Genomic DNA, 245175 nt, shown 5'->3' with positions numbered 1-245175 from the left:
TTCTTGTTATCTTGTGTAAGGCAAGGCAAGGCAAGGCAACTTTATTTGTATAGCACATTTCATACACAAGGCAGACTTAAGGTGCTTTCACATCATAAAACAAAGTGAAAAAAATAGAAGATTTAAAAGAAAATAAAGGCAAAATTAAAAATGCATTACAGAAAGAAAAGGAGAATAAAAACATTTGCAATAATTAAAAGCAGTGCAGACATTAAAAGATTTAGCAGAAAGCTATGGTGAACATAGAAGTTTTCAGTCTAGTTTTAAAAGTGGTCAGAGTTGGGGAAGTGAAAGTCTTACATCTTCAGGAAGTTGATTCCAGCCATTTGTTGCAACGTGACTAAATAATGCTCTCCCGTGATTGTTGTTTACTCTGGGAATCACTAACAGATTGGTCTCAGAAGATCTTAGTGGTCTAGAAGTCTTATGAAGTGGGAGCATATCAGTGATAATATACTTCGGTCCTAGACCATGTAGTGATTTATATGTGAGCAGGAGGATGTTGAAATCAATCCTCTGACATACAGGGAGCCAATGTAAGGATTTAAGAATTGGTTGTAATGTGCTCACATTTTTTTGGTCTTTGTAAGAACTCTAGCAGCAGCGTTCTGAACAAGCTGTAGCTGCCTGACAGTTTTTTTTTTTCGGAAGACCTGCAAGGAGACCATTACAGTAGTCTAGCCTACTAGTAATAAAAGGCATGTACAAGTTTTTCTAAGTCTTGAGCTGACATGAGCCCTCTAAGTCTCTGGTTTGGTGATAGTGCTACATAGATTTGGGTGTCATCGGCATAGCAATGGTGGTCAATGTTATTATTTTGCATGATTTGTCCTAGTGTACAGTAATTGCTTGCATTTAAAGGTAGATTAAACTAAAATCAGGAGGGAGTTGGCTTTGATTGCTACTGGACACATGTTATGGAAACAGAGACCCTGTTTAGCTGTGAGACATGAATGGCAGACATGTAGACGCAGCTTATCAGCTAATGCTTTTACAACTCTGTTATCTGCACTGAATTGCTCAGTTGTATTGACAATGGGTCACATTAGTGCAATAAAACACATTAAGTAAAAGTAACATTTTTCACGGTAAAATTAAAAGAAATGTGAACATTTTTTTACAGGACATTTCACATACTAAAGCTGCAGTAATACAGTAAAACATTTTTTTAAAAGCATCATGCCCACTATGCCAAAACGTTAGCTGTGTCTTTACCAGCTGCAACATTAAAGTGATGATTCAAGTGAATAATACAGTATTTATTTTTATTTTTTTGTAGTTAAAATTATATTTTGATTAAACAATTTGTACACTTTTGCATTGCTACTTAATATAATTCCAGTCAGTATGAATAATGGAGAAAATGTGATGAAGTGCCCTCATATGGAGCCCATCCAATGGAGAAAATGTGATGAAATGCCCCTTCCAATGGAGAAAATGTGATGGAGTGCCCTCTGCAGTACTGGACTTTTGTGTTTTATTTTGACCAGCTTCCGAACATTCAATAATTCCGAGCATCACATGAAAGCAGCACCGTGCTATCAAAGTAACTGCCAGGTGAGACGGACACGCCCTCTCCCAGACGACATCAGAGGTAAACTGGAAGACACCGGTTTTAGTGGTGTTTGCTTTATGAGAAAGCCACGCAGTGATCTGTGGGAAGTATCTCACCTCCAGGCTGTTTTCTTTTTTTTTTTTCTTTTTTTCTTGCTATTCTCTCTGAGGAGGGAGGATCTTTGACTGCCCAGCTTTACTGAGTGGAAACAACCAAACAGTGTGAACACGGGGAAGGAGACAAACTCACTGCGGATTGAAACACATCGACGGATCGATCCAGCGTCGATTAACCAGCGGAATAACTCAACAAGGACAGTAGCTGGAATGGTGAGTGAACGTTTAAATACGGCTAATGTTCGTCTTTCTGTGTCCTTGAGACAGACTGCCGTTAACGCGAGCTAACGTAACGTAAAGTTAAAAGAACGTAATGTGACCTGATCTCTGACAGGATCGATACGGGGATCTGGATCTGGATCTGGATTGTGAAGGAGGAGGCGTAGCTTGTGAGTATCCTTAAACGTCACACATGTCCAGTCCGGTGCTTTTTACGGTTAAACTTTAGCTAGCTTAACTTCGTGTTTTGAGTTTTTTTTGTATTGTTTTGTTATGCAGACCTGACCTCGATCTGTGTCACTGAAACTGTCAATATAGGCTACAAATATGTGGACAGCAGAGATAGAAATCATGTAGTCAAGTACTTAACTTCAGTTCAAATTTGTGCTAATGGTAGTATTTTTCATTTTATTCTACTTCATATTTGTCCTCAACTACATTTTGGAAGGCTGTTCCTTTGGAAACCTCTGTAACAAAGTGACTTTAGGAGCAGACGTTGCGTTAAACACATTATAAATACTATAAGAAATTCTGATGTTTGTTTATAGATCAAGCCATCCCGCAGTGAAGTATAAAGTATAAACACCTTTACCAGCTGCTGTTTACATATTATTGCATCACTATTAGTCCCATAATATAATAATAATAATGCTGAAATGAACCATTCTACACAATGGCTTCTTTAATTTGATACTTTAAGTGTTATACGTTAAGTAAGTTAGACACAGAACTCCTGCTAGTAACAGAGTATTTCTACACTAACTTAAGTAGGACCCACCCCTTGAAACATGCTGTTGATCATGTCAGTGGATATTGTGATTTGATGGTACAAAGTACTGATCAGTCTTTAAATAAAATGATTACACAAATCATCATTCTACACTGTTAACTCAGTGTAAATGTAAGGACCTTAAAACTTCAAGTTCTTCAACTTTAGTTTAATTTTAACGGCACGGTTTTATATGTCTGTCTGTCTGTCTGTCTGTCTGTCTGTCTGTCTGTCTGTCTGTCTGTCTGTCTGTCTGTCTGTCTGTCTTTCTGGGGAAAGCCATAACACATGGGAACTCATTTTTGCTGAACTTGTTTTTGTGGTAACACTTTATATTTTGTGTCCTAATTTCTTTTGAAGTTACTGAAAACCATGTTACTTGATACTAAAGGGAAATAATGGCTACGTCCTGAGTGTTATTTGAGTTAGTTGAGTTTAGAACAGCTCCATTTAAACCCAAGTGACTGTTCTTTCATTTCATTCTTTACATTCTTTCCTGTTAATTCTCTTGAGCCCTTCTATATTATGGTAACAATAGTTGGATTAGTTCATTTAAAATATAATCACCACAAGTCTGCAGTTTTCCTATAATTAGTAAAACATTATTTCGATTTTTTCAGCAACTTTCTCATGGATTTACAGTAACATATCAATTCTTGATAAGGGACCCATAACATAAGTGTTATAGTTGAGACAAACTAGTTTATTTACTACTGCCTCATTGGTAAACATTTTTAAAAAGTGAACATGAATTAAAAATCAGAGAGCCAACTGATTTTGGTGGTTTTCCTGTTTCTACCTTGTACTGGTAATATAACATCCCTGTTTCCTTTTTATTTGAATCATAAACAGAAAAATGTCCATAATATGATAAGATTTCACAGATTCACAAACATAACAATCAGTCTATATTTACTCTCATCAAGATGTCAAGTCCAGACATGAAACCAGCTTCAAGTCCAGACCTGAAATCTCTTTGAAGCTGGACTGTGAGATGTGGACCAGTAAATGCATCCTCGCCTCCTCATTGGCTGCATCTTTTCCAGTTTCACAGAGAGAGAGTTATACTGCTGATTCACAGATCATGACAGTGAATGTTTACCCTCCGTTACTTACCCTTACAGAATGAGTGTTTTCATCCTTTAATATGTTTTAGATGCATACATTTCTGTCCAAGTATAATTTTTTGTACTTTTTTGTACTCCTTTAGCAAAAAGCAGCTTTATTTGGTGGGATGTTCAAAAAATCCTCCAAGGCTGCTGAACCACCTCAAGCACAGGTGAGGTTGTAGTGTTAACCCTCTTTAATTTAAATCTAGAATTTAACAGCAATTGTATTTAATCAACATTAATCACTGATATATTGAATATATATATTGAACTGAATATTTAAATACTAATTTAATTTTTTAGTACTTATTACTGATCATTTGTAAAGTGTACAATATTTGAATGTAACCAACTGTAATCATGGATTTGCACTCACGTCTGCGCTGTGTTGATTTTACAGGACAGTTTATTGGCAAGCAGTGAACTTTCAAAGAGCAGCGATAGTCTGACTGACAACAGCACCAAGGTGATGCCGCTTTTTCCCGTTAAAAACGTTACCTAAGCAGTATCACTAACTAACGTAGATTAAGGAAATGTTATTAATAAATAGGTGACTGTGACTTTTTCAGGAGAAAGGAGGCGTATTTAAAGGAGTGTTTAAGAAGACGACCAAACCTGCCAAAGAGGAACCACCGCAGGTTCGTTGTTGCCTTCCTGTTTTTTTAAAAATGTAACTAGAACTTGCTGCTTTTCTCTATTATTTATCACTTTATATTGAATAGATTTGTGTTTCAGACTGTTGGTCAGATAAGCTATTTAAAGGTATTGTTTCTGGACACTTTTAGCTATTTTCAGATGTCTTTACTAAGTGCTTATTTATTAGTTGAAAAAGTAATCAACAGATGAATCAATAATGAAAGTGGTTGTGCAGCAAGAGGTTACCTGACATTTATTTTTGACCCACAAGAAAACAAATTCTAGCAGAAAGTTTTCATCAAGCAATTTAATTGTATTATACTTTTATGTAATGACTTTAATTATAAATTCTGGCCTGAGTGTGTTGCACCTGCAACATCAACAAGTGAAACGTTTTTTTAATCTTCTAAAGGTTTCTCTCTCAGTACAAAGTCCTGGACTGTCTGTCAGTAGTGACAGCTTAACAGACAGCAAGCCATCAAAGGTGAGTTTATTTTCTGCTCTGTGGTATTTTGGTTTTGGTCTTGTAAGTCTCTGACCATAAAGAGTTTGCTGCGCTTATGTCTTTAGGAAAAATCAGGTGTGTTCGGTGGGATACTGAAACGAAGTCCTAAACCAGGATTCGCCCGGAGGCCTTCACAGGTGAAACACGATCTATACACGTCCCGCACACAGCGACGTACTGTATATCATCAGCTTCATGACAGATTTTCTTGTGTCCTTCAGGACCTTTTGGACAACGAGCTCACAGCCAGTAACGATAGTCTGTCAGAGAACACCACGTCTAAGGTGAGTGTCATTTGGCAAATTATTGTTTAAACGCTTTAAAAATAAACACAAACAACTGGAAATGAATAGAAACAAAATACAAAGTGGACATCAATGTGTAAATGTGTGTACATCAATCCAAGATCACAGCTTGGGCAAAGGTTACATACCAGAATACGACTCATAAAGTAGATACAGTATAATCAAAATAATAATAACACATAACAATAAAACAAATCTAAAATATACACATGATAGTACAATATCACAATTTTTTAGAAATATATAAAAATGAAGGAATAAATCATCATTTCCCTGTTTTTTTATACTCTTTCAATTAATACTTGAGATAATATGTAACAATTGTATTTTATTCTGCCCAAAATGGGAATATTTAATACTTATTTTTATACTTATTTATTTATTTGAAAAAATCTGATTAGATTTTACTCAATATAAAAAAAAGTGTTCCTCCTCAGTGTGAACGAGTGAGATGCAGTATGTTGGTCACGTGGTTTAAACGACAGTATTTTTAGGCTTTGCCTCATTGGATGGCGAGTTATAGACGGGTGTGTGCTTTTGTTGTTGTGGGTGTTTTGGAAACAACAAGCTTGAACCTGCATGCGTCAGCGAGTTGCCGGCCAATGTGTGGAGCTCTAAATCCCTGCCGGTCCATCAGACAACTGCATCCGTTCAAAGTACAAAACAATTGGTTTTATTTTATTTAAAGGAGTCATCACCCGGAAATCGCAATTTCTCTTGTTAAAAGATGCATATCTGTGTTTGACCTCAGTTGAAACTTGCCTGAAAGGCTGGAGTTTGAAAGTGGCGCCGTTTTTTCGCTTCTGCTCTTTTTCCGAACAGGAATAGCACACAAGGGTGTGCATTCCTAAAGCACGAGATTTTGATTCTGCGCCTTCGGTGACGTCACCGTGGCGGCTACTTGCATAAGCCCACCCCTCTTTCACCACCCAACCCCGCCCCGTCCGCTACCTGAAATCGCCGAAGCGCCGCCATTATGTTTTGGAGTCTGCATGCAGGCAAGCCCCCCCGGCTCTGTCCTTCCTGCGGCGAATCAACGCGCGCCTCATTACATATTATACAATGCACATCCGGACCAGTCAAAACCTCGCGCGTAATCTCGCGTGATAAAATCGCGGTACGAAAAAGGGTCAGAACAAGCTCAATGTTTGATTAAATTTTTTTTTTTTTTTTTCTAATAAGTTTTACGAATTGATCCAAAGCGATCCAAGGGGGGCTGGATACGTATAAAACCAGGTGATGACTCCTTTAAGTATATGCAAATATTATGTGACTTTTTTTCTCTCTCCAGGAGACAGGAGGGGTCTTCAGTGGGATGTTTAAGAAGTCCAAGCCTTTTGGAGCGAAGACGCAATCTCAGGTGAGATTTGTGCATCTCGCATGTCTCACTTGTGTTACATTATTAGGAGATGATAATAATCGGTTTGTTTCTCGCCCTCAGGAGGATTTGTCTGCACCCAGCGAGCTCTCAGGCAGCAAAGACAATCTGTCCGTGAATAGCAACACTAAGGTGAGTACAAAGACTCTCCACATGTCTTGGTATGTGTGTCAGATAATATGACTCTGTCGTAATGCTGTTTGTATAGAGCTCTGCTCAGTGGGTGGAGGGGGATTGTGTGTTTGGGTTTTTGTGTGTGTCAGGCAGGGCGAGGTAAACCTGCATGCATCAGCATTTGGAAAAGAGTACGGCCTGCTGTTTTGAAGTCTGCACCTATCCATCCATCTGAAACCAGGCGCTGACCAAATTCCTCCATCACTGTAACATTCATGTGCCTTTTTTTTTTTTCAGGAGACGGGGGTGACGGGGGTGTTCAGTGGGATGTTTAAAAAGTCCCCAAAGCCTTACAGAGAGAGGACACAATCTCAGGTGAGTGTGATGGAGTGCTGCTGCAGCCCTGTAATTCTTTGTACGTGTGGGTAGAACAGTCGTCTCTCCATCGCCTGCAATTAGCACAGAATGCAGCTTCCCTTCCCTCACTGGGAAAAGAAAATAAACACATGTCACCAGTATTAGCCTCCCTCCACCTACTGAGTCGTATTAAAACTGCAGGACATTGAAACGTTTACATTGCTGCTGAAGAGACTCATTAGGATTTGATTGATTTGAGCCTGACTTCATCTTCTGTGATGCTGTATGTATTTTACCTCTATTTACTACTTATGTGCATATTGTGTTTAGTGTTTTCTCCTGTTCTTATTGTTGTTTTCTTTGTATGTATTTCCATCTTATGCTTGTTCAGCACTACGGTCAATTGTGGTTGTTTCTATTTTTATTTATATAGATTTTAAATAATCAGGATCAATATAGATCTGTTGACATTTGTTTCTCGCCGACAGGATGATTTGTCTGGAAGCAGTGAGCTCTCGGGCAGCAACGACAATCTTTCTGACAACACTAAGGTGAGGTTTGTTGTAAGAATAAGATCAAAACTTAACAGTAAACGTTGTAGCATTAAATGTTGGCTTTATATTGTTTTCCTCAGGAGAAAGGGGGAATCTTTGGTGTGTTCAGAAAAAAAGTTGCCAAATCTCAGTCCCAGGTAAGACGGTTTGTCAGTGACAGTCACAGTCACAGACTTAGAACCACCTTGTGATACCTAGAGGGGAACAATGTAACACTTAATGTGGAAAAGTGATCGTGTTTCAGACATTTCCTTAACTTTTAGATGCATTTTTCCCAGAGCCCTTTCATTTCCGAACTAAAGGTCACCTGCAGAGTGTAGTTTATTAAAAGGGTGGATATTTCAATCATGTTTTTGTTGTTACTTTCTGACTTGATGCTTTCCCTCTGTGAAGGATGAGTTGTCTGTGGATAGTGAACTCTCTGCCAATGCCAGTGACAGTCTCATAGAGAAGCCTTCAAAGGTGAGAGCTTACCTGCACCACCACTCTATCAAATCTAACGGAATACACAGCAGATCAAATCAGTTTCTAACTTTACCTGCTTTGGATTGTCTGTCAGGGTGGAGTGGCAGCGAAGATCCTGAAGAATCCTTTCAGCTCCTCATCTCAAGTAATTTTAGCTCACACTTAATTGAAGTTACTCTACCAGCCAGTACATTACACCGTCGGTCATGTTTTGAGAGTAATTGCATGCTGGAAATGTTAATGTTGTAACAGGAAAAGGAAAAGACTGGACACTCCGGAGGCTCAAATGAGAATACTTCTACAGCGGAGAAGCCCAAAGCCAAGCAGGTGGGTTGTTCTGGCAGAGTAACTGAATCTGCACTCTGTTGTCTGACAAACAGTTTGGAATGTTTGGAATGATTATTTTTTTTTCTCATTTTTTATCTGAATGTTTAAGAATAAGTTCTGCTGTGACGTTTAGGTGATGGTCATCATGACTGTAGTCAATTTTTTAAGACTTGTGTTTTATTGCAGAACGGTTTTAGTGAGATGATGAAGAGCACATTCCACACTGAGAAACAGGTAAGAGGCGTGGCAGTGTGTTCTTGACATTTGGTCTATATATATATATATATATATATATATCACACACACACACAAATATTGTGTTCCATCCGCAGGAAAAGAAATCCAACTCTGACTGTGAGGAGATCTTGGACAGTGGAGATAGCCAGCCAAGTCACAAACAGGTTAGTACAGTTTTTGCATCATAGTTTCTATCCTTAATTCAATTTCTGTATGTGGTCCTTATTTAATGTTTTTTATTTATTTATTTTTGTGCTTTGTTCTACATTCAGAGTAAACTCGCCGAGGCAATGGAAAAGATGAACCCATTTCGATCTGGAAACAAAGTAAGGAAGGTTGAGATGGTAGTCTTGTGACTGTGCTCCAGAATAAATGGATGTCTGAAAAGAGAACTGTTCAACCTCTCGTAGGTGCTTTTCAGGAAAATAAAGATTTCTTTTCCCTCTGCAGTATGAGAAGCAGACAAGCTCGGATGAAGACGATCCACCTGCGAGCAGAGAGAAGTCATCGGGCAACAAACAGGTGCTTTGACATTCTTCCTGTTATTTTGTCAGTTTGGCATCTACATTTTATTTAGCGGTTATTCAAGGAGAAGATTCCTGTTTGTGGAGCTACAAACCAGTCCTCTGATGCAGGCAGGGTCCATGTCTTGCTCTACAGCCACATTTGTATGTCTGTGAATGAGTGATCTGAAGCGCTTAGAGTTGAGATGGGTCAAAGGTTAAGGTTTTGAGAAGATGCCATCCACAGACTCTGTTTGGAGTCCACTTTCACTGGTCTTGCCAGGTCTTGTTGAGAGTGACGTACCTTTTATTAAATGTCTCAGGGAGCGGCTTCAAAGAGCTATAAGCAGCTTGTCTCGCATACTTGTTTTGCACATACTAGGCAAAACAGTTACAAGTATTTTGGGGTGTTTTTGTATGCTTGTATTAACCAAGGTCCCAGTAGAGAGATGACTGTTGTAAGGGGAGAGAAATGTGAGGAATGTTGTGCAGCAAAGTTTCCTGCCCACACCCGAAACTACCCCAACAACAATCTCAACACCACGAGGGCGCCTCAGTCTAGGCAAACCTGTCGCACATAAAACTCAATTACATCAGTAAGGAAACATGGAAATCTGACTGGTTTCTTACAGTGGTAATGGTCACCATCTGTAAAAATGGCTGCTCAGTTAGCCAATAGCCTCTGATCATCTGTCTAAGCCTCTTGGTTTCCACCAGGCTGCAACCACCGGTTCTGAAAAGTGAAGCCGGCACTGAAGTGCCTAAAACCTGCATTCTCTTTACTGGCCTTTGGGGGGGGGCTGATATCAGTAACTGAGAGTTTTAAAAATACATTGGCTGATGTTTTAAAAAAAAGTTTTTACATTTTACAGGTGAAAAATAAATGTCATTGCTCTCTGGTGGACAAATGATCTAATGTTTCTAAATTGCCTCAAACATAGTTAGGCAGGATTTTTGTTACTTATCAGCCAACATATACACAGATGCTGATATATTTGCAGTACAATAAGCTTATAATGGTCAATATGATATAATAATATAATGGTTGATGTGTCTCTCCCTGTCAGAACGCCATGGCTGGAGCCATGTCCAAACTGAATCTATTCCAGTCTGCAAATAAAGTAACTATGCTGTTGATTGTGTTTCGTTACGGGATGATCATGGTGTTTTAGGTGATAGGAAGTCACTGTATGGTGATGGGAATATGATCATGGTGATGGTGGTGATGTTTGTAGGGTTTTTGTTGCATTTTGTTTTGCATATTATACCCCATTCACTAGACATAGTACTATACATCCCAATTTACCATGTTATAAACACTTATGATCTAATTTAGATTTAAGGGTGTATTTTTTACCTCCGTTCCAGACAAACACCATTTCCATTTACTTATCTATGGCATGAAAATCAAATGCCAGGCTTGTGTTTTAATTCATCAGAGGCCACCAAGCCTCTATTCATTTTTGCAAAGAACCCCCCGTTCTGGTCCTTTATTCCCTGCACAAGTAATCTGATTGAAGTTGGTGCAGTTTAATAGCTAATATTTTATGTCCTTTCTTCAGAAAGACACAGAAGAGTCTGAGACACTCAAGGAGAACAAGAAACAAGGGGAAGAGGATCCGAAACCGGTTAGTCTATTTTTTGATGAGTCATCCTTCTCACACACACACACACACACACACACACACACACACACACACACACACACACACACACACACACACACACACACACACACACGGCTGGACAACAACACAGTTGGATATCCTCTCTCCTTACACGCCCCTGGACCTCCACCACATCCTCCTCATCACCTCCAAATCATGCATGCTGCTTGTCGCCTAAACTCCCTGTCCTCCTGCTCCACCGCACTGTGTGTGTGTGTGTGTGTGTGTGTGTGTGTGTGTGTGTGTGTGTGTGTGTGTGTGTGTGTGTGTGTGTGTGTGTGTGTGTGTGTGTGTGTGTGTGTGTGTGTGTGTGTGTGTGTGTGTGTGTGTGTGTGTGTCCGTCCTTGTCAGGTCAAAAGCAACATGATCCAGCGAGAGAAGAAGGAACAAAGTGAAACTCCAACAGTCCCACCCAGACCAACTAAAGAGGTTTGCAAGCAGTTTGACCACAACTCAGTGACATGTGATCTAATTGAGACAAGTCTGACTCCTGCCCTGTCTGTCGTATCCTGTTGCTACGGCTGTGATCTCTCCACAGGAGATGAAAGTTGTGTCCACACACAACAAAGGAAAAGCAAGAGGAACTGATGATAATCAGGTACAGTTTATATTTCTGCTTCCATGTGCATTTGAATATATCTGAATATATCTGTTCGCACAGATCAGTTAAATCAGTTCCTTATTATATAAAGTGTTAAATGATCACAGATTGCAAGCATGATAGTACTTTGAAATGTCATGCTTTGTATTCATGGAAAGGTATCACTTTGGTGTCATTCTGAGTTACTGAAAAAAAAAGCCTCCATCTGTCACAAAGGACATGAGAAGTTAGTTTTAAGTGTTGAGAGGATAATGGCTGTTTGTTTGGAGCTGATGTGTATCACTGTGTGTCCATGGTGGTTTATTTGCCCTGTTGTTAAGGAAGCTGCTCTGGTTTAATTTCAGGAGTTGAACAGGACAGCAAGACAAAAGCAGAACAACCATCAGTTGTACTGTTAGCTGATATTTTGGACTAGTATTTAGTGTTTGTTAAATATCTATAAATATTTGTTATTTAAAAAAAGTTGAAAATGTGTTTTGCTTATTGTATGTGCAGAATTTCACTGTTTGCTCATTCATCTCGTAAAGAGAGAAAATGTGTCTGCCCTTAAATCTGAGTTTAACACGTGTACATACTTGATCCTCTGTCGTTACATAGATTTTTATTTTGTTCCCAAGGGAGTAGATGTAATTGTATGATTTTTTTTAATGAGGTAATTGAACATTTCTTATGGAAAAAATATAATTATCATTCCAAGTCATCTCCACCTACTGGATGTTAACCCCTTGAATACAACAATATCACCATTTGGTTTTCATCAGTCAAAATCTGTAAATGTAATAAAAATATAATGTGTTTAATTTGCTGCAGAGCCGATCACACGACGAGGGCCTCGAGGGTGAATCTGCTGAAGCCAAAGAGGGAGACGAGTTGAACCCTCCACAAAGCAAAACGGTAAGGCCAAATCCCGATGTCCCCCCTCACGGACTTGTAGACTTTGATGTGCCTGAGGGCTTAGGGCTGTCCAACGGCCACATCGTGAAGTGCGTGAGGGCTCGCTCTTTCCGTAAGTCCGTATCGATGCTGACTTTGCCTGAGGGAATTACCCACAGTTCATAGCGTTGTGACATGAAACACGGGGTTACCGGGGGAAGCCTTGAGGAATAAAAAAAAAATGGTCAAAGAGGATGGCACATGTGTGGAATATTACATTTAAGCAGAAACTTTAACTAAATTTAATATGGAACATAAAACACTTGAAATCATAGGAATGTTATCATAGGCTACACACCTGGTTTAATCATCAACCAGTTATTTTAATTTAGCTTTTGAAGCTGTTTTAGCTAAAACAAGTAAATAAATGATCTGATGACGACGTCTGATCTGGTCTGGGATGATAAGATCCTGGAAGATGTTCAGATCAAGCTGTAAAGAATGTGAAATAAAAACCAACACTTTTAGATAATATACTTTGTGTCATTAAAGTAAAGTGACATGCTGAGTGCTGTCCCATTTTTATTTACCATTTCAAGCCCTCACAGCAACCATTTACCAGGTGACGTCAGTTCAGTCACGGTTCAGGGCTTAGACTTTAGGGGGGACATTGGGATTTGGCCTAAGTATATCTCCTCATCATTGTCAGTCAAACCATATATGGACCCACATTTGCTGCTGCATGCGGGTGAAATAAAACGCACAGAGTACTTGCTCTGGTTGTAGTTCTGCTAATTGTCTTGCTCCTGCTTCCTCCTAAGCACTTCTGTCATGCCATGCAAATAATATGTGGCACCACCGGACTATTGTCAGTGTTTGTTTAGGGTTTATGAAAGCTCATAGTTATTAGTAGTCACAAGGCAGTTTAACCCTTTAATTAGGAGTTTTTTACATTATGTTATACATATTTCTCCGAAATTCAGGCCGATATAGTTGGTACCTGAAGGAATCTTGAGATCTCCTCTAGATTTAAAAATGAATAATGTTTGGCTGCACGGCATATATTTTTAATTACTGTTGCCTCTCCAAGCCACGGCTTGTTAAGGGACTGTTAAGTTGAATTTGTAGGCGGTGGTGAAATTGGACCACAGCTGTTTTTGATGTACAGTCAACAAATTGTAGAGTTAGTTTTGTATTTGAGGGAATAAAAAGACATGTGACATATTTGCTGAGGGATTGAGGATATTTCTGAATCTACACATTAAGCTCTTCCAGTTATTGCTTCTCATGTCACGTTACACATTGTCACTATGCCATCTTTTTTTTTTTTACAGACCATAGTAAAGAAACCCAAGCGCCACAATCCGTTCATGCCACATTCTGGACCCAAGGTACTGTCTAGATTTTGCTCTTCATATAGAGTCATTACAGGCACGAAGACATTTATCTTCTTTGCACCTACTTTAATGTGTTATATTTGATTATTAGCTCAAGGCCACACAATTTTGTATTTAATTTTATATGACCAAAGATTTCATATGCAACCCTGTTTTATTTTTTCTTCCTGGGTACGTATATATTTCATCGGTATGTTCACACTGTGATTGTTAGCTTCAAGCTCTGTCTGATGATGAAGGGCTGAAAGAAGAAGATGATTCGTCAGCTAAAGAGGAAAAGAAAGATGAGGATGACGCGGAAAAAACAGAGGTAGTTTTAATACTTTAATTTTTTTTACACATTTTACTGTCAGTACTGCTAAAGAAGACCTGTATCTTCCTCGGAGTAATAATGAAATCCTGATTTGTTTTCCTTTTTTAGACCAAAACCAAGAAACCTAAGAAACGCAATCCCTTCATGCCTCGGGGCAAGGTAACATGTGACATGTTTCCTCCCACGTGGATAATACTTGTTTGTTTCAACAACACATCCAAAATATCTTTTAACAGACCACCTGCTTTCAAGAATAATGCTGCTTTATTACTGCACTTTGGGCAGTTCACATAACTGAGGACAACACTATATTCACATCTTCCGCACCCTTTTATCCTACAGAAAGAATCCTTTCTTTTTTTTTCATGGGCGTGAATTTGTATAACTAAGAAGACAATGTGATCATCACTGAACTGGTGAAACTTGAATTGGAGTAGACTGATCCAGGCCTACTTCCTACTAAATGTCACACTCATGAAGAGCTATGCACCACATCCACCCATTACAGGCATTTAGTGGCGGCTATTCTGTGCTAAAGAGGTTCATTGGTAGTAGATTAAATGTTGGATTTATGGTCTGTCCTGTGAGAGAGAGCAGAAAACAGTCTTCTTCCTCCAAGTCAGCTCCACTGCTGCTTGTTTTAAATTGACCACGTCTCTGAACTCTCCTGGAGGCCTGAACACCATCTTTCAAGATAAATTCTCTCATTTAGCTTTTTGGTGCGAGAGCGTTTTTTCCTGTCTAAATCTCTCCGGCTGTCCACTGTTAACATGCTATGTTAGTTTGGCATGGTTATTAAGTTAACGTAGCTGAAATGCTACTTCTATGAGCAAGTCACTGGAGTCTTTACCTAGCTGCTGATTGGAAGACTAAAACTCAAAGTTATTGTGACATTAATATTTTGACTTGTAGTTTTCAATTTCCTCAAATAAGATCAGAAATGGTTTTGTATCTGTCTGGACCAATTATTTATTAATAATCCAAACGCTTTGGCTCTGTGTTTATACAGAAGAACGCACCGGACCGAGCCGCAGCCAACACAGCAGAGGTAGGCATAATTATATGCTCATCAGTCTTCTGGATGAGACTTTCTTTCTTTCCTTCAGTCATCTGCCTGGCTTTTAAAGGGACAGTTCACCCCAAAATTAAAATCCTCTTACCTGTGGTGCTTTTTATTAAGCTGGATTGTGTTGGTGTGAGTTGCCTAGTTTTGGAGATGGCCAATTTAGAAATGTAATTAATTTGAAAAAACGTAACAGAAATGTCTGAAGACCTCAAGACCCAGTTCCTTGAGATAATCTACAGACCTTTAAGCAGTTTCTTGTAGGAACATGTTGACATCTCTACAGCCGATATCTCCAAAACTATGCAACTCGCATCAAAACAATCTGGATTCATAAGTAGCAGTACAGGTAGGAGGAAAAGATGTATTTTCCCATCCAGTCAGTGTGGGTATATTTGTCCTCTAGGCTGACGAGTCGCAGCCTTACTTGTTGTGGTTCAGCATCACAAAAGGTCTGTTTAAGTCACCTGACCCAACCCTGAAAACGACCTCTTTCTTAAGTATGTCTCCAGGGTGTCCAATCCCAGCAGAGGCTATTATAGCAGACAGGTGTTTTGTTTTTTTTACCCCCTCCTCCACTCTCCACATGAAACCCACCCCCACACCTCCACACAGTGCTTGTGCATGCCTGTTAAAGAAGAGATTAGGTTGCAATGTGCCCAAACTTGTTTCTCTGCTTCCTTTTTTCAGCGTGTCCATGGAAGATGTTTTTGTTCTGTAAAACCAGCAGTACATTCAGAGACCCTTTTCCAACCACTTCCTCCTCTTTATTGGACCTGTATCTGAGCATGTACAACCTAAAGTGACACAAGGATATGTGAAACTTGTGAAGTTGACCCAGATATATTTGTCTTTACACAGGAAAAACAAATCTTGTGAAGGAAGAAGAATCTTTGTATTGATACTTTATATTTCTGTTGTTTCAGAATGAAGCTGGAAATAGATCCTTGTTTGACCAACTGGAGGATTTCCGCATTGACCCAGCACAGCCTGAAGACAGAGAGGTTGGTTTCTGAAGCAAAACATGTTATTTCAATGAAATCTGATGCCTCATTATTAATCATTATGAACTATAGACATGCAATCCCATACAAATCGAATTGTGTCTTTCAGGATGTGGATAACCTCATGGATTGGTGGAACACAGTGGAGTGTAAGTTTCAAAATACAATGTTTTTTTCACTTCCTTTTGAAGTTGTTCTCACAGTGAAGGGCCCAAGTTTTAGTTTCTCCTTCAATCATTTACACGATATGACCAAAAGTATTTGGACATCCCTGTTTGTCCCAGTTTGAGTAAGAACATTTCTTGTTTCAACATAACAATGTACACATGCACAAAGTCTGGTCCATAAAGAAATGTATTTCTCTGATGGATGAATGGGAACAAATCCCTGCAGCCGCGTTCCAACATCCAGTGGATGCAGTTACAGCAGTAGATGAATGCCCGTGAGATGTTGAAGATGTTTTGGTGTCTACATACTCTTGGCCATGTAATGTAATGTATGTAACATTTATGAGCAAGCTTAATATCATTCTTTCTTACATTTACTTCCTCAGCTTGGGAGGACACGTCTCAAGATGATGACATGACAGAGAAAGAAGAGGCCAAGTAAGTGAAACACCTCAAATAGGTGTGAAGATAATACTTTCACTTCACTTTTATGTGCCCCAAGTTTTCAGATAGACACATCCAAAATGTCTTCCATGACCCCAAAGACGGAAACAATGTCCCAGACACATTATCACCATTACTCTAGAACACAGAACATGCCGTCAGCAGTTTTTATAATGACAATTTCTTCAGAAGAGTCGTTCCAAAAACTGTTCATAGCGAATTGTGTAATCAGAACGTTCTAGAAAGATGTGTAGCTCTACTTATATGTGTATCATTTTCACTTCCATTGTATTGGAAGGGATGCTGAATACCTCAAAACTAACATAAAACCACCACTGTGTGCATGGCTAGATCCACAAACACACAAAGACCTTCCTCTGTCTAATCACTCTTTGCTTGTCCATCTTAGGGCGTTTGCTCTGACGGCAGAGAAGGTGCAGAAGGGCATCCGTGTCTTCAACAAGCTGTTCTCTGAGCGCGCTGAGAGCCTCTGGCAGCACGTGATCGACCTCAACAGCATCGCAGATGGCCTGGACACGTTCAACAAGAACACAAAGATCGCTCAAATCACCGGCGGCTCCACCAGCGCCGTCGGGGGCGTGGCCACCATCACCGGCCTCGCCCTGGCCCCGGTCACCATGGGAGTCTCCTTGATTGTGACGGCGGTGGGATTGGGTATCGCCGCGGCGGGTGGCCTGACATCCGCAGGCGCGGGGATCTCCAACCAGGTGAACAACTCGATGGACCGCAAGAAGGTGGAGAAGATTGTGACGGATTATCAGGAGAAGATGGTCGACCTCAACAAGTGCCTGAAATTCATCAAGCAGGGTATCGAGAACCTGAAGAGGTTCGACCTGATCAAGATGAAAAAGCACGCCTACAACCGTGACTTCCCTGCGCTCAGTAGTAGTTTCTACGAGGACGGCGCCATGGCAGGGAAGGCCATCCTCATCAACGCCAATGAGATCATGCGCGTGGTGCAGATTGCCAACGTGGCGGGCAGCACGGCAGCCAGAGCGGTCCAGATTGCCAGTATGGCCACTGGTGTGCTCACTGGACTCTTTGTCGGCATGGACATCTACTTTGTGGCCAAAGACTCCAAAGAGCTGAAGAAAGGGGCCAAGTCAGAGTTTGCTGCCAAAATCAGGGAGGTGGCGACGCAACTGCACGACGGTCTGGTGGAGCTCAACGGGATACGGGAGGAGCTGCAGGCCACCACACCAGAGAACAATGGTGCACAAGCTGCTTTGGACAGTGACAAGATGGAAAAAGAGAAAGAGAAAGAGAAAAAGGACGAACATGACAGTTCAAGTGAAGATGAAATCGAGCGCATTAAAAAAGCCATTAAAAAGGACTATGAGAACCGAGATTATGTTTGAAAGGATGTTTCACTGGAAAAGGCTTTAAACTGTGTATGAGGGTAGATTCATCTGCTTGGCTTTTGTGCCAATGTGTCTTTCTGTCTAACTACATCATGTAAGTGGATAATACAGTTTTAAAATAGTTCCAGAAGTTGTATTTTTTAGACTTTAAAGTGCTGCTTAGAGTTTTTGGTTCATATTGAAACAGTTTTACCAACCAGGTAGGCGTAGGGACGAGTGCCTTTGTTATTTATATTGCCTTAGAAATACACTATGATGCAATGTAGGCTATATTTTTCTATGTCCATGGTGTTTATTTTGGTGTCAGGGCTGCAACAAAACCACTACCCTCTCATCCTCTGCTTGAGGTTTCAATTTGATGGAGGATGTCATGATGATATTGGTCTCATTTTGTAAGTGTGTGAACTAATAAGAAAAACAAAGATTTTTTTTCTCTTTCAAGACTCCTACAATGTTAGTCATTGGCTTTCAATCATGTCTTCTGTCATATTAGATGTTTTAATGGTTTTAAGGTGTAAAATAGTCTCTCAATCAATGACTGGAATGACTGTAAAACTGTGTCAACCTCTCCTGACGAGAACTGTTTGCCATTTCCTTTTATCATTGCATTAATATTTTCAAGGCTGTAATTTCAAAAGTCAGGTTTTGATATGCTGCCTTAACTGTAAGATCTGATGATTTGACCTCTGTGGTCTGTTTAATGAACTTAATATTTATTTTTCTGGGTGGAGTTGTTGATTCGAAACTACCTTTTACGTGCAATATATTGTAGAAATCTGTGTATGATAAATGTAAAGTTGATAATTAAAGCTCAGAGAAACTTTTTTTGCCAACCTGTTGCTTTGTTGAGCCTCTAAGCAAGCCAGCAAACACTTCCTTTATGTTTCCTACTGCTGTGCACTCACTGAGTTGGTATTTGCTCAGTTGATAACCAAGATGTTTGTCAAAGGGTCATTCAACACCGTTTCCTTTGATTAGTTTCCACGGTGAATGCAGATGGAAGCATGCCTGCTGCACATGTCTCTGCCTTTATGTCACCCTTTACATTTGCGGCATAATAATAATTCATATACAACTTTGATCTTGGATAAACACAGTTATGGGATTGGGTACAGGATTTTTGCCGCCACACAGAGCAGTCGATTCAAGTCGTCATGAGCAGCATATGCCATTTTGTGTGTTGAAATGTAGTGGAAACCACACCCCACCAGTACAAACCCGCACTGTGGGACACTTCTACATCACTCCAGCAGGGCGAGAAGATACGCAAGATCTGCAGCCAGTGTCACTTTTAAATTAAACTGCTTTAAGTCAACAATACTAGAATATGATTGAACTCCGGTGCCTTTCTCCTGTCACCCATTGTGTCTTACTGTGGTAAATCCAATGAATGGCCACCGTTTGGAGAGGAATCCAATTCTCTATATAAGATCTCATGGCTGAAAATGCATACGAGATCACAGAAGCTGTGTTTTCTATTTTTAATCCAGCTCCTATCGCCTTGTTGACGTATGTATGTGAAAGCGATGAATCAGAGTCACGCGGCGAGGTTACGCGTTTCTTCCATTCCCACAAACACAGGTAGACCTCAAACTAGCCACACCCCACTCCCAGGTGAGACGGCAGCCATCACACAGCCAGGACGAGAGACAAAGGTTTCACATCTTCTCCTACTTGCAAAAAACAGGTGAGAGGTTAAGAATCATCATCTCATCAATTATGAGATGGAGGTTTTAGTGAATGAGCTCGTGCGACAGGAAGTCGTCTTATTATCCAATAGGTGATTCCTTTTTTCGCTGTGAGGATTTGCTGCACGTAACATCTCGGGGCGTGTTTTGGTTTGTTTAAGATGCTCCGTTCGACCTGTAAGTGACGTTGCCTTTGGGTGTTGTCGGAAAATTTGGAACAATTCACGTGGCGGTAAATACTCATGAGAAGCGTGGGAACATGAGATGATCAGAGTGGTCATGAGTTGGTAAGATGTGACGATGCTGACAGTGATATTCGTTTTGCATTGTACATAGGCCAAATAAATAATATTGCTTGCTTCTATTTCACATTTATATATTATTATTATTTTTTTTTTATTTTGTGTGTATTTTTTTTGCACATTTTGTATTCAAAGTAACATTGCAAATAGTTTTCTCGTATGTGATGCTTGTGAAGTTTGACATATTTATAGATGAAACACTAGTTATTCAAAATGTATCGATACTATACCCATTTTTGTGTTACTGTAAGTAGAATATCTTTTATTGTGCTATTCAACTTTGATGAATGTTAATCACATTAATCGACCACCCTGTTTTCATTTGATAAAATGAACATCATGTCATGTTATGTATGTTATAATAAAACCACCAATGTGTTTTTTATCTCAACATAAGCTGTGTGAAAGAACGTAATTTTAGCAGAATATATACATTAAGATAAAAAATAACAATAATGACATGTTGGATTAGCCATATATATAATTGTCATGTAAATAAATGCAACACTTCTTATACTTAACCTCCATAACAAGTGCTAGAGTCGGCTGTGACTTGAAGCTATGATTTCGGAGCTTTTGGATGAGCTCCTGAACGCCTCGTGCGTGCAGATGTTGTTGTGCGGGTGTGGTGAAGTTTTAAAACTCCTGGGAATGTCAGTGACAGTGAAGGAGCAGACAGAGCGGTCTGCCTCGATGTTACTGACTACATGAAACTGACAGAGAATTGTCTGTGAACTGACTTCAAATATTCGGTAGGTCAAAACCGCTCAGTCGGACGTCAGCCTGATTACGTTTTTGTCTTTTTCTAGTTTTGCACGTTCGTAAGTTGTAATTTACCGTCCGTTTAAACGACAAGCATCGTTTTTTAACCGTTCACGTGAGCTAACATTAGCTAAACGTTTTCAGTAATTAAGCTAGCCAATATTCAGTGACACTAGCTGAGAGCTCAGTACAACTAATAAGGTGACAGTTAAGGAAATGTGTGTGTATTCTTGGTAGTACTTCTCCGACGGCTTCATAAGAAATGAGCTGTAGCTGCAGCTTTGTTCCCTCTTATTAACTCATACGAATGAATATACCTTTCCTATTTTAGCGACAGTTTGTTCTGTTCAGTTTGTTTCCATGTTTGTTTAAGTAAGTAACTTAGTAAAGTGTTAAGTCTTAAGGGTTATGTCTACAGGGTTGAGGTTCTTGTAGATGATAATTCGCATTTCTGCGCTTCATGGATGTCATACTCCATTAGTAGGCTACTTTTCACTGTATTGCATCCTACTGGTAATAGTTACTTTACAGTCTTTTTTTGTGCTTTTAAATATGATGAATGGCTGTTAAGTAACTATTCTTGAACTGCTAAGGTAAATACATTTATATGAGTACTTTTGAATGCAATACCTTTTACTTTTTTGATTTGTGGAAAATTGAGGGCTACAACTTACAGTTATTTTCTTGACGAACCTGACGTATGTAAATATGTCCGTCTCACCTATAAGTCAAATAAATATGATGTCAGGAACCCATGAGGGAGTGAAATGGGAGTGTTGTAAGACAAGTTTTTCTTATTCAAGCAGACAATACTACACTGACCACCCACAGGTGTTACTAATAACACTAATGAGCTGTGACCTAATTTAATAGCATGTACTAGGCTGTCTACCGACCAAACAAGATAATGCTTACCAAAGATGTGCGCATAATTTTCTTAGGAATAAGACATTCAGCATTAAAAAGCAAAATGGTGAGAGTGTTTGACTCTTACTTCCATCTGGTCCAGTATGCATTTCTAACACATTCAAAGTTAAAAAAACAAACCTGTGATGATCATCCCTGTTTACACTTTAATTGCTCTTAACAGGCAGGATGGAGGCGTGTATGATGAAACCTGAAGTCAAAAAGAAACCAAAGCCGGTGAGAACATTTACGTCCAACACAAAAACACTGAACTAATGCGTAACACAGTCTGAATACTCTCCAATAGTAGTGTGTAAAAATCATACTGTATCATTATAATATTCAGTACACACTCATGTTGTCTTGTGTGTTCACAGCCTAAACCTCCCCCAAAGCCTGCAGAGGTACTGTAACAAACCCAAAGCTTTGATTAGCTATGTGACAAAGTTAACCACATGTTGGTGCATGCATGTGCCATGACATCAGTGGGGTTTTTAAAAGTGGCTTCAGGATGGCTTCACATCTCAATAAACTGTCTTTACAGATTAAAATAAATGACCCAGAGAGACAGGAAAAGCCAACTCCTCTGGTTCCTCAACGACCTACAGACACTGTAAGTCCAGCACGTCTACACCAGTAGTGCTTCTCTATTATACAATTGTTTTAGGTGTCCCACAGTTTTATATTCTACTGAGCATGTGTGGTGGGCCAACACATCTTAAACATGTGGTAACATTTTAGTAAATTCATTTGAGTTCCAGTGGAAAATATCTTTCCACTCTGGGAGGAAGAAACTGCAGGTTAATCCATTAAATCCTTGTAATTTTGGCAACACAAAATGGTCCCTTTTAAACATGGTGAATACTGATTAAAGCTGGTTCATTTATTGGCACAACACTGTCAGACAGGATATGTAATAGGTAAAAAAACAAAACAAATTGAAAGGAAATAATAATCTGCATTATAAGTCTCTTCCACACACTTTAATATATATTTTACAACCTTTACTTGAGAAAGAGGAGAGTAAATGAGGAGTTTTGATTTGCAAAGAGACTTTTAAATAGTTGTGTGTTTATTGTACAGGAACTGAGTCTGACACAATACCGAATAAAGAGGGCCGCAAACAATGAGGTAACTACTGTATTATATATTTTTTAAATTGCTGTCAGCTGTGTTTTACTAGATGTAAGAGAGGTAAGTGGAAAGTGCACTGTGATGGCTCTCATATCTCATATGTAGTTATAGCCCTCTCTCTACCTTTGTTTATGTTTCCTGTCTGCTTCTCTATGGTAACCTCTTAAAATGCATAAACAAAAAAACAAGAAAAAATTCAATAATAATGTATATAATATAGAATAATTATAAGAGAATATTGTAAAATATATTATGAAGTTGCGTGAAAAACATTTGCTTATACTTGAAAATTGAGAATCATGTAAACCTGCTTTTGTTTCATGTCAACAAAGATATCTAATTTAAATTATAGTTTAATCAGCACATTTCTGAGTCTGTAGTTAAGTGTGAGAACAGTTTACAATAAAGAATGGCAGAGAGGCACACAGGGTTTCATGTTTCTTTTCTGTTCCAAATATTTGTTCCCTTTCGGAACAGATGCATTTAAATATCAAGTTCTTCGTTGGTGTTTTTTTTCAATAAATGTCTTAGTCAGTGTCCTTCCTCTTCCTCATCAGATCCAATCCAAAGTTCCCAAAGATGAAGTAGACTTCAAACAGGTATTACAACTAGAGTTATTAACTGGCACCTCTGACCTAATTTCTAAACAGTGTATAAAATGTCTTCCTCTTTATTTTCCTGTGCTTTGATGTAGAGTGATCAGTCTGTTCTGACTGGAATGTTTCGCCGGAGCCAGAAGGAGAAAACGCCTTCATTCACAGTAAGAATTGCACCTGGAGAAATGAATTAGCAGGCAGACAGGCGTTCCTGTGTTGTATATGTTTATTTTTATGCTTATGGTATTGAACAAGTTCATTGCTTTACTGTAGTGTACACTTTTGTTAAATTGTTTAAGTGAAAGTAAAAAATAAATAAGAAGTGAATGTGCATATCAAATATATTCAAATATTTATACAAGTGTGTGAGCAAAGGTTTCAAAAACGGATTTTTCTTTCCTCCTTAGAGTTACATGATCCATGATGAAGATGAAAAAACTGACGATGTCCTGGCCAAACAGGCTCCTGCCAGCAAACCGGTGTGTGTGTGTTGTGTGTGTGTGTGTGTTGTGTGTTGTGTGTGTTATCATCAGCTGGTTTGTGACATGTGACTGTAATTGACAGGGCGGTCTAAAGGGAGTAATGAAAGGGTTACAATTGAAGTCGTCACCAAAGGTATGATGGTCTGTTGTTTTGGTGGTGGCTGCAGTATTTTATTTTATAGGGGTGTCTTTTTTTACATCGAAGTAGAATTGCTCATAAAGTGTTATCTCACATCACTGAAAAATTACAATATCACTTTTACTTTCTGGATTGTTTTGTATTTTCAGTGTTTACTTTAGATAAAAGGCTAGATAGAAGTCAAGATAATCTGATGGTTCGGGTGCCCTGGTGGGTTTGGGATTTAGGCGCCTACCATGAATTGTAACATGTTTTGCATTCAGACTGTTATATTTGTTGCATGCAGTCAATAGTGATGTTATCAACTTATCGTGCTATAAATGTGCACGATATGGTCCATTTATAATCCTCACATTATAAGACTTTGGCAATGTGAAAACATTGCATATAATTACTGAGTGTCCATCATTTATTGTTTTTGTTGTGTTTTTATTTATTTTTTGTATTGTTTAATTTAAAATATTAAAACTTTTTTTTTTAATTATTACTAAACTACCGTAATGTTTGAAATATCTTCAAGAATTAGAAGAATTGTTTATTAGAATTATTTTTGTGACATTATAACATAATTATAGTAGTTATCATGACAGACCTAGTTGCATGCATGCATTTTACACAAATTACCCCCCCCCCCCCCCCCCCCCCCCCCCCAAAAAAAAAAAAACCTAGAAAGCTTAGCTAATTTGGTTTTCCCAAACCGGGTCAATCACCTTTCTTGCATCTCATTAGAATATTATATCTTGGTAGAATATTCACATTTGTGACAATTCTTGGTTATCAGTAAATGTATCAGAATCTTGCAGGACTTTTAAGGTCCTCCTAATTGTACTCATAAGGTTTTAATGTGATTTTAAGCACATATATTAAATTCTAGTGTTGTGTGGTTGTAATAATTACATACATTTGTATGATCATATTGTACTGAAGATGGTTGATTCTTCTCTAAGGCCGGCAGAGAGCCGAGTCCAGATCCCAGCACGGAGGAAGCCGGCTCTGAAAAGGAACAATCTTCAGAAATAAACAAGCAGGAAAAGAATGCAGAATCCAAACAGGTGAGAGATAAAAACATGGCCACGTTAATGAGCCAGTTCTGCTTCTGAATTTTCCAGACAAACAAATCATTATTCAGTCACTGTTGTGATATTTAATCGACAGAGAAGAATAAAGTGGAAACTCTGAAAATCATATCATGTTAAAGTGTTCAAAAGAAAACCACCATGTAGACTTTCCTGATGATGGACGATGAATAATAATGAAACATTATTTTGATTGTTTTTAAATGTCAGCAGGGAGACAGGGAAGACAGTTTCAACATTCCCAATTATTATTGAAGGAAACTTTAAAGGTAGATTGTCATTAGATCTTTTTTCTCAACCTTTCATTCAGGATATCGGAGGTCTGATCGCTGGAATGTTTCGGAAAACACCCAAAGAGAAAATGTCCCCTGCTGTGACGGTAACATCAACTCTTCTGCTCATTTTCTGATCATCAAGTTTGCCTCTTGCTCATTGTTTTGCCATTTAATCACCAGGTCAGCAAAGCAGACCCTGATCCTGAAGACGCAGAAGATGAGGTAGGTCTTGTTTAGTAGATTTACAAGGTGTACTTCAGGCCAGTCCACATAGAAATCCTCTGTTAAGTAAAACATAATATCAACAGATGGCTGATTAAATCAACAACAGTGTCTCTAAGGACTGATCAATGCCCCCCAGTGCCACAGTGATATTTCTGATTTCACTTTGTGTCCGAACATTCAGCCACTTATATGAAATGATTTGAAAGATGGGCCCCAAATATCTGAAGAAATCAGGGGTAGAAATGTTTTTCTGTTGAACCAAAATGCATTCAGAGAATGGCGTTAAGAGGGTCATGGAGCTCACTAAAACATGCACTGCTGTGTCCTGCAAAACCATGCCCAAGTTCTTACGGAGTCATGTGGAAAAGATTATTTTTTCACATGACTCCGGATTCCACTGGAGAAGCAGACATGATTTTATACAAAAGCCATGCAGTTTTTTGAGCACTTGGAATAAAGTGCTTTCATTTATTAGATATTTTTGTTATGTGCAGCTTTCTTATGGTGGTTTGGTTGTATGTTCATTTTTGTTTGGGTGTGTTTGCAGGAAAAGGGAGCTTTCTTCTCGGGCATCCTTAAAAAATCCAATAAAAAAACAGACGAGGCACCTGCACAGGTGAGTGACAAAATGGCTTCCTGAAAATACAACTGGAAAACTATTTTTCGCTGTGTTGTATCACTTTTCTACTGTATTACATTGGTGTTTCAGGACAATCTGAGCGTTCATAGTGAGCTGTCAGCCAGCAGTGACAGCCTGTCTGAAAACGGCAACAACAAGGTGAGCAGCTTATTGAAAGCACAGATAAAGTCATCTTTAATTACAGTGTACACACAGACTAGAAGATTGTCCTGCAAAAACGCTCCTCATTGACCTGACCTTGATCATTACTGAGCATGTGTGTACTGTTCTTGTGTTGATATCAGGAAAAAGGAGCCATATTCAGTGGGATGTTCAAGAAGAAACAAAGAGAAGCTCCTCAATCTGACGAGGTGATGCAGCTGAAAAACAATATATTATGCAACTCAAGTAATACAAAGCCAAACAAGTCATATCATTATTTTGAATCCAGTGATCTGATTATCATAATGAACTGGTAAATAAATTAAAATATTAAACAGGACTTCAAAACATACACCAAACAGGGTGGAACTTGTAACTTACTGTGTGTGTCATTGTCAGAGGTCTTCCCTCGTTGGATTCATGTTCATTGATGAAACAGTTGTTCAACTTTGTTTCAGGATAAACTGTCGGACAGTAACGAGACTCCGTCTGAGAACAACACCACTAAAGTAAGAGACTATGAAGCCCTATTTCCACTCTTTTGTGAAATGACAATATTTTCACATTGTGTAAATTGCACATTTAGGTGGAATTAGAAATGGTCAAAGTTATGGCAAAAGTATCAAATGATGGGTTATTTCTACCATTGCTTATAGTCGCTGTTTATTTTTGAATCAAGTGACCAAATGGTGCATTCTTTAGAAATAATCTTTTATCCCTACTAACAATAAAGATTGAAGTTTCTACTAGCTACTAGTTAATAAAGAAAGAAACATGATATTTTTCATCTGCATATGGTAAAAGGCAGCCTTATGGTCCAGGGCTCAAACAAAATGCATCTTTTTCACCGTTTAGTCTTTAAAATTAATTTAAAAATAATTAATTGAAATATAAATCTAGCTAAAGAAAAACACTATAGACTCTCCCATGCTCTCCCCAAACAAACTGCCCTGCACAACCCTTCCCCTGTTCTGACCCCCAAAAAGAGGTTTATACAAGCTTTTAATTTGAAATGAATCACTTGAAATTAAACTATTAACATATTTCTCTTCGGTATCCAGTACAAACTTTTGATGATTAAACCTTTTTTAACCAAAGCATTCTCACAAGGGAAGAGGTAAGAAAAGGCTTTGACAGTGAGTTTCTTAATTTTCTTTACATAACAGGAGAAAGGAGGCGTTTTCAGTGGATTATTCAAGAAATCTCCGAAACTGTCTGAGGCCCCTCGACTGAAGGAGGTAAAACTATTACACATTAACCGTCATTTTTGATGCACTGAATCAAAAGAACTGATTCAGTGAACAAAACAACCTTTAATCATAATATATTACTAGACAAGTTTGTCATATAACATTAAATCTATTTCAATATAAAAAAATATGATAGGTATCTCGAGAAAATCTACATTACTAACCATTTGCTTGTAAACAATTGTCTGATTCTTGCAACAAATATAAACATGTTCCTCTGAGTTTCAGTAACCGGTTTCATTGTTCATGTTCACGCTGGTTGAGTAACATTTTTGTTGTGTTTAGGGTGCAGAGTCGTTACACAGCGAGCTCTCCGCCAGCACCGACAGCCTGTCTGAGGGCAAGGTTAGTCTTCATCATCTAACTGACAGATCTTCCCCACCGCCCAGCCACTGAAACTACATGAGTCACTGTGTAGTCACCGCCAACATGTGTCATTTCAAAAATATCTGCAGCTCCATAGCAAACCCCATATGTAAGATAAGGAGATTTGTTATTCTGAAATTAAAGAAAATAAATAGTCAGTTTGCATTAACATGTTTTCTGCTTCTCTGTAGGAGAAAGGTGGTTTTTTCGGTGTACTCCTCAGAAAGACTCCGAAAACAACTGGAGAGGTAATCAAACACAAGTTTAATTTCCATGTAGGCAAGCTTTAAGCACCGTCTTATTATAAAAAATAAAAAAAAACATAGTTTTATTGTGCGTAACCCATCAGCCATCAGTGTTAGTCGTTGCCGCCTGCCATCCTGTTGGGTGTGGTTTTAACTCCACTTAAATGTTGCACACAGAACAGCACATGCCATGAGACCCAGCAGGCTGTGCTTATTATATATGTTTAATATGTGGCTCAATGATATAATGTCCTGTCTTTATTTGGAGGAGATTGGGTAATCCTTGTCTGACTCATACAGTCCATTTATCGATATATAAATGAGGAAGTAACTAAACAGTGTATAAAAACTGAAAATACCCTGTGCACTGCAGTGTTTGTGTTCTATGTGCGAGCTAGTGCAAGGTAAACCAGTAAACCAAAATAAATAAACAAAGTTCCAGGACACACCAGGATACTAACATTATGTTAACGTTATTAACATTTATTTTATTTGTCAAGTAGTGTCTATCTTAGTACCCTGATGTGTGCTGGAACTTGAGTGTGAGAGAGTGAGACTTATTTATGTCAGGCTTAAGATACAGTAAACTACTTTTTTAAAGTCCTTAGACTGTGGCAATGTATGGACAATTCCAGCCTGCGGGGATGTTTAACACCACAGATGCAACATATGTAGGCAACATGGACACTTTTTTTGCTTTAAATCTTTTCTTATGATGTCTGTGGATGTATCAGGTTGGGGGCCCTGTGTAATTTTGCTAGTCTAAAATTTCAAAATCAATTAACAAAAAACCCAGCACATGCTACTTATACTGACCTGAATACACAATCTGTGTGGCACCTAAACAAAATGCCACATGTACCAACAGCATCCTAAACAATAGACACTGATGACATTTTTCAGTTAGTCATGGCTGAAAGGTGTCTGTAGTTTCTTTGCCAACACTAACAAGTTGTTAAAAGGTAAAATAAGATTGCAGTGTCTTTACAACCTGCTGCTGTTTGACTGTCAGCTGATAGAGATTCAGTATCACTCCTACCGGCTCAATCACAGCCTGCACTCCATTTAACCAGGTCTGAAAAATGCATGTTACTTTAACCAAATGGAATACAGCCATTATAATGCTTGTCTGCCAGTCTGCTCAAATGCTGTATTCCAGCAGGAGCAGAGGACATAATATGCCAGACATTTGTTTTCCCTTGTAGCCTTTACTACCATTTCCTGCTGAGCTGGTCCTGTTTCTTATAGTTTTTAAATCTTATTTCAGGAGAATCTATCAGCACAGAAAGATCTTTCAGCCAGCAATGACAGTCTTTCTGAGGCTGCCGACACCAAGGTTAGTTGTTGGTTGTAAAAGAATCTCTCTGGCATCAGTGAAAATGTGTCTCTTTTTCACTGTGGGCTCCAGAAAATTAGGATCGCAAGTTCTATTTTTTTCTGACAGTCATTTTGCTATTTTCTGTCTTTGGGACATTTAGTTTCTACTTTACTATTTTCTTTGAATTTATTTTATTTTCCTTATCATTGAATTTTCTGATTTTTCAATCTAATGCATTTAGTCTTTATGTAAAACATTTCCTGTTTTTCTTTCTTTCTACAGATATATACATTGTAGCAGGGCTATGTTATTTATATATATATATATATATATATATATATATATATATATATATATATATATATATATATATATATATATATATATTGATAATTGTATTGTACAATATTTATATATTTACTTATTTCTAATTGTAGTTGTATGCAATTACTGAGTGATTGATGAATTGAAATACAAAACATTATCTGTGTTTCAGGAGAAAGGCGGTGCATTCAGTGGAATATTTAAGAAGTCCACCAGACTTGCAGACAGTCCTCCCACAGAAGAAGTAAGCAGTCTGATTTACTCGTCCCTTTAATTTTCTCTAGCAGGGAATCAGTGTTTTCTAGTTGGATGTTACAAAGAATGTCCGGCTAGCAGAAGGCTGTTGGTACGAATCCCAGAAGCAGCATTAACAAGTCATCCCGATCCTGGTGCATCTCTTCTTGTGATCAGTTTTGGCCTTTGGTTTCTGAAATGGTGCTTCTGTTCTTTTCCCACCTTTTATTCATGGTTCCCACAGGTTCTTGAAATACTTGAAAGTTTGTGAATTTGAGGGGGAAGGCTTACATTTTTTTGAAAATAGACAAGATAAGAAATCATTTTGATATGGTTTTCATTTAACGTTACTATATAGGCTGAGTTCCCACATTTCAATCAGCGCCTCGAAAGTGCAACATGTGTGCACGAGTGCTTCAATTAGAATGAAGCAGGTTAAACAGTACAAACAAGCTAGAAGGTTTTAGTGAACCTGGCTCACCAAAGACATGAACAAAGATACGCTTGTTTAAGATCCGCTGGACATTCATATGACCTGATGCAGAGCCTGTAGGACATCATTAAAAGTTCTCGCCATGGACGTAAAAGTAAATGTAAACCTTGATCTGTGTCTGAAACTGTGATTTGATATTGGTTTGACTTTTTTAGCACAATTTTATACGAAACCGAAGAGACAAAATGAGGAAACAGGGCAAGGAGACGCATTAACCCCATAGGGGCTTAAAATAGCCTCACCTATTATAAAATCAATAACAAAACAATAAAAAAATACCCCGTGGGATCCCTGAATATGAGGGAATTGGTCCTGGAAAGTCCTTGCAGTTGATGTTTAAGAAGGTCTCATGTGACGTCAGGGTCAGAGAGATCAAGCTTTTTTAAGGTGATCAGTAGTACACCTATTAACAGTCTTTGATGTGTAGAATCGATGCCGTTCCCCTTTAAGATGAGACATTGGGTGTTAAAGGTCACTGATTAAACTGTAAACGGTCTGTAGTGTGTAACCAGTTCTGACTGCTTTATCTTTTCTCAGGAAGCACAGTCCCAAAACGTTGAGCTCTCGGGCAGCAGGGAAGCTCTCAACACCAAGGTGAGTTTTTTAAAAATGTAATGTAATTTAGAAATAGTCCTAAATAACTTAATTTTTAAATAAGAACTCATTGTCTGTGTGTTTTAGGAAAAAGGAGGAATATTTAGTGGAATATTCAAGAAATCTCCCAAACCTGCAGAAGCTGCTCAATCTGACGAGGTAAAAGTGTAATTTGCCAGTGACATGTTTTAATGAAATCAAACTCTTATTTCTATTTTCATCATTTGAGGGATGCTTGGCAGTCTTTTATGATACATTGTGAAGTTCAGCATTCAAATTTGGTGGAAAACTCATAATAAAAAGGAAAAGGTTCTGCTGTATTTCTTTTAAAAGATTTGTTAACATTGTGCATTTTTGAATGTTCTTACTATTGTCACATGGAAATCTGGAAAATGTATCCAATGATCATTATTGATTACTATGGTGCAGATCAGACGTTCAATTAACATTTTTTGACAACTCATATTCTATTAATAACAAGTAACAACTGTAGAAACTTTGATTAATTATAATTAAGTCCAAATATTTTGTAATAACAAAAAGTGACCTTTTCTTTTCCTCAATGTAAAGATTCAAATAATATGTGTAGCTTTTTCTAGTATTTCCAGATAACATTTATTTGTTACAACAAACCTTTTTATAGGACGAATCTCCTGACAACGATCTCTCAAATAGCACCGAGAATTTATCTGAGAACAAACAGGTCAGTGAATTAAATTCTTAGATGGTTAATGGCTTTTCAACAAAACAGCAGTTTGATTTGTAAATACTTCCACTACTTCAACAAATACTCTTTTCATTGTCTATTCCATGAGGAGAAAGGTGGAGGGTTGTTCAGCGGACTCCTCAGAAAGACTCCCAAAGCGTCTGGAGAAAGGGCAGAGTCACCAGTGAGTGTTTCCTTGATGTGCAGCAAGTTTCTAAACCTGCTCACAATTTGACAGGTTTCATGAAATATACTTTTCTGTGTTTCAGGAAGGGGAAGCTCAGAAAGAGCTGACAGCCAGCAGTGAGGACCTGTCTGAGAATAACCCTGTTAAGGTAAACCATATAATGTGGCTTGAATTGTAAGTAAAATGTCTTCGGAGGGAGCGTTCACTGACAGCCGCATTGTTTTCAGGAGAAAAATATTTTTAGCAACATGTTTAAGAAGCCACAGAAACCAGCAGAGGGTGGGGCAGCAGACAAGGTACTGTGATTTGATTCATTCAATTAATTCAGTCGTTAAATTTCCTCCTATGGGTGATGGAGTAAATATTTATATTTACAGTTTTCTGATTTGAATTTAGGAGCTGCTGGTGAACACAGAAAAACGGTTATCTGGTAGCTGTGATAATCTGTTTGACACCACCGTCCCAAAGGTACTTCATGCTTTAAACATAATAACCTTCTTTTTCTGTCTCAACATGAATTGAAACATTCAGACATTCTATTGTATGTACAAGCGGTGTGTAAAGCAAATGGTAAATAAAAGACATAACTTTACTGATTATTAAACATAACAAAATGCTCATCCCCTTCCAGCAACTTTGTGCATTTACTGAATCGTTTCCATTATCATTCATTATCAATTTACATGTCATGTAATACGCTGTGGATGAACCTTTCTGGACTAATTTAATAGTGTGAGCAAACCCTGATTCACTGTGTGATTCAGGGGTGTAGCCTTTGACCTTTGATTCTCTTTGGTTTTTCTTTTGTTTCTAAATGTTTTCACTTGGAAGAAGTAACAAACATTTGTCTTTAGGAGAAAAAAGGCGGCCTGGCAGGCATTTTCAAAAGATCAGCCAGCATTGACAACTTGTTTGACGAGGTCAGTGTCAACACTCACAACAGCATCTGTGGTACCTTAAATCTGTGCAATTAAAGGTACACAGGAGACATCATTATTATACATAACAATGTTACTTTGATAAAAAAAATATAAGGTTGTAAATTAATAGGAATCTACAGCATGTTTCAAGACACTACTATGTGATTTAATTATGGTGTGCTGAAATGCAGCGGTGTAAAGTTACTAAGTATATTTACTCTCAGGTGCAATTTTGAATTACTTATACTTAACTTACGTATTTCCATTTTCTGCTGCTTTATACTTCTACACCACTACAGTTCAGAGGGAAAGTACTTCTAACTCATAACTCGTAACTACATCTATCTGACAGCTGTAGTTACTTTCCAGGTCAAGATTTTACAGGTGGATAACAGATCAGTTTGAAATGAAGATATATTCTTATCAATAACACTACATAATACTATATTAAGTAGTTGAAATGAGAGCTACCTGGACAACATTAACACCCTGAGTGGGGTCATTTTTCCTAAGGAGTGCTTTTACTTTTGGCACTTTAAATACATTTTGATGTAATTCAAGAGTTATTAAGATTTTTAAGTAAGAAGAAAGAAGAAAAAATATTTCCGAATATTTTTTTATACTGTGGTGTTACTTGAATAAAAGTTCTCTATATTACTGCTGAAACAATAGAAATTCCTCCTCCTTTTGCACTCTTCAAGAGCCAATCAAGAGAAGTTTATCAACAAAATGTCCCAAATATATTGTATACTATACTGTTCGATTAATACACTTATTTTGTTATCCGTCTAAAATTAATACAAAAAACTCTTTTCTCTCATCAGGAGAAAGGTGGGTTGTTCAGTGGGCTACTTAAGAAAACACCTAAAGCGTCTGGAGACGAGGCAGAGGTGAATTACTCTCTCACACCGTCTGTGCTGACTGTTATTGTACAATTCATAAACCGTCTATTTCTCTTTTCCAGGACAAAGACGACCAGCAGGAGCTGTCTGCAAGTAATGACAATCTGTTTGAAAACAGCAACACCAAGGTATCGTGATGAGAAATAGTGTTTGTTTGATTTTTTACCAAGGAAAAAAATTCAGGATGATAAAATATTTTAAAATGTTAATTTTAATGCACTTAATTATGCAGTTCCTCATGTACATGTAAAATATAGAATATTTTTTATCGCGTTTAGTTCTGGTTTGTTAACTTTTGATCCAGTCAATGCTTTAAAAAATTATAATTTTTAAGATGCTAGTACTGTTTTTTATTTTTTTTTATTTAATGTTTACTATGAGTCATCACAGATACTCCTCCTGCTGTAGTTTTACTGTCACTTACACAGATTTTGTACATGCTTAATGTCTGTTTTCAGGAGAAAAGTGTTTTCAGTGGCATGTTTAAGAAGACCCCTAAACCAGCAGAGGGAACTACAACAGATGATGTACAGTAGTGACCCTTTCACATTCATGTTTAAAGTATATCACTCTATTTGACTGTACTTTATATTTTTGTTTTATTTTCTGTTGTGTGCGCTCAGGAATCAAATGAGGATAAGAAGTTATCAGCCAGTAGTGAAAATCTTTTAGAAGCAAACGCATCAAAGGTACAAACGTTATACGAAAACAATCTCAGCCTGTTTTTATTTGTTTGCTGTTGATTATATCAATACTCACTGGTGAATATTTTGTACGTTTCAGGAGAAGCCTGGAGGACTTGCAGGGATCTTCAAAAAGTCTCCTAAACCAGCTGCACGCTCCATCACTACGAAGGTGACCACATGAACTTTTTTACATTTTTTTGGTGGTGCTATGTAAGATTACCCGTTGTGAAATCCATCATCACCAATCATATTGTGATTAAAATAACCTTGAGCTAAAACAAATCCGATTGCCTAGAAAATGTCAAAGTTCCTTTTTGTTTACAGGATCCTCTCAGTGACACGAAGGAGTTGTCCGCCAGCTGTGACAGCCTCTCAGAAATTGCAGAGGTGAGCGATAAGCCAAGTTTGTGGAAGAAATCATCAAATTGTTCTAACTTATACTGTATGCAATACTAGTGCCAAAGTACTTTCATGAAAATAGTTTTTGCCAGCAAACATCGTTTTGAATACTAAGTGGATGACCATAGTGTTTAAGTTAAAGACCAAAAACATCAAATCTAGAAAAAAGGAAGGCTCTACACACCAATGTCCAATGAAATGTTTATATCTAAGCAAGCCAAGCTTTCTTCTTTCAGAAGGACAAATGTTTGACAAAAGGGAAACTGAGCATTTGAGCGAGATGTGCAGAGCATTCCTTTCTCTTTATTCTCTGCCAGATTTTGAAGCCATTGTTTACAGTTTTATATATACTTTCAAACATCTGAGGAGGTCTTTGACCACGTTTGGACTTTGTTACCTTCCCATCAACCTCAACCAAAAGTTTCAGTGATAATATCCTGTTTTTTATTCTATTTTATTTTAAAGGATAATCTTTCAGCACTTGGTGAATTGTCGGCCAGCAACGATAACCTCTCTGAAACTACAAGCACCACAAAGGTGAGTCTTGATTTAGTCTTTTATTCTGTTTGATTATATCTTTTTGTGACTTTGAATGACCGTTTTATTTTTACAGGAGAAAAAAGGAGGATTTGCAGGAATGTTCCGGAGGACGCCCAAAACAGAACAACAGGTACGATGCTGTTGGCACAGTCAGTTATGAAATGTATTCATGTACACTTGTTTGAGCCGTAGTATAAGTAGTATATTCTCTCTCTTTGCCTGTCTATCTCATTGTATTAGGATTCTTAGAGTGAGTGTGTGTGTGTACGTGAGTGTGCGGCTGTTAAGCAATTATCGGTCTTCATTTGCAGGAAAGTGAGGACATGAAGGCACCACAAGGAGGCGGGCTGAGACGCAGGAGAACCATCAAGAGGAAACGACGAGTGAGTTGTTCACTTAAAAGAAACATCCTAAGTCAGGACAGTCAGAACCAAAGTCTAATTTAGCTATACCTTGAGGTGGTTTATCTTAATTTATTTATAATACCTTAGGGCCTTTGTCCATGCAGTGTTTCTTTCTGGCAGAAAAGAACTGCGGGTGCTTCATCCAAGCATGTCATCTCAAAAGTTTTATTTCTATGACAACAATATTTTGACAACATGTTGTATGATAGAATTGCTATTGATTTGTCTGACATTGACATGTTTTTTCACCAACCAGAGGAAACTTGCCCTCATACTTTGTATGACTGATCTCGTCAGCACTCAATCTGATAGCCGTAGAGCAAGGAGGACGATATCTAAGCTGATAAAAGCACAGTGTCCATCAGGCCGATGTTTTGAGCTGAACTTTGACATTAGAGATTAGAGATTTTTTCTTGCTTCTCTTGTTTTTCTTGTTTTTTTCTTATCTTTTCTTATTGACAAACTCTTCTTTTCTTGTTTTGTTTCTCAGGTTGTGTCATTCCGAATCAAGACAACTCTTCCCAACATACCCAAACGTAATATAACTTCACAGGTATGTGCTCATTCGCTCTAGGTATTTCTACTCACTTTGTGGTTAATGCAATTAAAATATACGGCTTGCAAACTAACTTGCAGAATAGTACAGTACAGATATGGATATCTAAATTCAGAACATATTACATTTTTTGGTGATTGAAAGACTTGTAAAAAGATTAAAATGTAGTTTATTTGCACGTACACTGAGACAGATATTATAAGAAGTTGTCCCGGAAAATGTGACACAGGTACACATGTTCTATCTCTACAAGTATGGTTAATTTCTTTTTAAATTTATACTTTATTTACTTGTATGCTTGTTTTATTATTAATGTATGTTAATGTGTTTTTTCCTCCATAGAGTTCAGAAAGTATGCCTCTCATTGAGGAGGCTGTTGAGCTGCAGGAACTGAACCCAGTGCAGGTTAGAATGATGATGACATGAATTCATGAATTAATGCTAAATAAAACTGGAACGAGATACTGGAGATTCAATCAACACATTGATTGAAAAAAGAGAAAGAAACGTTTAATACATGAAAATGGAACTCAATATAAAACATGTTTTAAGCGTAGCTGGCTAGTAATACAAAACCTAATATATGATATTTATGTAATTAGATTAATGAATTCAGAATGCAAGCTCAGTGCAACGAAATAATGGTTTGTCTTAATATTAAGACAATCATATATTTAATATTGCACCGTATTATTTTTCTCTGGTAGTGTGACATGAAAAATATTGTTTAATTGCAGCCTGTGAAATGATTAGAAAAGTTAGTAGCTTTGCTTAAAGAGATCACAAGACAAATATGCGTGCGTGCGTTAAACCTGGCTCTATGCCAATGATATAGAACCATGTAGATTGACCGTGTGATGCTAACAGACATACAGAGGTGGTGAGAATAATTACAGATACAGTCGCTTTAAACTGAATCTTGTGTCAAACTCATGTTGCTGTGTTTTTTCCAGGAGAACACAGTGGCGGTCCAGCCTGTGGAGATGGCAGCTTATCCTACTGAAGACAGCCGTCTCCAAGCTGAGGAGGTGTGTTAGGACTCGCTCTGGCATTTTATTTAGCGTTTGCTTTACTGCTTCTTATGTGTGCACTTTTGAATGGACTTGGATTGGATGGACAGTATATAGAGTAAAATAAATATAAATATACACATGCATATATATTTACATTTTCTCTGTTTTCAGGAAAATGATGAGTTGATTGAGTGGTGGAACACAGTCAAAGGTCAGTATGATGATGTTATTTGTTTGGACTGTTTGTGTGTTTGTTTGTTCACTGCTCTATCAGAAGAATTTCCACTTATTCACAAACACACACACGAAGGATGTTTCTTTTAATGTAAAAGTTAATAACAATACAATATATATTAGCGCGTCAAACTAGAAACAAAACAGAGTTTTATGTATTCATTTACTAATTGCATTTTTTCTGGTTTCCAGGTTGGGCAGAGTGGAACGAGACGTCAGATTTCCAGGAGGATGAGCAGGAAATGTAAGTGTTTTTTCTTAAATAGTTTTCAATTCAAATTTAGACAAAAGATACTTTTGCTTTCTGAGGATTTTTTTGGGTGTTGTCTTATCTAGGATATCTATCGGATCTATAGTATAGGGAGGCACAGGAGTGGATTTTCACTCCTTTCCTACCCCACCCCCACAAAAAACTCATCCCATCCCGATCCTGTGTTTATTTCAAAGTAGAACTACATAGTTATACATAAAAACAACTTTTTAAAAATGATGACTCCTGTTCCGCCCGCTGCTGTTGACCTTTTTTCCTGTCTCGTCCCAGTCGCATGATGAAGACGACAATTCCTCAGGAATTCCATGATCCACAGGATCCCTCCCCCAAAAACTATCAGCCTCTAATATGTAGCAATAATGTCCCTATAGCTATCTACAGTAGCCAGGAAGCTCATCAACTCATAACGGGCAAGAGTCAATTTTAGCAAAAAACTTAAGTGGCGAACCATTTGGTTAATCCATTCATGAATTTTCGGAAACTCGAATTGTATACTCAATTATAATTAATTATATCATTAGGAATAATTGTTGCCCATAGTGAAGTACTGAAAAAAGTGTGGTATGATGATGAAAATTCTTGGCCACACTGGTTTTCCATTATATTTTCATATGTTTAGCCGATATGATAGTGAAACAAATTGTGTTCTGTGTGATATTCAAAAGCTCTTTAAAAGTTGTTAAGTTACTGGACAACAGAGTTTATGCAGGCTTCAGCAAGTATTTGTCAACTTTGAGGTTCAAATGTAATTATTTGAAAAGCTCAGCGTTGGCTGTGTCCACATGAAAATTTCACACATATGCTTGGGAAATTGCTCTTTCTCACACTAACATGCATCAAGCTTTAAACTTAACAAATACACCGCCTGGTGAGTTTCAAGCGTTCACAGCTCCTGTGTCTCTCCAGGGCGATGGAGCAGGCAGCTGATCGTGTCTACATGGCAGCTCGTCTGTTTGTGCGTCTTTTCAACCAGCGGGGGGCGTCCTTACAGCATCGCATCCTGGAGCTTATGGCTTTGGCTGACGCCGCGGATCAATTCCACAAAAAAACTGTTCAAGCTGCTGTGGGTGGAGGGGTGGCCAGTGTCGCCGGCAGCGTGGCAACAATCACGGGGCTCATTCTGGCACCTTTCACTTTTGGTGCCTCGATTATTGTCACGGCGGTGGGGATTGGTGTGGCAACAGCGGGCAGCATCACCGCGGCAACAGCCAATATCACAGATACAGTTCACTCCAGCATGGACCGAAAGAAGTTGGAGAAGATGATCCAGGGCTACCAAGAGGAGATCAAAGACATCAGGGAGTGTTTGGAGTTCGTGCAGGTGAGAAAATGTTTGATTTCAGTTTGGAGACAGCGATGCAAAAATACTGCAGCGAGACCACAATATAGTTGATTCTGTCAAAGGTCTTTTTGATTAGTGAGATTAAAGTTCATTATACAACATTTACAATGATGTAAAACAGAAAAGTAGCAAATTTCACATTTTGAGAAGCTCAAAACCCACACATATTTGGCATTTTGCTTGATTAATTATAAATCGCCTGTGTCAATTTATCTTTTTGTTCATCAACTAAAAGTTTGACCACTGGTGATGCTAAGTTCAACTAAGAACTGTTTGTATTCAAATTTAGGTGCAGTTATGACCAGTTGTGATATATCAGCCAATATTTGCTCATTGCGGATATATTGTATTTGTGAATTAGTCGGCCAATTAAGTAACTAGAAATGTCTGTATGTTTGAGGTAACATGGACACAGTGTTCAGGTTATTTTTCAACTGGAAAATGTTAAACAATTTCAAGGCATCCCTATCCTATATCCCTAAAATGTTACACACATATTGAAGTGTCTGTAAGGTTGGTTTATCTCATATATTTCCCAGAATTTCTTTTCTTTTCTAAGGAAAGCTATAAAATCACAGGATAACCATCAACCTTAGTAGTGTCCCTACAAAGATATCTTATTTCTGAGACGGTTGTTACTCTCCTTGTTTCTAGGCAGGTATGGACACCCTGCAGGAGTGGGACTTTGAGAAATACTCAGAGAGCGCCACGAAAAAGGCTCTGAACCACAATCTCAAGCATGTGATGAAGGAGGGCGGCCGTGCCGGAAAAGCCTTGATGGTCAACACAGATAAGCTCATCAGCACGGTACAGGTTTTAGGTGTTGCAGGTGGTGCTGCCAAAGCTGCCCAAGCTATCAGCGTCACCACAGGGGTCATGTCGGCACTCTTCTTGGCTTTGGATGTCTTCTTCCTCGCCAAGGACTCCCACGAGCTCCGCAAGGGTGCCAAAACTAAGTTTGCCACCAAGATTAGGGATGTATGCAAAGAACTTCAAGACGGCCTCCTGGAACTTAACAAGGTGAAGACACAGCTGCAGAAAACCATGGACGGCATCGAGGTGGAGGAGTATGAGGAGATTCAGGAGGTGGAGGAGGAAGTTGATGACGATTTTGAGTCGGATCCGAAGAAGCTGGCTGAGCTGGACCAGGAGCTGGACCTCCTGGAGGAGAAACTAGACAAGAAGGTTGAGGAGGAGCAGAAGAAGAAGGAGATGGAGAAGGAGAAGGACATTTTGAAAATTAAGAATGAGAAAAAAGAAGAGAAGAGCCTGAAGGAAATGGGAGAGCTAGAGGAAAAGAGGGATAAAGAGGAGATGGGGAAGAAGGAAAGTAAGAAGGAAAAGGGTGAGTGGGAAACCAAAATTTCTGATGAGGAAAAAGAGCAGAAAAATGAGACAGTCAAAGCAGTCAAAGAGGAAGTTTTAAAAGAGCAACCTAAGCAAGGAAAGAAGGACAAAGAATCTGAGAACCAAATTACAGCTGGAAAAGAAAAGCACGAGAGCAAGCGAGACCAGACAAAAGAAGACAATGGTACAAATAAAAAGTCAGATGACAAAGAGAAAAAGAAAACTGAAAAAGAAAAGGAAATTAAGAGCAGATCAGGCGATTCAAAGCAAGAGGACCAGACTGAAAAAGCATATTGTGAGTGGGTAAACCCAGATAGAGAAAGTGAAAAGAGTAAGAGCCGTAGAGAGGATGATAGGGACAAGAAGCCGGATTGGAGATCGACAAATAAACAGACAGGGGCGGAAAGTGTGAGTACGAGGAGGCACAGCAGCAGCAGCGACAAAGATCGACGCCACAGGAGTGAAAGAGGAAGCAAACACGAAACGAAGGAGACGGATAAGGAAAGAGGCGGCAGCAGAGACAGAAAGCAAGCTGACAGGACAGAGAGCTGGAGGCGCACTGAAGAGGAGAGAGGAGTGAGGGACTGGAGAGCTGAGGTGGTAAAAGGTAGAGAAGAGAAGGGGGAACTAAGAGAGGCTGAGAGGGGCGCGAAACGGGAAGATCATGGAAGAAGCGACTCCAGGAAGGAGTCTCATAGGAGTCACCAAACGGTGACGAATAGGGAGCATTCAGAAAGGCAGGAATCTGACTCACGGAGGAGTCGCCACAAGAGAGGAACCGCTCTGCAGCTTGACCAAAGTGAGAGAGGAGATGAGAAACGAGCCAGCAGGATTGAGAGTGCGAGGAGGAAGTTTGAGAGAGCAGGGGGTGAGGAGGAGGAGGAGAGGGGAAAGAGGAAGGAGGACGGAGAGAGGGCAGTGAGTGGTAGAGAGATGAGAAGAAGTAACAGAGACCGAGAGCATGAACACAGCCACCGAGGATCACAACATCGCTCCAAGGCACTGCTGGAAGACGGTCTCAACATTTAATTTAAGCAAAATATGTATGGCTTTTTTTAAGCTTAAATACACCGTCACCACATCTGCCAAGTCAAAGTGTCCGCTGTGAAAAAGATCAGTGAATCTGTTCAGTCACGCTGGCTTGGCTATCCAGATTCAGGTTGATAAGATTGGTCTCTGTAAATACAGCAGGAGAAATTTGTGTCATTGTGTATCAAAACACAACCAGTATGTGCAAAGTTTACTCTGTATCCTTCACAGATAATTAAAACATTGTGATTTAAAATAACATCCAATCAAGTTTTGACATGTTGTCGACTTACTCATGGCTAATTCATGTTGATACCAAACTGCAGCAAGCAGGAACACTCCCATCATACATTTGGGCATGTCGATCTTAATGTAAGGGTCAAAATCTATCCTTTAATTGATAGATTAAAGGATAGATTCACTGCTCCATGCCGAAAAGCTTATTTCTCCAAAGTTTTAGGTTTAGCTTTACCGAAGAGAATGGATACCATGTTTATACGCTTTAAATAAAGTTTGTTTTTGTTTGTTGAAAGTGATAAGATGCACATATGGACTTATGCAAACGGCCTTTGGGGATACTACCACTTGGAGTACAATATTACATTTACCTTCTTTTTTTAACCATTAAAAACCTCTTGTTGTTTTATAAATTATGTTTTTGCAACAGCATCTGTAAAGAAATTGTAAATAGGATTTCCTGCAAAATCTGACTTGGATGCAAATTGTGTCAAGTGCAGCGCAGATGGTGTGATTAACCTCACACATTTAAATAAATATTTAAAACCTTAATGTGTTTTTCTACATGGACTTGTAACTTTACATAGGTCCTACGGGGGGAGTGTACCCCGAAACACCAAAACTTTTATGTCCATATTGTGCCTTTCTCATAGACATACTGTGTTTATTGTGTTTCTATTAAGTTGATGGGACCAACAGGAGAGAAATGGGATTGTTTTATATTTCAAGTAGTACAAAATGTAACTTTGGGAAATGTACCAGGATGATAAACTGATAACTACCGTTTGTCTAATCAGATCATGTTTTTTTGTTCTTTCTTAAAATCACCTGTTACAGTTTTCACTCGATGCACTTTATCCAGGCGTCGCATTCTTCATGTCACATATAATGTATTTCTGTCCCTTTTTAATGTATTGAAGTACTGTGCAGTGGTTCACTTTATCTGTATTTATTGCTGGTGTCTTCTGTTGTCTCATTTTATATGTTCACTGTGTATTTTGATATAGCTAAATATTATTTTCTTTGGTGCTGGTTTCTTATTGAACAAATAAATTCTAAGATTTCTTGGGATGTGATGCTACTTTGGCTTTTTGAATTGGACACTTTTTTTTTTTTATCTGTCACCCTCTTCTACTTCACTACACTCGACTGTTCAGAAAGGTTTTTTGCCTCTGAAATGGATAATACTGTATTACACATATATGTTTCACATCCACAAAACAATTAACTATTTTTCTGTGATACATTTAAACATAATTAGACAAAAGTGCTAAACAAAAAGTAAAAAGGAATGGGCTGGTTTTTCGGACTTACATCAATCAATCAATCAATCAATCAATTTATTATTTAAAGTGCAAAATCACCATGGTACATGGTCTCAATACACTTTACAGTAAAAACAAGAACAATAATAGCAGACAATAAAAATAAATAAAACAAGAGTAAAACACCAGAGGAGAGTGATAAAATTAGTTAGTGTTAACCAAAGTATTGGGTAAAAAGGTATGTTTTAAGACGAGACTTAAAAATCGCAGTGGATGTAGCATCTCTGATGTCTTGTGGAAGGCCATTCCATAAGAGAGGAGCACGGTAGGAAAAGGCCCTGCCACCAGCTGACTTTTTACTGAAATATGGGATGACCAGGAGGTTTGAACCAAGAGAACGAAGAGGACGTGACGCAGTGTAGGGAGTAAGTAGTTCTGTTAAATACAGTGGTGCAAGTCCATTCAAGGCCTTATAGGTTAAAAGAAGAACCTTAAAATCAGCTCTAGCTTGAATGGGCAGCCAATGTAAGGATGCCAGGACCGGAGTTATGTGGCAAAATTTACGTGATTTCATTAAAAGTCTAGCGGCTGAGTTTTGTACAAGCTGGAGACTCCTGGTAGTGCAGATGGGGAGGCCGGAAAAAAGGACATTACAGTAGTCTAAACGGGAGGACACAAGGGCATGGAGAACCACCTCGGCGCTACGCAGGGATAGAGAAGGGCGGATTTTGGCAATATTCCGCAGGTGAAAGAAAGCTGAAAGTTGTGGCTCATCCAGATCTTGATTTGATTTACACATGTTTCCAGATTCAGTATTTGAGAGGGGTCATTAGGTTGCAGTGGAATGTATAGTTGTGTATCATCGGCATAGAAATGGAACTGTATACCGTATTCAGCAATTATTCTACCCAGAGGAAGCATGTAAATAGAAAACAGCAAAACATACATGTGAGATTCATGAAACATGTTCTGTGGTTCTGGGTTATAATAACTAATCGCCACTGGGAGGCAGCAGAGAGCCGAACCATGTCCACTTCAGTATCATATCACAGCTGTTCTCTACCAGAGTCTTGTTCCCAGGGGAACACCTCTGCTGTTGTCTGGGGTACGTGAAAAAAATGATTAGCTCAACTAATTTGACGAAGTGTGTGTGTGTGTGTGTGTGTGTGTGTGTGAAAATTGTAAGCAGAGTCATGGGTGAGTAAATGGTTCAAGCATACAGCTTCTTCCACTCCCAAGTGGTACATTTTTTGCATTTTGCTTTGACATCTTCAACTCTTGTTTTTCATGTTTTATAAATACCAGTGGTGGAATCTGACTGTGTTAGTACATTTACTCAGCTACTTTGTTAAGGTGCAATATACAAGGTATAAGGTGCTTTTTACATTACAATACAGGACTCCACAATGAAATGTAGTTTCCCCTCAATGCTAGACAAACATGCACAAAAATATTTACATTAGAATATTCATAGAATAGGCAGTAAAATAGAAAAAACTTGATAAAAGTATAGCAAGGAATTTAAAGGAAAACAAAGTATTAAGCTATACCCACACATTCATGCCTCAGTAATAATAATCCCAAATATGAATATATATATAAAAATATCACACTTTTTTTTAACTTTAAGTAGAGAAATAAAATGATATGTACAGACATAACCTTGTGTTCATCTGTCTAAATGCAGGGTTATGTCTCCCTGCTGTTTTCAGTTATCCTATTTGACTCGTTTGTTGAACTAGTTTACTGAAGGAGTCACTGGGAATTATTGAGGTCACCAAAAAAAAACAAAATGCAAGCTGCCAATCAGACCAAACTCGCTCAACACCTATGTGGGTGTTTATTTCTAGGTGTGTATGAGCATCACTCTAATAGATGCCATTACACACTTTGGGAGGTATCTGCATGTATTCTCATAAAGTGACAAGTGTACCTGCCAAAAGTCTGTCATCTACCATACTTATCTAACAACTTTGAAAACTAATATAGGTCAAGTAATTAAACAGGATAAGAAAAAAGGAACAGGAGCGGTGCTTTCTTAAAGTTTAAGACTTAAGTTAAAGTTTAACAAAGGGGATGCCAATACAATCATATCTTAAGCTTTTCTTTGCTGGCCATAACAGTTTTTTTCTGTTTTTATCTCGAGAGGTTATTTAATACGTGTTAGTACTACATACTGTACAATATGACTGACTGAATAATACTCGTCTCACTCTCAGGGACTACCAGCTTTTTTTTGTCACACAGAATGTATAACCATAATTCATATGTAACCCTGTGTACTTCCTTACTGTAATGCCTATCTCAGGGGAAATGAGCAGCTTCTAAAATATTTTCCACCCGGTCATCGTATTTTCTGCAGATTCATATGTCACATGTTACAAGTCTCAGATGACGATATGCGTCATCCCACAGAATGAGGAAGAGTTCTTCAAACAATTGTAAGACAAATGGAAGAAAACATGTCATGTGGGAGTCTCTATTCTTATTCCGTGGGTTGTACATGTGATAACCGTGAAACAGGACATATTGTCTTATTTAACTTGTATGTACTTATGATATATTCATTTGATCATTTTCATAGAACTGTCCATTTACATATTTACTGAGGTATTCCTGAAAATATGATTTCAGTGACTTTGAATTGCATGTCGTTCGACATGTGTCAAAGCATTCATGATGCAACATTTTTTATATTTTATTACAGTTGATTAATAATGACTGTTACACTACTTAAAATGGTGAGTTCTTCCATTTTATGCTACTATATACTTCAACTACATTTTGAAAGCCAATATTGCACGTTTTACTCCATGACATGTATTTCTCATCATTAGTTCTTTACAGATTCAGATTGTTTACACATAATATAAGTCAACAAATAAATGATGTTGCCTTTTTATGGATTAAGCCACCCGGCAGTAAAGTATTGCTAATTATAATCCAATAATATAATGTATATTATTTTTGAGATGGGCAATTTTGCATGAGTACTTTTACTTTTAATAATTATATTTGTAGTAAAGTTAAGTAAAACATCTGAGTTTTAGTTTAGCATGGTAGCATGCTAACATTTGCTAATAAGCGCTAAACACAAACCGCTAAGGCTGATGGGAATGTCGTTAGTTTAATATTGATTTAATATTAATGAGCGGTCACAGAGGCACAGAGAGAGGGAGAGAGAACAAGGAGGAGGGGAACAGATAGACAGACAAAAACACACCAAACACACCTCAATCATACCAAACTGGCTAAGAAATCAAAATAAACAGCCCTCACACAACATGCAGGTGTCACCGGGGAGGGTCTGTGACAGCCACACATGCACAAAATTCACATTCGCCTCCCATTCACTTCCATTCTATGCAATTGAAGGGCAAAACAACTTCACGAAGGTGGCAAAGCAAATTCGCATTTTCACAATCTTGAGGAGTTCAACGTTGGTGAACACTCAACTCAACTCAACTCAACTCAACTTTATTTATATAGCACTTTACAACAACCGTAGTTGAAAACAAAGTGCTGTACAGAGACATAAAACAATTTAAAAAGACTAAAATAAATAAAACGGAGAGGTAAAACAGGTGTTACATTGTTTTAAAAACAATTAGAAACGATAAAACAATAAATCAAAGCAGGGCATGAATGTGAGACCGTGCCTTCAAAGTATATGGAAGGCCATTGACTACCTTTATGTGCACAGCACAGTATAAACTACTCTGAAAATGAGCTCAATAATGGCCCAGTTTTCTCCTCTTTAACTCAACACCACTTTGTATGGCACTCTCATGCATTTTTTTCGGGAAATGCCTCTCTGCTTGTAATATTGTTACTTTGTACTCTCTGTTTCTTTGTTCTGCCTGTTTACTTAGACCAAAATACACACCTTAAGTAGGTCCAGCCTGTTTGGACAAACAGTTCAGACCTGCAGAACAAACAGAAATACTCCGAGACGACATGGAGTTCAAACTATCGCGTCTCAGCAGCCTGTTAAACACCTGACTTTCAACTGAACTGTAAAAGTAAAGGTATTAAATGTTAACGAGACCTTTAGTTAAAAAATGTTAAAGTAAAATCCATATCTTCACATACATATTAACTATTGACCATAAGTGGGCAATACAAGTTTATAGAAGAAGGTGACATTTAGAAAAATGTAGCATTTATTAAGACAAACTAATACGTACTTAATAAGTAAACGGATGTCAAGCTGCTTTCAAACCATCAATCAATTTCAGACTGCAGAGGGGAAAACAAAAGGCTACTCTCAGTGACGTCAATTACAGGTTTAACCTTGTCTGCCAATGTCGCTAATTGGAGCCAGATAATCTAGATGTGAAGCCAAAGAGGTGCAGTGTTGAGGCAGGGTGAGGCCCAGGTCTCTTTCAGCCTGTTTTTGGCCACATGCAGGCATACGTTAGAAGAAAGAGTTGGTCAAGTCTTAGTTCAGTTGAGTTTAGTTTTCAGGTCCTTTGTATTTTGTCAGAAGATTAAAAGATGTGTGGGAGCTGATTCCTGTTTTGACTCAAAATATCAAACTATTGATTGGTGCTGTCTTTACAGCAAGAACAAATAAACAAAAGAAAGGGTTCAGCGAAGAAGACTTTGAAGACCTTCCTGTAGGGGAATACATTTTACAGAAAAATAGAATTGAAATTAAATTTGGATAAATGAAATGATCAAATGTTGGTGTTTGGACTGTGTTGGTGGGACTCCCAAACTCACTATTTCTAACATCTTTGGGTCGGACTGCAGCCTAAACATTTTGATTTCAGGTGCTAACACCATATTTGCTCCACTATCATAACTGTTTACTGTACATACATTTCCACAATGTACAAATTATGTTTATATTTTGGGACAGTAAGCATATACAGTATAAACAATTATAAACTAAATGTGTTTTTAGCAACAGCAGCACATGTCGCTTTAACTATCTGGATTTTAAGGACAAAAAACAAAATATACAGAGGGGTAAATAATCAATGCAGTCAGCTTGTTTTATTACACTTTCTTTTACGTCATACTAATAACAAAGCACAATATGTGCAGATTTCTACTTTGATGAAGTATTGGGCTTTTCATGGTCTTCTTCAGTGACAGTGTCCCAAACTCTAGCAAATTAATAAATCCAGATTATATTGTTGCCTACCAACCCCATGGATCAAATAATACAAATTGTCTATTATTGTAGGCTGTTCCTCATAATAGTCCTAAAAAAATGACTTTTGTCAATTTCACATAAGCAGATACAAATCTGAACTGTGTCTGTCTCAACTGTCTAGTTGAGACAGACACAGACACTTCCTTCATGCTACACATTGCTACATTGTTTCGATTGTATCCATGACACCTTGTACCGTAAAGCCACACGTAGCCTCCTACAACCTTCATTGATTTTAGAGGGGAAAAACTGAAACTGAACAAATAATACAGCATCAGAGAAGTTGAGTTCCCCTTTGAGATTTACTAGAGTTTCAGGAGAATCAAAAGCTGGTTCTTTCTCTCCATGTTGTTGTTAAGGTAGACCTATACAGTAGGTAGAGCTATCAGCGGTGACAAATCAAATGTTGACCCTTTTAACAATAGCCACTATTAAGATAATGCAGTTTATTCCCCACAAACCAATCTCTCTTGTTTGTAAAGGAATGTCTTTCTGGGAATACATTCTTTATTTTCTGCAGTTTCCTCCTGTTGTTGAGCAGAGGTACGCCCTGCTTTAAAGAACCGGCAACGACAAAAGAAATTTGATCAGTCTGGCTCCCAGGAGGCAGCTAAGAATCCCATAATTAAATGTAAATGTATTTCAGGCTATTCAACTGTGACAGGAATATAACACACGGAAATCTACCACATCCGTGTAAGTTCTGGTGTGTTAAAAGTCTGAATGTTGGCTCAGTGTATTTCAAAATAAACCTGATTTAGATTTAAGTATGTCTTAACCTTCCTTTTGTTATTTCTCATCAAAGTTTGTAGAATTATGTGCTGTAGAGTTCTCAGATAACGCACCTTGGAACTGTTTGTGTTCTCTTTGGTTGTTTTGATATGAAGTACACTAAGCTATGTGTAGGTTTCGCAATCGTATCAACTTCAGGAAACAAATCTAAATCTGCTGAACTGGAAATGCCAAACCTGTTACAAATATGATGGAAATGTTAGGTCACAATGTACCTTCTGTCTTTCATTAAAAAATAGTTTGGCATAATGATACCTTGCAGTTGGGTTTCTGTCGTCATTGATAATGCTGATCACTGTGTGTGACGTGATACGGACCACACTGCAGTGTGAGTTGCATAACCGCTAATGATGCTATGTATTATGAATTTGTGGCTTCTCACTAAAAACCCACAACATCTTAGTTTAAGGAGAGCTATTTGAAATACTCCAAACTAAAGCTGCATTCTCTACTTCACTTTTTATTCAGTGTGTTCTTAATTCTGCGTTCACTGCTGCGTTTTCAGTTCTTTACTGAATCTGGGGCAGCTTATTACAGTTTGTAGCTGCACTATAACTGTGTTCATGGTCCATTTTTTGTGTATTTGTTTTTTAATGCATTTATTCGCCTTATGTGAAGCACTTTAAAATGCCTTTGTTTCTGTGTCCATACAAATATCCAGTATCCATGAGAAAAACAAAAAGCAAACTACCCCCTTAATATAATTATCCAAACTCCTAACTACTGGACTAGAATAAGTCTTAGCGGAGGTGCTTTGTGGGGTCAAATCCTGCCCAGAAAAGCAGAATTGGATTTCCCCTCCACTCGTTTGCTTCCTGGATTACACACCTTTCAGGCAGGTAGTAAATGACGTGAAGGCCACGCCCTCTTCAGGATGCTGCAGAAAGCCCCTTCCACCTCCTCCCACATCGCCATCAGCGTTTGCTGATTTAAATCATTCCCGCAGGGATCACAGTCACACAGACGAGCAGAAACAGCAGAACGAAGAACATTCCTGCAGATCAGCCTTACACTTTAACAGCTCAGGTAAGTCGAAGAAAACTTGATTTTGGTTCTCTCTAAACGATTACCATTATTGTTTTTTATTAATTTGTTTCAATATTATATCAATTAGAATTATTATTATGATATTGCAAGAACTGTAAGTGATAGTCGATTGTTTTAAAGACAGAAATCAAATAGCTCAACAAAACTGAAATATCCTGGGCTACAGATTATCAAAAGTTTTCATTTTGAGTAAGAAGGCAAGAAAGACTGTCTTTGTCAGTGACTTTTTAAGTGACTTTTTAATTTTGCTGTAGAAAATAAAGAAGATCTGATAGTAAAAGTTGTTTGATTTGCCTTTCTTTGTTTCCGTTTACGTGTTTGTCTTTTAAATGTGGCTTATGGTGTTTTCTAATCATAATTACAATAGTTTGTTATAATTATGCTTAAATGAGAATTTTCAGGCTGTGAATGAGCTAAGAAATGTTTTGCTCTCTTATTAAGATTTTCCAACTTCAACTGAAAGCCTGTTGGTGATAAAGAAGGCTTTCCAATCTGATCTTTTTTTATTAACTCTGTTCTTTTGTGTCCTTCCTGCTAAGAATGGAACGAGGATTGATCCTGTTGGTTGCTGCATTGGTTGCTTGTATGGCATCAGGGGTCCAAGGAAGGTCTCATTTGTCATTTGACCCCAATGGAACGGTATGGTTTCTTTCACTTAAATCCTATCAGTGTAAATCACCACAATACCTGCTTGACCTTTGTACTTTAAACCAATAACTGTAATATTTGTTTAGGGGGCGCTTTCAAATTTTTAGGATTGAAAATAAAAAGCTGACATTTAGACTATATTTTGTTCTTCATATTTCAAATGAAAAAAAATTCCAAATGCATTTAAAAATGTTTTTTATTATTATAAAGCGTTTGAGTCTTGGTGTGTGATGATCACTTTTAGTTAATATTTCATTGTCTGTCTAGCGATGTGTCAAAAGGCTGGCAACTTCTCTGTATTGAGAAATATTCTTGAATAAAAAGTGATATTCTGAGATATTCTGAATTATACTCTCTAGTAAAGGTAGATCCCAGAAAACGCTGTATCCTACACTTCCCATAATGCAACTCAGATTTATATAGCTTTATATTTTCATAACCAGCTGGAAACCAAGAATTTAGTCCAGTGAGAATAGGTGCAGACAGTTTAAGTCCTTATTTGTGTTTGTGTGTGTCTGACAGGTTAACATCAATCGAACTGGTTGCGGAACCACCAAACTGTGTGTGGAGACACCAGCAGACTGCGATCCTGGAAGCAGCACCTGTCTGTTTGCTTCTGTGATCGCCGGCACCCCCGTACCCAACACCGGGGTTCCACTGTCCATCGAACTCAGTGGAAGCTCCATGGGATACATTGCACTGGGACTCAGTTTGAATGCTTCAGAGGTAACACAAAAACATCTCCAAACATCAACAAAATGTAACGACCAGCTGTAAAACAAGACAAGTTGGATGATACTGTACCTGAGCTTAGAGACACAGAATCCATTTTTATGTTGTTTCCAGGCTCTCGGCAAAAGCAAATTGACTTGCTGCTTTATGCATACTTTTATTGATGTAGTAACTCATACCAGTTAAATATGACCATGTGGCATTTATTGACTTGAGACCATATTTATTTAGTAGATAAGAACCGCCTGAATGGTCCATCAAACAACTGGACAGTAATATCATTGTGTTTCTCATAATTTGGTTGAAATAAACCTCCATTTCTATATGAAGAGGAAACATTAAAGCCACAAACACATGGCCTTTGGAGGATCCAGTCCCTGATTTAGGACAAAGTTTTAAAGTAATATTTGTTACCGTGTTTGAAGAAGGCAACAGCTTCCTGCCAGCCTATAGCTTTGACACTGACCCAGTTAACCAATCATGCTAGCAGCTAACTAGCATAGTAGTTGGGAAGAGGCTGGCACGATGTAATGTTACCAGCTAGCTGCTGATGTTCAATGGTTTAATGACTTAACGTGAAATGTAGCTTTTAAAACAGAAAGCTCAATTTAAAGTCGGTGAAACTCTCAAAGTATGTTGTGCAAGGATGTTCAGGACCTATGTGACATGAAGTATGCAACAGGGAAGCGGACGTGAAAAATGTTGCCCAATGATAATGGCAAACAACTTAAGTCATTGCAGGCGAACACACAGGCTAAACAAGATGAGCTGGAAACTAAACTCTGTTTGATCATTTCTTTGGATTATTTCCAGCCTTAACAAAGACTGTATTCAAGGAAGTAATTTCATGCTTTCACCACTGTTTCTTTCCTCAGGGTATCACCATGCTTTACATCTGTGCTCGAAACAACACTACCGGTATGTTCTTCTTCCGGACGAGGGACAGAAACAATACTGACGCTGTGCTCACTTCAAATGAGAGGGTGAGGCCTCACATTTACTGTCATACAGAGGGATGTTAAGTTTATACTTAACAAACCTACAGTTTCGGACAGGAATTAGATATATATGTATATACATATACATAATATTAATTTATTAAGTGACACACAATTGGAGACAACTATGAAATTAAAGAATGAACCAACATAAAATCTTCTTAGTAAGATGTTTGGCCACAGTTGGGAAAGCTCCAAAATGATTTGTTACATCCTCAGAGACACAGCAGCCAAACATTGGACTGTAATTGACCAACGTTACACATTTCTGTAATTCAAGTGAGCCAAAAAGTATGATTTCATTTGATGTTGTATATTTTCAAAGGTTCTATTTGCTAAGATTTTCTTCTTGTTCTACCTCACCATATCTTACTTCATGTCACATTACGTTTCTAGACAGTGTCAGCAATCCGTGGCACTGTGAACGGAACTATGATCCAGTGTGAGTTCAATATCCAAGGCGTGAACTCCACCACCACCACCAGAAATGATGCCATGTTCATGGTCAGCCTCGGGAGTGGGCCTCTGATTGCAGGTAAGTGGACATACAATAACACACATTATACATAAAATATCATTTTACAAGATGATTGCCAAGTAGAACATTTTTTTTTTAATTTCACACAGCATTAGTTGTTGTTGATCTAGTATTTTAACCTGAGCACAGTGGATTGTAGGAAGTCATGTATAATGATATTGAGTGGTGGAATTTAACGAAGTAAATTTACTTGTGTATTTGTTCAGGTGCTCCCAGTGCCTTCAACACCACCCTGTCCACCGGTGTTCTGAACCTCCAAGACCCAGCCAGCAACATCCCCACCACAACAGCACCCACAACAACACTCGCCGGCAGCACAGCAATGGGCAGCACAGCAATGGGCAACACAACAATGGCCGGCAGCGGAGCTGTCCAGCCTCATGGTAAACAGGTCCTTATATATTAGAGCTCTCGGTTAAGGATTTCCGATCTGCTCGTTCAAAAGGATTTATTGTCCTAGTAACACATTTGAGGGCAATCCACAACTACAGGAACTAGATAACGATAACATATGGAGGAGTCATTTTATTTTATATGTCTTAGTTTCCTATAGTATCCTAGAAATAAATTGATTTTATTGTGAATTCATAGGAATGTTTGTGATCTGATCATAATTATGGGGAAAATGTCTTGACAAAACAGTTTCACCTAAAGGGATATTTAGAAGTTGTTCTGGAGGTTTCAATCACATCAGTTGATCGTCGTCCAGTTGTCCATGATATTTTACGTGACAAAAGCTCCAATAATACAGGAGTAATGAATGAATTGAACTTCATGAGAAAGAAACGTTAATATTTTCCTTGTAATTGCTACCAAATTTTAAAGGAAATTATTTGAAAAAGTGTTTAATAGAAGCCACATAAAGCGGTTTATTTATTTTTTTCATTAAATACATTTAAAGAGTATTGAATAAAAGTTCTATTAAATTCCATTAGTTGCAGATTAAACTCTATAAAGGGATTCAAAAACACATATTTGCTTTGGTTATATTTGTCCAAGTTTTGAGATATTTGTTAAATCCTGCCTCCATGCAAACACGATGGAGATGAATGGAATGTCTTCTGTGGAGCTCAAAGTGTTAGAAAATGTCCAGAAATGATGTCTCCTATTCTGTGGATAAGACCTTACTGGGCACAGTTTCCATTTTAACAGTGTTACAAAGAATTAGCTCCAATGGAAACTGATAAGGTGTTCAGAGTAACATTTTCAATGCACCACAAACACAACTCCATTAATCCATCAATGATACTGAGGAGGAGTCATAAAACTCAAGACCTCGTCACATAAAACCAACACTATCTGATTGGGTGCCAAAGAGAAAACCTGCTTTTCAATACTGCACGGTGCTGCCATGCCATTAAAGAGTACAGAAGAAGAGGAAGAGCTTAATTAACAAATATTTTGTGCTAAACGCCCTTTGTCTCTTTCCCTTGCAGCCGTGCTGCTCCTGCTGAGCCTCCTCGCGCTGCCAGTCATGCTGAAAGCCTGAGAGCAGGAAGCCGTGGTGAATTCGATACAATGAAGACAGAAAAACGGAGTGTCAAACTATGTATAAAATGTTTTTACCAAACTTATTTAGACATGTTTTAAGTATCTATTGCACTATTTTTGTACTTTAATGCTTTTCTGTTGGCTTTTGCCAACACTTGTTTTCTAATGATTGTCGTAGTTGTCAGTAAACCTCAACTGCCAAAGAGTCTTTTATGGGAAATCCAACACAAGAATGTGGTTATTATATTCGTTTCTTAAATGTGAATGTACTGACCGTAAAATATGTTTAAGGGACGTCAAAATAGTTCCATCTAATCTTAAATAAATATAAAGTTGAAACTACAGTTTGTTTGCTTGTTTGTTTGTTGTAACACTCGAGATGTGTCTCCACAATTGAAATAATTTATGAAAAAACTGCTTTTCTAACAGCGGAAAGATGCATCTGAAAATTGTTTGGTCAGATCAACAGTCCAAAATCCAGTCACATTCAGATTACTCTCACATAACACAAATATAATCAACAAATGCTCACAATTGAAAGCTGAAATAGGGAATCTTTGCTTGAAAAATGATTTATCAAAATACTTTTTTCCCCTGACGATCTAATAAGTTCAGCTCTCACCTTAAGACACATTTTCATCCTAGAAAAAGAGAAAAAAAAAATGCCACGACAGCCTCCTATATATCACATTATCAGATGTATCCAAACAAATATTGACAATCATAAAGGGAAACCTGGTTAAACCTTTGGTCGTCCTCTTAAAACAGATGTTAAAATAAAACAAAGACATGCTTGCCAAAGTTTGGGGTTATCTGACTGTCAGCGTAACATAACAGGAAAACACTACAGATGATGAAACACAGTGGAGGACAAATTTAAACTAAAGCTAGATTTTTTTTTTATCCTGCATTTTCAAGTTGAAGAGGGACTTTATCATCATTGTATTGATTCACCATCAATTCATTGCACAGCCCGACGTGCCTCGAAATGTACATTATATTGCTTTATTTACTTATATTGGCTGTAGGCTCCAACAGTTCTGACATAGTACTCAAAGATCTTATTAGAATCTTACCGCTCACCTGTGTTCCCCCTCCTAATGAATTCAACCAGCGTGAGGGGCCTGGTTACAACATTTATCAGACTGCTGGAGTCCTCTAGGTACCTTTAAGGGAAATTGAATTCCCTCTAATTGTGGGTTCTCATTTTTCAAAACAAGGGGCCAAAGCTAAAAGAAAAAAGGTTTAAAAAGTTGTAATTCCAGTCCAGTACAATTCTTGTAAGCTTTTTATCTTTTGTAAAAAACAAACTGCTTTCCGGAAAGGGCTTTCATTTTAATATTTTATTGCAATTTATTCCTTTACAGTTAAACTGAATAGTATAAAAAAAGTGACTTTAACATACAGACAAGGTCAAACTCACCGATAAGGAAAAACAAATACATAGAACCTAAAACCGGTCATTCGTAGCTGAATTTTCGTCCTCTCATTAAGACATGTCCGTCGAGCTGTCGTCTCTGAGAACATTAACAGTCTTGTGTTTCCTTTTCTCCTGAAGGCAAGTAACGACGCAGTAACAATACAAACCATGACCTACAGCTAGTTTCTCCCGTTACGCCACACTGGACAACTGGACAAAATAACAAACCAAAAAAAAAGGTGGGGGGGGGGGGGGGGGATATTTAGGGACAATGGGACAACAGAGTTTGTTCACCATGCTTGTGTGTGTGTGTGTACATGTGTTAAAACAGGAGTCCGGGTTCCTATTGGAAGCTGTGCGTACACTGCATGCGTCGGTGCGCTCCATGCCTACGAGTCGTCTTCACCGTTGACACTTTCGACATCGTCGTCACCTTCCACGTGCTCGCCTTCCTCCTCCTCCTCATCCTCTTCGTCCTCTCTCTCTTGGCTCTTCACCTGCAGGTTGAATGAGTGACGATATTTAATGACGAAATGTGATCAACTCAGTTTTCTGAAATACCTCGTTACATTTCGGCTGTCTCATTGCAGATATATTATATTAGGATATATCAGCCTGGATGATTTCAGCGTAGCGCCAGTTCTTTTTTTGGTGGTTATTTGATGAATCGTATTAAAAGAAAATATGGTTTACGGGTTTGCCAGCACTGGTAGCTGTAGCTTTGAGGCTTAAAAAAAAAAAAAGAGAAAGAAACGGCACCTCTTCATCCTCCAACAGGTCTCCCTCTTCCTCCTCCTCCTCATCGTCGTCGTCATCATCGTCATCTGTGTCGTTAATGTCCTGGCACTCCCTGTCTCTCTTTAACCCCTCGTCCTTCTTGTTGCTCGAGTGCGGAGGTGAAGTCACCTCACCTGGCTCCGTTTTAGTGCCCTTTCCTTCAGCCAGAAATTCAGAGTCAGAAATTGTAGCTTTGTGCAAACCATGTGGTCAAACACTGGTGCGTTTGTATTTTTACCAACAGAGTAGGTAGTCAGAGACTCCCTGCTCCCCATTAAAGAGACTGCGTTTCCCCCTCCTACCTGACTTCTTGCCGTGGTCCTTCTCCATGCGCTCCAGGCTGTCCAGCAGGTCGTCCACTTTGCTTTTGATTTGGGTCAACTCCCGCTTGATGGTCTGCAGCTCGTCCACTTTCACTGCTGAGGGGAGGAGGAAAAAAAAAAACTCTGGGTGAGCAACTTCAGTCAAACATGATTGAGACGGTGTGCTAAATTGTGAAAATAAATCTTTGTGTAGGGGTGTATTTTTTTTTAATTGTGCATTGGTTGCACAGGATACTCTTGACTGTAGTATCACTTTAATACTCACATCAGCTTAGATGGTGCACGTATTCATTTTCCTGACAACTGTCCAGTACCCTGCTCATTTTGCTGCTCCCGTCCCTAAATTTCTAAATAGGCAAATAGGCCAAATGTCCAGGTAATCTTACCCGTTTTGGATGAGGAAGTCCTCTGACCGCTCTTGGAGGAGGAGGAGAAGCTGCTCTTGGTTCGTCGGCTGCTTCCGCTGCTCATGCTGACCCGTGGGCGCTTGGATGGGATCACGGCACGCGACAAGGGTGGAGGGGGAGCGGGAACACGTGATGGGTACGAGTACATTCTGGTGTCAAACACAGGACAATGAATGAATGAAGGTTTTATTTAGAACATGTGAGTAATACAAAACAAACACTACAAAATAGTTGAAGCAATCAAAATTATATTAAATTACATGTCCGAAAAAGGGTAGGAAGAAGCATTAGCGCATTTAATCCTACCCCTTATACACTACTCAATACATATTTCCGACAATAGAAAAATGAAGTTAACAAACAAGTAAAATATACAATATGCAAGAAAACCTATGATTGTCAGTGCCCTTCTTCCCTGTACCTGCTGAAAACCATGTGTTTGTACTGCTGTTTGAACTGCCTCATGCTGGGACATTGTTAAAAGACAAAAATGTACTTTCATTAGTGAGGTCTCGACTCAAGTGCTGTGTGGTGGGAATTGGCAGTTTTATTCAATGAGGTAAAAACTGAGAAATGAGAAACCTACTCTGAAAGTAAAAGGAACATTCTGAGTTACTTTCAGGGTTAAGAAAACACTTTTTTTCCATGCACGATTTTACAGCATTGTGCACACAACGTGGCATCACGATTTTTCGTAAATATACCGGCACTTCCTGTGGCGTGTTATCTGTTCGCAATTCGAGCTATCCGCGTGTATGTGTACGTTCTGAGCGAAACGACCCATCACATCCGCGTGTTTGTCAGCGCCCTCTAGCGAAACGACCCATCACATCCGCCTGTATGTAAACGCCCTTTAGGGTTAGGCGTTGATAAACAAGCGAAAAGCCATAGTACATAAGCCACTTCATGAGATCAGTCTGGTGCATACACAAGCAGTGACAGGAGGTATTCAGGAACAATAACAAGCACTGAGTGACAAACAAAAAGGTGACTCATTACGGTTTCTCTCAAAAGGAAACATTTTACTCACCTGTCATAATAATCTCTCTGAAAGTCATAGTCGAGTTCAAATGAGGAACTGCTACTAAAGGAAGAAAAACAAAGAGACTGTGAGAAAAGATAGGCAAAGGTGATAAGCCTGTTCCTTTGTCTTCGAGAAGAACAGCGTAACAGCTGTAACTTTGGTATCGACTGACCTGTACATGTCTCCGGCTGAGCGTTTGGTGGTTTTTGACCTGTGTGGTTTGGGTTCTCCAGCCAAGTTGATGTCTGAGTTAAAAAAAAAAAAAAAACACCACACAGATGAGTGATGCAGAAGACTTCAGATCCGGCCCCTCTAACTGCCAAGATGTTTACAAATCTGAACATTTTGTACTTTTGATAAGATTGTGAAAATAAGAACCACGAACTGAAGCCAACACCTTGGAATGATTAACAATGCATTTGGACGTTTACCAGCACTGGAACTTTCTCAGCAGATCTGGCATCTCACAAACACAAACTTACTTGGAATAGCTGTACACTCAAAGCCCCCTCCACTCCAAATGGTATTTTGCTTATTGTTATTTGTCTCAAGCTGTGCAGAATGATGCATGTGCAGTGTTTTAAACCAAAAGTCTGTTTTCACATTCATCTGCTGACACTTGTGAGCTCATTTGAATGTTTCAGTTAAAAGCAAAAACAGTTTAAGAAGTCAATGTATAACTGTGTGACATTACAACTGAATGGATTTTCCCCTGTGAAGTACTGTAGGAGACATCTTGTGTCCAGATGTTAAGCGTGTGAAAATATTTGCACATTCATAGTCATAGATGCATGTTGTGATTTTAAGCTCAAATGCTGAATCGTTGAGTTAAAAGTGGCTATTTCAGAGTGGCACCCTTGCAAGATGAACTAGTATTGAAAGTCTAGTGTGTAAAAGTTTTTTTTTTTTTTTTTTTGTCCATAGCTTTGGCTCTATTGTCTTCCAATGCATAGGCTCCCGTCCCAGAGGCCAGAAAGCCACCAAGAGGGTCACAAGGTAAATCTTGCTCCAATTCTACTCGACAAATCAGTAATTTCAGGTTCTTGTTATTTTTACCTGCTAATGCCTTAAATATTACTCACTAAATAAGGAAAAATAGCCCTTTCTATTAAAAATATGCAACAAAGTACTATAAATGACAGTGCTTTGTTTTACGGGGTTGCAAAGTTCTAAAAGTTGGGAATCATTGTCCAACCATCTAAAATAAGAACAGCTTCAGTTTAATGATGTATCTTATGTGAATAGTATATAACATCAATAAAATGAAATAAAAATCACACAAACTGAGACCTTACCAAGGACTTGCCCGACAATCATCCTCCCGTCCTCGCCGCCGACGGCTGTTCGGGCGTTCCTCTCGTTGGCGAACTGCACAAAGGCGTAGCCCTTGTGGACAGAGCAGCCTACGATCTTGCCATATTTGGAGAAGATGGCCTCCACATCCGCCTTGGTGACAAGCAGGGTGTTGAGGTTGCCGATGAACACCCGAGAGTTGAGGGAGCGTACGTCGTTCTTGTTGGTGATGTTGCTGGCCATAAGGCTGGCGGTGGTGGGTGAACGACTAAGCAGGAAGACACACACACACACAAGCCCCAGATTTAGTGGCAGAACGAGCAACGTTGAACGCTCTGAACTAACCCTGTCGCTGGGTTAAATACTGGAGAGGATTATGAATTTTAGTGCTCAACAAAAGAAAGGTGCATTTAAGTACTAAAGAAACGGTAGCATACAAGTCTTTAAATCAGAAAGTTATTAACATCAGCGCATTTCCGCTGTATTAAGTGTGGTGCTGCTGTTATTGGGGGACTTTCATACAACAGTATTATATTGCAATATGTAAAATTAGTATCACTATGTACACACTAAACTTATTCAACTGTACAGGAGGTTAAACATTACCAATTTAAAAACAGGCATGCTTATTATATTCAAGAACATTTAATGTCTTGTATGGTTAGCACATAACCAGTCAGTCATGTGTTGTGAAGAGACTGCATCCTTGCTAAATCCCTTTTACACCAACTTCAACAGAAATAATAACAGTCACCGGTGTTTCCCACGGGATGTTTACCTTCACCCGAGTAACGGGAACAGGACAAATGGCTAATATTTTATTGCAGAGATTATAGCAGGATTTGGGGCCCATCAAAATTATATTTATAATGTCACGTGGCAGGAAGTTGAATTCTACAAAGCTGTGAAGTAGGCCTACCGTTTAGATTGGATGGGTTTGGGGTTTAGATGTGGGTGACTTAATATTCATTAACTGACAATTCTGTTGGTGCTTTTATACAGCATTACATTGCAGGTTGACCATTTTGTTAGTTTTCGTGAATGTGATGGTGAAGTAGGCAGAAACAATGACTGTTCATTTCACGCAACAGAGGCAGTTCCATATGTTCAGAAAAGTATAATTTAGCTGTAAAGCACCGTTAAAGCTTTACCACAATATAATCACATCGGCTCTATTTGATCAATATAGCCTGCTGTTCTGGTTCTGTACAGCAGACCTGAATATTCAAATTATTCTGATAAGTGTAGCCTGCTTATACATTTAGGTCATTTAGCAGACGCTTTTGTCCAAAGCGACTTACAATAAGTAAGCTTATAGCTTTGTTTAATTGATAGCCTGTTAACTCTGCCTAGATGCATTTATTTGGCCTCATTTATTCAGTTTTTAACATGTGTATGTTTGATACAATACATAAATCTGAGTTGTGATATAAGGAATAACCTCTTGATATGTGCCATTTCGATTTTTGAAGGGGGTCCCAAAAATATGGTGATGTGATATGGCAGTTAAAATGTTCACAATTTATAGATGAGGCCCACTTTGAATCGGGTCGCCATAGTTTGTCATTTTTAATCACTCACTCCATAGCGCCTGTGTGCAGGGCCGCTGTCGTCTGATGTTTGACACTGTGGGCTGGGATCAGTTTGGGTTGGTGTCGACCTTCACGATTTATACTGAGGTGACAGAAAACACACCTCAGTCAAGCTAACAAACACCGTTAGACAGCTCTTTAAAAAAACAACAAACAAACAAACAAAAACAAAAAAACAGTGCGCCTCCAAGAAAAGCCCATTAAGCCAACCAGTTTGGTATGACCAGCAGACACAAATTCATTTTTAAGTGAAATGTATGTAATAAGACAATACGGTACACATACAAATCTAAACCTGTATAAACACCCATCACATTTGTATTGCTAACTGAACAGAAACATGTATTGGTAGGCCCTATTGCTCTCATATGCTAGTTTGTGTTGCCTTTATGAAACTAATATATACATACGTACATACATATCTTCTAAAAATATATATACTCAGAAAGTAGATACTAAAAATGTGTATTAAACTATCGATAATTTTGCCGTCTCTCCCTCCAATTAGCGCGTTACTTCCCAGAGCAGCGCTGCAGACAGACAGCTACACAGCCCAGTCTCTCATAGCAGCGCTGCAGACAGACAGCTACACAGCCCAGTCTCTCATAGCAGCGCTGCAGACAGACAGCTACACAGCCCAGTCTCTCATAGCAGCGCTGCAGACAGACGGACAGCTACACGGCTCCGTCCCTCACTAGCAGCTAAAGTTTTAGTTGAACATTAGCATTTGGAAGCAGTTAGCATACGAGGCTAACGAGCAGGGAAAGGCTAACGATGTAAACAAGCCGACATGCTAACAGGTGGTGGCGACGTAGTAAAGTAGCACAACAAAGTTGGCGAAGGATCGTAAAAAACCCGGTCTTTAGGGGGACATTAGAGAGTTAGTAAAGCTCCCGTTTCAACAACTTTTAAGTTTTAAACGGTTGTCCGTTTGGTTATCATTACGCTAACGTCTAAAACAGTGACGTAATGACGGCGCTAGGCCGCTAACGCCATCAGTCCTGCCGGTCTAACGTTAAGAGACCTTAATTTAACAGGATAGAACAATAATTTGTCTGAAAAGTCAACAACTTATTCACCCACTGAATCCAAGGTTTAACCGTCGTCAAATAATTTGATGTCCACAGAATAAAACAAACTCTCAGATAATCTGAAAATAGTTTTCATACAGAATATAAACCCTTCCGATGTTTGCATTGTTCTAATCTTTATTTGAAAAATCCTGCCTCTTCATTTTCGTCATATCTCCCCGTGGTATCAAAATTATTAGAGTGCATCTCCCTGGGTATCGGCATACTCTAGTATCGTAACAACCCTACACAAATATCTACATTAACTTATTGGAGGCATTTTCAAACTAAAACATTACTGATGTGTTGAAATTAACAAGAAGCACCCAGTTTAAGCGTGGGTTGTGTCGGTTTAATTATATTTAAACATTATTACTGACTTCCATGCGAATAACAACATTAAAACTAGATGTAGGATGTGACAAAGTAAACCCTAGTGCCATTATTACTATTATTATAAACCCAATAAAATAATACAGTTGAGTTTCAACATTTAAATGTAAGAAAGAGGGACACAGAAAGTAGAAGACATTCACGGAAATAGATTTCACTGTTAATGTGATAAATGTCGCGATGTCGTATGCTTGATCTTAAAGAAACAGGGTATATTTGGGGTGTATTAGTACGTTTGGGTTAATGTAAACACTTTGAGTCACCATTGGCTTCTGTCTAACAGTCAGACTAACACGGGGCTTATGGGTGTACCTGCGTGTGTTGATTTTCATAAACATCAAGAGCCATAATACTCATTCAGATCAATAAACGTTTAATTAATAAAGTGTGTATTTGTAACGTAATGTAACAAAGCTGAGTCCAAAACTTCCAAAATCAGGAGAAAACACTCTTCCATCAAGGTAGGCCAGAAAAAAAAAATCTACTCCACAAAAAAAAAAAAAAAAAAACCCACTGAGCCAGAAAAACAAAATCTGGAGATGCTCAAAAATAAACCTAAACCATCCACAACACACCCGCCTGGAGCCCGACAGCGCCACCGTCAGGCTTTATTGTGAAACACGGGCCCTCTGCTAGCTGCGGGGGCTGAGCCGGCTAGCACAGCTAAGGTGAGCAGACAAACAATCGAAGGCATAAAAGGTAAACAGCAATCAGACCAGTTCCCTGCTTGCAAAAAAAAACAAAACCTGCAAAATTCTGATAAATGCTCGATCGATAATCTGTAATCAATCAGGTTGGAGCTGCGACAATCGAACCAATGGAGCCTCTGTTAGCTACCGCTAACTTAGCTGGTGGGCTAGCTGTGAAGCGTGCCAAAAACAAATCGACCCCTTCACGGAAAAATCTTCACAATAAACGCAACAAAACAAAGCTACACAAACTTGCGAAAAAGTTACGTCACAATCACAAAGGTGCATCCAATTCGTTGTGTTTCTAAAAAAAAAAAAGAAAACCCACACAACCATCGTTCGTTTGAGAGGGACGAGCCTCTCCGAGTTATCTACGCTAGCCAGCTAGCTCGAGAGCCAGCACATTGCGTTCTGTCCACTTGCAAAATAGAAAAAGCATCGTTGAAAAATCCAAAAAGAAAAGAAAAAGGAAGGAAAAATGAAAAATGTCTGGGTACAAAATACTCACCACGACCTTTGCGAGTAAAATGTCTTGCTTTCGGTAAAATCGCTCAAATATGTTACTTTAGGTCGTCCTTTTTGCTCACAAGCGCTTCACCCCCTGTGCAGCGAGCTCGCTTTCTTCTATCCACCGAACTAGCTGACGTCACTGGCGGTAGTGCTGGACAGGGGTGCTGGGTTTGTGGCGCAGAGCGGTCCGGAAGAGCGGCGTCGATAGCTGAGCAGTTTAGCCATCACATAAGAACACCACCCACCGCGGTTTGAGCTGGTATTAAAACGTTCTCACCTGTTGTCTTTGAAAAGGAGTCCACCCAGATCAACAAAAGCCTCCAAAGATACGGGAATAAAATCAATAAAACGATAGCGAATAATATTTAAATAATTGGTGCTGCCATTGTGCGTGATTTAAAAGGAAATAAATAATGATACAACTTGTATCTTTGCTGAACGTCTTTATTTTACAACAAGCTCCAGAATATAAGTCTAAATTGGTGGGGTAAAAGTGGTTAATTGCTAAGTTTGTTCTTTTTATTCACATCTATGCATTTGTAAGATTTAAATATTTTGGAGAGAAAGAACATGAAGCAACAGATTACTGGTGGTGTATTACCACAGACAAACAGAGTGTGGCGCTGCTGTTATGAAGATAAATGAATGGTGACACTGGGGATATTTTACTCCACATTTACCAAACAACAATGGAGTTAAACAAATGCTCATGGTACACCCACAATGCTGTTTTAAGGTGAGACAAATACTTGCACCTTTATCACTAATGGCACACTGAATTTGCAGCTCTCACATAATCCTGTTCATCGCTGTGTCTGATTTCAACCTGAGCAGAGGTGTAATTAGACGGAACAATTGAAAACACCTGTGTGGGTGTGCAGGACCACCCATCCATCATCAACCGCTTATCCTGTATTCAGGGTCGCGGGGGGCAAACTACATTAGACATTTTTCATATATACATAAATCTGGTAAATGCACCTGTAAAACGATTCTCATACACAGAGGAAATAATAAGTAAATAAGTAACAGCTGTGCATCTAATGACAAAGAAAATCAGGTGATCAACAGAGGTGGGGAAACTCGCTGAGGACATCTAGCCTACAGGTATTGTACAACACACCTTTTTCACAGCACATCATTTTGCCTAGTCATAAAGACCTTTAAAAAAACGACAACATAAACACTCCAAACGCCCCCCTTTCTCTTACCTGCTGTAAAGTTTGCTAATGAAGTAGCAGACAGGAATTGAATCTTAAATCTGCTCGGGCAACCTTCCTGTACTGTGCTCTTCTTGTTATGACAGTTGTTTTGTTTTTGGCTTATGACCCTCTAAAATGATATCACTTCATGACACCCAATCACATGTTGCCAGTCTGAGTTGTGAGCATTTTTATAAAATAATGATAGTTCCACACATAAACTCATTGTGAGTGGGATGTTTTTAGAGACCTGAACATATAATATTTTTCTGTCTTTTTAAAGCTTGTTAATCCCACTCTGACCCCTGAGATTCACCCATTGGTTGGTAATCACAATGTTATGATAAAATCAAAATGTCTTCAAATGTATGAGACAACATCTTTATTCCCCCAAAAAGTTTTAAATTTGTAAGAAGTGGGACTGAAAATGGTCTCATTTGCATCATCAGCATGTCATTTCCAATAAAATGTTCATCTGATTAAATTAGATTTAAACTTTAATGATCTTCTGTGCTTAATAATAACAACCAATGGATGATATTCTCTACCAAAGGCCTTTTTTATATGGTAGACATTTTGAGACGCAAAATAAAATAAAATGAATGATGGCTGAATTCCATTTAGCTGCTCCAGTTTCAGGGTCCTGGTGTTGTATATGTTGGCTCGCTGTCGCACTGTCATGGCTTACTGGGACATAGAACGGAGCCATTGTTGATGTTATTAGTAAGACCTGCACTTTTCCTGCTATGAAAAGTCAAATGTCTGCTGTGAAAAGGGTTTTCTAATATTTTTAAACACATTTTTTTTTTTGTACCTGAGGGGGAAAAGAGAACAGAAAGAGAAATTAGGTCAAGCAAAACAGACCAAAGGTGTCAAAATTCCAGACATTCTACTCAAACAGATACTTGTGTTCAAAAATTTAAAAAAAGTAAAAGTCCTTCAACTCTTTACTCAACTAACAGTGAAAAAGTGCAGGCTCCGAAATATACTCAAAATCAAAAGTATCCATATGAAGGACATTTCTACTAGCTGTTTTTTCTTCTTAATCTTGCATCATATTAAGAAAAAAACGATAATTGATAATTCCCCTTCAATTAATTAAAACTAAAGTAGTTGGCCTGTTTTGCAAATGAGAAGAAGAAGGTACAGAAATGTGTTTTAAAATGTAGTGGAGTCAAAGTAAACAGTAAAGTAAAGCACAGTTCCCTGAAAAGTCTACTTAAGTATACAGTGACAAATGATTTGTATTTTGTTACTACCCACCTCTGAAAGAGACCAAAACCAGCTGTTTTTAAATATCTTAGGAGAACGTTCCAAACTCTCATGGAGAATATGTTCTTTTGTGATTTGTTTTCATCCATCTGGTTCTGTTTTGAGCGCCGTCCCAGAGGACTTGTTTACAGCTCTGTGCATCACCTCGGGAATCAGAAATGCAACTCTGACTTGCTGTTTCGCTGTGTAATCAGATAGGCCTACACAGATAAAAGGTTTCCGTGCCTCCTTTGTGTATTTACGTCAATCTTAACAGTGCCAGATGTTTGACAGGCTGTCATACAGTATGTCCAAGTTATGATGTGTGATTGGTTTGAATGTGGGAGGGACAGGCAGTTTACTTCACCTTATGTGAGACAGGTAATATTCAGCCTTCATTTCTACCACAGCATGTACATAGATTATGCAGAGCTGCCAAATATTCCATAGGATTCTGTTTTCACCACAAACACAGGGGGTACAAAATTATAGAGATTCCACTGGAAATAAGAATTACAATACATTATATTATATTGGTTTGGAAGTTGCATTTGTCTAAAGACGTTTTTAATTAATTTGCAGAACTTAAAGGGGTTATGACTTACTCAATTTACCTTGCTTTGTCACAAAGTGATGACAGTCTCCTAGATTCTCTCTGCAAGGGGATTGAACAAAAACATTATTAATAGTGGCTGGAATTTTTTTCAGCTCAATGTAGACAAAACTAAGATAATAATAATAATAGTTTTGGCAGTATAAGATAGGCTCAAAGGTAGCACTCTGGAAATCAAAAACCGAGGCCAAAATCTTTTAACAGCCATGTCAAATCAATTACCAAGTGTGCATTCTATGATTTTATAAACATAGCTAGAATCAGAGGATTCATGTCCAGGCATGAGTTCGAGAAACTTATCCACGCTTTCTTTTCCAGCAGGTTAGATTGCTCGAACATTCTCTTCTTTCAACAAAGACAGAGAAAAATGAACACATCAAATCCGTTCTCGGTTCTATTGCAGCATGTCAGAGAATAGAGCTTAAAGTACTTCTGCTTGTCTATACATCTCTCAAGGGCTTGAGGCCAAAATACATCTCGGACCATATGAGCCATTTTGGCCTCTCAGGTCATCAGTTAAAGTGCTGTTAACTGTTCCCAGTGTGCAAACTCAACATGGAACTAAACCTCCAGAAGATATGAGATGTGCACAGGCTTTGTCCAACTTTTTATTCAGATTGAAAACGTGTATGTTCTGCACTGACTTTTATGTTATCTTAAAGTTAATGATGGAAAATAACTGTGATGCCATTTAAATGCTATCAAGTATTGACATAGACCATCCATTAGGGGGTTCTATGAGCACCATCATGTTGGTTGGGAACTTTTATTTCATTATCCTACAATAGCAATAACATTTGGGACTTTGTCCTCAATCACATTGGAAATCACTTAATATACTATAATACTATAAAAAGAAGAATGAAAGCTCTTAACCAACAACTGACCATGGGTTCTTATGAGTATTTAAGTAATTTAACTTTTTGTCTGGGGGCAATCTTTAATGAATAATTTACTAGTGCTAATGAGCAGCTATAACATTTGGGTTGCCAGATTGAGATACCTCTCTCTAAGCATCAGGACTTGCTTTTTTCTTATAATGGTTGTTAGTTAATAATAGGAAAGTAACCATTCAATTTGCAGTTACATAATTAGTTAAAACGTCTCATCTCATCGTCTACCGCTTATTTACCTTACAAAAATTGACCGGTAGATTGACAGCTTTGCCTTCCGGCTCAGCTCTCTTTTCGTCACAACGGAGCGGTACAGTGAATGCAATACCGCCCCTGCTGCTCCGATTCTCCGCTCCAATGTCACGTTCTATTGTCCCCTCACTTGTGAACAAGAATCCGAGGTACTTAAACTCCTTCACTTGGGGTAAGGACTCATTCCCTACCCGAAGCAGGCAATCCACCGGTTTCCTACTGAGCACCATGGCCTCAGATTTAGAGGTGCTGATCCTCATCCTGACTGAGGTCACAGACCGATGATGCCAGCAGGACCACATCATCTGCAAAAAGCAGAGATGCGATCTTCACACACCAAACTGCAAACCCTCTTCCCCCGACTACGCCTCGATATCCTGTCAATGAATATCACGAACAGGATTGGTGACAAAGCGCAGCCCACGCGGAGGCCAACCCCCACTGGAAACAAGTTTGACTTACTGCCGAGTACCCGAACACAGCTCTCGTTTTAGGAGTACAGAGGTTGGATGGCCCTAAGGAGTGACCCCCTCACCCCATACTCCCGCTGCACCTCCCACAAGATATAAGCCTTCTCCGAGTCCACAAAACACATGTAGACTGGATGGGTATATTCCCAGGCCCCCTCCAGGATCCTCACGAGAGTAAAGAGCTGGTCTGTTGTTCCACGGCCAGGACGGAACCCGCATTGTTCCTCTTCAATCAGAGGTTCGACTATCGGCCGAGCCCTCCTTTCCAGCACCTTGGAGTAGACTTTACCAGGGAGGCTGAGTAGTGTGATACCCCTGTAGTTGGTACACACGTTCTGGTCCCCCTTTTTGAACAGGGGGACCACCACCCCGGTCTGCCACTCCTTAGGCACTGTCCCTGACTTCCACGCAATGTTGAAGAGACGTACATATAAACACACACATTATACACTCTTTTTTTGATACCTTTGACTTTGATTAGTAAGTACTTTAACGTGGTCACTAAAATGCACTTATGTATCTGTGGTTTTAGCTGTCTTAGATTTATATTTGTCTCGTTACACTCAATAGGACACACGTGTTCAGCTGATCTTTAAGTGTCAACGTCTAAAAAGCTAAATATTTATTTTACCTTGAGGCAGACATCCATTATTACAGAGCTGATAAGATAGGTTCATGTTTCAGTAAACATGTTTGGTTGAAAGTCATTTAGGTACAAATGAGTAAAAAACAAAAATAAAAGAAGTTAACCTATAAAATCCAATATAAGAGTATTTCCCAAAAGTGCATTGTGATTTTGCATATTGGGGTCACAGAAAACAGAAAAAAAGCCCTTTCAACCCAGGTATAAAACATTTAGTTAAACTGCAGCATGTCGTCAGTAAAGTGGGAAGCAGCTCCAACAGTCACCTCAAAGCCAGCATCCTCCTGAAGCACATGTTGAAGTTAAAACGTGCAAAATGCAAAATAAGCCAAAGTCACCATGATATTAAATGTTAATGTTGATACAAATGTATGTAGTTCGGTCAGTTTGTTCTTATACAAGCGCTATTTAGTAGCACAGAAACTCCTAGGAAATTAGTTTAATTAACTGCATCCCATCTTCTGTTGATTAAAAAGATAAAAATAAAAAAAGATCTGCGTGTGCGTGCGTGTGCGCGCGCAGCAAGGCAGACGCAGACAGTGAGCTCGCGGTGCAGAGAGCGCTGCAGTGACAGTGGGAAGCACAATCCGCGTGCAGCCAGCGCGAGGCAAAGACCGACTAACAAGCTGTGAACTATGAGTGGACGCAAGACGGTAAGAACAGACCCCAATATAACATGAACTTACTGTACGTAAAATGTGTTTTGAATGTATAATGTTGTAGAAACCGTGTCGTCATGGTGACCATTAAGATGTGTGTTTTAGATATAAACGTTTGTAATGAAGGGTTTTAAAGCGGATTTGGTGTTTTTACTCTTCAGTTAGATCATCTCAGAATCTCCTTTTTCTCTTTTGACAATGAGCATGATGGGAAACAATAAGAAGCATTAGCATAAATAACTGTAAACGTTGAAAGCTGTCAGTAAACAACCAGAGCCCCCCCAGCTGGCACATGGACCATTGTTTGGTTGGATTTGCAACAGCTTTACAACCACTAACATGTCAAGCGTTTATGATAAATGAGGAAAAGCTTCCCTAAATAGAGGCAAATGGTTCCACACTGCTAAGAAATGTTATTATCAGGTCTAATTGTACCTCTGTGTATTACACAAGAACTTGTTTTGATTGTGCAACAAGGATTTGAGGAAGGCAATTAATAGATATTCTGCTATACTGTAGTGAACTCTTACACAAATATGATATTTTTTCCCCTTCTTATTACTTATGGGGCTCTTCCTTTCCGCTCCTCTGCAGTGCAGTGATTTATGTAATGTTGCTGGAATGAAAAGTGCTGCGCAGGGGGTGGAAATCTGGTTTTCTGGAAGCCAAACAGATGAGGAGGCTTGTTTTAATCATTAGTCTCATGGTATCACTGACATGGAGCTTGTGCTGGGGAATCATGGTTTATAGTCGCGGGCCTCTGCCAGCTCTCCCATTGCACAGAGGTGTATGCAGTGAGTGCTGAGTCACACTTAATTTAATCATTTACCCCATTTAATCTTATATATATGTGACAATTAAAGGGGTAATAAACAAGATTTGTACTCTTCCTTAACCGTAAAGCACAAAATTGCCTTAATATGCCTTTGGGAGGTTGAACAAGTTGTTGATCAATACTCAGTGATTATTTCGCCAGATGTTCAGATTGTTTGCTCAAGTGGTGAGATGGAGCATGGTGCTACAAGCGAGGGACAGCAACTAGCCAAGATTGGATTCACCGCCCCCCCAAAAACAAAAAAATCCTGTGCCCTGGCAGTGTATGTTAGGCTTGATTTCACACCAAGGGAAGAAAATAACTAAAGCATTTCCATTTGAGTGCATGCTGACTTTTCAAAATGTAAGCAACGGCTTCAAAATATTTAATCAGATTTCAAGTGAAAGTATGAATCCCAAAACAGAATTTTGCAAGAGTTTTCAGGTCATAGATGACTTATGATCAGTGGTGGATTCAGGTTGTTTGAAGGGCAGGGGCAAACATTAAATACAAAGAAAAAAGGGACCAGCTGCATGCGGTGGGATCACCAGCATCTAGAAAGTATTCTAGCATGTAGAGCAGCCTTTATGGCACTGCATTGCATATTGTAAGGCCAACCTAGTGGCCACATTTTCATGGTTTCTCCAATAAAGGGCACAGTTCCTCATTTTCTCTAGGAACCCTAAAGTGAACTCTATCATATTGTCTCCATTTAAGGGCACCCTAGAGGGCACTTCATCACATTTTGTCTACCCGAAGGGCACCCTAGAGGGCAATGTATCATATTTTTCTCTAATGCAAGTGTACCCTAGAGGGTGCTGTATCATGTTTTCTCCACTGGAAGATTACCCTAGAGGGCACTGTATCATGTTTTCTCTACTTGAAGGGTACCCTAGAGGGCACTGTATTATGTTTTCTCTACTTGAAGGGTACCCTAGAGGGCACTGTATCATGTTTTCTCTACTTGAAGGGTACCCTAGAGGGCACTGTATCATGTTTTCTCTACTTGAAGGGTACCCTAGAGGGCACTGTATTGTGTTTTCTCTACTTGAAGGGTACCCTAGAGGGCACTGTATCATGTATTTTCTACTTGAAGGGTACCCTAGAGGGCACTGTATTGTGTTTTCTCTACTTGAAGGGTACCCTAGAGGGCACTGTATCATGTATTTTCTACTTGAAGGGTACCCTAGAGGGCACTGTATTGTGTTTTCTCTACTTGAAGGGTACCCTAGAGGTCACTGCATCATGTTTTATCTACCATAGTGGTATCCAAGGGGGCACTTTTGCAGCCTGGGTAGATGAGATGAGGGGAAATTTTGCCAAGGAAAGCATGGTTTTATAAGGTATACAAATGATGATGCAAAACTTTTGTCCAGTTCATTCTTGACCTTGGAAACTACTTGTAGCTGTCCCAAACTCCCAAACAAAAATGTTGCATGACATTTCATTGATTTTCCTGACCTTGGAAATCTAAAACAATATTTTAACTCATGGTCCACTAACAAGCTTTTTCTGGAGATCCAACACCACTCATACTAGATTGAGGTGAAGAATTTGGAATATCAATGACAAAGTGCAAAAGATTGATGGAAATACAAACACCACTTCTTCACATTCTTGCTTTATTTCGATATTTAAGCAAACAACCACTAATGTATTAGTGGTTGGTTACTAATACTAATAAGCAATTAGAGAAAAAGAACACCTAATTATTAGAAGACAATTGTTTTCATACTAGACTGACTTCGTATTACCATCAACCTTTTGCATTTTTTGTTGTCAAATCCAGCAAGCATAAATCCAGCTGATGGAAACACCTGTTCAGACTAATTTTCTTTTGTTGACTTTTAGTCAATTTAATTAAAATTTGAGCAATATTTGGATGGACACAATTTGTACTGCACTTCCCTCTGAGAGGTCATTTAGAGTCACATCTTCTACTAATACCCCTTTAATACCCATGCTCACGAAGATGATCTAATGTATTTAATGAAGGGTTTGAAGTTACTGAGAGACTCTGATCATACGGGACATATTAGTGTTAGGCAAGAAACAAATTTGCTCTCTCTTACATAAATATTTGTTACAATGAAAAAGCCTGGAGCCTGAATTTGTCACATCCGATCTAGTTTGGACTGTTGTATTATGACACTGGTGCCTGTGTTCATGCTGATGAAATGGTTTGTCACTTGTTTTTCTCAGCTTCCCGGTCCCTACATACCTTTCACGGACATTAACAATGATTGCCCTACACGCATGGCTAATTGTTTGGTTCAGAAATATTATTCCTGGCTTAGAGTTGCGTGCTCTTTTGCAACACCCAAGGGTGACACAGCTGGGTAATACGACCCACTGCGAGTATCAGAGGTAACTGTTTCAACATTGTTTCTGGTGTGTATTAACTGCAGGCCAATGTCTTTTTAAATAATGTTTAATTTGGTAAATTATTTCAAGTCCCTGAACTTTTCGTTTTAGCACAGTCCAGTGAATTAGTGGCATTATAAAGATTCCAGTTAATACATGGAGGTAGTTTATCTCTACATGATGACGATGAACTCCAGATTCTCGCTGGGGGCTGTTCTCACAGTGCTCAAATAGAAAACAAATGTATTACAGAGTGCCTGTCTTTGGTTTAGATTTGATTCCATATTTAGTTGCAAGCAAACCCTTCTTGTTCCCGGAAGATGATTTGTAGGACAGTGGTGTATTTAGATCCTTTGATTAAAGTAGCAATACCACAATGTCAAATAATTACATTACAAGTTAAAGCCCTCCATTTAAATTATTAGCAGAAATGTAAACATACCCATTATGGCCAGCAAAGTTTCATACATGGTGTCACTTTAACGTAAGCAATGCCAACACGTATAAATGAAATTAAGCAACTTCTGCAGTCACCACGGATGATGTGGACTAAATTCTACACATTTTAAAATCTGCCTTTTGAAGAAAAACTTGAGAATAAACAACTTGTTGTGCACTAGCTGCTTCAATAAACCAAGCCTCTGGTAAAAATGGTCCACTTTAACGTTGAGTGGTTCTCCAGGACAAACTGGCTAGCCGCTAGCTTGAATAAGATGCCTTTTTTATTTGTTTTCTGTGTGTTATTCACGTGTGTTATAAGCATCTTTCTGAGAGGATTATTGTGAAGGCAGCGGGTGGACAACGCGGTAAAATGAGGTATAGCAGCATGTTAAGGAGAACAGCTAGGCTCACGTTACATGCTCAGTGGGATTAACAATGTGTGGAAAAAGTGAAATAGCACATTATGTCGAATTGTGCAAAGTAGTTGTTGACCCACCATTTTTTTTGTTTATAGTCAATCCATGGAAAATGTCCATGCTGTAAAATATTTTGATGGTTTTTGGCTTCTTGTGGACAGAGAAACAAGCTGAAACACACACTGTTTGACATAACTTATTATGTTCATATGGCGAATTTGGGAGGCAACAGTTGTATATTTGCATATATGGAGCAACATTAGCCTTCATTTGTGTTTCTGGACAGCTATCCAATGTTGCAATGTAACCTCTTCAACATACGGTATGAATGTTGTTGAAATGTTTCTAGATTGTACACAAAGAAAGTCAGCATTTATCAAATATAATACTGTAAAGCTAATTAGTTTATTTCCCATGAGGTTGTCAGTGAAAGATTGCAGCACAGCAAGAGAGCAGAGAGTTTGATTGAATCAGTGCAGCAGCAGCAATATATGACATCACACATACTAGTAAATAAACTCAGAAACCAAGAGGAATAGTCTTATAAAATGAGAATATTGTTATGTTAAAAAAAACATGTCTTACAGAGCATGAAGTCACAGCCAGTAGCAACATACTGTCCCGCCTTTGCATGAGTTAGTGTTGGGATGTGTAAACTAAAGAGAGGACCGCGTAGAGGGATTAGTTGTAATAAAGTTTAAATATTATTACTGGGAGCCACCTAAAACCAACACACTAGCATAACAACTACAGCAGTTAAATTAAAGAGATCTGTCGAGATTAATGACACCTCGCAGAATCTGTGACACAGACCCACACATAACTTTCCTCCTTTCATAAGCTCCCAGAGGAAATATGAATTTACATTTCAAAGTTTTAGTACCAAAAAATAAAAGAGTAGTGTTTCAAAGGATTCAGAGGCCCTGCTGGAAACACAGGGAGAAATTTTAATAGGAACTCGAATGTGACACGGTAAATTGTTGGTGCCATTGTTTTTGGCAGGAAAACATGTTGGAAAGTCATAATCCTGACCTGGAACAAATATATGTATTTGTATGTGTATATGTTTACAGTATTAATTTATTTTTTGTAATTTAATAAGCATTTTCCCCTCTTTGCTGTACTATCTCAGCTTCTTTCCCTCCCCTCAAATCCCAAATGCATTAGCAATATAAATCCAAAACTTTCACTGTCCTTTTTATAGAAAGCTATTGTTATCTCGTCCGGCACAAAAATGTAGGGCCTCATATATGCAGCCTCAGTGTGCCCCATTCCGCTTTTTAATACATCCATTGTCTGGCTTGTATAAAGAACTAAAACGGCAAGGAAACGCGTGCATTTAGTGATTAATAGGTTAATCTGTAGTTTTTGTAACACAAGAAAGTGTTCTTCTCAACATACTTCAGTCATTGTCTTAGGCATTCATTATACCCTGAACATGACCTGAAGGCCTCTACAATGAAGCTGCTAGAATACTTCTTTAGATCAGCTTGTCAGATGGTGGAATAGCTTCGGAAATCACCTTTTAGTGTAAACCGCTTGAGATGACTTTTAGTAGGCACTTAAGAGCTTACCTCTGCTCGGTAATGTGAGCAGATGGTGATAATCGACATGCAGCTGATTCACTGTCTGTGGCTGTTTCTCAAAAAGGCAATGCTGCTTCATTAATCAGCAGGCCAACTCTGGCAATATTAGCTAGTTAAGCCACGCTGCATACCGATACTAAAGCACTCACAAACAGTCGGTAATTTTGTCAACAGCTGTTTTTCCTCTGGTTATTATTCCTTTTTTTTCTTTTGTTGACCCGACTTTACTTCTTCTCAAATACTTTTTTAATGACATGATTGCTTCAAAATTCACCTAAAGTTTTTTTTACATAAATCATTTCTGAAACTATTTATTCGGCCAACAGCAACAGTTCACATATCATGCTAACAACATAACATCATAAATACGCATTTTAAATACGCAAAATCGACTTTAATTCCAGGTTGCGAGGTACATAGCTCCACTATTCCCCCTCACTACACACGTCTGTCTGCTAGTTGTATAAAATGAATTCTCCCATGACATCATATGGAGGAGTGCTGCATGGAGAGCTGGAAAGAATTGCTTGATATAGTCCTGCCTGATCTATTGGCAGAAATCCAGATGTTTCACCAAACGCAGCTCTATAAAAAAAAAAAAAAAAAAAAAACACAAAACATAATCTATTTTCATAAGGTTTCACAGACGAAAATACCACTCGAAATGTGTTGTGAAAGACATGATGGAGTCAGCCAGTACCCACCACACCAGAGTCCCATCGCAGAAGAGTTTTAACAGACGTCTTGTGAAGCTGCTCCTATTTCAAGAGGCTGGCAGGCCGGTGAGCAAGTCGAGTCCATAGGCCCTGCAGTTGTTGCTGCTGCTCCTGGCTCTGCTGTATCTGGTTCAAGGGCTCTGCTCACACTGTCTTGTGGTTTGGACCGAACCACTGTCATTTCACTGGAATTTCCTGCCATCTGCGCTCAGTCAAAGTTTCTCACAGATCCACACCTGCTTGTAAATGTTTGGGTCTGCCAGGAGGAATAGCATGGAGGGATAGGTGAGCACTGATGGAGGAAGAGGGAGAGCGATCTACACCTGCTTTTTGGCTCGTGTTCAGAAATGATGAAACCAAAACGTACTTGTTTGTAAAGGAAATGTGAGTTTAGTAGAAAACAGCATTTTGGTGATGCTGAGGGAGAACGATGAGAAAGTCTGTGTTAACACCAACCTATGAAAATAACAGAAACATTTAATTTCCAGCACTCATGAGTTTCTTCCTGCACGTTGGTTATATGTATCACGGACGGGTTGTGAAGGAAGTTTTCAGGTCCTTTGCATGAGTTAAAGTAGCAATAAAATTTGTAAAACTGCTCAAGTACGTCTTACTGAAAAGAAAGGTTTGACATTTTGGAAAATAAGAGAATTAGATGATATATGATTGATGATATGATACCACCCTCATATATGTAAGATGAATATGAAGCTACAGCATTGTTTAGTCTTACTGTTTCCAGTCTTTAAGCTCAACGACTTTGTCCAAAGTTAGCAAAAATCCACCCAACCGATGTAGTAAGCCTGCTATGTATTATGTACATAAGTGGCTGCTGCAGAGGCTGATTTTGACAGGCTGCAGCTGTGATTATAACTATAGCCATGGGATGAAATAGCTTTGGCCATTGCTGCTGCTGTAATTGTGGCTGTAGTCATGGCTGTGCTATGGTTCTTATGATTATGACTGTGACACAATATTTTATAATGGGTGTAACACTAACTAAATGCATGGTCTGTGTGCGTGTGTGTGTGAATGCACATAGATGTACTGGCTGCTCTGTATTCCAGAGCTCCTGTGGTGTTTTTGTGACACATCTGTCATATCTGATAAAAGCATGGCATGCTCACTGCGTGGCTTTCTTGGCTGGTGTTAGTAGGTGCAGTAAAGAGTGGTCACAATGCAGCTACTGTAGCCGTATCCATTCCACCATCGATACAACCACAACTGCAGCCACAGTCCGAGCAATAACCACCTCCACAGCTTCAACCAGCGCAGCCGGGCAGAGCAGCAGCAGCTGTGCTCACAGCCAGCGGAGTTACGCTGTCGGAGCTCAGGCCTTTTTGAAAGGAGTTACGAGGAATAAATGCATGATGTAAAGTCTTGCATCATCTGTGTTTTCTCTAGTATCTGCAGAGTGTTTCCCCAAAGTGGCATTGTACAATAACCAGACTGGAACAACACACTAACTGTTCATATGGATCAGGCGAAATGCAAAACCTGCCTTGGGGAGGGCTCACATGTACTTAAATATCATAAGTTAAGTATGACTAGTTTATAATTATGAAAACAAGTATTGGAATATTATTTCTGATGCATGAATTTGTTTGCAGCCTTTTACTGTTGTCAAGGTGAAGTCAAGTTTAACCACTTTATGTACTTTTTAATCATAGAAATGCATCATATTTAATAAGATTGTCTTATTTTTATTATATAAAGTGTTAATCAGGAACTCTAACTGTCAAAGAAATAAAGAGTAAAATGTACAATATGTATAAAGTAGCCTTAAATGGAAATAGTGAGTACAGTAAATGTACATGTACTCTGTCTGTGTGTGTTGACATGCACTCACACTTAAACAGTGAAGAGGAATCAGACGAAAGCTTCTAACGACTGTAGTTCGCAGAAAAAGGAAAATGCAGAAAATTCAAGAAGAAAAAAAGAAAAGAAAAAGCTTGACTGTTTGCTCGGAGAGGTATCGCATTTCTAAAAGCGCTATTTGAAGTATTACCTATCTCACCATAGAAGAAGAGAAGAACCCCAGGAGGGTCACCGAGTCTAAAGTTAACAGTTAGATGACATGCACGAATTGTGATCCAATAACACATTCTTATTCTGTGCAACGTGAGACCGTGTTATTCACCTGCTCCCACTGAGTTTACTTTGACCCAAACTGCCTCTCAAAATCTAGGAAGAGCCAAAGACTTTTTTTTTTTTCTGGCTCCAATCGAACAAAACAAAGAAGCCTAGTATTATGGCATTGGGTGTTTTCACACATAAACGATACAAATGAGCACATTTGTCAAAATATCTGAGGAGGCTTTTAACAGTGCAGTACTTTTAACAGCCTTTGGCGCAGCGAGGCCCCGATTGGATGTCAAACAGCACAGGATGGATTTAGGATGTGCACGCGACGAAACATTGAAATGGTCATTCTCCCTACCTAAATATTACCTGTATTTACTTGGTTTCCATGAGCGTGTGATGATTACATTGAGATGTATTGGATTTGGTGCAAAGTTGTTGTTGCAACTGATGTAGCAGGCAAACTTCCATGTAATTCCACGTTGGCCTGAGGTATGATTTGGCTGTCCACTCGGCTCCATTACTAACGCTGCTGCCGGCGGGGCAACGTGTGACACACTTTATGGCCCCACTCATGTGTGTTGTCACCATAACAACGAACAACAGTGATAATATTTCCTTTTGATGTCGCTCAATGACCACGGAAAACAGTTCTGCTGCACTGCTCCGATTTTTTATTCTATTTCTATGGGGAAAAGAACCTTACTGTATCATATAGATTATACAATATGACGAGGACAAGCTGACTATATGGTGAATATGACTGTATAGGTGCTTCTTCTTGTGCTGGAAAATAACCTGTACATCAATCATCATGATGAAGTTGAAGTACTTGCATCTTGACATACCTACATGGTTGAATGCACTTTAAATCGCTTTGGGTAAAAGCATCAGCTAAATAAATGTAATGTAAAACCATTAAGCAACTTTCCAGAGATCAACAGCCCCGTTTATGATATATAGAGAATGGAATTTGGATCTTGTATCAGGGATCCATGGAAATCTAGAATAATCCAGGATAATTATTGTTTCCAAAGCGCCAAACCGATTTGTGGATGTGACATCGGGACGCACTCCTCATAAAAGTTTGAATGTCAATATCAACTTGCCCCCCTTGTTCTCTTGGTAAAAGTTATTTGTTATGTCCCTGGGTTGGATCTTGATTTGCGGCTTATTGTTCAGAATATGGAATTTATCTTAAAAAAACCCAACCTTTTGCCTTCTTGCATCGTGTCTGCCTCTTCCAGCTGGAGTATCGATATCACCGAGGATGGAACAGTAATCTCCTCCTCTGTTGGGGTCTCGAGGTGGTTTTACATTCCTCACTTGATTTTCACGATGTGTTTCCACAGTCATCTGTGGTTTTGTCACCTGGACTCCGAGCAAAGCCACAAGAGTTAGACATGACTTTGCAGCGTTGGCATCAGCAGTGAATTTTGTCACGGTATCGCTGCAGCTTCTGATCACTCGCTTGGATGGCGAGGGGATTTCTTGTAATTTTCTGGAAAAGTTGTCATCAGCACCTTTCTCTGTAGACTTGGCTGCAGGAGTCAGACCGACACGCAGCCGTAACATCCATGAGTGAGTGATGTAAATGTCTATAGACTCCTTGGTCACCTGGACATTGGCATGACCTTACTGTCCACAGGTGTTTGACTTCCTGTTTGCCTGTAAAGCCTTCTTGTTCACATAGGAGACCTTTTTTCTGTCTTCATGTTGAAACGTTGCCAGTCGTTGTGCTCATATTTGCACACAGCTGAAATGTGAAAAATGTGAGTGGGGCCTCAGCCACTCCGACGTAGAGCCGTTTTTCTGATTGATGCAAAATAGAATGTGTTGAAAAACAAATTGCTTGGTTACGTTTAGGCACAAAAACAACTCGGTTAGGGGTCGGAACAATAGCAGGGGAAGTTTAAGGAACCAACTCTGACTGTTGATTAGAAATATGAACTGAAAATTTGACTTGTGTCAAAATCCAACATTAACCACTTTGACCTCCTTCCTCGACAGACTTTATCTTCAGTTTCACGGTTTAAAAGCCCGTATTCTTCGGGGGAATTAAAACCTTTCACACATTCTATTCTATTATTAAACTAGTTTATTTGATACCCACGGCATATTAACATGTCACTTCTTGGTACAACAGCGTGGAAGACAACATTCTTGAGTCAGTCCTCAAGTATGATTTGCATGATTTACTTTGCACTTTTTGTGGGGAAAAAAAGCTGTCGTTCACTTCTGATCAACAGTGTGCGTCTTTGTGCAGCTTTGCAACTTTCAGTGTCAGGTCAGCAGCTTCAGGTTGGGCCTCTTCCCTCAGTATAAATAAATGTTTCAGGAGGCTCCACCTCATGATCCCCTTGTTTAAGTTACTCTGCTGAAACTGTTTGACAGCTTGTATTGCCGTGGAATGTTTTATAGTGGTCAACGATGAACATATAACATAGTACATCCTGCTTTTGGAAGGACAAACTCCTCTATCTATGAGAGGATTTCCCCGTTTGAACAGGAAATCCAGCTGTTTTGTGCTCACGACTCATCACTGTGTTTGATCTGAATAGATCAAGACTTTTAGCTTTGTGTTTTGCTTCCCTGCCTGTGAAGCTTTTCTTTTGAGTTGCGTTCTATCACTACGATGTATATATTTGCGACCAGTTGCTATGGAAATGTTCCTGTAGCGGTGGATGAGTGAGAACATCAGAAGACTTATTCCAGCCATTTGACATGTGTCACTGTCTCATGAGGAGATGGACAAAAGCATGGCCTGAAATGTATTATGTGATGAATACTGTCTGGGACACAATATAATTACTGCCACTATGACAGATGTGTCACGATGATTGTATTTTGACATAACATTACAGGACATTTTGTTTGTATTTGTTGTATAAATATATCTCTTTCATAACCAGAGTGAGACGTCAGGAAATATTATGAATGAGAGTCTTTGAAAAACATCACAACAGACTTTTGAATACCAAGTCTCAAAAAACAGATAATAATAAATCGGTAGGTAATCTGGTTATTAAAATGATGGCCAAGATATGAAACAATGCCAGTGCTCTTAGGAGTTCCAGGCAGGTTTCTGTATTATTACTTGATGGTCAACATATTTACATACAATACAATATCTGTAATAGATTATATTTTCCAGAATCAAAGTTTATTTCTGGATTTTGTAGAAAGTAATTTAGGTATAAGGAATTAGTATTGTGTCAGTATGTATTGCTAAACTTATGGTGAATTCTTGCTGCCAGATATTTTTCCTAAGAGATTGGAGGTTACAGTGGAAGCAGCGCTTGCTTAAACCTTCTAAAAGTGATTTATGTATCTATAAAATGACATTTTTGTAAAAATCGTGACGGGGAAAATGAATAAGTAACACTCCTGTCTCACTCTCTTGCTTTTATCTCCACCTGCACAGCGTTCACCAGTAGAAAACTGTAGTCTTTCTGTTAGTTTCCAAGGTGTGTACGAATTTAAAGCAGGCGGCTGAGCTCACTTAATTTCCTCTGAATAAATAATGGTTAATGACCAGAAAGTAGAGTAGATTATGATTTATTAGTACACTCATAGCCCACAAAATTGGTTTCACAGGATTTACATATTTCTGAAAATGGATGCACTGATGTAAAAACTTATTTAGAGAAGTGTAAACTCTCCTCCTCTGGCCAACTTTCTCTGTTACTGGGATACCAGTCTTTCATGCCTTTATGAAAACACAAGCAACAGTTGTGAAAGTAGTTGCGTAATTCACAAGTTTTCTTTAATGGTCGGCCAGCCCCACTTATGAGAGTTTGTGTTTGTTCTCATATTGTCTGAACCTGAAATATACAGCACCTGTTTACGGACAAATATGTCGCTGTATATTTAAAAAAAATTACATTAACTAAGAATTACAACACTTATTTCCCCTCTCAAACACACAAAATCACACATGACTTGTATAGAAATGTCATAAAAAAAAACAGCCAGAGTTAACCCCCACTAAGCCCCATCTCAATGTCCATCCAGCTGGAGCCAATCACAGCTGACATTGGGCGAAGGCAGGGTAACATGCATGTCCCAGATTTGAAGCGACGGTGCTAAACACTAGAAAACCACTAGGCAGCCCCTTGTGTCAATGTGCAATTCACAAAATATATTGTGCTACTGGTATTACAGCACCAACACAGACATTAAGATATGCAGCTGAGTGCAAATTTGCCTTTTTTTGAGATGAAATATAGTCAGACCTCAAGCTACAGGTCTTGACTGACGAGGTGCAGAGGCATTCTTCAAAACTTAAGGAAAGGAATTTAAAACCCATACAACCACTGCTATCATGATCACTGGAAGTCTGCATGTGACACCCTTTTTCTATTTATACTATTTGGATTGCAAAAATTGCATGCAGTTTTGTACCAAATACACAAAGCTTAACTCTCTTGGATGCTAAATGTCCCAAACTCCCTTTAAAATTCTTCATTAAAAGATTTGAAATAAGGCTTTTACCTGTGCTGCCAAATTCAAGGCAATAAAGCTGCAATAAGTTGTTGTTGTTGTTATTTGTCCACTTTGGGGCAGCAGAAAACTGTAAAGACAACACTGACCCATTATCATTTGTCATTAGTAGTGACACCTTTCATACTATATGCAATATCATAAAAATATTGTCGACATTTGGTAGTAACCAAAACAAAATGAATACATTTAAAAAATGCATATTTTCCCAGCGTTCACATGCATCTGATGGACTGGCTCTCTGCTTTGCACAAACAAGGAGACACTGTGAAAAACAAGCACCAGATTCCTCTGTATAAATAAAGTTTATAAGGATACATAGTCAGAGACACATGCCAGCATTGATACAAGTCCAGCTACAGAACTCGGTGTTTAACGAGTCTGTAAGTGCCACTCTGACGCCTCTGCAACACCATTGGGGATCGTTTAGGAAGGATAGGATTAGGAAACTGGATGTTGTTTACTCTGTGTGTTCACATCTCTCACTTCAATAAGGATCGTTTTCCCATGTTTCAGTTGGACCGAAAGCACAGAAAAAAAGTTTGTAATTCAAGAACCAAAGTGCTTATTGTTGAGACAAGTACACATTTGCTTGTCCTAAAATGCCACAGCTGTGTTTAGCTAACCTCAGCAAGTGAGACTTTAAAAGGCACCACATGAGATGAGCCTGCTATTTTATAAAGTTTGCTGGCCCGCTTGAGGCTTTGTGGGACACTTTTCTTAGTTTTACTGTCTGACTCTTCTTTCTGGATTAGTGAACAGACACTGCTAAAATAAAATCCTCTTTTTTGCTATGTTTGCTGCTGGATTTCACTCCGTTGGATTTATGGTGGAGTGGATGCAAACATGTGTCTTAGATTTATGAGAGAAAAAAGCACCAGTTAGAGATTATTTACCAGATGAATTGTTTTGATTGCTGTGAATCTAATGTTACACCTAAAAATCCCAGTTTGCCCTCAAAACTGTCACTTTTAGCTCTCAAAGCCATCAGGTACTTGGTCGCAGATATCGTGTTTCCAACACACCGAACCACTTCTGCTACCCAAGAATCATTAATCCGATTCAACTTGTTGACACACAGTCACATCGCGACCTCTCTAATTAAAATTCTACCACAGTTCCCATGACTGCTCTGCTACATGACTCTTGCGGGGGGGAACTCCAGCGATTTACGGGAAGAGTCATAAAACCGTAAACCAGACTATACCAGGAAACTTTGGGCATGAACCTACACTTAGTGACTCCTTCGTCAGCTAATATAACTGCAAAAGTGAACTTACTCATCATCTTTGCTGTGTCGGTTTCTGGCTCGTAACATAACGATCCCATTGAATCTTTCCGATGGATAATTGCATGTGGCGGGGATCCTGTTGTAAATTTGATCCTCAATATCTGGCGGATGGCAGAAAACAGTGGAAGTCAAGTCTTTTCTAATAAACAATCAAGGACGGCTGCACAGTAGAGCTACTGTATATGTGACAGAGGTGGTGGGGAACTTCTGTTTGAGCCACTTTTTTCCAGCCTTCCTGCCTTGCTGGACTGGCTAGCAGAGTGATGTGGTCCATTACTCGTCCTCTGTTAACAAGCATATGGACCGGGTTCCAAGCGATCGGCTGCCACACAACGGCTGGCTGTTTGCTGCGAGGGTGGCCTTAATGCCTGCAGTAATGAATCAGCCCTGACTGTTACAGCGACTCAAAGGAAACCAAATATACACTCGCTGCAGCGTCGCACTCGGAGCGGTTTGATTGAAGCCCGCTGACATGAAGGTCGGACGTGCTGTTTGTTTTGTCTTTCTTACATCTGGGACCTTCTCCGCTGGTCACCTCGGTCCGTTTGTTGCTAATGATTGAACACAGCGTCGCTAATGGCTGGAAATGAGGGAATAACTTTCACAGTGTGACACATTTTGGGCTTTATGTTTCAGCCCTTTGGAATGGCATGGCAAGTCGTCACAGCAGCTGAGTCATAGCTAAGTGACAGTGGTGGAATGTATCATTTACATTTACTACTTAAAGTGGAATTTTACACGCCAAACTATTTAGAGGCTGTTGGGAAATACTGCTGGATATGTGAAGGGAAAAAAGTTGTATGAAGCCTTTTGTGGCTCCGGAGGCTTCAAGAAGTATTCAGATTCTTTACTTAAGTGAAAACAGCAATACCAGACTGAAAAAAGTACTCCATTACAGGTTCAAGTCCTGCTTTGAAATAATTATAATAATCAAAAGTAAAAGTAGAAAAAAGACCCATATGAAAGTTCTACTGTTGTATTATTATTGTATACAATTATTATTATTATTACAGGTGGAGCTGATTTGAAGTATTTTATATCCTGTTGGGTAGTTTAATGTATTTTGTGAACATGATAACAATATATAATCTTCAAGTTCATCATGTGTTTTTGCACATAGTTTCCTTTAAAATAACTGTTTTATTATATTGTATCCCCCCAATAATGCAAAAAATATTATAAAATAAAAAAAAATGTACCCCTAGGTTGGGAACCACCTACTTTGTATCACGTTTTTGATCATTTAAGCCCACTTTGCAGGTTTTTCATGATCTGGTTCTTCATGCGCTGGTTCCCAAAGCTGTTAAACGACGTGTTTCAGAAAGTCTTTTGTATTTGTATTGTTTGTCTTTTAAGATGACTCATCTGGGTTTGGTTTCTGTCTCCCACAGTGCAGCACGAGAGATGACGACTGACCACGCAGCAGTTTGGAACAAATGACAGAAGATTACACATGCTGACTGAGAAGATGCCAACCGCTGACAATGAACCGAATTTGATGGTCCTTGAGAACAGAAAGATGCTGTAGATGGGTTTTACCTCCAATGGATTCCTAAAGTTGCTCCGCGAGAATCGGCATCAACGATTTTACTGAAAGGATCTCTTAGTGGAAGTCAGGGAGCGGGGGGCCAGGATGTGGCCCCCTGACCTCGGACCTCCAGACGTCCAGCTGACTCTCCCTGGTTTTGGAAGCGTGTTTGAGGATGCTGAGGACCTTCAGGTGCCGCCGTCTTCTGGTGGCTTCTGTCAGTCCTCGATACATACAGGTGGTCTGGGCGTGTGCTGTCTTCCAAGGACTTCCCTGTCCCTGTCCTCGCTGGGTCGAGATCTCACCTCCCTGCTCAGCTGTAAGACAGCTGGATCACATATAGAAAAGACTATGGAGGACTTTGCCACCACAGCGCACACAGACCCAAAAATCAACACCCAGAGGTTCAGCTATTACCCACAGCCCTCCCTCCCTTTATCCTATATGCTCACCAGCTGTGCCACATCTCCTCCTTTTGGCTCCCCTCCCTCCTCTCTTTCTTCCTCCTCCTCCTCCTCATCTTTGTTTTTTGCATCTCCCTTGGCTCTTTCTGATACACCCGGTGGCAACAAGACTCCTCAGCTACAAAGAAAGATGCAGGAGGAGTACCATCCAATAAAACAAGAGCCTGCAGATGATTTCTTGCCATGTAAGAGGGAACCGTTTCAAGTTACCAACCAGCAGGGGGAGCTGTTCCATGTGGGCCAGCCCCTCCAAGGTCAGGACAGCACCCCACTTCGTTTCCAGACGCCTAATGGCCCAGTAGGCCCGGACCCCACCGTGGACCAACAGGACCAGCCATGTCACTGGATCGACTGCACGGCCTCTTACAGCAGTCAGGAGGAGCTGGTGAGGCACATTGAGAAGGTTCACATCGACCAGCGCAAAGGGGAAGAGTTTTCCTGCTTCTGGGCCGGCTGCGTGCGACGCCACAAACCCTTCAACGCTCGCTACAAGCTGCTCATCCACATGAGGGTCCACTCTGGAGAAAAACCCAATAAATGCATGGTGAGTCGGCCTGCTTTTGTCTGGTTGATCTCAATTAACTGATTTTTGACTATTACAGAACCAGAGGAGACAAACATGACATGCTAATTTTAATCAGCACTTCAAACACACCGGTCATACTTGGGTCGTTGAGCAACTTCAATCGACATGCAATGAAGAAAATCACATCTACGTAATTCCAACACATTCAAAATGTCAGAGAATGTTTTAGTGGGATGAAACGCACTCAACATCGGTCAACTCTTGAGGCCACACCCATATTTTGTTCATAAAATGCCATTGCCTAGAATAAAATCTGTACAGGGAAGGTTTAATTTAAGGGATTAAGCAACATGCTGGAACCAACATTTGTAAATGGCAAACCGAGAGCTGAAAAAAAACTATTTATTTTCCTTGACACGTACATGTACACTGCCGGAAAATCCATGTGATGATCATCTTCTTAAAATCAATTTACAATTTTCAAAAAAATGTTTAGGTTGTCCATAACCTATTTTTCTAAATGACCAGCCGTGAAACGCAAATGCAGGCTGGATTCTAAGACGTGTGGTTCGAGTGAGGTACCAGAATTAGGGGGGCAGGAAGTGGGGAAGGTGCCATCGCCACCCATTTTACACCCCTGGCCTGGTTTAGTGTTGTGGCTGTGTTCCCATAGCAAGATGGTCTTTTGTTTATTTAGTCATTATTTTTTATGAAGCTATCTATTCATTCTTTTATTCATGTTTGATCCATTCAATGAACGGTCTATTTATAAGGCTATGTCATTTATAAATTCTTCTTTTCATAGTCCAGTCAAGTATGCTGGAAGCTTGTAAAGTTGTTACGTTTATAGAAGTTTCTTTTCTGTTAATCCAAGGTTGACTCATCGGTAATGAAGGGAGAGCTTTTCATTTACTTCATTCATGATTTATCCCAAAAAAACGCAGGAATCAAACAGGCACCGTCTGCAGCTAAGATCCAGCAACAGCTTTTCGCCAATGCCATTTTCAGTCAGTCAAAACAAATCCAGCTTCATGTTGCCCTCAAATGGGCAGTTTAGAGGTTTAAGTGGGTTTTAACCTGCTTACAGTAAGTCTCGACTTCTCTCAGACTGTGCAGCCGATGATCAAGAGTCTTTGAGACGCGGAGATGATCAAACGCTTTCCTCTCCTCGAGACAGGTTTCCCTTACTCATGCATGCCAGAGGAAGGAACCTGTTGAATGAATGGAGGATGTGTCTGCAGCACTGAGCAACCAAAAACCTACTGATTGCCTGGCGGTTATGCCGACAAGAGCAATTAATTTGTAGTTATTAGGTAGTGATGTAATAAACTCATAAGTCATTCATATGTTCCCATCGAGAAAACGATTTCACGCCTTGATGAACATGCACATAAAGTTGTAATCCTTGATTCCCGGTAGATTTAGTTTAACCATGGTAACCACCATGGTGTTCAGTAAGTTTGCAAAGACTACACAACCCAGAACTCCCAGTTGAAGTGAAGACACTTGTTGAACAGAAATTAATTTTGGAAGCTGGCGTATGGGTTTACAACAAATCAAACTCACACTGTCAAAACTGTTTTATCAACCACAGTCTGGTTTATTGTGGAGCTGCAACAAATAATTAGTAAATTAGTTGACTGATATGTGTCAACGTTTAGACATTTTTCAAGCAAACCGAATAATCTGCTTGCAGCTGTTAAATATGAGGCAGTGCCAACGATGAACCCATGTTGGGTTTAAATTAAAGAAAAGGTTTTGATTACATTTTTGATTACATGAAAATCGTAAGGATCATAATTTTGAGGTATTATATTCCGTAATATATATATTTTTTGTCATGTGTCTGAGCAACTTGTCTTGTGAAAGAGCAGGCTATTTATAAGGGTGAAGGACTGTAACCCTTAAAACGACCACAAAAAAAATGAAGAAGACGCACATTGAAGAAAAAGACAAAACCAGAGCAGGTTAGGTTCAAGAAGAGACGGTGTGTGTAGGGTCTGCGCATCACAACAGTAGCAAGCACCACGCCAGTCATCAGTCATATTCTGAAACACAACTTTTGCTGCTTGTTTGTCTCATGATGACCTTCATTGCAGCTCCAAATCCCCGGAGTGAGTAACTCTCCGTTATTCCCCAGCGACTCCTTCGCTGTCATAAATCTGAGACTAATTATTCATTCAGAAATCTTCACTGAGGCACATGCCATCTACTTAAGCGAATTAGTTCACTCAATGACCTAATCCTCTGCCAGCTTGTAAATATATTACTGGGGAGAGTCACCTGCAAAAAGATTAATAACATTAAATCAACACACACACACACCTACACACAAAAGTCAGTCAAACTGCAGTTATGTGAAAACGTCATTTTATTTTCATAAAGTGCTCTGGCCAAAACATGTAAATTAAGTCATTCCTAGTGCGGCAATGGAAACATGGATCCCTCCCATGAATGTAGTCAGTGTGCGTTAATGAATTCAGCCTCATTCACCAGCTTGTTATGTGGAGTCTAACATCAGACAGGTGTTCCTCAGGCTGTAAACACAAGCTCCTCCACCGTGCTAGAGTCATCAGTCATCGTTTATGGCGGTGAAATGACATTCATGTGGAGATAAATTTAAAGGACCCCAAATCCAGCAATGATCCTCCTAACCAGGATCTTATTTCTTATTAGTTCAAACATGAAAACTCACCAGAACATGGCCACTGTAGAGTTTATGTCAAATGTGGCATCAGTCGTTTGAGCAAGCACCCAATAACGTCATGTATTCGAATGTGTCTTAATCCGCAGCTGAAAATAGTCACCCTTAAAGTATTTATTACTGTTTGAGTGATGTTTGCTGAAAAATACAGTTTTCATCTGTTAAGGGAAAATACTGCACCTTTTTTAAAAAAAAGAGGAACCAATGGGTTTGAAGCTCAGAGCCATAGACAGGAAGTGTTTTCATGCTGTTTAATATTGCCAGCCTTTAATCCCACATTCAATAACCCGATGATTAAAATGAGAAATATGACTAGGAGGAGGGATACCTGACCTCTTTAAACGCCAGAGTGGAGATTAGTGAGTTTCCTTGAGTTTCTTAGAATTTGTTTTCATCTCCCAATTTGTATATCAAAATAAAAGAAACATCATAATTTAGGTAACAGAGAGTAAGTAAACATACACTTTTTGTTTAATTATGGGTTGCTTTTAATTTCTGTTTTTTGTTGTTGTTTGTCAAAGTGGTTTCAAGCCCTGGATTAATTTCACCATGGTGCAGTGTTTTTCATGCACACACTTATTAAACCAAATGAGGTGACTGACATTTACTGACTCATTAGCGAGAACTAATAAATCCTTTGGAATGAATATCGGGTAGAAAAACTGTTTCCATATTTTCCTTTAGAGTCATTTTAAAAGGATGAAATGCTTAATTATTGTATTTTAGTTCATGAATGTCATTTGAAGACACCGTATCCTTTTCAGAAACAAATCCGTACCTGAATTAAATCAGTTAAATTCATATAAAGTATGTTATTTCCATAACAAACAATGATTTAACCTTGTGATTTGCCCTTTATTGTTCTCGTTGTTAGGTGACTCTTATTTTCATCTGTACAGGTGAAAACATTGAAAACACATTCAAGACATTCACAATGTTTTTGTTTTACCAGGTAAAGTCAATGCAGAATGTTTTGAATTGTGAAACATGTATTTAAAATTCAGTCAGAGCTCCAGAAGGTTCCACTCAAACCATGAGAAATATTTCCATTTAAACTTTGACTCGCATGCCAGAAATGAAAACATTTGTAATTCTTAGACTAAGAGATTGAATGTGACACACTTTCTATAAAGTTTTAAAGCGTCGGCGTACAGAGTGCCGTGTGTAGCCTGCTGACTCGCATATTTGCTTCTTGTCTGGCTCCAATCCAAGAGAAACGCTTTCACCAGAACCTACCAAGTGTGTGTGTGTGTGTGTGTGTGTGTGTGTGTGTGTGTGTGTGTGTGTGTGTGTGTGTGTGTGCGCGTGTGTGGCTTTATTCCAATTTGCTATTTGGGAAAAAGGCCATTACCTGAACTTTATGATTCAATAACCTAAAATGTATGAATTTATAGTGTGATGTATCACCACTTTACTAGTTATTTTTGTTGGATCAGACTTCAACATTACTCATCAGTAATGTGAAAATGGGATTTTTATTATGTTTTAGTTGCAGGCTAACATAAAAGGGGCAGATGTGATTCTGCTTATATAAGAATATAAAAGTTAGAATCAAATAGAATATCATTTTATTTAAATAAGGACGATACAGTTTAACGTAGTTCCAATACAAAGAATGCAAATGTGCTGTTCAGAGTAGTTGGGTTTGTACACAAGCAACAAAATAATCAGCATGAAATGATCAACATGCTAAAACTACATTACACATCAATAAAATACATATGCATAATCAGTTAAATTGGATATAAAACCTACATTACACAGTACACTAGTACATAAACCACAAAACAATTCCTGTACATTATTAAATACAACACCTCCAAAATTCAATATCAGAACACAAAGACTTAATGGACACAGCTTTGTTTCTCCTTTAGCCAACACTTAACCCTTGTTCTAAACAGTTTTATATCAGGAATGAATTTGATCTCAGTTGACAATGTGTTCCAGAGTTTATACATCATCATTCTGCATCCCTGACCTAACTTTCCTTTAAAGCTGCCTCTACCTCCTACTCTAACCCCTTCAAAAGTGTCTTTATTATTATTTTATAGCACTTCAAATGGTGGATATGTTTGTCTGTATTCTCCTTGTCAGTTTGAGGGCTGCTCCAAGGCGTTCTCACGTCTGGAGAACCTGAAGATCCACCTGAGGAGCCACACAGGAGAGAAACCGTACATCTGCCAGCATCCCGGCTGCCTCAAGGCCTTCAGTAACTCCAGCGACCGGGCCAAACACCAGCGCACACATCTGGATACGGTCAGTAACACGCAGATGCCCAGCACACTCCACACTTCCTACTTTACATTTGAAAAGTATGAAAATGTATGTGTAATATGAAACCAGTTCACAGCGTTTTCACTCAGTTGGTATAGCCGCATCATCCTCAGTCAAAGAGAAACAGGAGAACACAGTAAAACAAGCAAAGAGAAAGATCAAATGCTTAAGTTATTACTATTATAAATATGTCTCTTAATTAAAAATACTTAAAAAAATAAAAGCTCATTTAAAAAGTGAAACATTTCAAGTTACAGCAATTGAAAACGGCTTCATTATGTTATTAGTATGAGTAATATTTGAACACAAAAAATGTAAATCTTGCGATCTACATGAATCAAAACTTGACTCAAAATGTTCCCGCTCAAATCCACCCGACTTTGCAGCTGTGATTCATGGCAGCAGCAGGTGTGCATTTAAGGGATTGTGTTTGCACAGGCGACCTTTATTAAAAACAGGCAGCAGAATTTCACCTAATAACTATAAATGATGAAACTGATGGGAGAATTTATCAGGGGGTCCAGCAAGGGGGGGGGGGGGATTATTGAGTGATTATGTGGCAAAAGAAGTTATGAAATTCACCACTGATGCAACCTGAGAGAAAACAGAACACTCTTCTTCCATGAAATCCAAATTATTACTCCCTCGCGTGGACCTGGTGCCAATATCGCGTAAAAGTATTGTGGTATATTTAGGTACTTATATTTACATTTTATTGTGGTTTATACTTCTACTACACTACATTTCAGAGGCAAATATCGTAATATAAACATTTATTTGACAGTGGCTGTGACACTTAGATTATGTGTCAGTGCAAGAGTTGCATTGTGGGTAATGTAGGTGCCAAGTTTTGACAAAGAAGAAGAATGTGTGGAATAAAAAAACAAATCTGATTCTGTGGCATCGATTTCGAGACTCAGAAGTGCTAAATGAGTGGTGCGATCTTTGAAGTAAAGGATTTTCCATCAAAATTAATTTACTTAAAGTCCATCGATGTCTGAATGACAGAGAGCCGGGAATTAAATGAATAAATGAAGCAATGTTACGTATAAAACCTCAATCTCCCTTCAACTTTAATACACGACTTCTTTACGGCACAGTATTGGTTGGTAATCCGGGTCCGCTGCTCCCCTCGTTCCCCCTCCGGCTGCATACAGTACAGAACATTCTTTGGGATTGTGAAACTACATACCTGCTGCGGATTTATTCTATAAACCACAGTTATTTTTACTCCTGCTGACAAGCGACGAGGACTTAGCAGTAATCCAGCGAATCAGATCTCTTATTACGCGGGTGAGATGGAGCAGGACGTTGCACTCCAGTGTTATTACAACAAGAGGAGAAAGTTATTTTCTCCTTTTTGTGGTTTCATGTTGGCTAATAGTGGCTTCGCAGTTGCGTCACAAATGTGAGGATCAGAGACATCTGGCGCCATCACAGAGCCCCACATGTGTCCAAGAACTGTCTGAATGTAAATAATTGCTGAATGTAGAATAACGACCAGCCAAGATAATAAAAAAAAAACTGGTGTCAATAAAAGTGATTTCAGGTCAACTAAATATCTTGTACTGTGTTACTAATATTATAAATAATAGTGATGAAAGATTTGTTCCCAAAGTGAGGTCAGTCTCAACTAGAGTTTGCAGCCTGAACATTTGTGACTCTATTGATTTTCTAGATAAAGATGAATTAGAAAATGTTGATGTCAACAAGAACAATCACTTCGTCACTTTGGCTAGTTAAAGGATTTCAGTCATAACATCTTGAATTACAACATTACACAGGAAAGCTTTGTTTAAACGTTGCTGTCCATTTTTGTGTTTAAATATTTGTATTAATTTTGTCACACATAATTGCAAACTGACTGTATATTCATCAATTAATGCCCTTGTTTTTAGTTGAAAAGCACATGCATGCAGTCATTAAGCACAACAGATTAATACTTCATTATGCTTTTGCCTCCCAGGGAATATTGTTCACAAACGGTTTCGTAAGCGCAAGTTTTGCCAGTATGTTGGTGTAGAAGTACAGATACTGGGGTTCAAAAATACTCTTAACGTCGAAGTACCGATTAAACTTCTTTAATCAAGTAAAAGTGAAAAAGCGATAAACAAACAATGTGTTCAAATTATAAAGACATTTCTACTGTCACTTGTTTTTCTCTCAGGCTAAATGAACACGTTTTAAAAATGTAAGATACAGATATTTGTTTTAAAATATAGAGTAAAAGTAAAAAATAAATACTCAAGTAATGTACAGATACCTGAAAATTCTACTTTGTTACTTCCCACCTCTGCCGATGATCTGTGTTGAGTGTCTGAGTAATTTGAAAATTGATATCTGTCTTTAGGTGTGAGCTTAGTCCCAGCCCCTTGTTTCTCAAACATACGTATTCTTCACAAATCACAGCAACTTTCTCTTATTGTAAACAGATTTTGGATACTAGTATAGTGTGTATTTCCAACCCAAAACATGGTTTTAATGTTTTAAAAACCTACAAACTCTGAATGTTATTTAATAAACTGGTTTATTTGTTTCTTGGTACGTAAGTCATTATTTCTGACTGATGTTCAATCAGATTCAATCAAATAATGTTCATGTGTTTTCAGAAAAAGCTTAATTCCCTCCACCCGGTGAAACACTCACTAATGACAAAGGAAAAACACTGTAATGATTAAGAATCATGGAAATGGACTCATTTACTTTGATGAGGTTGTGAAATACAGCGACACAATCTCCAAGAGCAGAAACTTGGTGCTTTCAAGTTAAATGGTGCGAAAACCTTTATATGTAGGAACGTGGTAATAGTTTTGTTTTCAAAAGAACTACATTTCATGGCATGTTCCTTGATGTTTACTATAATATCTTATTTTAAAAGGGCTTTTGAACTATGAAGGTTCTGGTATGAAGTCTTTCATTTATAAACGGATTGTATCTAAAGTTGACTTAATCAAAGATAAGTTATTATATGGCTGTTATTATATAACACTTCTCTTTCTTACTCTCCTAAAGCCTGCAGATGAAGGTAAATATCCTCTATTTTCAGTTGAGGAGTGCGTTATGTCACATTCATCAACTGCATTTATCCTCAATGTTTGCAATCAATCCATCTGGATGTGACTCTAAAAAATATATACATATATATATCCATAATCCATATCATGTGGTGAACGTTGTGACCTGATTTACATTGCCCTGTACTGATATAAAGAATACATACAGGGTGTATAATAGAAGGTTAAATCTGTACCACCAGTACTTAACTTAAGTACTTGTGCTTTACTTCCATTGTTATGCTTCTTCCCAAAGAGATGATCAAAGATGATCAAAGGGAAAAGTCCAAACACTTTATTGGATATTTGTGAAACAAACGTTGTTTCTTTCCTTTCCATTAATCATCTCACAAAATGTTAAGAATTTAAATGAAGGACTTTTCCTTGTAATGGAGTACTTTACATCATGGTACTTCTTCCACCACTGATTTGGTCAACCATGACCCTAAAACACCATAAAGGAATGAGCCCTCATAAAATAAACATAAACACATCAATTTAAACATTATAGGTGTATTGTGTATTTCAGGGTGTATTTTGTTGTTTGGTGTTGTGTTTTTATGTTATATATTTCAACACTTGAAAGAACTCTCTGAGCCAACCACACCAGTGATGTCATGACTTCAGCTTTGTATCAAAGGAAAGCAGGTCAACTGAACATTCTAAATGTGGTGTCATGACTTGAGTTTCTAGCAAAGCCATTTAGGGCATCTGAACATTCTAAATGTGATGTCATGACTGGAGCTTGTTATCAAAGCCAACCAAACCATGATGGCATGACTTCAGCTTTGTATCAAAGTTAAGCAGGTCAGTATTGCCCTCATAGTTTTCTTGTTTTCTTCCTCCCTTCTCTTTCCTGGTTCGTTCACAGAAGCCGTACGCCTGTCAGATCCCAGGATGCACCAAACGTTACACCGATCCCAGCTCGTTACGAAAGCACGTCAAAGCTCATTCAGCCAAAGGCCTTCAGGAGAGGGAGGTCAAGGTAACGAAAGAGAAAAAAAATGATTCTGTTTTAACTGTTGGACATTTGGCTGGGAGCAGAGTGTGATTCCTTCTCTGGTCACCAACATCTTAAATAAAACGTGCTGTGTTTCTAAACATAGATATAGTTAGTTTATATGAGATTAGGTGTACTAGAAAGACATTGCTATAAATAAAAATGGTTTATATAAACTGTTTTCTTTATTCTGAAATATTTATTCTTACTTTTTGTGGCATTTTTAAGCTTTTATTGGACAGGGGACAGTGGAGAATGATATAAAACCAAGGTGCACCACTGGACACAAACCAGTTGCTTTGTGGTTAAATGGTCAGCTAGCTGGCCTTGCTAAACCGCCATGCCGCCACAAAGCCCCTATAAACTATTTCTTTATTAGCTGATGGTCATGTCATCTTGCTTCTTGACCTCAAATGAACAAAAAATCTGTAAATCTTCATTGAAATTTGGCTGTAGCATGTATGAAGATTCATTCCAGCCCTGTGATAGACTGATGACTTGTCCAGGATGTTCCCTGCTTTCGCCCAGCTGGGATCGGCTCCAGCCCCCCCCCTGTGACCCTGGACAGGATCAGCGGTTACAGATAATGGATGGATGGATTAGATCCATTCCATCTAGTGGTTAACCCTAATCTTGGTTTCTGTGCAGTTTAAGTTTGATACAAATACAGTTTCAGAAACAACGGTTCTGCCATGACTAGAATAACATTCAACATAAAAACCACAGTTCATGATTTTGTATGAAAATGGTCAAATATATATATTCTAATAATAATAATAATAATAATAATAATAATTGATTGAATTTGTATGGCGCTTTTTTCCAGGAGACTCAAAGCTCCCTAACAGGGTTCCAGGTTCCATTCATTCACACACAGTCATACCGGTGGTGGTAAACTACGATGGTAGCCACAGCTGCCCTGGGGCAGACTGATGGAAGCGTGGCTGCCATTCTGCGCCTACGGCCCCTCCGACCACCACCACCAACATACATATTCACACACGACAATGACCATAACACAGTGACAAGGGCGGGGATCAAACCGCCGACCCTCCGAACATTGGCCAACCTGCTCTACCAACTGAGCCACAGTCGCCCCCATAATATACAGTATATATATTATATATATTTACTTTTTTTTTTTTTTTAAATTTGACCAATTTAATTTATATACAGTACACTGCATGCATCTGGACTGTCTCATAGGCATCTTTGCATAGCCTGCACCGGGGGTCCTGTCTGGTGTGGTAGATCCTGGTCTACACCTGGGGTCCTGTCTGGTCTGGTGCCCCGGTCTACACCTGGGGTCCTGTCTGGTGTGGTACCCCTTTCTACACCTGGGGTCCTGTCTAGTGTGGTACCCCGGTCTACACCTGGGGTCCTGTCTGGTGTGGTACCCTAGTCTACACCTATGGTCCTGCCTGGTGTGGTAGATCCCGTTCTACACCTGTGGTCCTATCTGGTGTGGTACCCCCTTTTTTGCAGCATTGTTGTTGTTGTACCTCGTCAATCTCTTGTTGTGATCACACTTTCCACTTGTGGACATTGGAACACTGAGTAGTTGTTTTCGTTTCTCAGTGCTTTAATAGTAGCATTCCAACCGTCCCACATTAACTTCCCTCATCCATGTATGTCGTCTTCCAGTAGCCCACTTCTCATCAGGTCCTGGTTCCCCAACATCTTACACGGACCTTGTTGACCAGGGCAACGTCCGAGCCGGTTTGACTCTAGTATTGGTTTCACTCGTGCCTGAGGTTGAACCTCCTCAATAGAGAAGGGTTCCTCCGTAGTTATAGGTAGCACCCGGTCTCTGTATGCCAAACCCTTGTTTCTGAGAGAAAGAGATGGAGAACAGCAGGAAGACAGAGTCAGCATGTTTATGATTCAGTAGGATGAAATACAACAAAACAAAGTATTACACACACTCCCTGGAAGTCAGAATAGGGAGCCTATTGTTCAGCGATATCTGGGCCTTGTTTGTTTTCTATGGACCGTCAGTGACACTGGGGCTTTGTGTGTATTCCCATGCCTTGTTTGGTTTAAACAGAAACACGTGTGCTTGTAAGTCGTGACATGGCTTACACGCCCTGCGCTGCAGTAAACCCTGTGGGGCTAAAGATGACTTTGAAATATTAAACATGCACTTCATAAAGTCCTCACGGTTATACATTTCTTCGAGCTTATGCGTCACAGCAATTGAAGTTTGTATCTTCATAAACACTGGTTTGGGCGCACATTTTTGGCAGATAGTTCATAACTCTGTTGTGGTTCCTGGGTGTCCTTCGCGAGCTTCTCGGCCCCGTAGCTGTCCTTAAATTGTTTTGGAAAGTCCTGGGGGATGCTCTGTTAACGCTGGCTAATGCAGTAAATTGACTTGCCTTAACTTTGTTGGAACATCTTGGAATAAGATTGCCTCACAAGATTTCTGGATTTTGCGAAGCTGGATCACAACGTGAAACATGAACCAAGCATCTGGTTCAAGCATCATTTCTTTGAAAAATGAACAGTAGAAAACTGCTTGCGGAAATCTAACTGATCTACTGTATGTAATCAAAGAGAAGTGAATCATTTACAAAGTTGAGCTCCATGGGAGCTGTGTTGCCCAACAGCAAAACACAGTTGGAAGACAACTAAGCTGCAGCTTTAATATAATTACTCTCATCCCTACATGAAGGCAGGCACATGCTCTCCAATGTGAAAAACATGATACTAAATGCACCACATTACACACCATCTATGTGAACATCTGTATTTGGTCTGTTTGACAGGTTCAGGTGCACACAGTGCTGGAATCGGACATGTTGAGCGATTGTCTGGCGAGGCAACATCTGCACCAAGGAAACGGCTCACCTTTACCCACCTTAGATGACTTCCCAGGTATGCACAGATAAAACTGGAGCAAAAGTACACGGAGATCGGCGTTTAGCCTCCAACACCTCTCAGGATAGAAGTGAAAACAAAGAAAAGGGTAATTGCCCAAACACCTGGGCTGTGAAGCTGTCCCTTTCATTTTCTCCCATGGCCTCATTTGCTCCTTTTCCTCTCCCTCCTCTCCCATTCCTTCGATGATAGCTCATCATGCCAGTGTTTACCTTGTCCAATTACCGGGCACTGACTGCGGGCAAGTTGGCCCTCTCCCCGCCCGTCCCTCAGCCTCTCCAAACCCGTTTTCCAGCCAAGCTCTTTTTCTTTCCCTTTCAATAGCTGAACCGGGATCAAGAAGCTGTCAGGTACACTGAGGCTCAGTTGGCAAAAGAGAGGGGAGAGTGTCCAGGAGAGCTGTCCATGTCTATTACTTCAGACTACTTGCAGCTTTACCCAGAAGACTTTGAGGGAAAAGCCTCAAACGGCACACTACCAGCTATGTTTATTCAGGGTGAAACAAGCATGTCAGTGTTTAATTTTGAAAATGTCCCAAGAGGACTTTCTCCTTATCAGAAATGTTGCTTTCTGACTGTTATGTATGTTATGTATATATATATATACCTTCGTATGTACATTAGTGCATGTATGCTGGATCTATGGTGACATGTGCTATCATCATCAGCCGCCTTTAAAGCCAAAGCCAAGTGTTGAAAGCCTGGCTGGTATTTGTGTTTCGGCTTTAAATGAACGCCACCAAAAACATTGTTTTGTGTATCAAACATTCAAACTCTTGTCTGAAATGTCTCTCTAAAAGGTTTGTGTCTTGATTCTTTGTAGGGAATGACAGCTGTAGTCAGCTTGAACTGTTACAGCGGACTTTAACCTTGAAAAGAAGACTCACAGCAATTCACCTTCACTCTCTTCTGACATTTTATAGAATAATTAATCAATGAATTACTTTAAAAAAAAGTCAAAGATAAATGGAGAATGGTATCAAACAACAAAAACCTCTTACTGCGCTAGCAGCAAACTGTAGTTGTGTATTCCCAACTTTTCAAAGTTGATACAGACGTTTTGGTACGTTTTGCCTAAACTGGGCTGCTGTTGAAGTTGAAGATCTTCCGTGTATCCTTTAATAAAATCTCTCTCTCTTTCAGGTGTGTATTCAAACTGCAGCTCCGTCCACAACAGGGCAAATTCTGAGTTTCTCCCTCCATCAGCAGACACCTGCTCCCGGTATCGAGGCTTGGAGGGAAACTTTGACGCCAACAGCCCGATAGCTTCACTAACAAGCGCAGGGAGCATGAGAGAGGGGTGAGTGTGAGATTTATATACAAGTTATATATGAAACAGAAACTGTGTTTCTTCAACAATGCTGCAGATGCTCCTTGAAACTCGAGGTGATGATGATGTGACGTCCTCTTGGTCAGCTCAACAGTAGTTACAGGAGTTTATTTTTCCCTTTTTTAATTTGCGGTTTAATGCTCATAGATTGTAGTCCGGTTAAGAAAAAGGACCTTTCATATCATGAGCTGGAAAACAGTGAATGTCAAAAGAAAAGTAGTGCTTTTATGACTTTAAACAGAGTATTTTACTGCTAATGTAGTAATGATGTCCCCAGAGGTAAAAGTAAATGATCAGTTCATCCAAGTCACTTGAAAAAAAACTTATATTTTCCCTCGTACCCCTGCTGGTGCCTGGCAAAGATTTGAGTTATCTACTGCAGGGCCTTCTGCTGCCAACCCGATACAATGGAGCTGAAAGGGATATCATTTACATTTGGCAGTTTTCATCCACAGCTATTTTCTGCGAAAGATAAAAATAGCAAAAAACTGACCACAGCTTTCTGCTCCTCTGTGAGTTTTCGGATGTTCGCCCCAAAATCTGTAATTATTTGACGGATCTGGTATGTGCTGAAGCATTTTTAAACTGCTCAACCCGTCCAATCAGTTCTTCCCCGGGCTGTGTCAAACCTCGGATGTATGCATGCCATCAAAAAAAACCCTGTTGTGATTTGACTTTTCTTCACCTCTCTTGTCTGGAAAGCAGCACAGGCCCAGAAACAGGGAGACTGATGTGAGCGTTTGCATTCTTGAATAAACCAGAGACATTATCACCAGAGATGCAGTTATGGCTTTGTGGTTTTGCTGATTGGGTAGTTGGAGGCCACAGAACGTATGTGTACTGTAAACTGAGACAAATGTTTTCTAGGCCAGTTTAAAAGTAGATGGGAGACTAAAACGACAGCTGAGGGCTTCCAGGGCAGCAGTTTCTACATAATATGGCCCCAAATCGTTATTCATGGAAGAATGGACTGTAAACTAACTTTTATTGACACATCAGTAACAATAAAGGCAGAACGTCCAATAAAAGGGAGTTGATAAGGGCCAAAATAAAGTTTTTGGTTACGAGTGATATAAAATCTTCACATATAATGCACATAGTTTAGCATGAAATTGTCCAGTGCTTCCACGAAGCGTTGGTTTCAAATGGGCTTTAGATGTTGGCAGAGGAGTTAACAGGAGAGTTTAGATGTATTGTTCTCTCTGAAGACAAATTCATACTTATGCTTTACAGAGTTTAAAAAAAGATTCTTAACACAACGTACACTTAGTGGATTCCTTTTTTCTTTCTTTCTTTTTTTTTTAAGTTAAGTTAATGGATTATGTTATTCTGTAAATTCAAATAAAAATGTCTGTTGGCTTATGATGACCATAAAAAAAAAATTTTTTTAATTGAAAGACCTACCTTGACACAATGGCAGGATTTTTTTTACTTGAGATAATTATGTTGAAATTTGAAAAACACCTTTAAAGTTATTAAATTCATTTGAAGCCCTTTAAGTAAAAGAAAGAATGCAAATACAAATATTATACCTACATTTGTCCAGTGAACCCCAGGTTTATTTATTGACGTGTTATACCTTTAAACCTAAAATTAAAAAATAATTAACATTTTAAATGATAAACTTCTTCGAGATTCTTCACTTCTGTTACCTGTTGCAGGATTTCTGCTGGAAGATCCCGTTTAGGTGTAGAACCAACCAATTTGAAGTTGTTGGAGTTCATCAAACAAAGCCATATTTCAGTCCGTCTTTAAGTGCTTTAATTTGTCGTTCAGGTAAAGAGTTTGAGTGCACTCTCGTTAATGCAGCGTCGGCCTCCTTCTCCTCAAAGTTTGCAGCCCGAGCTTCCATGACGCTCTGCACAATCTGTCCATTGACGTCTCGTTATAGACACTGAGGATGTCATAGAATCCCACTGGTGCCCGCAGTATACGACGGCCTGCCAAAGCCAACACCAGACAAGCACTTGTTTTTCCCCCAAATGACTTAGCGAGACGTTAAACACGTGAAAGTAAATTATCTGTGCTTCACAGCAGCAGGCTCTGACCTCATAGCCAGGCGCGTGTTTACTCTGGCTGAAGCCAGCCATTTCAACTTCTTTTAATTATTTAATACTTGAGGGATTCAGAGGCTTGTCCGTCAGCGAGTATTTGTGATGTGCAGCGTGTTTGTGTGTTTTGTGGTCGGGGAGAGCTGGATTGGCCTTTTTGGAGCAGCGGCTCCATCAGATACAGGCACACTAACCGGGATGGCTCTCACACAGAAACACTATTATACAATTTGAAGGAAAGAGAAGTAATGAAGTTTACTTTGCAGAAGCTCAGTCTGACATCGGATCCCAATAGACGGTTTAAGTGAAATGTTTTGACACAGCCACACAGTTTTGTATTTGCTGTATCTCTAACGTGCAATAAGTGTACGCTGGTTTCTCTAAGTGCTTGATTGGTCACGCTAAGATCGCGTTAAATCCCCATCTGTGTTACATACCTCCAACATGAACCTCGGTGATCCGGTAAATCTACATCAGGGTATCTTTCCTCTGTCCAAACTGGAAACAGATCAGTTCAGCGTGCACGAGCTGGCACCTTTTTAGTAAAACCAACTCACCCCCTCCTCTGATCCAGTCCAAGAGTGCTGCTATTAAAACAACAGCCAACAGTTGCATACAGTATGATGTGAATATAAACATACTGTAAGAGCTTACATTCTGCAAGCAGGATTCTTCTCATTCCTGATATAAGGAGGGCAGCTGGCTGTAGTTAGAAGAAAGAAATAAAAAGAAAAATGATGAAGTGGTTGATTCGGTAAAATATGATCAGAGAACGGGTTTCCTGAAGTTGCGATGACAGCCGCTCCCTCAGGCGTGGGCTCTCTGTTAAGCTCGTGCATCTGAGGAGTTTTGCGTACAGCGGCCACAAGACGACAGATCGGCCCAGCAGGGCCACGCACGGAAAAAAGGCTCAGACATCCCAGCTATGTTGTTGCAGCGTTGCAAGAATGTAAGCCGTGGAACAGCCGCGCTTGTTTATAGTTAAGGTCAGATCCGATGGTTCTGGGGCCACCGAGGGGGGGGGGGGGGGCTCCAGCAGAAGTGTTGAATTCTTGGGGCTCGCAGTCATCGTGGCACATTCGCTCCAACAGTGGTACTATATCAAAGCCCACTTTGTTTACATAATCCTATACAAAGCCTGGTCTTTATTACCTTGGGAAGCCACAGCCATCTGTAAGTTATATCAGTTTGGGTTTCAAAAAGTCCTTTTGATTAGTTTTGGCTTTTATTACGTTTCTCCATTGAACACGGAGACTGTTAAATTAGATGTAATAGCATTTGACATGGGAAATGGGTAATAAAGAGACCTGGGGATGATAAATGATAGATATGTAGAAGAAATCTCTTTTTTTTAGAGCTGGACAGATGCAAATATAGATGGCGCTTTGGGCCAGAAGCCATCAGTGTCTCTGACAAGGCCTGGCTTGTTTATGAAGCCCACTAAAAAACCTTCCAGCAGAAACCAAGGCCATTTGGCTCTCTAGGGACCGATACGCTACAGTACATCATCCAGGAGACTTATCAGGCCTGAGAGCGAGCTCTTTGAAGGAGCCCACTTGGCTCCACTGACTCATGTTGAGTCAGAGTGTTTGTGCACAGTCAGCACATTCTTGCAGCGTAGCGATGGATACAGCTACAAAGCCCGCCTCCGTTGGCCCCCCTCGAGGTGGAAACACTCCCTTCTATAAACTGCACTGTTTGACAAGAGTTTTAAGTATTTGCATCAGACAACACAGCTGCTGCAACACAAATATAATGGCACAAACACTTGGTTCTAGGTCTGATTTGATCTGCGTGTTAAACTTTCATGAAAAGTAGTTAACTATATGTCCTGTTGCTTTTTTAAAGCAACACTTAAGAACTTTTCCTCTTCGGGCCCCCTACAGGTTGGAAGGGAATTGTCCATTACTGCCGTTGTAAATAATTTAGCCTACTGCAGCCTACTGTCGCACGCACGTTATTTGTTTGTATGCAGAACCGGCTCTGGAAACGATGAACGATTTGAATGATGTCCAGTGACGAGGTAGAGTAGCTAACACCTTAGCTAAGATTAGCTAACATGAGCCATAGCGATAGTTACATATTAGCACAATAGCTAACGCCTTAGCTAACATGAGCCAATAAAATAATCGACAATGTATTGTACACAGATGCACACGGTTGGAAAAAAAATGATTAGGCTACCGGTATTATTTACAAGTCCAGCAGCAACAAAGCCAAGTCACCATCCGTCTTGCATTTTGTAGCCTCCTTCAGCTCTCGCCAACGAGTGTGAGCCAGTCCGATATTCACTCTCGTACGAGCTCGTTCTTTGTCATGCTCCCGTTTTCTTTTCTTCGCCTCATCGGACATTATACTCCTCCTTTTCTTTGCAGGCTCTGCCATGGCGCCAATTTAAAAACTACCTAGCTGCAAGGTATCTTCCACGCACCTGCTGGGTGTTCTCCCACTGATCTCCACACAGAGCCTCCACTTACCGGCTTTTGTAACGCTTGCCGTAAAGCAGGTCTAATTCGTAGTCTCATTAGAACTACAAAACCGCTACCCGACGAGGCAAAGTTACATAGTGCGGTTACAGCCAATGGAGGGCCGCAGAGCGAATGCTGAAGTGCCGTTCACCAGTTTTGAGGTGATGAACCACTAAAACTATTTTGGAAACATTATTTTAAGGCACTAAATACTCTTTAGTGTTGCTTTAAATGCCGTCTCTAAAATGATTTATCTAATAAATTCAAAAGAATGCAAACAAAATTGTTGAAATGACCGTAAAAGAAAGAGGCTACTGACATTTCATGTGCGAAACATAAATGAATCAAGTTTAACTGTTCTTCAGGGTTCCCTTTTCACACTCCCACTAAATGTGTCTGTAGTGAGTAATTCAGCTCCCTGTCTCGCCTTCAGAAACGGATCGTTGTTCATGTCCGCTGACGTCAGCCCAGTGAGCTCCTCGTCAGACCGAGTGGACGTCCAGCTGCAGGACTACCACAAAACCTACAACCACCAGCAAGTATTCTCACAGCAGCAAGGTACCGACAGAGACCACCGCACACGTGTCAGCGTCTGTGTGATGTTTGGTTTCTGGTGCTGCTGTTCTTGATGCTCTCCTCTGTGGTTCTCCAAGGGTGTCTGTACGGAGAAGGGAAGGTGGTTCAACCAGTCGGCGATGGAGGCTTTGAACCCGCCAATTACTTCACAACCTCCTCCACCTCTCACTCTGCAGGTAAGCCTCCATAAGCAAAACGTGCAGACTTAAAGCATGAATCAGCATGAAACAGCTTAACAACTTAAACGTCCACTGAAGATACGTAGAAATGATCTGTGTGGAGCAATGAGGAGACACATTCCTTGAATATACAAAATACAGGAACCAAGCATAGATACAATATTGTTGTAGACGTTGTTTCTTTTACCGTGGCCTGATACTCACATCGCAGCGTATATCTTCTTAACCAGACTGCCCTCATGCTTTGGATGTCATAGAGTCTGTATATAGGTCTGGTCCTTTGGTGTATCCCTTTGCTTTAAGATGATTTGTTGTCAATGGCAACACAAGGTAAGGTAGCTAACTGGCTATGACCTCTGTGTGTAATGATGTGTGATTCATTCTTAAAATCTCATTCACATGAAAAGAAATGAGCTGTTGCGACCAAACGTGTAGACATGTACTGTTTTCCTTCTCTTAGGGTTCGACTTGTTGCAGGACCTGCAGGGTCACGCTGGGGGCGGCTACTCCATGTCTCCCTGCTCAGACGACAGCTTCCTCTTCCAGGCAGGAGGCGTCGACCGCTGCCTCAACCAGATCTACTCCATCTACCTGGACTCATGACGGGCCACCCAGAAAAAAGAAATCAGTAATGCAAAAAAAAAAAAAAAAAAAAAAGAAGCAGCAGGCAGGAGCCAATCTAAATAACAATATACTGCTTATTCAAGGCTGAAGTTGGCAGAAATGTGTTCTTGACAGCAAATATGTGAGTGGGAGTTTTAACTGTACAAACAAAATGCAGAGTTGACGGCAGGCAGAGCGGCGGGCAAAGAGGAAATCTGGTGAAATTCTAAATGTGAATAGCGGTGGCTTTGTTTTATTCAGAGATGTCCACAGCATCTGTGATGTGGACAGAATGAGCTGAGAGCTCGTTGGAAAGTCACAGATATCTAGTGATTTTAATTCTGCCTCCAGGTAAAACCAGGACATTTGTCTGAATAGGATCTTATAATGTAGTGGTTCCCAGCCTAGCGTCCATAAATACTCCTGTTGGGGTCGAGCAGACTATGAAGATACCAAAGAAAGAAATGACACTGTTCTGCTTATTCAATCTGTGAAGGGCTCCGTGCATCGGTGGAAGACACGACACAAGTCACAACACGTTGGTCATTTCAAACACATATTGATGGGTAAAATAAACACATGCTAATTCTCTACAGTGTGCATTGGATTATTTTAGAGGGAGATTTATGTTTTATACTTTTTGGGGCAATATTCTGTCCATTAAATGAGCCCCTCACAAGATTGAATAAGCACAGTGCACCAAAGAGCACCTGCCAGTGATCACTTCAATGACCCAGCAGCGCTTCTGTTGTCTTTAAAACACACTTCCACTCATTTGTGTTTGACTTCAGATGGTTTTGTTTTTTTATGTGTAATAATAAATAATAATCTGAGACGGTTAGAAATTAGTAAAAATGTTCGTTACATTGCAAACAACTCACAAGACATATGCGAGGTGTGAGAAGGGGTTAGCTTCATTTTAAAAAGAAGCGTGGAAGCATTCTAATATGATAAAATGGATGATGAGTTGCACTTAAGGAGTCGGAACAACAGAGCAAAGAATCATTTGAGAGCTGTGCCTTTTTTCTTGTCAAAAGTTAGATGGTGAGGTGACCCCACTCTCATATCTGTAGGCTAAATCTTTATCTCCAGTCAAAAGACAGTTAGCTTAGCATAGCACAAGACAGGGAACAGCTAGCGTGGCTCTGTCTAAACGTAATATCTGCCCACCAGTAACAAGAAAGCTCAATTAACATGTTAGATCTCGGTTATTTCATGACTGAGTCCGTGCACGCAGCCAAGAAATCGTCCAATAAAACCGCAAATTAGCACATTTCAGATTTTGGGCGGATATAAAGAAATGAGATATGACTTGTTAGTTGTTGATCTTTAACGACACTGGTAGGCAGATTTTGTTTTGTAGTTTTGGATAGAGGGAGACTAGCTGTTTCCAATGTTTAAACCAAGATAAGCTAACCAGCTGCTGGCTGTAGCTTCATATTTACTGTGCAGACATAATGACAACAATAACTAGAAGTGCACTCGGGAGACCGTAGGCCTCCTCCAAGGCCGTTTCCCTGAGTGAAACACAATGCGTGTGTCCGATCTGGGTTTTTTGAGATCCGCTTCAGCATGTAATGGGTTCTCCTTTGGCCCGTGCTATACCCTTGCACCACGTTTCATGAAAATGTCAAACAAACCATTAAACTAAACCCAAAACATAACCTCACTGGCGGAGGTGCTAACAATAATAATCCTTTTGATTTGATGGCTTTTCGAGCAAGAAACAAAGAGTTTTTTTTACTGAAGGCAATCATCAAAAACAACATCCAAATGAAATAATCCATATGGTAAACAAAAAAGAAACAATTAAAAATAAGTATAAAATCTTGCATTGACACAACAGAGCTGAGAGAGAAAAATAAGTCTATAAATGTGTTTCGGGACAGAGTTTAAAAGCTGAGACGGTGCCAGCAGACAGAATAGTTTCAAACTGGAAGACTGCACTTAAGGTAAACCTGCATCCCCGGATCTAAGAAATGTAAAGAGTTCAAAGTTCACTGATGTTCTGTAAGTAATGAGTAGGAGTTTCAAAGAAACTAGCAAACAATGCAGAAAGGGTTTAAAACTGGAATGGTATCTTCTCATCCAACTCTCGGCCAGAAAGATAATAATCTTATTCCCTCAAATGATTATTTAAAGGCTGTAGCGTGTCACCAAAGTGTCATTGAGAAAAAAACCCAACTGCTTGTTAACGTACATTTCTCTGCACAAGAGGGAACCGCAGTGTACACTAAACTGTAGCAGTGCTGCCACCAAGTGTCGGACTGACCGTATATAAATATACTCTAGAGCGTGTGGTGCAGATCAGTGTGACCTGGGACTTAAAGCTGACACACAAAACAACAAGAACTGCACTAAGATGTATCGTCCGTGATTTGTCCGTCATGGACTGAGAGGTGCCAACAAAATATGTTTCAATATGTGTAATCTTACATCGATCAAGACAATAGCATAATCTCCTTTTTTTTTATATCGTCTCTTCTGTTTCTTGATGTGTTTGTTGTATCAGTGTTATATTCAGTGAGAGGGAGGTGTGCATTGTTTACAATACGTTCTCTGCACTCTTTCTGTCTCATTACAGACACTTTAAGAAAATGACCAACCAGAAAAAAAATGTTTACACTGATTTTGTAGCAATTCAGAGATTTTCTTATTATTGTCATTGAACAGTGTATATAGACTGTAAAAAAAAAATGCATCTGTCTTTTATATCTAAATAAATACATTTGTTTGTATATGTTTTGTTAGTTTGAGAGTTTTAAATAATGTTTACTTTTATTATCAATTAATCTCCCATTTATTTTATTGATTAATAGTAACAGAATATCAGAGATTTCCCGACAAAGAAAAGTAGCAAATCCTCACATTTGAGAAGCTCAAAGAGTGAAATAATCAATAGATTCTAAAAAATAATTCTCTGTGGGTTAACTTGGAAAGCGAGTATGTTTTGAGCTTTTTGAAAGCTGGTCAATACTGCCATCTATTGGTAATACTGATTTCCACTTTTAAGAAAATGTGGAAATGAATGTATTAAATTAACTGATTAAAGCTTATTTATGAAGAAGTAAACAAACCAATAAGCAATGAAAGGAGTTGAAATGAAAGTTAAGAATGTTAAAATGAGATCAGAGATGGATGCTTACTGTATGCTCCAAACTAATGTATAACTGTGGTGGGAAGTAATTAAGTATTTCCTGAACTGTACAGTTTTGTTAACTTGTACTTTACTTTAGTATCTTCATTTTATGCTACGTTATATAACTACTTTGCAGATTCTGATTAAAATATAATAAATAAATAAATAAATGTAATGTATGTATTAAAGAGAAACTTTATCGTTCCTCAGGGGGAAACTTCACAAGCAGATAAAATTAGCTCCACGTTTACAAGCTGCAACACTAACGTGACGTATCTTTGTGTGTCAATAATTGTAAACCAACTGTGTAACATACATTATCCTGAAATGAGCCATTCTGCATAGTGAGTCATTTTTTACTTTTGTTCCATTCTAAATCTTTTTGTACTTGAGTTTGTATTTAGTTCGGCCACCAGGGGGCGCCCTGCGGTCACAGCGCTGCAGCAGCTCAGTTCAACTTTTTATGAACTCAGGGAGGAACAAATCTTCAGTCGCAAATAACATCAACTTTAACTGTACAGTGTGAATGGATCAACACGACGAACACACACACACACACACACACACACACACACACACACACACACACACACACACACACACACACACACACACACAGTGAGTGGAAGCTGTATTTCCACATTCCCCTCAGAGGGAGGCACACCCTCAGATCCGGAGGAGGAGGCGTCCAGCAGGGACTGTTGATGGGATGCAGAGAGGAGACAGACGCTGCCGCCGTCGCTCCCGGTGATGTTTGACTCCTCAATCACAGCTTCATCTCTGGAGAGCTTCTGGCAGAGAGCGACGTCAGCAGGCAAGCTGCTCAGAGGTAAGAGGACACTTTTTAAACAGGTTTTCCCACAAACAAAAAAACAACAACAGGTGTGCGTTCAAGTTTTAGGTGTGTGTGTGTGTGTGTGTGTTTAAATATTTCATGGAGCTTAAATCATCCACACGCAGCTGCAGCTGCAATTATGGTGGCCTATAACTTGACATTATTATTATGGTGTGTTTTGTGCAGAGCTGCAGCCAGATAATGAGCAACACTGACATCATGGGCTTCCTCTCCAGGAAAGTTGACCCCACCAAAAAAAGTACATAAAATTGTCTCAATAATCTATAATGGACTAATGAATATAATTTCTATACTGTATCGATTTAGTCAAGTGTTAGATTTGCAATTTCCTTTCCCTCATTAAGTATTAAATAATGACAAAATCAGCCTTTAAAGCACCACAGCGGTGCTGCAGCTGTGGCCCCGGTTTTAACGTCCAAATGTTTTATGATGAAAAGCTGTATGAAAGGAGAAAGGAGGCCGTTATTTCAGAGGAAGCTCTGCTGCCAGAGAGGATGTAGCAGCTCACATTGTTAGCAAGTGAGATCACCCATGTTCTCCAGATTCAAACCTCTCGCTCTGGGCACTCTCTCATTCACACCCTGACAGGAGATGGAAATCCCTCTGTTTGGATAAAGATGCGTCACGCTCCCGGTTCTGAGGTTAAGTGTCTCCTGTGTTGTGTGTAACTTCAAAATCCAAAGGCCGACTCATCCGTCAATACAGGGGGCGCTTGCTTGACACACATATGTGGAAATGCTGATCTTCATGAGCTGTCAGATTGGGAGATGTGTTCAGCTCTTACCCCTTTTCCACCAAAGCAGTTCCAGTGCTGGTTCGGGGCCAGTGCTTCGTTTGGAACCGGTTTTTCTGTTTCCATCGACAAAGAACTGGCTCTGGGCCAGAAAAATCAGTTCCAGAGTGGCACCACCTGAGTCCACTCCAACCTTTAGACTGTTTGTGTTGTCAGGCTGAGATGGAAGTCAAGTTATCTTCACCGGTCAAAAGTCCTAATCAATCCAAAGCATCCAAATCTAAGCAAAGTGGTGTTCAAGCTTTGAATCTATTCCCTGTTGATAGCTATCAGTTAGGACAAAAGATTTTTACAGAGCAGCATGCAAATAATGACAAGTCGCATGATATGAAATGCTGTGCACCAACAGGAGGCTCCGATCACATGGTAAAAGTTGGAGAGCAAAGTTGGAGAGTAAAAGCAAACACGCGGTCTACCCCCTTATCTGAAAAATATTTCTTTTTTTAATCACACATTCAACTCTATTAATCTCCTCCAAAGCATTAAGTGACCGTTGAAGGCACTTTACAAGTAAGGATTTGTGAATAAATGGCTGCTTTATAATAAACAGGAATGAACTTCTGATGCATCATCAAGTTGGGGACTAGCTGGTGAACACTGAGGAGCTTTTAGCAGCAGACATTCCCAACAGGAGCTGGTAGAGACCCAAACCGGAGCAAAAAGTAGAGTGAATATTGGACTATCACACAACTTCAAGTCAATGCTATTGCATGCACAACATCAATTTAAATTATGTGTTTCTGCTGCCCCCATATGGCCTAAAAAAAATCACATATAGCAGGTTTAAGCGACAATGTTTGATTGACCAAATCATGATAGCATGTTCTGTCTTAAATCGTGTAAAAAGTCATTATACTATAGAAGTATCTCTGCTGGGGTCACATGATCTCAAACGTTGATTGAAGCATCAAGGTGAGAAATAGGGAATGGAGGCAAAAGAAGTTTCATCACTGCTGTTTATTTTGACAGTTAGAAGCAGTGATGGACGGCTGTTCGACACTTCTCGGCTCCGATTGGTGGTTTTTCTTCATAATGCCACTAAAAGGATTCAGAGGAGTCCGATTTTTTCTTTTTTTTTGTAGATTATCTGTCTCACGTACAAAGTTATTTTTTGTTACCAACTGTAGCTTCTATCAGTCAGTGTGGAGGCCTGCCTGCCTCTAGATTTCCTCTTGTTGGCGTTTCTCTGCCCTTTGTGTTCAGCTGTTGGTGCCCAGGTTCACCCCCAGCACTCCTTATATTTATGCCAAACAAACTGCTGGTCGTCTGCTGCCGATGTAAACTCTATCACCTCTTTTGGCCCAGAGAGGAACAAACTGCTGTATGAAATATATCGCCGCTGGTGGAAGAAGTACTCAGACTTAGTCAAAGTAATCCAGCACTGTAGACATAGTGTAGTCCTGTATTCACTGAACTACAAAATCATTAGAATTATGTTTTAAGTAATCACTTTTATGTTGCTGCAGGTAAATGTGGAGCTAATTTAAATAACTGTATATGTTGCCAGGTGTCTTAATCTGTAATAATGCATCAAAATTAATGATATATTTTGTTTTAGTAACATTATATAATAACATCATCAAATAATTATGTTGCTGCTGGTCTAAGAACTACCATACCGCCCTCTAAAATGTAGTAAAGTACCTCAAAATTGTACTGTTTACTTTTCACTACTGGATATTGGCTGAATACCGTTAGATGTTAGATTGACACACGGCAGTGTAAATAAATCTGGTGGGTACCTACGGTATCTCATCCTCCCGTATACCCGGCCAAACACTGCACTCCTCTCATGGATGCATGACATCATCTCTCCAAGCAACACAGAGTCAGAGTTTCTTTCCTTTGACACACACTTCCTGCGTTTGTTTTTTTGTTGAGAATTCTGATGCTCTGCTGAAGTCGAGGCTAAAAAATCCACATGTGCTCTTCTGATTTCCATGTTTATGATGCTCCCATGGTTTTTCCTTGTACATGAAGGTCAGCTTTTGTGTTTGGAGCTTGATGTCATAGATGTATTATAAGAACTGGATAATGGACTACAAGACGGCACCCGTTCATCTGACTGAAAATTGCTTGCTAAGTGCTAAGACAAAAAGGTTTTCTGCTTCTGCCCGGCGTGGCCAATAGACTTTATAATGGGATGACAACACGCCACACACTTAAAATAGCTTTTCACTTTGGTCCCGACTGAAATATCTTATGAAATATTGGATGGATTCTGAGGAGATATTTTGTGCAGACATTCATGTTCCCCTCGGGATTAATAGCAATAACTTTGGTGATCCTTTAACCGTTCACCATCTCGTTCTAACATTTTAAATTTAGCTACATGTGATACAAAACAAGAACAGGATGAAGCTGTCAAACAAACTGTACATTTAATCACAATGACATTTAGGTGCAGCCACATCTGCCACATCAAGAGCATTCAATTGTTTGTGTGTCCCATGAAGCGCAGATGGTTGGAAAAGTCCATATAAGTGCAGCCATAAATAGATATCACCCAAACATAATCATTCAGGTGCATAATTGCTAAAATAGAGAGAGAAACAGAACTATACTCAAATATCTTAGACACTATATGTCACCTTTTGCCCGAAAAATAACTTGTTTTTGTGGCTGCAAAAAATAATTATTTTCATAATTTCTGCTGATACATTTATCGGTGAATCGTTTGGTCTTGTTGACATCTAAACGTGTTTTTCTCCTATAATGCAATTGTTGTGCTTATGAGGTCTAGAGGATCTCAGCTGACAAAGGTGGTCTCTCTTAAACACTCCACTGGTCTTGAACTGGCCTTGGTCACATTCCAGCCTCCTCACTGTGGAGCAGCTTTCAGCTCTATTGTGGTTGGATGTCACGACTAAACACACTCGCTCTCTTCCTGCCTGCCTCACATGTGAAGTCTCTCACAAAACACAGGCCTTGTTTATGTCGACCACATGTGCTTTCATGTTCAGGCGGCGTCACCGAGTACACGGGAGTTTCAGGAAGTGACCAGCAATTAGTTTTTTGTCATGTCACGGTCTCTCAACGAGACAGAATGAAACCTGAGATGAAAGTAGTCCCACAGGGGTCATTTTAACGACATGAAATTACAGTGGAATTAAGCATTTTTAGGGACCTTCTCAAATAAGATAATGTATGGCGTACAAATGTGTTTTGATGTCTTGCATGTTTGTTCCTTTTCATTTTAACATTAACCTGCCCACTGCACTGTACTTACCATACAACTTTAAAATCTATGGAAAATCATTTTTCTTTTGTACCTAGTAAACAACATGTATGAGTGGGGAGATGGAAATGCACATTTATATAAGTGTCAACTATTCTTAATTCAAAATATAGGCCTGTTGCCTGGCAACCATGTATTTTATTCCTAGTCCAATCAGCATTTTACACTGAAAGAAATCCCCAAAGTTTCTCCATTGTATTTTATTCTATATTTCAATCTTTTGTGGGGGTTTTTATGCTTTTTTTTTTTTAAGTATTTACGTTTTCTTTTTTTTCTTTCTTTTTTTTAACTTTTTTTTTTTGCAACTTTTTGGCTTTAACTCAACCGTGTTCAGGTTTATTTGTCGAGCACAACTTTTACATCGGATTTGAGACGTTACAGTCTAAGTAAACCAGATAACCTGCTGGCTGAACTACTTTCGTCTCCAGCTTTATCTTCAGGTGATGTTTGTACAACTTCCATCTGTTATTTTACGGCACAGCCTTCACGTGAAAGTCAGAGCAGCATCTGTTTCCTCTTCAACAGCCAAACACTGAACTCCTGATCCCTAGTGACCCGTGTCACCATGCCAACTGCCACGATCCTCACAGCAACCGGGAGTCCTCAGAGAAGTTGCTAGGTTTACAACAGTGAGCCTGCATATAGTGGATCCCCTCCAGTGCTGAAAGAGAGAGACCAGGAGGCAGGTAGGCTGCCTGGCAGAGAGGCTTCGTAGTGACGTTTCAGTGTCTGACTGTGTTTTCTGTTCCAGAGATGGTTCGCCAGTGTGGTGCCCTGCTGACCGTCATGTTACTGGTGAAGACGGGACTTGTGGGTGGATGCGTGTGTCCGGCAGCCACCATTTTGTCCCAGTTTCCTTCTGAGGTTCCTGCTGACGTCTGTTGCTTGAACTTCTCCGGCTCCACTTTCAGCCACGTGCGCTGGTCTGTGTTTACCAATGAGACAAACATAGAGACGCTGGATCTCTCCTTCTGCAATATCAGTTCTGTGCACACGAGTGGCAGAGATGTCTCTACGTTGCAGAAGGTTTACTTAGGTCGCAATAGACTAACAGCGTTGCCAGGGGAATTTCTGGCCAGCCAGCCCAGCCTGATGGAGGTGGATCTGAGCGGGAACCTGATTCAGGAGCTTCCTGAGGGTTTCCTACAGGGCTCAGACAGCCTCCAGAAGCTGGATCTGCAGGGAAACCAGCTGCGCTTCCTCCCAGGCTCCGTGCTGCAGAAGACCCGTCTGCAAACACTGGGGCTGGATAGAAACCCCTGGGACTGCTCCTGTTTGTTCCTGGAGGGCCTGGAGGAAGGCAGGAAGGCTAACAGGTCTTCTAAGCTGCAGGATCTGGTTGGGAACCTGACCTGCGTCTCTCCCCAGCACCTGGCCGGCAGGACTGTGTTGTCGCTGAGGTTGAGTGACGTATGCCGTCCCGCTGGCCTCACCGCGCTCTTCATCGTGCTCCCTCTGGTCATCCTCTCCGCCTTGGTGCTCTGCTGGTGCTGTGGGAGGAAGAAGAAGGAAGCACCTGTGAGCACCTCTAAAAAGAGGAAGTCCAGCTCCAGCTCCAATGGCCAGAAGCACCGCAGCAAGCAGAAAGCTGCAGCCACTCAACTGAATAAGGCTGCAAACTGTGGCAATGAGGGCATCCTGAAGAACCAGCTGCTGCTCCGCCCGGCATCCACCCTCCTGGGCAGCACCAGGGACATCTATGAAGAGGTGGAGATCAAGCTGGGCTCAGTGGAGTCTATTCCCCGAGCTTCCTCACGCTGCTCCAGCCCCACAGAGGGGAAGCAGGGCCCCCAGGGGCCCGAGGGGGGCAACAAAACAGACCTGGACTCAGTCAGTGTGACCGAGGTGATGAAAGACTCGGCTGACAGGGAGAAGGCTTACCTGACCCAGTCGACTGAATACTACAGCCTGGTGCCGGGTATCGAGTTGGAGGACTCGGACCACGGCGAGTATGAGAACGTCAGCCTCTCGTGACACCGTGTTAAAGGAATAGTTCAACATTTTGGGAAATACGCTTACACGAGAAGATCTGAACCCCTCGTGTTTCTATGGTAAAAGTCACTAAAACCTATTTCCTCACAAAACACCTAATGGCCTATAGGTCAAGAATTCATACGCTAATTGGGAAAATGTCACAGGATACGAGACATGGATGCAAACTGCAACATGGCGATGGCAATAACTGTATCTTTAGATGTTTCTTTAGACATTCATATCTCCACAGTGGCTGAATGGATTTTTACCATTCAAACTGCATTTAAACTGTCTGTCTCCCTTCATTCTTTTGCTATTTGCGCTGTGATGATGGCCCCTACCAGTCACTTGCAATGTTAGTTTATATCTAGAACAGACCCTGGGAACATAGAGATGACCCCAGAATGAGGCTCACTGTTTCTCCCCGCGTTTAGGCTAAAATAAACCTATAATAAACCCTGCATCTATCTTCTCATCTCACTCTCAGCAAGTGTATTTCCTCAAAATGTCTAATTGTTCCTTTAAATCCACTAGAAGAGACTCTGTGTGTGTGTGTGTGTGTGTGTGTGTGTGTGTGTGTGTGTGTGTGTGTGTGTGTGTGTGTGTGCATTAGTCACAGAAAGTGAGTTATCTCCTGACACAGAGAGAGTGGTCAGACCGCTGCGGTATCACAATGTAAGAGGAAGTGATTTGATCCAAAGCTCTCCCTGTGGGACTTCAGGAACGCAGTGACGGTTTGAAAGGGAGGGCCACTGTTTTCACTGTGGAAAAGACATTAATTCTCTTGACCGCTGTATATGTAGCCCGCATATGGTTTTCACATCTTAAGGACAGGACGTGTGTGTTTTTAATGCTTTTGTAAACGTTTCCTTTACCTCACCCGATTGTTCTATGCATTCCAGTTTGACTCCTGTTACATATTACGCTGCATACAGGCTGTTCTGGATCCAGAACATCCAGAAATGTAGGTGCAGAACAATGACTAATCCCGGCGCTATGCCCACAGTTAATTCACTGTGAAGTGTGGAATGTGAAGCTTGGACGAGAAGTCTAAATTTATATGTGTCATTGTTAAGCAGGGATAAAAGGCGCGCTCGCGTTTCTACGTCACACACTGAAATGTGCATTAATGCTGGAAAGTATCAGGGCGTCGAGATCTCAGTGCAGGTGAATGCTGGTCCAAGATAAGAATCTCTGTAGCGCCGGTTCAGTGAACGGAGATGCAGAGCGTTTCTGTGGTGCGACGACATAATGACACTGGAGACACTAAACAACAACAGCAACATCAGGGTCATCGTGCAGGGTCAGGGTGTTATCTAAGATGTGGAAGACAGATGTCTCACTCGCACACAAATACTAATTGGATTTTAAGTTAAGTGAGACAGAGAGAGAGGGAGGGGGGAGGGAGTGAAAGGGCGAGAGGGCGCAGCTACAAGGGTGTGGATCTTCCTGGAATTTAAAACAACAGAGTTGTATTTTCTGGAGGAGTTTTTCACGTATTTTCCATCAAAGCTGTATGCATTTACATCAGAAGGTTTACCGCCAAGAAGCCCTTCAAACAGGCGAATGAGTGAATGTTACATTTTTAACACGGATAATAACATCGCCACTAACTTAGCTACTGGTCACTGCTAATGTCCTCTGTTTTTTCTTCTTTGGTTATTTTTAGGCAAAAATGTTCTGCTGTATTTATTTGTTTTGTCTCTAATTATTGTTGATTCGTCTGTCAGACTGCACATTATCATTTAATAATGATAACTGGCAAATGTAAGATTCATGGCTGCAAAGCAATGATCTGGCTGTTGGCGGGATGGGTTTTTATCTAACGGTAACTTTAAACCAGTCTCTTCAAACTCAATCTATTTATATTTGACTCGTTTTTAGGCCATCAAAAAAAAAAAAAAATAAGTTTGAAGTCAAATGAGGCCTTATGGAGTGTTTGATGGTAAACTGATTCTGTAACAGCTACTAAATAACATGTCGTAACATTAACAATTAATTTCTGTTAAAACAAAATGGGTATACTGTTAAGATACACAATAAAAGCACTGATTTTCAGCTTTACGTTTATACCTGCAGATGCACTACCTTGATTGTTTTTTTTTTTTTAATTGTTCAAATAAAAATAAATGCTGTTTTCAAGATTTCTGCCTCAGGATTATGAATGATGATGAAGATGATGACGATGATGATGACGATGACAAACAAAAACCAAATTATGTAATTAATTTATATGCTGCTTGTTTTTGAGAGCATGCTGTGGATCTTTTTTCCGTGGACCCTGAGCTCTTTCTGCCCAGACAATGACCCAGGCCGGCACCAGTTACCTGAAATCACCACTTTTCTTTTGAGCTCTGATTTCACTCACCGTGGGAAGTTGTAATTACCGCATTGGGTTTCCAAATACAATCGGTCCGTCCTGTTCTCAGAGGTTTGAACCGACAACCAGTAGATCCAGTAGCTGAGGCCAGGAAATTACTGGAAAACATTGTTTTGGCGTATCCATGGATGCTAATCTGGCAGTTTAATTAATCTAGATAAAGACCACAGAGCAACCAGGGTCTAGATTTACAGATGGAGACATAAAAGTGGAAATAAAAATATTGTGTGCCATATTTACAGCAGTGAGGAGTACGTAGACCATTTACTAATTTATTATATATATCATTATTTGTTAATGGTTTGATATTTTGGATACAACCCGAACCTGTGTTGTAATAACTAGATCTCTGCTGTCACACAAATGTAGTGAAGTAAATAAGTACAATATTGGCCTCCAAAATGTAATGGAATAGCATGAAATGGAAATACTTGGTTAAAAAAAAAAAAGTAAAGTACTTCAGTGAATGTAATTACTTTCCATTGTTGCATATTTAAATACAAAAATAAGAATAAACTTCACAGGAAATGTACGTAATGTGCTTCAGACAACTAAATTAAAACGTACAGGAGAGAGAAAGAAGAGAAATCTCAGCAACATGCGCACCATGAACAGCCGAACTGTAAAGAGTATCATATACAGACCTATTGAGGTGGCATTACTAAGATGTTCTTGACTGTTTTCTGTCAATAAAAGAGCCTTTAGGTCTTTGTTTATAAGATACATACAGACAGTGAGGCCTTGTGGCTGAGGCTCAGAGCCCTGCACAACACCACAAGAGCGCCATCTCCTGACAGCAATGCAAACTACCATTTATCAGCCACACAATCCATATAGATTCCTTTTATTGTGACGAAGGCATTAATCTACTAGTAAATGCACTAAGTTAAAGATAGGAGTGCTGTGAGGCTCACAACTCCACTGCAGCTGAAGAATAAGGAAGTCCACAGTGATCACTTGTCCAGGCTGTGATGGAGGTTCGATGGCCTCATAGATGTAAGGGGAGAGCAAACAGAGTCAGAGGATAAAACAGACTCTGATTTAAACAGACTGCTGTAACAATGTGGAAAAAACAACAACAAACAAGCGAGCAGAGCCCAGCAGCCAGTGACAAAGACTGAAAGAAGTGAGGGATGGGTTCACCTGACCTTTGCTGTAATGATGACAAAACAGCTTAACAAGTATTTACTGTAATTTACATCGCATTATGCATATACTGTGTATGCATTACAGTATTCTCGTTTACAGCAGTTATATATTTTAATTGCAGTAATTTAGTGTTAACACATTTACAGTAGTGCTGATGTAGTTAGGCTTCGGTGTTTATGAGAAGGACTTTGTCTCCTTTTTATTTTTATCCTGTGTTTTTTTCACTACCACCAGATGGCGCCAGATTTCAACTACAGATCCGACGCGTGACGCAATAGTGTCTGCGACATTTTCACAACAGAAACGTCAATTTTCGGAGACTGCTCGGTGGGTGTTTGGAGAAGGTAGCATCATGGCGTCAGCAACAGGGGAGCCGTCCACCGGACACGATGCAGAATTGGACGAATTGTTGGACAGTAAGTGTTGAGTATTTACAGCGGGCCTCTCTTTGTCCCGACGTTGAACACCGCTGTGATTTGACACCCAGACCCCCGGTCTCTCGGTCCTCTCTCTGGGCTGACTTGGCTCTCGGTGGGACCTTCAGTTTGGCTCCCAAATATCGCCAAAAATAGTAGCTTAAGTTATCGCTGACAGTCGAACCAGTGGGTGATATCATAATCCCAAACAATCAAATGAACGTTGTCATCGCGCCTGGCTCTGTGACAAAGCGCTTTATGACGCTAATGTTTGCTAACTCAGCTAGCAGGACAGCCGACATTAGCGGGGTCATTCCTGTTCCCACTAACATTCCTGTCCCCGGGAATTACTTCCTGGTATTTTCTTCAAAATGTGTCAGATATCCAAGTGTCTTCTTTATCACATAAATAATGCACATTGCAAAAACCTTCCGTGGGTCCTTCTGTCAGTTAAACTGATTATTTGAGCAACTCCTGGAAGATAGTTCTCTAATTCATGTACTGTAGTGAAAGACTGTATAAAACAAATATGTATGTTTGAGATTTAATTTCTGGAGCTCTCATAATATTAAATGGCTTAAGGTTTATTTGCAGTTTTTTTTTCTTAGAAAATTCATACATGTTATTACTATGGTCTATCTCACATATTAGTACCCCCCTCCCCACCCGCTTAATATCTATTTGTTTTTATTTTATGGTGTATTCTGATGTTCTCTTTTTTTTCTTTAAGGTGCGTTGGATGACTTTGACAAGACTCCAGCCCCTGAACCTGCAGCTGCTTCCTCCTCAGCCAACAGTGGTGCAGAGAAGGTCTGTTCCTTATTCTTTGTGTAATGATGGTGCTCTTTAAGGATTCACATCACAACGCACCACAATATGAACCAGAATCATCCTGTTAGATACTGATCATTACAGTCTTGGTTTAACATATTTAAAAGCAGGCTTGATATAATTTGTCCCTCACAGGCTTCCCCCAATATGTCTAGATGGAGATTGACATGTTTTCTATTGACCTGTGTAGCCACCCCTGCTCGAAGACTGCAAACTCTTTGAGACTCTCTTTGAGGGGGACATGGCTACCCAAGCCAAGGAGGAGTGGGAGAAAGCAATGACTGAGTTGGCGCATGAGGAGCCCGAATTACTGCAGCACTTCCATAAACTGTCAGAGGCTGCAGGCAAAGTTGGTAAGGTCTACAGTTGATTTATTTGTGGTTTTGAGATGTTCCTCTGCATACTGTTTTGTTCCTAAACGGTATGTGTATTCTGTACAGGCACTGACACCGCCTCCCAACAAGAATTCACTTCCTGTCTTAAAGAAACCCTTCGTGGTCTAGCCAAAAATGCAGATAATCTGCAGGTGGGTCAATCAGAATTGATAAATTATTTTGGAACTGTTTACAGTGATGCAATCATAGGAAACTGTACTGACTGTCAGTATTGTTCTCTTCCAGACTACAGGACTAGCTGGAGATGACCTTGTCAAAGCCCTAGAAGGCCTGGGATTAGAAGAGGGTGGCGAAGGCGGTGGTGAAGGCGGTGGTGAAGATGGCAACATCCTACCCATCATGCAGTCCATCATGCAGAATCTCCTCTCTAAGGAAGTGCTTTATCCTTCTCTCAAAGAGATCACTGCCAAGGTGTGCATCTGCTTCACTAGCAATCACTCTAGTCTGGAGCTCCATTACCAAGTGTCACTCATAAATGTCACTTAATCACACAGTACCCAGAGTGGTTGGATGCCAACAAGCCAAGCCTAAGTCCAGAGGACTACCAGCGCTATGAGCAGCAGGCCATCATTATGGGAGACATCTGTAAGCACTTTGAGGCCGAGGAAAGGGGGACAGAAGATAAAGAAGGCTCTTTCGAGAGGATCATGGACCTGATGCAAAAGGTGAACATTTGACATCTTGGTTGTTGAAATGTTTCTTGTGATTGAACAGAATCGATGTTTGGAGGTTTGTTACAGTGTTTTTGCTTCGAACTCCTTGGATATTTGGATTGTGATTCAGTATTGCTTACATGATGTAGAAACCATCCATTAAATAGCTACTAGTGTAAGAGGAACTACATCATCATTTAACGATCTTAAATCTAATTGGCAGAGGACGGCATAGCTTACAAACCGTTGTATAGTTTACTTCAATGTGAATAGACGTTGGTTTAAGAGTGAAACTCGTAACCGCTTATAATTATTAATTATTTGACTTACAGCTACAAGACCTGGGCCAACCACCCAAAGAGCTCGCAGGTGATGCGGTAAGTTCTCATTGCTCCCTGTCAGCAAAAAAAAAAATGGGGCTAATAAAGTGGACACTGAGTGTATGTTGCTTTATAATATATTTCACTACAGCTAATGAGTGTATGAACTCTAAACATTGGTCAAGAATCAGGTTTATCGTGGATGAGCTCAAACATGGATCATCTTCAGGAAATGCTTTTCTGTCATTTTTAATACTTAAGAGCTTCTGTTGAGGAGATATGAAACCTCAGATGTCTTAGAATACGAGTGTTCCATGAAGACTGGGGAAATCCTCTGATAGTATGTGATTTTATAAAACAGTTCTGATATAACTGATATAATACCCACATACCATATGACGTCTAGTTCCTGAGGGTAATTCTGCATCTGAGAATAAAAACGCTAGACTGATGTGTTGTCATGGTTGCATATATAATTTCACCCAACCCGAGCTTGGACATGACAGTATTCTAACTCTTTCTTTCTCCCTAAAGCCACCAGGCTTTAACTTTGACACAGAGTCCCTCAACCTCCCTGGAGGCCCCGGGGCTGGGGCAGCAGAGCAGTGCTCCGTCATGTGATGAGGTTGCTGTGTGGTCCATCAGAAACACTGGAGACGGGGTCACTGTGTGCGTCAGCGGCGGGCAGGGAGTCAAGGAGTGTGAAGCGAAGGTCAGGCAGGGTTTCGACCAGACCGTCGACACAGTTCTGCCTCGAGTAGAAGGTGTTGTGGATGCAGAAACAACAGGAGGAGGCACGAAAACCAACAAAGGCCACACACACACTCTCTCCCGTCTAAAATCACTGAACGCACAACTGAGAACATTTTAACATCTCTGCATTAGTTTGTCAGCGGTTGCCGCAGCTCCTTCACGGTTTAGTTTTAACAGCATTGCTTCAAAAAGAGAATTTCCACTGCTGTTCCTCATGTTGTTCTTACAACACTGTTTAGCCTCATGGTCAAATCTATCAAACCACTTCACGGGTATTAACAGTGCCTTCGCAAAATCACTAAGTTATTATTTTAGGGCTTTTGGTTTTTGCTATCATTCAGCTAAGCACTTAAGATTATGGTTTTAAAATGGTGTGAGTTTTGCAATGTCATCCCATTTTTACACCAAATTACTGATAATTCCTTGGTACGTCATTAAACCCACACTTATGGTTCTGTACAGGCTGTAGAGGATGGCACTTAACGAGTTAATTACTTATTAACATGTAAGGAAACTGGAAATGATTTAAATAATCGAAGACTAAAGAGGATTGAACACCCCATGAGAAGTTCCCAACATTAACTGTATGTTAACCAACTAATTTAACAAGACCCATTCCCGCGTGATCATCATCCCCTTTCCCCAGGTATGATTTGAAGTGATTGAGATGATAATTCCTGTACTGTATGCCTTTGCTGTGGTTACAGTGATCATTATAGTGTAGAGTTACCATGCATAGTGATTCCCAGTGTTTTTTAATGTGCAGAGTGATGCTTTCTTTTGTATGGGGTCCCTACTATGAAAGAGAATCCTTTGATGACTTTAGCATGTACGTACGTGATGGCTTTAGCGTGATGGCTTTAGCATGTACGTACCCTCATTTAAAAGAATATCGTGTTCTTTCCAGAAAAGGAGACCAGCAGATTACTTAACATTTTGTCACAAGAGGAGAGAAACATGTCTATAATTTATACGGATGCACCATTGGGTAAAATGCCAACAGCCTGATGACATGGCGGCTGTGCTTGGTGGGCTTGTTTACTCCAGCAGCCACTTTTCACCAGCTTCTATTGCTCTATTGCCAGTGGACAAATTTTACTGCTGTGCCCATAGAGAGAGGTCTAGAAGTCACACGACCATCAGCTCATCTATAACTGTATAATAAAAGGCTGCTGTGAAAGGATTCAGTCAGCCATGCATTAAAAAGAGATCAGATTGACATCAAACATAGCTGAGGGGAGGCTCCTGTGGAGGTCACTAAAGGGGGGGTGCAATCTATTCAACTCTCAGGGCCAGAGCAAACATGCCCAGAGCACCGTTAAAAAAAGCATCCTGTTATTTGACACTTTTGTTTTGTAAATATATGAAATAAAATAATGATATAATGCAAATTTGTTTTTTTGTTTTTTGTGTGGATCATTAGTAGTAGCGAATTATAGAATCTAAAAAAAACAATTGTTAATGTACAATAGTTTTTTATGGAAGCGGATTAGGGCCACATGTGAATTTTTTTTTAGTTCTGACTTTAAAATCTGAATTCTGAGATTAAAGTCAGAACAAACAAAAAAATTCTGACTTTATTGTCAGAATTCTGACTTTAATCTCAGAATTCCAGAATTCTGAGATTAAAGTCAGAATTCTGACTTTATTCTCAGAATATTGACTTTAATCTCAGAATTCTGACTTTAAAGTCAGAACTCAAAAACAAAACTCACATGTGTCCATAATCCTCTCCATACAGATAGTTGTTCTGTACTGTATTTATTAGACAACTGGTTACATGCAGATTAATGTTTTACATTCAAAAACTATGATTGTCTTATAAAATGTGGCACATTGATACTGATTAAACAAACTAATAGTCAAAGTTTCAAGATTATTTGATTTTTAAACTGTTGGAAATACAGCATTTTAAAAAGTGTGTGTGCATGCGCTTTACTGATTAGTAGAGTATTTATTACTTAAGTAGAGGATCTGAATACTCAAGCTTGAAGCTGAATACTAACCAAATCGTAATAAGGACCACTTACCAGTTTTTAATAGATTTTATAATATTAAGGCTTGTACATCACTTTACTATCATAGGACATGCTTGGAAACTCAAGAAACACTTGAGCATTTAAACCAACGTGGCTAGAAAATCCTCCTAGGAAATTCCAATTTAAACATCTAAAATTCCATTACAAACTCCATGTGCTTATGAAGATCTTAATATATGACCGAAAGCTCCAGAACGACTACTAACGTGTCCTTGTATTTTCTCACCTGGAGAAGGCTATTTGTGCCTCGTCGATTATAAACACACTGTAGAAATAGAGTAATTGGAGTAACTGTCATAATAAGGTCAGCAGGGCTCCTGTCAGTTCAGTTCTATGTGTTGTTTTTCTATCTGTCGCCGCCGTGGAGCTTTCTGCGTCAAATTTTCACTGCACAACTTTATTGTTCAAAACCGGAAGACAAGACGGGCTACGTGTCAGGAAAAAGGAGACTCGGCTAAACGGGCGAAGGCGACCTCCATCGCAGGCGGCCTGAGTTCAACAGTCTTGAGTATTATAGGTCTTTTTGTCGTTCGTGAGGAGTTGAATTTTAACAAAGGGCTAACGTGGGTTATTGTCACGTGACGATGTTAACGAAATTTGAAACAAAGTCGGCCCGTGTTAAAGGTAAGAGTTTGCCAGCTGCAGTTAGCTTGGATGCTAACGTTAGCGAGATGACGTTATTCCCGGCTCACTTATTTATCGTTTTAAATGTCTGTAGACTAGTCGATTCTATTAATGTATTATCGCATACTCCACCTTTATATTGTTCATGTCATGTGTTGTGTTCTAATGTTATTGGTGATGTTAAACACTACGTGTATTTAGCTATCTAACGTTTGCTAGCATAACTGATTTACAGTATTTAGCTCAACCTGATCACTTGACATGGTTTCCTTGCTGCTATATAACATTTGCTAAGCTGGCCTGCCACCGGCTGAAGTCTTTGAGTGTTTTCAACTGATGTAATGAGATAACTGATCAGCTGTTTTACATTTCAGGCCTGAGTTTCCATCCGAAGAGGCCATGGGTCCTTGCAAGTTTGCACAACGGAGTCATCCAGCTGTGGGACTACCGGATGTGCACGCTGATTGACAAGTTTGACGAGCATGATGGTAAGACAGTTATGTGGCTGATGTAGAATATTATTAGATAGATATGTGATGTAAGTTACATGATTTGTTTTCGTCCACAGGTCCTGTCAGAGGAATTGATTTCCACAAACAGCAGCCTCTGTTTGTCTCTGGAGGAGATGACTACAAAATCAAGGTGAGACTCATGAAGTCATGAAGCATAGTTGGCCTAAAGAAGCGGATCTACTAAAGTATTTTAAGTTCAAATATTTAAATTTGGGAGAGATGTGATGTTTAATGGTAGATTGCATCAATATGTTATACATGCTGACTGAGTGAATATTTTAAATTGAACCAGGTCTGGAACTACAAACTGAGACGTTGTCTCTTCACTCTCCTTGGACACCTTGACTACATCAGAACCACCTTCTTCCATCATGTGAGTTGTTATGAAAATACTTTAAAATACATCTGCTTCCTATCTATTTTATCACTAATTTTAATTAGTTCAAAGACATCATTCAAGAGAAGAGGATATATTAACTATATATTAACTAATTCCTTAATTAATCAATTTCCCTTTCTATAGGAGTATCCCTGGATTCTCAGTGCCTCAGATGACCAGACCATTCGCATCTGGAACTGGCAGTCCAGGACCTGTGTCTGGTAACAGACACACGTTTTTTCTTAACGTATACAGAAGAATATAACATTGTGTCTTTTAAGTTTGGTTTCATATCTTCTACAAATTGTATCATGCAACCCCCCACCCACCACTGTAAAAAAAAAAAAAAAAAAAAATTATATATATATATATATATATATATATTTCAATTCAATTTTATTTATAGTGTCATATCACAACAGACGTCATCTCAGGACACTTAACACATTGAGCAGGACTAGAATACGCTCAAGATTTCCAGAGTTAATACTATTTCAAGGTCCCAACATCACCCAGGGGCAAGCGTTACAGCGACAGTGGCGAGAAAAAACTGCCTTAATAGGCTTTTAGGCACAAATCTCATGCAGCCCAGGCCCTTGGGTTCCAACTGCATTTGGTGTTGGTAGTAGTAGCATTTACAATAGTGGTGGCATTAACGGAAGCAATAGTATCAACAGTAGTAGTCCATGGCAGCAGGCACAGCCACGTCGAGATGGATCCATCCCAACCGTGTCGGCGTAGACCAAAAAGCAGGAGTAATAATTAAAGCGTTAAGATTACCTGTTTTGTAATTCTGAATTCCATTCCCCCTCCTCCACAGTGTGCTGACCGGCCATAATCACTATGTGATGTGCGCCCAGTTCCACCCAGCTGAGGACCTGGTGGTGTCGGCCAGTCTGGACCAGACTGTGCGAGTGTGGGATATTTCCGGTGAGGGCCTAGGGATGGCTGACCAGAGGACAGTGGGCTGTGTTGAGGAAGGGGTGGGAGGGTAGAGTGGTATGACGGATGAAGAAGAAGAAGTAGGAACAGGATGAATTAAAGTCCTGTACCACCTCTTCTTCCTCTCTGACTTGTAGAGGACAAATCTCTATGGGCTGTTTGCAGAAACATCTCTCCATTCAGGATATAGATCTTTTGTTAAAACAAATTTATAGTGTTTTTGTTAATGAAATGCAGCTCTGTAAATAAGTTTAGAGGTGTAAGATGATGAAAAAAAGACAAATAGGAAATAGGAGAGATTTTTCTGTGCCTCTGCATGTTCTTTAAATCTATGCTTGTTGATTGTATTTCTTGCTTCCTGATTTCTCCTCTCACTAACCAAACCATTAATCATTTCACTTCTATCACTTTCTTACATATGAACATGCATACGATGTGGCTCTGTGACTATCTCCTGTCTTGTGGATTCATTTGCATTCACATTTTCTAACATGGAGCATGATTACATTTATACATCCAGCTTTTACAGCAGGGCATAGAAAATACAAGCTTGACTCATCATGGAACATGCACGGCATCCATTTAACATGAAAGTAAAGCTCACTTTGAACTCATACTTCAATTATAGGAAGTCCATATTACTTCCCATACTGTTATTCTACCTTTTTGTTTTGCATTGGTATAAATGCATCAAGAAAAACAACCATAACTACTAAGTGTCTTTTGTAAGCTCGGTATGGTTTTCTTCTACTCCTGGCATGACATTTCTACTACGGGCTCTGATACTCATAATATAACATGAAATATATAACAGTGCTTATATTTATTGCAGCAACCGTTATCAACCTCATTCCTAACCCATACCTGTGACATGTCAGATTCTTTTAACTGCATGAGACTGTGCTCTAAAAAACAAAACCGCTCTTATTACTGACATCCAACGCCCCATCAGAGCACGTCTTCAGAAATTTGAAGCACCACCACCCACCCACCCACCCACCCACATCAGCCTAGTCCACCTGCTCCCTGTGACCACATTATCCCATGCTCTCCCTGGAAACATCCGCTCCTGCACACGGGTTCCTAGTGCCATCTCTTTTCCCCTGTGTCATCTCTTCATGCTGTTGAACTATCTGTTCGCCACATCATCTTAATGGGCAGGAATCATGAATGCAAGCAGAGTTTTTCTCAATGTTTTCCTCATCTCATTTGATTCTGGGATTTAATCAGTATCTTTCAATGCTGTCCAATCAAATCATAATTCATTTGGATTTTCTACTGTATGAGTGATTTATTAACCCGATCAACATATTACAGCCATGATTGTTTCCAGACTCAAGTTTGTGGGGAATGAGAGAATATAGGTTGTGTTGGTGTGTTTCAGCCCTGTGTGTGTGTGTTCAGTAGTCCAACAGCTCTCCCTTCTTATAATCCCCCCCTGTTGCCTCTCCTCTCCTATATTGTTTCATATTTCAATATTTTATCATGTTTTTCTTCCTTCTGTGTATTGTGGTTGTACCTTGTGTAACATGAATATGGCTCCTTCCTTGCACGCGATGCCCTGAATATTGGTTCCAGGTCTGAGGAAGAAGAACCTGTCTCCGGGCGCCGTGGAGACGGAGGTGCGCGGCATCTCTGGTGTTGACTTGTTTGGTGCCTCGGATGCTGTTGTCAAGCATGTCCTTGAGGTGAGCAGTGAGTTTCACACCTATATTCAGTTTGACATGGTGTTGTTTGAGTGAATTGATCTTTAAATTTGGCAGATGAGCAACTAAAGATTGTTCACCTGGCCAAGGTGTGGCTCGCTGGAAAGTGTTTTTTTTATTTTTTCTTAAGATTTTTTTTTTCTTTGCCTGCCTTGTGTGACATGATATTGTGTATCTGTGTCCAGGGTCACGATCGTGGGGTCAACTGGGCTGCCTTCCACCCCACGATGCCTCTCATTGTGTCTGGAGCTGACGACAGGCAGGTCAAGATCTGGAGAATGAACGGTATGACTTTAATCGTCTGTTCAATAGTTAATAGTGTTTCCACGTAAAGCATCTTCCCTACTTCCTTCCAATTCTTTTTTTAATTGAGCTGCTGGTATATTAGTCTGATTTTCAATGCTCTTCTCTGGTCTCTTTCTCTTGCGGTCCAGAGTCCAAGGCATGGGAGCTGGATACGTGCCGTGGTCACTACAACAACGTGTCCTGTGCCGTCTTCCACCCGCGACAGGAGCTCATCCTGTCCAACTCTGAGGATAAGAGCATCCGGGTCTGGGATATGTCCAAGAGAACTGGGGTGCAGACCTTCCGCCGGGACCACGATCGCTTCTGGGTGTTGGGGGCTCACCCAAACCTCAACCTGTTTGCTGCTGGTAAGTGGTGACACTGGTCTGCATCTGTACACATTTAACAAAGTCAAAGGGAGTTTAATTATCTGCTTCAAAGTATCCAGTTCCTGATTTTGGTGTTAGAGTATGAACATTTTCAAATCATACTGCCTCAAAATACTTTTTGTCATGTTAGTGAAAATGGCACTCACAGCTGGCAATTTAGTTACTGCTGTACATCAAAATACGTTACTCTGCTTAAATGCAATTTCAGTAAATATGGCGCCCTCCAGCTGCGGCAGAGGGACTTGCACATTTAAACATCAGGTGTCTTTTTATGTATATGTGTCTGTTTCACTAAAAGACTGCCTGTGTGTCCTTCAGGTCACGACAGCGGCATGATTGTGTTCAAGCTGGAGCGTGAGCGTCCGGCGTACGCCGTGCACGGTAACATGCTGTACTACGTCAAGGATCGTTTCCTCCGCCAGCTGGACTTCAACAGCAGCAAGGACACTGCTGTCATGCAGCTTCGCAGGTGGCTCATTTTTCTGTGTGCTGTTGTTTCTGCATCCACCTTCCTCATTCTGTCAGATTTCAGATTTATATGGATATTAGTGAATGTAACATCCCATGTTTTATGTATTTTCTTTTCCTAGTGGGTCTAAGTTCCCGGTTTTCAGCATGTCTTACAACCCTGCTGAGAACGCTGTCCTGCTCTGCACTGTAAGAATCTCTGTCAAAACACGTTCATACCTCACTTATAGCTACAGTCATCAACAATATATGTAACACCCTTTACCTCCTGCAGAGGGCAACCAACCTGGAGAACAGCACCTATGACCTGTACTCAATTCCCAAAGAAAGCGACTCTCAGAACCCCGATGGTAAAGAAATAACTCTCTAAAGTTATGCTGTTTCCTCATATTTTGCTTTTATTATTGCTCTTACTTTGAAACACTGTAAGTTGTTATGTATGCCCCCCATTTGGATCTCTTTTTAAATATACTGTTTTCCTCTTTCTTAGCACCGGAGGGAAAGAGGTCATCTGGACTGACAGCAGTCTGGGTGGCCAGGAACAGGTTTGCCGTCCTGGACCGCATGCACTCTGTAAGTCCATTTGCAGCTCTAGAAAGTATGGGAATTGTTTTTTTTTTGTTCAATAATTTGACATGGATTTCATCTTGAAAAGTGAGGAAATTATCATTCAAATTGTAGTCAGACCTTTGACGTCTTTGTTTAAAGATTTTAGGTTTCTCAATTGAAACTGGATCTGAACTGGAACTTTTTTTGACTCTAAAATGTTTAAAATTGCACTCAATTCAATTATTATGGTAGTATTAGTGTTTTTACCTTAAAATTGTTGACTTATTTCAATGTTTTCGTTATCTGACTTGATAGCAGCTCTTCTAATAACATTCCCCTCTCCTTTGCAGCTGCTGATCAAGAACCTGAAGAATGAAATTGTGAAGAAAGTTCAGGTGCCGAGCTGTGAGGAGATCTTCTACGCCGGGACAGGTTCACTGCTGCTCCGCGATGCAGATGGCGTCACACTTTTCGATGTGCAGCAGAAACGTTCTCTGGCCACGGTTAAGATTGCCAAGGTCAAGTACGTGGTGTGGAGTGCTGACACCAGCCACGTGGCCCTGCTGGCTAAACATGGTGGGTAGATAAGATGGATATCTGCACATACAGACAGGGATACTTATCAGTGTCACAATATTTTCATTCTGTCCTCTAAATTGGTTTGTGCTGCCAGGACTGAGGCTCTGAAACGGGCACTAATTTAGATTTCACACATGCTTATCATGAGGCTGGTAAAATAATTTTCTGGGGATAACTGTAGTACACTTGACTACAGTGCAGCAAAACCAACACATTTGTGTAAGCCGAGGTGGAAAAGCTCCTGCTCATTTTTCTGCATCAAATTGTGCTTGAAAGTCCAAATTACTCACACAAGAAAAAGGATGCTGTGTTGTACCGATTTAGTTTGTGGAGGATTCATTTCTGAATAATGGTTAACGCACCATTCATGATTTAAATTAATTTGACATGAAAATTATCCTGTTATTGGCTAATATCAATATGTGGTAGTCCACCAGAAGTTCACACCTGAGATTTATCTATAATAATTATATTTAAAAAAAAAGCTAAATCAAATCATTCTAATTCTCCTTTGATCCTGCTTTCGTTCCTCAGCCATCATGATCTGCAACCGAAAGCTGGAGAGTCTGTGTAACATTCACGAGAACATCAGAGTGAAGAGTGGAGCGTGGGACGAGAGCGGAGTTTTCATCTACACCACCTCCAACCACATCAAATACGCCCTCACTTCTGGGTATGTGCTGCTTAAAAAAAGCATTTCACACGGTCGTTGACACAAGTTTGTGATCATGCGGTTAAACTGCCTCCGCTTTGTTGCGGACCACAAGACTCAACCTAGGTTAACTGTGAAAAGCAAACTAGATATGTAGAACAGCATATGGTCTTTATGAGATGGCAGGGAAGTGTAGATTCATAAAGATAAAATGTACCAGACTTGGGTGAGCATACATTTCCGCTCAGTGTCTTCACTGACCTGATTGAAAAAATGAAAACTTTTTTTTAATTATTGTTCAAAGCCAGAAGCACATGTTATGTTTGGTTATGTCTGATTCTGTTGCTTTCATTAGTTCACACATATCATTAGACCATATATTTAACTTTATATATTCTGTGATATATGAAAACCAAAAATAAAGTAATGTTAGCAGTGTCTTCCCCATACAAGGAAACCTGTAACACTAGATATGAAGCATCTCATATGGTACTCTCATTGTGTGTCCCTGCAGTGATCATGGCATCATCAGGACCCTGGACCTGCCCATCTACGTGACCCGTGTGAGAGGAAACAGTGTTTACTGCCTGGACAGGGAGTGTAGACCACGCGTCCTTACCATTGACCCCACAGAGTACCGCTTCAAACTGGCCCTGGTCAACCGCAAATATGATGAGGTGGGTGTGTGATTAATGAAAGTGTGCTTTACCTGCTTCTTGGCAATATTGTGTTTAATATGCAACAGTGTGGGGAAGTAATGTGGTTGTTATAAGGATTTTGCATTTCTAATCTTCATTTCTCAACATCTTGACCTCTTAAACATTGTACTGACAAACATTTATTCCCAGATGTTGGATAACATTCCTCTTCTCGTTGTCCTTTCAGGTGCTCCACATGGTGCGTAATGCCAAGCTGGTGGGCCAGTCCATCATTGCCTACCTGCAGAAGAAGGGCTACCCTGAGGTGGCGCTGCACTTTGTCAAAGATGAGAAGACACGCTTTAGTCTGGCTTTGGAGTGTGGAAACATCGAGGTGAGCTGCTGCTGGACAAACATTGTCATACAAACGTGTTGATAATGCTGCTTTATTTTCTTACTAGCTAAAATTTACTCCCAAACAATTTCAGCTCATCAAACTCATGTTTGGATTGCATGAGACCCAGGTTCAAGTCCACTTATTAAAAGATTTTCTCCATACTCCCAGGTTGCTCTGGAGGCAGCCAAGGCCCTGGATGAGCGCAGCTGCTGGGAGCGTCTGGGCGAAGCAGCACTGCTCCAGGGTCACCACCAGGTTGTGGAAATGTGCTACCAGAGGACCAAGAACTTTGACAAGCTCACCTTCCTCTACCTCATCACTGGCAACCTGGCCAAGCTGCGCAAGATGATGAAGATCGGTGAGTGCTGGACACACAGTGAAACATTTTGAATGAACAAAGATTTGATTTGTATGTCTTTTATGATGGTGAACTTATATCTTATACTCTTTGTTTGAAGCTGAGATCAGGAAGGACATGAGTGGTCACTACCAGGCAGCTCTCTACCTGGGAGATGTCAGTGAGAGGGTCCGCATCCTGAAGAACTGTGGACAGAGTGAGTTCAACTGTCCCCTTCATCACATATTCATTGATATTTGACGTTTAAAGGTCCAGTGTGTAGGATTTTAGAGGACCTATTAGCAGAAATGGAATACAATTGTCATTACTGTATCATCATCTGAAACTAAGAATCATTGTGTTTTTGCTCACCTAGTAATCACCTAAATGAATGTCCATACATTTAGCTCCATAAATGTGCTTCCAAAACAGTGTTTTTTTTTTTTTTAACGATTGACTATGGAACAGGAAGCCAACCTGTGTAACTCTTTGTGTGCTTTTTTCCCCCCCAGAGTCCCTAGCTTACCTGACTGCAGCCACTCATGGGCTGGATGAAGAGGCTGAGGCACTAAAGGAGACCTTTGACCCAGAAAAAGAGACGGTATGTTGAGAGAACATCCTCTGTACCTGCATACACACAACATGGAAAACCATAATATGTAGTCTGAAACAGAAGCAGTGCACTCAAAAGTTTTTATTTTTTTAGTGTCGCACAAATAGCTTCAATTTAAAATAATGGTGGATGTTGTGTCTTGTAGGTGCCAGAGGTTGATCCCAATGCAGAGCTGCTGCAACCTTCTCCACCCATCAACCCTCTGGACACCAACTGGCCTCTGCTCACTGTATCAAAGGGCTTCTTTGAGGGAGCCATTGCTGCAAAGGGTGAGTCATCAGTCTTGACACATAAACTGTATGTATGATATAAATAAACAGTGTGTCATTTTCCTTTCAGTCAAGATTATTTGATCACTTGTCAAGTATTCCAATTGTTGAAAACTAGAATTAAAATATTATTATAAGTTGTTGAAACCTGTAGCAGCTGTCTTTGGCGGAGTAAGAAAGGTGTTTTCCTGTTGTAGGGAGGGCAGGTCAGATGGCTGCCGACGTGGACATGGAAGCCCCAGGAGGCGAGGGCTGGGGAGACGATGCTGAGCTTCAACTGGACGAAGGTACATTCAGCGTCACTTACAGACCAGATCATCAACACACAACTGGTGTATCATGTGATATTTGTCTTTCTCTGTCTCTCAGATGGCTTCATGGATGCCCAGGAAGGATTGGGGGAAGATGGGGGGATAAAAGAGGAGGGAGGAGGCTGGGAAGTGGAGGAAGACCTGGACCTTCCTCCAGAGCTGGTGAGAGCAGCTACATCGTTGCAAACCCCACCATCAATAAAACAGCGCTTACGCTAGAATTTCTGCTATTGAAATTAAAATGTCTCTTTCCCAACCATCAGGACATTCCGACTGGTGCCGGTGGAGGAGCAGAAGACGGCTTCTTCGTCCCACCGACCAAGGGCATGAGTCCCACACAGATGTGGTGCAACAACTCCCAGCTGCCAGTAGACCACATCCTGGCTGGCTCTTTCGAAACGGCCATGAGAGTATGGACATCATTTGATAATGATTTTTTTTTACAGTTTTGAACATGTTGCCTGAGGTGTGGTTAAGCACCAATTGGATTACAGGGGCTGAATTGTTAATTCATGTTTCCCGTTTACAGTTGCTCCACGACCAAGTAGGAGTTGTGAACTTCGACCCCTACAAGTCGCTGTTCACGCAGACGCTGTCCCGAGGCCGCACCTGTTACCTGGGCCTGCCTTCCCTGCCCTGCCTGCGTGGCCATCCCCAGAGAAACTGGAAGGTACAGCGCATCATTTCATCTGAAAATAAGATTCACAGTATGTTCCTCTGGGTGAATGTAAATGTGCAAATATACAAATGTTATTTTTTAGGACTGTGGCGCAAAGCAAGGACTGCCTGCCGTGGGCCTCCGCCTCTCCGACCTCATTGCTCGCCTGCAGCAGTGCTACCAGCTGACTACATCTGGGCGTTTTGAGGAGGCTGTGGAGCGCTTCAGAGTCATCCTGCTGTCTGTACCTCTGCTGGTGGTTGATAACAAGCAGGAGATTGCAGAGGTGAGCACCAAACCTGCTGTGAATTGCAATCAAATGCAGCACGTATTATTTTTTAAATTTGTCATGCAGACCCATGTGGAGCTGCTTATATGGCATGCATTCCTAAATATATGAATGTGTCGGACACGCTGTGTGATTGGTATCTGTGTGTGCTTCAGGCCCAGCAGCTGATCACAATTTGCAGAGAGTACATTGTGGGTCTGACCATGGAGACCGAGAGGAAGAAGTTGCCTAAAGACACATTGGATCAGCAGAAGAGGCTGTGTGAGGTAAATACCTGTGGCTTGCGGACGTCACCTTGATTCAATGTCAAAGCTATTGTTAAAATATCTCATTGTCCAAATGAGTCTAGAAATGATCGTCATTCATACTTCAGTTTCCTCCTTAGGCCTAATTTTCTTATGTGTGTTTTCCCTACAGATGGCTGCTTATTTCACCCACTGTAATCTCCAGCCAGTCCACATGGTGCTGGTGTTGCGCACAGCTCTGAACCTCTTCTTCAAACTGCGAAACTTCAAGACGGCTGCCAGCTTTGCTCGGCGCCTGCTGGAGCTGGGGCCGAAGCCAGATGTTGCACAGCAGGTTGGTTGTGCGACATCCACAGCTTAATTTGGCGTGTTTTTGTTTTAGATGGGCAGTACTATACGGTTTTTCTCATCTCTTAAATCATTTTAAATCTCTCCCACCATTCAGACCCGCAAGATTTTGGCAGCCTGTGAGAAGACCCTGACAGACGCCCACCAGTTGAACTATGACCCCCACAATCCATTTGACCTGTGCGGCGCCTCGTTCGTCCCTCTGTACCGTGGACGTCCTGTTGAGAAGTGCCCTCTGTCTGGAGCCTGCTACTGCCCTACGTACAAAGGCCAGATCTGCAGGGTAACACAGGTAGGTCGGGCCTCTGGAAAGCCTTGCACAGTCAAGATGACATGGTCTTCAAAATAATATAATCATACTTTATGAAAGGATGCATTCAAGCATCAGAGACACTGAGGTGTGGAGGGAAAATAGTTTCAGTAGTAGTGACAAATGTTACTAAGGTAATTAACTTCATTATGTATGTAGAATACTGACATATATCTTAAGGTATGTGACACAAATGGTCATACATATGTGTAGATCTTTATTTTTGATTTGCGGGTCATGAAACACTATCACTTGTATTGAGACGGATTTGTCAACATACAGGAGTAAGTAGTAAAAAGGCAAAGAAATGCCTAAGTCATCTGTGTCATCAGGATTAGTGAGGGGCTTCCTGGTTGATGTTTGCTTCTACTGTCACTAGAAACGGATTAGTGAGTGGTCATTTTATTCATTATTCATAACCTTTCATTTCTCTTTATTTTCTAGGTGACGGAGATTGGTAAGGATGTGATTGGCCTGCGAGTGAGTCCACTTCAGTTCCGTTAAAAGGAGGTGGAGAAGACGAGGACAAGAGAAATACAAACGCATCCAAACACTTATTATTAACATGAGAAATTAAAGCAGAGATATATGTTAGCTTACAGTGATGTTAAACCTCTTTAATCCTTTTAACTATCTTATTCCATGCACCACCAATCCTGCGAAAAGCTATTTCTTGTAAGAGCTGCTGCTTCATCTCTGTGCTGTGGCTTTATTAGAGCTGTAAACCTGTTGTCTCTTTTCTGAATTGTATGAGATTGATTCAAAGTGAGCAGCACTGCTCTGTGTATCTGGGAAAAATAAAAATGTCTGATATCAATGCAAATGTGTTTGTGTGTGTGTTTTGATAAAGTATGTTATCAGAGCTTTGTGACCAATACTGTAGCAGGATAATGGTTTTATTGCCTATATAAAAGTGCAAAATATCCAAAGTGCACAGGGCTGAGTCATAACGGAAGTAAAGAGTAGCGAGTTGAGTCACTCTAGTTTGCGTTATGTGTATCCTTTATTTTACAACAAGGAAGTGAAGTGTTGGTAGAAGATGAATTAGTTTATTTCATGTACGTTTGTTATTCCTGGCCCGAAGATGATTTTAAAAATCTATTAGGACGTTTTAATTCCCGTAGCGGAGAACCAGAGCTGCCATTTTGAATGAGTCCGTCTCTTTTCAGGGTAGCGGAACCAAACAGCGGAACCCGGACGTTTTCTATGTCAACACCTACTGTTGTGTTCTGCTTTTCAAACCAGGAAGATGGATCCGCTGTCGAACAAATGGACCGTCTTTTTGTTAGTTTGTTGTTTTCTCATGGGTGAGTTTTATTCCAACGGTGCTCGATGTCCATGTCCAAGTATGTGTGTGTGAGCCGGGTGTGTTTTCTGCATCGGGCGGTTAGCTTGACGGGCTTCTTTGTGATCGGAGCTAGCCGAATGCTAGGCTAGTCAGCGTTAGCGAAAGCTGCCCTGCTCGGCGTAAATCTCCACTGGTGACTTATTTTAATACAAGTTTTACAATGGGTTTCTGTCTTCGACAATCCTTCACCAATTTCTACCGACTGGAAATCCATAAAATGATTGCAGGGCTGTTTTTATTCAATGTTTTCGAAGACTTTTCTCTAAGACGGTCACCGATAGGGTCTGCCCTCTTGGTACGGGAACCCAGCACCAGCGTGACTGCTCGTGATTTCCCCGCTGCGGCCGCCCGGAGCTCCGGGGATTAAAAGCTACAGCTTCGTGCTAAATTACATAAACTATTCGGTCGTTTAAGTTGATTTGGTTGTCGTGGAACAAAAACAAGCAGGCGAACCACAAAGTAAGTCATTTTGAAATATTTAGGGTGTCCTGGTTAATTCGGCATACTGGACATCCACCAAAAATATCAGTATGTATTAATGACAATAGTTTTTTAATTTTACATGAACTGTAATGCTTTATTTTAGTGGTTATCTTAACGGCCAACAGGTGAACTTAACCTTAAAAACAAAATTAACATTTCTAAAAGGCTACATGTTGGTTTGTTGGATCAACGTTATAACAGCCTTGAGAAGAGAGCAAGCAATGATCACTGGTCCATAGTATAGAAAGTAAGTATACAGGTCTGAATTAAATTGCCAACATTTTGAAATGAATTGCCTGTTTTATCTCCAGATAAGAGGGAAAATCATCTACCGGTATGCAAGACTATTTAGGGGGATCTAGTCTTGACCCAAACATTTGGGATGTACTTTTGTTGGTGAGAGATAAAGGATGTGCTTTTTTATTTAAGTTGTCTGAACTGTTGTAACCCAGTCGTCTGTGACAGAAAATCTTCTTTTATTTTGCTCTCTTGGTGAAACTTATGTCCTAATTGTATATTGCTGTTCTGGGTTATAGAGTTGTAAAGTGTTTTTTTCCCTTGCAGGTGTTGGCTGTAATTCAGTGGAAAAGAAGATTTATGTGCATCTCAATTACACTATCCCATGTGTGCGACTGCTCAATGCAACACATCAAATAGGCTGCCAGTGTGAGTAAATCAGTGGATTAAAGTGCTGCTTTGTACTGTTCACAACAATCCAACACGCATTAAGGGATACTGTTAGAAAATTATAGTGTATGTAGATTTCAGACAGAAATCTACAAATCAATTATGTGGCATTGACGGTCTGAAATCAATTTTTTTAAGACTATAAAAGCACAAAATATGAAGATAAACTTGCAATTTTATGTGATTTAATATCTTATTTATTCAACGCTGTTTGAATGGAATGTACTGTATACTACACAAAGCCCCTGCAGCAACGATTTTGTAATTTCGTCATTCATTTCGGAACTGTTCTTGTAAAAGAGAAGAGGCTTGGTGGAGAAACAGATACGCTTTCAGTTCATTTTAGTACAGCTTTTGTAACTCATATCACAAATGCTGATTTTCAATTTCCTCTCTTGGATTTCAGCCCATCTGTCAGGTAATGTGGGAGTGCTCCATGTGCTTGAGTCGGAGGAAAACCTGAGCTGGGTCCTGAGCACTGGTGCCAATCCTCCATATCTGGTTATTCTGGAGTCTGCGCTCTTTACCAGGTATAGTTAACATGTCTGACCCTGCAGAGGAAGTACTTAGAGTAGTTCCTTGTGGGAGTTAGGGCTGCGGTGTGCTCAAATGTCTCACCCCATCAGAAATTAAATAAGGTTTACAGTTGTTCCGAATGATGGGGTTCCAACACGTCCTGGAAAACCTGGAAAGCAGTTGACCAATTTTCCAAACATGGAAAACACATGGATAATAAGAATTGCATTGTCATTGCAGCTAGGTAATCACTAAAAATGTCTTGGAAAATGAAATCTGGAAAAGAGTGGGGAAAGACTATATTGAATAAATAATAGTGAAAGTAAGTTTTAGTAGTTCAATAAATCCCTAGCATTTCTTTACGTTATGTTTTTTATTTAGAGTAGCAGCTGGGGCATAAATGATAACATCAGGACATGGAAGTAACACCCAAATGTTTAGTACAGTTCATTTGTCAATTTCCACCTGTCTAACCCTGAGGAAAGAAACTTGAACCACATCTCAAACCCACGTCTGACCTGTATTTGTACCCGTATCGTTTCCACTGCCCCGTGCCGCCTGTCAGATCCATCATGATGAAGTTGAAGAACGGCTCCAGCAGAGTGGCTGGCGTTGCTGTTGTGACGCCGAACACGAACCCGCTCAAGGACTTCTCTCCACACACCACCTGTCCCAATGAGAACACAGGTGGGTGAGGGTTTGCCTGCTCCGACGTGTCCCTCTCTATTACACCAGTTACAGAAATCAGTAGTGGATTTATGATCCTCAGAGAGCCCAGCACACACAACTATTCTGTAGTGTGTTCATTTTTTTTTGTGTGTGTGAACAGGTTCTTCCACATTATAGAGCCACTATATGTGACGTTTAAATACAGGTTTAAGTTGTCATCAGCTCTTCTTTCTTCAGTTTATTCTGTGATGCCATAGATTCAAGGCTGCATGTGTGACCAGTTACTATAACTGGGCCAGAAAATCTCATAGTCCAACGTTTTTTTTTAAAGCAATATTAGAGCTAATAATGTTAAATCACAGTGGATGAAAATTAGTTGTGAAGTATGAGGATGGTTTTCCCCCAATTCTTTTTTACCATTTCCATTTTTCCTGTCATGAATTAATGTAAAATACGATTTTATAAATACGGTTTTATGACCGTCCCTTTTAATTATTTCAGCTTCATTATTGATGATGTTGTGTCCATCAGTTTGGCAGATTGCCCTAAATACTACAATACCCATAAGCACCTGCCACCATTGTTATGGAGAAAAATTCAGTCACTCTGTAGTGTGTTGAGAATGCTTTGTCATTGATTTTCTGTACAGAACGCGGTGCCATAGATCCTGAATGAATCCCAAATTCACCTGTAATCCAAAAAGACTTGAATCAAGCTGCAGACTGTATTATCAGTTTTCATAACACTGTTATCTTTAGCCTTTTGGGTTTTCTTTTGCGATGCCCTTAACAGAATTAACAGCCTCTTGTTGAAATGCACTGTGGGTTCAGAGTCGTAGTTGCTCCCCTGGAGTTTTTGATGTCCAAAGCCTCGACCTTCAACTTTTTAGAATCAGATATTTTCTAATTCAGTTGTACTGAAGATGGGTGAGTTACATGCCCATCCAGGCTGTGAAAAATAATGTTCCAACAGTGTGTTTTGTGCAACTGACAGACGTAAGCTTGCCACAGAGTATAATGTGAAAGTGCTCACTTGTAGAAATCATAGATCTAGATGCCAACATCTTCTTCAGATGTACTTTATTTACAGGACGTTAAAGAAATGTGCTTGTGCAGTACTCGCTTTATGAGTGGCTGCTTTACTGTTTTGGCTGCTGACATTTGCTGTATGTGTCTCCCTCAGGTGTGTATACAGAGAACTACGATCCAGCCTTGGCCCATTGTAACACCACAGTGTGGAACCCCTCCGGAAGCGGCTTGTCTTATGAGGAGTTTGACTTCCCCATCTTCTCTCTGAAAGAGGACAATGACACTCAGGTCATACGGCAGGTAATATGACAGGAATCAGGGGAAGTTTATAACAAAAGTTCATATTTTCTCTGCATTCTTATGGTGTTCATTTTGGTTCAACTTTGTTGTCACTTTTGTTACAAAATGGCTGGTAATTGTTTTCCAGTCAGTCTCTTTCAGAATAGAAACATTTTTGAATACAGTACAAACTGTGCAGTGAGAACAAATCTTCTCTGAACTTGTCAATAAAGCAGTGTCTGCTCTGCAGCACTTAACATGTTGTGACACATTATGTTGAGGCGATTTCTTCAGAACCCACAAGTCATTAGCAGTGCAGTGCACTTGTGGTTATGGTTCTCTTCCTCGGCTGGCTTCATGTTGTCACAGAATAGAGTGAACATATCTCAGTTTCAGTTCACTGATACGGTTGCACGTCAGATTTAAACTTGCCAGAGGCCTAATTCATGTTTCACTTGATTTCTATGAGGTAAAACGTTGTGGTTGCTCCCCGTCTCGGATAACATAGCAGGCTAGATGAGAGAAGAGTCTGTTGTGTAAACAGACAGCTTTAGGGTTGATCCCCAGATTTCAAAGTTTTAACGTCCCAGACATGGAAGTTGGAGTATTGCTTTGCCCGAACCTGCCAGTGTGCCCCTGAGCAAGAGTACCAGACCCAATTATATACGCTCCAACTTGTTCTAAGGATTGCAAACTAATTGAGATTTGCTAAAATACTGTAACATTGTCGAGCCCACACAGGAACAGGTTTCTTACGTGTGTGTTTTTCTCCCTTGGCAGTGTTACATGGACCATAACCGCGCTGTGAATGGCAGCATTCCTCAGTACCCGCTGTGTGCCATGCAGCTCTACTCCCACATGTCTGCCGTCACCGACACGGCCACCTGCATGAGGAGAAACGACATCAACTTTAGCATCAGCCCAGGTATTTATCGACCAAACACAACAACTTTACTTGCTATTACATTGTTTGGGAGAAAATCTGTTTAAATTTAAGAAATGGGTCGATGATTATACTGTTTTTCTAGCTGAAGTCCATATTTTTGTTCCGTGTCTCCCTTTAGAGATGGTTTGTGACCCATTGGGTGACTATAATGTTTGGGCCTCCACCAAGCCGATCAACAACACAGCCAAGGGACACAAGGCGGGGGAGAACGTGGTCATAGCAGCAGCCAGGGTGAGTCCCACACCAATATGTCACTGCAGAATGTTTGGTAGTTATTAGCAGGAAAACTTGTGTCTTCAGCAGTATCTGCAGTGACCTCACTCACTTTGAATGCCTTCCAGTAAAAAAGCCAACACCAAGCTAACATGATCTATGATGAGTTAACCTGATGATGAAAGTAATCATTAGTTGCGGCCCTACTGTGCACATGTCTTTTTCAACAGAATTGCATTATACTATTGGTAAATCAAAAGGCAACATGGGCTGCATCCCCTCAGGTCACATGTTGGTTTATGCTGTGATTAAAAATAGGTAATTGCAAGTTGAGCTGAACTACTCACCTACATGCTTGATCGCTCTCCTCTCTCCGCTCTGCAGTTGGACAGCAGGTCTTTCTTCTTCGACGTTGCCCCCGGAGCAGAGAGTGGAGTCTCCGGGTTTGTCACTCTGCTGGCGGCCGCTCATGCTCTGCGAAATGCCACCCGTGAGGCCCCGCCTGAACGCACCATCCTCTACACCTTCTTTCAAGGGGTCAGTCGTTTCCACACCACTGTATGCACCATTGTGCTTGACAAACATACCAAATTAAATGTCCTACCGGCCTTACTCATCTGTTTTTGTACTTTTTATTTGACTGTTTGGACGCCAGGAAACCTTTGACTACATCGGCAGTTCCAGGATGGTTTACGATATGGAGAACAATCACTTTGCCGTAGACCTGGACAACGTTCACTCAGTAATGGAGATTGGACAGGTCGGTATTGTAGATTTTTTTTTTTAGTGACATTCTGTGTACTTTATGTATCAACCTTGGCAGACTACCAGATTGTAAGGTGACACCTAAGGAGGCATTTTAAATAAAATACTGAAATGCAAGGTATTGCTTGGAAGTTTGTAATACTAGCAGTAATATTGTACCCATGTTTCTGTACCGAAAAAACCTACCTGAACAATACTATGAATAACACTACTAATCTCACAGCCAACCTTTGCTCCTTTTGGGCCGTTTTGATACTCAGTGGACACAACTTGGTTGGTTTAAAAACAATTGAGGCCTGATACACAACCTGTTTTTGAACAATTAAATTAATTCATGTCTTTAAATCAAGACTCTTGAAACCATAATTGAATATAAAAACCTCATGTTATTATACAATTACTACTTTTCAATCAATTTATGTCAAACATGTAAATACCTTTTATACCTTTTTACCCTGTGAAAACAATCAGTAAAGATTTTGCGCTTGACCTTTTATCGCTTGAAGGTTATACGATGTACGTTATGTTTATGTGTGTATGTTGGATTTGTTCACCATAGGTGGGCCTTCGTGCTGACACCAAGCTGTGGCTTCACTCTGATCCCGTGTCTAGGAAGAACAGCAGTGTCAATGAAGAGGTTTGTACCATTACAATTGAGAGCATAATGTATCTAAATATAGCAGGTGCAGTGCTTGAGATTGGGTTGGTGGACTTTATTGCTCCCACACAAGGGAAACTGAAGTGTCACAGCAGCATAGATCATATACTAACAAATATGTAGAGTACTACACAAGCTGTGAGCATGTACTGTACACAATAAGAACCATGGAAATAAAACTACAGGTTCCGTTATTATATAGAAATATTTAATATATCAGTGTGTTGTATCAAGTGGAAATTATTCTTAAGTGATATTGCTATATAGAACAATATCAATTTAAAATCTGCAAAAAAAAGGTATTTTCAAAGCCAAATTCACAGATTTGTTGAGTTGATTAACTGTAAAAGCTGCTGCAAATTTAAATATTAGATGACCGTCCCTTCACTGTTCTGTTTCAGGTGAGGAAGCTCATAGATAACCTGCAGTCGGCTGCCAGAGGTCTAAACGTGTCCCTGGACCAGCCCAACGTCTCTCAGCCACTCCCGCCCTCGTCTTTCCAGCGTTTCCTGCGAGCTCGACCAATCCCTGGCGTTGTTATCGAGAATCACCGGTCTGCTTTTTCCAACAGGTGATTCACTCTCATTACACACCATTTCATTTAATTGTAATCACGGGGTCTGTGTTGCCTCAAGCAAATGGCATGCTTTGTTAATTCATTTTCTTGTTCTGTGTGCAGGTTCTATGAGAGTATGTACGACAATGCAGAATACCTGAACATATCGTACCCACCAAACCTGACGCCAGAGGAGCAGCTAGACTTTGTCACTGACACTGCTAAGGTATTGCTAATTTATGCCTCAATACTCACCATATTCATGTGCTCTTGAATTTGCTTTGCTCTGATATCAACATGAACTCTGTATCTGATGAGATCGATGCAGCACTTGCAGGGCTGTCGGTTTTATTTATGTGTTATCTATAAAACCTGATTTAAATAGTTTCTGTGTGTGTGCTGACTTATCAGGCTATTCTTATAATATTTAATCTGTCCTCTAAACAACTAAATAACTAAAGATTTCTTTTTTTTTCACGCATCTTTCAGGCTCTGACTGAGGTGGCCACCATGGTTGCCCGGGCTCTTTATATGCAGGCAGGAGGAGTTGAGCCCCAGCAGAGCAGCATTAACGCAGACCCTCAGATAGTAAGATTGAATTCAAGAATTAGTAGAATGTTTCCATCTATTTAAGATACAGGTTCACTATTCCTATATATCTATGCTTCCTCAGCAATACTGCCTTTCTCCACCTGAAGAATTAGTACTTTAAGTTATCTAAAGTCAAGGTCTAAGAGACAGTAAATGTAGTGTTTTATATCTGAATATTAATTGTAGAGGTCTTCATTCACTTCTGGTGAGAATTTAATTCTGTAATGCAGATTATCTTCTGATATAATGCTTCAAACATTGCTTTAGTTTTCGAAAGATATTGACATTTATTTCTATTTTAATTCTCTCAGAAATTGTCTTAAATTTAGGAGGTGATTGACTCACGAACCCCCAGTTTTTACTGTTTAACTTTTGTTTTTTTTCTTTTACATATTGCTTTATTTAATTGCCGTTTTTCTGTCACTTTAAATGTGCTTTCAGATCATTTGCATTATTATTAATTCAAAGAAAAAAACAATATTTTTCTGATTACAAGAGATGTCTTTACATGACACATTTTTCTTGGTCTATTTGCAACTGACCACGACTCACTGTCTGACTGTTTTCTGCCCCTCAGGTGACCAGGATGCTGTATGGTTTCCTTGTACGGTCAAATAACTCCTGGTTCCAGCAAATAATCCCCTCTGACCTCATGAGCCATCTGGGTAAGTTGGGTTATATGATCAAATCCTTTTTTGTGTTTCATTAACTAGACTTGTCACAAAGTGTCAAAAGTCAATCGATATGTTTTCTGTTGAAGCTGCTGGGGAAATGATGAATGTCTCTCTTTGCTTTGGTATATGTACTGTCTGATTGCTTGTATTGATGGAGCCTAACGTGGGCAGTCAGCTACACTTTTTCATTACTGAACTGCGATGCTGACAAAGCGGAGGAGACACTTGTGAATTTGTTGTTGGATCGTTGGTCATGAATGCCTGTCCAGACGTGGCATTTCTGGGAGCAACATTATTTCCAGAAGCAAAACTAAATTCCCTTTGTGGTCTGTGTGTCAGCTGACAGGCCCACAAACTTCTATGTTGGCGTGGCCCAGCAATCCAGCGAACCGACCCTTCTGGTCCAGTACCTGCTGGCCAACCTGACTGGTATCACCTCCAACATCACTCAGGACAACTGCCAGAACCAGCGAGAGGACGAGAATGACAAAGAGAGCAAACATGTGAGGCCTGAAGCTGTCTTCCTTATATTCATTTACTTGTGTTTGGTAGTTTAGAGGACAAGTGTCACAATTTATGTCCCCCTGTGCCCCTCCTCCCTGTAGTTGTACTACTTCAGTTGGGTTCAAGGCGCTGCGCCTCCCAACAGCACCAACAGGGAGGGTTTCTGCGTGCGCTCCACAATCCGTCTGTCCAAAGCGCTGTCCCCAGCCTTCGACCTGCGGGAGTACACCTCTAAAGATTATTCAACGTGGACAGAGTCCCGGTGGAAGTCCATCAAAGGACGCATGTTCCTGGTGGCGAGTCACGACCTGGAGGTAAACTTTCCCAGCATTCCCCACACATCACATTTAATGTAATGTAATGCCGTTTTAACACATGCATGCTTAGACTCCATTCCATACGTTCAATACATCAAGTGTAACTTATTTATTTTTTACTATTGCTTTAAATAAGCATCCATTGAGTGAGTGTGCAGGGTTTCATTTTAAAAGGGTAGTTTTGTGTGTGGTTGTTAATGTTTGGGTAGTACCAAAGTTTACATTAAATCTGTAATTCACATTAAATGGTAAATGTCGTATTACAGTACAACACTACAACAGCGATTTGTGAGAGTTCCTCCCTTCCAGGCAGCTCTTAGGTTTTGTTCATTTTAGCCGAATGTTAAATGCAGTCTTGCAGAGACTTGAAACCGGCTTAATTAAGGTAATCCATCATACTCGGTGTGACACAGTGGATAATAGAGTGCAGGGACTCCTTAGAGGAATCTTCCTTATTGGTGGTCTACCCTAGTAGGGAAGGTTCCTGCTGCTGGAAAATAATTGGCTGCCAAAAAGCAACCCTTTATTAATGAAACCGTCACATAACATACATGATCCCTCTCGCAATATCCACGTTTGATATGTTTGGCTGCTGACTTTACAGCAGTATTGTTGTGAGTGCAGTGGTTTTCACAGTCAGACTTACAAGTATCGTTTACAAAACCGCCGCAATAAAGCAACTCCAACAACAACAACACGCTGGGCTGAACGCTGACAGTGATGGATCACCGCTCACGATTACGGTTCAAGTCTCTGCAAGTTCTTTTTCACATCACACAGCAATACAACAAGACTTCTCAGCCTCAAAAATGCTAATCTTCTTTCAGTTCATCGTTTTGGAAGTACAGCTCACGTCTTTACTGTTTTGGGTCATTTCCCAGACAGCTTTAGGCCATCTGTACACTAGCTGCTCAGCAGCAAGTGGAACGACAAAGCTAGGCTTCAATCAGACTGCAGGCAGAAGACCCAAATCTGAGTTTTAATACAGTGTGAACGGCACAAATACTATAGAATCAGATTTTTTTTAAATTCAGATTTAGGCCACATTCGTATGTGGCCCTAAATCAGTCTCTGTACAGAAGGAGCAGCCGTTGCTCCACAAAAGCCATAATTACAAAAGTGGCTGTCTTCCTCCTCCTCCTCCTCCTCCTCCTCCTCGTTATCTTCATAACTAAATTAACCCTCCATGTCTACTTCAGTACGACAGCGAGCTGCATGCGAGGTCTCTGTTATTGTGCTTTTGCCCACGCAGTTCAGGACTATGACTGGAATCTGATATTGGTCACATTTAAAAACAAAGAAATGAGATCGGAGCCTTAGTGATGAGCTGGTGAACATACAGTTTTTTTATGATTGCAACGACAATTTTTTCAATACTTTTAACAAATTTCCTAAACTCTTAACGCAGTGCAACATCCGTCTGTGTAAGCTATACAATTAACACATTTCTTGTTGCTTTGACACAAAATGCAATACAATTAATACACATTTAAAATGCTTGAACTTATTTTACACACAAGCTCAACCAAGACCAAAACAATGGATTTTTACTGCCAAATTTACAAATGCTTTCACACAATGTCAGGACAGATGACATCATATTCAACACCAGTATAAACAGGCCCTAAGCCTGTTTATACTGTTATGTTTTACATTGCATTTTCTGCTTTTTGCACTTCATGCTTTTACTAAACCAAACAAAACAAAAATGTAGAGAGCCTTAAAGAAACTGCAGTGCAAAACACAATCTATGATCTATACTCTATTGTAAAAGGGTAGACCTGACACATATATAATAATGCAGTTATGTTATTCCTAATAGAGCATTTGTATTCAAGTCATCAGGTGTACAAAAGTGAGACTCCAAACAAACGTTCATCATCTGCTAGATGTGTAAATGGACAACGGTTTGCTAACGGGTTTACCATCTCGACATCATGAGGTGATAACATATTAATGTTGTATTTATAGCTTGTTCAACTGCCCCAGGTGGCTGAATATTGAATGCTGATTTAATGTGTAGTTGTTTTGCACTAATAAAAAATAACACGGCAAAGAAATGATAAGAATTTTCCTGCGAGTTGGGAAATCCATATAACATGTAAGGTACAACGCCGGCGTCTGGTGCTTTAACCCTTCCATGGAAGTCTCCGAGAGCTAAGTGTTCCTTTGACTCCTCCAGATGTTGACGCTCGGCGTGGGTGTCGGCGTGCTGCTAACATCCCTGCTGCTGACGTACTTCATGAGCTCCAAGGCCGACATCCTCTTCAGCTCAGGGAGGGAGCCCACCAGCGCCACTTACTGATCCGGACTGAGGCTACACGGGCCCACCACCACCACCACTACTTCTACTATTACTACAACTACTACTTCTATTCCAACCAGACACGGACATGGACTTTTCTTTAAAACACACCACAAGTAGGTACACAGGTTAGACACAGCAGCCGCAGAGGTTTTTATTTTATTTTTAGACGAAGACTCCATGTTTATGGACTCACCGAGGTGAGGCGTGACATGAGGACTGGACCGGACTGGATTGGCCTGGATGGATCTGGACTCATCAGGGTCAGAAATCACTGGTCAGGCCCTGTCAGTGGAAAAGATGTTTATATTCTTTTTGTCTGTTTTCCCTTTTTATTGTCAAAGAATGTTTTGTTAACTGTGTCATGGGGGGTAGGCACTAAACATTGAGCATTATTTGAGAGTTTGCTTGTTTATGATTGTGAATATGTAAATGTGAGCAACTGACTGTGTGATTCAGTGTGTACGGACAATGACGAGTGTGTGCTTGTGACTGAACTTTGCGTGAGGATTGCGATGGTATGTGCAATACTGCAGCTGTCGTCTCTGTCAATGTCGTTAACTTATCGATCAGTTCTAATAAGAAGAAACCACTTTTTAGTCTTAGTAATTCAATTTAAGGGTTTTGCAAAAATCTGGAGATGTGCGGTGAAGTATTTTGATAAGTTTTAGGTTCTGGGATGTTGACAACAATCCTGAATATTTATATTGTTCACTCCCAGTACACTCTTAACTGCACGTGTATGTAGTTGTAGACCCACTGCAGTTTCACATATTGTGAAATTTGTGTGGAGAAGGAAAATGTCCCCAGGAGTCCCGGCGTGGCTAACAAACACCTTTTTTTTTTTCATATTGATCAGCTGCCAAAAAATGTCAAATCCAGTCAGGAAATCGTATGTTTTGACACTAAAAATGCGCTGGTACTCTGGCTGTGCACTCTTTTTTTTCACAAGGGTTCTTCTCATGGTAACTTGTGTAAACACACAAAGAGGTTTTGAATTTAGTTGTAACGTAATGGCTGGAATCGATGACCAATTGTGATGCCTTGATGAAAAAATAAACATTGCTTCTTTTCCAGTTTTTCTTTCATTGTCAGACTGTTGAATTGTTATATATGTTGCATATATTTACAAAGCACCTTCCAAAACAGGGTTACACAGTGTTTTTGCAAAAATAGGAAAACAACAAGAAACGCATCCAACAAAGTTACAGGCAAGTTTATAAACATTGTATTTAGTAGCAATTTGAGAGTGGTGTTTTGTTGTATGATGTAAGATTGCGTCCAAGTAGATCATTACAAGTTCACAGATGTGTGGGCTAGACAATATGTAACGCTTCAAAACTAATGAGCAACACCTCTGAATCAATCTATTGTTGACTTTAAACCAAGGTCTCTTGTTTGATCCAGTTAAAGTGTGAACGTGCTTTATTGTTTAAAACAGGCAAAGAGGCAATTCTTGAGAAAATAAATGCATTAATAACTTCCTCCAGGTCAGAGAACAAAGACATGATCTAATCTTGTAAACGGTTTCAAAGTTGATAAAAACCAGCTGAACCATCTTGTTGAAATGTTGATATGAAAAGTTTGAATCGAGGAGTCACAGATCATTTCTGGGATGAGGCTTAACAGAAGGCAGGAGGCTAGCAGATGAGTCACTGTTCATCACGGATCCTCTCTGTCATTACCTCTGTGACGCTCTGCCAAAGGCTTGTTTGCTGAAATGTGTCGGCATAAGAAAGAAAACTGTAAGCTGAGGACAAAATATGTGCCACAATCACAGTTCAGACATTGAACTTTAGCAGAGAATCTCAATTATCTCACTTAGGATACGTGACACCAGCGGTTCTCAGACTTTTGACCTTTTGACCCTTTAGTCATAGTAAGTCAATGAGTTGTGAGCAGCAGTTTCACATACTGAAATATGTAATTTTGTGTAGAAGTACTACAATATGTCTTTGTAATTAGGCTCATTGTCTTATGACGACTTGGATCTTAGTCAAAACCCTGAAACATTTAATACCATTAATTAATTAATTTATTTTCAAGAGGTTTGAATGTGTTCAGGTCTCTTGAATTTGTTCTTACAATGAATCAAATCAATATCCAAGTTAAGTCCATTTTATTCATAAAGCCAAAAAAATCACAGTTTCCCACAGACATGCGATGTGTCTTACATACAACATGCCGTAAGGAAAATAATTAAATGATTAAAATAAATATTTTGTATTGTGGAAGGAAAGTTTCATATTTATTTAAGGTGTAAAATTGGTCTTGTAAAAAAAACCATCATGTAAAAAAAAATTAAAAGTCTCCCAAGCATCTTGATGAAACCGGCTGCCAGAAAGTCATTACATGAACAAGATGGTAAGATTTAACTTTCTGAAAGACTTTTATCTCTTCCTTCATACAAACCACATTCTTAAAACCCCATATAACTAATAAAACAAATCAAAGAAATGTGACTTATCTAAAAAAATAACATGAAATATAAAAGCCTTGATTTTCTTTTAGGTATTTATCTCATGTCTGGGGATGATGAGTTGGGGCAGGACATTAATCACACAGAGTTTATTATAGGACAAAATGCTTTATTTCAATGTTTCTTGGGTTAAGAAAGATATTATTATTATCTATTATATTATTATATGTAAATGTCTATAAATGCTGTTGTACTGGGTGCATAATGTGTCTTTAAAGCTCCACAAAGGTCAGATTGAATATAAAAGCTTTTGATGATGATGGCGATGGTTGGGAGGATTTTCCCCATCAGTTTTATGAGCCGAGGGAACCGCTTTTCCTATACTGTCCTCTCCTTTTCACTGAGTGCACTCAGCAGTGTGTGTGTGTGTGTGTGTGTGTGGTAATAGATGTGTTGTGGCGGAACCACACGGTTTCACACAGCCCCTCCCTCCCCGACCCCCCAGGGGAGAAGGGAGGAGGGGCCAGAGCGCAGCGGAGGCGGGGCGCAGGGTGCTACGGCTCAGTGGAAAGAAAGTGGAAAGTGAGAAAATACCTGAATGGACAATCTGGAATAAGTAAGTAGTATTTCTGTGTTTTGAATGTGTAGAAATGCTGCTGCTGGTGGTGTTTCTGTGTGGATGTGCTCGGCTCTAACGCACAAGGAGACGGGAGGACTCGGGGCGCCGGAGGTCTCCGGTTTCCCCAAACAATAGTCGGCAGGACGCGATGGTCGCCTGTTTTTTTTTTTTTAACCGCAGGGAAGTTTAGGACCCTCATCGGCCCCATTGTTGTCCTCGCCGAGGCCACGTAGCCGTGTGGGGCGACCTGTAACGTGGGAGGAAGAGTGTCGCGTCCCTGCGTGTTCCCGAGCAAAACCAGGGTGAGAGAGGGAGATGCGCATGGAGGGAAATACGCGTCCAGGTTGGTTGTAGGCCGGAGGTTTTGAACGCTGCTCCTCGGCGAAGGACCGCCGGGAATGCGAGCGGCTCCTCCATTCATTTAGTGGGAAGGGGAAGGCGGAAGAAAGGGAGCGGGCGTTTGGGTCGTCTGGCATCAGGACGCGACCGGCGGGGCCTGGGAGTCTCCCATTGTCCTGCCGTACCACAACACCCTGCTCCTCCGTGGTGTGTGCGTCCGCCCCGGATCCGCACCGTAAGTTAGCCCTTTCTTGGTAGCCTTTTTGTGCGAATAGTGTTGAATTATGGATGCAGACGGACTCCTGGTCCACGTTAGCACATCCACCAGGGCCAAGAACGGGTCCGGACGGGTCCTGCCCGTTCAAAGTGAAACCTTGTGGCAACAGGCCCAGTAGAGATGAATACTTCATATACATGCTGGCTTCAAGTCATTATTTATGATGCACAGGAGGAATCCTCTGTAAACTACTCGTTAGTGTGATTTACTAAGCAGTATGATACAGTATACACCTTCCAGGGCTCCACAGACACAAATATCAGTATCAATTTAAGTGGCAGAATCACTGTGAACCCTCTGTAACAGGACTTTTATAATCATATCACAGTACAGTAGTATAGGAGTATCACTGTGTATGTTCAGTTATTTCTAATATTGTACTTCGTTTTGTAGTTTAATTATTAAGTCAATAAAATGGTGAGGTTCCAATCAGATTCCAAGGATACTTCTTAAAAAATCCCTGTTTTGTGATAAAGTCCTGTTTAAGATGCTGGAACTAGCAGATGTTTGGTATTCCTTCTCGATAAATCCCAGATACAGTTGATTGATTTTTATTGTGGCCGGTTAACTGTCCTGTTGGTCCACAAATCAATTAAAGGATTGTTTCAGTTCTGTGGTCCAGTCCCGCCTCGTGACTGTATCCTAAATCACACACGTGCACTTCATACTCCACATGTGTATCTTAATCAGACTGGACTCAACCACATCCATTTCTGAGAGCCTCCCTGTGGGTTGGACATACGTCACCATGGTAACCGGCGTCCACCTTATGTGACCAACAGATGATGTGTGAGAATCATTGTGGACTAATTAAAAACTACATTACACAACGTGTGATCGTATACTAAAGCACCATTGACGTTACAGAGTGGTCTCTGATGAACGTTGTTGTCACTACCGCTTTGCATTGTGGGATATCTATGGCGGCATAGTGTCCAGTATTTGCATGCAGCATGTTTTAAGTGTATATAATAACATGTAAGTTTGGAATTTTGGACACAACCAATGAATTTTGAGAAAATCCGCTAAAACAAAGCATTATACTTGATGACATCGCTTAAGGCTTTCACACACTGCTGACTTTCTCTCTCGTCGATTCAGTCACACGTCAATATATTCTTTTGAACCGCTGACATGCTGAGTACTTTCACACAAAACAAAGAATATAATGTGGAGAAAAGCAACCTCACTTTTCCCTGAAACAAAGACTATTTTTCCTAAGCTTCGGCCGTCACAAGTCATCCACTAATCACGTTGTGTGGACAGTTTTAATGTGAAATATTCACAGGAGGGTATTTTTCATTCGTCACACCCTCCCCTGTGTCTGACTGCCTTTACTTCCCCGTTTTCTGGCTTTCAGAGTGACGAGCTGGTATTGATCGGACTTTCCTCGGCCATGGAAATAACATACTGGAGTTTTTAATGTAGGTGATGTTCCCCTTTAAAGGGTCAGTTCACCTCTTAACCCCAGTGTGTCTGTTGGTTTGGGTTAATACCTTGAAGCATAAAAGAAAGACAAAGTCCTGAACAACAAATGTGATTGAGATGAATATTCAATGTCTCACTTTAAGAATTGGTAGAAAATTAAAAAGCTGTAAAATTATATTACAAGAAAACAATCATACCATTATTTTAGGAAGCAGAACAGGCAGAAGGCAGTCTACTCACCCATCAATGTCTGCTTGGTTTGCTTTGTTAGAAGACTTTAAATTTAGAATGATTTAAAAGCAAATCATAACATTTGACAATCAATGAACTAACAAATATTTATAACAATATTCGGTAAGTGCAAACCTTGATGGACTACAAGGTAAAACCTAAATGAGGATGTCTGCGTTGTCTTTAGGAGAGCGGATGCACGTGCAGACAGTGCGGTTGCTTTCAAAGGGCAGAGAATAGTTTTCAGTGAACCGGTTGTCTGTTACATCTGTGGATCATCTACTTTAATTGGGTACATTTTTCCTTGAAAGGCTTGTTGTTGTTGAGTTTTTCAAATGTCGTTTTTAAATGCTCTGAGTGCCACTAATCAGATTGCACTCGGTCTCTGCAGTGTAAGTCTCATAACCAGAGGAGATGAAAGCATAGGGTTAATATTGTTTGTGGTTTGGGTGAACTGACCCTGTAGGATTTATTATGAAATAAATGCCCCACACCATCTAATGGACCGGAGTCCTGTATCTGAACCACATCTATATCTCCGCTCGGCTCATTCAGCCACTTCCTGTCTCCTCAATACTTTGTTTGGATATGAAGACAGATTGTGTGCCGGGATCTCGTTGAATCACAGCGCTGAGCAGAGGACAGGCCTGTTGATTCAACCATATCCTGTTAGAGACACACACACACACACACACACACCTGCTCTGGTTTGCTGGCCATGTGTGCACGAAGGCTGACAGTAGCAGTTGTCTTGTTTTTCACTGGATTTACTGTGTGTGTGTGTGTGTGTGAGTGTGGGTGCGTGTGTGTGTGTGTGGCCCTGGTACAGTGACCCTGGGTGTGTGCACGCTTATTTTCACAGTTGGTATATCAGGCCTCAAATGGCTGTTGAATGGAGCTGGTCATTTCAGAGATGTCCCAGATTGCTTTCCCACCCTGACAGCTGCTGTCTCAGTGCCAGCAGCCTAAAATGTTTGATGACAACTTGATTTCTTTTTGCCTTTGGGAAAACAGGGGCTGTAAAATCTGACATCTGCTTGTTTTAAAGGTAACATGACGCAAGCTTCACATTTGCAACACAATTCGTGATGCATATTTCAGTTTGAGCGATTTATAGAGCTGCATGAACTTTGAGACCCTTCTTTGATTTTTTTATATCAATATCTTCAGTTTTTAGGGCGCGGTGAGTTTATTCGTATAACACTTCAGAGTGCTTTAATACACAGGATGTATTTGATTAGAAATACAGGCCTTAAAGAGCCAAACAAAGGGATAGAAAACATTCTAAAAGTAAAAAGAAGTGCATGGTTGACACAAATATTTTCAACTAGGATTTATGACAGAAATTAGATATAATATATGTGAATACACGTGCCAATGCAATATGTTTACAATAAGCATACCAAAACAACCCCCTTTTTTATAGATACTTTTATGCTTTTATTTCTAGCATTAAAAAAAGCCCCTTTTCACTCAAAATAAGCTGCCAAATGCATGCAGGTTTAATTTGATAAGATGCCAAATAAGAGCTTTAAATAAAATAGGTTGTATAATATAGAAAATAATAATAGACAAGATGATCTTAAGTATTATGTAAATAAGGACATTTCTGATTGTAATTAAACAAGATTAAAAAGTGTCCAATATGTTTTAAGTGGAGCGTATAAGCACGTCTGAAGGCTATCACTTAGAGCACCATGTTGATGTCCTTTTAATTTAATTAAATGAACCAAGGAGACGTTGTTTACATCATAGGGTTCTACACTTGTGAACATATGGTGACTGTAAAAGCTCATTAACTTGAACCAGAATGACGCACCTGGCCCCAGACTGTAGTGTCAGCATAGAGATGAGTCTAAGAAGATATCATTGAAAAGATAAATCCATTTTGGATTAGATTTAGATTGTTGTGGAACTCATTATCACCCTGTATGTCTAAAACGCTGGCCGTTTAGGTGAGATCTGATGTGCTTATAATAAAGTAGTGTCCGCTCAGCTTGTACAGAGATCAGCTGTCTTTCAGTTAATGATGGATATTAAATTGCTTTATACTCCCTTTGGCCCAAGTAAAAAAAAAAGTCCAACAGTGGCACTAGTAGGCATGAAGCCCAACAGGAACGCTGTTTAATCTCAGACCACACACCTCCACAGATTACTGAAGCGGCCTGTTGTTGGCAACCCTTTTAACTGCAGCCCAGAGTGGCGTGAACAAAGGTCATTTTCTTTTTTTAGAAGTCAGACTTTGACTTTGAGGCAGGGTGGTGAGAAATGAACGAGTTGTTTGTCCCCCAAAAAAAGTAGAGAATCACAGCGCTGTTTGTTTAACAAAAGCTGTCGAAGGAACAGTGACCGATGCAAAGAAACCAACCCGTGTGTTCATAGAAGCAGCCGATCAAAAGTCATTAACCGCGGCGTTTTATACTCTGTTCTTTCATTTAACTTTAATGCTGCTGTGCTGACTGAAGTGGATGAGAAGCTCATTAAGTAGGCCATAGGACACTGGGATGAATAGGAAACCTTATCCATCTCAGCGCTGGACCACACCCCTGTAGATCAAGTCCCCTGTCATATTGTCACCAACGGTCTGACAGGTCTGCAGCTGTGGTTGCTGTATAAATGCTGTTTGCCCTGCCTCATCAGGGGTCAGTGTAGGATACTACTGAAGAAAAGTAATGCAAGGTACCATTTTGCACAAGGTAGAGGTATTCACTTGGTAAGAGTCAAGTAATTGTCTGACACAAATACTAACTTAAAGTGACAAATTGGTGGTTTTACACCAATCAAACAAAGTATAATGTGTTAGTTGTGAGCTTTACTAGTGCTAGTAGGTGGATTTTGTTTATTTTGCAAAGGGCCAAGCTAGCAGCTTGCCCTTGTTTCCGGTCTTCATGCTAAGCTACTGCACTGACATGAGCGTGATCGCTCTTAGCAATCAAGCTAATAAATGTATTGCCTTTAATGTCAAACTCCTTTTAAAGGGGCTCTCCAGTAAGTTGGGGGACTTGTGATAGACTAATGTAATGACTCAAAGGCTTAAGCTCCAAAACACTGGATCCTACATTTTCCCACAATGCAACTGGATATCATGGTTCATAAGAAACCTGCCTGGTTAGCTCACGCCTTTCAAACTCCACGCCTCCAGTTTGTAACAATCTCTTTTTGTTAGAAATGTAACTCCAAGTCAAAGTTGAGATAACCCCAATGACACCACTGTGACATCATAAGGGTCATTTTGTCAGATTCCTCCAGAGACTCGGAAGACTTTACAACTGTTTTTACAGACTGGGTTGTAAAATAATTTATAATATTGTCATAATAGACCACTTTTATGGCACTGATATAATAATTACAGTAATATAAAATCATGATAATGCAAGTACACCCTTTCAAAGAGCAATTCACTTTTCATTGTTAAATAAAACATCAATAACATTAAACCACACACCAAAACAATAAATTAAAAAAGCTTTAAATAGTTTTAATTGTATAAAATGTAAGTGAGAAGAACCACAACAACAAGAAATGACGTATTAGCACAGTCTTTAACGGGTCATTCAGGAAGAAAACATCATAAGTAGGCCAACACTAGTAAGTAATTGGCATAAACATATTTACCCCCAAAAAGTAAATATGACACTTTGAGTCGCATCTTCCTGCCCAGTTACCAGCAGGATATGCAAGGCTAAAATTACAAACCAGTTTCTTTGCTCTATTCAAGCTTTTGTCTCCTGATTTGATTTGGTTTCATGCAGGAACCACTTTAAAAGACCACCCTAACCACTTGTCGTACGTTTTTCATACCATATGTGTCTCATTATGTGGATAGCAGGTCAAGCGTAATGTGGTATGACGTCATGTTGACATTTTAGCTGAAAGGTCAGTGCTGGAAGTTGATGTAACTCTAAAACAAGAGGAACTTCTTTGTTAAGCCTCTTTGCTTTTACACTGAAATTCATTCAAGAAACCCATCATTAAACCTGCAGAGATCCAGATTTTTTCATCCACTCTAGCCTCAAAGATACAACACAATACATTGTACTAAATAACATTTGCATAAATCAACATTCAACACATCTTAGTGTACACAGTCATGTCAGAAACTTGTATTTTCAAGGGTACATGTATTTACTGTATATGCGGAGCTGGTTTGTAAACCAATTTGTAAAACTAACTAATATTTTCTTTAGTAATTGTTTGTTCTAAAGGTCTTTCTAAAATGTCTTGTTTTGCACACTCCCCAAAATATGTAGTTAAGTAGGATCACCGACCTTAACTGGGTAACTTCTTCTGAGTAAAGCCTGAACCGTTATTTAAACTTTACAGATTTGGTGGTGGGGGGGGGGGGATACTGGCAAGAATTCCATTGCATTTGTTTTGGATATTACCAGTCCTCAGAGGAAAAACATTTACAAAATGTGCTTAAAATGTACTGTATTCATGGTCCCCATAGGATGCATCCTTTTGGCTGTGGGTACCACCCCAGCCTTACCTGTTGTTCCACTGTTGGGATGCATTTTCCAGTTGTGCACAGAGAAATATACTGAGCAGATTGCCCTAAAATACAGTAACACATTCATGCTCTCCTGCGGAGTATCCCTACATTGTTGACATGCTGACGTCTCCACCCACCCAGACCACAATGTAAACTTTAATCACAGCATGCCTCATAATATAATGCGATGAAACCCTTTATTTATCACCACAATAATTGCTGTTCCCAACATGTTTAGCTGTCACTAGTGGGGATTTAGACTTCTGTTCATGGTCCTTTTGGATACATATACCTGGCTTTGGTTATAACTTATGAGATAAACATTAGACATGTTTGCGTCTTTGAAATAATACAGTATTACTGTAATCGCTTAAGTGTTATTTTGACGAGGTGGCAGGCAAACATTATGAGGCCATGTGATGAATCCAGATTGTTATTTTGGCCAAAGTTTCTCTTTCTGGTGGGGGGGGGGGAGTTCCAGCCAAACTTCCACAGCCATTAGATAAAAACACTGTTTAGATTTAGTTTATGGCCGGTCAAAACATATGTGGTTTATCTCCGAGTCTGTAAGTACTCTCCTTCAGCATATTTACGACTTCACTCCACTTACATCTGATTCTCTGGGTGAGTCTGTAGCGAATATCTGAAGGACAGATCTTGAAATGTTGTCGTTCTTCAGTGTGCCTTTTCTGCGTAATGTCATGCAACTGTATAATATCTAAAAGAAGTGTTTGCTCGTGTTGCGTGACATTCAGAGGGCAGATTCCTCTCTCACAGAGGTACATCATGTGGTCAGCATGAAACGGTTTACTGCACTTTATATGGCATAAAAACGCAGCACGACTCTGTACATAAGATGCTCATTCCTCCGGCATTACTAAAGATAAAAGCTTACGATGAGACACAAGGAAAAGGCTGTTAGTCATTTGAGTTTTGTGGTTTGCAATAGGCATGTTGAGGTTTTCTGCAGACGGCTGCAGGGATTCAGAATCTCCTCTCGTCTGGTAAGACTTAGTGGCTTTATTGGGACTGGATGAGGGGCGCTTCCTCCTGAGACAAAATGTGGACGCGAGAATAAAAAGGAGTGCACGAGGAATATGATGAGGACAAAAAGAAATCCCACAGACAGTATTTGGCTTGAAGGGAAGTGGATTTTTAAACACAATGGCCTTGATGGAGCAGAAAAACCCCATTAAGTGAAATCAGGACCCCGTAAGAGAGTGATGGCAGCTACCGTCCCTCTCCATTTCCCACAGCGGTCCAATCAAAGCCAGCGAGCGTCACCCGCCCTTTATCAATTAACCACCGTATGACAGCCCGACATCCGTCATGCCAACACTTTTATTTTGGTGATTCTTCGGCAGCATGGAGAACAGAGTGGAGGAGGGCGGCGTAAGGTCAGGTTTCCACGGCAACTGTCAACCTCCAATCCCCCTCCAGCTGAACACCCTCTTTCATCGCCATGGCAGCGGAGAGGCCCTGTTTCCCAGGGGACGAGGGGAGTGTGGGAGGGAATGTGAGACGGCGAGAGGGAGGGAGAGGGCAAACAAGTTTTGTGAAAACACAGTAATCCAATATGGCCGCAATTGTGTCCGAGCTAACGGCTGAAGCCGGCTTCTTGGTGAGGGGAGATACAGTTGTGTGATGATTAACCTCGGCCGAGAACCCGGAAGAGGAACACGGAGGTGAAACTCAAGCCTGGGTTCAGCGGGTTAATGTGTGTTGGTGTCACTCGGAGGGTAGATCGCAGTGCTCAGTGCGCCTGGACAACCGCTTCAGAGTCACCAACCACACCCTCTTAACTCAGTCATTTTTCATCATATTTGTCTCTTTGTCTCCTCCTGAAACCTGAAACTGATGCTGATAGTCTTCAAGGGACTATTTCTTTGTGCCGATGATGATACTTTATTGTCTGATCAAGTCTGGAAATGTTCCTGCATCACAGCAGCTCCATTTGCAACATCAATAAGGACATAAAGGACATAAACATTCAACATAACATAACAATAACTGAAGACAATATAGACTCTTCAATGTCCGTTTGTTCTGGTTTAAGTTGTGAGGAGCAAACTGTGGTGTATATTTGAGCTTATAAATAAAACAAAGAAATAGATTAAGAAGCACTCTCCAGCAGATCAATTTGTTTGGCCCTCAAACTATGTTTACAATTAGGCATGGGATGATGTCAAGTCTATCGATGTTTATCTTCTCCATTAAAAGCCATGAAGCGTTCCATGAAAAGGAAGTTCACAATAGACCCTGGGGAGCTTTAAGTGTATCTGTCTAGATGGTCTGGTGTGATAACTGATCGAAGCACGAGGCAGGAAGTTCACCAAGAAGCCCTTCGTCTCTATTTTAGCGATGTCCCGAGTCTGTTTCATGCATCTCCATCCAGAGCCGATAGAATGTGGACGTCTGTATGGGATTCCCAGCAGATATGGACGTTAAACGTATTTCCAGGTTCTAACCATCACTTTCATTTCTTTCAGGTCACGGCTACCTCAGCTCTCCCCTGTTGCGACTCTCCCACCCCTCTCCTCCTCCTCCTCCTCCTCGCTGTAGCCTCCCCCCGCTCTCCCACCACCTCCCTTCTCCTTCTCCCTCATCGGCCTCCAAGATAGATTCCCTCAGGAGTAAGGTTGACCTGCTCAAGCTGCCCCTGGCCCTCACCACCAAGTCCATCTCCGAGCGCAAGAGCCAGCTGGGAGGAGTCGGCGAGCATCGCGGCACGGGGGGAGGAGGAGGAGGCGGGGCTCGTAAAGCCCGCTCACCGCCGACCCGAGACATGGACAACGAGTCGCAGTACTCGGGCTACTCGTACAAATCGTCCCACTCCCGAAGCTCCCGCAAGCACAGGTGGGAAAACCACCGGGCACACCGACGTCATTTTACCAAAAACACATAATGAATTCAGATACTTTCAGTGCTTAATCAGTTTGTTGAGACCAGTCTCAGTGTTTAAGAATAAAATATACATTTTTAAATATCTACATTCACTATATTACTAGATCCATAATGGGAAATACAGTTTGTGAAGCTATTATAATTTTCCACCTATTATTTACTAAAGTGTGAGAGATTGCAGCGCTTTAACAAATCCCTTGTTTTTCACCCTAATTAAAAAAAATAAAAAATTCCTGTACTGTATGTCTACCTGATTAATATAGTAAAGCACACACTGAACACGCTGCATGTAAATATCATTCACACAGAGAGTACTAAGCACTACCACACTAAGCATCCAGTCACCCTGAGCGTCGCTGTGTGTTTGTCTTCCAGGGATCGGAGGGACCGTCACCGCTCTAAGAGCCGGGACGGCAGCAGCCGTGGAGACAAATCGGTCACCATCCAGACTCCCGGAGAGCCTCTGCTGGATGCCGAGTCGACCCGCGGAGACGACCGGGTCAGTCCTGCTGCTTCACGGACACGTTTGTCCATTTTAAAACCAACCTTATTTATCTGCCACTTATACACCATGACTCATGGCATTTGTTAAATTTGCTATCATCGATTTAAAGGAAACTGTTTTTCTCTAGAAGTGTTTCTTTATCAGTCACTGCATTTCAATGGTTGCCTGTCTTGTCAGTCAGTTGGCAACGAGCAGGTGTTGTCTGCTGGTGTCTTAAAATACCGAAGACACGTTATAATAAGTTTATAAAGGGACTGTTTGTTCCTATATGAAGCGAAGAGGCGTCTTTCTTTAAATAGTAAAGATGCTTTGCATTTAAGCTTTGACCTGACTCGAGTGCCGGCCCACAAACGGCCACATAGATACAAGGGGGGTTTTATCATATTGAATAAAATACAATATCATATTTGAACTTTTCTGGTATTATGACAGAATTTAGTAAGGTCTCTCTTTACCATCTAAACCTTTCATATTAACCTCTTCGGTTTCTGTTGCGATGAAAATTAGATTCTCACTACTTGACATGAACCATAAACCTGATGAATCTCGATCTCTTCTCCTCTGACAGGATGATAACTGGGGCGAGACCACCACAGTCGTCACGGGTACATCGGAACACAGTATCTCCAACGAGGACCTGACCCGCGTCACCAAAGATTTGGAGGAGTCGACGCCTTTGGAGTGCAAGCGCTTCATCGGCCCGGCTCTGGGAGGCTGCCTTAGCTTCTTCGCCCTCGTCACACCGTTAGCCTTCCTCATCCTCCCGCAGGTACTGTGGCGGGACGCCCTTGATCCTTGTGGCACGCCCTGTGAAGGCCTCTACGTCTCCCTGGCCTTCAAGCTCCTGGTCCTGCTCATCTCTTCCTGGGCGCTGTTCCTCCGGCCTCCCCGCGCCACGCTGCCACGCTTCTTCGTGTTCCGCTGTCTGCTGATGGTGCTGGTGTTCCTGTTCGTAGCCTCGTACTGGCTGTTCTACGGCGTGCGGGTGCTGGAGCCCCGGGAGAAGGACTACAGGGGGATCGTGGAGTACGCCGCCTCGCTGGTGGACGCCTTGCTCTTCATACAGTACCTGGCTCTGGTGCTGCTGGAGGTGCGACACCTGCAGCCCGCCTTTTGCCTCAAGGTGGTCCGGAGTACGGACGGAGCCAGCAAGTTCTACAACGTGGGCCACCTCAGGTTAGCCAGACGATCACGTCCTCTTGTTGCTCAACAAAGATCAGAAGAAGACATGATTTTAAAAATGTTAGATATCCATTTTGGACAAAATAAGATAAACAAATTGTAACAATGTATGTTGGTTTTTGTTGTTTTGGTCTATAGAAACGTTCATACAAGAAAGTTGCAAAAGCTGCTTTAAAATAAAGGAAGATAGACAGCGCAACAAAGTGCTCTAAGCTCTGAAGTCCACTTATGAGCTTTTCTGAGCTTTTAACTACATCGCATGGCCTTCCTTAGTTCTTCCAGCTTCAATTAGCTGCCGGGGCCCCATTAAAGGGATAGTTCAGAGGCTTTGAAGTGGGGTTAATCAGGTACTCCACCAAAGTCACAGTAGATGGGCGGTCTGCACGCCACCAGCTTGGAGGAACAGACGGATGTGCCAGCATGGGAGCAAAGCGATGTACTGCTATGGATCTGTTTAACTGTATACTATATTTAGAATATTTTCCAATGCTGGGCTGAACTGGAAGTGCATCTTATCTATACTGGGAGTGGTGGCTTTGAGGCTTTCAGTTCCCCATTGGACAGGGGGGTGAACATACTCCAAATATGGCATGCACTTAGAGTGATAAAGATTTGTTTTAGGTGTCTGAATACATGCTGACTGCTTACATACCTTTGCTCTTGTGTCGGTACTCCTGCATACAGTATATCTCCAATGGGTGTACCAACCACTCTATAACACTATGGATAAGAAGATAATACAACCCCACTCAAAACATCTGAACTATCACTTGAACTCTCTGCTGTCTTCAGTGCAATATCCTTTATTGTTTTTCTCTACTTTTACTTCACAACTCGGCCCCAGATTTGCCGTATGTCACTTTGAATAAACACAGAAATATCACAACATAAATTTACGCAAAATAAACAACGGTAACGAAGATCTAGGAACCTAAATTCAGGCCCTTTTCAGGTCAGGGCCGCTAAGATCAGATAATTAAGTATGACCTACTTTAAGTTCCTTATCAGGTCAGTTGATTATTTACTTTAGTAGGAAGGTTATAATTATTTTGAATTTTCCATTTTATTTTAGTTTAGTTTTGACTGTTATATTAGTTTAGTTTGTTTTAGTTAGTTCTCATAACATTAGTCATAACGTTTCTAGCTTTTATATATTTAGTTTTAGTGTGTGTTTTTTTGGGCCAGCTTTAATGTCTCAGAAAAATGTAGCTTCATATATGTATATAATACATGGTTGGAGAAGAACAGTGTAGGAATGGCCATAATGTCCTTCAGTTTCTGTGGTTCAGTTTTACCAGAGTTGTCTCTCTCCTTTTTCGGTAGTGATACAGTAAAGCTAACACAAAGCTAAAGCTGAAATAAATTAATATTGTGTTCATTTTTATTTGTTTTTTTTTAACCAGCCAATATTCTGTCAATTAGTTTTTTCTTAAAATATTTTGTTTTTATTTCGTTTAATTTGACTAACAACTTCTGTCTTTTAGTATCGGTTCTAATCGTCCTGATTAGCGTTGGGATCCAGGCGTGCTTTTGGTTTTAAACAGGCTTTTACAAATCTATTTCAGCATTTGACATCTGAACAGAATATAATCTTCTTTAAACTCCAAGAGTCCCCTCATCTGTTGTTGTCATGTGTTACACACACATACAGTCTGTCCTTGTGCAGCCGCTGATGTGAAACCTGTACTTGCTGTGGCACTGATTTGATTGAAACGCTGTGTTTTTAGTATCCAGCGGGCAGCTGTGTGGGTGTTGGACCGTTATTACAGCGACTTCGCCGTCTACAACCCTGCCCTGCTCAACCTGCCCAAGTCCATCCTGTCCAAGAAGATGACCGGCTTCAAGGTTTACTCCCTGGACGGTAAATACAGCCTGATGCCCGCTTTCTAATCTAGAGCTCCGGCTTTTCACTCCATAGTCATTTGTCGTTCAGACCCAGATGATGCGTTCAATGACACATACTGAGGTTAAAGCAGCTGAATGCCATTTGTAATTATTTTCCTCTGCGTGACTGCGAGAATTCAAATGTGAACGTTATATTACACTTTCACACACTCGAATATGAGCAGCAATTTAAGAATCTGCTATGAAATTCGCTAATCCTGGACTCTGCATGTGTCGTCTAGCAGAGAGCACCACCAATAACTCCTCGGGCCAGTCCCGAGCCATGATAGCAGCTGCTGCCCGGAGGAGGGACAACTCCCACAACGAGTTCTACTACGAGGAGGCCGAGATGGACCGCAGGGTCCGCAAACGCAAGGCCAGGTCAGACGGATACTCCTTACTACAAATACCTGCAGGGGTTCATTGTGATGTGTGATTGGTTGGAGCAGCAAACAAGAGACACTCCATGTTGTATTTGTCTGTGTGGAGAGAGAGAGGAACCTGGGGCTCGACCTGCTGAGATGAACGTTTCATCAGGACACAACATGATCCATTTTGGTTTTGTTGCAGTTTCTCCTCTTGGTCTTTCACATAAGTCACGTTTTCTACAGTTACTTTCTAAATTAGACATCACAGTAGAAAACATGTAATAGAGGCCCACTGATACATAGACTGATTTATTAGCTAATGTTAGAAGGCACATATATATACTGGTATAGCCTTACTTCCAGAGATACATCTTATTATAATTACTTTAGAAGCCAAACTGGATTAAGGATCATCTGACCACTGAATGAACTTGTGCTGACACCCAATGCTTTTGGATGCTGGTTTGTTTTAAGCCTCTCGTCTCATTTCTGTGAAAGAGAAAGCATTTTTATGTTGTTTTTTTAACTTTTGCCATTTGGTTTATGGCGTCTATTATTTCTGTTTTATGTGTAACTTGTGTTAAACTGTTACGCTGGCCAAGTAACGTTTAATAATCAAGGAAATCAAAACCAGACTGTGTTGCTTTGAGCTAAATGTGTCAGTTTTAGTTGTCTCTGTGAAACATATTTAAAACCACAGTGCAGTAAGTCATAAAACTGGTTTATCGCATTATTAGCACAGCCAACATTTGCTCTTGTTTATCTTGATCATTATTAAAGAAAACATTTGACTGATATTTATGCAACAAAGAGAGTCTTGAGAAAAGCATATGTGACGTTTCTAAAAGTGTGTTTTCTGGACCCTCCAGGTTGGTCGTGGCGGTGGAAGAGGCCTTCACGCACATCAAGCGTCTCCATGAAGACGAAGTCGCCTCGTCCCCCAAACACCCGAGGGAGGTGATGGATCCTCGGGAGGCGGCTCAAGCCATCTTCGCCCCGATGGCCCGAGCCATGCAGAAATACCTGAGAACCACGCGGCAGCAGGCCTACCACAGCATGGAGAGCATCCTCACACACCTGCAGTTCTGCATCACACACAACATGACGCCCAAGGTAAAAAGACTGTGATCACCGTGGCTAGATGAAAATGTACACACAGTTTAAGAACTTAACATTCTATGTTGACATGCATAAGTTACATTTACTGGGTTTTTAAGTCTATTGGGATATTCTTTTTTATTAAATATATTTAAATTTGACTTTCTTGTTGTATTTATCCACTGAAAATGTATCGATGGGGCTTCAAAACAGCATTAACGAAGGAAATTTTGGGGGAAAATTATAATAATCAAAAACAATTCTGAATCACTTTTGGTGTCTAGTCTAATGTTCTTAGTTATGTACATAAATATTGAGATTACTAGCATTAAAGATGGACTGCTTTTTAATATTTATTCAAGCACGCAAGCCAAATTTAATTAAAAATGTATCTTGTTTTATGATGTCATAGATTCAAGATAAAGATTATTTATGTCATGTTGATTTGAGCAATCAGAAGAGAGTTCACAGCTTGAAATCACAAAGTGAGACAACACGTAGTTGTAATTGTTGAGGAAAATGCAAATAGATGTGATATAATGTACATATTATTGTTATAAAAATGTCTGTTTCCATGAAATTTGACCACCTTCACCCTCACTGTCAGGCTTTCCTGGAGCGTTACCTCTCCCCCGGCCCCACCATGCAGTACCAGCAGCAGAACGGCAGGGGGCGCCAGTGGACCTTAGTGAGCGAGGAGCCAGTGACCTCGGCCCTGCGTCAGGGTCTGGTCTTCTCCCTGCGACGCCTGGACTTCTCCCTGGTCGTCACGGTGACGCCGCTGCCCTTCCTGCGGCTCGGGGAGGAGTTCATCGACCCGAAGAGCCACAAGTTCGTCATGAGGCTGCAGTCGGAGACCTCGGTGTGAAGCGTCCCCTTTCCTTCCCCCACGTTGGCCTCTCTTTGCGCTCTCGCTCCTGCTGGATCACTGATGTGGCGGGACACATGGAGGCCGTGTGGTGCACTCCCATCCAATCGTTCCCCCGTCTGTGACAAAGGAACCGTTCTAGGAGAGGAGGGTCTGAACCCTCCCCCCGTTTTATGATCATCACTGATGCTCTGATATCAAACTGTGATCAGCTCGACGATTGTTCAAACCTGGAATGAATCGGATGCCTTGGCTTCTTTCCCGTGTTGTTAAGTCTTGGTCTTTTACAACACGCTGTTAAAATAACGTTTTTTCTCAAGAGGGCTCTTTCCTCTTTTTGCCTTTTCTGTTGCCGTGTAACCACTGGACTACTTTACTGTGCTGACTCAACACACACCAGAGGTGAAGGATTACGTCACATTAGTCACTTCCTCTTTCTGGTGTCTTGACATCAGACTGACTGGAGCTCAGCTCTGACTGCTACGCTGGTGTACCACTGCCTTTTGGGTCCCTGACGGTCTACCGTTTAGTTCCACATGACAAGGACTGTTTTTTATATTCAAGGGTGTGACTTTCTTTTCCTTTTTTTTTTTTTCTTTTTTACTTACAGAATGTAGCATTATGTGCTTTGAATTAACACGTGGCTTTCCTGCGGCCCGAAGGCCAAAATGTCTTTTTATCTGCCGAAAGAAAAATGGAATTACTTCCCTGAGCTACTCCAGACTGTATTCATGATTGTCTAAATATGCAGGTTTTGTTTTATTCTACACTGGCATTCTTACTATTAATTTGACAGTTTTAACAAGAAGATTAAACACAGACCCCATTAATGCCTGTTATTATCATGCAATCTGTATCTGCTTAAATTACCTGGAGAAGGATGTTAAACCTTAAGCCTGGAGTTGTTCTTTTTGTCAACAAATCTCATGAAAATACCAACAACAAAAAAAAGTTTTCAATTCTTTCTGACTTACCTCCTCTGGAAGTCCATACTTAATAACTTTAAATACATCCATAAAAAAGACTAAGTGATAACATCTGGGTAAAAACAATACCGAAACAGGAGGTTTTACATTTATTCCTCAGTCTTTTCAGTATTTATGGCACCAGGAAGTAGAAGTGAGAGCTGCCTTGTTCATGCAATTAAGGGACATGTCACCCACTGCAATGTCGCCGCTCGTCATCAGGCTTTGATGCACAGATGGTACATTTTTAGTTTGTTCACGGGATTCCCTGAGAATAAGAAAACTATAAAGTATCTCCAGACTTATCTTTTAGATGCAGAACTACTAGATCCACTGCCCCGGAGAGACCAGAGCCGGAGTCTACACCGCATTGTGATTGCATGTCAACCGTGTGTGCATGCAATCTGTAAAGTTTCACCACATTTTAAAAGGGGGGGGAAATAATATTCTGTCGAGTTGGAAAAAACATTTTTTAACATGACCAGGACAGGTGAAAAGTAGAGCTCCAACTTGTTGTAGTTTCCGAGGTTTCAGCCTCATCTCTTTCCTCAGTGTTAGGAGTTGCTCAGTTGTCATCGAGATGGTTGGAAGAAGAGGAAGAGGCCATCGGAGACATTTTTTATCAAGATGGAAACAGACCGTGAATGTCTGATATTAAGATATTTTAGAAAAACGAGAAGAAAGAGAGGAAAAAAATGGAATTGCATGAGCAAACGCGCTAAAATCTTTTCAGGAATTAAACGAGTGAAAAAGAAACCAGAAAATAAGTCTATTTAATAGAATTCTGATTCTAAAAACACACAAAGATCTTCACAAGAACTAAAAATGAATGCACTCTAGCAGCCGATGTCTGTGTTGAGTTGTTGTCAAAAGCTTTGGGAAGCTTAATTGACTAATTAATATCCAACCAATCACAACGGAGAACACCGTTAACACCAGGTGTAAAAGAGCGTGATCAGATAAGGTATCCAGATACAGACCACATGTTAATACTCGGTGTAAATGGGTCCATTCCAGACTTCTTTTTTACATTTTCTTTTTACAACGTACATGTAAAGAATTCAGTCAGCTGGAGTGAAACTATCAGCTGCCTTCTGTGTTTTTTTTATTTTATTTTTATTTTTTATATGCGTTTTTTAAAAAGAAAAATCCCAAACCAGACGTGTGATTGTAACTCCTCTCTGCAGCATCACCACCCTCGCCTTGTGCCACGAGCTGAAACGAGCACAGTGAACGTCGACAGCCTTACTCTCCAGATGTGGAGGACCAGCGACGGGGCACATCTGTCCTCGCGCTGACTCCTCTTCCTCCAGGGCCCGAACTGTAACGCCGAGACTCGGCTGATGCGAAGGCTTGAGCCGACCTGTTAGCATCTACCTACAGTTTGTTGAGCCGCAACACGACGTTTGCTTTTCTTCACAGTGAAAATATGGTTTAATAATCAGTTTACGTTTCTATGGAAAAACTCCAAACACCAGGTCTAATGTGTGTGACGTTTCATCCCACTGATCATAAATGCAGATAATTTTTTTTTTTTTTTTTTAAATGCATGATAGACTTGTTCGGGGCTCCAAAACTTTAAAAAAATAATAATAATAACTTGTTTTCTATCATTTTGAAGGTGCCTAAGTTATGACGATGCAATTTTCCAAATGTTTTTACTTTTGAAAAACAAGTGGCTTGTAAAAAAACTATGTAGATTTGTCTTGTGTTTTCTCCTCCTTTTAGTAACTGTAGCTTGTATAGTGCGATAGGCCTTTTTCCATTATTAAACCATTTATTACTTCTTTATTTTGTCGTACTTTTTTCTAGTGGTCGACGTTGGAGGTCTATTTCTCTCAAAAAATGACGTTAACGAAATTCATGTGAACTATGACACAAAATTCCTGAGAGATTGGGCTTTCAGGTTAAATGCGTCTTTTCTCATGATGTTGAGAGCTTTGTGGATTTATGCAATAAGCAGCGTTTGTTGCTCTGTTTAGAGGAACTTCTGTGACAGGAGGATGGTTGGTAAGCTTGTGGTTTCACAGCATTAAAAAGAGACGGACAGAGAGCCCCTGACTTCCTGTTAACTGCTGCTCACAGAGCTAAACTTCACAGGGCTTTTTAACAGATCGCACTGACGGCCTGCAAGGAAGCAACTCAACGCATCCTCACATCTTCTCTGCAACCAAGCCGGTAAGAAGATGCAAGCGTTGCTCATTACTGCCTTTCTGGTGCCCAGTCGCACCGGTGAGGATGAGGAAATACACTGAAAACTCTGAGTTAAGTGGATGATGGTGATGCTGTGTGTTCAGAATCCGTTGGAGACATGACTGTTTGTTACATCCTGGATGGAATTCTGATTCTTTACGGCATCATTCTCACCGTTCTGTACTGCAGATTGAGGGTAAGACGAACACACGCACCATGATGTCAACTCCTACAGGGCTACTGATGGTTGTAGTTCTACCACGACGGTGCAGAATCCTTCAGAATCATAATTCAGATTATTTAAAAGTGTTTATTCAGAAAAAATCTCTATATTTGAATAGGAAAAGTCACAAATATGTTCTGCCATATTATAAAAGTAATGATTCTGTTGTAAATGAGCCTAACTTCCGCATTCATTTTTTCATTTCAGTTTCAAAAGCAAACTCTTCATATCGTCTTCGATATTTTGGCACTTTTGCCAGTTAATCTCACACATTGGAGTCTAATTTACACTCTCCTGAAAATGTTTTATTGTTTATTTATAGACGTATCCATCCAAAAAGATGACTGCCAAGCCCTCTGAGGTAAAATTTAAGTTCTTTATTATTATGGGGGGGATAACTAAAATATAGGACAGTTATGATTTTGTGAAATGTCCTCGGAAAAAAGTTTTTGATGTTTTGACCTAATGTTTGTGGTAGTTTGCCCTCAAAAGCAGGAGTTGTTCTTTCGTTTCAACCCCAGTCTGTCATTTCCTGTAATCTTGAGCTGACCACCACCTACATTATTAATACACTGTACACAGTCACAGTTTCCACCAGTGTTTTTCTTCCCACTTCCTGCTTATTAGTGTGCGCGTGCAAAAATGATGTAATTCTTGATCCTCAAAACGTAGAATGAATAAAACAAACAATCTACAACCAGGTTTCACATATCTGACAACCATTGTGACTGAAGCACCCGTGATAATGAATCCCTTTGTAATGTTTTTGTCCCACAGAAGCACCCCCCTGAGGGAGGCATCTATGCGGTGAGACTTCTCATTCTAATGATTAAAAAGACATTTAAAAGGGCACATCATGAAACAGTGACAGCTTAAGGATGGTAAGGACTTATTAAAGAAATAGTTGACCTACCTTGCTGTCAGGAAAAGAAACATCACACTTACTCAGTGCAGGAAATCTTTTTTTTTTATTATTGTAGAAATGTATTTTTTCTTCTCACTAGTTTCCAATCTGTCCTGCAGGGTCTGAACGCTGGGACCACTGATGTCTACGAGACCATCAAAATGGATAAAAAGAGCATCGTCTGAGGGGAGAGGGTTTGGTGCAGAGAGGCCAGCACAGAAACTCTCCAAGCTTTATGCTGTATATTAAGTGTGTGTGTGTGTGTGTGTGTGTGTGTGTGTGTGTGTGTGTGTGTGTGTGTGTGTGTGCACCAAGAGTTCCTATACATAACTTTTCTCCTTTTTTGTTTTTGTAAAAAAAATATGTTTAATTCAAAATTGTGTATAAAATGATAAAGTAAATTAATTTAATATTCCGAGTGTGTTTTTCACTGCACGTCACTCTGTGTTTCACAGCTGGGTTTTACCCGAGTTACTAAGAAAACAGAAGTTCAAATTTAACTTTTGTCTCTGCTTACATGTGTTCCCCTTTTTTGATGGATTATGCCACTTAATATGAAAAAAAATAAACTTGCAAATAGGGACTAATAGTTGTTTTTATGAACAATGAATCTGCTAATGATTTTTTGTTCAATATTTTTGGTGTGTAAAATGTCAGAAAATTAGGAAAAACAGCCGTCACAGTTTCCTAAAGACCTCTAATGTCTTTCTTTGACCAACAATCCAAAGCCCAAAAATATTCCAATGAATGAAAAACCAGAGTTAAGTCACTTGTTTGTGAACACACTCAGTGGATTTAGAGGTTTGAAGCTGCCCATGAGCTTGAAGATATACCGGATATACTCAGTTTTCACAGAATATAACAAATCTCAAGTTAATTCAAGTTAATTTAATCCATTTAAAATTGAAACCCCATTTTTATTTCTACAACGTTCATGTTGTTCATATTGAAACATTTAATCTCAGCAATTTTTAAATACAAAATAATCTCAACAACTACTTTTAGTTGTTTTAGATTTCTGTCATATGCTTCGTGTGTGTGGCACAAAACAACAGCACTGTAACGCTGCATGTTTTTATCAAATAATCTCAATTTGTGGAGGAAATCAAAAACACAGAAATGAGATTAAATCACACAATTGTCTTCACTGTCTGGTCTGTTTTTCCAAACAGAAAACTATAAGAGCACCGGAGGGCAATCACATTCTGTCTACCTGCATAACAGCAGTTGATCCTCAACCAGCGTCTCGCCCACATATTGACATAGAAACATAACTGGAAATGTATTCAAAACAGATTCGTAACAGTCCGTGCACTCTGTGTCTGTGCACTGTTTCCCCTCAGGCTCTCCACAAAGAAACTCACTCATTCACCTGTTACAACAAAACCTCATGAACTTGTGAAACAGAAGAAACTCTGTTTATGGGTCACAGCTGCATTTGAATAACAGTGAAATTAATATTTATTAGCCCACACACAACCTGTCAACTGGACTGATTCCCATTAACCAGTCTGCTGTAAGAGATGTGACTTTATTTTTCTTGGATAAGATAATAAAAGTATTAAATACATCTAGTGTGAGTTTGTTTTCTGCTTTTGGTTTATCACAGATGAATTTGAAACGCTGAGCTGATGGTGACTCAAGGTGAGTAAGGGAATGAGTGCAGGCCTGTATGAGTTGAGCTGTACGTCTTAACGTCTGGGAGCTGCAGGTTATCATCCGTCATCAGGTAACAGCTGAAACACCAGGAGCTTCTTCCTGTCACAGATTAGCAGGTTGTTTTGGAAAAACTGAATCATTTGGGATTTCACACGAAATGATGCTGCGTTCCATTCTACTGGTAAATTCAAGCTTCTGCATGTGAGGATTGTTAGCCTACTGCATGTTGTGTGAGGTACATTTTTGGAGCCATATTTGTTTAGCTATCTTAGAGCCGTGCCTGGTCTTTTTTCAGCAATAATAACGTATCTTACACAGATATGTTTCATGGATTTTTTTCAGGGTCAGAACTCACATATGAAATGGAATGAAGCATCTCTTACTGGTAACTACGGCAACATGTGTATTATTTATAGAGCTGCATAGTCAAAGGGTTAGAGATAATGCTCAATACATGTTAAACTATTCATACACTGGTGGGGAATAGAGAGTTGTGTTATAAGCACTTTTAAAAGACAGAGCTTAGGCTACTGTACATGTACATATTTGACTTTAAGTTAAACATACTCATTGGCTTTAACTGTTTACCAACCTTTCTGCTGAAGCCTCTGTAGGATTTTAACATATTTTAATTTTAGTTGATCTACTTTCATTTGTTCTGTTGTGTTGTACAGGTAATTAAATTATTTTATTAACCGTGAATATTATTATAATCAGCTTGTTAAGCATACACTTAGAAAGTTTATCAAGGTTACCCCCTGATATACGACTTTCCCGACACCTCGTGAATGCAGCATTAGGTAGGCGTGTCCACCTGGGTCAGGGGGCGTGGCCGGACGTAGACAGGTGTAGAGGCTCGAACCTGAGCTTCTCCCTGTGCGTGACAAACCAGCACGTCTCTGTTTGGACAATACGCGCTTTATTTTCGCGCTTCAGGTGTGTCCGTTCATCCGTTTGATTTTACTTTCTGCGCTGAGTTCAAGGTCCAGGTGCTGCGGAGGACTTTGGCACTCTGAATTAATTTAATGCAGTTTCCAACTCGCACTAAACAACATTCAACCAGACGTCAACACCGGGAGGCTTTTCTTCCTTTGAGCGTGTGACTCGCTAGGAGACACCTGCTGCACCTGGCCGCCTGCTGCGGACTCGTGGTCGCGGAGAACTGCAGGGCTTCCTGTGTGAACATTAACGCAGACTCCGACCATGGAGGAAGAGTTGTAACCCGCTCAGAGAGGACGGTGACTAAAGCGGACTACAGATGGAGTTGAGGGGTCAAAGAGCAAAGTGCCTGGCGCTGCTTTTACTAGTTGGTGAGTTTTCTGTTACATTCATCTGCATGACAAATCACTGTTTTACACAAGCGCCACTGTCTGTGCTGTCATGTGGGTCACTTTTGGTGCTTCCAGAAATGGCTCCAAACGTCACCAAAAGTATATAGCCTATCTTCTTGGCCTTTAACGAGAGTGACTGTGACTGATACTACATCCTTGTTGTATTTTACATTGTCTATAAATCATTAATCCTAATGTTTATGGTGCTTCATGGTGACTATGACACCTATGATCTTGTTGGTACATTTCCATCTCATGTATCATGTATGGTGTACTTGAAATAACCGGAAACATACATGTTGATGTTTCAGAATAAACTCAAAGTGAAAGTACATTTAAATGCCACAGAACGCAGTGGCGTTTTTAGACTGCAGTAGGCTTTGAACCTTGTGGCCATAGTTCGGGCCCCCTGCTGCTGGTCCATGTGGAAGTGGTTTTCCCAGTTTGGTGTAGAGAACTTTACTGGTCTGCATCAAGCCCTGACCTCAGCCTCATCCAGCATCTTTGAGTTGTGGAAAAGTGGACGGTGATCCAAACCTTATCGGCCTGTGGCTGAATGGGAAGTAAATCCTGAAGCCAGGGTCTCCACAGGAGAGTGGATTCTGTTATAGCGGCCGATTAGTGGCCGTGGGTTTGGAACGTAATGTTCAACAATCACTTAAGGGTGTCCAAATACTTGTCTGTCTGTGTTTTCCCTGCAGGTGTGGAGAAAGAAGCAGCATAACAGAATGTGGCTCAGTCACATTCTTACTTTCAGTGAATCAGAACTTATTAGTCAACCTGCACCCTCTGGTTTTTTTTTCTTTTTTTTTCTACTAATTCTCTTGATGCACGGTTGCTTTTGTTTCCTTCTTCCGCGGAGATTAAACGTGAACTCTGCTGCTCCGATTTTAAAGGAGCAAACGCACGTACAAGACTGTTGTTTTTCCTTTAATCCTGCTACCACTCGCGTGATAAAGTTACTGACATCCAGAGCGAACAGGAAAAGCTTGTATGGCAGCCTTGTGACTCCAGTGAACCTGTGTTTGTCTTGTTTGAGTGTGTGTTTAACTCTTTCTCTGAGTTTGGTGTTTATCTCTCCACTCAATCTCACCTCTCTTCATTTCTCCTCGCCTTCCTGTCACGTCACTCACTCTCTTCCCTTTCTTTCCCTTCATTGGCATAAATGATGGACGTGTTTCCCCGTTTGCTCTCGTCCCACACTGTAGTTCTTTGTTGGCCAAATGTAAAACTTTCTGTGTGAAGAGACCCGCGTCCCCTCCACTCTGTCTTACTGTTGGGTCCATGTGTCCGACCGTGCTGGAGTTTTTCTGTGGGAGACGTCCGTGGCCCATATCGGCTGCAGTGTAATCATTAATTCAACTCATGAATCAGTAACCACGGAAAACAAAAGTGTGTTAACCCCAGAAATCAAAGAGCAAATATTTGGTTTTCCCTGTTGTTGAGTTGTAGATGCATTTTCTCTCTCACACCTTTCCCGCTCAGGGTTGTGTGTCTGTCCCACGCTTGGATGTAAACTTTTAACCAGGTGTGATAACAGTCTGGATCATTAGGCACTGATGACATCTCAGTGATGTGAGGCTACTGAAAGCTGCTATGTAGTAGGGTTGCATGTTCTGTTCCAATTTATTTCCAATAAATGTAAATTGAAATGCAAAAAAAAATTAAATAACATTCATAGTTTTGTAGAACAAAGAAAAAGTCGATTTGCTGCACACTGTTTCTTAAAGACAGTGTTTTGGTCATGGCTTCAAATTCACAATATTAATCTTTATACTAACAACCAATCAAAAGGAAAGCTCAAACTTACCACATTCATACATTTTAGGGTAAAAAAATATAAATATGAGACAAACAGCATACTAGAAATGTCAAGATACATAGAATACAAATAAAAATAGAAAGCGGTACTTATAAGATATATGGTGGGCTATTTATTCAAATTTAAGCTTTATTTACAATCGTGTATATCTTGTCATACACAGCTGTGAATGTTTTTTTTTATTTTCTTCAAAACAAACAAATCTTACACAAACTTGTCATCCGTTGACTGAAACAGTAAAACAATGACAACAGAATAATTTACAATCAAGGAATTCTGAAGTAAATAATCTGACATAAATAAAATAAAAATCAATGTTCTGTTCCAATTTATTTCCAATAAATGTAAATTGAAATGCAAAAAAAAATTAAATAACATTCATAGTTTTGTAGAACAAAGAAAAAGTCGATTTGCTGCACACTGTTTCTTAAAGACAGTGTTTTGGTCATGGCTTCAAATTCACAATATTAATCTTTATACTAACAACCAATCAAAAGGAAAGCTCAAACTTACCACATTCATACATTTTAGGGTAAAAAAATATAAATATGAGACAAACAGCATACTAGAAATGTCAAGATACATAGAATACAAATAAAAATAGAAAGAGGTACTTATAAGATATATGGTGGGCTATTTATTCAAATTTAAGCTTTATTTACAATCGTGTATATCTTGTCATACACAGCTGTGAATGTTTTTTTTTATTTTCTTCAAAACAAACAAATCTTACACAAACTTGTCATCCGTTGACTGAAACAGTAAAACAATGACAACAGAATAATTTACAATCAAGGAATTCTGAAGTAAATAATCTGACATAAATAAAATAAAAATCAAGGCACGTGGAAGAACCTCTAAAACCGAAACACAAAAACCACTCAACTGTGTCACAGTAGCTCTTTCTGAGCACGCCTTTCCACAAACCAACAAACATTTCTGCTTCTCAAGTAATAATTAAGACACACAAAAGCACTATTGTTCAAGTTTTTGGATCGTCGCCTCACAGCACCTAGATCCTGCATTCAAACCGTCCCTCCACCATTATTCTTTGTGTCTGCAAGCCGACAGAAAAGCAGGTTAGTTGAACCGCTGCCTGCCCGTAGATGTGTGGATCTGTCTATACACAAACCTGCCCGGGGTTTATCTCACCTTTTGGCCAACGCAGTATGAGATGAGTTCATGGCCTCCTGCGAGCTGGATGTATGTTTTGCAAGCAAATGTGTGAAGGAGGATGCACATATGTACTGGTTCAATGTAGCAAACAACAATAATGGCTGCAACAAACAATGATTGTAAATGTAGCTTCAAAGTCACGATTCTAATCCAGTCAGGTGGAGTGGATTAGAATCGTGTCTTTTAAACTCCACACAGTGTGCGACATGTCTGTTCTGTGTGTGCTGAAAACAAGCCCTGACTGTAAAAGGCAAACAAAGTGAGTTGGAATGAGCCACACAACATTACTGCAGACAATGAGCAACAGTAGGCCTTGGTGCTTGTTCACAGGACAGGGGAAGGCCTTGGATGTATAAAGAGAACGGCATTGGGAAGCAAGATTTTTTTGGGGTATTGAGTTTGAATATCAAAAAATATCTCTGGAATTGCAGACTCCACCTTTTAATCAATTGATCTTTTAGTCTATAAAGTGTGAGAATGTGAAAATTATCTTCACAAGATGACGGAGCATAAGGGAGCGTCTTCAAATTGTTTTCTCCAAGCAACAGTGCAAAATCCAGACTGTAGTATCTCATCTATTGGAGGGATGACTTTGAATAATGTCAAGGTCGACTTTGATGAGCCTCTGTAGTGATATTCATGTTTAGGTCAAAATGTCTAAACTTTGTAATCCTCTCTCCTCAGCGGGGTGTGTGCAGGGAGACTTTGTGGAGCCTCCTCAGCCCGCCACCTCTCTGCGCTCCTTCGCAGAGAGCGAGACCAGGCTCCCCTGTCACTACCAGGTGGAGGAGGGGGAGAAGGTGGTGCAGGTCACCTGGTACAAGGAGCTCCCAGACGGCAACAAGGATCAGATCATCACTGCCCACTTCGTAGACGGCCACACAGGTAAACTTCTAGACATTAGATATCACCTCTGCCTTGACTTATATCATCTTTAAGCAAAATTACTGCTTTAAATATACTTTAGTCATTTACATTTACATTTAGGTCATTTAGCAGACGCTTTTGTCCAAAGCGACTTACAATAAGTACATTTGTCAAAAGAAGGAAATAAAGAAACCACAACGTATCATTGCCGATAAAGTAAGAGCTAAAAATAGAACAAGTGATAGGTCCTCATCTGAGTAAAGTAGTACTTCAAGAGCAACAGTGCTACGATCAGAGTGCTATAGGTAAGGTTTTTTTTTTTTTTTTTTTTTTTTTTGAGGGGGGGGGTGTTCAAAGTAAAAGGTTATGGGTTAAGCTATGCCCATCTTCCAAATATTATTATTATTATTATTGATATTTTAAAATAAAGAAGGGGGGACGGCTTTGAGACTGCTGTTTTAATTTGAGTTTTTATGCCATTTGGGTGAAAAGTCAACCAATAAATCGGCCCCTCCTCTCATCCGAGTAATAATTGACATCCACAGGTCACTGAGTTCAGTAGGCTGGGCTTAACATGCGACAACAAAGACACCCATCAAAACCAAATGTCATTCCAGTTTATTACAACTAGGTTGTTATGTCATACCTCTGGGATGAAATACTCAAATCACACTGCACTACATTGTGATTTGATCAGAAATGAGATCATACCAGGAGACAGAAACCAATATTTCACCATTTCTGCCTGTTCAGTTTGTTACATCTTAATATCAGACTTGCAGATTTACAACGAACATTAGCATCATATGACAGTTTGGACTGTTTTAACTTATTTACATTTATACATAAGTTAAACACTGTAAGTGGGCCCTTAGGCTATTCACGGTTTTAAAGTATTTAAATAATTTAAATGAAACCTAAGAGCAGCAGATACATGAATAGATTTTGTTATATGTGGGCACACCAATAAAAGACAAACGTTGAACTGTTTAGTGGTTTCTTTGTCCTGTGGGTTTGCTGGTTCGCTGATTTTCTTCAATGTTTTGTCTGTCCTGACCTGAGCTGAAGTCTTTGCTCTGTATCTCAGAGTTCGGCCGTTATTCCGGCCGGGTGAGGTTCGAGAGCGGGAGCCCCACGGTGAACTCGGCTCTGCTCATCCCCAGCACCGAGGAGTCGGACGAGGGCAGCTACACCTGCCACATCTCCACCTTCCCCAACGGAAACTTTGAGAGGCACCTCACACTCACCGTGTGGAGTAAGAGTCATCCTCATCCTCTCTCTCTCACTCTTTCTTCTCCCACACCTTCCTAATCCTATCAGAGCTGCTGTAATGACATTTAAACCGTAATCATCTTCATAGAAGGAAAAGCCAGGTGGCAGAAATTCAGCAGGTTTGCCAACGTGGCCACAGAAACTGACGGCATAACTCAAGCTTCAGTGGGTGAAATGCAAAAAGTGAATATATTTTGATGTAATTCCTTGTAACTGCTTAATATCAAGTGAAAAATACAAAAAAACAAGAGTTTAAAATGCATTCCAAAAGGTAAAATATACCCTACCTGCTAGATGATTTCCTTAGGTGATACATCAGTTAGATTCTAGCGAGCAAAGTACGGAGGGTGTAAACGGGTTCAAGTAAACTTTATTTATAAAGCCCAAAACCACAAATTTGCAACAAACTGCTCTATACATATTATCCTCAGACATATAAAGAAAAACTCCCCCAAAAACCCTCTAACAGGGTTAGAAAAATGGAGAAGAGAAGAACTCTTGACAGACACTCACTCACTCACTCACTCACTCACTCATGCAAGCGCATGGTCAATCTCATTATCTCCTGGCGAGATAATTATATCAAGTTCATTCTACATTCAAAGCCGCTGATGCTGGTTTTTAATGGATCCTCCTTCATGTAAAACCTGCAGCACTGCTACTTCTTCTTAATTACTTTCTCATGTTGCCACCAGTCATCAACGGTGACAGCTCAACATAAACGTGTCCCAGCGCGCCATCGATCAGACAACACCCACAGAAAAACACTCGCTAGTAACTGACAACCTCCAGCACCAAATTCCCTCCACTCCTTAAAATATCAAACCATAAAGTGTTCATTCTATTGTTGTTTTCTATGGGATTTTTATTCATCTGTGGGTTGTTCTTATTAAAATGTTCCTTCATATCGGCTTGTTTTGTTGATGCAGCGTGCAGGATATTATCCCTGCAGTACATTTCTTCCCACATATCACCTGTCAATCAATCACACGCTGTGATGTCATGTATTTTAGAGTTTCTGTTGATGTATTTCGAGTCTCTACAGGTGCTGCCCTTTTCTTTGTCTGTTCATCTATAATGGCTATTTCTGCTAATGCTAACTACCTGTTTTGTCTTCTGCTTTAATAATCCAAACACCAATGGAAAGATTTACCAGGTGTTTACAACAGCAAAGTCTGTCTGGACCCGGGGTGTGATTCACATTCGGGTTAAACCAGTTGCTGACGGAGAGTAAAAAAACAGATGTAATTAAATGAAAAATATCACGGGGGACCCACATGGTTTTTGTTTATTGCCCAATTCTGATTGATTCAGTTCATATCCTGCATCTGAACATTGTGGAGGATTGAGTATTGTTGTTTCACTGTTGCTGTAGTGGTCCTCAGTTAGATCCTGGTGGTGCCTCATTTCCTTGATCATGGTCTCCTCTGTGTTCCAGGATGTTTTTTTTTTTTTTAGAACAATATACTTATCTGTATCTTTCTTATCTGTAGCTTGTTGCTCAATCTTGTCCCTGACATACAATGACAATCACTGCACAAATATTTAGTGACGTCCTGCTTTTAATGGATCTAATTACAGCCACTTTAGGTAATTTAAGGCAAAGACAAATTTGCCTTGAGGAGGCTTTAGGAAGTATTAATTAAATCTGAATGCAATAATTGTAGGGAATGTGAATTACACAAATGGGTAAGCTCACCATTCTTAATCCTTATACTGTCTTTATTGTGTTTTTAAGGAGTAGTACTTTAAAAAAAAGTTCTATGAGAGCATGACGATACAAAATCTGAAAGAAAAACACCACACACAGTACAATCACACACATCATAGGAATGTAATGTGTTGAAAACATAAAGTTTATAATTAAACGGACATCTTCAGTTTGTAAAGGAAAGGAATTGATTTCAGTAATTACTTTATCCAAACAAATAGTTACAGTATATAAAAAAAGATTAACGGTTTTTCATTTTATTCTTGTGTTTTCTAGCATATATAACAAATACACTGCTTGGAATAAAGTTTTTCTTCTAAAAAATTAAATTACACAGTCTTCATGTTAAACTCAGATTCAAGATGAAGTTAAGAATGAAACTCTGCATGGGGAAGCTCAACATCAAAGTAAATCAACACTAATTAAAACATACTTTTGATGTTTCTCCATTCACCCTGTTCCTCCTCAGTTCTACCCATCTCCTCCCTGGACCCTGTGCTCCTGGTGGAGGGCCAGTCATTCCGTGTGGCCGCCTCCTGTCGAGCCGTGGGCCACCCGGCTCCCCGTCTCTCCTGGGACACCGACCTGCCGGGCCAGTCCCAGAACCGCACCAAAGAGGGCGGCTCGGTGTCCAGCTACTACTCCCTGCACCCCTTGCGCAGCATGAACGGGAAGAAACTGGACTGCCTGGTGTGGCATCCAGGCCTGGAGCAGCCGCGCAGGATCGCAAACCGCCTGGTGGTCCAGTGTGAGTGCAAGTAGTATAACGATGCAGTGTTTTAAGGCCAGAAGAGAAGCAGAAGTAAAGCAAGCAGAGTTTGGATTCTAACTTAATATTTTCTACAAGGTGGAGCTTGTCTAAGTACAGAGCTAATCTTGCTGGTAGAGTGTGAGAAAGCAAAGACCCACCCTTTGTCTGAGTACATCAGAATCCATGCTGCATGCCAACTGTACACAGTATGCACTGATGTCATAGTGGACTGGTTTTAGTTAAGATACGTGTACATTTTGTACTAACAGAAAATAGGCAGCACGTCTGCTGATCAAACTGTGACTGTGGGATCTGTTGAATGTCCGTGTCAACTAAAGTAAGACAAAAGAGATGATACTTCCCTGTGCTGTCTCAGCTCCATCTACAGTTTTGATGTTTTTTTTTTTTTTTACAGCTAGGATGTACTAGTACACATTTGAGTATTCTCTACATACACTAAACATACTCAAAATCTGCTTTGAATTTCTGTACACAACAAGTGTAACAAACAACATTAATGATCATTTTGTTTCGCTTAGGTGTGTCAATAAGGAAGTCATACCAGAACCGTGCGACGTGAACACCTTAATTATCAATAATTAATAATAATTATTAGCTACAGCTGTGCTTTTCCTGCAATGACATGTTAACATGTCTGCAGTGTAAAAGGCACATTTCTGTTAAAACGTAGAATGATATTAATGACAGTGATGTTATGACTTGATTGCTAAACTACAGCTTGATTTACTAGGATACCTTTTAATATTGTAATAATTCAACATTGCTACAATCCAAATCCATACATACTACAGCCTAATAATAGTAATTGTACACAGCATATACTATATACTTATCTATACTGGCATTAGTAGCATATAAGAATGTTTTTTTTATGTTCATGTAATATTACTTTCACTTATATTTCCATAATCACATGACATTGGTGTAGTGTTTTCCCAATAAATAACCCCATAATAGTAACACACAGCCTGCTTTAAGTCTAGAACTAGTGTTTAGTGTGGAATTAGGACACAGCATACTCTATGTTCAGCTCCACTTTCTCCACTGGGCTGTGGACCAACTTTCTTGAGCTCCTCTTGCTAATGGCTAATTTAACCAGTGACATTTTCCCTTCTAGCTGCCCTCTAATAGATATTTGTATAGCTTAACCTTCCTGGTGGGAAAATAAATGTTGACTAATCATTAGACAGTATTGGCAGGTTTATGGGAAAGTGTATGAGTAATGCTTCGTCCTCCTCTGTTACTGTCAGTGCAGTTGGAGATAAGTCACCCAGACTTCAGTTCCATCTGTGAGCAACAATTGCTCTTTGTGTCATTTGACAGCCCAATGGCATCCAGAGGAGTGGACTCCATGTTTAACAGCAATGGCAATGGTTGTCATGGCAACAGTAACCATGGTAAAGTTAACCATGGCAACGGTTGTCATTGAAACAGCTACAGTGGTACACTAACCATTAATACAAAATTAGTTTGCGTGGAACCTGTTGACAAATTTTATCAAACTAAGTGTTGCCATGGCAATGCTAACCATGGCAACGCTAACCATGGTAACGCTAACCATGGTAACGGTAACCGTGGTAACGATTACCATGGTAACGGTAACTGTGGTAACAGTAACCATGGTAATGGTAACCATTAATATGCAATTAATTTGTTTTGGAACCTGTTGACTTTACCATTTTGACTGAAAAATAATTGCAATTGGAATGCGACTAAGTACATTTACTCAAGTACTGTACTTAAGTAAAAATGTTACGTACCTGTACTCTGAGTAGGAGTACTTTCACTGAAGTAAATATGGGAATACTCCATCCATCAATGTATAATTGTGCAGCAATCAACTTTTAACTATCCTGACAACAGATGCACGGTACTTAAATCAACCTGGCAGTGCAGACCAGCAGACAGACAGCACATACAGATGCAACCGCTCTGCTGTCCTCAGCAACCCGCCATACACTCGACTCAGAAATGTCATGTAATTGTAATTGTGTGACTGGAATGACATAATGTACCCGAGACCACAGTCATTGTTTTTGTAAATTGAATATACCGACTGTTACTGATGAAATGGTATTACATGTTGGTGCACAACGACTCAAAACACAGACTTTAGTATTTAACTTGACTTCATAGCCAGGTCTTGAGACATATTTGAAAGTTGCAGATGTTTTCACACCCTGCAGACTTATCAGTGTGAGAATATAGAGTAGTGCTGAAATAACAGTGTTGATTCTGAGGCAACTTCCTCTTTGGATAAAAAAAAGTCCAAAAAACAGCCTGTTGTAATGTGTTCACAGTTTGAAGACATTTATTTTTTCTCTTTGTTCAACTATGCAGGATGTGGGTGAATGTTTTGTGTCATCGCATGCTTATTGTCTGTGTTTCTGTGTCAGACCCCCCAGATGCCACCATCTCCGCTGGTACGGGGGACTGGTATGTGGGTTTGGAGAAAGCTGAGCTGGTCTGCAGCAGCGGAGGATACCCCAAAGCTCAGAACATCACCTGGACATGGTACCGTCATCAGTCCGTCTGCTGCTCATACACATTACCAGTCTGTTAATTCACCCCACTCTGGTGCTGTCTGTACTGCTCTTTACATGGCACTGGAATGTGTCTCCAAACATATACTGTATAAGCAGTGGCTTATACAGTAACACGCACAGATGACACACCCGTGAACAACAAAGAAGCGTGCTTGAATCTGAAGGAGGCCGCCTTTCTCTCCAGACTCAATTCATCGTGGAATATAAGCTCTGGTGTCGTGTTGCGCAATTTGAAGTTAGAAAAAAAGAGCGAGGGGGAGATATTTTCACACGAGGGAGGGAGTAAGTGACACAAGGAAGAGCAGGAGACACATGCTAAGCACTTAATCATAGTGCCATGCTTTAAATATCACTCTAATGCCTGGTAAAACACAGGGTCTGTACTTAAATTAGAGACGCTATACCAGCCATTACAGCAACGACCGAACACACAATGATCAAATGTTGTGTGCGGAGTGAAAAATATTCCAGCCATGAGGCAATCTTGAGATATTAAGATTATTGTGGATTAAAGTTCTTCAACCTCACAGACCTTGCGACGCGCTTATCAGTGTGAACTCCTAGTGTGTGGACAAGCAGAACCCAGAGAAGCTTGTTTTCAGTTTTAGTTGGAGGTGCTTCAATATGAAAGATATATAAAAGGCTATTAATATATAGAGAACATGTAAACCTTTTAATGATTTACGTCACCATTGGAAATGATCTTATTTACTGAATTGGGGAGAGTCAGATGAGAAGATCAATACCACTGTTGTGTCTGTACGGTAAATATAAAGCTACAACCTACAGCCGCTTAGCTTAGCTTAGCATAGCCTAGCCTAGCATAAAGACTAGAAACGGCTAGCCTGGCTCTGCCCAAAGTCAACAAAATACGCCTACCTGCATCTTATTGCATTGGCATTGTGATAATTCACTTTTTTTTTTAAATTAACAAAACAGATTAAAATCTTTTTGGCTGCTTAAGGTGGATTGTTCACTGTATCTGTATCATGTTCAACCATCTACTGTGTTAGCTGCAATCTCCACCTGTGACTCTATTATGAAGGGCTGGTTAGAAAAGCTAGGTGGAGTTTTGAAAAAAAGAAATCTGAGCTTTCCCATTTGGGGGGGTGAAGTGGAAGTTAAATAGCTGCTGCTGCACAGTGAAACCAAGTGCAACATGACCCCTCTCAGTGGACCTGATCAGAAACTGGCTCTCCATTATGTGATGCCTTCATCTGCACTATGTGGAACTTGCTGGACTTGCTTAAGTCCCCCAAACCCAGCATTTATTTGGTCTATTCAGATCAATGGGCTCCAGTTGTAATCCCTGCAGGTTTTGGTTCAGGTGCGAGAGAACCGGTGGTTACACTCTGCGGTGAACCTGATCCTGTGATGTGTTTATTTTAGCCAAATCACCTCAGTGGTGCAAGCCAGTTGCTGCTTTTCATCCGTTTTTTTCAGATCTCCTATTTGTGTGTTTCCTCTAACATGACATGAATACTTTGAAGTGATGCAGGTTTGTTCACTCTAGTCACGGAAATTAGTCATAGTACTGTTTTGAGCGGTGAGTCACGGGTTTCTGTATGGTTTATTGATGGTTTCGCCTCTGTGACACATTATTGTCACTTAATGGTGACATTGTCCTCTGATTATGCACAGGAAAGGAGGAGCTTTGCCAGATGGGGCATCTATGGTTGGAGGAAAGCTTGTGTTTGGGCGGGCCCTCCGCATGAATGACAGCGGACTCTATGAGTGTGTGGTCAAGAACGACGTGGGAGTAGGAAAAACAGAGTATATGTTCACAGTCAAAGGTAAGTGAATTTCAGCTTCGTTAGTGGTTAAGATCACACAGGATTAAACTAAGAAACCGCCCTGCAACTGTATGCTCTGCTTGTATTGTAAAAGGAGGAAATAAGACGATGGATAGTTGGAATAAACCATGGCCACTTGAATTTTAAATGAGAAAAAAAGTCTGAAATTGTCCTTTAGATGTGAAGTAATTATGCAAATGTGCTGCCCCCTTGTGTTGGATAGATGGCATGAACAGGTGCTGTTTATCTCAATGAGAATCAAACCATGCCACTGTAGTTTTGTTTCTATTTGAATGCTTTTATGAGAGACATTCTTCAGATGTCTTCCTGTCCTTGCCTTTCTTCCAGGGACGCCTCAGTCGACGGGCCCCGACAACCTGTTGCTGATCATTATTGGTGCTGCAGCCGGAGCTCTGGTCCTGCTCCTGGTCCTGGTCGTCCTGCTGGTCAACCGCTACCATCGCCACAAAAACAAAAAGCTTGTGATGCAGCTCAGCGAAAAAACGTAAGCTTACCCACATTTTGAAACTGGAAGATACTTATATTTATTGTCCAAACCGTGATGACAGCTGGATTCTGAATGTTTTTTTTATGTAAACTGGTATTCAAACTGTTAACATATGTTCATATGTTTTTCCCCTGAAATTTTAATCCTCATTTTTTCATTTCCCAGGGAGGAAATTCAAAGCTTCTCCAGACAAGCCTCCTTCAGGAGACTGAACTCTGTCAGCACAGACCCCAGAGTGCAGGTACAGACACACACAGACACACTCTGCTGCTGAGAACAATAACCTGCAAGGTTCAGGGTGGAGTCGCCGGCAATATAGCAGCCACGTCTACTGTGGAGGCCGATGATTACAGGCTACCACAGCTTCAAACAAATAACATGCAGTGTTCACAGACTTAGAATTTGCCTTCATGTTCACTAACTTTCTTTTAATTTCTCTATTTTCTTTCTAGCCTGAAGATTACGCTCTGCTCAGAGTCGATAGCCGAATGAAAAACAGCGAGATTTCTCTGGTGAGTGAGTGGAAGTCCTGGTGGAACATAGTGGGGTCTTTACTTTCTTCTTGTTCTTCTTTCCTTCTCTGAGATCTGAATTGAGTGTAATAAAACGCAGCATATCAGACAGAGGGTGAATACAGGTATGTTCACACAGACTGTGTGAGCAACTTTTGATCATTAAAGCATGTACATATATTATAGAAACCTCAAATACAAGTATGAATCTGGTAAAAAGCTTGATATGCTTCTTTTAATAAGTGAGGGTGGTGGCCATTACAGCAGTGTTAAAAACAGAAAAATACACCATTAAAAACGTATTGAATAAATTAATTAAGTATTCAGCAAAACTAGTTTAAAGTGTCCAATAGTCAATGAGTTCAAAAATGTCAAAAGATACACATTTTTTGTGTTTTATATGATATATATATTTTTTGTTTCAGTGGGTTTTCAGGTCAGTTGAACAGTGATAACATGACAAATAATTTGTTGTAATCAAATGGCTGACCAGAGAAATCACTCCAATGTGGTTTGGAGGGATTTTAATCAATGAACACAACTATATTAAATCAGAGTTTCACTTATAATATCTCTGGTAAAAGCTAAATTCTCCCATCTTAAATAAAACTGGTCAAATGTATACAAAAAAAAGTGGCATCAGTCACCTTCTGCTTTCACCAGCTGTCTTTCATCCATTATGACATACAGTTACTTACAGATACGACATGATTAAAAAGCAACTGATGAAGGCAGAAATAATTACAGTTGCTCAGTTAGCGTATTTATTGTGTGAGAAGAGTCCTTGCTATCAGTGTTGTGACTGTGTGGGTCTCCGCCCCGCCTGCAGGAACGACCCCTCTACAAAGGCAGCCAGTCCACTCTGGGCGGGAAGTGGGGTCCTCCAGGAAGCGTGGAGGTGGACGAGCTGGGACGTCCCGTTGTCTGGCACGAGAGAGAGAGCCTGAGAGACGCAGAGCTGGACGGAGAGAAGGAGGAGCGTAGGAGGAGGGTGGAGTCTTACCTGAAGAGCAGCAACATGTCACTGGTATGTGTCGGCATCTGGAAATGCATTTAGTTTCTTGTGTAATGTGTCATACAGTATCTGTTTATTTTACTGCTGAGTCTGCATCGTTCATGAAGGCAGAACAGTTCAAACCAAAACTGTAAACACACGACTACAGAGATCCTGTTTATTCTATTGGCTACCTCAAACACTCAATACAGCCAGTTTATACAGGAAATCTTAGCTCTTCAACGCTACCAAAATTAATTCCATCTCATTTGCAGCTGATGTTTTCACTCCATTTCTGTCTAAAAAAGGGACTGGTATGGAATGGTAATGTATTTCTATGCTGTTTATACCAGGACTCAGGTCTGCCCTCTTCCCTGGTTCCTCTGAAGGCCCAGCAGGACGAAGGCGTCGGGCCCAGGGAGCCAGATTTGGGCCACCTCAGAGAGGGAGACCCCCCCCATGGAGAGGACTGGGCTCCCACCCAGCCGGTGGCAGAGGGACACGAGGATGACGAGCACAGCAGCTCCTACCAGCTCTCGGAGGCCCTCAACAATCACTTCTACTATAGCAACGGGGTCCTCAGACCCAGACCACACTCCAATGCCATCCTGCTGCACCCCAGAGGACAGATCATCTAGACCCCCGACTCTCATGCCAAGCATGAGGACAGAGAGATGACCTTATCCTTTTTAATGGGATGGTTGTTTTGTACACATTGACTGCAGTGGGCAATTAGCCCCAAGAACAATCCAAACCTTTATTTTCATTCTTTATCCTAAACCTATGCTAATGGGGGAGTTTTTATTTTCTTTATTTTATGCCTTTAGAGAGAGAGGTGGCCAGTGTCACACAGCAAAGGTCCCCAAGCAGACACAAACCGGAGATGCTGTGCTTCATGGCCGCCAACAATATGGCGAGTTTTGCCTTTTCACGATGGATCGTGAAATCTTTCTTTGAAAAATCGTATCTTTTTTCAAACATGCAAGGAATGAAGGTTCCTGTTACATATTGTTTACTTTATTACCTGCAGAGGCAAAATCTTGCATCCACTGTGACGCATATTTAAATTCACAATGAATCCTGACAGCTGACTTCAGGAGCCTTGTTTACATCAAAAACAATCAGGGAGGAGACATAATTAAGCTCCTAATGCCTGTCCTGACAGTCAACTCCCAGCTTTGATATGTTCAGCTTGGATGCACCTGTGGATAAAAGGAAGAGCTATAAGGAGATAATGTGTGTTCATGGTTGTGCCATTAAGACACCTTCAACTATAAAAAGGTAAAAAAGGCAGAGGATGTGAACACACACCAGGTTAACTGGTGGATGTTTGTGGAGACACGCAGCAAACTGGTTTCCATGTCCAGGTTTAATGTCGGTGCACAGCGATGAACAGACTGGAAGAAAATATACAGCAGATGATCTGCAAAGCAACGTTCTGCATCAACACACAGTCGTTTGAGTGTGTTGTCGTGTAAATTGTTTTATATTCACTCAGTGTTTTTCCATGAAGCTGAAAAACTGCCATGTAAATGTTGAAATGTTTATTCATAAAATACAGCATACAAGTCATTGTTCTTTATTATAACCTGGGATAATTAAGCTTGTTTGGCCTCATAAACGTGAGGATAAAAGGCTTCATCGATCACAGCTGCTGCAGTAACGTAGCATTTATATTAGATTTGCTGGTTTATTCTTGTTCCGACGTTTGCGTCCTCATTAGCGCGGTAAAGACTGGAACAATCAAGATTGTGGACACTAGTAGAAAAACTGGATTTCTACTGGGCAGGTGGTGTCTGTGTGACAGGGTGGAGAGTTCAGAAAACTCAGAACGTTTTAAACGATTGGATTTTGGATATATGTTCATTCTGTATCTTGTCAAGTTATAGATCAATACCACTCCTGTCTACAGTCAAGTTATGTGTTAATTGCTGAGCGTGAGAGATGCTGCTAGGAAGTGAGGAGAGCAAGGCTAACCGTTTTCCTCCATTTCCAGTCTTTGTGCTAAGCTAAGCTAATCGGCTGCTGGCTGTAGCTTCATATGTAGCAAGCAGATAGGAGTAGTATGGATCTTCTCATCTCACTCTCTTCAAGACAGCGAATAGGCGTATTTTCCCAAAATGGCCAACTATTCCTTTAAGATGCTGCTCCTCCACTCAGAGTGGATACTTGGGGTGGAAGTGAACCAGGCTTGAAGACTGGAGGAGACCGTGGGCTACTGAATCCAGGACTACCTACAAAAAAAAAAACCCTAGATCTCCAAGCATGCTATCTGACATAATGAGGCAAGGTTCATGTGTTAAAATAGTGCTAAGATGAGCACTTCCTTTTCCTGTTTTTTGCCTTAGACATATCGTGGTGCAGCTGTGGCTTGGAGGGAAGAGCGTGTCATCCACTTAGATATCCAGCTCCTCTAGTCCACATGACGAAGCGTCCCTAAATTTTGTGTGTGTGTGTGTGTGTGTGTGCGTTTGTAAACCTTGGCATGTAGTGTTAAGCGCTTTGAGTAGCCAGAAGATGAGAAAGGTGCTATATAGATGCAGTCCACTTACCATGACTTTCCTTTATGGAAGGAAAGCTATAACCAAATTTACATTAATTAAAAGTATATGTGATCAAACTTCAGCAGGATTATAAAGACAAAAAAACAATCGGTCATCGTGTAATGGCGACATAAAGTCGTGGTCGTCTTTTCAGACTTTAGGGGGATTTCTCTTTTGCATCTACATGTAGATCGATGGGAACATGGGAACGCTCAGGGTTATCAGAGGGCCTACAGTCATCACATATACAGTGGTTAGCTTTAGCAATTTGTGTCCTTGTAACCTGTATTATCGATATTCAGTTATGTCACCCTCATTTTTTCATAAATCTCTTAACTGGCTGCTGCGTTTACAATCGGTGCATAAGCACCAAAATAGAAAGAATTGCAGAGTGAAATCAGTCGGCTACATACTTTTTCCAGTAATCAAAATACAAAGAGAACGCGTTAGTTAATCTAGACATGAGCGCCAAACAGATACTCAGCTTTTCTCACTCGTCAGAAAGCTACAGATTCAAACTGCATTCATGCCATTTTGGGATAGAGCCTCTTTGTGAGTCCGCTGGTGAGTGCGAAGGTTGCTCCTCTGAGAAAAACACTTGCCACACGTGTCGCATGTGTACGGTTTCTCTCCTGTGTGAATCCGCTGGTGAATCTCCAGATGGCTGACGCGGTCGAAGCTTTTGCCGCAGAACGGACAGATGAACCACTTCTCTTTTATGCGGCAAGCCGCGATCGTTTTGTGCAACTCGGGGTCGTTTAAAAGAAAGAATCTGCTGTCCGGGTGAAAAGCTGACATGTTTTTAGTTTGTGGTTCCTTCTCCGAGTGGAATCGGATCGACAGCCCTCTCTCTGGGTGATTTATTGCTTCTATAGGCTGACTTGGCTGAGCTTGGTTAAAAGTCACAGGAGCCCTCGATTTATTTGACGCGCCCGGTCCGTTATCCCTCATAAACCTGTCCGAGTATGCCGTCTCTGCTGAGTTATCTAAAATGTCCAAAGCATTCTGAATGAGCAGGATTTCCGAGTCCAGATTTTGTGACCGCTGCTTCGGTTCAAAGTAGCAGTCTGAGTCATCATCAGCCGTGTCGCTGTCCCCCACTGAAACCGAAGACCACTGTTGGCTCTCTTGTTCCTCCGCAGCCTCGGCGGGTTGGAGTCTCACTTCCATCTCTTGGTGACCGGCTCCGTCGTTGACACCGGGATCAGAGTCCACGACCTGCTCCACCATCTGGACGTCGTCCTCGTCCTCCAGCTTGACCATGAAGTATTCGTCGTCGTCTCTGCCGTCACTTTCGCTGACGTTCGACTCGAGCTGCTCGCATTGTTTCACCTCGGGCTGCGTTGGCGGCGGTGTTCTGTGGTTTGCCGAGGTGTCCGCCTGCTCCATGGCGCTGTGATCAGATGACAACGTCTGGACTGAATCTATAACTGGCCCTGAAACAAATATACAATTATTTAGCTTTATTTTCTTTGTACATTTTTAAGTGAACGACTTGGAGATAGAATGAGTGTAAAATGTATTTATGTAGCACATTTCATTACAGGTTAACTCAAAGGGCTCTGCATGTGAAGACAGAATATAAAAATACTGTATAGGCATAAACATGAGAACATGGGTAGCATAAACAACATTAACATATACACAGACAAACAACCGACCAGCCACACAGGTCAGAACTATGTGACGGTGATTCCGTATTAAACCGTATTGAGCCAATGAAGCGATTTCAGTATCGGAATGATAAGTCATACTTTCATGTGTGGGAAGGCGTCTGGCTGCTGCATTTTGAATGAGCAGGCCTCGTCCTACTGACTGTTTGCATAATCCGCCTTAGAGCGGTCTAACCTGCTTGACATAAACACAACCAGTTTCTTAGAGTTTGAGCTAAGAATGCTCTAAGTTTTTATATATTTTAAAGTTATGTTGTGGTGGTTTTCAAAGTTGAAATCAGTATCCCAAATAATACCAAGGTTCCTGACTTATTCACTGTAATAAACAGCAATGAATGCATTTCCTCGCTCTGACTTTAAGGACAAACTACAAGTACCTCAGGCTCGACTGTACTCTGTGTTAAAAGCTTCTGGACATCCAGCGATTAATATCGTTAATACAGTGGATGAGTTTGTTAGCAGGACTGAGATCATCAGGGGAGAAGGAAACCTGTGTAATAATGCTTAGATATGAGTGATGCTTAATATGGGTCGAACTTATTAAAAGGGATTTGGAAGTTGTTTATAAAACATGTGTAGATGTTTTAAACTGTTGTGGCAACTAGTTTTATGTTTGCGTAATCATTTTTCAAGGCAAAATACCAGTCATTCTTTGACTCCATCCGCTAAAACGCGCTGCTTTTCTCTGCCATGTGTCATAGTGAAGTGCAAATGTTCGCTTTTTTGGAATGTCGATCGCACAAAACGATCCAGTTGAGAATGTCAGCCCGAGCTTTTGATCATATTAATAATCAATGTATTGATGTGGCAAACTGATGATGACAATAGTTGCATCTCCAGTTCTGTGGGGTTTAATAATAGATGACAGAGAAGAGCAACAGCCAGGAAATGTTTTTCCATTGTTGTTGATACATTTTCTGTTGTTGGGTTGTATACACACTGTTTAATCCGACATGTTCGACTACCCTGACTGATTATGTATCGCTAACTTAGCCAGGGGTCATCCTTACCATCACCGGTGGGCGGCAGCAGCTTGTCCTGCTGCCCCCTCTTGGAGGAGGAAGATGATGAAGACGGATTGGCCGCCGGAGCCTGTGACAGCGACGCCAGCCGCTCGTTTTCCAACGACACCAACTTTCTGTTGAGGGCTTCAATCTCGCCCTCTCTCCGGCGCAGCTCGACCTGCACGAGGGCGAAGCCGTCCTCCCACAGTTTGCTGATTTCCACCACGGCGGCTTTAGCTAGCATCTCCATGATCGAGGTTAACTTGGTCTGGAAAGCCACACAGTTGGCCATGACGCCCCCCCTGGATCGCAGCTTCGCTAGCAGGACGGTACGCTAACTTTCTATGTGCGACAGATCACACGGCAGCGACTGTTCCCCCCGCTGGCGTTTACATCACGGTTGCTGTTTGAGGCGAAAAACATGGAAGTGTAATACAATAGTAACAGGAAGCGCTGGTGGTCACGTGACGGGAGATATACGGTGCTGGAGGTAGGACAAACTTTCTCATCAGGAAAACATGAATACAAACTGACACCCTCCTCCTCCTCGGCTATACACGGTGAATAACAAACTGTAATGTAGTTGTCAGATTTTATTTTATTTTTTAAATCGATATCATGATACAATGGAAGCCCATTTCACCACTGTCAGAAAGAAAGAAACATTTTCTCAAAATAGTGTACTTAGAGTTTAAAAATAGCCTGCTACACTTATCGTATCAAACTAAAAAAAAAAAGAAAAAAGACTTGATTTAGTAATTTGAGATACTGTATTAATAATTTGAGATATTAAGTCAATCATTTGAGATACTAAGTCATTATTTTGAGAAAGTGTCCAGTGGTGGAAATGGGCTTCCATATGGTACAATTAACACTTAACATTAAAAATGCACTATTCCATTTCCATTCATTTCTTGAAAATATGAAAGTGAAGTTTTACTTAAGCAAATTCATATAACACACAATAGTATTGGTTATTAATTACTCCTTTTAAATATATTGCATTAAACCCAGATAATGTTACCCAGAGATACATCTACAGATATTTTCCCACAGTTTATGGTACAACATTTCCAGAACAGATAGACAATAGTTTCAGAAAGGGAATCAGATAAGGCACCGCCACCGCTTAATACATACAGTATTTAAGCAACTGAGAACTTGTGGGTGGCAACAGCGTGCTTTAATTGTAGTTTGGTGTGCATAGCAGTGCTGCCTAATTGTGACCACTAGATGGTGCTCTATTTCCACAAGAGCAGAAATATCCAGGTCTAATAACCTGCCCGTGGAGGAAGAGTTCTCGCAAATTAGACCCAAACATAGTATAGTTGATTTTTTGGCCAATGAATGCCCTTAATGTATTTTAGTCACTTTCAAAGACTGCACTTCTTTTAATCAGCCGCCATCTCTTAAAGTAATCATCCCACAGAAAAAGTAATAGGTTAATAAAAAGCAAATAAAAAGGCTAAACGTTCTCCAATTTCTTGCACATCAAGGAACTCTGGTTGGACACAGTAAATATGTCATCTAACAAAAGAAGAACAAACTACTTTGTAAAAAAAGTTTGTCCTAACAAGTGCCTGTTTGAATTAATTAACATGTTGCAATTACCTTTTTATTCACTTTAGCGTTCCTCATAAAGTATTTTCTTTGTATCTTATCATCATTGTACTTATGTAGTCTCTCTGCTGCCTACCCCCCCCCCCCCCCCCCCGTTATGTTACTGTAGTTTGCCTATTGTTTCCTTTGTAAAGCACTTTGAAATGCATTTGTATGAGAAATGATTTGCAAATAAACTTGAATTTAAAAACGATGTACACCCCCATGTCCCTTGAATCTTCTTTAGAGTAAACTTCAAAACCTCTGAACCCCTGAAATTAACAATTTTTTTTAAATTTCGTGTTGTTGTGATGATGTCATTGTTAAATAGCCTATTATTTACACGTGTATTTTTATTGTTGTTCTTTTTACATTAACCGTTTGAGAGTTTTACACGCATGCACGTATATGCCTGGCCATTGATTGGTCAATCTGCCTGCCAACCAACTGTGGGCGGGGCCAGTGGGAGTTACCCGGGTGAGAGCGAAGAAGAGACGACGGAGCTGTCAAACAGCAACAATCGCCTGAAATATTACCCCAGGCGGCACAACAAACATCGTACTTTGCTCTTCTGTGGTAACAAGGACGCCAGGAGCAGACTTCGAGTCCACTTTGAGCGTTCAGCCGTCGGGAATTCAGACTTTTAAACCATCGGCGACGGATAAAACTTCCTGTTTTGATGAATCGGGCTAATGTTTGTTAGCTCTTCGCTTAGCTAGAGTTTTGTTGACAAGCGAGCCAGCCAACTCGTCACGGAGAGGAGCTGCGTTGCCAGCGCTGCTTTTTTAGGGCGTTCGCTCGTCGTTTTCGATAAATGCTACCCGGTAAAGGCATGGAGCACAGCTCGAACTATTACTTCAAACACCACCATGAAATAATAACAGGTAAGTCACCCAAACTTCAACGAGGAGTACGAGACAACACTGATTGTCGCTGCTTTGGTTTGTTTACATATCCTCTGGCGTTAGGACTATAGGGCTAGTTTTGTTAATCACACCACCTCTACTTAATATGACTTGTTGTATCACGCTGTTATGACCCATTATCCGTCTGTGGTGTGCAGATAAGGGGCAGGTTTCTGCCTCATGGACTTTTTCATTACTTTAAACCCTTGAAGAATGACCGGTATGCAGCGGCTCCTATATCGCTGCAGTTCAACACAATAGATTGCGGTCAGATAAGAGGCTTCTATTCACTTTAGTTCAATGTGACCTTGCTCAAGAACTTGACAAAGATTGCTCTCCTAGTGACCTCTCAACTCCCTCTGAGTGCTAAAATACTGACAATTATTTAGAGTATTTTAATAATAGTTTACAGACAGAATGTTTAAATCATTAAAAATGTTCTTTTGGGATGAAGAGATACTCACATACAGTCCCTCTCTATGGACAACAACTGTCTCCCAGACACATCCACACGCCCATTTAATACATCTTGCCCCCAGAGACCCTTTAACCCTTACTGCAACCATCATTATAACATCACTTAAGTTTTGATTAATTGCTGACGTTTCCTATTAGTCTGTAATCCACAGCTTTGGTGTTCAGTCCCCCCCCCCCCAAAACATTTGGCCCGAGGCTGCTATGGAGATGTCCCATCTGTTTTGGAGCAGCAGCAAGCCACATTTTACAGACCAAAAAATAAAGGCAGGCATCTAAAACTCCACCCTTTCCACGCAGAGTCTCTTTGCTGTGGTGTCTTAAATGTATGTCCTTTGGATGTGTAGGCAACAGGGTATAGTTTAGGAACAAATATAGTAGTGAACACTGGTGTTTGTTTTTAAGATTTCCTGCAGCATGATTTATTGAGGGTTATCATATTGCTCAATATTAGAGGGGTGTCATATTTGATTATGGTAAAGTCCTTTATAGTGTATGTCTGTAGTTGGGACTGTAGTCCATATGTTGCTTACGGCTGTGAAGATCATCCTGATTGAAGATAGATGTTTACCTACTCGCAGTATATTGGAGAATAACCCAGAGTTTTGCATCATTTGCGTCATTTGCGTGACTGAAATTCAAGTGGAGTAGGAAGTTTGTGTTTAGTCAGAATCTGCTGCTCTGACCACTGATGTGGGTGAGTGTGGGTGCAGAAGCTCTTCTGTTGCTTCTGGCTGTTTTTGAATCATACCGTACTTGCTGACCTATTCTCGTCTACTCGGATGCAACGACGTAGATGAAATGTGTGTCTCCGTTCTCGCTATTGGATGGGAAGTACTTAAATGAGGAAAAAATAGCCTTGGCCCCGGCACTTGTGGCTTGCATTATTCTTGGCAGTGGCACTTTTTTTTTTTACTTTTGCCGTACAATTTCAACAAGGCAGAATATGAGGTGTCATTGGAGAGAAAAAAGAAAGTGGAGGATGAAAAGCCTTTTAAGGATGTGGCTGGGACAGAGAATGATGTCAGAAGTTGTCCAGTAGATCTACAGTTACTCTCTTGTCTAGTGTCTGTGATGTAACGGACCAAGGCAGAATCTGGCCATGTCATCTCAATTCTGTTTTTAGTATCTGATCTTATAAGACATCCTCCTCCTGGTCTAAGATTGAATTTTGGGTCTCTGCTTTGGTTCAGTGTATCAGTTCAGTATAGTTCTTTCACATTTGCCACTGTTTCTCCCCATTTACTGGAATACAGTTTCAGTTTCAGTACGATTCCAGGTATGTGTTGTGTACACACATTTTACATTTCTGATTTAGCCCATATGACTGCAATGTGTCAATGCTGCGTATGAGGACAGACATTTCACAGTAAACAATGGCAGGCTTTGTAGTATTAAAACCCACAGTATGAACTCAATGACTTCTTTTATGATATGCATGAGCTCATTTTGGAACACAAGTACTTAAAGGAATAGTTCAACAACAAGTGGAAAGTTAGTCATTGTCTACTTTCCGTCATTAGAGTTAAATTCCCACCTTTTGTGCAACTCAGTTTGCACAACAGAAATGGATAATAATTCAACTTTAGTGAATCATGACCATCACAACTTTCCATCATAAATATCAAGGTGACATCTTGTTTTGTCTAAACAACAGTCAGTTATTGAATTTACAATAATGTATAGCAGAGAAAAGCAGAAAATCTCACAATCTATGGGCTGGAATTAAGGAATGTTCTGCATTTCTGCTTGAAAAATAACTTGAATGACGAATTGATTATCAAATAATTGCCAGTTAATTTTCTGCCAATCTGCTGATCTGTTACAGGTACTGTAAGGTGGAGTTTTCTAGTAAATAAACTAAAAATATAACTGCATCCAATGTTATTCACCAAATTTGAGGTTTACTCCACTTTTCTTTCACCATATTGGAAAAAAAATATTCATAACCAGACACGAGATGTCTTTCTTTGGAATAAAGTGTTCTTTCAAGTTAGATATTAAAGCCACATTGTTTAGGATGGGAAAGACCTTTAGCCACAGACCTCTTTCCTGATACCCTTTGTACCCTGCTGGTTTTGTTTTGGATGGCAGAAAGGTCCGGGACCTGAGCTATTCCTTGGATAATCTCCCATAATTGGACAATTGGCCCCTATTACAGCCATTACGTTTGGGCCTGTTGAGCAAGAGTGGCTTGTCTCGTTCGTCCTAAGGCAAGGCCCAGTTTACAGTCACAGCTGCTATTGAATAGCCAAACTTTTCTTGGTGAGCAATAATTGCTTGGCAGCCTTTGTTGAAAGTGACCGTAATTTCTTAGGCCTCAATTCCATTCTTAACTGTGACAATAGCATTCACAAAAATATGTATCCTTTGAGGTATAACTATTAATCCATGAACGATAAACCCCACTGCCACTCGTCTCAAAAAACTACAAAAAAATATTTTTCACATACATTTTCTTCTTAACTTTCTCTAGGTCTCCAAGGTCTCACTATACGTCTGTCCAACATGTGAAAACCCCGTCATCCTGGTGGACTCCCCCGGTACATGCAGTGAGGAACTGGATTAGTGGCAAACATCTCCGATCCAGCCAGGGTGTGTCACCAGGCGTGCCCTCAACAACCTTTTGAACTACAGTCTATGTGTGTGACAGATCTCTCCCTGGACACACACTCGGTAAATTCTGTGCTGCCATCGAGCCCTCGGGACCATTAAAACACTCCAGTCCCCTTGTCATGTGGGTACATTGCAGAAAAAGGCCCATATTACCCTCACTGGTACCACCGTCTTTCACATCACTATGGACCGGAATAAACGCAACTCCATTGCTGGGTTCCCGACACGACCCGAACGTGTCGCCGACGACAGAGATGGTATTGGAGGGGTAGGGGTCTGCGAGATGGGCATGGGCCCACCTTCACAGGTAAATGGTTACTCTTTGTTTTTATGAGTAGAATGCGGTTCACATTTGCATAGCCTAGATTATAGTATACACTGGTTTAAGAGCTCATTATTTATTGTATTGATTCCCATTTCATGATAGCTTTGGATACAGAAACAACAATGTAGAGTTTTAAGACGCACACAAAAATAAAAAACATTTCTATGGTTCTATTTTAATTATAATTTGGTCAGTCAGGAGATAAAATCAGTCAGACATTGTGTGAGGGCAAACTCACATAAATAGTCTTGCAGTCAGTCTTTATATCTGTGTCTAGTATTTTAGTTCTGTCCCACTTAAAGGCAACATTAAACCTGTTTTTAACCTGTTGATGCATGTCTGTTTTTGTCTTCTCCAGGTGGGCAGAGTGTGGCCGTCCTCCTACCGAGCCCTCATCAGTGCCTTCTCCTGTCTCACACGCCTCGATGACTTCACCTGTGAGTGGATTGGCTCCGGCTTCTTCTCTGATGTCTTCAAGGTGGGTGGAGATTACCATTTTTTTTCTCTTCCCTTTCTGGGGATTCCCCCGGCGCTCCTTGAAGTTTCTTGCCATTCCTTGCTTGACTTGATCTTTAACCCCTTTAAATCCATTTGTTTTGTTCTTAGATGTCATTTACTATTGATGCCTCACTATATCCGTCCATCCAGGGTGGTTTGTAATAGGCCAGACACTATATCTCACACATTCACTTGACCTCAGTTGTGATCTGTTTTTCCTGCTATGTGACAAATGTCATGCTAGTGCCTTTTATGCAGCGGTCAGTGTTAATAGTCATAGGAATAAAAGGAAACTTATTGGGCATGGCCCTAACAAATAAATTGCATTAATTGGTAATTAAACACAAAGTGATTACCCCCTGATTTGATCTTGTCAAGTTGAGATGCTTGGTCGGTCCAAGAAGCTATCTTGGTCTTCAGTCAGACATTTTTAGGTCACTTCAAAGACATCACTTAAACACAGAGAGATGTTAACCTTGTTACTTCGTTTCCTCCCCTCCAGGCTTGTGAGTGGAAGTCACACAAGCATGTTTGCAATTATTAGTTTGGTTGGTTAGGTTAACCCATCAAGCAGCAGCAGAACCATTTCATTTTCTTAATACCATCTTGTGCGTTCTATTAACAAGACAACCGTCCCTGTATGGCATTTTTGGCATGATTCAGTGTGGTGTACATTCGGTTAAGCAGTGTGAAAGGACTGCTTTTCTAGGAAAGGAGATGAATTACACTCGTGTGAAAAAATAAACAATCATGGCCTTCATGTTGCGACCTCTGGATGCACACCACCCCATTCATGCAAGACTGACCTCTCGTTATGTAAAGGGTTATAACGGGGAATGTAGTTGACAAGTATGGGGTTATATTTGTGGTCTCTCACACATGAAGGCATTCATTTAGTCACGGCCTAGAAGGTTTTGGGTGACATTAACCCAGGCTCAGTTTAATTTCACAGTATTTGTTGTATCAGATTATATTATAATTTACAAGGGCTTATTTTTTCATGACACTGGTCTATATGTGTGTTGTAATTTCAATATTGTTTCTGTGTGCAATGACGAGCCCTCTGCTGTGCATCTACAGGAGATCTCTAATGGGGTGGTGAACTGGTTTGAAGTTTCCATTGTGTTTCTCTGTCAGGCAGCAACTTGGTGTTTGGCTGATTGATTGTACTGTTGATGGTGACAGACAGCTATTGGTGACATTTGTGTGTTGCTGTGGCACAGGCCGATCTTTATTGTTAATTATGGTATATTTAAGTAGATTTTTTATCAGTCTAAATTATTAGACTCATTACTAATTCATTATTAGTCTAACTGAAGACATTTGTTTATTGGAGCCCATGTGTGCTCTCGGTGTACCAGCTGGCAGAACACCCCATAGAGGCCCTGTGACACTGGAGCTTATTCATAATGCAATGAGTGCGACGGAGTGAACTTAAGAGCGCCACAAATACAGCCAGTTTCAATGAACTATATCCACATTTAGAGCATGTATCAGTAAGTAAAAAAAGGAAAACTTTGCTATTGTGCTGCTGTTTTAAAACTGCATTTTAACTTTAGTCATTTGTTGATGGGGTGAAGAGTATTTGTCCAAAACTTTCTGCCACACTTACATTGTGATCCCCTCACCATAGATATGATATAGATTATATAAAACGCTATAAGACTATAAGCCATCACTCTATATCATTATAAACACTGTTGAACACACGCTATACAAGACATTTTATTGAACTTTATAGAACAACAAATTTCTTGTTTGGAGAAGAATGTTGTGATTCAGGCTATACGTTATCTAATATATCGTGGCCTGTTGAAAGCTACAGTATGGTGTGTGATGTGTGCAGCTCTGTTAATTAGGAAAATAAAGGGATGAATAAATGTTCAGGCAGGATTTAAACTTCCAAGATAAACAACACATTTCAGTGGACTCCGCTTCCTGTGTGCAATTTGTTATAAGTAGCACCTTAGTCTCCGGTTGAGTAATGGAAATATCTGTTAATAGGTTTTTTTCTGTGAGAAAGGAATGCATAGGTAAACGGGAAGAGAAGAGGAAATGGAGCAGAATGATGAAAAGCTTAAAGTCGAGGAGGATGACAGACAGAGACGGGAACAAAAAGGCGGTGAAATTAATGGTGACAGAGGTTGAGGCTAAGAGTAGGAGGAACCGGAGGGGGAAAAGCTTCTGATGTCACAGAGCTGGGGTGGCAACACTATTGAAATATGGGATCTGAAAGAGTTTTTTTAAGGAGTACAGTTCTGGAGAAAAAAAGTTTAGAGGTTTCCTATATCTTCGGGTTGGGAGAGGTGAAGAAAGGGTTTGGAGGGGAAAAAGACACTGGGGGTATAAATTCCAGAATGTGCAGTGGTGAAAAGAGGAGATATTAGAGAAGTGAGCAGACAGCACCGAATAGCAAAGTAATCTGAAGTGGCTACACTTGTTTTTCTCACCGATACATGCTGTAAATGTGGACATTGTTAATATCGAAGAGCAGAAAGGTATGAGATGAGAAGAAAAAAGGAAGAACTTGGGCTTGAGTAGTGGGGAGATGAGTATATGAGGATTAGGGACGACGGCTCGCTGGAGGCCACAGTGAGGAGGAGGAGGAGAATGAGGGGGATCAGGAATACATGCAGATGGGGGGATGTGAAGAGTGTGGAATGGGGGGTCGGGGGAGGATAGACGGATGTGGGGGAGGAGGCCTTCAGAGGAGTGGCCATCTGTTGTTTCTGCTGTCCTGCGGTGGAGACTGTCGACTCTTATAGCCGGCACCTTCCTTTGAACTTAAACAGAGCAATTCTTGTCTCTCGATGTATGAGACAGACAGACAAAGAGAGTACCTCGCCCAGACACCTCCCATAATCTGAAACAAAATCCATGATCCATTATACTCTGTTATATAGATGATGTTGATAACTTTGCACTTCACAGAGATACCAATATCTCCAAATACCAACATTGTCCATTTCACTTTGATTTTAAGGCCTACTATATAATCCATATTGTCCTATCTGATTGTGATTGCTCTAATTAATATATGTAAATAAATATGACTTTGTTTGCGGTGACAATATTATGTCCAATGTGCTTCAGGCACTGTTGATTTTTGATGTGCTCCGTGACTTTTTCTCTCCCCTCACCGTCGGGGAATCCCCAGGCAGAAACCCATGTGACTGACTGTCACAAACATGTAAAGTTTATTCTGAGGAAAATAGTATCAAAGATACAGGCAACGTAATGTAAATATTCCTCAGTCTAAAATATATCGTATGTAATTTTTTCTATGCTAGTTTATTTAATTTTTCTCCACAACCACCAGGGGCCCACCAGAAATGAACTTGCAACCCCCAGGTTGAGAACTGCTGTGTTAGTAGATGACCTAAAGCCGCCTACTGTTGATTTACTGTCTCTTTGGTAACACATTTCCATGGATACAAGTCTTTAGGATTTTCCTAGCCTGAACTCCTTCTGAGAGAGCTGTTCACGTCTAATCACTATAATTTTTCAAACTAAATATACTCTATCACAAGTGCACATAAGCAGCATTGACACCTCCCTGTTTCATATGTGTGATGTGGTCTAAAATAGTCATGGTGTTGATGTATAATGTCAAAAGTGCAGTAGCATAGATGTGACCATAGCTGTAATGTGACAGTCAGCAGCTCTCTATCATGCTTCCCAATGATTTCCTGTACTATGGAGCTCTTGATAATGTTTGAATAGGCTCTTTGTTGCTACCTATAGAAGCAGGGGTAAGAATTTAGCCTTTTCAGACTACTGCCTTAAAACCTGCATCATCATCCTCATTATGTTTCTGCTGTCAGGAAGTGAGTTAGCAAGTGTCTGCCGCAGCATTTGATGTGTTGCCTGTGGTTTGCAGGTTGATATTTCCTATTTGCATGCATAGAAGTATATTCAGAAGAATTCTTAGTAATCTATGCACTATGTTAACAGTAACCTAACGGTAGTCAAAAAACTCATTTGTATTTGCTTCATTAGAGAGATTCAATCCGTTTAGTGCTCTTTCAGAGGTTTTATACCCTGTTTAATAAACTGCAGTTCTTTGAATTTTCACTCTTGTTATTTTCAACATGTTTTCTGTCCTACATTTGAGGGATGTAAAATATCTTATTATATATACAATCCAAATATATAACTATGTTTCTGTGTATTATTAATAATATTCTCCAAAGATTTGAGAAACCAAACTACCTTACATCTCCTGTACTGCTTTAAACTCCAGCAGGAAGGGCTTGGGTGTTGTCTTCATGCTGTGACCTGTCCACAATGTTTGCTTGCCTTCCCCCCAAGGAATGCTTGGATAGGCTCCAGTCACCCATGGATGGATGGTGATGCTACTGCCATCTAACAATTAGATGGGAACTAACATCCCAATGCACAGTAATACAAAATTGATTGTGCAGCTCTGGATCGACACATCTACTTTGTCGTGGCTGGTCAGCAGTGGCTGACCTCATTTCAGTTCTCTTTTATGGGCTGCCTTTTTGGCTTCCTCCTGTTTTTTATTTTTTTTTATTTTTATGAGTAACCATTATATGAGACCCACGTTTCAAGCTGTTCAAGGCCCACCCACAGTGACCCGTGATGGAAATCTATGAAAATGATGTGTTCATTTAAAACGTTATTTAATGCCTGCCTTTGCAGAGTATAGTTAATATAGCAGATTTATTGGAATTTAAAGTTGAAATATGGCATTATTTGACTATTTTACAGGTACGTCATCGAGCTTCAGACCAAGTTATGGCTCTGAAGATGAACAAGCTCAGCAGCAACAGGGCTAACATGTTGAGAGAGGTCCAGCTAATGAACCGGCTCTCCCATCCATTCATACTCAGGTTGGTAACTGAATAATTGACTTACTCATTATATCCAAGGGGGTTTCTAAAAATATTCCCGTCTTTATGTAGAAAACGTGTTACTTTTGTGTCATTGTTTTAACTGGGCTGATTCTCCTGGAAAGAACCATCAGAAACATCTTAAAAGCCATAATTATGTAGAACATAAAACTTATAAAACAAAGCAATAAGCAACAAAGCAAAGAAAGTCTGATAACTGTTCAAAGGCCTAATCCAAATGGCCTGTTATGTACCACTTCATTGTAACAGATTCTACAATATGATGGAGTAATCATTTGAAATGAGCAAGCTTAAAGTTCTAAGTAGAATTATATTAAGGCGTACGAGTTTAGCTCACTCAATAACTGCTAATAATAAATTCACTTGATAAATTAGCTTACAGTATTTTTAATGTTATATTATATTCATTTTCATATTACAGTCTGCCTTCCGCTTTGCGCTACGAGTCTGTGGTTGTGACCTGTTTTCTTTTGGGTTGGCTTGAAACTGTGTCAAACACAGAGCCTATTAACAATGGATTTTCTGAACTGCCAGGTCCTGTTAGAGCTGCAGCAGCTGCCTAGAGGCAAAAAGCGAGGAGGACCCTTTCTGTCACAAGGGAACAGGACAAAGTTCTGAATAATCAGGGTCAGTTTTTAGAGAGTTCCAGCCAATGATTGGCCAGACAAAACGGGTTAATATACTGTGTGAGAATTAGTATGTCTTGAGGTTAGTCTTAGACGTGTCTATGGCGAGGGGACATTTCATACAAAGCGGGAGGTTATTCCAGAGCTTTGGAGCTTCTGCTGGAAAGGACCGGTCTTCCTTAGCCATTAACTTTGGTCATGGAACAGCTGAAAGCAATTAACCCTTCACTAAGTCCCACCCCTCAAAAGCAGACTGACCAGAATAGTGTAGCACTGGTTCTGCTCCTGCTCTTTATCTTTTATAACCTGTTTTGGCTGCTGAATCAGTTTGACATCCTGGATATATCCTTCAAATGCAAATTGTAGACCCTTCTGTCTGCTTCTTTCTAAAATTGCTTTGTCATTTTTCCAAAAATGTGATAATATTTCATCAGGGAGTCCAGTTAGTGGCAGTGTGGGCTCCGCGGTAGCTCTGATCGTTTCACCTTCGCTAAGCCATTGGTCAACTGAGGATCTCAAATCTACTAAACTCTAAACTTCCTTTGGTGTTGGGGGAACACAAACAATCACTTCTGGCTTATCGTTCAACTGATTTTTTGTCATAAGTAACGCTGAGGGTGGGACTTTTCCACTTTGATACCCAGAGCATAGGAAGTCAAAAAGATGTTTCTCTTCTCAGCCAAGGGGCTTCTTCAGTTCTGACTAATGGGGAATTTATGTATTTACACTTACTAATCGTTATTTTTGGAAAAAACATTTCTGATATATATGAGTAATATAAACCCAGTAGGTCTCTTAGATCTTTAGGAAGTAGGCGACTAGTAATGTGTTGTGTCAGAACCAAACAGTGAAGCTGCTTTCGGCTGTGATGCTGCACACAGAAAGGAAAAAAAATCCCCCTGTTGTCCCGTGGTTTTAGTTTAGTTTAGTTTCTCCACTGCATTATGTTTTCTTTATTGAATTCAAGGAAACTTATTGTATTTTATTTTATTTATGCATTTTATTTTCCTTTATTATTGTGTTTTTAAATGTTTTTCTAATACACTTCTTCCTCTAATGAAAAACACTTCAGACTGCCTCTTTATTTAAATAGTGCTATACAAATGAACGTGGCTTGTGATTTATGACAGGAAAAGGAAAAGTCTGAAAAAAAAAAAAAAAGTGCTGCAGGGATGATGTGTCTTTGTCGACCTACCCTGGAAGTTAGCATCGTATTGGTTCCCTCCACGAAACGCCTCTTAGATTTTGGATTATTGCAAAATAAAGAAAAGAAAAAGGCTCTGTGGAGAACAAAGCGTCTGTGAGACTTACGTGATCTGTTCAGCAAATTAACAGCACTTTTATTATTCATGAAGCGTGGAGCCAGAATAAAACAAGCTGCGGTTTGGCTGTAGACGAAGTACACCACGGTGTGTACACAACGAGGATGTAAACGCAGACTAGTCACCATGATGACGTTTTATAGTCTCATTTAGCCACTTGTTAACAAACGCCTTTTTAAAGGCATGCACAAGCTTCAAAATTCACAAGAGGGGAGTCTACTGACCTATTTTATGTTGTAGCACAACATACTTTTTTTCAACTTTTGTTAACCGCACACTTTATTTCAGGCATCTAACGCATAGATGAGGTGACCCGACTAATTCCCAGGTTTTATGAATCATTCCTGCAGCACTCTATTGCAATGGTAATTAAAATGACACCAATGACCCCGAATAATATTTTTTTTGCACTTTTTTTTTGTTGTAAACACTTTCTGTCAAGTTCACGTTCAGCTTTGGGCTACTGGGGGGAGAGAGTGTGTGTTTACGAACATACACATGCATGCATAAGTGTGTGTGTGTGCGTCCTTGTGCATGCACACATGCAGGATTTTTTACAATGCCATCTTTGTTGAGCCCAGCGGATTGTGTGATTGTGTCTGTGTGTTAACTAGCGGACACTGAAGGGGGTCATTGTTAGCTAAAACCCAACAAGGGCCCACAAATTTGACCTTTTCTTTGCCTTCGGAATTACGAGGCCTTCAACGCTGCTTGTGAACACAGTTGGTTCATGTGTTGCTCTGCAGACACATTGTTTCACTTTAGTTTGAGGTCCTTTCTGGGTTAAGGATATTTTCCAAACTCTCTTTCTCTTCTAACACTCTGTGTGGCCGCGTGGTGGAGAAACACACACACAAGCAAAAGAGCATTGTGTAAGCTTCTGCCTGTGTTTATTAAGAATGTAGAAATTGATAGTCTTGGTAGAGGGAGAAATGACTGGAATGCAGGTGAAGCAACTGAGCTGCTATTATCCTCCTAATAACAGACAGGCTCTCAGTAATCACTTGTCTGGTCTTGCCTGCTGGAATCTTAATCTTTTCTCAACTTCTCTTCCAGCTTTCTCCTTTTCAGCAAAGCAGAGATTCTTTCTTTTTTATATTTCTACATTTTTTTCATTTATATGACCCTGTCGAGCAAGCACTTGAACTAAGACAAACTAAAAGCTGTAGCAATTGTCATTGTGGTATCTCAATCGATTTAAATAATGTTATTATGAGAACTTAAACTCTTACTTTCTTAATGGTTTTGCAGGTTCAAGGGAGTGTGTGTCCACGAGGGCCAGCTTCACGCTCTGACGGAGGTAGGAAAACACACCTTTTCACATTAAAGCTTGCGCATAAAAACATCAAGATCAAAGTGTCTCTACTAATTAAGATAGTGGACTGATGTGCCTATGTGCTTGTTCTTATGAACTGATACACCAATGTTATATGTGTGTATGTGGCACATACGTTCTTACTATTTTCAGGTGATCACGTCATCGAAAACACAATACAGAAGCATGTTAACCTTTAATTGTGTAAAACCAAAAGAACTGAATGTGTGTGTGTGTGTGTGTGCGCCTGTGTGTGTGTGTGTGTGTGAGAGAGAGTGTGAGTGTGAGAGAGAATTTGATACAGACAGCTGATAAAATTCTCCAGAGATGCTTGATGTTAGGACATACAGTTACATTGGAGCAATATTTCCAGGCTTCACAAAGCCTATATTTAACCTGTGTGTGTGTGTGTGTGTGTGCGTGTGCGTGTGCGTGTGCGTGTGCGTGTGCGTGTGTGTGTGTGTGTGTGTGTGTGTGTGTGTGTGTGTGAGAGAGGGAGGGACAGATAATTGTGTTTGCGATCATCTGCAAACTGCTTATCAAGCATTTTGCATGGTGAGTCGCATAAAATGCATGATAAGCAGTTGCTATATTTACTTCCTTAATGTAAAAGCTGTTGCGAGTACCTACTTGAATTACTTTTGCTTTTCTTACACTTTTTCGCACTAAAAGACACGGGGCCTGTGTGAAGCAGATGCACTCTGACAGAATGAAGAGGATTTGTTTCGGCTTTTTGTGTTGATGTTGCTCTGAGCTTTCAGATACGCATATTTAGAACTATTAGCAGGGTACCATTTCCATGACATTGGAAACAATCCTAAATTATTTCAGATATTTTTTTTACATAGAGGAGGTTGTCTGGTTGAAGCTGAAACTATTAGGCAATTAATAGAAATCATCACAGCTTCTCAAATGAGAGACATTGCTGCTTTTCCTCCTTGCATTTTAGCAAATAATATGGATCCAGTTTTGGACCACTTTGAGCTCTGGAAAGTTGTGATGGTTATTTTTTTCCCCATTATTTTCTGCCAAAGATTAAAACTTAAAATATCATTGGAGAAACCAGCCAGAGTAAGCTAGATTTTAAAAGTTATCCACCTGAACTTGTATGCACATATTGGTGCACAAACTGCACAGAAAGATGCATCTGTGTAATCATGTTTGTGTTACAAATACATGCTAATGTGGACAGATGGTACAGAACACGATTCATCCCACTGAAGAAAGCATACACTGTTATAAATGCCTCCAGACACATGTACGTGATTAAACCGTTACATTGCTCATTGGATGTGCTTATTGTAGCCTTGATAAACAAAGACAAACGCCAACTTTGTGCGTTTTTTTAAAACACACACACAAATGCAGTTTCCTATACTGTAGTTTCCATGTGAATCCATGCATTGTAAGCCACGCGTATGAATAGACACCCACGCATGCTGCGGTAGGTCTTGTTTTCCTGCTGCAGGGTAAACAGATCCTGTTGTGTCGTGTCAGGACCAAACGGAATTCTCCGACCCTTGGTAGCACTCTCATGCTGTTTTGTTACCTGACCCCCTCTATGAGGCCGTGCTCTGAGGAAATAGAGAATTAAGTTACTGCATGGCCCCAAGCTAGCTCTAGAGTCCACTGTCTGTCAAACACAGATGCGTGCAAATCCACCGACAACTGCATAATAAACAAAAACTAGGCAAAGGCAAACGGTTTGATGAGTACTTTTACATTAAGAACAGCCAAAGACGTGCTAAACCACTGCTATCAGACAATGATGGCTGTTCTTCTCCCACAAGCAGCCAAAACCTGTGCACCAAGCCGTTAGCCAAATTGTGTTCGCTCTGATTTTAGTTTTATTAGTTGGCTCAGATTAAGTCGTCTCTGCCCATGTTGAGGGCTGAGATAGTTCAGCATTTCTTCGTGTCAAGTCTTTACATTGCTTGCTTTAATGGTCACTGTTTTTCTGACTGTCTGAACTCCTGCAAAAGTCTGAGCCAGAAAGCATGTTTTGATATTTATTGTGAATGTAAAGAGTTATTTTGGAAAAAAGTGGTGAAACTTTATTAAAAACCCACTATAAAAGAACAATGATTTGATACGTTTAACGTCACCCTTTGCCCATCTTCAAGGCACCCCATCAGCCACGTTGGGACTCGGTGATCCAGCCCAACAAGTCTTGTTTTGTCTGAATGTCAATCTAATGCACTTTTATAGGAAATGCTCCTGTTATATTAATCTTGGTTAATGGTAATTCATGACCCAAGGCAGGATTATACTTCTCTTTGAAGCTGCTCCCAGCAAACAAGGATCCTTTTGTTTGAGACTTTCTGGGGTGTCTAACCTGAAACACAGACAGTGTAGCAGAGCAATCTCCACAACAGTATCTTCTCATATGTCTCATTTCCTTAGCACTAGACTTTCACCATGGTTGTGTACAACGTAGACTCTAGGTGATACGTAAACATATGGCTCAAACATTTGCCATGTCAAGTAATTACTGTTGTATATATCAGTAACTTAACAAATAGGATAAAGCAAATTCCAGGAAAAAATACCATGCTCGAGTAAGAGGCTTTTTTGAATGCGAGTTTACTCCCATTCAGATACTTTCAGTCCACGTTTGCTTGTTTGACCAGGCACACTTTGAAAAAACGAGTGCTGTGTAGATCTTAATTGAGATGGCAAAGGAATAAAGTTGGATTAGTCTGAGTTTTAATTGTCTCTGCGGTGGAGTTTTCCCCTCTCGACCAGGCAGACAACAGATGTTGAACTCTGTGGCGAATTTGTTGGACAAATACTGTAATCCTCTGGTGTGTGTGTGTGTGTGTGTGTGTGTGTGTGTGTGTGTGTGTGTGTGTGTGTGTGTGTGTGTGTGTGTGTGTGTGTGTGTGTGTGTGTGTGTGTGTGTGTGTGTGTGTGTGTGTGTGTGTGTGTGTGTGTGTGTGTCTTTGTGTGTGTGTGTCTGTGTGTCTGTGTGTGGCTGTGAGAGAGAACAGGAAACATTTTGGGGATCACGTTAAAGCATTACTTTAGCTATTATTCCGTCCTCAGACCTTTTTGGCATTTTAAAAATAAAAGCAATAAATCACAGTGCCAATACCTTCTGAGCTCTGAGATCTGAGATACAGATCTAAAATAACATTAAAAATAATAGGCATGGATATTATGCATGAATGTTTCACTGTACTGGATCCAAGGATAAATAATTAATTTAAATAAAGGCCTATATGTTGCAGGACGTGGATCATCTGAGACAGTAGTTCAGCACAGACTTTGTGAGCTAACTGTAGCTCAGTGACTTTGACATAGTTAAGCATATTCCATATAGCAATCCTGATATAACTTTACCAATTTACCAGGACCAATTCATACATAGTTTTACATTCACTAAAATAATTTGTAAATTAGAAATACTCCGACCAGAAGATATACGCACAGTCATGTATTAACATGCATACATTCCCACATAAATGATCATGTTGTACAAGTACCCAATAAGACAATATCATATTAAACGACTACTTTTTGTCACATAATATTTTGATGATGGAATGGAAGGTTAAGCTTAATTCTGAAGGCTAAACCGATAAACAGGGGACTAGTTTCTTGGATCGCGTGAAGAAGTAGAGACCTCCTCCGCTCAACACCAGCCCCCTTATGTCCAATTCTGTGTCTGTCAGTCATACCACAGCTAAACCCGACCATCTCTTTATCCCATGTCAGCTTTATCTAGTTAACCACTGTTGTTCGTGATATGTGACATGGGATTAGTGAGTCTGCATGCAAGCAGCAAGGTCAGACAAGTTATTCTGGATCAAAGCTGACACACAGTGTGAAGGACCCTAGTTTTAAACCCACTGAGCTGATTTGTCCTCTTTGCTGCCCGCTCTTTAGCCTGATCAGACATGCAACATGCATGCATGTAGGAAACTAGCAGCTATATCTGCCAGACAGATTTCATTCAGCCAATAGCTCGATACAGCGACTGGCCCCCAGGCCTGTAACCAAAACAAGCCACCAGTCGTCATCCGCTCTTTGAGCTGGCTGGACAGTTAATGTGTGTAATGTGAATTATCTTTATGGAGTTTAAATGTGTCACCAGTTGACCGATGAATTTGCAAGCCAACTAACCAGCCTGTTGTTTGTGTCGCTGGCAACAGAGAGTGTTGCACTGCTATGATTAGAGTGATCACACTATGTTTTACTACATCTCACATTTAATTCCTGTGAAAAGTGCTTTGACACGTCCTGAGCTCACTCATACAATGAGCATATGCAGCCGAACAACATCATGGTCTACATGGCGGAAGAACATTCAATATTAATCAATCCATAGATTCTGGAGTTTTTGTCTTTTACATTTTTAAAAGAAGAAGAAGTTATGAATTATTATTAATGTTATGAATTCCACAAGAGAGAAGGAAGTACAAAAAATTTCAAGCACATTTTTAGATCCATTTGTTGTCCTAGCACCATTTTTGTGTCCCTTTTCTTGTGCGTCAGTGTATTGTTGATATTTACCAACTCATTTATCTGTTTGTGCCTTTTGTCTTTCTCCAGTACATCAATGGTGGAAACCTGGAGCAGCTTCTAGACAGCAACAAACACCTGAGTTGGCCCACGAGGGTGAAACTGGCCTGTGAGATCGCCGGCGGTTTGGCCTACTTGCACTCCAAAGGCATATTCCACCGAGACCTCACCTCCAAGGTGAGTGCGGGCCTTCTTGTGGCTCCAGTGCAACACAGTAGCATTTCCTGTTGATGTGTATGTTTTAAATCTCCAGTAGATTTGATTAACATTTAGTATTTTTGTTGTCTTAGGTACTTTTTCACTGTTCACTTTCACAGAGAATAATTCTGCATATGACAGCATTATTAAAAAAGAAATTCCAGACTCTGCCTTTGCATTTGGCTTCTTTTTGTGTTTTGGTTATATGAGTAGTCTCAGATGGCCTATACATATTCAAATATTTCCGTTGGCTATGACAGCTCATAGTGCAATATCTATGTTTGGTCCCGGGATAATGCAGCAACCTCCGAACATAAGACTTGTGTTAGATGTCAGATACAAATGTTGGCCAGGTTAGGTGTTTTGACACGCATATCTTCTCTCTTACTCCTCGACCTGTTAACCTCTCTGTGAAGAACACAGTGTCACAGTCAGATGTGATCGTCTGTACCAGGCACCTTCTAGTTTTCCAACTTGACCCGGAGCCATGTTGGCTGGAGCAGGCAGGGAATAACGGGGGCAGTAAGCACTCTGCTGTAATCTGATGTCCATTGCCTGCCGAAGTCTAGTCGGAAGAATTAAAAAAAAAAAAAGATACAGATAAATTAAAGAGAAGTAAATGTGAAACCTGCTATGGTAGACAATACTTCTGTAGTTGACTCTGAGGGTTGAATGATTTGGTCGTTGCCTCTCGGATTACAGTTCCTCAAATGTATACAAAGTCCGTTTGTTTGTCTTTTTTATGAAATCTGATTAGTGTTATACATCTATGTGCATGTTCAAAATTCTCCCTCCTTATAAATGTAACTTTACCCTATGTTTGAGAGATAATACTATACATGTAGATATACCCTTCCATTATAAAGTAGTTCTAAGTGATAAATTAAGAAAGAGACATAGAGAGTGACAGTTTATTTCACGAAAACAAAAGGTACTTCACACCTGGAGTATGTACACTGAAGTGTGATAGAGCATGCTACAACAATAAACTACAAGTGTGCAGGACATTATGGTTCAGCTCTACTCAGTTCCTGTGGCTCAGTGTCCACGTGTCTGTTTGTTAACTGTCAAGTTTTCTAAGGTGAATTGACAGAACTCTATAATATTTAAATATCCTGTTAATTCCCGTTTTGTGATGCATAGAGAATGAGAATCAGGCTCAACCAGGAGGTGGAGGTTTGGCAGATTTTTGTTATGCTGCAAAATGTTTTTGCTCTCAACTTCCTCAATCAAACATGAGAAAAATAATTCTAATGCTTCTCTGTATTCTCAGAACTGCCTGATCAAATGTGATGACAACGGCTACACAGCAGTGGTGGGAGACTTCGGCCTGGCAGAAAAGATCCCCACCAATCAGTAAGCAGTTCTCCATTTCAAATAGTTTTACGCAGCCAAAGAAGATCGTACACGCACTATAACGTTGTGTCCATGCTCATATCCATTTATATGAAAGAATTCTAAAAATCTATTTTATTATTTATATATTTATATTCACAGATGTCAAACTGACGATTGAAAGATATAGATATTGGAAATGTATATGTTTTTCAGAATTAAATAAATAAAAAAATAATAAAAATACAATTGCTATATATAAGGGTCAGAAAAGATATCTAAAATAGGAACCTAGCTCAGATAAGGCAGGAACATCGGTTTCTACCTTTTGTAAGGAGTTCTACATAGAAATACCCAGATCTTCATTAGGAATTAGAAAAAGAACTGAAATAAAGTTATTCAAGGGTGTTCTTTTGCTGTTATTACCTTACTTATTAATTATTCACTACTTTAATATTAACATTGAATCTAATAGATGTGAAATGTGGAAGGCAAAGCTTTGTATCCTCTTTTAGCTTTTAGTTTGAGTTTTTAATGACACAATTACTCTGTGGTGAAGTCTGAGCTGTTCTTATCAACTCCTGTAGGCCCATGGCTTGTACACTACCTGCCAGAAAACACAGTCAACAGACAGCTAGTGAGCTTCAGAACAGAGGGCAGGGCTACAGAACATAGTCGAGCATTGAGCAGAATTGGTTTCAGAATACCAGCGCTAAAGTCGGAGGGATTATTTGACTTTTTTAGGTAGTGAAACACAACTCCAGTCGAGTGCCAGTGTTGTTCTGTGTTTGTTCATGATGTGGTGGTAGAGTAGCTGTGTACTTTTTACCAGCAAAACCTTTTGGACATTTTTGTAGCTCAAAAACACCCTAAGTTTATTCACCATAAGGGTTTTATTAGTGTTACAGCTGCACTGCCCATTATTTTACACCAGGACGTAATCTTCTCATTGGCCAGTTTAACATCTGGTGCAATTTATAATAAAAAGTCATAAAAAGAGAAACTTCAAATGTCCATGTCTGATCTCCACTACAAGGTTTTCTTAAATCCTCTCTGTTTTTCCTGTTACTATTTGTAACTCACTTAAGTGCGGTCCTCCTCCTACCAGGCAAAGGGTTATTTATGAATGCGTGTGTCTGGCTCTGACAGCAGACCGTACAGATCACATTCTCAACTTTAGTGTTTTGATAACAGGAGGATACCATCGGGGCAGGGTTTAGGTTTGTAATGCTGCAGTAGCACAATGCAGGAGTGGGATTGTTTTCTCTTTTCTAAGACATCTTCAGGAACAGAGCTGATCGTCTTAGACAAATAATGATTTCTGGTGGTCAAGGTCACGGCGACCTCACAAAACATGATTTTGTCCTAACCCAAGAATTCATGCTAATTGTGACAAACTCACTCAAACGGAGCCTCTTAAGCTTCTTGAATTATTTGGCACAAATTGCTTCCTCATTGTAACCGACCCAATACACCAACATGCTGTAGCCAATCTGTGTGTGTGTGTTTGTTTGTGCAGTGCTGAAGTAGAGAAACTGTCAGTGGTTGGTTCTCCTTTCTGGATGGCTCCAGAGGTGCTGAGAGATGAAGCCTACGACGAAAAGGTAAAGTCGCCAAATTCCACCTCTAACCTCAAGTTAGCAAGTAGTCCAGTAATCTGATAAGATTACATTAAATGAGTTTGGATTCAACAAACACCTGGAGGAATGAGTTCGGGTGAATATGCACAGTTTTCATTGATATTGGTATTTCTGGAAAATTGTGGAAACTATATTTTTAGTCGGGGATCCACAAAGTTTTGCTTACTAATAAAGCATAAGGAACATTTTTGGTGTTTTCATGTCTTCGCATCCGTCTGTTTTCAGGCCGATGTATTCTCCTATGGTATCGTCCTGTGTGAGATCATTGCAAGGGTCCAGGCTGACCCTGACTTCCTTCCCCGCACAGAGGTGACTGCTCATCTATTTCTCATCTATTTTCCACCCTATGACCTCATATCGCTCCACCTGCCTGTTTGCTTTGCATACAAGTTGATCTGTTGGTGTCCCAACATTCACACCCTGTTTATAGTTGTATAACATTCACATGACTCATGAAGATCTTAAAGTCTGATTTTCACATTCTGAAAGACTTTTATAAACCCACTGGTAAAACTATAATAATATAATATGTAATCATTGCTTGTCTGGCCCATATCATTGATCAATTATAGCTTATGCCACCATAGTTCTGCTTCACGCTTGCCAGACAGAAGACATTTCAGTTGGCTGCAATCTGCAACCTCACCACTAGAAGCCACTAAATCTGGCCCTTTAAAAAAAAAAAAGAATTGGACTCAAAAATCTTTATACATATTTTTTACATAAACTAAATTAAGTGTAGATGTTTTTAAACATTTGAACACAGCAGCTTACCTAAAAGAAAGGCAGTGAATTTCGTTGGTGTATTTTATATTTAAAAAAACGTTTAGACATTTTTTCCACACAGTATTATTTACAATGTCGGTGCCAAAAGGCAAACTTGGCAGCCAGCAGGACTGTGTCAGAGGGATTAGTTTGACATGAAGCCGGTTTTGTCTGACGAAGCTCTGTTTTTATCCACTTTTAAAATAGTAAATACGAATTTCCTGTTTAACTTCATCCAGAGCTCTCTGTCTCTCTGTTTTCTCTCTCTCCTGAGCAGAACTTTGGCCTGGACTATCACACCTTCCAGCACATGGTTGGAGACTGTCCGCCTGACTTCCTCCAGCTGGCCTTCAACTGCTGCAATGTGAGTCCGCAACACTCCTGTCCAATGAGTCTCTGTCAGTCGAGCCATTACAGTATTTAACAGTCCCCGACCAGCCAGAGTGTGTCTGTTGCGATTGGTGTGTTGTTGTCACGTTATGTCATGTTTGAATGCATCTACAACAACAAGATGTTTATGACAAACTTGTCTCTGTATTGAGAGAGAGAGAGAGAGAGAGAGACATTGTTGTTATCCTGTCAGTGTTCCACAGTTTCTTAAGTGACTATTATTCCCATGTTCAGAAATAAAGGGTCAATCTTATTATCTGAATTATCAGATTTAGCTCCCTATGCAGGGGGTCTTCTGTTCGCTAAAAGCTGGATCAGTTACTTGGCCAGACTCAACTTTTCTCTATGTTCATACATGGTCATTGAAGTGAGTAACTATTGAGATGAGGAGGAACTTTAAGTAAGTCAAACTAGATCAAAATATATATATTTTTTAATGAGAGGCTAGTCGTTCTCGTATCTTATCCTCATTCTCTATCTATCGTTTTCCTCCCTCTCTGATTAATTAAAGCCACAGAAGATGAGGGCATTAAAGATTTAGGAGCACCCTGCAGATTGATCCTATCCTTCTCATTCTTGTCTGTTGTCTTGTTTTGATCCCCAATCAAAGTCTTTCTTCCAGAGCACCCCAGTGTAATTTCATTTTCTTAACGGTCACGTTTACAGTTTCTTTCCAGCAACTTATTTCAACCCCCTTCAGCTTCCATATCAGCTGTTTGTTTTCATCTTTTAGCCACATTTTTGTCCCGTCTTGTTTTTCTATCTGTTCGTCATGCCTCCCTCAAATAACATTTCCACATTATCTATCTACTTCTTCTTATTCCTGACAATTTTTGTTTCGCTTCTTCATTTTTTTTCCATCTTCAGCAATTTTCAGAACCAATTATTTTACTACTCTGAGTAAAGACTGTTTTTTGTTTAAGTAAATTATTATACTATTGTATGATTAAGACGGTAATATTTTGTTAATTTTTAAGTGTAACACAAGCTCCTTTTTAAATGGAAAGTGATCTTGTTTTGCTCTTCCCTGATAACAATCTGATAAGTGCAGTTGATCCCAGCTCCAGCACCATCTTACTGTATATCAGTCTCCATATCTACATGTTTTCCCTCCCCCAGATGGACCCTAAACTCCGTCCATCCTTCCCAGACATCGTCAGGCACCTTGAGGAGATTCTTGCACGCCTTAAAGCTGAAGAGATGGAGCACGAGTGTGTCCCGCTTAGTGGCGACAACGACAAGAAGACTGTACCCAAAGGTACCAGCAACACACAAAATCTCACTTTTACTTTTACTCCGAGGCTCCGCTGGTACTCTTAACTGGTCAGACTGCTGACTGCTCAGCTAGTCAATATTTCACTTGTTATCCTGAGACTTCTCTCCAGAATACATTGTTGATTCCTTCTTACCCAAACCAGGTTTGTTAAAGCTAGATATGAACTTTTATTCCTTTTTAGTCAGAAAATCCGTGGTTCACCTCCCTGTTTCCATCTCCTTTGCACCTCATTAATAAGTAGTATTTCGGAAGTTTATTCAGTAAAATCCGATCCAACATTTATCTGTAACACACTTCAAAGAAGCTGAACACAGAGTTCTTGGTTGCTGATAATTTATCATCACTTGGGAGGAAAGCCGGTCCAAGATTTTAGAGCCCTATTTTGAGTTACTTGATCCATGCAGGCCCAGGTTTCACTTCTAATTTGGTCCAGCGTACCGCCGCCTGCATGTCTGACCATCTCCCAGTCAGGAGGCGGTAATGTTTTTGTTTAGACAAGCAGCTCATCTTCCTCAATACTACAGTGTGTGAGGAAGGAGAACATGACCTGGATCTGACAGTTCTCACTCCGTGTCTGCTGTGGATTATTAGTAGTACATGAAGCTCTTCTGTCCCCTTTATCTCTGTCTACGTGATAACATCAGCATTTCCTCAAAACCAGGATCACCCTAACAGTAGGAAATATGTGTGTTGCATAACAACTTTTTAGCAAAATATTTTGGTAGAGTATCTTTTTTTGGCCCCAAGTCCCGTGAGTAATTCTTTCAGATATTTCCTGGCAGAGATGAAATACAAGATCTCTCAAAAGTGTGATTATTAAAGAGATTTAAGAGGAGGATAAAATAATGTTTTAATGGTGAGTGAACTAGGGAAATTACTACTTTTGGTTTATGAACAGTCTATTTCTTAACTTTGTGATCAATCACTGCAAACCAAAAGAAAACCCATCCATTGCATCCATTAGAAATATTTGAAGAACAGGGATTTCAAAAAAACTCATGTCTCTATATTCTACGCATGAGTGCCACCTAGTGGTTACATTTACATTACATTTAGGGCATTTAGCAGACGCTTTTGTCCAAAGTGGGTCATGCTATGCAGAGTCGAGGTGAAGTCTGAACAGGTGAGTCTTGAGCCTTTTTCAGAAGATGGCAAGTGACTCTGCTGTCCTGACATTGGTCGGGAGTTTGTTCCACCACTGAGGACCAGAACAGAGAAGAGTCTGGACCTTGCGGTTTTTACTATCAGAGCACTATTAGATTACAAGATATGATAACATGGAAGATACACCTCTTAAAATGCATACATTTAAAATTCTATAGATTTATGTACCTTTTATGAAAAGCGTCACAAAAATGTATCTGTCTCTTCATCCAAGGTGAGAAGATCCAGGGCTTCAAGCGACTGAACCCTCTGGGTTTCCAGGATGATAAAATCCCTCAGAAATCACCCCGTCCTCGGCGAAACATCTGGCTCAGCCGCAGCCAGTCAGACATCTTCTCATGCAAACCAGGAAGAAAAGTCAACGTCCAGGACCCATATTATAACCCTGCCATCACTCAGAGGGCCTCTAAAGCCCACAAGATCAACCCGTTCACCGCCCGAGAGGACCTGTGTGGGGGCAAGATCAAGTTTTACGATGTGCCGAGCAAGTCCGTCTTCTCGCTGGTGTTTGACCTCCACTCGCCTCCGGGGAGCCTGTTAAGCAACCAGCTGTCTGCTCTTGGACCTGGAGGACCCCAACAGGAGACGTCTTACTACTGGCAGCAGCTGCCAGGGAGACAGTGTCACTCCTTACCGGTGTCCCCACAGGTGCCTCGCTCGGAGGTCTTTCACCTCGCCGCTGCTGTTAGCTCCAATAACAACGGTTCCGTTACCTGTAACTCCAGCCAGCTCTCCACGACGCTGTCGGGTGAGGAAGTCCGTTTAGCAGTCATAAGACTTTAATGTGCTTTTTTTGACACTAACAAAGCTTAAAAAGTGTAACAGCAGTCCAATAGTATTTGGCATTTAAATCTTGGAATGCACCTGATTTTGATTATGTTTATTATGAGATCATGGGGGTGCCATAAAAAAATAATACATCATACATGTAAAGTTATAAGAAAATAAATGAGGAAATATAAAGAGGAATACATAAAAGAAAAACAAAGAGTAAAGTTAAATAACAAAATAGTTATTTTATGCAAAAACATACTTGAAAGGGTATTTTTATATATGCAGCAATAAATGAACAAAGCTGGAGTTAAATTAAATTTGGTTGATATTTCCACATTTATTTGTACTTTTATTACTTAACTTTTCCACATTTAATTTCTTATTCTTTTACAGATTTTTTTTTTATGGCAGTCCTATGACTCCAAAGTTGTTTTTTCATGTCTCTACATGGCATTTGGCAGTTGGTGCAAGTGAATCTGTTGCATAAATGACTAATTGGTTAATAATTGTTCCCTCTTTTTTTTTCTTTCTTTTTTCTTCTCAGCAAATAACTCCAGGTGTGACGCAGGCCTGACAGGAAATGATGTCCGTCAGAAGGCAGTGCAGAGTGGCTGGGCAAAGAAATACGTTGTGGTTGAGATCCCACCTTACTGCAGGCAGAGAGGAGGGGAGGATGGCGGAGAGGTGGAGGAGGAGGAGCAGGAGGAGAAGGAGGAGGAGGAGGACTTTGGGGACAGCTGGTCTCTGACGGTCCCCAGCAGTGAGAGAAGCCGTGGAGAGGAGATGGACTGCTCCAGCAGCCTGGAGGAAGAGGCAGAACCAGATAGAGGGACAGACACCTGCCCCATGTAACACACACACACACACACACACACGCACACACACACACACACACACACAGACACACACACACACACACACACACAGACACACACACACACACACACACACACACACACACACACAGTGGTGATGGTGGGGAGCATGTGGTGGATTTGGACAAGAGGCGGGAACTTTTACCGTTGGATGGAGGACATGGAGGCAGTAAACGGACAAACCGGAAACATTTCAATGGTTTTGGAAAAAAGAAAACTAAATAAAGAAAAAAGAAAAAGCACTTGATTTTTATCTTTCAGGAGAATGCGTCATATGTTGATTCATAAATGAAGCACACCTGATGGAGATAAATAACTTTCAAATACATTATCACCCAGGCATGACAGGACAAGTCTTCATTTAGCACACACACAAAAAAAGCTTTTATCAACACAATAGACAGTCGGCATAGAGATTATTTTTTTGAAAAGGTTGTTTATATTTAATATTGGGAGAAGATGTAGATTTATTTCTTTTAAATGTTTCTTATATTAGGCGTCTTGTGTATGAAGAGGGGTGCTGAACATCCCTTGCTGTTTATGTGTGATTGTTTAATAATCAAATATTGTGTTTTGATACTTTCCCCGTGTTCTTTGTGAGACAAATGTTTGTATGAAATTTCATATTTTTCTGAAAATGAGATACTGATATTCAGATGAGAAATGTATGTGATTTGATTAATAATAACTGAGTGCCTGGAAAAACAGCACTCTTGAGACGGATGTTTCAACCCCCGAATAAGACTGCAAAAACAAATTAACACTGAGTCTCCTCCGGCTCACGGGGAAATCTTCCCAGCAACAGAAATAGTGAATTTAGAGAGGAGGTGGTTTTAGTGGTGGTTTTAGCCACTTGATGACATAGTGACCTTTATGTCTGGTCAGATGCTCTATAAATCAGTCAAACTAACAGCATTCACTCCTCAAAGCAGAGCATCACAAACAAACTGGAGGCAAAGATGTTGGAAAAAATGGTCCTTTCAAAGTTTTTTTTGCACTCGAAAGCCAACATTCAAATCTCAGTTTACTTGAACACGCCATACGTTTTCAAAACAACGCCCTTCTCTACTGTGGACGAACACACAATGATGATAAAATTGTCAAAGAATAAAGCAAACATATTAGTAAAAGAAAACAAGTTTAAAGCAAGACTATGTAACTTTTGAAAATAATAATAACACAATATCTCCAACAAATGAAGAGTTGAGTTTCATCAACGACCTTGCTCACTACAATACACTCAGGGATTTGCCGCTGTGACTTAATGGTGAAGTGACCAGCAGGTTATGGTGGCGAATACCAGCAAGCTTTAGATATCGCTGTGTAACGGAGTTAACTCAGTCATTTTGTTGCCTTACAGTCAAGTGCAACATGCACTATATGTGTCACAAATATTTGTGACACAAATCCCATCTCCTTTCATCCTCGAGAATGTATTCATAGAGCAACTCTTCAGAAAAATCCTAAAAAATGAACGAAAATGAAATCGAATTTGCCATCATGCTGTAGTTACACAGTATAGCCACAGTGGCCGCTGTTCCGCTAAAGATGCATAGTGTTGTAGTTACACAGTATAGCCACAGTGGCCGCTGTTCCGCTAAAGATGCATAGTCTTGCTTTAAAGCTGAACTGAATTTATAATTTTTTTTAAACTGGGACTGCGGTCAAAAAGCGTCTTTTCCTCGGGTCTTCAAGAAAAAAAACTAGTGAATGGAGTCATTTTACTTAAAAAGGAGCACAATACTCACAGAATACATGAATAATATTTATTTTTCCACACTAGTGTGAGAGAATATCTAAACCAGACAGAGAGCTGAGATGATGTGTTTAAATACATGTAAAAAATATTTGTTCTGTCACAAATTATTCGTATTTAATAAATGTAAATGTTCTTTTATTTCCCCCCTGAAAAGATGGTACAACCTAAGTTCAGGCAGGATTTACTTACATTTCAATGTATGTTTTCTTTTAACTGGAGCACATTCCCAATCAGAAGCTTAAGATCAGCAAGATGCTCTCATGCGCTAACATTTGGTTCAGTTTGTCTTATTATCGGTGTTCTCATGACATTTTCTGCTTTTACCCACACACTCCAGTGAATGTCCGTAATAGACGTCCTCGTGGTTTAGGCATTGCCTCTTATTTTACCTCTTTGTCTCTCAACAAAAAATGATTTATGAAATGACATTCATATGAGTTGAGCCATGTTTGTCCTTGTGACGCTCTTTCTGCATCTCTGCTGATCTCAGTCTCATCGCGTCACTAGGAACTAAAATGCACTTGTACAGCGACATATATATACGGTGATCGCCCCCAAACTACTTCCTGTTAGTTTTCTATGCAGCCAATGTAACTTCTATGACACTGTTTTACAGTATAAAGGATCTAATTTGATATTTATGAGAAATGTCTTACCTTTTTGTATATAAAGTTTACTTGTGTTGAATACAGATGGAGATGTTGATCGGATAACAAAGATTCTCTGAGTTTTCCTTGTGTTCTTGTTCCTTTCTTCAGTGCAACTTCAATAAAACTCAGAAAAGCTCAGACATCCTGGATTTAAAACGCATGAGTCATATTTGTGTGAAAACGTTTCAGATTAAGATGCGATGGTGTCAGAAGATCCACACTCTGCATCCCGATGAAGTGGTCCGGCCGAGTCTCAGCTCTGGTCCTACAGGTCTGTTGTAATAAGAAATGTTTGATGGTTCTCTCAGGCCAGCTTAAGGCCAGGTTTGTTTCTCTCTCAGGTCTCGGAGCGAAGCGTCCACTTTTATTTGACCAAATTCACTGCACTTTTGAAGGTATAAATAAAATCTCTATAACTTTTTACGATATACTTTTATAGTGTAATATTGCCTTGTTTATTTTGTACTTAAAATAACTATATAAAAGTTATTTAATTATGTATGACAATGTGGACTATATGGGAGAACACTGCTAAACTGTTAATCAACATTATATTGTTGTTTTAAAAGTGGTAAAAAATCAAGTAATGACTACTTTAATGATAACACACTTGAGGCACAAAGTGGGGTTAAAAAGAAAAAATATCTTCCTGGATTACGTTATGATTTAGAGATAACACAGTGCATACTTTTCCCACAAAGCTACGCTTCAAACCAAACTAGTGCAAAGAGAATAGCTGACCAACAAAGCCATATAAATGACCCCAATGATAATAATATCAATAATATAGCTTCATATAAATATTTGGTCCCGTCTTATCTCTTAAAAAACAAATCTGAAAGGACTTTGGTGCAACGTGAGAACAGCACACCACCTGACATACTTATTTTTGAAAATATTTTTAATTAATTAGTGTGTCCATCATGTTTCTGTCCGTGTGGAGGACTCATCTCGTCATTGTGTGTCACAACAACAATACAACATGTAAAACAACCACTCTTACAATAATGGGACTGTTCAGGCTGATCCAAAGATATTTATACACAAATATAAAAATCTATATTAGCGATGTTGATATGACCAAAGTAGTAAAAGGTATTCATTGTTTCTTTAGCTCATCTCGAACAGTCAAATGAGCTAATGTTACAGCGATGAAGCCTTTCAAAACAGGAGACACATTTAAAGGACCATACCGGTGATTTTGAGCCATTTCCCACAGATCGGATAGACTGTCAGTGTTTGAAAGGTTTAATTCCTCCAGTTCCAGGCAGCTGATTACATTCTGTATCTACATTGTTGTCCGTTATTATTGTTTAAGATTAACATACAGAACAGATACAAATGGAATCTAGTGGCTGCCTAGAGCGGTGGATGAAATACAAATACAAAAGCAAACATTGAAAGTATACGTGATTCGTAGTTGAACCACACTAGTTTGTTTCATTATATCAAATTATAAAAAAACAACAATAAGATAAGCATCAAAACTAATCTATTGAACAAATAATTGGCTGAGAACTCAGTGTGCCGTTTTCTGATGCGACTTCAGGCTGGACCGCTGGGTGAAGCACTTCCCACACAGCGAGCACTCGTAGGGCTTCTCTCCGCTGTGGACCACCGCGTGTCTGATGAGGTTGCACTGTTTGGTGAAGCTCCTGCCACACTGCTGGCAGCTGAACGGCTTCTCGCCCGTGTGACTCCTCAGGTGCTCCTTGAGCTGACTGAACCGCATGAAGTTTTTGTCGCAGTACGTGCAGCTGAACCTCTTCTCGCCGATGCCGGACCTCCAGGGTGTCCTCATCCTCCTCGCCAGGCCGAAGCTGCGGCTGTGCCCGCAGAAAGAAGAGGCGGCCGGGTTTGGCGGCGGCAGATCCTCGTCTGGGTTCGTGGCCTGAGGAGAATCGGCGTACTGATGCTGTAATTGTTGGGGAATCAAGCACTGATCCATGGGCTTAATCTGAGATAAAGCACTGTGCTCTTCATCAGGTTGAGGTCTCTTATATCCGAACGTTCGAGCTCTTCTTCTGGCTCGTGCTGCACTCGCCACGACTGAACTTGTTTTCCCTACACAGTGAATTCGAGGCACCACGTCCTCCAGAAGGAGTCCACTTTGAGACGGGAACGTGGAGGGAAGTGGCTCAAACTGTTGCTCGGCAGCCGAGAAGCTCGGATCAGCGGCGTCTCTGCACAGACTGGACGACCACAGGTGTCCGTCCCCTTCCTCCGCCTCGAACTTGAGGGCCGTATCGAGAGGAGCCGCATTCTCGTCAGGCTCTTCCTCGTTCTCGTGTTTCACAACGAGCCCTGCCTCGCCATCCGGCTGCTGCTCTGGGAAAGTATCGTAGCCGTCTGTTGGGGAAACCAGAGATCCGGGGTCGGCCGGGCTCTCGGCTGAGTGGTAATGCTCTACGAAGCTGTCCGTCTGGGCAGTTTGGGAGGCGTCGAAGTATGGCGGCCGCTCGGCTTCGGAGACTAAAGAAAGCAAAGGAACCACACGTCATCTAAAAGGTGGAGGTTTTTAAGCTCTCAGTGGAAAACATCTCATATCGGCCATCTTTTTTTAAACATTCAAATAGCACAGCAATTTACTTCTTTGAACATCTTCCTTTTATAGTCGTAGTTCTCGGATATTAAATGATCCATTATTATTATTGAAGAAGCAGATTCAACACTGGATTCAAGTTCAATAAAATCCCCTCAAAACAAGGGCAACTAGACTAGAACCTGCACTGACCTCTGACAAGAAGAAAGACGATTCAAACGCAACCTCTGGACCTGAATTAACTTGCAGTTTCGCTAGTGCTGCCTCCAGTTCATTTTGAGTGATGGTTTATGGTGAATGACTCGTGTTAAAGTCGCACATCAAGCCAGCGATTTGTAGCTTGATTGGCTGCCTGGTTGTACTGAATGTGTAGCTGATCATGGGTGACAGAACCTGTACTTGGTGCAGGTGTGGAATCCCACGTGACCCCAGTGTGCAAAGAAATGTAGTTATGCTCGTCACATGCTCTGCAATTATGCACACGCTGCTACGACGGTATGAACCTGTTGCTGATCATGTGACGAGCAGCTGAAGCTGATGTTTGTGTTTGAACTCACTCGGTTTGTCCTCCGGGTCGTTCTTCCACATGTCCTCCTCTGCACGCTCCTCTTTGATCAGTACGTGATCGCCATCATTAGCAGGCCCCAGGTCTGCACACTGCAACACCAGGTTCAACGTTAATACTCACACAGGGGAGAATGCTCACAGCAGTAACGCCCACCTCATGCAAGTAACATGAAAACCCATCTGCGCTGAGTTCACATGAAGCGGATGTGGAGGAAGTTTTTATACTCTTTACATTTCAGCAAGACGTATGTCTATTGAGCAATGATACAACTTACAATGTGAAAACGTACTAAAATGCCATTTATTTTGTTTTACGTGTTTTAAACTCACAAATGGGTCCTTATTTATAAAAAAAAAAAACATAAGATTCCTCTGTGAAGTTGGGCTCAACAAATTAAATCAGACAAAAATGTACTTTTCATAATCAATTAGTTGTTTATGTCATATACCAAAAAAAAAATGTGTGCGTTTCACTCATCAAATGTGAGAATTTGTTGCTTTTATCTGTTAAATATAATAGTAGATTGGATTTTTCTGGGCTTCCGGCAGTTGGTCAGATAAAACAAGCAATTTAAAGACACAACTTCTGGCCCTATTTGATGGCATTTTGTTGACCAAATTATCAACTGGTCCATTAATAATCAGAATAATAAATAATGAAAATACCTGCAGGGGGTGAGTCCCAGCATCCCACCCTGTGCTCTGTGTCTCTGTGTCCAACACTACTTTGACCAAAGGAGAGAATCTCTCGGCTGCAGGAGGATAAAACACTGAGGGGCGAAGAACAGACATACAACACGGTTTATAAGCAGAAACTACAGACAACAACAGGAAGAAGGAAGAAAACAACTCACCTTTCTTCCTGGCTCTCCTCCGGGTCCTCCTCAGCTCTGCCTCCATCACCTCACACTTCCTCTTCAGCTGGTCGATGTCCCGCCGGCTCTGGCTCACCTCCAACCGGAGAACCGCGCAGCTGTCATCCACACACCGGTTTATCTCCGCCACGGCCGCCTTGGCCACGACCTCCATGACGGACAGTAGCTGGCTCTGGAAGCCGCAGTTTTCCATGTTGACACCGACTTATTCCAAAACAATTAAATATATTCACCTGTACGCCCCCGTATGTCACTCACTTCCAGGGTGAACGTACACAAATGGCTGGACAGATACGGTGGACTGGTGCTGTACATTTCTTTCACGGATGGTTGGAGGGAGAGGGTTGCTCGTTTTTGTCACCGCGCCGATAGCACGGGCGGTCTCACTCCCACTCTGCTTCAGTCACATTAATAATAGTTCATCTTTTTTACCAACACACTTCAACATCTGCTGCTATTATATATTTAAACGTATGTTTGTGTATTTAACGTTAGCAGTTTTGCTAGCTCACCGCTATTTCCGCCACTCAGGGACACGCAGGAATCCACAGCAAGTTTACCGCAGCAGTGTCACTTGTTGTGTTACCGTAAAGGTTTGACTACATCCGCACCGCACCATTCAGTGGCGGAAGTCAGACCTCCACACGGTGACTCCAGGTGACAAACTTGCTTATATAGCTAGATATTTCTTTCCCCTTGTAATGATACCTCAATAATGACCTTATAATTCCTAAATAAAAAAACAAATATTTTCATGATTAAGGACCCGCATATTCAAGCATGCTGAAAGTCTAATTAATACGAGCAGAGGATACTAGATCTCGAAAAGGTTGTGAGCATGTTGGGGATATTAAGATAGTGGTTGCATGTGTGTCAATAACAGATATTCAATGTATTCTCTGTTAAGTCACCCGTTATCAGGGATTCTATGTTGCAACCTATAACTAATTTACTTATGGTGTATAGGCCTACATCAGTTATAAGCCTGCAAAAGTGAGAAAAAGCACTCTAATTCTGGAAGATTTGGTCCACTTATTAGCCATTTATGACAAAGTGTAGACGTCATAGCATTTTGGAAAATGTATTAATGGTTAATGATGGCTTTATATAACATTGGTCAAAGAGATATTCACCATTAATAATGGCATTCCGTAACCATTTATAAACATTTAACGAGGGGGTTGTATTCATGACCTCTGACCAGAATAAGGCAACTTGAACATAGAGAATCACAGACTACTATTATAACAACATTTTATCTGTTAGAATATCTTATTATTATTCTGTTCCATACAAAATTCCACAGTATATACCCCCACGGCCAAGTTATATCCAGGTATGTACTTCTTACTGAATGCCTTGAAAACACAATAGTTGAACATAAGTACATTTACTACTACAGTATGCGTAAGCACACACACACACACACATATACAGTGAAATGTATTCCTTAGTCATACTTTACGGAAATGGGTACTTTGGGCTAAGCTGATTAGTGCTCTCTGTGGTTCTGTGTACTTATATGATATCTTTTTTTGGTAAATGCCATGTGGTTGAGTGCAGTACATTGTAGTGATTGCTGCAGTCTGAGTTTTGTTAACCTGTGGTCATTTGTGCGATGGTTGGGATTTATTTGTGACAGTTTTAGTTTCGGTTGTGGTGTGAATTCTGGGTCTCTGAGATAGTTATGCATTGTAGTAATTTGTTGAAGTAAAAAGTACCTTCTGAGCCTTTGTCAGCCTTTGTGGTACTCCTACAGAACTCACTGAGGCTCTGTGTGTTGCTTTAGTTTGTAGGGGTCTAAAATGGCATTGATGCACAAATGACAGTCAAAGCAAACGGGCTGAAAGGTTGATTTTGTCCTATATGTCCACTCACTGTCCATGTTCTTGCTCTTGTGGGTGAGAAGCACTCATGGAGCTCCGTCCACACGGAGACAAACGCAGCACATAAAGGGAAATAGACGTATGGTGAAGATACTCTGAAGTGATTTCCCTACCCAGTCAGCAGAGGCAGAGAAACTGTGGGCCACATGCAGAGAGAAAGGAGAGACACTCAGGAAGTGAACAGGGGAAGTTTAGTGGTTTCTTGCGTCATCATTTTATGCTGCTACTTGTGTGCCGCTGCAGAGTGAAGGTAGGAACACTCGCTTTTTAACGTTTTTATTTCCTCGCGTTTCTACGTTGAAACTCTTCCCTAAAAGTGAGACAGACGGAGAGGGATGGTGGCGAAAGGGATGGCAGGTGTCAGGAAGATGGAGGGGGGGTGGGAAGTGAGTTTGAATGTCTGTATGAGTCTATATGTTCAGGCTTGAAGAGTGTTCAACTTCCGCTAGACTGAGGAACAAAAAAAGGGGGGGCCCGCAATGGTCGTGACATGCGGGCAGGGAGGACAGACCGGGCCTGTACCGAGATCAGTCCTCAGAGCTGAGAGGGCAGCTTTAGTCCGGTCCACCAGCACATAAGGACATTATGGTGTGATTGGAGTGAAACGGTCTTTACTGAATAAGAGAAGTACAGAGTCAAGGGTGTGGCCTTTCATTCGAAAAATAAATTGAGTGCATCAGGGGGGAAGTGGAGAGCCACATATGCGTGCTGAGACTTCGGAGCGATATGTTCTCTGATTTTGGGGGAATCTCTTGTCTGCAACACGAAGCTGGTGTTTGCACACAAACAACATTTTGTTATTTCTATTTTTGCAGGGGGGGAAGGTCAACCAATGTATGTGGAAACACTTCAGCTGTCACGTATGAACTCCGATGCAACGCAGCGTACAGAGGAAGCAACCTGCACCCAACATGCACTGAGGCAAAGGAAGCAGCAGCAGCAGCAGCACATCTGTGAAATGTGCGGCGCCTCTACGAAGTCAGTGGCACATTAACCGAGTTGGGCAACGCATCCAGCAACCACACAGGCAGTCAGTCAGTCTGACGGTCACAAACGGAGTCAGCTCGGGCCGAATGTGAGGTGGACCAGCAGGCAGGAAGAGATGCGGCGAGTTCGCAGAAAAGTGGGGAACAAAGAGAAGGTGTTTGGATGTGATCTGCTGGAGCACCTGACCGCCTCATGTCAAGAGAGTAAGTGAGCAGACTTATTCCTGTAAGCATTTTGAGATGAGAAGCACATTACAACATGCACCGAACAGCATTTAGTACAGACAAACAGCAAGACGTGTGTGACCCCAACAGTGTTGTCTAACCATAGACATCTAATAACTATATAGTGTTTAAATGCAAAAATGGGTGTGTAGATATTAATGTCCTCATTGATCAGGTAAAATACAAGTGTAACCCAATGTTTGTTTTGTTTGTCAATATTTCAAAACTACAAACGACATCCTCTAAAAGTCACCTGCAAAAGAATAGCTGAACAGGAATGATTTTCAACCAGTTTTTCGACCGTCATTCGCCCTATTTTGTCAGAAAATATTTATAAAATGCTCGGTTTCTCATTTTGCCATGATGATGTCAAGAAAATACACACCGTTAACCACACCAGGTCTACTCAAAAGCTCGAAAGAGCAACTCTTGCTCATTTTATATTGTGAGCCTTGTTCCTGAACTCAATAAACTCTTAATATGACAATACTACTACTACTACTACTACTACTACTACTACTACTATTACTACTACTACTAATAATAATAATACTAATATAAATAATAATATCATAATAATGCTAATAACAATTTTACCAGCAATGTAATTCTCAGTGTCAATATGTTCAAAATCACTTACAGCTTTTGAAGCCGTAAGTTTTGAAGGCCTACAATTTTAATTTATATCCCCTACTGTGAATTTTACTTTTACTACTAAGTCCATGTAGCATTCCCCTATCTTGCCATTTAACATTCTTAGTCTGTAGCCTAATATTGGTGGCCCTGTGAGAATGTGCCTTCAGCCAAATGCTTATAAAGTTAGCATGCTAACATTCTCCCAATGACAATGCTAACATATGCTTGATATTAAAGCAGGTGAAATGTTTACCATGTTCACAATCATAGTTGAGCATGTTAGCATGCTAACACTTTGCTGTTAAGCAGGTGAAATGTTTACCTTGTTCACAACCATAGTTTAGCGTGTTAGCATGCTAACACTTTGGGTTAGGGACAAAGTAGAGCTGAGGCTGATGGGAATGTCATTACTGTTGTGGGTGTTTGCTTGTTAGTTGTTGATATATTTCAGGCAAAATTTGTTTTTCAAAATAATTTAATTTTTTTTAATTATAATTTCTAAACTTGTCTTATGTAGTTTGATACAGCTGTCATACCTTATGCTTTGAATATGTTATGATATGATGCTAATTTGGGAAGCAAAACCTGACAGTAAAAGTCGTACAGTGGGCTTGTTGAACTGTTGCACCAGTATTTAATACAGGCATGCTGATTATTTGATGAGGTGCCATAGATGAGGCAATTCTGAAAATACTTGACGATTAAGTAGCCTACCTTATCATCTGTAATCCGTGTTATGTCTTAATGGAAAAGTAATATCATCCATTATCCAATTCATCTTTCTATTTAGATATATTGGAGTTTAGTCACATTGGAAATGTTTTTTTTTCCTTCTCACTTATGTGCAAAACAAAACAAACCGAAACCGTGACTCAAAAACCGCAACACAAACTGAACCGTGTTGAAGCGCACCACTCTTACATCTTTGTACGATTTATCTTGTATATGACATATCTGGCATCAGGAGGTGCTGGTGAACAAGGGTCTGCACAAAAGGACAAAATAGAGTATAAAGGGTGAGATAGTCCACACACTTCATGTTAGATGTGAGGAGGATGGGTTGAACAATTGCAGACCGTTATTAATTTCCTGTGTGAAACTAAAAGTAAACATTAGTCACATGGGACGTGAGTCACGCGGAAGTGACATGAGTCATAAGTCAGTCAAGTTAACGTCAACCACCCTTTTTTCCATGAACCTAACTAAGCAAAACCAAACTCCCTGTGAAAAAAGACATTTAATTTGAGAAGACCTAGAGCGTAAAAATGTGAAGTTTAGGACTGCTGACCAGGTGTGTGTTCGACAGTTCTGGAGTGAGATTGTGTTGGTTTCCCACAGTTCCTCAAGTCTTGCAATGCTGCAGCGAGTTCGTCGAGAAACATGGGATCGTGGACGGCATCTACAGGTTGTCTGGCGTGTCGTCCAACATACAGAAGATCAGGTGTGTTTCTTTGAACCTGTTTCTGTAAATGTTTAATTCACCAAAGTTTGAAATGAGGTTTGTGTATTGTGTTGAAATGAAGTGAATCCGTGTGTGCGTACAAACAGGGGCGAGTTCGAGAGCGACGGGAGTCCAGATCTGAACAAGGACCTGTACCTGCAGGACATCCACTGTGTCAGCTCTCTGTGTAAAGCTTATTTCAGAGAGCTGCCCAACCCCCTGCTCACATACCAGCTGTATGACAAGTTCGCTGTGAGTAGCTCAGACACGCAAACATCACTAAGGTATACAATACCTGGACTTGACTTGATCAAAAGACTTGCAGCTCCTCTTACATTAAACACCAGTGAATTTCGACTTCACTTGGACTTGAGATGAGATAATCATGTCTGAGTACAAAAAAAAACATGGTGGTCAAACAAAAAATGACTTTACATTTGTTTAAGAGCACATTATGACTTGTTAAGACCGGAAAGTCCAACACTTGCCTTGGCATTTGTTTGTGAAGACCTCACACTTACTCGTTCCATCTCTGTAGAGTCCCTCCCCTGCAAATACACATTGGAAGAAATCAATAAAATTGGAATAACCGTGATAAATGTTGCTGATATATTGTTTCGTCTGTGATACAGGAGGCTGTGGCCATCCAGCTGGAGGAGGAGAGGCTGGTAAAGATCAGAGATGTGCTTAAAGAACTACCAGCACCACATTACAGGTACAATCCTCTGCTGCACCGAGGGCCTCTCGTATTTATCCCATGCAGAAGTGTAATTTATAACATCATTGACACAGAACTATATCATTTAACCAATTTACTTCACTTCACTTTCTTGGCATCAGGACTCTGGAGTTCCTGATGCGCCATCTTGTCAGAATGGCCTCATATTCCTCAGAAACCAACATGCACTCCAGGAACTTGGCCATCGTCTGGGCCCCCAATCTGCTCAGGTTCGTGTTGCTGTAAAATATATAATAATGTGTGTTGTTACTCGTGTTTCTCCTTGCTTCTTCCTTTCCAACGTCCAAGATTTCGTGTCTTTCTTCAATCAATCAATGAATCTGTATGTTAAGGTCAAAGGACATCGAGGCGTCGGGGTTTAACGGTACGGCAGCCTTCATGGAGGTGAGGGTTCAGTCCATCGTGGTTGAGTTCATCCTCACTCACGTCCCTCAGCTGTTTCCTGAACAAGGTAGCACGCTAGCCTGATAAAAACCCCTGAGAACACATGCACACCTGCAACACTGTACCACTGACTTACTTCTGCCGTATTCAGGTGTATCAAACGAGAGAAGGAAGTCCCTCCCCTCCCCGTCAGCAGGGACCAATCAGGAGGAAGGGCTCTTCAAGTCTATTTCTGCTCATCCCTTCCCCAACTTTGGTCATATCAGTCCAGGAGATGGTCCTCTACCCATAAGACCGTACCACGCTATCATTGAAGGCACCGACAAGTGAGTAGACTCATTTATTTAGTATGTCTGATTTGCATACAGAGGTCAAAGGTCAATCATTATCAGCTGGTACCTCCTCTGTAGGATGAGTAAAGTGAAAAACAAACAGTGATAGCCAAGATTTAAGTGTTCAACATTGGTGGTGGAAATACGCTTACAGTGTTTTCTGCAGTGAAGACATTACATCACCGATCCTCGACTGACTTCTTTTTCTCTTCTGTGATTGGTTCAGGAGGAAAGGATCGCTCAAAGGCAGGAAGTGGATGTCCATCTTCAACATCGGAGGACGATTCCCCGACCCGCGGAGGAGGCACAAACACTCAGCCAAAGGTACGAAACCTCACCGTGCTCATCAGTCCTGGTACTTACCAGAGCCTTTTCTTCCAATGGATGTTTTTGTTTATTATTTTACCACATTCTACAACAATAGGTTTACACTTTTTAAATGTTTTATATACATATGTACAGAAAGATGGGCTTCCTGACATGGGACATTTCAAATTCCTTTGTGCTTAGTGTCTTTATCGTCACCCTACATTTATATATTTCATTTTCAACAATTGGTTCTTTGTTTCAGAGAAAGAGAGGCCTGTTTTGAGACCAGCAAGAAGCATGGACTCCCTCAGCACCAACCCACAATTTCCAAATGAAGGTGCTGCTTTTCTCACACATTCCCCAACAGATTGAGTCAAAAAAAAAAAATAGATACCATGGATATTCCAACAGAAGAAGAAACTAATATTGAACTTACACTCCTGGAATAAAGAGAGCCATGTTTGGTCAACAGGACATGCTGCCAATATAGGGACTGTCCTATTCATACATAATACTTATTTGGTCAAAAATTTGTTTGAGGGAAGACGTTGACGGTGGATCCTGTGGATTATTCAAAGTTATTATTCAAACAATTGAAAGATGCATCAAATTATCTTTCCAGTCGACTTTAAATGCCATTGATGTATTTATTGTAATGCTCAGAGGAGCACAAACAAATGTTTCAGAGACAGATATGTGAGGCAAAACTGATCATCTTTCATGGCTGGATAACAAGGAGGATACGTGGGGGGAACATCTGGTATCTGATTGAAAAAAAAATATCAGATTTTTTTAAGATACAGAATCACAGTCATACTTTAGATAAAACAGCCTAAAAAATGACATCTAGCCTAATGTAATCTGTGTCTTTTATTCCAGGTAGCAGACGTGGCGCCCCGCGCCCCCCGTCCACCAGCATGTCTCCCAATGTCACCCCCTCCCCCCAGCCTGGCGCCGAGGTCAAGGCATCCACTGGTGCAATGGGTGGCAGCGAATACGCTGTGACCTACCGCCGGGGAACAGGGTTAGTAAGCGGGGGTGCGGGGACCCAGGGCACCTACACTTCCCTCGACCCTGAAGGTTTAACTCTCGCAGACAACGAGACTCTACAGTCCAGATCCCCAGGACTCTCCTCCAAAGGCCGGAGGGCAGCCATGCACATCACAGGGCCCACCTTGGTTACTGTGCCCCTGCACATCACCTCGAACCTGGCATTAGGGGTGCTGCAAGGGGGCGGGGGGGACAGGGTCATCCACCGTGGCAGGAAGAAGGGGGAAGGAGAGAGGGTGGAAGGAAATGGGGGAGGAGAGAAGGTGGGGAGAGGGGACAGCAGAGGAATGGAAAAGAAGAAGGTGGAAGAAATAAGAAAGGTTGAGGAAGAAGAGAAAAATCACAAGGGTCAAGAGAGAGACGGGGAAGGAGCTGTGGATGCGGTAGGGAATACGGTGATAGATGGTAGTGGTGGTGCTGGTGGTTGTAATGGTAGTGGTGGTGGTGCTGGTGGGGAGGAAGAAGGTGAAGGAAAGAAAGAGGAGACAGAGGAGACAGAGGAGACAGAGGAGGAAGTCAGAGAAGAATGTAGTTGGAAGCCGGAGCTGATGGTTGGAGGCCAAGCTGAGTGCGGAGAGCAACGAGCCAAAAGCACGACCTCCACCACCGAGGAAGATAATGCTGGCAATGATGACCCGCATTGGAGTGATTACATGGGTAATTTCACCTATTTCACATGGGTTTGTTAAGTCTGCTTCATATTGATAAATTACATCTAATCTTCGCCCACATTTCACCTACAGACATGAAAGTGGTGAAGACAGCTGACTTTCAGCCAGAGGCGACTCCGCATGCTGACGAGAGCGTGTTTGAGGCCTCCGACGTCCTCAACTCCACCGAGGTCGAGGGGGACGATCAGGAGATGTCTGGCTACGTTCAGGTTAACTTTGAATTTCTGGACCAAATGGACTGCAGCGTCATGGACCACATGGACTGCAGCGTCCCCTATCAGGTGTGTGTTGATTTATCCACAGACCAGGTTTGAACATATTTCTGAACACATTTCATTTGGGATAAAAGACAAACAAATGACTTGCATCTCCCTTGCATTCCTTTCCACTTCCTCTTTTTTCCTCTCAGATGAACGAGTTCTCCGTCGAACCTCCAGGCTTCTCTGACGACGAGTATGAAGTTATGGAGCAGGTTCATCCCGCAGAGCTGCAGACAGACCTGCAGACAGACCTGCAGACAGACGTGCAACCAGGTCCTGAAGCACAAACCCAGAGCCCGACAGAGTTAAATCTGCACAGGCCGCTCAGCATCGACTCACAAAGTCGACACATTAAAACCCGCAGCTTGCCTTACATGACCTCACCCGTCCACGGATCGGAGGAGTTCTGCTCTGAAGAGGAGGGCGCGGTGGACGACAGCGATGATGACGATTACAGCAGTGAGGAAGACGAGAGCATGTTTATGAAAAGCCTTCCCGCTGATTTCTTTTTAAACGATTTGCCCTTCGAGCCCGACACTGACAGACAGGACAGTTGCCCTCTTGAAGGAGTTCTTATACATCAGCCACAGAGCCCCGAGGACGGCGGACGCCAGTCACCGAGCGTCGAATGTTCTGCATGTGAAGAATCTGGAGATCAGGAGGCGGCAGACTTGAAAGACAAAGAAGAAATGGAGATGACAAAGAAAGAAGAGGATGAGATGCCTGTTGTTTGTAGGCAAAGGTGAAACTGATTTCTATTTGACATTTAACACAATATGCATGATCTCATTGCATCTTGACGCAATGCATTGTGGGGCAGTTTGTCTGCAGTAAGGTCTCATCCTCAGAAATTCTTGCTGATCCACATACAATGCAGTGTGAACACACGTCATACTGCAGTATGTAAGTTTGCGATTTTGAACACGAATTACGTAACTTTTAAAGAAAAATAATAGAACACACTATTGCTTCCATTCAGTACTTGAAGGTTTTGCCGCTGCTACCTTACTTATGTGACCTTACTAGCTTATGTTGGACAAGTATATCTTCCCTAATATTAGCAAGCCTCACGTAAATATATACTCAGGTAACTAGCTGTTTTAGTATTTAAACATCTACCATTATCCATAATTACTATCTGCATAGAGGTTAAAATGACTGACTTGGCCAATGAACGCCACTATCCTCTCTTTACAAATACAAAATTAAGCCATTGAATGATTTGATCATCTAATCACAGAATCCCCCCCAAGGTATGTCGCTGATATATGCTCAAGATTCAAATCAAGATGTCGCTGTCTTTAATGCTTCTATCTGTCATCCGTCTGCAGCACAGCGACAGAGGAAGGTGTCATGGAAGATACGCAGAGTGACAAAGAACAACCTCTCACTCCAGAAGCATCAACACACCGTTGCCCTGACTTCCCATTGCCGAGCGACGACGACGACGACGAGTCGAGTGTCGAGGCGGACACGGCGGTCGAAGGCGAGGCAGACGAGTTTGACAGTCTTCCCAGTGATTACCCACCTTGTCATGATGTTCCTCTCGACTTTCCTATAAGGGCAACGGAACAGCCGAGCAAAGAGAGCGACAGCGATGAGGGAGAGGACGGGACAGTACCCGAGGAGACAGAAGACATATGTCAAGAAAAGGTTCTGGAAAGAAAAGAAAGTGATGTGAACATGTGGGAGGGAACCCCCGAGGAAGGCGTTGAAGTGACAGCTGAAGAAATACATGAAGAAAAGATGCAGGAGAGTGTGATATGTGGGACAGGCAAGGAAATGTGTGTCGAAGAACCGGATGTTGTGTGTGAAGCGACAGAGGAGGAGGAAAGTAAGCAGGTGGAGAAGAAGGATGGAAGAGAAAGTGTTTCTGGGGAGGGAGATCTGATCGAAGGTGGAGAGGAGGACGAGCGTGTCGAGGTTTCAGGAGAGCTGGAAACTGACGGAGGAGAGAGCGAAGTTAGAGTAGAGGTAGTGGAGGAACCAACAGAGAAGACTGAAGAAAGGCTCACAGACCCAGAGACGCAGCAAGACATTGAGTCAAATGTACCAAAGACAAGTGAACCAGGAGAAACAATTCAGGAAACCATCAATATCAACGTGCAGCATCATGACAGAGAAGAGGTGGCTTCCAAAGAGATTGATGTCAAAGAGAGAGCTGAAAGGCAGCCAAGTCTAGATAAGCAACTGCAAGAGGTCAGGTGTGATGTGAAGGAGCTGAAAGAGGGGAGAAGGTGTGAGGAGAGTGACAGCAGCCCCGGGGGAGTGGGCAGGAAGCTGGTCGTCTCCAAGCACCCCAAGATTTACCAAGTAAAAGCGGTGCCGGTCGTGCCCCCGAAGCCACAGCACTGCAAAATCACCGCCCAGACCCTCCGACAGCAGCAGCAGCAACGCGAGAGGAGAGACGCCGACAGAGGGGGGGAAAACGCGCCGAGGGCGCCAGAGCAGGACAAAGTGTGCACAGAAGACGGCGATGACGTGGGCAGGGAGAAGAAGGAGAAGCCGACACTCAGGGGAGGGGAGAGGGGGGAGAGGGAATGGAGGAGGGATTGGGAGGAGAGCGCCACGGGGGACACGAGCAGAAACAGTCCCCTCAGCATGTGTTTTGACGAGGCCGTTGCCATAGCAACCATGAGGCGAGAGAAAGAGAAAGAGTGCGAGAAGGAGAGGCACAGGGATTGGGGGAATGAAGTACAGTGAAGGGTTTTTCTTAGTCTATACATTGAGTGACTGTACAAACTATTTTTCTACGTGTAGCATAAAGGGTTGTGCTTTCTGTATAAGGGGCTGTATTGTCTAGGCAACGCTGCTTAACATGTTTAGGTGGCTTTCCTACCATGCACAAACTTGATCTGTGGCCAGGAGTACGAATTAAAAAAAAGTTTTTTTTTAATTGGAGAGAGAGAACTGTAGGGAGCTGACAGGAAATGGGTTGGGGCGATTTGGGATGAAATGCAACAAATCAGGGAGGATGCAACTAGATGGGCAGGATCTTAAGTCCCCAGGACACCCCATCAGGAAGCTTATAATGAATAGCTGCACGTCAGCTACCTGATATTAAGTTAAATAAAACTGAAAGCAAACAACAAGGTGAGATTAAAAGTGAAGTGCTACTGAAACATGTTGAGGATGAAATAACACATGCATAACCCAGAAGTTTCATAGCTTCCATACTCTTGGTCTGTCGAACCGTAAACGTAAAAATAAAGGGATGATTGAATGTATCATTTATGATGACTATCATGTCTGCAAAAGTCAAAGATATTTTTTGGTAATGTGAATTAAAACACGTTTCTGAGATAGTGTTTGTCCTTTATTATTATTATTATTATTATTATTATTATTATTATTATTATTATTATTATTACTATTATTATTATTACTACTATTATTATTGTTATTATTATTATTATTATTATTCATGTTTATGTATTAAAATAAATGTATTTTACCGTGTTTGTAGGTAGATTCTTGCTGTGAGTTTAATTGTGAAGTGGAGATTTGTCCTTTACGTTTATTACAAGAGTTACGTCAGTTATCCACTTACATCACATCCGCCATCTAGTTTTTCCGGAAGTAAACCAAAATAAAACAGCTGGAAAGGCACTTCGCCTCACTGAAGAAGCCCCAGTTGTTTAATAAAAGCTCGACATTTGCTTCTACTTAGTTTTGATTTTACCTCGGCAGGATGTCGTTCCCCACCTCCTTCTCCACGCAGGTCGCGGCCATCATGGATGTGTTAGCGAAGGCTGCGGTTGCCGAAATAACGAAGCTTGTGGAGGATGGGAGTGTGGTGCTGCGCCTGGAGATGTGTCGGAAGGACAATGAGATTCAGGAGCTCAAAAGAAGTTTGAAGCTGATGGAGGTTGAACTCGGCAAAGCCCGAGAAGCTGCGACGAGCCGAGCTGTAGAGGACCAACAGGAGCAAACGGCAGCCGCGGATGCGACTCCCCAACCAGGTGAGCGACAGCCAAAAAGAGCTCCCACATAATGGTTCTGTACGAGAGCCATCACACCAAACTTCACTCACAAATACTGACATTTAAATTGTGCCTCCCTTTTAGACAAAGTGTCTTGCTTGATAAAACAACACTTAAAATCCTTAACGAGCTTCAATGGTATCCTGTTCAATTCGGCTTAAAGATGAATCCCTCATTTGAATGCAGTCTAGCTGTAATTACACTTTTCACCGAATAGGCGTTGTTCTTGTCTTTTCATTTGATTTAGAAATGACACAACTCAAAGTATTACATTTTGGATGATAATGTTAGGAGACTATCTTAGATGGTTATGGCTGCATCTGTTTGATTGATAAAATGTCCATAAATGTCAATATGACATCCTCTAATGGCTTGTTTTATGCAAGATGGTATCGATTGTCCTATCATCTCAGCTATCGATTTTCGGGGAGTGAGAGAAAGATTAATCTCATCTGAAAGTGGAAAGTCTGTTGAAGTTGATGAAGTACCTGTAGTGTTCAGAAAATGTGAAGGGATGGATATCTTCCAGTAAACGTGCTCTGTAGCCTTGGGCTTGTACTGTCTCAATTAAGAACAGACTGCATATCCAAATATAGTGCGGTTAAACTAGTCAATCCTGAAAAAACACGGAAATATACTCACAGTTCCGGGTTCTGCAAGCAAAAATGAGCAGGTTTCAGGTTTCATCTGTGCAACGTTTCATCTAAGGTGAAGGAGTAAAACCACATTGAGGGTGCTGATATGAAGCAACGCCACTTTTGCCCTGTTTCAGCTACAGTTGATCCAGGTTGTATGATTTGCTTGTGTTATTTTCACTAGAGTATAGCTGAATTATTACACGTATCTTACATTGTGAAGACTAGACAAGGACATCGGAACATGGATTGAAAGACAGAAAACATGGAGGAACCATGTTGTCATAATTAAGTAGTTGTAGCCCCACTTTATGAGACTCAATTGGGCAGCATCACGATCACGTGACTTTTCGAAACTGTGTAAATTGTGTATCATATGACTCTTGGCTCACTATGGAGAAATGTGGTCAATCTGAACACTGACATATACGCCATTATACTCTTGACAGGTTGGTAGTTGGACCTGAAATAAACCTCTGATATTGGTTCGATACTGACTCAAGTAGCTGGATCGGGTATCAGTGACAATGGGCCCACCTGGTATCTGGATACCATTATTTTAATCTGTGTATTTATACAAGCCTGATGTTGCTTTCCACATAAAAGCATGATGCCAGTCACTGTGAGGCATACGGCACACTGGTGTCAGCCAATAGCCAAAACCCAGGTATCTACAGTATATCAGGGCCCGAAAGTCCCTAATTTTTACAATGTCTTGATTTCTTTCAACTTTTCCATCTACTCGTTTTTATACAAAAATAGAAGATGCGCCCAAAAACAAGTGCTTGGCATCACACTCGAATTACGTTTGCCTGTAATTTTATTTCTGTCATTTTCAGATGAAAAAGATGAGAAAACATGTCCAGTGTATCTGGAACCAAAGTCTGCTCGTTCGCTGTGCGAGCCTGGGCATGAAATGGAGGGGAGCCATGACGCGAGGTCGGCGGTGAAACACGAGCCCGCAGATGAACTCTCCACCCAGGAAACGACAGGCAATGGTGAAGCAGCAGACGTTTGCTTCGAGGCGACAGAGCAACGTGACCTGATGTGGCCTGCTGGTCACGTCTTCCAGAAAAGCGCCGTTGCAATGCAGCCGCACATGCAGGTTTTCTCCCCCCACGCTGAGCAATACGCCGCTAGTAGTGATACGGAAAGCCCCTACAACTCCACATCGACTGCAAAAGAGGAGATCGCACACGATTCCTCAAGTGTGCCGATAAAAGTCGAGGTAGACATTCAACCTATGTGCATGGAAATCTCCACTTCAGAGTCTGTCTGTAGAGAACAGCTCCAACCTGTAGTCAGTCAGGACCAGAGCTTGCAGCCTGCTTCGCAACAGGCCGGGCCATCACTAGCCCCGCCTCACCCGCAGAGGGCCAGAGCGCATACGTTGGGGTCATACACAGAAGATCACATCCTCAGTAGAAACAACCTGAGAGCCAAAAAGCTAATGAATATTTGGAAGACGAATCAGAAGCTGTTCATCTGCTCGGTCTGCAACAGGGGTTTCCCTCGCATGTCCCAGCTAGAAGAGCACAGGGCCTCCCACCAGCTATTCAAACCCTTCCGGTGCCTCGAATGCGGGAAATCTTTCACCCAGAAGACCCGGCTGAAGACGCACCAAAGTGTGCACACGGGGGAGAGACCTTTCAGTTGCAAAATCTGCGGCAAGATGTTTTCGAGGCAGGACAACTGCCTGAGACACGAGCGGTTCCACAGCGGCGTGAAGCCGTACAGCTGCGGACAGTGTGGTAAAAGCTTCACCGTGCTGGGTAACCTCAAAATACACCAAGAGATCCACCTGCAAGGAAGGTAGCGCTCAGATACTGGCGCTCTCAGCGAGAGTGTACTTTGACCGATGTCTATGTGTTGAATGTAACCGCAAAATGTCGACCTTGCGCTTAAGGGGGCAAAGCAGGGTTTGCATATTTATGAATTTCCCTTTCTTTTTCAGGATTAGATGAAAAGATTTATAGCTAAGCAACAGTTTCTGTTTAGAGATGCAACGAGCTGATGTGCTGGATTGGTATCGGGGCTGTTACTGGCGTTATTAAGCGGGTTGGTATCTGATCCAGGTTAAATACACTTCCTCTCAATGTGGTGAACTGTAGTGCCTCTGCTGCCAGTTAAATTGATTTAGTCACTGCAGGCTGCCAACCATTTTCCCAGTTTGTTTTCCTTGGATCATGTTACCTTGCATAAATGTCATTCCAATTAGTTTCACGCAGTTTCAGAATAAGAGCACGCAGGTATCAGATCAGTACTCTGTAGGGTCTGTTCAGGTGTAGGGGTCATCCCTGGTTTTTCCAGTTTTTGTCATGTTCTTACTGCTCTCAGAGGTATCTCAGTGCCTTGGAAATGTCATGGTATCCTCTCTCTTATTAGCACTTTTGTAATGTTCCTTTGTGTTCATGATGGTGGACCTTTCCTCAAACAGACTGTGGATTTAACCTTAACACACAAGATGTTCAGTCAATTTATTACATGTACAGGCCTCTAAAAACTGTTGGGTGCACCTTTTAATGCTTTAAGTTTGTCATAGAAGACGGAGTGTGTGCGTGCGTGCGTTTGTGTGTGCGCAAAATAATTTATTGTATTTTAATATTTGCACTTAATTTGAATATTGTCTTCACATGAAAGTAAGGTAATGTTCTCAATTTTTCTTCCCCCCCCCCCCCCCCCCCCCCCCCCCATTTTCTCTAAAAGGTTTCAACTTGAATTTTAATTTTTCTCCTGCAGGAATCTTAGATATACATACATATTAATCTATAATTAAAGAAACCTTAAAAATATAAATAAATAAGTATGTGTATTAAACACCTGCTTATTTAATTATGGCATGTACTATAAATGAATCTATTTATTTTTTAATTTCATTTGCTATTCCCCATTGTATTTGTTTTGATTGTGAACTTTCTATATACTGAGCTAATGAATGATTAAATACTATTTTGTTGGGAGAAGAAATTACTTAAAACGTATTTTAAAAATAATAAACTATGTCAGTGGTTGTCAAATTACCTCAATTGTGTCTTTTTTAATTTATGGTGTCCAGAAAAGGCCAAAAATAAGTTTGTCCTTTTATTAATTCTAAGAGGGAAACTTAAGCAGCAGTACAAGGTCAGAAATAAGAACAGATAAATACAAAACAAACTATACAAAAGCAATTAAACTCAAAGTTTCAAGCCAACTAATAGTACAGTAGTCTACCACCTCAAGTGACAAAGTGTGTTCATATTCTGAACACTTTTAGGATTTCTTGTCCATGTTTGTTTCAGTATGTTGTTGTTTCTGAGCGTCAGAAGTGCCTCGTCAATATGCGGTGCGCCTTTCCGCTGGTATTTACGGTATTTGTGTCATCACTTCCGTAAAACGAGAACTTGTGTTTATGCTTTGTACCAATTAGCTGCTGTAGCTAGCGGACAGCGGCACACGTTAAAATCAGCACCAAGCTAACGCAATAGCCGCGGTTTGTGTACAGTCAGCGGCTTCAAAGATGGCCTGTTTCGGTTAGCTAGGCGAGTATGTTACAGGCACTTTTCTCGCTTTAAAGTCCAGGCTTCCCGGCCACTTTGTTGTTTTTAAATACATCACCAATAACAACAATGCTGAGTAGCGGTGCTCTGCGGGCTCAGATAGCCTCCATAATCGATGCCTTGT

General features: G+C 40.5%; 17 protein-coding genes across 26 annotated transcripts in view; 14 read left to right on the top strand and 3 right to left on the bottom strand.

The window, feature by feature from the left end:
• The first annotated feature begins 1605 nt into the window (after positions 1-1605).
• On the top strand, positions 1606-18893 carry apol1 (apolipoprotein L, 1). 4 transcript variants are annotated; one of them, XM_084008259.1, is made up of 34 exons: positions 1606-1884; positions 2006-2059; positions 3870-3938; positions 4169-4234; positions 4338-4406; positions 4817-4888; positions 4975-5046; positions 5131-5193; positions 6506-6574; positions 6656-6724; positions 7004-7081; positions 7552-7614; positions 7698-7754; positions 8011-8079; positions 8177-8227; positions 8335-8409; positions 8596-8643; positions 8742-8810; positions 8919-8972; positions 9097-9168; positions 10217-10270; positions 10712-10777; positions 11168-11245; positions 11355-11414; positions 11762-11803; positions 12228-12311; positions 13625-13681; positions 13902-13997; positions 14109-14159; positions 15010-15048; positions 15990-16067; positions 16177-16216; positions 16621-16672; positions 17088-18893. In XM_084008259.1, exons 1-34 carry the CDS (start codon positions 1882-1884, stop codon positions 18055-18057), a joined length of 3009 nt encoding a protein of 1002 aa, XP_083864385.1. In that variant the 5' UTR covers positions 1606-1881; the 3' UTR covers positions 18058-18893. The 4 variants fall into 4 exon arrangements, with proteins under 4 accessions (XP_083864385.1, XP_083864387.1, XP_083864386.1 ...); XM_084008261.1 differs by lacking the exon at positions 10217-10270 and having other exon boundaries at positions 1607-1884; positions 11762-11805; positions 12230-12311; XM_084008260.1 differs by lacking the exon at positions 11762-11803 and having other exon boundaries at positions 1607-1884.
• Positions 18894-19669: 776 nt separating this feature from the next.
• On the top strand, positions 19670-43115 carry apold1a (apolipoprotein L domain containing 1a). The gene is made up of 45 exons (XM_084006867.1): positions 19670-19747; positions 21903-21955; positions 22096-22122; positions 22263-22331; positions 22802-22849; positions 23410-23451; positions 23547-23612; positions 23856-23927; positions 24013-24063; positions 25017-25121; positions 25456-25524; positions 25601-25642; positions 26193-26261; positions 26355-26423; positions 26570-26635; positions 26885-26935; positions 27593-27664; positions 27962-28021; positions 28234-28290; positions 29555-29623; positions 30102-30173; positions 31194-31250; positions 31338-31409; positions 31894-31953; positions 32066-32140; positions 32226-32291; positions 32371-32439; positions 32540-32611; positions 32998-33063; positions 33888-33953; positions 34028-34093; positions 34424-34492; positions 34589-34654; positions 34749-34820; positions 34976-35038; positions 35516-35587; positions 35664-35720; positions 35902-35973; positions 36485-36547; positions 36893-36955; positions 37504-37578; positions 37735-37774; positions 37990-38041; positions 38975-39389; positions 40065-43115. The coding sequence occupies exons 2-45, from the start codon at positions 21908-21910 to the stop codon at positions 41784-41786; spliced, it is 4794 nt and encodes a 1597-aa protein (XP_083862993.1). The 5' UTR covers positions 19670-19747; positions 21903-21907; the 3' UTR covers positions 41787-43115.
• Positions 43116-50135: 7020 nt separating this feature from the next.
• Positions 50136-55042, top strand: LOC311012387 (putative ferric-chelate reductase 1). The gene is made up of 7 exons (XM_084007845.1): positions 50136-50270; positions 50831-50930; positions 51462-51665; positions 52547-52654; positions 53066-53204; positions 53414-53590; positions 54644-55042. The coding sequence occupies exons 2-7, from the start codon at positions 50832-50834 to the stop codon at positions 54694-54696; spliced, it is 780 nt and encodes a 259-aa protein (XP_083863971.1). The 5' UTR covers positions 50136-50270; position 50831; the 3' UTR covers positions 54697-55042.
• A 984-nt stretch (positions 55043-56026) lies between these two features.
• On the bottom strand, positions 56027-64351 carry LOC311012608 (heterogeneous nuclear ribonucleoprotein C). 4 transcript variants are annotated; one of them, XM_084008131.1, is made up of 9 exons: positions 64195-64351; positions 61524-61616; positions 59945-60210; positions 58822-58894; positions 58656-58709; positions 57605-57774; positions 57198-57314; positions 56878-57053; positions 56027-56615 (listed from the first exon to the last, which is right to left on the bottom strand). In XM_084008131.1, the coding sequence occupies exons 2-9, from the start codon at positions 61526-61528 to the stop codon at positions 56508-56510; spliced, it is 969 nt and encodes a 322-aa protein (XP_083864257.1). In that variant the 5' UTR covers positions 61529-61616; positions 64195-64351; the 3' UTR covers positions 56027-56507. The 4 variants fall into 4 exon arrangements, with proteins under 4 accessions (XP_083864257.1, XP_083864258.1, XP_083864259.1 ...); XM_084008132.1 differs by having other exon boundaries at positions 57198-57311; XM_084008133.1 differs by having other exon boundaries at positions 58656-58706.
• A 5747-nt stretch (positions 64352-70098) lies between these two features.
• Positions 70099-108768, top strand: glis1a (GLIS family zinc finger 1a). The gene is made up of 9 exons (XM_084008130.1): positions 70099-70173; positions 85784-86928; positions 91712-91873; positions 95816-95929; positions 98713-98821; positions 99967-100123; positions 105106-105230; positions 105326-105424; positions 105888-108768. Exons 2-9 carry the CDS (start codon positions 86026-86028, stop codon positions 106028-106030), a joined length of 1812 nt encoding a protein of 603 aa, XP_083864256.1. The 5' UTR covers positions 70099-70173; positions 85784-86025; the 3' UTR covers positions 106031-108768.
• Positions 108769-109863: 1095 nt separating this feature from the next.
• LOC311012003 (uncharacterized protein) lies at positions 109864-118128 on the top strand. Of its 2 annotated transcripts, XM_084007263.1 has the most exons (3): positions 109864-109998; positions 114582-114742; positions 114808-118128. In XM_084007263.1, the coding sequence occupies exon 3, from the start codon at positions 114810-114812 to the stop codon at positions 116028-116030; it is 1221 nt and encodes a 406-aa protein (XP_083863389.1). In that variant the 5' UTR covers positions 109864-109998; positions 114582-114742; positions 114808-114809; the 3' UTR covers positions 116031-118128. The 2 variants fall into 2 exon arrangements, with proteins under 2 accessions (XP_083863389.1, XP_083863388.1); XM_084007262.1 differs by lacking the exon at positions 114582-114742 and having other exon boundaries at positions 109886-109998.
• A 1726-nt stretch (positions 118129-119854) lies between these two features.
• On the top strand, positions 119855-124318 carry pex19 (peroxisomal biogenesis factor 19). The gene is made up of 8 exons (XM_084007616.1): positions 119855-119975; positions 120706-120785; positions 120997-121159; positions 121247-121332; positions 121427-121612; positions 121696-121866; positions 122187-122231; positions 122709-124318. Exons 1-8 carry the CDS (start codon positions 119912-119914, stop codon positions 122793-122795), a joined length of 882 nt encoding a protein of 293 aa, XP_083863742.1. The 5' UTR covers positions 119855-119911; the 3' UTR covers positions 122796-124318.
• Positions 124319-125397: 1079 nt separating this feature from the next.
• copa (COPI coat complex subunit alpha) lies at positions 125398-137289 on the top strand. The gene is made up of 30 exons (XM_084008306.1): positions 125398-125590; positions 125965-126078; positions 126159-126232; positions 126395-126475; positions 126626-126702; positions 127302-127411; positions 129002-129111; positions 129315-129414; positions 129564-129782; positions 130122-130272; positions 130394-130460; positions 130546-130621; positions 130762-130844; positions 131171-131396; positions 131934-132072; positions 132566-132728; positions 132937-133083; positions 133255-133444; positions 133545-133640; positions 133936-134024; positions 134182-134305; positions 134503-134592; positions 134675-134778; positions 134880-135026; positions 135146-135286; positions 135378-135560; positions 135719-135829; positions 135981-136142; positions 136254-136448; positions 136911-137289. Exons 1-30 carry the CDS (start codon positions 125551-125553, stop codon positions 136968-136970), a joined length of 3669 nt encoding a protein of 1222 aa, XP_083864432.1. The 5' UTR covers positions 125398-125550; the 3' UTR covers positions 136971-137289.
• Positions 137290-137644: 355 nt separating this feature from the next.
• ncstn (nicastrin) lies at positions 137645-150081 on the top strand. The gene is made up of 17 exons (XM_084008236.1): positions 137645-137773; positions 138862-138963; positions 139391-139514; positions 140066-140187; positions 141352-141497; positions 142257-142401; positions 142541-142653; positions 143020-143172; positions 143291-143395; positions 143960-144037; positions 144460-144629; positions 144738-144840; positions 145104-145202; positions 145783-145870; positions 146219-146382; positions 146485-146697; positions 148883-150081. The coding sequence occupies exons 1-17, from the start codon at positions 137716-137718 to the stop codon at positions 149003-149005; spliced, it is 2106 nt and encodes a 701-aa protein (XP_083864362.1). The 5' UTR covers positions 137645-137715; the 3' UTR covers positions 149006-150081.
• Positions 150082-151947: 1866 nt separating this feature from the next.
• On the top strand, positions 151948-170375 carry LOC311012610 (vang-like protein 2). 2 transcript variants are annotated; one of them, XM_084008137.1, is made up of 8 exons: positions 151948-152040; positions 161300-161666; positions 162090-162213; positions 162788-163395; positions 165129-165262; positions 165531-165666; positions 166523-166766; positions 167359-170375. In XM_084008137.1, the coding sequence occupies exons 2-8, from the start codon at positions 161596-161598 to the stop codon at positions 167617-167619; spliced, it is 1578 nt and encodes a 525-aa protein (XP_083864263.1). In that variant the 5' UTR covers positions 151948-152040; positions 161300-161595; the 3' UTR covers positions 167620-170375. The 2 variants fall into 2 exon arrangements, with proteins under 2 accessions (XP_083864263.1, XP_083864262.1); XM_084008136.1 differs by having other exon boundaries at positions 165528-165666.
• Positions 170376-174449: 4074 nt separating this feature from the next.
• On the top strand, positions 174450-190435 carry nectin4b (nectin cell adhesion molecule 4b). Of its 2 annotated transcripts, none has more exons than XM_084008398.1 (11): positions 174450-174873; positions 178577-178777; positions 179847-180014; positions 182212-182490; positions 184911-185028; positions 186702-186853; positions 187202-187358; positions 187527-187602; positions 187814-187873; positions 188703-188900; positions 189257-190435. In XM_084008398.1, the coding sequence occupies exons 1-11, from the start codon at positions 174822-174824 to the stop codon at positions 189503-189505; spliced, it is 1710 nt and encodes a 569-aa protein (XP_083864524.1). In that variant the 5' UTR covers positions 174450-174821; the 3' UTR covers positions 189506-190435. The 2 variants fall into 2 exon arrangements, with proteins under 2 accessions (XP_083864524.1, XP_083864523.1); XM_084008397.1 differs by having other exon boundaries at positions 189221-190435.
• LOC311012763 (uncharacterized protein) lies at positions 190397-195590 on the bottom strand. The gene is made up of 2 exons (XM_084008399.1): positions 194094-195590; positions 190397-192846 (listed from the first exon to the last, which is right to left on the bottom strand). The coding sequence occupies exons 1-2, from the start codon at positions 194377-194379 to the stop codon at positions 191924-191926; spliced, it is 1209 nt and encodes a 402-aa protein (XP_083864525.1). The 5' UTR covers positions 194380-195590; the 3' UTR covers positions 190397-191923.
• Positions 195591-196165: 575 nt separating this feature from the next.
• Positions 196166-224134, top strand: tesk2 (testis associated actin remodelling kinase 2). Its single transcript, XM_084007060.1, has 13 exons — positions 196166-196570; positions 199542-199988; positions 200365-200484; positions 205239-205360; positions 208581-208629; positions 213199-213345; positions 214640-214722; positions 216221-216305; positions 216567-216650; positions 217384-217470; positions 218616-218754; positions 220151-220684; positions 221255-224134. The coding sequence occupies exons 2-13, from the start codon at positions 199866-199868 to the stop codon at positions 221560-221562; spliced, it is 1881 nt and encodes a 626-aa protein (XP_083863186.1). The 5' UTR covers positions 196166-196570; positions 199542-199865; the 3' UTR covers positions 221563-224134.
• A 778-nt stretch (positions 224135-224912) lies between these two features.
• Positions 224913-228504, bottom strand: LOC311012531 (uncharacterized protein). Its single transcript, XM_084008006.1, has 4 exons — positions 227958-228504; positions 227770-227873; positions 227094-227193; positions 224913-226466 (listed from the first exon to the last, which is right to left on the bottom strand). Exons 1-4 carry the CDS (start codon positions 228169-228171, stop codon positions 225514-225516), a joined length of 1371 nt encoding a protein of 456 aa, XP_083864132.1. The 5' UTR covers positions 228172-228504; the 3' UTR covers positions 224913-225513.
• Positions 228505-230017: 1513 nt separating this feature from the next.
• Positions 230018-240202, top strand: LOC311012869 (uncharacterized protein). The gene is made up of 14 exons (XM_084008633.1): positions 230018-230114; positions 230680-231054; positions 233050-233152; positions 233260-233404; positions 233785-233867; positions 233993-234100; positions 234224-234342; positions 234427-234601; positions 234834-234931; positions 235179-235253; positions 235796-236623; positions 236710-236918; positions 237047-237639; positions 238229-240202. Exons 2-14 carry the CDS (start codon positions 230967-230969, stop codon positions 239598-239600), a joined length of 3996 nt encoding a protein of 1331 aa, XP_083864759.1. The 5' UTR covers positions 230018-230114; positions 230680-230966; the 3' UTR covers positions 239601-240202.
• Positions 240203-240486: 284 nt separating this feature from the next.
• On the top strand, positions 240487-244180 carry LOC311012395 (uncharacterized protein). Its single transcript, XM_084007862.1, has 2 exons — positions 240487-240859; positions 242355-244180. The coding sequence occupies exons 1-2, from the start codon at positions 240589-240591 to the stop codon at positions 243329-243331; spliced, it is 1248 nt and encodes a 415-aa protein (XP_083863988.1). The 5' UTR covers positions 240487-240588; the 3' UTR covers positions 243332-244180.
• A 745-nt stretch (positions 244181-244925) lies between these two features.
• LOC311011889 (uncharacterized protein) overlaps positions 244926-245175 on the top strand; it is a 6898-nt gene continuing 6648 nt past the window's right edge. The window contains exon 1 of the mRNA XM_084007081.1: positions 244926-245175. This exon is cut by the window's right edge and continues 183 nt beyond it. Within this exon, the coding sequence (XP_083863207.1) occupies positions 245121-245175 (55 nt within the window). The 5' untranslated portion in view covers positions 244926-245120.

This window comes from Eutrigla gurnardus (genome assembly GCF_963514095.1).
Source record: "Eutrigla gurnardus genome assembly, chromosome: 4".
Lineage (NCBI taxonomy): Eukaryota > Metazoa > Chordata > Actinopteri > Perciformes > Triglidae > Eutrigla > Eutrigla gurnardus.
This window is presented reverse-complemented; position numbering and strand designations above follow the sequence as displayed.

Coding starts and splice junctions, on each gene's coding strand:
- apol1 (XM_084008259.1), top strand. Junction 11,804..12,227: donor AAAAGCAGAACAACCATCAG/TTGTACTGTTAG, acceptor AATTTGCTGCAG/AGCCGATCACACGACGAGGG. Junction 13,998..14,108: donor ATGACGCGGAAAAAACAGAG/GTAGTTTTAATA, acceptor TTCCTTTTTTAG/ACCAAAACCAAGAAACCTAA.
- apold1a (XM_084006867.1), top strand. CDS start 21,908: ATGGAGGCGTGTATGATGAAACCTGAAGTCAAAAAGAAACCAAAGCCG. Junction 32,292..32,370: donor CTGAGAATAACCCTGTTAAG/GTAAACCATATA, acceptor CATTGTTTTCAG/GAGAAAAATATTTTTAGCAA. Junction 35,039..35,515: donor GCCTCTCAGAAATTGCAGAG/GTGAGCGATAAG, acceptor TTTATTTTAAAG/GATAATCTTTCAGCACTTGG.
- LOC311012387 (XM_084007845.1), top strand. CDS start 50,832: ATGGAACGAGGATTGATCCTGTTGGTTGCTGCATTGGTTGCTTGTATG. Junction 51,666..52,546: donor TCAGTTTGAATGCTTCAGAG/GTAACACAAAAA, acceptor TTCTTTCCTCAG/GGTATCACCATGCTTTACAT. Junction 52,655..53,065: donor TGCTCACTTCAAATGAGAGG/GTGAGGCCTCAC, acceptor TTACGTTTCTAG/ACAGTGTCAGCAATCCGTGG.
- LOC311012608 (XM_084008131.1), bottom strand. Junction 57,775..58,655: donor CAGAGAGATTATTATGACAG/GTGAGTAAAATG, acceptor GTTTGACACCAG/AATGTACTCGTACCCATCAC. Junction 57,315..57,604: donor GACTTCCTCATCCAAAACGG/GTAAGATTACCT, acceptor TCCTCCCCTCAG/CAGTGAAAGTGGACGAGCTG.
- glis1a (XM_084008130.1), top strand. CDS start 86,026: ATGTGGCCCCCTGACCTCGGACCTCCAGACGTCCAGCTGACTCTCCCT. Junction 100,124..105,105: donor GCAGGGAGCATGAGAGAGGG/GTGAGTGTGAGA, acceptor TCTCGCCTTCAG/AAACGGATCGTTGTTCATGT. Junction 105,425..105,887: donor CTCCACCTCTCACTCTGCAG/GTAAGCCTCCAT, acceptor TCCTTCTCTTAG/GGTTCGACTTGTTGCAGGAC.
- LOC311012003 (XM_084007262.1), top strand. CDS start 109,920: ATGTTTGACTCCTCAATCACAGCTTCATCTCTGGAGAGCTTCTGGCAG. Junction 109,999..114,807: donor AGCAGGCAAGCTGCTCAGAG/GTAAGAGGACAC, acceptor TTTCTGTTCCAG/AGATGGTTCGCCAGTGTGGT.
- pex19 (XM_084007616.1), top strand. CDS start 119,912: ATGGCGTCAGCAACAGGGGAGCCGTCCACCGGACACGATGCAGAATTG. Junction 119,976..120,705: donor ATTGGACGAATTGTTGGACA/GTAAGTGTTGAG, acceptor TTTTTCTTTAAG/GTGCGTTGGATGACTTTGAC. Junction 121,160..121,246: donor AGAGGCTGCAGGCAAAGTTG/GTAAGGTCTACA, acceptor TATTCTGTACAG/GCACTGACACCGCCTCCCAA.
- copa (XM_084008306.1), top strand. CDS start 125,551: ATGTTAACGAAATTTGAAACAAAGTCGGCCCGTGTTAAAG. Junction 134,025..134,181: donor TTGACCCAGAAAAAGAGACG/GTATGTTGAGAG, acceptor TGTGTCTTGTAG/GTGCCAGAGGTTGATCCCAA. Junction 136,143..136,253: donor AGCCAGATGTTGCACAGCAG/GTTGGTTGTGCG, acceptor CCCACCATTCAG/ACCCGCAAGATTTTGGCAGC.
- ncstn (XM_084008236.1), top strand. CDS start 137,716: ATGGATCCGCTGTCGAACAAATGGACCGTCTTTTTGTTAGTTTGTTGT. Junction 141,498..142,256: donor ACACTCAGGTCATACGGCAG/GTAATATGACAG, acceptor CTCCCTTGGCAG/TGTTACATGGACCATAACCG. Junction 143,396..143,959: donor CAGTAATGGAGATTGGACAG/GTCGGTATTGTA, acceptor TGTTCACCATAG/GTGGGCCTTCGTGCTGACAC.
- LOC311012610 (XM_084008136.1), top strand. CDS start 161,596: ATGGACAACGAGTCGCAGTACTCGGGCTACTCGTACAAATCGTCCCAC. Junction 165,263..165,527: donor CAAGGTTTACTCCCTGGACG/GTAAATACAGCC, acceptor TGTGTCGTCTAG/CAGAGAGCACCACCAATAAC. Junction 166,767..167,358: donor CACACAACATGACGCCCAAG/GTAAAAAGACTG, acceptor CCTCACTGTCAG/GCTTTCCTGGAGCGTTACCT.
- nectin4b (XM_084008397.1), top strand. CDS start 174,822: ATGGAGTTGAGGGGTCAAAGAGCAAAGTGCCTGGCGCTGCTTTTACTA. Junction 182,491..184,910: donor AAACCGCCTGGTGGTCCAGT/GTGAGTGCAAGT, acceptor TTTCTGTGTCAG/ACCCCCCAGATGCCACCATC. Junction 186,854..187,201: donor GTATATGTTCACAGTCAAAG/GTAAGTGAATTT, acceptor CCTTTCTTCCAG/GGACGCCTCAGTCGACGGGC.
- LOC311012763 (XM_084008399.1), bottom strand. CDS start 194,379: ATGGCCAACTGTGTGGCTTTCCAGACCAAGTTAACCTCGATCATGGAG. Junction 192,847..194,093: donor GCTGCCGCCCACCGGTGATG/GTAAGGATGACC, acceptor TATTTGTTTCAG/GGCCAGTTATAGATTCAGTC.
- tesk2 (XM_084007060.1), top strand. CDS start 199,866: ATGGACCGGAATAAACGCAACTCCATTGCTGGGTTCCCGACACGACCC. Junction 199,989..200,364: donor GCATGGGCCCACCTTCACAG/GTAAATGGTTAC, acceptor TGTCTTCTCCAG/GTGGGCAGAGTGTGGCCGTC. Junction 218,755..220,150: donor CAAGAAGACTGTACCCAAAG/GTACCAGCAACA, acceptor TCTTCATCCAAG/GTGAGAAGATCCAGGGCTTC.
- LOC311012531 (XM_084008006.1), bottom strand. CDS start 228,171: ATGGAAAACTGCGGCTTCCAGAGCCAGCTACTGTCCGTCATGGAGGTC. Junction 227,194..227,769: donor CTGGGACTCACCCCCTGCAG/GTATTTTCATTA, acceptor CTGGTGTTGCAG/TGTGCAGACCTGGGGCCTGC. Junction 226,467..227,093: donor CGACCCGGAGGACAAACCGA/GTGAGTTCAAAC, acceptor TGCTTTCTTTAG/TCTCCGAAGCCGAGCGGCCG.
- LOC311012869 (XM_084008633.1), top strand. CDS start 230,967: ATGCGGCGAGTTCGCAGAAAAGTGGGGAACAAAGAGAAGGTGTTTGGA. Junction 233,868..233,992: donor CTACCAGCACCACATTACAG/GTACAATCCTCT, acceptor TCTTGGCATCAG/GACTCTGGAGTTCCTGATGC. Junction 236,624..236,709: donor GCATTGGAGTGATTACATGG/GTAATTTCACCT, acceptor TTTCACCTACAG/ACATGAAAGTGGTGAAGACA.
- LOC311012395 (XM_084007862.1), top strand. CDS start 240,589: ATGTCGTTCCCCACCTCCTTCTCCACGCAGGTCGCGGCCATCATGGAT. Junction 240,860..242,354: donor GGATGCGACTCCCCAACCAG/GTGAGCGACAGC, acceptor TGTCATTTTCAG/ATGAAAAAGATGAGAAAACA.